Source organism: Catharus ustulatus, chromosome 11 (assembly GCF_009819885.2).
Source record: "Catharus ustulatus isolate bCatUst1 chromosome 11, bCatUst1.pri.v2, whole genome shotgun sequence".
Taxonomy (NCBI): Eukaryota; Metazoa; Chordata; class Aves; order Passeriformes; family Turdidae; genus Catharus; species Catharus ustulatus.
Window position 1 is genome coordinate 16,446,383 of NC_046231.1, and position 288,358 is coordinate 16,734,740.

A 288,358-nucleotide genomic window follows, 5' to 3' on the forward strand; every position below is an offset into this window, starting at 1 on the left:
ATGTACCAACCCAACTGGGAACCCAGAGCAAGGCCCCATAACCCTGGGTGAGCAAAGAAAACCACTGCTAGAAGTAAAGAGCAACTTATAGGGCTTGATTCTTCCCTTGAGACTACAGCACATGGAACTGGAATGGACTGAATTCAGGAGGAGTTGTTCCAGGGAGAAATGAAGTAATATCCTATTGCACATCTTCCCAAAAGCAGGCTTTTCCCATGCACCCCCTTCCCAGGAAAGGGCAGCTGCAAAGCCTGCCCTGAGCTGGCTCTGCCAGTTTCTCACTGTTCTGGAAGCCTCCAAGGTTTTTGAGTTAAATATTTTGAGAGAGATTAGTGTTGAAAAGAAACAAACACTTAGTAAGCAGCAACAGGTAACGCCCTGCAAGGCAGCAGACTCTCTTAAAGCCATGTGCCTGGTGCTTCCTCCTCCTCCTCCTCTCAGAGCCCCTCTCACAGGACAAGGGCTTTGCTGCTCATGGGAGTGAGAGGAAGAAGGAATTCTCTCCACATAGACTTAGGGCTACCTGGTCCCACCCTGGGGTGAAATGATGTGGTTTGAGCACTGACTCGTCGAGATCCTGAGCCCAGGAAGGACCTGTGGTAAGAGCCAAACCTCTGCCAATGGCCACCAGCCATTCAGGGAGCTGAAGGGAAATGTCAGGCTTTTAGCCACAGACTCCACTTCAAGGATGTGCTTCTCAGTCTGGAGGAAAGTGTTCTAACCATGAAAAAGCTGAGTAGCAAGAATTGGTAACAACTTTCTCATGAAAACAACGTAGAAAACAATTTGGTCTTCCCAAAGAGTACCTGCCTAGTGTCTGCTGTCTAGAGGAAAACATTTTAGGTTTTAGGCATAATTTTTTTCAGATGTTTTCACACCATGATGATTTAATTATTTTTCTCTGATCAGCTAAATAGCTATTTGGTTGATGACAGATAGCTAACAGCTTCACTATAATAATCCATATATGAAAGTTGAGGTTACATCCTTCACTTAGTCAAAGAAATTTTCTGACCTGGTTCCCATTACTGCTCCCATTAGTAGTAGACTAACAAAGATGCCCTGCTGTACCAGCCACCCTGTTAAGAAGTGGATTTCCTCCCATTTTTTCTATGGAAGACTAGCAGTATATACCTCTGCTGTTTGCCTGTTTTACAGGGGTCCCAGAGGACATGCAAATGTTTAATTTGCAGAGCATATACATACAAATTATTAATATAAACTAAAGTTTCACTAAATTCACTAAAGTTGAATTTTATTTTTTACTCAAGTGCCCTGTGTTTCATGTTTAAAACCATAAACTTAGTGTGCCATGTTCTAATTAGAGGGCTGAAGGAACAGCACAGGTGCAATGGAGATGGGATCTACCAGCTGAAATTCAAGTTTGTGCACTGTGATTGATTTGCCGTCACTGACAGCACCTGACAAAGAAAACACTGGATCCTGTTCCAGAGTTGCACCTCCTAAAGATCTGTGCAATTATACAAAATTAATATCTCTTCATTTCTTTGGACAAAACTGCAGTTTCCCCAAGGCTCTGTTTCAATCCATGTCTTACACATTTCCCAAGCAATGGAATATTGACATGCAAATCTGACAGGCGTACTCCTCAGTGCACCACATTTACAATCTGCCCCTGCATGTTGCAGATCAAATTCCACCACCTAATATACAATTTTAGCCCTTGTGATTACACCAACACCCCCAGGAGATGCAGCTCTCCTGCAGCCACAAGGCTCTCTCAAGAATAACTACCTGCTCCAGACACAGCAGGGGGAATGGTGCATCACTGCCTTCCCTCCTGAACTTTTAAATCAATTTTAATTGTAGCAAAACTCTCAGGCATGTGTGTCATCAGTGCTGTGAAACTGTAGAGTCCTGAGCCAACTACCCACAGCATTGGTGATCCAGGCGAAATGGAGTGACCTGAGTATGAGCAGCAGCAATGTCTGACTGCAGCCACATAAAATGTCCTGAGAATTACAGAGGGAGGGTCAGAAGATATCCAGAAAGATAGAATGAGGAGGAGGAGGCAGGGAAGGGGGAGGGGAAAAAAAAAAAAAAAAGAAAAAATAAAGAGGGAAATGAGAAAAGAATATTGTCTCAAGTCACTACAGAGAATTAGTCCGCTAGGATAATGACTGCATTACAGGAAACCTTATTTGTTCTCCCGTCTCTGCTGCTGAAGGAAGGGCTCATTCTCCACTGCAGCATCATCTCATTGACCAAGGCAGCAACAGAAAACTCAAGAGCTCAGCCTGAGCCTGACCCAGAACTCTTTACACAAATTTATAGTTAAGGTGCATGGGTCTGAGAGCAGGATGAACTGAAAGGTGAAAGGTGAAAGAAGTGTTTCAGCTGTTTTTCTCCCCATGTGTGCTACAAGTCACAAACTCTGTAAGCCACAAACACCATGGGAACCAGACTTTGGAATCCTAGATGATTATGTTTATTCTGGTTTTTGGACCTTTTGTTTTAATTTTTTTTTGTTCATTAAATGTAAATAGAAATTGATGTTTAACTCCCAGAGCACTTAAGGACATGTCATGAAGACTATAGTCTGCTATTCTTCCCAGAACATATTTCAAGGAGGGAATAAAATAATCAATGAGGTAGCATGACATGAGACAGTCTGGAGGCCCCACATTTGGTTTAGTGCTCATGACAACAATAATTAGCCAGGATTAATCATCATAATGGTTTTTAAAATTTAACTTGAGAGTGGAAAGCAGTTAGTTCAGGAATTTTGCCACCATAATTTTAGCTCCAGTGCAGTCCACAATGACTGCACTAAAAGCCACAACTCTTTTATTAATCTTCAATGGTTTAAATAAAATAAGCTGGTGGGACACACTAATGATTCTTAAGAGATCAGTATCAACCCATATATATTTGTTACTATAGGATTTTCCATGGAAGTCACACACTGCCATGGAGATTAAACCTTGTCCTCACCCATATTGGCAAACTTGCTTCAAAACAGAGCCTTGGCAAATATGTCCCTGGCTGTACTAATCCTGATTAAGAGAGATTTTGAAATTTCTCATAACTGATAACCTGAGAATCAAAGACATGCACGTACCTGAAAACAAAACTATATTTGATTACTCCAGCCATATATAAGGTCTTTACTCTGCACCATGAAAGCCAGTGGGAACCCTGCTTGTCATCAGTGGATGCAGGATGAAGCAGTTAATAAATAAGGCTGAAAGTGATATAGGCAATTCTCAATTTAACTGAAATAAAAATTGCTCAAAAGCTTGAAATATCATACAGGAAACTAAAGATGAATATGGAAAGGAATGTCTTGGACAGCAAAATGCACACAGCTTCATCCTGATCCTAACCTGGTTCACAAAAAGAAATTTAAGTCATTTTTCACAAGAGTGAAATATTCCTAGAAAATCATGCTCATGTCCCAGGTAGTCACCACAGCAGCAGGACATATCCTCCTCTCCCTTCTCCTGGGATGAGTCAGGAGTGACAGGAGTGATATACATCGTTATAAAGGTTATATATGGCTGATTCAGGCAAGGTCACAGCCAGGCCCACAGAAGATTTGCTGAACTGTTGGTCAAAGAGCAACTCCTTAAGTAACTTATGGACAGCAGCAACTTACTCCTAGGGGAAATTTCCAGTTTGGACAAGCTCAAACCATAATCCCCACACAAGATATTGATTCAATCACTAATATAAGCAAGATTTTGGTATCAAAAGGAGTGAAATGCTTTCATGGCTTAATGTTGAAGCCTGGCCCTTATGGATATGGGATATGGAAGTTTTTTTAACTGATAGAAATGGCTTTTCAGTTACACCTCCTGAGCTGGTCACAGTGTGCAACAGGTACAGACCAAATCAGAAGCTTTTCATTCATCATTTGAGTACAAAAGATTACAAAAAAACTGCTCTAGAACTATTCTACCAGTTGTAAAATTCTAGATTCCACACCAGAAAACCAACAAATGCAGGATGAAAAAATAGCAAAAATGAGCATTACTTTGACCAGACAGGGTAAAATAAAAAAAAAGTGTTGGACAATCCTTTGCCCAGTCACCTGAATAAGAAAAAACAAAGGTCTGAGGATCTCAACCTCCTCAATTTAAATTTTAAGGCAGTATTTCAAATTTCACTCTGTTTCTAATATTTAGCTTGGTTTCAGACAGTCAAATGAAATATTGAAAAATACTATTCTTTTTTTTCTATTATGTATCTATTTATGTTAAAATAAATTTTGAAAATCAAACAACTGATTGTTCATGTGACAGATTAATTCCTGGGGGAACATTTATGCTTCCCAATGAAAGAAACAAAAGTACCCCTCACACATTTCCAGGAACAAACAGCAAAGTGACAGCTGAGATTTGTTCCTGTGAGCCTTCATGGCTGCAGTAGCAGCAGAGTCCAGGTGTAGCCCATATGAGCTGAGAAAACCAGGATTCTTGGGAGCACAGTCCCATTTCCATGTGCACAACACATCCATGCCAAGGTGCACTTGAGCATCTGGAATTCACCACTCTGTCTGGACTGGATTTTAGCTAATGTCTGAGAGATTTGTGCTGCCAGGTAGCTGCCACTCTAAAGCTGCTCTCATGGGTTCTGCAGGATTTGTAAGCCACTGAAACACATGGCCATGCAGCACCAGTGACTCATTTAAGAGGCTTTACTGATAAAAGCAAGGCTGGCCAGCTGTACATTGTGAGAGGTAAAGATGAGACAGGCTCTCCAGTCAATGATTTGGGAGATTTTTTCATTTGTATAGCTCAGGGAATGTCTGGGACAGAGGATGCTGTAAGGAGCAGGATTTGCAGCACATGGATCACTGACATCTATGGCACCAGAGCAGCACTGCCCAACCCTGGTCCAAGGGGTGGCTTCACATTTAGCAATAATTCCCAGTAGATTTTTTCTCCTTGAACATCTTCAGCTGCTGCATGAATGCAGAAGTTGTTGTTCTTAATTGAACAGCAGAGTATGTCCTGGGACCATCACAAGAGTCTGAACACAAAACTCTCACAGGATCCACGGTGGCTGGTGCCAGGGCACTCTCTCCCTCAGCACAGAACAAGTGGTCCCACTCCTATTCACCACAATCTCACTTTATTCCCTGCCACCAACTCTGCATTTTATTAAAGCAGAACAAACATCCAAGCCTTCTCTAGCCAAGGAGTACAATGCATAAGAAAGAAACTTATGGGGAGTAATTTAAATTTATTTTAAACAACAGTCTTTCAGGTGTAAAAACAGCTGTTTGTTCTAACACTGAAAGTCACTTACATTAGATTAAACAAATAGTCAAAATCAACTATTACTAGGCACTTCAAGCCTGAGCAAGTAAATTCTTATTTAAATGAATCACTGGGTCATTTTAATCAGTTAAGTGGCTTAGCCAGGAATGCCTGCCGTTCCTTTTGGTTTCAGGAGCTTCCCTACCTGCACTCATCGCTACTAAAATAATCCCTCTGCTCCACCCAGCTATTAGGCCCTAATTCATCAAAATCCCTGAACCAGAAAGTGAATTTTAGTGGGTGAGAAGCCCCTTGGAAACTAAAGGATGACTCATGATCCTAAACCTGTGCTGCTGCCTTGTATTCTTGGTCATTGATAGGTGATTTTAATGAGGTGGATGAGAGTTATACAAAGCACTGAATAATAGTCAATAAATGATTGCCAATGTAGTGCACTGGCACTTGCCTAATATAAAGCACTATGGATTTATTAATTCACTGGCTGTTACTTTATCTTACCATGGGATAAGATGAAGCAGAGGTGTAAGGAGCAATCTCAGCTTCTGTTATTAAACTGTCTGGAAGAGGAAATGTCCCAAAGGAGGGCACTTTGTTCCCACACACATTTATATAAACACACACTTTATGTGGTGTGTTCAAACCTCCCGACCTCTGCTCACAAATGGGATGTTCACAAGTGGGAGGACGAGGCCTCTTCCTAATTCAGGTCGTGTCATTTGTACGTCCCTCAAACTTGTAAAGGTCTTTGCTCCATCTGGGAGAAGCTGAGGGAAAAGAGACAAAAAGGAGCTCCAGAATGAAAGTCCCCGTGTAAGGGATGAAACAAAAGAAATGTGAACACGCCAGGAATAGCAAGGCAAGGCAGGAAACAGAAAGAGGGTGTTCCTTTCTCTCCTCCTAGCTGGGATTTCATGAAGGTTCTTATTTTGTTCCTCATCTTGAGCCCTGGAAGAGCAAAAAGCTCATTTATCCTAAAGCATTATACTATTAAAAAGATAACTTACAGATCTTGGAAAGATGTGAATTACAATATTAGGCACACAGTTGAGAGCTCCTTTAGGGGGATGGAAGGTCATGAGGACTTTAAGGTAATTGAGTGTTAAAAACAGCCAAAATTTCCCTTCTTCAGCCCTTAGCTAAGGTTTCCACAACCACCCTCCTCAGTGATAGCAGAGGATTCAGGGTGCACAAAGGTGTTCAAGGGGGAAGAATCTCTGCAGGAGCACAGCCACTGATATCTCAGACAACAGAAAAGGTTCTAGAAATAGATTTTTTGGAACAACTCTATATTCAATGCAAAAAAAAAATGCAGAAAGGAGGAAAAGTAAAGTAGAATGAAGTGAGATTTCTGTCAAATAATTCTGACAGAGGTCCAAGAGATATTTCTGATTTCCTGCATGGCCTCTGTCAGGACATTTCCTTCACCCCTTTTGCCACTATTAAAACCAAGGGAAATGCATAACACAAGTGCAAAGAATTCTTCAGTCATTAACACTGGTTAGGGCTAAAATGTCACCTTTTCAGGAAGAAGTGAGCTGTGGAAAAGCTTAAAAAGAGGGTTATATTTTAATCATATTTTAAAAAAAAGAAAAAGGCAGAAGGGCTATCTATTCCGTAGGAATCCAACAAGAAAACAATTGTCTTACAAGGGCAATTGAAAATCAAAGTGAATGAGTATTTATAGCAACTGAACTGTTTAAAACAACAAACTGAAACTGCAGCACCAACTACTTCACAAAGTCATATTCTTGAAGAAGGGGGAAAAAAAGATCAAAGATCTGCAGGCAGCCAGCTCTGCATACAAGTGGCTTTATCAGCTCTTGGCTGTGTTAAAGGGAGTCAGGCATCCTGAAAGAGAAAGCATTTAATGAGGTGATGAACAACACTTTCTTGGCCTTAATTATAAGGATAGGACTAAGCAACAATAATTGCAGGATAAATTATTGTCAAGAGATATTTCCAAACAACAACAAAAAACCCATGTCATTATCAAACAATTATTTTAAGTCTCATTTACATATAAAAAAGAATAAATGGAATAGTCCTCTTTTTCTTTTCCATTTGTGGGGGTGGTGGAAATTTTCAGGGTGGTGCATGGGAATTAGAGGCACTACACCCAATATTGCTAATGACAGATTAATTCTCTGCAGATCTCTCTGGGAATTGTGCATTTGTATCCAAGAGCAGAATTCAACACAAGAAAAGCTCAAATCTCTGTGATGTGCCCCCAAAGAATCCCACGTATTTAATAATAGGAACAGCAGACCAACTTCCTACAAAGTAGCTCTTGAACTAAACAGCAGAAAAGTTCCATTTAGGACAGAGAGAAATAAGTTTGAGGTGTAGTAAAGCAGATGTGCACATAAGCTGCTCAGACCTTATCAGATGAGCCTTTTAAAAGCTCAGGTAGGAGAAATGAGGTGTACCCAGTAGCCTGGAGTCAAACAGGGCTGCAGGAGCCAACAAGGGTATGTCATACCTACAGAGACATGAGATCATGCAGCTGCTCTGGGGCATTTATCTCAACACCACTTTGTGCCTACAGCTCCCAAGCAGGGGAAGACCAGGAGTTTTTTTGGCACCAGGAGTGGTGCAGAGCCAGGTCGTCTACTTTCCCACATTAGCAAAGGGAACAAAGTACCAGGCAGATTTTCAAAATGGTTCCTGCTCAGCTTTTAAAATAAACAGCCCCATCTACAAAGAAACTCAGAAAAATACTGGTTGCCATTGGTTTCTGGACTTTGTTTTTTTTAAATCCTGATTAAAATTGTCATCACCAGTTAGTCATTCTGGGTGGCTAAACCAAAGTCCTGATGATAAGAGATTTTTTCAGAATTTGGGGGAGTTTATCTCACAGAAAATAAAGCCTCTTAAAATTGTTTTTAGTTATTCCTCAAAACCTAGTTGTACCAAAGAACTGGTTTCTTTGAATTACAGTAATCTTTGTCTCATGTGTACACATCTAAGAGAAATTAAACATATTCAGTGGTTGTGAATTGAACACCTACAAGGAAACCAAATTAAATATGGTTGTGATATTTGAATGTCTTTCCTGTGTGCAGATATTTTGGCAAGTAATTTACCCACAAACTATGATCATCAATTACGTTTAGAACAGATTGGCATTACCATCATTTGAACACACAATAAGAAATCTCATTTCTTTCACAAAAAAAGTATTACATAAAACTGGGTACCACCAATGCTTCTGCTCTTTAGCTTAATCCAGACAATCTTTGGTTTATTCCACACAATTAGGGCAGTGATAATTATTACTATTCAAAGAAAGCTTATTTTTCTTCTTTTTTTGAACTTCTGATAAATTTGATGAACTGTTTGAAACATTAACACATTTTTTTAGAAATTGGGAATTCACCAGTGCTTTTCTCCCACAAAATTCTGACAGTAAAAGTATAATTTGGGCAACATAGCTTGTACACAGTTTGTACCTGTTTTATAAGGTACTAGAGATGCAAAACCTGATTTTCAAACTGGATGAAACCACATTTTATACATTTCACCCATTTCACAAAATGTAAAATCCATTCCATAAATTAGACAAGTGATTTCTGTCTTGTATTTCAGAGATATTTGGGAGTCCACAGGCTACTCCAAAGGAATCTAAACAGACATATGTATTCAGTAGGCTTTCATTTGCTGTAGTGAAGCCTATCAGATCTACAGGAAAGGCTCCATTAACTTAAAGCCTTTCTCAGCTACATGGTCCCAGTTCACAACTTACATAAATGGGTTTATAAGGTGCAAACAGCTGAGAAAAAAATTCTGAGATTCTATAAATGCTTATAGAGCTACAAGGTAGTAAGATAAAATCAGTTTAATCCAAAGTTAGTAATTTCTAAGATTCTGGTCAAATCAATGGGATATGATTCGGACTCTAGATACTAATTACTTATGACTGGGATGATACTAGTGACATGGACAGGATAAATACATATTTCTTTCTACTGCTTTTCTTACTGACATGAGATGGCACACTAGCAGCTTCATATCTGCCCTGATTGTGTTTATTGTAAATTAAAGCCTTGGCTCGCAAAATACAGAGAAAAGCACAGTTCTTATTTCAAAAGCTCCCTCTAGCTTTTCCTAACTGTTCATTACAGAGTTTTCCTGATTATCTGCTAGAAAAAGCAGCTTAGAGTCAAAGGTGGTCTCATCAGTCTTAGAGAAACACAAGCGTATATTGTATAACCAATTTCAAGTAGGTTTTTAATTTGTAAAAGCCACACAGTTAAGATGACGTTAAGAACCCACCCCCTTCTTTTGATTCAAGATCAAAGAGATTTTTAGAAAAGTGACATAACCCTTAGATGTCCCAGAAAACCACATTTGCCACAATTAACCAGCTTCAGTCTCCAAGCCTCAGACACGGAGAGGAGCTGGAACAGCGCGTTCGGAGCAGCGAGAGTTTACTGCAGTTGTGGGCACGTTCGGAATAAACAAGCACAGGTCAAGTTCCCCATGGCTCTGTTCTAGCCTGTGACAAGCAGGGGCAGACGGTCAAAGGGAGCTGGAAATGAGTGATCTGGGATTGCAGCACTCCCAAGGCAGTGGAGACAGCACAGCTCCATGAACTCGCTGTGCCCCATTGATCCAGAGCAGCGAGCGCCGGATCCAGCAGCTCCAAACGCGGGCAGCCACTGACACTGCCCAGGTGAACTGCTCAATGCACGTGCTCCAGATGCTTCTTTTCATCCAGAAACAAGCTAAACAGTCTGGTGACTTCCCTGAGGTCTGGGATAGCAGAAGCAGAATACAAGAAAATGACTGAGATTCTATAGTAAGAGGACTAAGGAGACGGGAAGTTTGAAGTTAGGCTTTACCTGCAAGCTACCCCGGTGTACTCTCAGAAATTCTGTATACAATGTCTTCTGACTGAACTCAATCTGAGACAGATGAACAAGGTATCTGTTTACAGGATGCCCAAGTAGCTCAGTCTTTACCATAAAATTGCTACAGGACAGAGAGGTGACACCAGAGGTATTCCAGAAAGGTGAGATGACAAACCCATCAAAAAAGACAGCACAGAAGTAAAGGAAACAGATGAGGATGATCAGTAATCTTCTGTGAACATGGATAACTTCTGTGAGAGAATGTGATGCTTTAAAATTACCATCATTATAAAAGAAAGAGTTTGCAGTGGATTATCCATCACAGCTGTGTTTAAATCACAAAGGATGGCTTTAGCTGCAGTGGCAGCACATCAGCAGAACAGAAGAGGACAAGTGTCCAGTAAGGATGCGTTTCTAACACTGCCCATAGCTGCTGGGGCAAACCAGCATCACCAGAGTCCCCTCCACTGCTCTCAGGTACCAGGGGGAATCTCAGCAGGTAGAACACCCAGGGAGAGCACACACATGGGCACGTACCAGAGATCAGTCCTAACTGGGTAGGAGCCTCAGTCCTACTGATAATTCCCTTTTATCTTCAGCAATAGAGGTTTTAGAGGCAAAGTCCAGTTCCACTGCTGTGGGTGTATGAATAGGAGAGATTATAGCTGCTCAGAAAGCACATACATCACCTTCTATAGTGCCCTCTGTTCCTGCAGCACATACATTCCTCACTGGAGATATCAGATCAAATAAAGACATATCAATTCAACAGGTGCTGCTGCCCACTCAACCACCACCCAGGGAGTGGACTAGAAGCAGATTTAACCTTTAAATTAAATGGGAATGAAGGGGAATTTCATTCTGTTTGCAGATCATCACCAGAGGAGCTATGGCCCACATCTTGTGAAATGCTGATATCTATAGATGAGTAGCAAATAATGCACAATCTTCTATATTCTTTTTATATATTTTAACTTCCTCCTATCTTTATGCACTTTCACAGACATCTAAGATTTCACAGCATTAAAGCACTCTGTGTGCTGTAGGAAGGGATAAAAAGACACATTATGAGTTTAAAAACAGAGAATTTCATGGGAGAGTTAAAATTGTCACTAAGGGCACACCAGAAAGAATTACTGATTTTTCAGACTGCTTCTACATCAAAGGATTAAATAAGAAAACCAAAGTCTTTTATAAACTCAAGCAAACGTACAGACAATGTCAAAGCTATTTGGTCACAAATTGGAGCCATCATTTTCACTTTGAAGGCCTGCACAAGAAGCTATTCTGCACTGGAACTGCCAGAGAAATTGAAGGGAGAAAATGAATGGGACAGGGGAAATATGGACTTACAGTTCTGAAAGAGTGTAAAGTGCTATGTAGAAGCAATATTTATATGAGACACCAGAATGCTAAAGACTTTCCTATTGCCCATCACTGACTGTGATATATGGGCTGTGGTTGTCACACACACAGAAGGACAAACCTGAATTGGATTGTCCTCTGTGGAATGAAACTGTTTGTTCCTATGGGGAATTGGAGCTCCTCCTCACTGTCACTGGAGTGATCTCAATCCTCTCTTTTTTCATGGATGCAGGAGTGGGACCATCACCCAACAGAGCTGGTAAGAAAAACAAATCATGAAATATTAAACCCTATTCTGCAAATCAAATTGGCCAGAGGGTTCACAACCAAAGCAGATCAGACAGCCTCAGTTTGTCCTGACTTCATAAATTGCCCTAATTGGAGACTTGTATGAAGAACACCTGCCAGCCTAAACTCTGTGGGCTGACCTGGAAAGAATGCTCTGAGTTTCCTAATTGGGACAGATTCAGATCTCAGCTTCTTCAAGATGACCTGTACCAGGAAGATCCACACTGATGTCTGTTTTCACTCTTTCACAGCCTATTGCATGATTTTGCCCCAGTATGTTACACTTAGTACTGCAATTATTTACATAATGACTCATAATAACAATGACAGCAAAAGCTCTGACAGAAGAGAGGAGATGGAAGAGGAAACTCCCTCTCTGAGATCACAGAAGTGACAAACATCAGCCATCAGGAGTGCCATGGAAAGGTGTAAGCAGCCCTGCATCTGTGCCAGCTGACACCAGAACTCAGCACCAAACCCATCTGTACACACACAGGTATACAGAAAATTCCTCCTGGGCTGGACAAAGCAGTGGGTCCATTTACCTGATTATATTCCCTAGAAGTCTCCCAGCATTGGTGATTTAATGTATTCTTCTCTAAAAACGTTTCTTGCATGTCTATATTTCCATTTTCCTTGAGATTTCAAAAGAGTTGGCATTGTTAACTTTGAATATTGCTAGTTAATTGTTGGTGGGAAAAGACAAATTATGAGCAGGGGAACTGTTCTGGGAGGATTTAGTGTATTTGAATAATTCAGACCCCTGCCGTTAACGTGACAGGATTGTTTTTCTCCTGCAGTAGCCTGCTGCTACAAGAATTAAAACTGTCATGGCAGGCTACAGCTTGGGCTAGGCCTTAGTAATGAGCTTTATCAGTCAATAAATGATTTTATGCAGCAAATTAAACTGTAAATTTGGTTTAGGTGGTAAATATTTAGAGAATAAAGATATCCAGCTAATGAGGAGGACTGGGTGGGGGAAAAATGTAATGCAAATGTCAATCCTTTAAATCTTTGGTAGGCTAAAGCTCTGCAGAAAGTTTACTGCCACTGCCTTCTTTGTTTTTCTTATCTCTTTTTTTAATTTTATTTTATTTTTAAACAGCAAGGGAGCACTCTCAGCTGTAGTTACAGATGCTGGAGAAGGAGGCAAAGACATTTGTGGGGTATTGTGGAGCCACAATTCCATGCACTCACTTGGCTCAGATTGAAGCATTAAGTGGCCTCATGTTGAAAGCACTTGTGCAACAGAGACATCAAAGATTGCTCCTGGCTCTACCTACAGCTCACACAAAAAGAGGTGTTTGGCCCTCAAGTGTGGCAAAAGAGAGCAGCAGCAGCAACCAGCACAGGCAAGCAGTGTAAAACTCTCTCCTTTCAAACAGGAGATTTCTGGCAAGGTGACCTTTGGGCTCCCAAGCTCCCACCTCCCTCCTGGCTCACCCAAATCCTGCCCTGCTCTGTGGCCCAGCCTCGAGGGCATGTGCACAGAAAGGGATTCTGAGAGCAGCAATCGATCAGCAGGAGGAGCACGGTTTAGAAAGGCACATCTGGATTAACGTGGATGAAAGTGCCTGAACAAATCAGCTGCATTCGTTCAAAGGGCAGGTGATTAACAATATGTGGTTTCAAGAGCAGGCAGGGAATCATTCTACCAAAAAAGCTGATTTCCAAGATGAGTCCTTGACTTCCAACTATGCTCCAAGGATTATTCTTTCTGCGGGGAAGTTTTGGAAAAGTTAGTAATCTTGGCAAGGGCATTCATTTCCAAGATGAAAATTTTGTGTGTATTTTTTTTCCTCTTTTTCTTTACTCTGGCCAAAAAATCAACTTTCAGAGGGAAAAAAAAGTATGGGAAAAAATGTCAGTCAGCTCCATAAAGAATTGCTGGAACTCATCCTACAGCTAGGACTGTTAACCTTGCTGTCCTTTATCACTTTCTAACAGTAGCAGCAATTTTTTTGTGATTTCTGCTGGATCCTTTATTCTATACTTTCTGACAGGAAAAATATATGGAGCCCCTGACAAAACCCCTGAAACAATGGCTTTATTTATGCCTTCCAGGTGACACTGCCAGATGGTAAAATCTCATGCAAAGAAAGCCAGAAGTGCCTGTACACTATGTAGGGCTAACACAGAACCTAGTCCAGGACAGAGATATCATCTCCTTCCCTGAGAATCACAAGAGAACTAAGAATTGATTCCAGAAGCTCCACTTTGAGGTGGTTCCAGGCTCAGACACAGCACAGTGACAGCACACAGAGAAACCCCCAGGCTCCACATTCCTCCTCTGAGAGCTCCTTGCTGATGCTCGGGTCAAAGTCAGCCTCGACATTTTAAAAACCAGTTGATAAGGTATAAAGCAAAGTCTGCACAAAGATTTAAAGCAAAATTTGAAAAGGACACAGGTACATATTGAAAGGAAATTGAGCCACAGAATCCCCCAGTAAAACTCAGCCGGACCCACACACTGCACACTCCAAACAATATGCTATTAAATGCAATAAATCCAAACAACACCCTGGAGATCTGTTTGGAAGATCAGAATATATATTGGGGATATAGTGTGGAAGGCTGTTTTTAACATGAAATCTATTCAATTGCAAGCTGTTGATGTTAACTGGTTCTTGAAAGACTCAATATACTAATGCAGTTTATTTACATGGCAGAGAACAAAACTTCATGTATCACCTTCTCTATGCCTTTCTTTGATTAGATTGCCTCACTTTAATTACTAAATTCTGTTAAAGGACTTTCCACACAGATGTAATTTCATGCAGGTGTTACCTGGTGTAATGAAACCAGATGTTTCCAAATGCACCCTCATTTGAGATGTGTGTGCTGCAATAGCCTGATTTGTATATCCATCAGTTCAAACTGGAAAAAAATGTGTCTGGCAGTGTTAACTGAGATCAGACTGTGAGGACAGAATGGGTAGTGCCACCTGTTGTCTCGTTTTCCATACAAAAGTCTTCCACTTGTACATAACTTTACTTTTAAATATCTTCCCCTGTTGTTCCTATTTTGATTAATCCTGCAGGCTCTTTGGCAAAGCATATAGGAGCTTGGTGTACAGAGACACATATGTACACATGGAAAAGGCATGTCTGCTCTTCAGTGAACACAACCTTTTCACTGACATTTCAATATCACATACTTTACACAATCTGTAAAGCTTTTCAGCTAATTTCTACAATGGTCCAAAAACTTCTTGAGTGGTTATGGCAGGAAACAATATGTATATTGAGTTGTATCAATTAAAAAAAAACAAAAACCCCAAAACTCATTTTATTGTAAAAAAAAATCAAAACTTTCATTATTGTAAAGTCCTGACTGGCCAAATGACAGACCAAAGGTTTAAAGTGACAGGAAGAAGGACCAATATGCAGAAACACAGAAGAATGAAGCCTATATCACACCTAAGATGATAGCAACTCTGGAGGACTTTCTGTATCACCCAAACTTTTAATCAGCTTTCTGATAAGCCCAATTCACCAAACTATCATGGCCAGAGAAGTTGTTGCACATCAGCTAGCATTGTCAGACACTGGGGGGAAAAATCCTCTCCATCACACAGAGGTAAAACCAGGGGAATCAGCACAGGGAGCCTTTACTGGTTGCAAACTGCCACAAAAGGTTGTGATGAAATGTTCAGATTTCGACCCAAAAGGAGCAAACCCATCCCCAGTGACTCCAACTGGCCATTCCAACACCAGTCTGAGTCACAACCCCTTCCCATTTCTCCCCATTGTTCTGTCAAGCCCTGATGCTGCACAGATGACACTGCCCCAACCCTGGGCTCAGGCTCTGAACAATGAAGAGCAAAGGGCCCATGGGCACCAGCAGAAAGCTCAAAACTAACAGAAAAAGCAGTGGCACAAAAGCCTTGCCAGCCAGACAGCTTAAACTGACCAAGACACTCTTTTTTGGGGTTAGTTCTTTTATTATTAAAAATAAACAAAGTTGAAAATATTCAGAAATTATGTTGCCCTCCCCTCTTCTTGAAACTAAGTTTTGATTCTCCTGCAAAGTGGGCATCACTTGGTAGGCACATGAGGGCAGCTCTGCAAGGTGGGGTCTTGGGCACGAGGGTGACACAAGGCTGCACAAACACACGTGTGCACACACACAAAAAGCCATTTTAAATCTGTATGCTCCAAATCTCTGTCTTTATAACTGCCTTTCTGAACGAATTCATTTTTATTTTGTGTTGTTTTCAGGGTTTTTTGCGTGGGGGGAGGAAAGGGAAGATATAGGCTAGTCAACTAAACTACTGTCTGCCCTCATTATTTCAATTCAGGGACTGACAGTACAAGACTTAATATTACAATAAAGCAAAACTGGTGTCAGCAAAAAAAAAAGTTTCGATGACACACTGATATGGAACACTATGATACACTGGTAAAAACTATGTGAAAACCAGAAACACATAAGACTGCAATTTAATCTTTTTATTTGAAATATAAATATTGTTACTATCAAGCTTGACAGTATAGAAAATGTGTGCCCTGCAGCCTTCTGACAAAACAAAATTTATATTTAAAACTTCCTGAAATAATGCCTTTCATATGTGGAGTTTTGTCACATTGCAGCGGCTCTGAGCCTACCTTATGGTCCTGCACCTTTAATTATTTTATGCCTAGAAGACACATTTTAAATAGAAGAGGCGGGTTACAAGAGTTTTGACAGCTGTGGATGATTAAAATACTGACAACATGCACTATATAAAATTCCCTGAGGTTTTAGCTGGGTACTCACACGAAAGTTAGCGATTAGATTCCCTCCCCCCCTGCCAAATCCCACCAGCATGAAATGTTCCTATCCCTGGCCTGTTACCCCTTCTCTCTTTAGGCAATGCAAGCCCCCCTCCATCTTTCTTTTTTTTTTTTTTTTTTTTTTTAATATCTCAAGGCCACATACTTGAAAATTGGTCAACAAATTTGATTTAGTAATCTGTTCCCGTTTAACAAATATGCAGCCAGGTTTCATGACCAGCTGTTCTGTATCATTGCATGAATGGAGGGAAGGGAAACCATTTAAAACATATGAATGGTTTTAGGTTTTATTTTCATCAAACCCCCTTACAGGAGTGTTATAACTCGGTGCTAATTTTCTGGCCTTTTGACCTACATGTTTGGGTTGTGCAAAATATTATATTATGAGGGAATAAGAGCACTCCCCAGTTCAGGAAAAAAAAAAAACTGAAGTGCATTCTTAGTCCTAGCTCTGGCAGCTGCCTCCTGACTTCATACACTTGAGTTATAAGTTTTGGATAAATTGAGATCTAGCCCTCAAGTTCTTCAAATTAAAAGCTACATATGAAATAATATTAATTACACTGACCTTGATCTGTGGCTACAGCTATGTCAGTCTGTCCCTCTCTTCTGGTTAAGGGGTCAAAGAAATTCTAGAAGTGAATCACCTCCAAAAAATACATGAGCAATTGCAGAGTCAGACTATCTGGATGTGGACATAAATTATTGGTTATTTTTATTACCTTTAACTCATTTTAAGTTGTACAGACACTTCTAAATGCAAGAAAAGACAATGAAGAAAATCTTATCACTGAAAGAGCAGATCTACCATTTGGACTTTCCTTTTAGCCCCAGAAGACAAGGCCAAGATGGATTTGGGATAAACCAGTTTCCACTCTGATGGTGGGAAAGCATCTCCTCCTTCAGTCCCACGAAGCTCTCTGGCAGAGGTGAAGTCTGAGGATGGATGGGAAGGAAATAATTCAGTACTCTAAATCAGGCATAAACGATCCAGAGATATTGCAAATCAGAAAGAAAAAGCAACACCAATGCTGGTGTTGTGGAAAACACAGAAAGAAACCCAAAAATTCCACACAGGGAAATGAGGTGCAAAAATACTACAAGGTTCTTCTCCTAACACTGCAGTCAGTGCAAGTTACTAAAGCAGAATTACAGAAATGAGAACCAAAAATAGTTGAAGTATTGACTAAAGAAGTACAAGGATGTAATAAAAATTTCACAGATGTTCCCATTATATTTGACCAAGGCAGAAAACACTCCTTTTATTCATCAATGTTTGTAAACAGAATGTTTGATATATCTTTTTCTATTAGAGATAAGGAGAGACTAGCCCTTCCTTGAAAAATCAGAAATCCACCAGTTACCTACTGCAGGAATTACCAAAAGCAACAGAACTTCATACAATACTTCACTTCCTAGGAAAACATTACTGATTGCAAAGTGAATCTGGAAATGATGCCCATAAACAGCATTCATCTCTGTGCCTTGAGGATTTTCAAGTGCATCAGACAAGCAAATGGGGCTGCCTTCTGCCTGCTCTGCAAGTCTTTTTTAATAAATAATCATGGAATATTTAGAGCATCCTCATCACCCCACCCTTGGGAAAATGAGTTATTAAAAATGCTGGAATGGAAACTGTGTCAAAGGAGACATTACATCAGTCACCCTGGCCACCTGCTTTTTGTTGTTCTTCACGTTCTCAGTAAAGCAAAAGAATGAAATGCATAACCCAGTGTCCTTGTCTTCAAATCCTCATTGTTATCTATAGGATATGGCTGGGTATTTTATGGCTGCTGCTGTTTCCTCAACAGACACTGCCCAGTACAGAGGTGCAGGCACTGGTCTGTAAAACACAGTGACCATTGGAGCAGCTCAGCCACAAACTCAGCTCTTTCTGGCCTCCCAGTCCACTCCATCCTTCACACTGGACATCACTGGTTGAATCATCACTTTCCAACTGGTTTTGGGTTTTCACAAGGCACAGCTCCTCATGCACACACTGATGTGTTCAGGGTCTGCCTCTCATCTTTCTATGCACAAGTAGTTACAGCTTAGTATTTTTCTATCCAATTATGAAGAAAGATGAGAATTAAATGGGAAATAAAAAAGTGACAGGTAGAATTACAGAACAAAATGGTATTGTACGCTCACTTGATGCTAATTGGTTTTCTTAAGTGTTTAAAATCTGTAGCACAACATGAAATAACCCAGCAGTGGTGGTCTGCTAGCCATTTTTGACATGTTTTTAGTCAATTTAATCAACTTTGTGGCAGCTCTTTGAGGATCTCAATAGCCACACCACAGATGACCTCTATGGCAGAGAGAATGAGGGATGAAAGAGCAAACAAATGCTTTTATGAAAGACAAAATGAGAAGTTTTGGATTTAGTGAGGTTTTCTTTTTTTTTCCTCTTAGCTTACAAAAGTGGCAATATTTAAGTGTTCCATAAATGAGCTAAAGGTTCAGCACTCCTGAGCACCACCATTACCAGTAATTTATATTTCCTTTCATGTGTTTCTGCACATTGTTATTGATAGAAACTTTTAAAGTCAGTTCAGCTCAGACAGGTCACTGCCAAGGAGCAACTGGAAATGAGAACAGCCAAAGTGACAGCACACCAAAGTGATATCCCACATCTGAGTAATTCCTCAGTGCACATTGTCTGGGTATGTTTGTAAGAATAAAGACTCTCTGAGAGTGACCAAAAACTGCAAAAAATCTCCATGCACTGAAAATTAGGATGTTACTGTGGTCCTGCTGCTCATTTCAGTACTGGAAGTTACAGAAGGTAAGGAGGTGGGGGAAGAAAGAGAATAAACTTTTAAATGACCTTAGACACATAACGAGATTTTCAGTTTAGGCTTCAGAAACAAGCTGGGTAATAATCTTAATATCAACATTTTCTCTGGAGGGTGATATTATGAAACAATAGACATAAGCCCAATAATAGCTATCAACTTCTTTGGAACTTTGTGAAACTCATCTCACTCATATTTGAGAGCACTCTCAGATCCAGACAGCCAACCACTGTCAAAAAGCAAGGTACAGTTAAAACTGAGCACTTTGGGCTTAATTTATGTCCCCAGTTACAGCTTTTGGGATGCTGTACATTAGCTGTATATATGCTTTTACATATTTCTAAGAAAAATTGTCCTCAGAAGATGATGAATAGCATGCCTTACCAGAAAATATATGACAGGTTCTAAAAATGGTACATTTTTAAATTGGAATAGATATTTATACTTGCTCTGATCCTCTGAGATGTATATTGAAATTTGTAATATAAACAGCAAAGGGCATTCCAAGACAAGCAAATTAAAATGAATTCTGTATCATTCTCTCCTGTCCTATAATTGTAAGTTCTCAGGAGGCCTACAAAAATTTGTATGTGAACTAAAAATGTATGTAAATCTAGTAAAAGTTGCTTTAGAAAACCCTAATCTTTTATTAGATCACTGTGTAACTGATGTTTAAAATAAGAAGCTAGGGCTATTATCACAATATATAGAGTCTGTGATAGACTATCACCACCATGCTGTGTCTTTATAACATTTTACATTGTGCTTTCCTACATATATTAAAATGTATATATCACCATCAATTGAGGATGAAAAAAGAACTTTATTTTTTTTAGAAACTAATATTATCCCCATCTCTAAGAAAGAGCTATTTATCACCATCTGATAAAACCACTGCTCATTCTTAGTCTCTTGGCAGCAGCTTTTACTCTTTCCTCCTGGGCTGCTGTTCTCAGGTAATAACCTGGGCCAGGGTAGGACCTCCCCAGCCTTGGTAGTGCCAGACCCCCCTAACATCTGCCTACCCTGTTCTGGAAACTCTCTGATGAAGTCTGCATCATTACTCAATTCCCCTTGTGGTTAGAAAGTTTTCCTCCCAGTCATCCTAATGCATCTTGGCTGAAAATTAAATTGGTTTCTTTAGAATTCCCTCAAGTGCAGGGAGAACAATAAGCACCAGCCTTTGCGTAACTTTCTCATATTGGAAAGACTATCACAATGATTTCTCTGTAGGTTTATCAGTTCCCACAACTTTTCTTCATAGATCATGTTCTATAAATTTCAGATTTTCCTGTCACCCTCCACTCAATTTAATATGCTTTCTTGGTATGTAAAATATGGTGCCCACTGTAGTTCTTTAGCTGTGCACATTCCACTGCATTTTTTTTTTTCCACAAGGACATTATGTGTGACAAAACCAAAAGCTGAAATCAGGACAATTCAGCAACATCTTACCCCTTTCCCCAGGCTAGCTATTCTTTCAGAGAAAGAAATCAGATGGATTTGCTGAGAACAAATCACTTCAATCTTACATTATCTTTTACAACTCTCTTATCATCTGAATAGTTAGAAAGGATTTTTTTTAAAGATTTGTTCTCATGTATTTTCAGGAATAGTGATTGGGCTGACTTGTTTATAAATTCCAAAACCTTTGTTTTTCTCCTTTGAAAAAGGTACACAGAATGCTTGCATATTTTTTGATTATGGGTCCCCTCATCCTCTAAATTGTCAGGACATAATTTAGCATTTGCTGAGCAGAAACCCATGCTGGTATTTCATTCCTATGCAATTGAATGATTGATGGACTTACTCTAAGAACTTCCTAGAGAGAGAGCTAAACAGCTAAAAATTCAAAGTGAATATACAGAAGCCATCCAGCTTTCCACTCCAAGCAAATGTCCAGGTGAAGGTTCCCACTGCACGTCAGGCAGTACCAACATACTCAGTGATGCCCAGCTCTGCTTCCTGGCTTTGCACACTCAAGAATGACCAAATTCCTGGAGTTGAATTGTCAGAAAAATAAATACAGGGGGAAAAGACTCTCCTAAAGATGCCAGAGTGTGCAACTTCAAGGGATTGGAGAGGTCAATGATACTTTCCAGCAGCTGACCATTATTAGGTGGGTCTTCCTAAAAAGTGTTGTCTCACCCAAGCAGTGCAAGGCATACATCACCAAATCCTGGTTTATTGGAAAGAAGAAAGGGAAGAATTCCAAGCTGAGGAATACCAGCAGAGTCCAGATCTCCAAAAGCTTTGACTTTGGGGTTTTGTGTTCATTACTGTACATTTCAAGATGTTTTCTCCTATCCAACACGTCTCTTACACTGGTTTCCCAGCCTGGTTGCTCCTCAAGTGCACAGAGTATCATTCACACTGTCATTTGACTATTGTAAATACACATCACTTCTAAATAAACTCATAAGCACTCAAAAACTGGTATGTACAACAGCTCTTAAAGCTGTAAACACACTGATACAAGCAACAATTTACAAGCTATAGATCACTCCCGGAGTGCAGAGACTGCCAGAAAAAATAATGCAAATGCCATTTTCTGATTTGCAAGGGAATTACCCTTCTCTGTTGTCCTCCCACAGTATCACCCTGCCAGCCCTTCACAAGTACCATGGCAAGGTGACACCTCAGCACAGCTGTCCCTCCTTCTGTGCCCCAAGGAGCAGGAGAGAGAAGGGAGAAGCAGAGCCAGGGACCTGGTCCCAGCCTTGCCACCACTTCCCCACCGTGTTTCTAGCAGTGGGATGGAAACATCGCTGCAGTTATCAGGTTCCACACGTGAGGTGCTTGCAGGATGGGTTGCAGGTTTTTGCTTAATTGAAGGTAAACTTTAGTAGTGGAAGGGAGGCAAACTGAAACTTTTAGCAAGCATTAAATGCCCTTAGGAAGAAATTGCTGTCTTAGTGAGCTGCCCCATCTGAAGGTACCACAAGAAAAAGAAGTCTTTATGAAGATTCACGTGTTATGTCACTTGTGCACTAAAGACTGTGTTATCTTCTGAAATTAGGGAAAGGAAGAGGATATTTCCAGTAGTTGTTGGCTATTTGGGCCACTGAAAGAAAGTATGTTTCTCTGGGTACAACTAATTCTGTTTGTGGTTTCAGAGACCCCTGCCAATATTTCAATAATATATACATTACGAACTGCTACAGCTGGCAAGGTGTGCCTGTGTTGTCTATTCCAGGGAAGGATTTTGCTGCCTATTCAAAATGAATAGATTCAGAAGTGGAATCCAGCATGGAAAATGAAGGAAGGTCAGGGGAAGGGTAATATTTATGGAAGATTGAGCATTTTAGTGTGCTACTGGCTTCAGGGTCTGCACTCCCTAAAAATACGGGGTTTTGTGGAGTGCTGAGCAGACAGAGTATAAGTAAAGCATTTGTCTGAACCTTCACAAACAGGCAGTTACTTGGTATTCAACAGAGAAAAGAGAAGGAATTTCTACATTTTATGCTGCTCCAGAGCAGAAACATTTTACCCAAATAAGCAGCCCAGTGAGGGCATTTCAATTGGCAAGAACAAAGCGCTCTGGAACACACCTTGGTGCTGGCACTCGTGTGGCAGGGGAATCTTTCTGGAATGTTTATTGGTGTTGGGGGACGGCATGGAACAAGTGCATGGGGAGTTGTGAGACTGTTCTAAAGGATGGATCAAGTGCAGAGGGCTGTAAGATGGGTCTGAGAGTTTGAGAGAGACATGGGGCTGGTACTTGATACCGTTCAAGAATTGCCAGCCACAATTAAACCATGAGAGTTAACACTCCATGGCTGAATTCATTTTCTGGAAATACACGAGTGCTAGTGAGCTGAAGAATGAGGGAGAACTATGCAGTGCCAACAGCTGCCTGCTTCAAATGTGTAAATCTAACAGGACTACAAACATTTATCCTGGTGTGAGCAACCATTCACTGAACCAGTGTTTGTGGCCTGAGCGTGCCCAGCCTGTAAACAACATTAACTTTCCATGTTGGTAGTCAAATGTGTATGCTCAAAGGCAGAATGGACATCAATGCTACACAACAGAACCTCTTTTCTACACCTACAGAGTCATTTTGATAGAAAAGAGGATGAAAATATAAAGTCCTGGAAATAAATATGGAAAACTGCAACCAGAAGAAAATTATTTTCAGCGCTTCCAATTATCAGTGTTTAAGCATTAAATTCAGAGATGGGAGGACACAGGGGAAGCAGCACAACAAAGTAAAAACAGTGACCCTAAAAACACTCTTGCAGATTGCAGGAAACTCATGGACTGGGTAAGAATGAGAAGGAATTGAAGCACTTTTCTTCTCCATAGCACAGTGCTTTGGGTCTCTGATGCAAAACCCATGAGCATTACATCCCTGCTCTCCCACACCCTCCCAAAGGCTGAGACCTCCCACAGGAACATTTTTTAGGATGACAGTGGCCACAAAATAAAAACAATTTACATATTTGCTCAATGGCTCTTCCAGAGCTCCTACTAATATCAGTTAATCACAAGTGGACTATACCCTGTATTTCCTAACCCCAACTTAGAACTGATTTCTGTCTTGATTAATTCAATGATCAGACTTGTATTCGCTTTAGTTGGAACATATTGGACCTCTGACTCCTCAGACTTATTTTCATGTGCCTGGGAGCAAAATTCCAGTTATATATCTATATTCACTCTGCAGCTCCTCTTTCCATATCAGGTATAACTTTGCTCACATCCACAAACCTCCCTGAGCAAGAAATGAGCAGTGCTCCAAGGTTCAAGGATATAAAAGCAGGTCCTGCTCCCTGCTCTGTTTCTATGCACTTTTTTTTCCCCTGCAGTATATAAAGTGACTTACAGGAAGCTACCAGTAGTGGAAAGTTGTAATTCATTGGAAAAGAATCTGTGCTTTAAGGAACAGGCACCTTCTTACTGGATCTCAAATAATATATCACATAATGCAATTATTCTATGTCTCCTGGTCATCACATGGTCTTGGGGAAATCAGAGTCAGATTTTTAATATTAAGTATATAAGGATCCAACAGAATTACAGACTATATAGAACTATTCTTGTCTGTATAACCAAACTTCTCACCAGAAACTAGCAATTTTTAAAAATTATGATCCATCCTCCATTTCACACATACACACATAAAAATAAAATGCAATAAGCATTCTTTGGGATGGTTGCTTACCCAAAACATGCCAGACAATTACACGGTGTGCTGTTTTAATTAGAAACTCTCCCTCTCAACAGGTCCCACTTGAAATGTGTGACACTGCTCTGGATCCCATGGCTGGAGCAGAATTGTATTACAATCACATCTCCAGTCGAAGAACATTGCCATTTTTTCCTAGATCAGACACCTGCTATCAATTTGAATGGTATCTGATTGAATATTTGTGCAGGAAGGACAAGAATCAATTATTCATGAGTACTAAACAATAGACTGTATAAACACAGTTCATGAACCTGAATCCTTTACAACCTAGCTTATCTTCGATACATTTATAAGGGCAGTCACATCTTTTAAACAACTGACATATTTGAGGCCCTCAAAAAAGGGAGGGATAAAAGAGGAAACACGTTTTTTTTGTTAAAGAAAATGTGAGGTGTTTTGGATTAGGTGGAGTTTCTGCTCTTTTGCTTGTAAAAGTGGTAATATTTAACTGTTTAACTAAATTTAACTTAATATCTAACGTGACAGACATTTCCCTGAGACTCCCAGCTCACATTCTGCTGAACCAGGTCATTTGGGTAATTTAACTGAACTCAAAAATATATGCAGCTATTGCATTCTTACCCATGAGTCTTGTGTGAGTTTTGGACTCCTACCTGATTTTGGCAATTTAGCGGAACAAAACATTTTGAGGTTCTTCCTGTCACTGGGTCTTCTCCATTGCAGGAACCTGTGTTGTTTCCCTGGCAGCTTCATCACTTTTAGGTTTCCAGCACAGTTCAATTAAGCTCAGCTGGCTGTGCAGTGCTGATCTGGATGGATTCATGCCAGCTGAAATCCTGTAGCTTGGTGTCTCAGCTGAGCGTGGCAATTCAAACCTGGCTGATGTCAGATGGGGGAAAGCCTGATCCACACATCCAGGAAAAGTGCAATCCTGAAATCATGGTGGAACGATACAGCAGAGACCAGTAAATAATGTATTCTGTTAAAAAAAAAACCTTCCTCTCTCCAAACAAGGCTGTTAATGTTGCTGTCATGTTTAATACATTTTTATGTATGCTTCTTTTATTTTCTAGGCTGGTTTTGCCCAGAGTAGTTTTCTTCATAGTAGCTGGTATGGGCTGTGTTTTGGATTTGTGCTGAAAACAGTGATGATAATTCAGGGATGTTTTTGTTATTTCTGAACAGAACTTACACAGAGTCAAGACCTTTTCTGCTCCTCACCCCACCAGTGAGGAGATTGGGTACAAGGGATTGTGAGGGGGCACAGCTGATCCCATCTGACCCAAAGGATATCCCAAGTCACTTGGAAACGTATTCCAACATATAAAACTGAGGGAAGAAGAAGGAAGTTTGGTGTTCTGACATTTGTCTTCCCAAGACACTGTTACACATGATGGAGCCCTGCTTTCCTGGGAATGGTTGGACACCTGCCTGCCACGGGAAGTGGAGAATCAAATCTGCTTGCTTTGTGTGGTTTTTGCTTTACCTATTCAAATTGTCTCAACCCACAATATTTCACACTTTTATTCTTCCAATTCTCTTCCCCATTCCACTGGCGGGGGAGAGATCAGTTGTGTGATGTTTATTTGCCAGCTGGGGTTAAACCACAACATTTTCTTATGGCAATGGTTTATATTTCAATGTTTAAAGCATGTGACATTCTGGAATTACTGCATCTATATTTAAAGTTCCAAGATTACAGCTTCTAGGGGTGAGTGCTTAAACACTCATGAAATACAATTTGATTTAAAAATCAATCCTCCAATTGAGTTTAAAAAGGTACCTAGTGCTGTTTATTTGTTTTTATGGAAAATAATACAGGCAATTAATTTCTTTCATACCTTAAGTGTCTGAGTTATGAAAGTCCATAATGCAACATGGCATGCTTGATGAATAACAGCTGAGGTGATTTAGTTTAGAGGAAGTGATTGGCAGTTAGTGATTTTGATAAAAACTTGTGTAATATGCAATGGGTACCTCAGCTATACAGATGATTCACTGAAAACAAACTCAGAGTGAGTAAAATTTCTATCATGTTACGTTTTATGCTGGGGAGTCAGATAGAAGGAGGAGGACGTAATTCTTTCCTAGATCTAGTAGCTGCTGCTTTAAGAAAAGAAATGACAAGGTTATGGGTTCTCCCTCTGCCATGCACCTCCTTCATAAATTTTAGCATTAAATTATAAATAAAACATATGAGGACTCAGCTCAATGAGAAATATGTCTGGACTTTGGCACTGTAAAGGTCTGCACAAATCCATACAAGCTGCTTAACATTGATTTTCTTTGGCGTCTTTCACAGCCCTATGCGGGCTTGCAGTGGAAAAGGCAGACATGTCTTTTATTGTATCAGGCCCTCTGCCATTAATTACAGACATGCCTTTCCTTAATGACTGGGCACAACTGGCCTGTTGATCCCCTGGCTGGATCACCAGAGGATGGAACCAACAGCTCAGATGGGGACTGTGGACCGTGTGCTATTCCTGGCCTCCCTCTTCTCCCCATCCTCTTTGCTCTTTGCCAATGGGAGGTTGGGGCTGGAACCCCAATGGGCCAAATTTTCCTCGCTCCCCTCCCCTTCTGCACCAGTTTCTTCAAAGCAAAAGTAAGCTAACACACCTCTCCACCCACCTTCCATCAGAGGTCAGTGGGGAAAGAAAGAGGAAAGACTCATCTTTCATACACCTAGAAGTGAAAAACTCCACGGCAAAGCCAATATTAACCTCTCGCTCAATGTAGAGAGCTAACCAAACTGCCTGAGTCTGCAGAACTGAGTGGAAAAGTTGGAAAAAAAAACAAAAATAAAAGTTTTGCTTGCGGTATTTTCACATCTTCATTCTGGCGCTGGCTAGAAAAGTAAATGGTCTTGGTGGTTGGTGCACAGGGCCAGGAGTGAGGAGCCCTGGGCTCTATTCATACCTCTGCTACTGACTCACTGAAGCAAACTATTTGCACAAAATTCTTGAAAAGCATTCGTTAATTTTAGGAGCCCAGATTTGTGCGTAAACAAGTAGAGACACGTGGGCACTGAGCATCTACTGCTTTTCATAAATCCAGAGAGAGATTCTGGCACACGCTGCATCACTGACAACCATCCAGACCAAGACCTTCCTTCTGCAAGGCACAAAGCACTCCTCCATCTGAGTCAGAAAGACGAGAGCTCCTCCTGTGCCCAAGAAAGATTCTTCCAGAAGATGCAGGACTTGGCATTGAATCATTACACCAAAAATTGCTGGACACATGAGCTTGAGCAATCCCTGTTTCTCTCACCTGCTAAATGGACATTAAATATGGGTGATAAATGTCCTTTGACCTCCTGTTCTGGTGTGCCAGAAAACCTGGCAGTTCCTCAGGATAAGATCTGTTTCAGAGTAACAAAGTTTGCTATAGCATTTTAAAGAACCATAGAAGAGGGTTTGATTCAGGTCTGTGCATCTTTCCACAAATGTTTTTAGAGGATAATTTTAATTTTTTTTCTGTATTCCCTTGTGTATGACAGATATGTTGAATTGCTTTTCCTAATGAACCTTTCATATCAATTGCATCCTCATGGTTAAATTGTGCCTCTTGAGCAAGAGCTACTGAAACATGTATCTGATTAGGAAAAACCCATGTTCATGGTAATTTCATGTTTTATTTATTTTTACTTTGACGTGTTTCCTGGAAGATCTATCAATAATAGCCCATCTCCATGATTGGTTCATCCAAAAAATGACTGTTGAGCGTGTAAAACAAAATGGGCAAGACCTTGCACGAAGAGCAGGAGGTAGAGCTCTCATCCAAATCAATTTTCTCAGATATAAAAGGTCACTGATAATTATGCGCATGAATCTAAGAATGAAATTTGCCTCATTGAGTGGTATTACCTCCTCACTTGCAATCACACAGTAAACAGGAAAAAGACAGAATTGACTGAAACATCCTTGCTGTTGTCCTGCCAGCTGAACACTGTTTCTGTCCACAACTCACTTTCTGCTGAGTTGCCAGCATTCAGCATTTCAAAACCTGACACATTTTCTTTGCCCAGGGCAGATTATACATGGCATGTTTTTCCCCTCAACTGACTTTACAATTCTTGTGCTCCTGGAGAATTTTCCTCCAGATTTATTCAAATCATGTGGGAATTTATTTGCTAATTGAAGAAAAACATGGTGTTTCACTATTAAGGTCTAGATGTGAAGTCCTGGATCTCTTCCTGAAATGCAGAGAAAGGTTTTGTGTTCAGGAGCCCTGCCTGGTCTGCCATGGTGCTATCAGATCCCACATTGCCATGTTGCTGGTCTCCATTGGAATGCCCTCATCTCAAGGGACAAAGGTATTTCACCACCTCTACTTTGTTCCACCCTCTGAGCAAATCATTAAGAAAAAAAAAATGTAAAAAACCAAATACATTCTATTGCTCCATGAGCAGAACACAATCGATAAAATTGTTACAATTTAATATTTGAGAGAAATATGTTTAGAGAAAACAAGAAATGAGAAAATCAAATCAACCATGTCTTAAAACGCCTGGTGAACATGTCCCTGGCCTTATGTCCTTTATGGAAATTGTGCTTATACAAGAGATAACTCAGCAATGCAGTCAATAGCTGGCAAACTTGATACTTCCAAAGGCTCTAAGGGGGAATGTCAACCAACACTGATGAGCAGCTTTGAACCCTTGGCCTTTCAGATGCAGGCTGACAAGTTAACAGGCTTTTCTTCCTCAGTAGGGAAGAGGGTTTTCATGGCCTGTATTCCTACAAATAAAATGCAATCCAAAAGTGCTGGGCACATGCCACGTTTCTTTAAAGGGTAAGATTACCAGCGCCTCTTGATACACTGCGGGATGCCGATGTATATTTGTACTCAGTGTGGTTTTCCAGTGAAAAAAAGGGAACAAAAAAATATCCACAGAATCTCTTACACGTGGGAAAATAAATCCATTTGGCAGAAAAGCAAAATGGAGTCTACTTGAGTTAATTTCTCCTCACTTACTTATATTTAACTCTGCAATAATTGTCCGTTCAAATAGCTCGGCATTAGCTCTTGGAATTAAAACGCTGCTGGATAACAACTGGAAGGTGTTTCCTTGTGGCTCTGAGAAGAGAGACCCCTTTATTTATTGAACAGCAGCAGAGGCAAACCAAAAAGGATTCTGTTGGGCTGCACAAAGAGATCAAAGGAGGTCTGCTGGTGACTCAGGTGTTACTCAGGGTGAAGTTATGTATTTACTCCTTCAGTGTGACAAACTCTGTCAGAATGTCACCACACTGACACACACCTACAGTAAAAAAGGTCTTAGGGTCAACAGACCTACAAAGGCCTGAATCCTGGCTGCACTCATCTCTAGTCCAGGAAAAGGGTCTTCTATCAATAAATCAGAGCAACTGCCTTTAAGCCCCTACAGAAACACCACTTTGTATTCTGGATTCCAGATTCCTTTGTATACATTTAAATTCTCTCAGAAATTATCATTATTCATTGCTTCAAAAGGAGAGAAAAGATCTGAAAAGCATCTAGGTAAGGTTAAAAAAACCCTTTCAGGCACAGATTCTACAGCTCTTATTTGTTTCTTTTACTTAGGTTGTCCTATGTTTCCGTAGCTACAAATGTTATTCGTGATTTGAAATTATGCACTTTCTTTTTATCCCCCTACCCCATAAACATCTATTTGAATTTTAAATTTAATTCCAAGGGTTTGGTGATTCTCTTGGTTGTTGTTCACAAGTACAACATTTCCATCGTGTTGTGAAAACTGTAAGTATTTTCAATTTATGAAAATTGAGCAAAAGCGTAGGCTCTGTCATTTTGAGAAGTGGACTTCAGTCAAGCTTGGTATGGAATCCCACAGAATGTGTTCTTCAGCAACTCTCTTGTTTGTATTGAGATATCTGGTAAAGTCTTTTGGGAAAACATACCACATATCTCTTTAAGGTCCAACCAAAATATCATCTATCCCGCCCGCAGTACAACAGCCTCGTTGAGATAAATAGTCAGGGAGGGGGGAAAAATCTTCCACTGTAAATCATACTAACCAAACACTGCTGGGCCAAACTCTCTACCCTCTGCTCCAGTGAGATACTGTTAGTTCAACAGGGAGTCTGATTATTGGACAAAATTTAGGAGGTTAAAATTAAGACAACATAACTGCGGTCCTCTAAGAAATTACTCTGTTCTTATTTTCTTGCTTCTCTTTTTCTTGGCACCAGGGGACTTTGGGTCAGAGCTAAACAGCTTATGAACTCATTTCCTAAAATTTTCAGTCTCCCAAAAGCTTGCTTTCCTTGGATTATTTTTAATTCAGTCAATTTGTAACACATATTCAGACTGTATCCTCCACAATATTTTATGATAAATCCCATTCAATTTCATATGTACGGTTGCAAGCTTTATTGCTTAACAAACATTTCATCTACTCTCCCATAATTTATATCTGAATGGGTTTATTATAGACATTGCATTTCATTCATTGTGCAGTTAATTCTGCAACATGCTGCCTGTTTTCTGTATGGCCGCTCTACCATTATGTGCTTTCAGTACAATTGAATTTTTCCTTGGGAGCTTTATGAAATGGTTTATGAATATGTAATACAAATTGTATTAACAAGGAAAATGTACTTTTTATTCCTTTTGTGAGTATTTCCAGTCAATGACTAGTAAGAGAACAAGCATAGTAGCACATCTCCCTCAATTCCTATTCACCAAGGCTACCCATGCAATATTATTTTTAAAAGGCTCATCACTTCAAAAACACAAAGATGTTTAAAAATCTTGGTTGGTGCTGCAGTCACTCCCTGGAAAAGAACATAAGAAATCTTTCTAACAGGACTTTTCTCTTTGTAGGGACTGCTCTCTTTCTCTTCAGGTAAAGCTATTTGGCAGATGCTATCCTGAAAAGGCATCCCGCTCTAAAACCTCCATTTCAGGCAGTCCATTGCCTTGATTACCATCGTGTGTTTGTTCTTCATTAACACCCAGAAACACCAATCCTGTTACATCATATGCCTATTTGCATATTCAAACAGAGGCAATCCTTGCCCTAGAGCTGTGATTGACCCTACAGATGTAGTGAGACAAGCAGTGATCAAAGAATGGGAGGAAGAACAGGGCTGGGGAGAGTTACAACATATCATATATGACATTTCCTGTGGGTTCAATAACTGCGGGGGGGATTATGTAATGTGAAGTGGAGATTTAGATGATGTTAAATGGCCATACAAATTTTTAAAGGGAGCTCCTGGAATGACAGTCAACACATTCATATACTTGAAAAAATAACAGCAATGTGTTTCTTTACCTAAATTAGTTTGCTTCCATTAGATAGAAAGCAATTTGCACACCTAGAAATGAAGGCAGGCCCTTGGTTTCAGAGAACACGTGACGCTTCCATACAAAGGGAACTAGAAGTTTATTTTACATTACAACCTCACAGACCACCACAACACCCTTGTGAAACCTCACAGGGGGATTTGCTAATGCACTTTACCTGCTCACACGCTTCCTAAATCTTCAGACCTGTCTCTGATTTGAGAATATTTTTAAAACCCTGATAAAAACTCCTATTAAAAACCCCATCCTTCCACTCACCATCTTGGCCAGCCCACTTTCTAGAACAAACCTGTGTCCAGGCACTGGCTGATGACTAATGGTTTGCCATATGTTCGTACTTACAGCACAGGGGATTAATTCCTCAGCGACATGATGGGAAGGCTAGAGTCTCCAGCAGGAAATAATGTGGTACTGACAGAAAAATAAAGAAAATGGAAAATGTCTGAATATATTTCTGCTCGACTGTACAGATTACAAGAAGAGACAGAGCAAAAAAAGATTGCTGCTGGAATTCTGATTCTTTTGAAGTCTGCCCATGGGCTCAGTAATGTCTGTAATATGTATACTGGGAGGGAAGCAATGCTTAATAGGGTTGGTTTCCTCTCAGTATTAGATATAAAAGGAATACAGCAAGGTGGATTATAGACTAAAGTTTGGGTGGCTTCTGCTTTCAGAACCCCTGACATATGCTTGGAAGAAAATCCCCTGGTGTCATTCTAGATCTCTGGAGTTAGCTTGCATTTGCAGGGAAACCATCAAGAATGAAGAGCAAGTAAAAGTACAAGAGACTCACATTTCATGAAACTCAGGCACTTGAAGAAGCACTCCTATTTTAGGAAAGAGCCCTGCTTCTAAAGAAGGGATCTTCTCATCTGCCTTGCATATGCAAAGTGGGGTTCAGTACTGAAACACTCAAGTAGAGCATCTTGTGTTTTCTAGATTAGATTCATTGAAGGACTCAGACTTAGCAGAGTGCTTTGCTGAGCCATACCCACTCCTTATTAAATTCCTCCAATGACAATTTTACTGGTGTTTTATATTAGTGTTAACAAAGGACCTGAATAAGATGTAAGAAATGTTATATTTTAAATAAAAGTCCAGGTAATGTGCCACTGGGGACCTCAGGATCAAATGAGCTTTTATATTTTTATGTAGAATGTAATCACTTTTTTCATTATTGTGGTTGCTGCATTACTGTTATTAAAGAGTTTATTACTCTGTGGGGGATACTGCTCATTGGAATTACGTGCTTGCAGCCCAGCAGAGACAGTGTGGCTTCAACCCTTAATTCATGGTACAGCCACAGGACAACAAAATGTCAGTGCACTGGGACTGGTGTGACACTCTGGCTACCCAGTGGAATCCTGCTTGTACCAGGCAGTCAGAGATACGTGCAGCTGGGACTGGAAAATCATTGTTATGTGATCATCTGACTTGCAGGCCTTTAGTACATGCTGGGTTTCTAGCAGTCTTCCAGGGAAACTGGCCAAAATAGAGCATGCAGGGAGAGGGCAAATTGGCCAAAAAAAGGCAAGATATTACAAGAAATGGAAAATTACCTAACGGGCCACTTATCCCTATTCAAACTTTGGAAAACCTTAGAACTTTTCCCTAGACTGCAACATAGCTATCATTTATTACCAAGGTGACCTTTATCCCCCTCCTGACAGCACTGTGCTTTCATCAGAAGTATTTTTGAAGAGCAGTCGATTTATTAGAAGACCCACTGAAGCCCCACTTTAGAAAGATCCCCACTGATTTCTATCAACAAGCACCACAGTGAACGTGACAGACACAAGGGATGTGCTGGGGTGTGCTGGCTCCTCACACATCAAATACCTCTTCTACCTCAGCCCCAGCCTGCACTCATGAGACTGTGGTAGAGGAGGGTGGTTCATCCCACTAGGTTTCAGCTTCTACACCTCCCACAGTCCCAGGCTAATCATACAGTTAAATTTATACATCCAAGAAAGCAAACAGTATTACTGAAGTCTCCTCTTTGGGACTGCTGTGATGTTTAAGCAGTGTTTCAGTTGTTTTCAAGGGGGGCAGGTATACACATGTGATATATTAACACTGGAATGCAAAACATCTCAAGACAAGTCTATTAAGTGTGTCCATCTCATTAGCTGGTGCTTCACTGAGGCAAGGAAGGAATGACTGGGAGGAAGTTGGATGGGAATGTTTTATCCAACCATCTTAAGGAATGCAAGTGATCCATAGTGCCTAAAAGGGGGTATGGAAGAGGACAGAATAAACAGGACTCTCTCCTTCACCTCATAACCTGCAAAATCATCTTGCTTAATTTTCTATGATAAACTGTTAAACAAAGAGCTGTCCTGAGCACAGGAGGAAATGATTCCTCAGTTCTACATGCATTGCTCCTCTGCTTCCTTGTCATGGTCGAATCAGTGGTCCTGACCATACAAAATCTACACGTATCATTACAATACAGGACCACTGGATATCCTGGGACATATATACTCATGAGGGCATTATCTGGGGTATTACCATTTATCAAATCCATCTTTCAAAAAGTTGGATTTCATGTTTAATTAGTGCACGTGCACAAAATGAACTCAGCCTTCATGCAGCCCCACAAGCAGGAGCCACTCCCTGTCCTTGTATAACCACTCACACATCACACATCCTGCAGCTCATAAACCCTGTCACACACTAATGAGATCCAAATAATGCAGAATCTACAAAGTAGTAACATCTGTAGTTAGACTATTTAGCTTAAGTCACAAGGATTAACAATCCCCATGGCTCTAGGAATACCCTAATCATGCACAGGAATCACAGAACTGTGGTCATCTTGCACTGCCTGGCTGAGCAAGTGATTTTAATTTTCTTTTGGGATAGATATTGGATCTTGCAGACCACTGGTCTGTTGCCTTATAAAATTAAAGAATTCCACAGCCCCTGTATTATCTCTCTCCCTTCATCACGTCCTTTTTTGTATGTAAGAGGCAAGAAAATAATGCTTTAATGTGAAAAATTTAGCATTAAAAAGAAAAAGCAAAAAGTTGTCTCATGACCAAGGAGAAAAGCTCCCGGACAAAGCTTTGGTCTTCATTTTAATGACTGTTCCACAACCTTGTTTAACAAAATCCTATGAGTAAGAGATAACCTAACAAATCCAAGCATATCTGCAAATGCAATGTTGGAAATAGATTACAAAATGTCTCCAACAACTTTCTAACACACACACACACATACAAAAAAAAAAAAAAAAAAAAGCCCAAAAGTCTGGATGAACAGGTTGCAGTTTTTCCTTTTTTTTCCTGAATATTTTAAAAGATTATTAGAAATCTGATAATGAAACAGCACTTTTAAACCCCCACTATCATACTGCATTTCCAATACACGTATATGTGTGCTCTGAAATTTAATAGATAGATTATTTTATTACCATTTTTTTCAAGGACCAAGAAGAAATGATAAGATTCCTTTCCTTTCACTGACTTTACACGGTTCCATAGATCACCCAAGAGAGTGCCACAGAAAAACAGCATTTCAATAATTCCTACTTTGAGTAATAGTTTGAACATAAAAGATTACTGTGCTGAAGGCAGCCACTGGACATATTTCATACTATCACTGTAGCTTTCTTTCTTATCACTTTATTCCATGATACCATCTCTCTTGGAAAAATAAGCCTGTATGATATTTCTGTCTCCTGGAGTTGAGAGGAGCATAACGATTCTATCTGGTTTAATACATGATAGTGCTCTTACATCAGTTTTCTGTGAAAATGCAGAAAATCCAAGGGAAGGATTTCAAGGAAACAAGCCCCCATACAAGGCTCATCCCGTGTGTGTTTGCTTTTCTCCTTTTCTACAGACTTTCCACCACTGCCAGAGAGCACTGCCCTAACCCTTTCTACAGAAAGAATAATCGTAAATCTGCATGAAGTTCATGATGATTAGTTTCTCTTGGAGCCAGGCCAAGGAATAAGCCTTTCTCCAATACAGACTTCACATGCTGGCTCTGTCAAGAATTCATTTATTAATCCCCTCGATCAAGCCTGGATTAAGCCATCCAGGGGCCCTAATGACATCAAGTAACTCTGTGCCTTGAAGTACAACCCCCTAGGTGAAAAATCTCCAGAGCTGCAAGTCGAGGTTGCCCTGCACATAGTCCATGCTTGTCTTTAGTGAACCCTAGGACACCTGTCAGGCTGTCTGTGCAGGAATCACTCCTGCCCTTGTGGGCTGTGTTGAGTTTGAGGTCAGGACACACCACACAACTGTGCCACAGGCTGCAGGGATGCTTGAAAGGCTCAACATGTTGGGAAGGATAATGCAACCAAAGAGGAGAAGATCAGGTCTAAGAAATCCAGTAGTGGACCTAAGAGTTTCTTTACTCCCACTCTTTAATTCTGAAAGTACAGCCATGAAAAGATCTTAGCAGATACTCAATGTGCAAAAATCTACAGACTTACTTCCCCATGCATAGAATTATTTTTGTATCAAAGGCAATCCTTCTTTGATTCAACTTCTACTTTCTATAAGCTGTATTAAAACTCTGTCACTCCATTTCCTAAATGTTCAGTTGAAAATTGGTTTCTTTGGCTTCTAGCCCCAACGAGTTTCACTGTTTAAATTCTTTGTCTTTCATTTTAAAATTCAGATTTAAAAGTTGATACTCTACTTCAGAAGCAAGATTAAGCTAAAAAAATGAATTTCCACCTTCTTTTATCTATTTGGCTGTTTCATTTCAAGAGAATTAGCATGATTTTCCTGTGGCAAAAGTCCCACCTGGTCTGACTTGCCTGCAAGGTTAGTGTCTCCTCTCAAATGCAGCTGAGTTCAAAGCCATCCCTCTCCCCTTTCCCACCACATCCCCCTCTCCAATCCAGGCAAGATTTGTTGCAAACATTTCACAGAGCTCTAACGTTGTGTGAACTCTTGCAGAATTATTGTTGTTCCAGGAGTGTCCTGGGGGATTTTCAGAGCTGCTGTGAGACAGTGATATCCCTCGTGGAGCACTAATAGACTGTCACTGTTTCCACTGGGAACAATGAAGGTCAGACATGCCAGCTAACCTGTGTTAACACAGAACTTCCTCGCTCTGCTCAGGAACAGCTCTGAAAATAACACCATGCTGAGATGCCCCTGCTTGCCATCTCATGGAGATCACATCCAATCAGCCCTAATAATGCAATCCTTTTGCTTCAGCCCAGTCCCTGGTGAGCCCCCCCAACAGCCCCACAGGCTCTGCTGCTCCGGTCGCTCTGTCAGGAAGCGTCAAAGGATGGAAGGGAGATGCAGGGCAGGAGGAAAGGTTCCCTGCTCAAAGTGTCTGTCCCAGCAGCTCAGCCCCGAGCCCTTCTCTCATCCTGCAGCACACCCCTACCACTGCCTGAGCTCCTGCTTTTAGAACCTTAGCAACTAACTCATGTTCATTCATTTTAACTCCTTGTTTGCAGAGTCCTCTAAAATCTGTTGTGGGTTTTTTTTTGTTGTTGTTTTGTGGGGATTTTTTCCCATGTAGGCACCCCTTCTTTTTGGTTTTTGGATTTGCTTTTTACCTTTCATTTGGCGTTCTTCCAGAAGAAACAGACTGTATATGTTCACAACACAGCAAAGAACAATGGATGAGTTTTGTACCCTCTGCATTTGAAACTGGGATTCTGCTGATCAGCAGCAGATTCAGGGGACACTCACACAGGAGCCACTGACATGCTTCTTCAATAATACTCTCTAAAAGATAAAGCTTTGGTTGACAAGCATACTTGCAGGCGATAGCCAATGTTTTATTTTAACCCATCTGTAAGCATCTGTTGATCTTTCACTTCCCAATACAAAAACTGCAGGAGCAAGTGAAAAGCTGGTGGGAGGAAAGGGGAGATTGAGAAGTTTTAACAGGAAAAACTGCAATTCATAAATATTATGACTACAAGGGAAAATGAACCACAGCTTGATCACACAACAAGAATAGCAATTAGGAACAATTGTTGAATTTAGTTTAGGTATGCAGCATACGTAGGTAAATACACTGAATGCTAATGGTTTTATAATAGTCTTATTAATTCACACACATAGTTAATGTTTAAGATAAACTCCCCATCTTTATAGTAATTTATGCATTCCACTTTTATAGAATTCCAATTGAATGAATATGAACATAATCATTTTGCACAAATGTTCTCTAAGGAGTGTGCAGAGAGTCTGAGGCAATGCTGAGGCTCCCCACAGCTTTATTCATAATGGATCAGTCTATTCATTCCTTATTAATTTAATGGAGTACAACTGAGCAGTCTAGCAGCTTGAGCTTATGAGTGTTTCACAAATGGGGCTTTTTGCCTGTAATCGCTTAATCCTACTGGCTAGGCCTCATAAATTGAATAAAGGAGCGAACTAGGTTTTAATTAAGTCTAAGGAATGAGCTTGTCTGAAAGATACTTCAGCCTCTTAAGATCACAGTGGTGAAGTGTGTTTGTCCAGGAGCCTAGCAGGGGCAAGCATCCTGGGCTACTCAGGTTAGAGACCAGTTGCTTTGATGTAAGGTATTTGTTAATACCTTTTTTCCCCTTTAATTAAAAATCCGTTCTCCACTGTCAGTACCATCCAAGCGCACAAGTGAGAGAACTGCAGCAAACCTGACTGGTTCTGGAAAAGAAAGAGGTTTGGGATTCATTCCTTCTAAGTCCATAAAGCAGCTCACACTGAAAAAAAAAGCAGAGTGACACCAACAAACAGGGCAGAAAACACTCGGCCCTATTAGTTTTGATACACGCTCCCCTGTGGCTCAGTGCCCCTGGGTAAATACAGCTCAGGCACGTTCCATGAGGAAAAATACAAAACTGGGAACCAGGTCCTCATCCCTTTCAGGGGTCCTGCACTTCTGGTCAGAGGTAGCAAACTGACACCTGCCAACATGTGCCATGCCATGATTTGTCTCCTTGGATATCCAAGTACCAGCTCAGGGGACTCATTTGGGACTGACTTCTACTGTGGAAGGACATGAGAAATAAAAAGTCTCTCCTTAGAGGCCCGGTCCTGTAAATCTTTGCTAAGGAAAACAGAAAGATAGCATCTCTTGCAGAATGTATTTGCAGCCACTTTCTTTTAAAATTCAGCAGCTGGAGAAACAATTCTGTGGTAGGTGTGCAAACCTCTCACCCAGGCTAGAAAAGAGGGACATTTAGATTCCTCCCTCCCCACAGTGATTTCCAGAGAACAAAAATTATCATCTTTACTGGTTTTTCCTAAATTACCTGTTGAAGATATAGCCTGGGCAGTGAAGATTCAAGATCCATGGTGGTGTAAAAGTCTTTCTCAAGACTGCATTCCATTTTTCCATTTTGTACCCTGGTGGGCTGCCTGGAGTATCTGTGTTGGATAAAGTACAGATGCTGGACACTGAACTCAGTGCCCTCCTCCCTCTTGGGACCAGGACTGGAATGTAAACTGTGCTGTGCACTATCATAAAAAATCTGGGCTCCTTAAAGCATCTTCCAGGATGCAAGATTTTCTTTTTGCACATGTAGATGAGGAACCACGTTTGGGGAAATCCTAAATCAGAGGAGTATTTTTGTCTGATTGTTTGGTTTGCAGTATATTGAACAGAAAGATGTATTGTTTCTACTATGATTTCACAGCTTACATTATGATTTTGCAGGTGCCCAAAAGTCCTTGGTTACCTGGCTATGGTTTTCATACAGCAGTGCAACAGCACAGTGAAGCCTCAACAAAAATTAACTTTTTTGCTGTCTATACACTTAAATAACCAGATATAGGTCCTGACCCCAGACAACCTAAAGCATCCCACCTAAGGGCAGTATTTTAAAGAGATTTGGCATTCCTTTGTAGTTTTACTTCCATCTTTGAAAATAAGAAATGGGAAAATGTGAGGTTGGTGAAAGGAAAGCTAATTTGCCTGGCTTCCTTCTTGTAGGTTTTACTGAGTTATCCCGCTGCCCTTTAGTCATGTTTTGGTATTAACTTAGCTGCAGGCTTAAGTTATGCCAAAGGCAGGAAGGATATGAATTTTAATTAGACACCCATCTCTCACTGAATTCTCCCAGGCTCCTTTGAAAATCCAGACCCTAGAGCTGTCATGTATGTGTGCATGTTTGTTTCTGGGCATGTTGTATATATCTGTGCACACACAAATCTACATAAATAAATAAAGTGACATGATCAGATTTTCAAAGGCATCCAATCTCGAGAAGCACCCCTGCTGTTCTCAACAAGAGTTGGTGCCTGCTGAGCTCGTGTGAAAAACCAGCCCAGATCCCCAACTCCAGGGAACACTGAACTTCCACAGCCGAGGCCTGAGCCCAACACACACAATTTCTGATCACAGCTAAGTTTTAATTGCTTTAATAGATTCTGATCTGGGGATGGGCAGAACAATGTGCCTTTCTAAATGGCTGGCTTTTCTGTTCAAAGCCACTCCTGCTAAGCAGTGCCAGTGTCAGGCATCCTGCCAGCCTGGGTCCGGAGGGCTCCGAGGAGCAGCTCACAGCCTGTGACAGGCTGGGCCAGTGCAGGCACTCAGGAAGCCTGCTGTACATTTTCTGTTATGTTGAAATGGGGTGAAAAAGAAATAAAGTTAAACAAACACCAGAAGAGCATGTTAAAATGTAAATGCAAGCTGTATTCATTTAAAGGGCTGTTATGATTGCTTAATTACAGATCTTTAAAAAAAAAAAAGTCCCTGGCGTTTTTTTTTTCATCTAAACAGCTTGGTTTTTTGTGCACAGCTAAAAAGGCAGGCAAGGTTTATGTTGGGGATGACAGAGCTATTGTAATCAGCATTTTCAAAACTGGTACCTATTCAGAATATTTTCAGCTTTGATTAAATCGTCCAAACTACTTTAAAAATCCCATTTTTAGTTATTCACACAAGCAAAAAGCAAGAGGACTCTGGGACATGAGTATAGAGGAGTGAAGCTCCTAGAAGTGCTTCTGAGAGCATTTTGTATGGCAGTCAGCCTCACTGGAAAGTCTCCCCATGGTCACAAAGGGCAGACTTACTTTGAAAAGAAAACAGAAACACAAGAAGGAGCTGCAAAACCACAAAATCTGACAAAAACTGAAATGATATCACACTCCCCTAAAAAGAAAAAAAAAAAAAAAGGCTGGAGTCATCTAGCAAGAATTCAGTAAGTAGCAAGGAAACATTTATGGACTCTGGAGGAAAGAATAGCACCCAAGAATTTAAACAGGAGCCTGTCAGACCTGAGAGACTCAGTAACTCGCCAAAATTGACACTGGAACTTGTGTTTTGACTAACAAATCCCCACTCCCAAGAAAATTCTCTTTGTAGCTGACATCACCAATCCCTTGCCTACAAGCAGCATCTTTCCTTTGTTTCCCTCATTAAGGAGAGCTTTGGGTCACCTCCACCAGAGCTCAGCAACTGCAGAAGACCAGAGCACAGAGAAGCTGGAACATTCCAGAGTGTGGGCAACTTAGTTTTGAAGAGGTCACTTGTATGTGGTCAAAAAGATCTTTCTCTATTGTTATTTTCAGTGTGAACAGTTCATGGAGCAATATTTTGAAAGTACTTTTTTCAGTGGAATGTTTCTCATAGGTTCCTTCTGACCCAAGCAAATCCATGATTCTATGATTTCATTAAATAAGCAAAAATCTGCAGGTACTTAGTATCAATTGTCCCGTGAATAAAAGCATGGAGCTGTCTAAAACAAAAGCTGCTTAATCAAAGTACCAGTGATCTACTTTTAAAAATAGATAATTCTCTCACATTTTAAACCAATGGCACTTAAAGGGGATAATATATAATAGAGTGCAGTGTTTTTCAAACTACTGCAATTTTTCAGGTGTCACTAACACAAATCTATTGACTGATTTATACTAATTACTTTAAAAAGATGCTGCAGGGCAAATCCCACACCCTCAGTCAATTTACAACAGAAACCATTCTGTAAGTGACAAGGTGTGCACCTACTTTTGAACAGCTGTCAGACTGAAAAGAAAATAAATACTGAACTCAGAGAAAATATATAGAAAACATGATTAATCAGACACAGAATTCTCATCATATTGTTAATTGTTAATGTTAACACATATTTCCTTTTTTATCAAGTTGCAAAGGAAAAAGTCACCACAGGTATAAATATTAAATCTGCATAAGAATTAGTCTTAAAGTGCTAATTTGTTTATTTCCTTGAAAAATACTTCTATGAACGTGTAGCACTGATGACAAGACAGGTACCAGGGCAGGCAACCTCACAGGAGCAGCACACAGCTGAGGGAAGAACAAAGGGTCCTCCCCTCCCATTTGTGATTCCCCAGGGATGTTCTGGAACACACACAGGCAATTCTGATCCCTAACAAATCTCTGCTGCTCACTGACATGATGTGCAGCAAGCTGGGATCACTGATTTGGAAAAGAGATGGAACAATTAACATCCCACAGTGACAGGGTCAGGATAGAGTCCAGATGTTTTTAAATAAATCTGAATAAAATCTGCTTTTCCAAGGGGAGAAAAAAACCAGAAACAGGTAACCATTTATACCTCTGTTATGTGCATGTAGGAACCTTCAGGACAACAGGGTCCAATGGTTTTTGGAAGGGGCTGGAGCCCAGCTGAGGCACCAGGCTGGCTGTCAGCAGTGGCTGGGCCAGGCTGATGCAGGCTCCCACTCTGGTCACCGAGGTTCTGACTGTCTGCAATTACACATCAGCAAATGGCATAACCAGCTGGGACACAAGGGCTGACAAGGCCAACAGTCTTTTTCACATTCCCCCAATATGATAGAATATAAATACAATCAAAGCACAATTTGCATTAGCACCAGTGGTGAAAAATAGGATGCCAGCACTGTCTAGCACAACAGCTGTTCGGCATCTGAATGAAATACTGTATCCAGTATTCACCCATCTCATAACATCCTTTTTGTAAGTCTCAGAGGTCACCTAAGCACATTTATTGACTTCATTATTTTTATATAGGGAGAAAAAATTGATGGTGCTACAGAGCTGAGCAAATAACTCACAATAAAATCTTTATTCAATATATTTCATCTTTTTTTACTGTTGCTGCAACACAGTGAAATTCTTACATTTAACCATTATCTAAAAACACTATCTGAGAATTTCTGCAGTAAATTTTTTTATGCTACAAGATGTTCTTGGAAAGTTCAGAGTGGATGTTTACCATTACAACTGTGTTTATTATTTAGATAAACCATGCAGCACTCTTTCAATTCTCCAACTGACTTACACAATTCATAGTACAATGTGACTTGTGAATTTTACTGGTACGTGTACATGACAAATCCATGAACAATTGGTTTGAGTGGCTCAGGTTCTAGGACTTGTCAATAATTAATTTAATGGAGAGTAAAATTAAAAGCAATTTGAAAGGATCACATCCCGAGTGTCCTATCCAGAGGAAACAGAGACCAGAAAATGTGATAGCAATGCACAAATCAGAGGTTGATTAGTTGTACATATTCTAAAATAAAACTCCCTGTGGCATTTTATATGAGAGCCTGGATATATTTGGTGGCCTTTTTTTATTGTTAAAAGAAATATTTCATCTCACTGAGCAAACCATTTCACTCATATCCTGAGTGGGAGACAGGATATCTCCTCAGTTACCCCGGTCCCTTGGCAAAAATCTGGTGACACCTTAGCTGATGAATGTATGAATGGAGAGAATATAAATAATGCTCCTGAAACTGATACTTTTTGCATGAAAAGTGCAGCCTGTGACACACTCAGGTAAGGTGCATTATTAGGATTGCTCAGCAGACAGTATCAATTCCTGCTGGTAGAGATGAGTACCAATTTCACAATGTGCAGCTCTGAGAAGCTCATTTGCTTCAGGAAGCTCCACTTGGAATCTTATTTTGAAGCAGACTAAGGAATCTCGAGTACAGCTCTGTACCTCTCCATAATGCTCATAGGATGAGACTCTTCAGACTGAATGGGCTCTGAAATTTGCCTGAGAATGCTTTGCCCATTCTTACTGAAACAAATGAACCAACAAGTGAAGCACATAGCTGATTATGACTACAAAAATAACTCAAAGCAAGACCCCCACTGGCTCACACAAAGGGATGGTTCATTGGCTGTGCAGGGTACAAGGAGGAACAGCACAGATGCAAATTGCACTGGGGACAGGAGGATGCTGAGCTGTGTGTGTATGGACAAGTTTTATCCTTTAACTGTGCACAGGGGATTGTTCAGATGTCTGCTCAAAAGAATTTCAGTCACAAGCTCTGCACAAAAATGCCTTTTCTGTGATGGGGAGACGGGACACAACAATTTCCTAGGCCCTAAATGAAAAGCCAAGTCTTATCCAAATGTCCTCTGGATTTTCATGCATTTCTGACCACATTAAATTTGCATAATGAGTCCAGGAGATCTAAGTGAAGCATTACTCCATTTCTATAATTGCCAGAAATACGCCACAGGAGCCAGGCTATGACAGGATATTGTGGTGTGAGAATGCTGCAGTGGTACCACGTTCCCATGATGGGCTCTCTGGACCCAATCACGAGCAATGCCATGAACTACACTAAGCTCCAAACCTTCTCCTTATTAATATAAAAATACAGTTTTAGCTCTGTTTCCATCTCACAGAGACCCCCGTCACAGCATTTTTTTGGTAAAATACAGAGCTCAAGAACTGCTGGCAGGGATAACAACAGTTCCATGCAACCTGCACACACCGTGCCAGGAAGGGGAGAGAGAAGCTCTGACACAGATGACATCCGTGTTCCACAATGTTTTCAGCACTGATTTTGAAGTATTATGACACTGTCAATCCTGCTTTCTTTAAAATCCTACACATCTCTTACTAGTACAAGTGATTTTCCAGATGATTGCTTGCCAGAGGTTCAAAAGAGGTGCCACAGGTCTCGGAGTATCCTGAAAGAACATATACTTCTTCCACAAAAGAACAAAATGGATTTGTCCCTCTAATGAACTCCCCTTGATCTGACACATGGGACATGAACGGTGGGGTATCAGTTTAATTTCTAGCAGCCACATGTGTCTCTCAGTTTGCCCAGTCAGTGGAACTCTTCCCTTTGTGGGCAACCTCAAAAGGAGGAAACAAATAAGGGAAGTGACTGGAGTGAAGCACATGGAATATTTTCCTTTCTATCTGGAGAGTCTTTCAGGGAGATTTCACGGTGACAAACAACAAAAACAAGGTTAAAATCCCTATACCCATGAAATCAATGGGAATTTTACCATTGAGTTGAAAGGAACAACAATTTCTTTGTGAAATACTTTGAAAAAGGCTGCATCCTGTCCTGTTCAGTGCCACTGCCCACTGTATTAGCCCTGGCTGCTGCTGATTTGCACCAGGCAGGAATCTGATCCCTGTATTACAGAGATTCACCCTCTCTCAGTCCTCATTGTTACTCACCAGCCTGAGCCTGTGCTGCAGATAAATAGTGGCTTTAATCCCCAGGACTCTCCATCCAATGCCTTTCACCACTGCCAGATTCACATTTTGTTTTGTTCCTTTAACACGAGCTTACAGAAGAACAAAACTGATAAACTTCCTCCTGCTCAGATTGCAGGAGCACAGGATAATATAACAAGTTAAATGAAACATTAGGAGAAATAGAAAGCACTTTAGAAAACATGCACTGCCTCTTTAACATTTCAAATTTTTCTTTTAACCTAAAATTACAGCATAATATAAGAAAGGAATCCAGCAAGATACTTTATCACAATACTTGGGCAACTTTAACTCATCTCAAGTGTTATTATAAGAAATAGAATTTACTGGTATGGACTTATATTCAATAGCACTCCTTCCCTTTTTAATGAAATGTCATTATTCCAATACAAATCCTTTCATTCTGAAACCCGCTCCCCCCTTCATCTCACTATATTTCATTTCCTGCAGTTACGTGATATTATTGCCTTTTTTTTCCACAGCTATTGATTTAGGTGTATATGGTTATTACAATGCAAAATAAAACAGTTCCCCCATCCATTCTACCTTGTACCATTGAACATTAACTTAATTTGTTTCAAATCTGCATTTGATTTGGCAAGGAAACCATTTATCTTTATGAAGAAAGCCCTCATAAAGTAGGGACTTCAGGAGATCACTGCTTTAAAAATTTAATAGCCTTGTGTCTTATACACTAGAAAAATGAATTAAACCTTCAAATATTATATGTCTCAATGTAACCTTTTTGCATTTCATACTATGTTTAATTCATTATATCCCAGGAAAAAAAAATTAGATAAAACCTCACTAGATTTAGGGTGGTAGTTGGTTCTCAGTTTTGTTTTGACTTCGGTTGGGTATTTCACATTCTAGAATTAAAAGTCTTTCAGTGCAGTATTAGCAGTTGGATGTAGATGATGTTCTTGGTTGTTGTGTATCTAATTTTCTTAGTTTGGTTCTCAGCACTGATAAGAATCATTACATTCTGAAGCCACCAGCAAAACCTTTAAGGATGATTTTTGAGGCATGAGCAAAGGACAATCAACATAATCACAAATCAGAATATTTTATGTATTATCATAACAAATGGAATATTTGGACTGCAATTAGCAAATTATGAGTTTTGTATGACTAGTGAATAAATAAGCTGGGAAGCAGAAATATCTATGACTGCAATGGAAAAGTTCTGATCTAGAGAAACAGTCACTGTATGATGAGGCTGATGAACAACATCAACCAAGGGAAAAATCAGTTTAGCTGGTTTTTAATTAAAACTGAGAACTGCCTTAGGTACTCAAGACCCATATTTCTTGGGAAAAAACCTAATAGTTCACATTTTACACTAATTAGTCATTCTGGGCATCTTTTAAACTGTGGTTTTCCTTTATTCAATTTGTTTTTATGCTCAGACCAACAAGAGCTGTGTGATTTTCATGAATTTGTTAACAATTCATTTTTCATCATCACCAAACACCAAAATCAACTGCAGTCAGAACCCTAAATACCTTTCAGAGCCTGGAATCATTGGCCATCTCTGCAGTTCCAGAGGGAAGGTAAAGTCCCCTTAACAGACAGATCTGCTGACCACCTCCAGTGAGACCCCAAACCTTCAAACCCCAGTTACAGATTTCCCACACCCTGGCACAGCTCCTCCCACACTGCATTTCTGAGTGCATTTGGAATTCACCCAGGACCATGAGTACTGAACCCAGGAGTCAGGACAGCAGTGATCCCAAACTCCCTGTTCTTCTCTCCCAACTGTTCTGCCCACTGGTGCATCTCTTCTGTGACTTCTTTGGCCAGAATGAGCTTAGCCAAAAAAAAAAAAATCCAGTTTCTGAGGTGGATTCCTGGGAAGGTCAGCTTCCCAAACACAGCCAACTGGAAGAGCAGACATGAGGCAGACTGTGAAGGTAGACAGCTCGTATGGCTTGGTCTGGCTGAGTTTGGCAGGAAGTTCAAGTCTAAATTAGCAAACCAGAAACACAACAGGCTCAAGTCAAGACCTAGAAGTCAGTAAAACTTTGAATAAAGATTAGATCACTTACTCAGATGAAGAGTTACAAAGGTAAAAATACCCAACTCTAGGCAGGTCCTAAACCTTCATAAACTGGGATGAAAGGCACGTCACACAAAGTACAAATACTGCATAAACCAATTAACTGGTTTTATGTTAGGCCTCTCAGCACTGCAAAAAATCTCAAAGAGACCTAGAATGAGGAAAGAGTTTAAAGCAGAGAGGCATCATGAAAGAGCCAATGAAAACTTAAGCAGAAGAAAAAGCATCTCAGAGGACCCCTAAAAGAGGACAACCAAGCGAAGAGAAGGGGGCAATAAAACAGTGAGAAGTTGTGTAAGTAGGGAAAGCAGGAAGCTCATAATGCTCAAATCAAAAATAAATTCCCCATCAGAACAACTTCCATCAGCCTGCAATGCTGAATTACTAAGCTACATTCTTTGGTACACCTGAGTTTTATTGATTTCATAACTATAAAGAAACCAGCAGACACTAGAAATACATTGCACAGGTCTCATTACAAATCTCCCTGTCTGTATCTCAGAACATTCTTAAGCTGCATTTAGCAAGCAACCTGGAGAGCACTGATATACTGTGTACACATATTAGAGACATGACTGTATTTGCCTATTTCTTCCCAGTAGGTAACAACAGGCTGTTTTCATTGGATGATCTCCAGAAACAAAATCAGAGCACAGCATTGTGATTACTCAGCTCATGCAATGAATTCCCAGTTTCAGTAAGAATAAGTAACATTCTAATTTAGGGTTGATATTTGACACTGCATACGAGGGGAGGGGTCTACTTTCCATTTTCTCCTTAGACAACAGCAGTAAACTGCACAACTCCCTGCTAAAATGTATGATCTTTGGAGAATGCTAATTGACCTACTAAAGTTGGCTTATTTTATTTGGTGAAATTTGCTTATCACAGGCCTCTAGGTGCTCTACATAAACAATATAAATGAAAATAATGAATAGACCAAATACCTAAGTGACAATGGGGACCACATCAATAGCTGCCTGCCCAACAGGATTCGGCTCAAAAGAAACTGCATTATAGCATCTGATCATTTCAGAAGAGGGAACTTTCCCCCTTCTGAGGTTTGTTTTATTTCTGAGCACAGGGGGATTTGTTAGCTTGAGGCAGATCAGGTATATCCCCCCCTTGCAGCCTGCAGAGCACAGCACTTCTGTGGATATGAGCACATGTAGAAGGAATGCCATCCTGTGGGTGTGCAGAGTGGATTTTCAGGGAGGGCAGAGGAGAACAGAACACACTCCCACACTGCCAGGGTTGACTTCTTCTATGCAGGGGCCAATCTGAAACTGCAAAAAGGGCAAAGCTGCTCAGCTCACAGGGAATCTGGTGGTTCCCTACAGGCCTGAGGACAGACACAACAGCAGCAGAGGTTATCTCTGATTTCATGCACTTTCCAGAGTAGAGAATTTCTCTCAAGATAACCTCAATTATTTTGTTGTTGTTGTTACTATTTCTGTGCATGGAGTCTAGGGAGATTTTTGAACAGCATGAAATGAGCACATCATCTTCTCAGGGAAAGGCTCATCCAGCAGCATTGTTCTTCTCATGGAAAGGTTCCTCCCACAGCAATGTTCTCTCTAGGTCAGTCAAGTCAGAAAATAAACTGCATATGTAGGAACACAGGCAAGATCTGAGAGCAAACCAGTCACCTGGTGTGAGTCACCATAATGCTTGAGGGATATAAACTGTGAAACTGCAAATTTAATATTGAAATAACCAGACTAGACCTATACTAGCTAGCTAAAAAAAACAAATTCAGCATTGCTTCATTCAGCAGCAGCTCAGGGAGCCTCACTGCTCACTCTGACCTTGCCAGGTCCAGGCTGCTGGTGAGATGGAGACTTAGGTGTCTTGTCCCATGAGAGCAGCTCTGAAATACCAAGTGCCCTCCCTGATGTGAGGGACAGAGGACAGAGCATCCTGCACTTTGGAAAGCAGGATCCAGGCAGGACCAGACACTGCCTGCCAAACATGTGTGTCCCACTGACAGCATCCCAGCCAGGATATCAGGATGTCGGCTGTGACGTCTCTGTCACTTCATTCACAACTCCCACAACTGTGCAACTCAGCTGCCTTAAACCTAAGTGTTTCTGCTGATTCCCAGGCCACTGGAAGCAAAGCAAACAAAAATATCTGTTCTTTATAGATTTCATACCCCTTCAGAGCAGGTACATGGAGTCAGAGACATTCCTCCTCTCAATGGATATAAAAGTTTGGATGGGAAGAAGCTTCATTCAATCTCCTGCTAATACAATATGAAACACTCTTCACAGCTGTAATTTCCTGTAGCATCTAAAATGTTTCCGGTTAATATTTTCCATGTTGTTGCTGTTTTTATGAAAAAAATCCCTTAAATATTAACATTTTCAGATGGCAGAATGGAAAAAGCTAATATAACTCTCAGAGACATAGCATACAAATCCAGAAATAGATCTAAAGGCAGATTTCTCAGCACTCCCTAAATTCTGGAACAGAGAACAGACCAAAACTCCAATCCAACCTTCTGCTTTTCCTCACCCAGTACTCAGATGTTGTAATTTGACCTCGATTCTAGCCAGAAGACAAACCTCATTTCTGTAGCGTAACACAGATCATGAACCTTTATTTTATCATTGTGTCCACACTAATTCCTCCATTCTCCCATTTCCATGGCAAATAATAATCCTACTTTCCTTATAATGCTTGGAGGAGAAAGCTTAGGCTCTGTTTCTGGGAGGCAAATGATATTTACTAGCTATAGTTACTCCGTGCCCTTGCTGTTGAAAGATTTTAGCTCAATGGGAGGTTTGAGAGACAGGTAACAATAAATGCAATAAAGCTACAAACTAAACTAAACAAACAAAAAGCCTTTGGTTTTAGTCCTATAGTGTCTCACAGCTACCCTCAAAAATTCCATTTTAAAAGATTTAATGATTTTGTGAGCACCTAAAGGATGAGGGATGGCTACAAAGAGGACAAGGACTGTGCCCAGCACTCACTGGGAGCTTTATTGCCCCAAGAAAACCAGAACATGCCTGACCCTTGCAGACAGCAACAGACCCAGTGAGCAACTTCCATTATTACTTTGCTGTTCCTTTGTCCATGCTGCCTGGAGGGCTGAGCCAGCTTTGTTGGAGCATTAGTTTGGCTGCCCTGGTTGCCCAGCCCAATTACTCAGCAAAAACCAGAGGGCTGATGGCTCATCTGGTAACGGGAGCTCAGGGACTGCCAGCCCTCTCAGAGAAGCTGACATTTATACCTGTCTGTATGTCTGTCTGTCTGTCTCACCACCTGGCACAGGGCTGCAGGATTTATGCACTGGCCCCTCTCTAGCTAAGCAAGAAAAATATCAAATTGGATATATTCGCAATTAGTTGCTGAGTTGAGTGTGTAGATTAACATTTGTTCATGTATTTACCAACTCTTGAATGAGTTTTCAGTAATGATCTCTACAGCTGTGGATATAAATTATGTAGTCATAGACCACAGATATTGGTTATCAAATGTGACTGCCCACAAATCTGGGAGAGATCTAACACGGGATCAAGGCATACCTTCTGGGAGTGTACTTCTTCTGGCTAGGCACTCATTTAATCCAGTGAATTTGTTGAAATTCTTGGTAGCCACAATAGCAGAAGGTAAGCAGACTAGCCAGAAGATACAAATGTACCTCTAGTTTCAGAAAATTTTGCACATCACCCTAGTTTGTGGCTTATATGGATACTGAAAAATTCTCCCTCTTCCCAGACAGCATTTGGGACACTGCTCAGTTTAACATCACATGCAGCCTCTGAAGAGCTTTGCAACATTTATCATTTCCAATAAGAAACTTTTCTGCTCTGAGAAAATGCATGTGATTATTAAATGCATGCTATTTCATAAATCAGTCTGTAAAATTTCTAGCTAGCTTTTTGTTAAAAAGTGAAAAGTACACTCACCAGTGTGGTCATGTCATGCCAGGAATGCCAGGGCTGGCACAGCTCTGGTGCTACAGGAACAAGCTGTGACCCTCTGGGTCACTCTGGATTCACTGTCCTGGACATAGAGGTCAGTGAAACCAAGGAGATGGTATGTGGGATACACGTGAGGCTCAGTCCTTCCAGACACCAGGGACTCTTTCTTTGCCCACCTTTTTTCCATGGACAGCTGCAGGCGTTTCTGCCAGGCTGACACCGAGCGGAGCACGGGGCCCAGGGATATTTGTAGATTAGTCCTGTACAGTGCCATTACTGGGACTTTCAAATTTGTGATCACACACCCACACCTTGCCAATTGTATCTCTTCATATTTGGATTATTTAGATGCAAATCCACTGCACATTGCAAATTCCCCCTCTCTCAGAACGCAATCGATTTTAAAAGCATGCGAGCAAAAGCCTGAGTGCTCAGAGTCTTTGCAAGTGTCCATGACATGAAAGACTTTAAGTGACTGTAAGCTATTTTCCTTGCTGTCAAGCTGCCAGATGATTTTCTTGCCATTCGCACATGCCTATACAGGCCAAACTAATACTTGCCTTTTTGGACATATGTGAGGAAATAAATGTAATTACAAGCAAGATGTAATCACAATTGCTTTACTATTAAAGCTGCTGTATGCTCTCACGGTTTAGTTAACAATACATGTAGAAAAGTGGCATTGCTTGGTGTTCTCAGAAAAAGGGAAAAGAGGGGAAAAAGATAAATATGGCCTCTTTCATTTATATCTGTGAAAACACAACATTTAAATGCAGAATTTGACTTTCCAAATATCACACCAAAAACCTTTTAACAAAAACAGCAGGGAGAGAAAGCTCTTTAAACCATGATATTCCATGAAGGATTATGAAAATAGAGGTCATTGCAAGAAAGAGAATTGCAAATACAACTTGAAAAGCTTCTCACATTTGTAAATACATCGAGGAGAATTTATTCCTCTCTGGTTTTGCTACCAAAGGATATTTACAGGTTCCCAGGGAAAAAGGAAGAAAAAAAAATGACATCAAATTTGATATACTCTGTGTGGTGCAACATGCTGATGTGTAGTAGTAACACTCAACTGAGCTTCAAAGAAAATGAGTTTTCTAGGCTGGAGTTACACATTACAGGCCTGATCCTGACAACACACTGAGCATTTCCTGAGAGCTTTCGTGTGCCCTGAGCCCTCACTGAATTCAGAGACAGCTTTTGATTTCTTTTGGTGCTGGATTATGATCAGAAGTAATGAGACAAAAACGTAGTATGCTTCAAAGCAAGAGCTGAAGCTCATCTTATTGAGTCCATCACACTGAGGCTCCTGTTCTTCGTTAGGGCTCCAGAGTGACGAAATAATAACAATTAGGATCCTAATAACCAAATGAATCTTGGTTTGCCTATTCAGGCAGCTCCAGAATCACACAATGACACCTCTTACATAGCCAGCACCAGAACAAAAGGCATTTGGGACGCATGCATAGGTGCTGTGGCACACTGCTGACACACAAGTGGCTGAACACATTCCCAAGCTCTGACTGACAGCTCTGATTAGCAGGTTTCAGTACCCTGGATCAGCGAGGTCTGTTTTTCAGCAAACCCCAAGTACCAACAGTCTTAGAATTACACCTCTTTAAGGCACAGGCTCTCCTGTTTCCAAGCACCTAAGCCCAGTGCCATGTGTGGAGGACTGCAGGCAGCCCCTTCAGACGCGAGCCTGGGAGGTGCTAATTTGTGACAGACGCAGCCAGCAGGTCGTGTTCTCCATCCACTGCTGCTGAATGATTCTCACAACTTCAGAAGTTCACTTCAGGTGCTATGTGCACTCTCAGATGACCAAGGCATAAAACTCCTGACTTGAACTAGCTTATCTGAAATTTCAGGTATTTCTTAACTTGCACCATGAAAATAAACTGGGATGGAGGGACATCTACCAGAACCAGCCTGCCCTGCACAAACTTTTTGTGCCTCTCTGAAGCCTGTGACAGCTGATAGTACCAGTTCAGACCCTGTTCATCCCTGCAAAGGGCCACATCCAGGTCTGTCTTTGCTGCTCCAGCCACACAGCTTTGCTTGAACTTGGTGGGTGCCTTACAACTGCAAGGTGAAACTGGGGACTGAAGTCAACAGCAAAGCTCTCACAAGTTTTAGCAGAACTAGGATTTCACATTATGATTTCCTTCTGTATGAAAAAAAAACAAGGAGGGATGGAGCTCAGCTTCTCACTGCCCAAACATCTGATACCAATAATACTTCTTTTACTCTGTCCAAAACTATATTTAAGTTGCATTTCTGGCAGGTTTTGAGATGTGTGATATAGATCTCCTGCTATCACATCAGATGTAGTTTCCTTCAAAACTGTTGAACCAGATGTAAAATGTGAGAGATGTAAAAAGTAAAATAAAAACCCTGCTCAGAGTAAAGTGTTTCTGACATGTGGCTATTATATTTGGGGTTTTAGATGTATATCTGCACTCCAGCCATTTAAGAAGGTACACAGTACCATAACTCTATTGGAGCTGATTAGTGCCAGCTACTTGTGATCAGTAGGAATTTAAAAACCAAGGGCTGCCAAACACTAACAATTTATAAACTGTATGCCAGCAATGTGCTGCAACTGAATATTCTGTAGTGCACTTAATTTCAAAGTAGAGCCATATTTAGAACGCTGGGGTGGGGGCAGAGGGGGGGAGAGAGAAGCTAATATATCACACCAGTATTTGATTTTCAGCACTTAGAACTATACATGTTCTGTTTCTTACTGACAAAGAGAACCAGAGGCACAGAGTGAAAGGAATTCTTGCGAGGCTGTCAAGCAGCTGCACAGACAACAGGTATAGTTGTAAAGTAATTCTCCCCTTTTCAAGCATAAAATTGTCTCTTACAAATCTCAGTCGCAAATGTGTGTAGGTAAAGATTTGAGTTACAAATGAAGAGCAGTGAAGGAGCTCTTTGGCAGCCAAGGTGAGTCAAAGCACGGGCGACACCGGGGAAGAAACAACTGCACTCCCAGCACATTAACATCCTGATTGTATCCCACTCCCCACAGACCCAATGATCACATGCATGACATTCAACACTATCTGAGGAGCAAAGGCAAAGGAATTTAACCAACTGTCTGCTCTTAAGAGAGAAGGGCAGTGATTCTCCTGTCATTAGTTTTATCTCTTCGAGACCCCTTTTGAGTTCAAGGAAATCATTGCTGATTTATTGTACTGAGAGGAGTATTAGTCTGAACCTATTTCATCACAAGACCTCCAAAAAGCAGGGCTTCCTGTCTCCCAGGGACTTGAATTTGTCCCTCCCTGGTGACTGTGTGTCTATTAACATCCAAAACTCACTATGCTGCATAGTGCCTTCAGTTACATACTGCACTGTGGACCACTCTAAAAATTAATGTAACTGTGTTGTGTGACCAAACCAAGAGAAAAAGAAGTGGGGAGAAAAAGCCATAAAGCCAGTGCATCCAATCATCAGGAATCAAAAAAGCTGTCTGAGAAAAAAACAATCCAATGAGGCAAAAATTCATGTTGATCCCAGCAGAAAGGAGATGGCTTTATCATCTGCAGCACCCTGACACCAGCACAGCCACACAGAGATGGACCCTATTGAGAAATAGACACAGAGTTGAATCTGCTGTCAAGCTAAGAAGGCTTCTTCTATCATTGTTGTCCATGAAAGACACCCAAGGTATAATTTTTTTATTTCTTTTTATTTAGAACAAAAAGATGCCCACAGCTTGGAAATCCAAAGAGTTTCCCTGAATGGAACTGAATGAGAAGTATAGCTAAATAAAAGTCACCCATAATCCTTGTAGTTAGTTTCTATATACCCAGCATTTTCTATAATCACCTTAATCCCTTTAAGTAAATACAGTATACTGAAACTCTATGCTTAGCCAAGTTCCTTCACTTTTAGGAGTTCAAGGAAGCTAAAATGTAAATGAGAACTTTGACACCCTGACTCCCTAATGCAAGACAAGGGACACGGAAACCAAGGAGCAAGGAGCCCCAGTATGACTGGAGAGCAAGGAATGTGATAATTCCTTGCTGACTTCCAGCTACTGCTGCTTGGATATTTTAATATCATTGTAATTTGTAATTGTTCTAATTGATGACATCAGTAGAGCTGTAAGAATTTACAGGAGGCTCAAGGCTCAAAGGCATGCTTGTGGGATGGAGAATGGGGATTTGGGCAAGGGCAGTTAAAGTGGCCTCTTTGCTTCATTCAGGCAGAAATTGGGCCATTGTGATAGAGGTCTGAGAATGTTCAGGGAATAATTTTTATAGTGCCAACAGTCAGGAATCTGTCACACTCCCATTGGCAGGGCAACTTCAAACCCTCTCCCCTGTATATGGCACACAGAATCACAGAATAGACTGAGCTGGGAGGGACCCACAAGGATCAAGTCCAACTCCTGGCCCAGCACAGGACACCCCAACAGCCCCACATGTGCCTGAGAGCTTGTCCAAACACTTTTTGAGCTCTTTCAGGCTTGGGACTGTGACCACTGCCCTGGGGAGCCTGTTCCACTGCCCAACCTCCCTAACATGTGAACATCCTGACATTCCCAACACGGGAATACCTGAGAACACGTTTGGAGCATTCCACCCCAGCACAGGCAGTTGAGAGCCCAGCAGCACCCCAGAGCCAGGGGAGTTCTGAATCCAGAGCCAGGAGTGCTGCACATTCTTTGGGAACACACGTCATCCTCTGGGCACAGGAAGAGTCGTGATACACCCTGGTCTACCCGAAGGACCTGAGCAGAAGTTGTGGAGTTAGATGCTTGTGATGTCAAATGTAGAGGTTTCTCAATAGGTATTTTAATTTGGGATCCTGCACTCAATTGCCACACCCTGGTCCTGCAAACACGATGTGAGATATGGCAAATATTTGGAAACATATGGAAATCCAGATGTTCTGTCATGTAGCACTGGAAAAGATCAGTACAGACTATGTTCAATAGCTGCCAGTTATGATCTTACACATATTTTTAGAGAAATGCTGCAATTCTTTAAAAAAGAGAAATTGATCTTAATGGTAAGTGACATTTTAGTTCAATCACAATTACAATCAACCAGACTTACTCTTCACATTAGTAGCATGATATGATCCCTAAGTTCATACAGGGTTAAGTTTGTCATCCTCAGAGATTTCTTAATGACCCTTGTTATCTAAACCCCAACTCAGAATGGTGGTTGTGGATTATGTTTTCAATGCACATCCTCAGACATATTAGGACATGAAGTGAACCTGACAGGGAGAAGAATATTTCCTTTCTCCTCTGAAATGCCCCAGGAGGGTTTTCTGCAGGTGACCTCTTCAGACCTTGGCTCTACATTAGAGTTATTGTCCTGAGAGAAGATTCAGTTAAAACACACAATTCATTTCATATAGTGCTCTTGAGTTTATTCTTGGTGGCAGCTAACTTGTAAAATTTTATTATGGATTCTTCTTTGGTTTGCTTGATGGAAAACAATTATTCTATCATCAAGTCTAAATGATATACCTTGCTAGACTACACAATTTTCTTTCCATTACTATTTTCAGATAAAATATTAATTTCTGTATAGAAAGGAGTTCCAAAACATCCTCCCTAACATATTATCAATTTAGTAATTCACACCTCTAAATGGCTGTGTTCAAGCAGGTCTTTTATCTTAAAACAAGACTTCTGAATACAAGCTGTTAAAAGAATAATAATAATAATAATAGTAATAATAATAATAATAATAATAATAATATTAGTATAGCAGTGTGCTGGTGTCTCTTATGAGAGAAGAGCTGACTGATGTAAGCAAATACAAGAATGCTTGGTAAGAGTTCACTGTGCCTGCACTGCCTCCAGACAGAAAGACACAGAGCAGCAAAGTCCTAACCTGGGAAGGGCAGCTGCAGCACAGAAAAATAAGCAACTCCTGCCCAAATAAACAGGCTATCTCTGAGAGGCAGCTGTGTCCCCAGAGCCCTGCTCAGCCCCAGCAGCAGCAGCAGTGCCCTGCTTGTCCAGCCCTGCTCTCCAGCCAGGCTGCTGCGTGTCCAGCAGTGACTCAGGCACTCTGCTCTCCATCACCCAGGGCAGGTGTACCCCAAGCAACTCCCAGGGCTTGAGAAGGGCTTTGCTGCCACCTAGAACCAAGACTACTAAATCCCAGCTGAGAAGAGAAGCTCTAAGCCTGCTCAGGTGTGGGGCTCTCAGTGGAATTTTCTCCACAGCAAGCCTGGCATTTACTTGGGGAGAAATGTCAATGACAGCAGAGCTAAGCCCATACAATTTATTTACAAGCATGTTTTGAGATGACTGTGGAGTGTAACTGACCTTGGAATACATTCCTCTATGAGGACTTTGGCAGGGAGCTATTTTTATGCTACAATAAAATTTCCAGTGCTGTGACCCCACCCTGGTTTCGTGCCATGGCCCTACGCCTGCTCGAGTGACAACCCCCAGCCAAGGCACGAAGCCAAAGCCACCCTCTCTTGCCTAAGCCTGTGAGTTCTGTAAGAAAGAGAAGTAAAAGTGGGTAATGAACGTATCTGAAACCTCTTAAAACTTCACCAGGATTAGAGAAAAGAACCCACCCGTCTGCAAACTGCAGCAGGTGCACTCACCTTTAATGGACAAGTTTTCCTTAGCTGGGTCTATTTTCTAGAAAAATAGAGCACTTCAGACATTATGCACCCTTTTTTCTTTTATATGGACAACATACACTGGAAGTCTGATACCATTCAATGAAAAATTCTCACTGATTTGAGGAGTCTGTGCTCCTCAAAATATTTGTGTCAATACTTTTCTTTTAAATTCCGGGCAACATTAATTTAAATTGAGGTTCACCTCTTATCCCACAGATTTGCTCTTCCTAAGTTACTGTTTCTAGTAGAACTTTCTCTTGCAAAACAATCTTCTGAAGAATTCATGGATACTTATAGAGCCATTATTCATATATTTGTTATATATCAAGTGAAAAATCCAGGACACTGAAAATATTATGCAGCTTCTTCAGTGCACTGTGCAGTCAGATTGCTCTGATAAGATGGCAGAGGCAACCTAGGAAATTAAAGTAAAGCCAGTACTGTGGATTTGTATTTTGAATCTGGTTGAAAGCACAATGAACATTTAAAGCAGCTTTGTACAAAGCCCATTCCAGGGATGAATCTTGTTTTGTGGCAGTGATCATGGTGGGGTCAAAGGCTGTTGAAAAAGCCCAGGTGCCCTAGAGGAAAATGTTCAGAAGGTGATTTTGTTTAAGGCTTATTACAATGTTCTCGGAAACCATTCAGTGGGTTTTTTTCATGCTTGTATATACCCTTGAACATCAATTTGGAGGCATGCAGAATTATATGATTCCATGGAAATTAACATGAATATTATGAATATATGTTAATATTCATAATGAATATTAACATGACAATTAATAATACACTTAAATGTGTGTCATGCATTTGAGTGAGCCAAGAATGAACCAAGTACATTGTACCAACTAACCCCCCACAGTTACAAGACAGAAACGAACAGCATTTTGTAATTATACACAGTGACATATTTTCTCATATCTGCTGCCAAAAAAAATATCACTTTTGGGAATTAAAAGAGAGAGCAGCAAATAGAAACAGCTGTGTCATCAGTAATTGCAAACATGTTTTCAGCTCCAGCTTCTGATAACCATCCAAAGGCGTTCTTTTAATTGGTAAAATTGACAACTGTCCAAAAACAGAGGAGTCCTTAAGGGCCATGTTCACTCCTAACAAGTCAGATAACGAAATCAGAGTACCTAGAAAGTTTTGCAATGAGATGGGAATTAGCAAATAAGCAGTACAACCGAAAAATAAACAGTGCTGCTGCTAAAGGGGCTTTTTAGATATTACAAGACTCCATTAACTTTGCCCCATGGGGTCTGATCAAGTTGTCCATAAGAGATGGACAACAGATTGACTCACTATATTTAAAATATAGCCACCTCTCTCAGGAACACTAAGAGGATTGCTTAAGACAAGTCTTCTTAACACTGGCACTCTCTAGCATGTGATAAAACAAGCTGATGAAATCCAAAACAACTTTAGAGCTGACAGAAAACTTGGTTTCAGAGCTTTACAATTCAAAGATGCTTTTGTAAGGCATTATTCTTAGATGCAGGTGAGATCTCAGCCCAAGGTGCTCCTCAGTGGGAGTGGGAGAAGCTGGTGGTCCCCCACCTGACCCACAGATAAAGTGGCTCCTGTGAACAAGGTCTACAAAACCCTCCAGAGGCAGGCACAGGGAGACTCTGCCAGGTCTCCTCTGCAGCCAAAAAGACATTTCATCAGCGTGATCATGTTTGAACATTAATCCTTACTTAACAAGGATTGTTGCTTGATAACATCACAAGCAAGCAGGAAAGTAAGGTCCCTACTCTGAAGTTTCTTATCTAAAGAAATTTGTCTTTCAAGTATCACGCTGTACCCTTCGTTAAACAGCGAAGCAAGAAGCCCACAGACTCTGCTTCTCATTGACTGAACAGGAATTAGGACACTGGAATCATCTAATATTGGGTGTCTAGGGAATTCAGAGTACCAAAATATCTGCAGGTCCTCGATGGCATACAATTAATGAAGAAAAGCTTCAGTGATAACAGCCCTAAACTGGCACTTCCAGCTGGAACTGACCAGGAGAGGTCCCACCAAGAGAAATGTCTTTTTATTGACCTGGTTGAACAAACATGTGCTAAAAGCCTGTATGACGTCTACACAGGTCTATTCCATATACCCCATATCAATATTTTTCCATTTGCTACTAAATACTGTGGGAGAAATAGGTTGCAAGTTCCCTTGAAATCAGCATTTCTCCCCATGATTGGCTGTCTCTTGTCTACTTGCAGTGTTGAAGTGACCAAAAATACTGTATTCAAAGAATAATTAATAAAACTTGTTGGGGCTCAAGAGTTGTCACAGACATATCTTTTGTATATAAACTATGTGTAAATATGTATTTGGACAGTTGTTGAAAATGTTTAATTTTTCCCAAACACCACAGCTCTTTCAAAACAGCATAGCTTGATGGCATAATGCACATTTAAAGATGTTTGAATAGTCTGTTTTATTTATTGTTATTTACTCAATAGAGTGTATCTAGCCTTCACAGCCTCTGTGGGCTATGTGTGAACTAAGTAAGCATCCACCCATTGTTTTAAAAACACATAATTTGCAGTGGATTGATTGATCTGTAAAACACACTGCAATCAGACATTGCACTTTAGAAAAAGAGCAGACTTGACTATTACCTGAGGGGAGTTACCATGATGCTTCTAATCCACAGGGGACAATTCTGCTTCCAGGATCCAGTGTGAACCCAAAGCCCATTAACCAACACTCTTATGCTGCTCTTCTTCTCTTGGTAAGCAGCAGGATAATTCAACTCTTTCTGAAATACACAGGAAATTACAGAGGAGGCAGAGCCCACTGTTAGTAAGATTTCCACTAACTCACATTATTTAATGTAGGAAAAAGCATTTAGCAATGTTTCTTTGTTTCTCTCTAGTTCAGCTGGACTCTTTCATGTAAAACTTGGATTGAAATCTCATGTTCAATTCAAACATGGGAATTCAGGTTGGCAAAGAAAGGATCTGATGAGTAGAGCACCACAAGATCTTCAAGCCTGAATTATGATGTTTCCCACTGAGCAGGTCAGTCACTGAAATCTGTTTTCTATTTCAGTGCTGTCACTACCCTGTTGATGGTATCCTGGACATCACTGAGCAGCACACCTCAGTTTTCTCATCCTACAAAGTCCTTTGCAATTTGTTTTGAGATATAAAGGGGCAAAGAGTTCTCTAACAACTAAAAATGGTTGTGATTTGTTTTGGTGCTGGTACTGTTGTCAAGCAAAGTTTCTTTAAATGCTCAAGCTACTCCTCTGCCCTGTGCAGAAACTACTCCAATACTATCCCAGATACTATTGCATCACCAAAAAACTGGAAAATGTTCAGAGCACTTAAGAGATTTGCAGAGACAGACTTAAGAGTGTACAGTTGATAATATCCCCATCAAACAATTTACCACAGGCCTATCTATATATCACAGGTATCAAATTCAATTTTAAATGCAAGAAGGGAAAAAATGAGAGATATTAAATTCATATCCTGTAATTAAATGGAAAACACATGCAAACTGTAGCAAAAAATAATAGAAACATGAATCGTGTATGTTGCATCTGTCTGTTATTACAGTAGGAGTGGCAATGATTAGTAGAAATAGAGTTGCAAAATTATTTCTTATATAATATCACTTCCTGTGCCCACGGGGTAAATGTGATAAAGACATCTAAGCCCCAGGCGAGGGCAAAGGCAGAAAGCAGAGATCTTTCTGCTGGGAAAGAAGAGCACTCTGTTACACAGGAGCCAAAGGAGGTGCCAACTTCTCATCCTTTGAAGGTACCAGCAACCAGCCTTGGAGCTGGCACAGCTCTTGGAGAGAAAGATTCTCTGCCAGGGACCTGCTGCCTAGATAGCCCAGTCAAGGAGGATCTGTTCCAGAGTCATCCTGCACAGGGGAGAAATGCTAAGAATGGTCTAAAAGCTCCAAAATGTTGATTTTCTGGACAGTATCGTGTAAATTTATATTTTTACATATTCACTTATCCTGGGAATTTGCAATTATGCACACACACAATGAAGACAGAAGCCCACAGACTCTGCTCCTCATCGACTGAACAGGAATTAGGACATTGAAATCATCTAATATCGGGTGTGAATTTTTACATACTCACTTAGACTGGGAATTTGCAATTGTGCGCACACACAATGAAGACAGAAGCCCACAGACTGCTCTTCGTTGACTGAACAGGAATTAGGACATTGAAATCATCTAATATTGGGTGTGAATTTTCATACACTCATCTAGACTGGGAATTTGCAATTGTGCACACACATGAACAGCCCCACTCCCAGGATGAATATTCCCATGCTCAGAGTTATTCACAAGCCTTGTGCCATCCCTTTCCACATCTGAAATGTGCACCAGCTCCATTAAAGCACAGATGTGGGTGTCTCTCAGGGTCCTGCCCCACACAGGACTGAGGGGGCAGCAGCCTTTGGTGCATTATGGTGATGCACTGTGCTTTTCTCCAACAGTGAAACCCTGGGCTCCTCCAGAAGCAGAACTTTAACACATTGCCTAAGAACACCAGATACAGCCCTGGCAAGCTTGAGCTGGCAATCTGGGTGGAGGATCTCCCCCCTCCACCCAAGCCTGACTCACAGCAGCTCCCTGCAGCTGAAATAAGAAGGGGCAAGATTTTTGATGGTGGTTGAAGCAAGTAATCAGCTTGGCTGCCTTTTGGAAGTGCTGAAATAGGTGACCTCAGTGGGGACATATGAAGTTTGCAGCACTGAAGTCCCACATTATTTCTTCTGTCCACCAGAAACCAGGGTGGGATGCAGAACATTTCAGTGATGCTCTCTGTGCAGCTGCACTGACTCCCAAAAGTGCAAGGGAGGGGAAGCTAAACCAGCTTGAAACATCCTCCTGTTTCCAGGAGCTGCATCACTCAGGTACATCACTGCAATGCACACTTACATCCATGCTGCTTCAAGACCTGCTGCATTGACAGAACCAACATAAATGCTCCTGGATTCTTCACACACTGTGCTGGGTTTGGAAGAGGTGGAGGGAGGAGGGTGTTTTTCTGCAAATAGGATTTTTCATAAGCGACATAGTCACTTTTTGCTGTTACAAATACAAGAGCAATAACAATATATACAGGCCTGAGCAATAATGGAGATTCTGGCAGATATTTTTTCCCTGTCATAAGCACACTGGGCCTAAGGCAAGGTTTTCCTCTATTTAATAAAGAAAATGGAAAGGTAGGGAGAAAAATAAAATGAAAAAAAAAAACAACCCTGCATTGCCTCTCAAATTACACAAGCTGCTAAATATTTAGGGCATTCTTTCCCACAAACATTTCAAATGGATGAGAAAGAGGTTTGTCTTCTTGACAGTTCACATCCTCATGTGGGCCAGACTCATTCCTCTGGACGCTCACTGAAGTCAGTGACGCAGCAGCAGGGATGACAGACGAAGCTCAGATCCTCATTTCAGCGACACCTGTCCACCATTCAGACAAATCAGCTCAGGATTAAGATGCAACTGAATACACGAAAGGTTCAGGTTGAGGAGAGAACTAAAACAGCATAAACAGTCTAAAATGTGTGGCACACGTGTGTAATTCTCCTCTCAGTCTCTTGGCTACATGAACAATGCAAGGGTAACGTTATTTTTGAGAACTTGACTAGAGTGACACCTACTCTGGCTATTTGGGGTTTTTCCCCCAGTTTTAGTGACTTGTCATCACACACCCTCAGTGCATGGCTGCTTATCCTTCTTGTAAAGAACAGAGAAGTGTTTACTGTTGATTACCAATGGGTCAGCCTGAAAACAGCTTTGCAAATCAACAGTTTCAAGACAATTCCAACTTCTTCAAAACACCAGCAAAACTCCATTGGCCTTTTAAACTGGAAATAGGAAACCTGATTGTAATAACAGGCCTCAACCAATCTGAATTTGTTACCAATTGAATTAGAAGTTCACCACAAGTCCAAATGAAAATCAGTAAGCAGTCATTAGATCAAGTAAAAATGAAAGTGAAGAAGACAAGAAGCAATAGCTGTAATCATGCATCCAAAATTAACTTACCAGCTATCAAGCAAATAACTACTATGTTAAAAGCTTTTTCACGTTAGGCCACTTGTTCTTCATAATAATTAAAATACAATGCTTTAATAAAAGAGTTTCATTTATATTCTGGTAGTCAAGCTAGCACTTAACTTGATTCTGGGCTGTTCTCAATTAAGAAATGTTTATGGTCTCCAAAATCCCTTCTTGGATGCTTCTGAGGTTCTGCACCAGAAAGAGGAGGGGAAAACTGGCAAATCATAATAGAGATGTGAGCGCTGTGCTGGGGGAAAAGAGCAACCACCCCTATGAATCTGGATTCTAAACTCAACCAAAGCCAAGCTGCAATGACATGTAAAGCTTTGGCCAAATTCCTAAATTCTAGTATCATGATTTTCATTTACAGTGCTCATTTTGCAGCACGTATTGATTTCACATTGGGCAAACCGCTGCTTTTGTGACAAATTTTCCATTTGCGAGGTTTTCCTCTGCCATTTCCCAGCTCTATCTCCCCACGTCCCACCCTGTGTGAGCTCCATCCCGAGGCACAGAGCTGCTCTCTGACAGCCCCATCACGCTGACAGTGAGGATGAGCACGTCCCAAGCCACCCTGGCTCCCACCCCCAGGTTTTTGGAGGCCACCTGGCTGCCTCACCTGTGCTGAGGCACAGAGGCACAGCACACACCCTCTGGTGTCACCCTCCCCGTGCTCCACACAGGAGAAGTGATGAGCACAGGGCAAAGAGGCAGCCACTGTTCTTCCTCACTTCAAAAGACAATACCCTGGCACTAATAATCCTTCACACTTAGTAACAGCCAGCTTTATAAACAGTAATTAAAGATGCCTTCTGGTGTACCTTGAAAGGGAACAAGATTTTTGTTCTCCACAAGGACCACATTTTCTTTAGTGACTTCTTATTAATGGAGCCAACCTTCAGCACAAAAGGATTAATTTTCAGAGGAACAAGCAGCTACAGGTCACATTTTATGACCTTTTACAATGTCTCCTAACAAGAGCTAAAAGTTAAAATCAGAGATTTTCAGCAGAAAGCCTCACGGTTTTTCATTTCAGAGACTTTCTGCATACTGCTAATCAGTAATTTTGAAAGAGGGGCAGGATTCATACAGCAAAGATTGTGAAATCTGTTATATCATTTTTTACATGTACATATTTAAAAAATCCCTTGGTTATTCCCCTGACATCACATTGAGTAAACCTGCCAGGGATGAATTAAAGCAGCATTCTGAGATTCACTGTATTGACTGTTCATTGGCTTGTGCCTCTCCTTTTATTTTTAATCTTCAAACTGGCCAAGACTTTTACCACTCACCATTTCTCCAAAAATTAAGCCCCCTCTGAGCACTATTTGGAAGTGCAAACTGGAGACAGTTACAGCCCTGCCCACACAGAAAACCCAGCACAACCTGGGTGAGCCCAGAGACACCAAGTCACTGCTCTGTCTAATTACAAACCCGAGGCAGATTAACCTTTGATGACTAAATTAATCTTCTAAATAAAATGAATATGCATCAGCCTGCAAATTAGGATTAAATGCTTAGCAGAATCTTTATGTGATCAAGCAGGTTTTGTGGTGCAGATGTTAACCATTAACATAAAGCAATAAAATCATTCTTTTTTTCTTATAATAACACCTAACAATTCCAAAGCCACCTTTCATCTGAGAATCTCAAAGGGTTTCATAAACATAATTAATTAACCCTCTCAGCATCTGAGACAAGAGCATAATAATATCCCCATGCAACAGCTGAAGAAAGGCACAGCACCGTCCTGGATCGTGTGCCTCGGACTGTAATGGGCACGTAAAATGCTTTGAAGAGAAAGAAAAGACCAGGTTTGTGCTGCCTCCAGCCCTGCTCTCACACAGACAGGCAGGGTGGCTTCTCCATGGGGCTGAACTCCTGCCATGCACGCACATCCCTCTGCCAGAAATGCCCGTGGAGGCTCTGGACAGCCTTTGGGGTTGGCATCACCTCCAGCAGCCAAGGGGCACAGGAGAGGTGGGCACTGCCTCACCTCCCATCTGCACCAGGACAGCTTGCCCTGGAAAATCTTTTCTAGGTGAAAAAAAAGTTTCTTCTGGATTTTTTTGGGCTCTAAGAGCCACCAGTCCCTTGAGGTACTTCTTCCTCACACAAGCCAACAATTTAGTCACAAGGAGACCCCAGTGACAGCATTCACACCTTTTTTTTTTTGACTGCTGGTCTCCCTGCAATGTGATTTCTATGTCTGCATGGAATAAAAAGCTTGCATGGAAAGTCACCACTTCCATCCACACTGACATGGGAGAGATGTGCCCATGGTTCTTCCAGGCTCTCACAGAATCAAGGAAAACTGCTGAGGACTACTCTGTGCTCATTCTTCCAATGGGATCATGTGGTTTACAAGAAGGAATTTAGAAAATGTATACATCACAACTTTTAAGACTTACTACCCCTGATTTTAATTTCATTATTTTCAAGGCTTACACATTTCATTATTATCAAACTGTAAAATTAAGTTTTAATTTGATCTATTTAAGTCAAAACTAATGTAAGAGTATTGCTGACCTACAGACAGGCATGGGAGCCATTCTCGATAATTCAATAATAATGTTGGCACATTTTGTTGTCTAATTGTAGCAGCTTCTCCTGGTGTATAAGTTTTGTTTTATATAAACTAATCTGCTGGTGCAAAATGTCTGTTGCTGCAAATGTAATTTTATTTGTTAAAGAGGTAGCTGGATAAGTTCTCAAGGTTTAAATTTCTTGGCTATTAAAAGGAATTCTGAACTCAAAATTTATCGTTATGTTATAATATTGACATCACATACATAATTTTGACATATAAGCAACTTCCTCAGTACTGGAAGTTAGGCATTGAAAAGCATTTGTTGTGTTCATACAATGACTGCTAAAATCCATGGAAAAATTCCAAGGACTTTAACAAGCTTTGAATTGGGCACATTATTACCATGAATGTAATTCTGGATACCTCCCATAACATCTAGGCCATGTGAGAAACTTAGGAAAAGCAATTAACATTCCTCCATCGACTTTTGTATTTACATTTGAAATTTACCATTTAAGACTTTAATTCTCCATAAAACTGCTTAAATATACATAACTTCAGTGTTATTTAAATGTTTTATGATCTTCCTGAAATGATCCACTAATTACAATCACTTGCTTAACTTAGTATCTTAAATTTACCTACTTTTATTTTATTTGGAAGGAATTGGATTTAGCGTGCAGTTTTTGTTCATTTTCTTTCTGAGGAAATCTTAATTTGGAAGGAAAATTATGATTATATGGTAGGGAGAAGGATGTCTTGAAGGCCACAGACTTAAACTAGTGGTAATCATTAGCTACCATGTATGACATGATGTATATAATTAAGAAATAAATTTATTACAGAAACTTGGAATTATCAATTAAAAAGTAGTCAGTGCGGTCCCCCAAGGTCTGATATGATTACCTGCCTTATCTGGGGTGTCACTTCCAATGCTGGCTGGAATCTCAAAGACCTCAGAGGGGGCTCCCTGTGTCAAGTTAAATAAGTGAGACAACCTTAGTGGAAAAATGCAGTGATACGAGCGGATGGAGGAGAGGAGAATAAAGAGATCAGTTTAAACCTGACTATTACTGACAAACTGTTCTTTCTTCTACTGTACCTCTGGATGGATTGGCAGGACCATTCCATCCCAGTCTGCCTGATGTGCTAAGGAATGTTGAACTTCAGGGGACACTCCAGCCTGTTACATTTTTTTCCTACCTATAACCTCTGCAGACTTTGATTTTTTTTTCTTTGAGTTTTCACAGGTTTAAGGCCAGGAGAGACAGTTAAATTATCTACTCTGACATTGTATATATGCCAGGTCACTAAGCTACACTCACTGGGCCTCCTTTTCTCTAAGCTCCCTGTCATCCCACTGATCCACAAACATGTCTCAATTTTGAGGCAGTGAATCAGTGTAAAAAAATAAACAGCTCCTCCCACCTGCCTTTGTCTCCAAAATCTCAGCTCCAGCAAAATCCTGTTGCTCACCCTGAAACAGAATGAAAAATTTGGCATCCTCTGATGAATTAGATTTTGTTTTTCGTGCAGAGTGTCTCACATCTTTATTGCTCTGGGCTCTAGTTTGGACTAAAAATAAAATTAATAGAAAGTGTCACCTCATCATATTTTTTACCTGATTGGTGTAGATGGATCTTAAATACTTTATATCCAGCTATGGAGACACCTATTTATGAATTCAGATACAAACTGAATAAAGTTAAAACACAAGTTGTTCATCCACAGACTCAACATAAAAACCTAATTTTTAGAAGCACTATAAAACTTCTTCAAACCAATATACATCAACAAACATAACATACTGTTCACAACTCCAGTACCTGCCTACGCAGTAAAACTTTTGACATTTACCAGAAACAGAGAAAAAGAAAATAACAGTCCAAAACTCATGATAGGGTTTTTCAGGGTATGATTTGAAGACTGTTGGCTCCAAAACAAAGACACAAGGAGCCTGACAGACAGTGATTGTCTCCTCTTTTAAAACTCTGCTGACAGCATCAACTGTTGTTCACTTTGGTGTCAGGGAGTGTCAGGAAGAGTGAAACACTTCTTACCTTACCACATCATGCAAAATTTAGCACCTCTGCCTTTCCCTGGATTCGCCCCACCAGCGTTCCAAACGTGCACAACAAAACCACATGAAACTCAGATGATTTCAGATCATGTTACAGAGTCAAAACACAGAACAGATTCACAGAAACATTTGCTAAGGTTCACCAACCTGTTGAGTGAACCTGGGCCCTGTTCCAAGCAAATCTGGATTGATTAATGTTTTCTTTAAATCAACATCACCTGATGTTCTCTGCTACTGATGTGAATCTCAGCTTTTACTTTTCTCTTTGGGATTTTGGACTGGTGTAAGTACACAGCTGAAAACAGCACATGGAATGAACATTCATCTATGTATAACTGAAGAACGTGTATCACTGCTTTTGCAAGGAAATAAAATATTGCAAAACCTTATCCCTCCAGCCTCATCACTATTATAAGCTTTTGTGGAAGCCTTGGTGTAGGGCTTTTTTCAAACTGTTCATGCATTTAAGAACACAGAAGTAAAGGAGCTCTTTCTGCATTTCAACCATGGGACCAAATCGAGACACACTCAGTTGTACAAGGAATGGAACCTCTCTAATGGATCTCTTGAAATCAATGGAATTACTGATGGAGTAATATACCATTACCATTGTGAGTGAGAGCTACTGTAAATAAGCTTTGGAAAGTATATTCCAGCTACAGTTGTGCTTGGTGGTTTGTAATATTCCAGCACTCACTTAATATAAATAAATAAAACAAAGTGGGAGACAGTGATACTCTGATTTCTGCTCTGACTGTACATTTGTTGGGAGTGCCCAAGCAATAAGAACACGACATAAATACCTTGCCATGCCTGTGGGATTCCATGCTAACTTATAATCCATCATTGAAGCAGGCAGCAGCTCTTGAAGACGTGCTAAAGCACTTCTAGGTTGAATGTAATTCATTGTTACACTCTCTGGTTGAGTGTTTATTTCCTCTTGCAGGAAGAAGTGGCTGCATGTGGAGCAGTTGTATGCTGGAATTTTCATTTAAAATTTTCACCATATTAAGTAATTATTGACCAAAAGCTCTGTATTTTATCACTTGATTTATCTTCTTTCTATACAAATTCTTTGTCAGCAACCTTTACATTCAGGAATTCTACTTTGAACATAGCATGTCTATACCTATATCTTTATCTCAAAACTGACAAGTTTTCATGATTGAGACAGGTAAAACTATTCAGATAAACAAGAAGAACTTGTCCCACCCTGTTCTCACTAGACATACATAAGTATGCATTTTGTGTATCTAAAAGATACCTGTTCATCACATAATTGTGCTATTTATTTTCTTCATTTCTGACTCCTAGTTTCAGAGAAACAAAAAACTGAGGAAAATGTCAAAGAACTGCCAAAGTTTCTGTTGGAATAGAAAAGGAACAGGAATATTGTAAGACAGACTGTTCCCTCAATTTCTTCTGGCCAATTTGTGGTCCCAGTAGATTTGCAGAAACTTTGAACAAGCACAGAGGCCTGGCAGGGCTGACATGAGCTGAACCCGCTCCCCTTGTGAAACTCAACCACTGCGACTTCATAGGCAGCTTTGGCAAAATACAGGGAAGATCAACCTGAACGAAAAAGAGATTTAAAACTGACTGGATTCTTAAACAGAACTTTTGTCAGCAACTACAAACGACCCCAGAATTTCATAAAGGAACTTTCCAGCAGCTTAATTCCTCACTGATAGTTTGTGTTGCTGAGTCCATCCCCAGTGTCCTGCGCTCCTGCTTTTCCTTTTGCTGCTGACTGAGACGTCGGTGTCCACTAAGGATCTGAAAAAAGGAATCTTTAATGTTCAGGCTGTAAATATGCCACTGAGTCCCAAGAGCCTAACATATGTCAAAGGCATGAAATGATGGCCATGAAAGGGAGTTGCACATCTGTGTTTGCTTAGCTGAAGAACTGCAGGGTTGACCTGTGGACTGATGTGGCTGTTTAATATGGTCTCTGCAAACCGTTCAATAACATCAGAACTGCTGGTTAATCCTCTTACCAGTACCATTGACATTATTTCATGTTCTACTAATTCCAAGCCGTCTGTAGAAATACTTGCATCTCTGGCAAGTCAATAGACAGTGGCTGAATTTTTTTAAAAGGCTGCAGCTCTAATAATCATCCATGTATAATTTCAGAACAGATTACTATTTTTTTATGGGAGCATTTTTGCATAATGTGTGGTGTGTCCCACCTCATTTTACTTGTGCAAGTCAGGAGTAAAGGTAATTAAAATGCATGGGAAGGACTGAACTTTGAAATAGAATATTCTGAAAAAAATATCCAAGTATATTTTGAGATTATATCTCCAAAGGTGTTCACATGCAAAAACCTCAATTATTTGGATTTTGGAGGAACAAAAATTATATTTCAAATGGACAAAAAAATAAAGGTGGGATTTGAAAAACTTCAGAGGTATCTATATTTCTATTTTGCAATTTGAGCAGTTTTTGCAATGTTTTTCTTTTCATTTGAATTTCCAGTGTAAATTTTGTGACAATCAGAAAAATGACACAGTCAGCATTTTTCACATGGTGATTCCCAATTCAGTGTTGAACATCAAAAAAAACCCCACTCAGAATTACCCAAAAATGAACGAAGAAAATGCCTGGTTAATAAAAACAACCTCTCTTAATGATTTTCCCATGTGTTTCCCAAAGAGTCCCAAGGAGTGTTAGACCGTGAAGGAGAATGAGGAAAGGGAGTAAAAACTTTCTGACTTTGGAAGGAACTAATGTTTTTGAAGCTGTCCAATCATTCTTACCTCTCTTTGCAACCTTTAGGGAGTCACAATCCATCCAGGAGAATCAATTATTGAATGTAACAGTAAGAGCCTTGTGTCACCATTCCTGTCATGTCACTGTCTTGTGCTGGAGAGCACCGTGGGTCTGAAACCAAAGCAGACACTGAGTGTGAATGAACTGAGAAAAAAAACAAAGTATTTCAAAATCTGGGAGACTGGTTAACACCACTGTCCTACTCTGAGCATTGCACACCACAGAAACTGGTGGAGGAGAGAATGTTTCTGTACACAACCCACTCGGGCCCCCAGTATCACCTAATGCCTCTTCCCTCTCTGCCAAATTCCAGCTGCAGCCCTCCAAAGAAGCAGAGCTAATAGCAAAGTAAGTCATATCTACTGGCTCCTTCACCAGCATTTCACAACAGATATCATCTGATTAGGTGCTAAGTGGGACTATTTGCACTTTTGCTTATGGCACATATAATTATGTAATTCTGTATAATGCCCAAATGACTGTTTAAGTAGCAGCTGCACCAAACAGAGGCATTGGTTGGACAGCACAGAAAATACAAAATTAAATAAAAATCAGCACAGGAAAAAATACACTGATAACATGTACATATATATGTATTTATACACCTTCAGGACTATCAAACACAGAACAAGATCATGTCAGTGACCACTGACAAGCAGGACTCTGCCTCTTGCTCCTTGAAAGTTTTGCCAGTGATGCTCCAGTGACATTTAACTTACTTCTCCTAATTTTCAGATGACATGTGTCCTAATTTCATTTCACAGAGCTTCCACAAGTTTCGATTAGAGGAGTCACAAAGTATCAAGGTTAGTTTGAAGTGCTGTTATATTTTAAAATACATCTTTCTAAGCATATGGGTAAGGTGGTTGCAGTGGTAGGAGTCTGCCACAGAGGTGCTCCACAGAGGTCAAAAGGAGATCACTATTTGTTTAATTTAAATAAATCAATTTGTTAAACAAGGAGCTTCTGAGATTATACAGTCAGAGGGTGGAGAGCAAAGAAAGATAATTATTTTTGTTTGCATAAATCATTTTCTTATTACTTGGGGATCAGGGTGGTATTGTTTGGGCTGGAGAAAGGAGGGCAAAAGAAGATAACTATCAATTTGCTGATCAGGGTTTCATGGGATTTTGCTGCTAGGGCTGGAGAAAGGAAAGAAGATCATTATTTTTATTTAAATAAATCAATTTGTTGTGATCAGGGATCACATGAGGTTGTGCCATTTGCAAGGAAGGCATAGGAAATTCTCCTTTATGGATAGCAGGTTGCAGAACAAATGTTCAGGCACTATTCTATCAAATGGAAAAAGGGGGAGAAAAAGCCCTTCGAGACCATAGAACTGAATTTCTATTTGTTTCTTTTGACAGATCCTGACTTTGCCACCTTGCATTGGTCTCTAACTTGAGTTAGCACATTCACCGTTTTACTTTTAACGCACTAAATCACAAATACATATGTGTATGTGTGTGGACATGTATATAATCCATATATATAGACAATTAGGAAGACAAAGACAGAGAAAGAAAGAGATTTTAATAAAAAAATTACAGCTACCAGGGCCTGATCCTGCAGAAGCCCTTGTACTTTGAGGCAATGCTGATGCAACTACTGTACAAACTGTGATTGCCTTCCCAGGACACAGGACCAGCTCTCCAGTGGGGAATATTCATTGAAATCAATGGTCATTCTGTGCACACACACTTTAAGGGCCTGATATTTGTTGCTTCTTTTCTGAAGCAATTAATGAAGCTCTGTGTGTAATTTTAAAGGCCCTTCACGAACTAACTGGAAATCTACAGCACTGAACATCAGTGAACTCATATCCAAAACTAATAGCTTCAGTATCACTGCCAAAAATTGACTAAGCGCTCTTTGTGCCTGCAAATGGGGTTCTGTGGGCAGGATCCTTCTCTCTGCCTTCAAGGGATAATCTCCTCTTACAAATAAAACAATTGTTTCATTTGCTCATTGCAATGGTTGAATGAAGCTGCAGAAATGAATCTCGCTGGTTTTGAATGTTCTCAAGTCAATCAAGAGAGGATTTGGGGAGTGGGGTCGCTTTCAATTACCACGTGTTGCTGCTTGTAAAACTAGTTTTAAAAATGTCTTTTCACAGGTTTAGATGTGACTCATGGAAAATAATAAGCAAACCATTCCCCTCAGTATACCAAATTAAAATATGGCTTGAATATAGTACAAAAGTCAAAAATCCATATCTGCATGATCAAGTGCCCCATATATTAACCTTGGAGAGAAAAGAGGGAATAATCCAGTTAGCTCTTTAAGAAATAAAACAATGTTTAAGTAATTACAGAAAACAGTGGGCTGCAACCATCCCTCAGATACTTTCAGAGCCAGTGGTGTAGTCCAAGGGATCAATTTGTGTTTGTAACAAGAATGATAAATCCAACTAAACATCTTTATTTTTACAGTATGTTAAAGAAGCATTTTTATTTAGTGCAGTCATATATCTCCACATTATTCTGAAGTATGCTTCTTTATTGCTTTTATGTTTCCAGAACTGCCTGAGGAAAGCATCCTTTTCTCCTTGTGTTTCATTGTTGTTACCCTTGTAGAGTATAACATGCACAAACTTGATTATGATTAATTGAGGGCTTTGGCAAATTATGTTTTTTATTCCTTTCCATCTAAGCCTTCCATCTGCTCAAGAATTAAAAAAAAAAAGAAATTTTACATTTATAAGGACACTTAGGGCTTTCTGGGTAAATCATCAGAACAACTGGTTCAGCAATAATGGCTACAAGCAAACTCTTCCTTCAGTCTTACATCACCAACACATTAATGCATCTCCATCCTACAAGTGAGGCAAGAGGGTGATAACTGGTCCAACCTCATTTGCTCTTGCTGCAGAGCCGGAATTTCGAACTGAATCAAACCAGTTTAGGATATTGCTCAATTAGATCCTGCCACCAAAGAGGCACTTGCAGCAGTGAAGTGCAAGGTCTGTAAACACAAACAGCCGTGTCCTTCGGCACAGTGCAGGGAACATCGAGCTGGGAATTTTTAAGAGGCACTGTTGAAGTTCTTACCCAAGGTGCTGCAGCTGCATGGACCAGCCCATTAAGCCTGGTGTACCACATCAGATAAGGCCCTTCCTTCAGGGTTTATGATTCAGGTATAAATGCTTGCCATCCCCTGGAAACTGGCAAATGAGGTTGCACTTGGCAGTCTAGGGTTTTCTTAATAGGATGAATGACAGAAGCTAGAAGTCGTGTTTAACCTGTATGACTGTGAGGAGGGAAAGGCAGGGCTTTTTCATTTAAAGACAGCCTTGTTCTCCAGCCTTGCTGGCACACAACACACAGAGGGGATGAGAAGGCAAAATCATTGAGGAATTTGCTCCTCCAAGACCACAGAGTTGAAATAACAAAAAACCCAAACAATTTCAGCAACCAGCACACAGATACAATCAGTCCTTAAAAGGCTGCTCTGGACAGCTGGCGGTGTGGGGACAGGGCTATGGATTTATGACAAGGTCAGCACCAGTGGCATTTTTCTTACCCAGCCAATAATGTGAATTGAGTTGTTGGCCTTGGCCCAGGTCCCTGTGAGCAGCACTGCAAGTGAGTGACACCACAGCACTCCTGAACCACCACTGGGCAGGACAGGTTAAATCTGCACACTTGGCACTGGCAGCAGCCACACAGCACCATGTGATCTGCTGCTCTAAGTCAGCTGTAAAGGCAGTGATTCCAGTGGGAGCCACAAAAATCATCACCTAAGGAGGGTCTGATTGCCTGTAAAGGTGGCACCTAGGACTGGCAGGGGAGTTACTGCAGTGTCACTGCACACAGGTGCTCAGAGTGGAGATTGGCTAAACATCAAAAGAGAAGGAGTCTGTGGTCCAGCTGAACCAAACCAGGTTTAGAGGTAGATACAGAAGCTGCATTTCCTCTGCCAAAGTTTGCAGAAGATCCTTGTCAAAAATGTACTGACAGCAATGCTGTAAAACCTCTCAGCAGCTCACTGACATAAAATTCTCTGGTAACCTCAGAGGAGATCAAGCAATTAGTTTGAGTAGTAGATATTGTTTGTGGAAACAGCAATATAGATCAAGAGTCCTCCATGCCAGAGTGAACAAAGTACAGAGCAACTGCACTGATCAATGCCACATGGTTGGTAATCCAGGCACTACCCATGTACCAGGAAAAAGCAGTCCCTTCTCAGCCAGGAAAGGAGGGGTGTTCTATTAATCAAATCCAAAACAGTTCCATTCCCAATTGAACCTCCCTTCATGCTGGTCAAGTGACTTCAGCATTCCACTCCTGAGGCTCACAGAAAGGAGAGGCTGCATTTACCCACCACTGCACAGGATCTTAGCAAGAATGAGTCACTAAACTCTTCCAGTGATGTGTATCACCCTTCCCTGCTGCAATGACATGGCTTGGATAGAAGTGAGGGATGTCTGATGACTTCACCCCTCCAAGAAGCAATCCCTGCACCTCCATGGCCAAAGGGATACCACACAGAAAATGAGATTAGTAATCTGGTGACAATCCTGGAATCCCTGTCAGAACCCCTTGGAACAATTGTCCCAGCTTGCTCTGGGGACTGCTACAACTGCTGCAGTCCCCTCCCCTCCCTCTGCTCAAACACTGGGAATACACAAGGGCACAAAGTCAATTTAGTCTTCTGTGGAAAGCCCTGCATGAAGCCTCTTTAATTTGGCTTTGTGCAAGTGTGTGAATCTCACCCTGATGCTTTCTGGGTACTCAGGGAAACATTAGAATGGCAGCACAGCAGAAATGGAAAAGCATTCTCATTCTTTGGCAGCAAATAATTTCTTTCATATCCACCACCTTTTTTTTTTCTCTTTTCCTGCTGCCTGTGTTTGTGATTGAAAGTAAAATTAATTTCTTCAAAGTTTAGCTAATAATTATTGGTGAGAAGATCCTGTCAATCTCTCAAGATAAAAAGAATGGGTTCTGGCTTACGCCAACTGCATGTCACATGACTGTCCTATTTTTCTGATTTAATAAATATTAACCTTTCTGCCTTTTAGGAGCATTGTACAACTTTTTTTTATCTTCTATATGACAGGGTAAATGGCATAAATGGCCAGTACATGCCAAAACTACTCCTACTATATAAAAAGGCAAATTTTCCTTATTTCATTTCAAGACAAGACATTGTTCAAATTAAAATTAAAATGCACACAGATTATATCTTCTTTTACATTAATCTGTGCAAAATGCTATTTAGGGTGTGCCTCCTTTTCTAACCGCGAATTCTTCTAACATCAGATAAAAGAGATTTATCGTCATATTCCCATTTTATCTTCTAACTTTTGCCTAGTGGGAAAGCATAAAGCAGACAGGTGACCCCCCAAAAAACTGTAGGAAAGGATCTTACATCAAGGCACTTGGCAGAAGCTCAGAAGATCTTTCAGGAGCTGCCAACCTTGCCAAAGACTTTCCTCGCTGCCTTGACTTCTTTCCTTCCTTGAGCCTCAGTTTCCTGTAAAAGTAAAGTAAAAGGCACAGGAAGGTATAACAGTTCTTCTTCCCTTTTTTTCTGTCTCATTCCTATTGCAAGCCCTTCCAGGCAAGTGTGATTATGCACTTAGCACATGGGGTCTCCACACTCAGCTGGAGCCTTCAGGCATTCCTGTAGTATAAATAACAATAATGATGATGGAGCATTAAAATAGACAGAACTTGCTCTTTGTTCACTACAATGTGAATCAAACTGTGGCTGGACTTGTATCTAACACCACCAGCCACTTTATTTATGAGAGGATTTATCAGAAGTGGTTGGGTTTAATTTCCTCTAATTCACTCTGTATGAAAAATGGCAGTTGTCCGATTTTCATCTAAAACCTGATGATAGATCTTCCCAGAAATAACAAAAATACCATAATGGAAGCATCCAAACAGTAACTGGAGGAGGGAAGCCCAGGTTAATTGTGCCTGCTGCCTCATACCTCCACTCCATCCCCTCCCTGCTTCAAATTTTCCAATGGATCAAATTTTCCTGTAAAGCCAGGATCACTGAAACAATACAGGAATTATTAATGGTAACAAAAAGAATTGTGAGGCTTCAACTGCCTTCTTTGGCATCTTGATTCACAGAAAGAGTTAATATTTTGTTCTTAGACTGGCTTTTTTATTTTTAACCAAGTAGATATGTTTGTTAAGATATCTTTCCTAAGGTGGAGAGAGGAGGGAGAGGTTGTGAAAAAAAACCCCACTGTCATTTGCAAATGGAACAAATGCCTGAAGTTAAATATAAGTGTGCATCAAGAAGCTCACATATTATTGTGGGGTGAATAATAATAATTTTAAAAAAAGGTGGAATTCCTTTCCAAACAATCAGATAAAGATTCAAAAGCAGGGGCAAATCAATACCACCCTGTGATCAACAGGAAATGCTAAGAATAACTGTATATCATGTGTGGCTTCAAATTTACAACCAGGACATATAATCTCATTGTAAGAAGAGAGTCAAGTTCAAGAACTTAGCCTCTACAGTAAAGCTCTCATTTTAACTAAAGAAGCTGAGGTCGACGGCCTCTCAAATGAAACAGATAAGGCGACATAGGGTTCTTGTCAGAAACAAATGTTATGTCTCTCCCTACTGAAAAGCTTAAAGATATTATCAGCAAAAGCCTAGTTGGGCCTGAAATGGGTCCCAGAGAAGTAATATTAACCAGGCTCCTGGCAGATCATTTATTTATCTCAAGCTAAATTCAATAAAGAGAGCCATATATAAGTGAGGGAAAATAATGCAGCTGCTAGTAATTTATCATTGGATGGAAAGTCATTGTTATCCTTATCTCTCCAATGATGTTCTATTTCCAACTGGTAATGAATTATGGGGCTTGCCACATCTTTACTATGTGACAGGTCAACACTACCTCATGGGTACTGTACTGTATTTATGCAATCGATAGAGAGCTTGCTGAGAAAATATTGGCAATCACTCTGCAAGTGACCTGGGGCTGCATGGCCTTAGGATCAGCGGTGGTGGTCAGTGGATGGAGCAGCATTGCTCTGCTCCCTCGAAACAAAGATGCCTTTGAATGCCTTAAAGGTATTTTTCACTTTATAGAAAGCCAAGCATGTGAAGTGAACCACTGGATTGTTAATTAGAAAGCATTCTGCTCATTTAAGCTGGCTCAGCCACCAAAGGGATCTTTTCTGTTCCTTTGTTGCACTTATTAGAGGGATTTATTAAATCAAACTTCAGTACAGACTTACCCAAAATTACGTGTGCCTGTGGTGTGTGGGGCACAGCAGAGGCACGAAGAGCAGAGGTTTGGGCAGGCTGCTGCTGAGATGTGAGGCCAGGCTAACAAGCAGCACTGGGTGCCCCACAGAGCTCCCAAATTCCACACTGAGTGCAAAGGTGGAAGCCATGCAGCACAGCACTGTGTTTGCTCTCCTCAAGTCAGCTGTGAGGGACCCCCCAGCACCACCCCTGCAAGAGAAGCAGTGAAAAGCTGTTTTGTGAAGGGTGGCTGCAGGAGGAAGAGCCCTGCTACAGGGACACCTGGCTAGGGACGGGCTTCTGCAGCAGTCCCTTCTCTGGCACTGCTCTCCCACCCCTGAACCAATTATGCCCATGTTTTCTCTCTCCTCCACTTCTTCTCATTGGGTTTAGTTTTCATTATTCATGAGAAAAGCTCATGTGGATTTAGAAGTTTGTGTTCATACTAGAAAAGCAGAAATACACTTTTTGACTTTTATATGTATTGAGAGGGGGATGTATACCTCAAATAACTAAAACATTATGATTTTCAAAAACACGTCTTGAAGAAGAACAAGGACAATTTCCAGATACATTACAACTATCCAGAAAAATAATAAAATATTTTACAGTAAGCAGTCTTTTCTCACTAATAATTACCAGATAAATAAAAAATGTACACAACCACAATTTAGCCCAGACCACGCTTCTAGATTAGGCCACTTGATCTTCATTCCATTTAGCACAATCTCCTCTGGAGTCTTCTGCCTTCTTCTCAATTAACACTACCCATTTGTGGCCACAGATTGTTTCAAGAAATGAGAAATCCAGAAAATCCCTTTTTTTTTTTTTTTTTTGGATACATAGAAAGAAAAATATGCACGCTTATAGCAGAGGAGAAATATATTTGGAAAAAAAAGAAGGAAATTAGAATTTTTCTGAAGAGAAGCAGCAGCCATACCAGTGGTAAAAGTTGCTGATTGTAGTAACACATGGATGAGAGGTCCAGATGAGTTGGATCATCAATGCTGAACCCACAGACTTTTCTGGAAGAGCACAATAGGACAGGACTGTACCCATGTGACGTCCAAATGAGGCAAGAAGAGGAAAACTAAAGCTGTCTTTTCCCATTATTGTGGGAAAGGGAAATCTGGACATGCTGGCCAGCCACAGCTCACTCACATAACATATTAGGTGACCTAAAGGATACTAACTGAGGTGCCAAGATTAACTCAGGTGAAAAACAAACGCAGGGACTCCATCCATTGTTAAATAACAAGCGTGTTTCCTGGTCACAGAGACATGCTGTGCCTTCTGGCATGCAGCATGTGTTAATATGTCCCTTTGGCTCTGTGTGTTTGGGAAAGTCTCAGTAATGGAAAAACAAGGATTTTGTAGGTGAAGGCTGAAGTCCTTTGGCAGAGCAGCGTGTGCAAGAGCTTGACCAGAGCTTGGATTGCACTTGGGCCGAGCCTGTGACAGCAGCCTGTCAATTCCCCCAGTATTCACACTCATCCACAGAGAGTCAGAGAGTCAATGAGAGCATTCCCATATCCTGGAGTAAATAATCTCATTTTCCCATGTACCGACTGGGATATAAATTCCATATGGTTTGGCTGGACCAGAAGGTACTGCCCAGACCACATTAGCAAAAGAAAGCTCTGATATTTTCATAATCAGTTAATTCAAGGGGTCATCCAGTTGGTGCCAGGAAGATCTCACCTTTCTTTTAATAGCTGAGAAAGTAAAATGGATTTTTGCAATTTAAACAACTTATGCAAATAGGGGAAAAAAAAAAAAAGAAAAACGGGTGTCATAACTCAAGATAAACAAGATAATCCAGAGAAGTACACTCCTTGAAATCACCTATTGATTGTGAGTCTGTCATAACCAGCAAGGAGTCTGCTACTTGTCAGACAGATACTCTCTGTCACGTAGTTTCAAACACACTGTCAAAATTGTGTATAGCTTCTAGCTCCCAGGCCTCCTACTTACACACAAATCACTAAATTCACTTTTTAATTTCCAATGTTTGGAGGCCTAAAACTTAAAAAAAAAAAAATCAAAACAACAAAACCCTAAAACATTGACTTAAAACTACTTAGGTTTACAGAGGTACAGTCTGGTAAAAATGATGTATGTGTTTAATAATACGTTCCCTGGTTAATAAAAAACTAGATTATTTTTGGACTACAGAATTTAAATGGAAGAAAGTTTAGCCATTAGGAACCTGTTTACTATTACCAAGAGAATACCCAGTTGGCAGGTCAATAGCTATCATCAGAAATAAAAAACCACAGAAGCCACCTGTGCTTAAGGCTTGTGCCTGTTAGGGAAAAAAAGAAATAAGGGGCAAAATTTGAGAAGCAAAGCTAGAGCATGCTGGGTTCTCTTCAGTTTAAAATTTAAAAAAGAGAGGACATTGCTTTTGAGTTAAGAGTTTAGAGGATATGGTAACCATATCCTCTAAAGATCAAACGGGCAGCAAATACTTGCATCAAACTTTTTCTCTAGAAAAGCAAACCAAAGCTGAAATATCTTAGGTTCTTCACGCCATAAGGATTTGCTCTGAAAGGAAGTGTGCAGCAGGGATGTTTCCCCTTTCCTCTGCGGACAGTCCCATCACTGAGCCAGTTGGAGAGTGGCCACTTTGAGTTGAAAAGGCCAATAGACACCTGTGTCAAATGCATCCTTCCTTTACCAGATGGAAATAATTGGAGCCTTGAGAAAGTTCTCACTGACTGTGGTGTGAATGTGAGTTGCACCTGCAGAGGATCCACAGCTCGTGCACCACAGACACATTCCCAGCAATGTCACTGCCAATAATGGCACTTCTGCTGTGCAGCAGGAGGATTTCTATTGCCAGCAGGGAACACTGGGTGAGACAATGAAATGTTCCTACATAACCTGGGACATACATCAATCCTGAAATTAAACGTGGAGAAGAAGAGATTTTCCCTCTGATTTCTTGTTTCCACATGAGGAGTGCTGTTCTCATTCTCACCACTCAGCTGTGGTTAATGTTTCACTCTCCTCCAGACTTCATTGTGTACTTACTTATGTATATACTATATTGACATTTACATATAATTAAAAATTACCTAGCATCATGGGGTGATTCAGATATTTTCTCATGTAAGTGTATTAGTAAATGAAACCATTTTAAAAGCAAGTGCTCTCTGTAACATATAAAATGCTCCTCATTAAAGACACAGAAACATTATAGTCCAAATATCAGCTAAACATTGAAAGACTGGATATTTAGGATAAACCTGAAAAATATGAAATGTTTAACTTATTGACAATGAAACACTGCCATTCAGTTTAAATTTGGATAGTCAAAGGTTTTCCATTTTTCAGTATGAAAGTAATTTAAATCTAGTAAAACCTGGACTAAAAAAGCAGAGGAGAGGCAGTAGCAGCAGCTGCAGAACACCTCTGTGCTCCTGACCACCTCCTGCTTCCTTAAGGCTGATGAACTCAAACAGCACCCAGCCAGTTCTATACCAGTTACCCCATTTACAAGTTCCCAGTGGTTTAATGGCTGTTATAGATGTCAATGCCTGATCAACTGTTGATTCAATTCTTCTTCTCATCCACAAGCAAAGTCTTAAATAAATAGGCAACTCTTTATTAACTTGGCCTTCAGCTGATAATGTTTTCTGACCCATGTTAGGAGAGACTTCCTTTCTGAACTTTGATAAGATACTTACAGAGTATGAAAGAAAAAAACTAAAAACCACAAACAAACAACAAAACAAAAACCAAAGCAAAACAAAAACCAAAACAGAAAAAAAAAACCAACCAAGAAAATGATTGCTCCTGTGAACAACCCTTACTTCATTATCACAGGACCTTAACCTGGACGTGTCTCATGTTACATAACTTTGGTACCCTGCCCTCTGTTTGTCCTTGCCTCTCACAGAAGTGCTCTCATGGCTCAGAGCCAGAACGTTTCTGAAGGAACCTTCAGCACTCCCTGATGCCAAAGGAAATGCTCCTGCAATGGTCCAACTTAACAAGGAGGCAAAAGGTGGTGTTGGCTGCAGCGGCTCCTTGCCAAAACACTTGCCAAGAGGCCAGCAAAGGCTGAGGTCACCATGCACAGCTTGTGCCATGTGCTTCTATACTGAGCAAACAGACTGAGGCATGAAATCTGCATATTGGGACTCCATTTATCAACACACAAGAGATTGCAGTGAACTCAGCAAAGTTCCAGGACGAGTTCACTGGGGCTGGACTGGAACACAAGGTTACAGATCCAATCAGGCAGAATTTGACTGCAGCACAAATCCAACACAGATCCACACACTTTTTCAGCACATGCAACACTCATTTTTTTCTTTAAAAGCAAATTGTCATCTCTTAGTTCTCCGCTGGTTTCCTGAACAGCATCTTTTTTCTTTTTCCAGCCTCTCTATTCCAGAATCAAGCCTCCAAGTACATAAATAAATACTTCATCTGCCATAAAAATGATGGTGTTTAAAACATATAGGGAAGCTCACTAGGAATATTTTAAAGAAGAAGCTTCAGCTGTCTGGGAGCCTTTTTTAAATGTGTATAACTGTGAAATTCTGAAACCACTTGTGTATGGATTTGTGAAAAGTAAATCTCAATATACTCAATTTTTACTCTCATCTGAGGCTAGGGTTGTGAAGGGTGGGACCACTATATTTTGCTTCCTTTTCTTGTACAGCCTAAATTCTGTGACTCGGACAATTGATCCACAAGAACAAGCCAGGGTAGGTAGTAAACCATCCAGGACAAACTGCCTGACACTTGAGTTTTTAAATAAAGATTGAATGCCTCTCTAAACTATGTGCTCAAGCTCTACCACAAGCTCCACACAGCAATCACTAAGCAAAACTCTCTGGCTTATGGGACTCAGCCAAGATGATTATAATGGTTCCTGCTGGCCTTAAAAGTCAGGTGAAATAGAAACTAGGGTTGAAAATCATCTACATGCAAAGCCCTGTGATAAAACTTTGAATAGAATTTCAGCCAAAGTGTTTAGAATGTCTCAGGCAACCCTGCATCCAGAAAGATTTTTAGGGGAATCCCCCCCTAACAAAACATGGAGAAGAACAACTGTGTCAAGGCTTATTAAGCTTTGTTTTGCAGAGTGTGAGAGGAAATAAAAAGCATTGCCTTCTGCCCCGGGGTTACTGCTGGGAGAGAAAGACCAGCTGGGACCTCTTGTGGAATGCAAAGGAAGCTTAACATTTATCTGTTTCTGCTCTCACTGGAATTTTTGGAGGAGCTCTTAAAGTGTGCATCTCCAAGACAAAATAAACCTCTAAGGAAGCTCTTTTGACCTAGTAGCAAATTTCAGAAGAGCTGATGGCTTTGCTTTGTATGCTGAGGCTCATGAAACAGCCAGTCCCTAATGCCTGATGCTGAGGAGCCAGGGGAGGAGGACAGGCAGTGCTGCACATGAGAAACTCTGGTCTGTGACCTCTGTCACTTCTCCATTTCAATAACTCCCATTGCAGAATAACATTCACCAAGGGAAGCACTGACTCCTCAACTCACTAACATAAATCATGTGTTGAAGGACAAAGCACAGAAAATTGCCTTGAGATTTGGAGCAGTTTGGGAAACACGTGACTCCAGCACACTGCATTGGGCCAGGACCTCCTGCTTCCTCCTGAAATGGGCAGGTACCCACTGATCCTATAGCATGGGAACACAGCCTGGGTCAGTGGGCACAGACTGACCACAAATACATTCATACAAACTGCACATGGGTATTAGCAAACACACAGATTCCACCAGAAAGGGACTATATGACTCTTCTCAATGTCTGGATAGCACATTGTTACCAAACAAAGGAAATTATGCAAATAAATAGCCTCAGAGGCAGAGTAACCATCATGCACTCCTACTTGTGAATACTGGGCAAACACCTAATAACCAAAAATAATTACCTGCCTCTGCTGGTTTTGTCAAATGATCAAAGTAATACATCCAGTGGTTGCACATGAATGTGACTATTTGTACAAAATTACATTTATACAGAAGAGGTGCAGGGTCAGACGCTGCAGTATTTGTCATCAGTCATATTTAAGTGACTTTATTGAGGGAGCTGCTCCTCATTTCTTACCACCAGCACTGCAGGATGCAGATGAACTTCTGCAATATTAAGGTGATGAGGTTCTGTAACAGAACGAAGTAGAATCAATTCTTCTTAGAGTTCATCTCATCCTCATCAGCCCACCTGGTACACATGATACACATTAAATATTTGTGAAATCAATTTCAGAATGACCAGACAAGGTGCTGCAACCACCACAGTCAGTTCAGCAGCTGGCTCTTCCAGGATCACTTTGGGAATGAGGGTGAAAGTGTATAACTTCCTTTCCCACAGTATCCCTGCAGTGCACACAGCAACCCTTGATTCACGAGATGCTGCCCTGCATGCAGCCTCACACACTCCATCCAACGAGCACTGCTGGCCCCTTTCAGCTATAGCTGTGCAAAGCACCATTCTATAGCTTAAACTGATTTTCCTTGTTTCTTCACCATTGTGCAGTATTTTGGATTAGCACTGAATCATGCTGAGGTCCTTCAAAACCATTTCTTCTGGCACAGTGCAACCAGAACTGTGGATTTTGCTCCTGAGTTAGGCTGTCTACAATGAGAACTGCACTACCAATCCTTAGGGAGGGAAAATTCAGAGCAAGGATGCTCACAGTGCTTGGTTCCTGGGCCACTGAAATCCTAAGGCAGCTTTCTCCTGTGTACAGTAGGCTATGAAGGCAGGATGCTAAAATTCCATCTCAGCAATCCAGTCCGTATTTGCTCCCAGTAAGGCAGAAAAAGTTTCACAGCTCTTTGCAAATCCAGCCCATGGTTTCAGTCTCCTTATGAGAGCTTTGGATATGCCCTCCTGGCAAAGAAGAAGGAAAACTTTGCAATAAACATATGGAACTGGCTAAGAATTTTGATAAAAGCATGAACAGAAGGAACTCAGTGTCAGTGCAGACCCTGTAAAACACATACAGAAATATTTACGTACTTTTCCTTTCTTTCAGGAATTGTTTGTTGTTCTATTTGATCACAGTACTACTCCACTTCCAATATTTTTGGATAATGTTCTTGCCTTCATTTGTAATCACTCTATTTGGTGTGGAAGATGGATTTTCCCAATTTTGTGCTATTATATACCTTAGCATGGAAAGGATTAGATGGGTTTTTCTTTTTCCGTTTAGTCATTATTTAACTGCTTGTGAGCTTCAGGGATTTATATCCCAGTAGGTCTAATTCCAGGATTATAGGTATCTAAACATCCAGTAAATCATTTAGTAGCATATAGGTTTAAGGCAACTCCAAATAACCCCTCCAGTTAGCTCTCCAGCTAAAAACTGAAGCTAGCCAGAAGCTAGAAGTAAGAGCTACTAAGTAATGCAGAATCACTAATTTAGAGTTTGATTCTACTTGCTTCAAAGGTACTGATAAAATTTATACCCACTTCAGTGGAACATGGTCTTCAAATCCTCTTGCTTTAGACACTTGCCTTCTTCCTAGCCAAGCACTAATCAAAGTCTCCTCCTCCTCTGAGCTAAGGACCAGCTCTCATTCCCATAACCATTGCATTTTTATTTAGATAAACACTGTCAGGTTGAGTTGACTCAAAATTTAGATTTATTGAAAATGAAATAAAATGAGCAACAGAAAGCTCTCTGTATTTGTTTTTCTAAATTCCAGTGAAAGCAGCTTCTTGGTTTGGACTTCAATTTTCCTTGGCATCATCTACAGCCTGAACATTGAAGCACTGTGCTTGTACATGAAAACAAATAGGGGACAGATAAAAGTGAAAGAGAGTTAGAGGTTTTCCTTGTTTGGCTTAGTGAAAAGTAAACACATGGTATTAAAGATCAAAAGCAAATCTGGTTTCTTGCCATGTATCATTCAGAATAATCGAAAGCAATACTAATAGCAAAGATAAGGAGATCACTGGGTTTAACTGCCTTGTAATTTGCCCATGCTCCTTTAAACTGGCACAGAGAGCAATCCAGGCTTTGCCCTGGCAGAGGGGTGAGGGACCAGGACAAGCAGGGGCTGGTGCCAGCTCCCACAGGTGTGTCTGGGGTTTGTCCTGCTGGGTTCAGGTGAGGCACCGTCCCACTGGCACCACCAGCACTGGAGAGACACAGGTGCCTTGAGGTCGGGTTTCTGCTTCGCTTTGAGATATGTGAGGCTGTGAAATCCATCGTTTCCCAGCACTGACTGATTGTCCCCAACTCATGGAAAAAGGTGTTTTTTACCTGACCCTTTTCTTGAAGCACAGAGCACCCTGGAGCAGGTGGCTGCTGAGGGACACAAACCTCAGCACTTCCTGCACACAGGGAACAAACCTGGCTGTTCTAACAGGGCCTGGAGGAACCAGGGCTGGGGTGGGGTGAGGTGATAAAACTGAGCATCCCTCCCACCCTTAAGGGTAAGTGCTTGTTTAAACTCTCTTTATATTGGGTGTGTCAGAGGTGTGGGCCTAGAGGATCTGCCATAGCCAGAATTAACATGTGTATTTCTTCTGTAGAACAGATATAAAAAGCCTTTTCTTTCCAGAGTCTTTTTTCCTGCACGAGTGTCAACACAGAGTTCATTTGAGGCAAGCTCAGTGGTGAAGAGAAAGGTAAGGTTAGGTGAGGAGCCCTTCCCATCAAACCAAACTTGAAGGAAGGCCAGGACTTGGGGCTGGATTAGGACCAGGCACATCCCAGCACACAGGGCAGTGAGTAATGTGCATCACCTCAGAAGGTTTTGAGTCTCAGAAACCACCTTGCATTTACAGTTTCCTTCCTTGTACATTATTACATAGTTATTAGATTATATATTATATATAACATATATATATAATAGTAGATTATATTAGTTTTCTATGCACTACCTACCATCCTTTGTGCTGGCTATTTCTCCTGAGCAAGAGAAATAAACTCATCATGTAGCCTTCCTTTACTGGCCACTCAATCTTCTCTGCAAACAGTTTCCTACCTATGGTCACGGTGTGCTCAGCTTAACCCTTTTAAGCAGCTTTGAGAAAGCTGATTTTTAAATGAATGGACAGTAAAAATAGAGAAATAATATATTCCACTGGTGCCATGTCACCATGGTCCATCATTCATAAAATTTTATGTGTATCTAGACCCCATCAACAGGCCTGCTTCAAAGAGCATGCAGGATCAGCAGTCTGTAGCTTCAGAGACAGACAACATCTAAATCCACCAGCATTTCAGCAGCATCTCTGCCTGAATATGATAGATAAGGATTTCAGGAAGGCATGTCAAAGATAAAAGGAAGGCTACCCCTTGCTCTTGTTTAATTTCCCTTCCAATTTCCTAAAAGGCCTGTTGCGGGAATGACTGTCACCAGAAAGATACAGGGCCCAATTTACAGCCATTGCACAGAACTGCAATAAGCAGTTGCAGTCTATAATTTTCAAGTAACACCACATTTATGAAAACTGCAACAATCCCTTTTGCTGTGATTTGTGGACTCTGATGGCAGAAGAGCCAACCTCTCTCTCAGGAAGCAGAGAGCAAGAAGAGAGAAAGATGAAGAAAACCAAACTGGCTGCTGCCTCAGCATGTAGACTGCAAAACAAATAAAAAACAGCCTTAAAAAGTGTTAATAAAATATCCACTAGGAGTAGAAGGGGAGATTAGAGCTGACAAGTTGGCCATAGGGCCTTCTTCAGGCTCTTCCAGTTAGAACTGAGACAAGATGACAAGTTGAGAAGTTGAACTATGTTGACACGGTCTGCATTTTCATAAATTTCCTCCTCTTCCTTTTATGTTTAAAAAAAAATCTGCAAAATAAAAAGGATAGAATTCAAACAAAGGCCTGTAATACTGTGCAGTTCTCTAAGCATCATGTGCCAGGCTTTGGAATAAATGCAAAAGTAACTGCAAGACCCACCACAGACAATGCATTGTATTTACTGAGGAATCACCTCTAATTTTTTTCACCAAGGATTCGATTTGAGTTGAAAGACTTCAGCATAGGTTGGATGAAGTCCCAGATCATCCTGCAGTTTTTTGGGAGAGCAGTGCTGCTACTACAAGAAAATACACTGGTTAAAGCTTATTATCATTTGGATAATAAAAAAAGAGCAGAAAAGCTTTCATTAGATCTAATCCCTTTCCAAAAAATAGTTAAAATCTTTCTGAATAGGGACTGAAATTCTGGCAATAGGGACACATTCATGAAAAGTCAAACCCAGAGCTCCACATTATCATCAATTCACTCACTCTGCTTCAGGCAACTTTAATGTTTTAAATCTGAAGCATTTCCTCTTTTACCTCAAAAAAGCCACTCTATTTTTAAATAAATTATAATTACGCTTCTAATTTTGCCATCTGGGAGTTTCTTTCCCAATTGAAGATTTGGGAACCGGGAGATTTCCTATAAATTGCTCAAGCTAAGCCAAGGTAACACAAGAGATTTTCCAAGTACGTCATTTTATTTTTATCATTATCATCATTATCATTATCATTATTATTATTATTGTCACGATCTTTTCTTTGGCGTTTTGGCTGATACCTCAGCAAGGTGAGCAGTGCTGCTCAGCACGTAGTCTGTGCTTCCCCATCTCAGGAGAGCACAGCCATGCACAGATCAGAGGCTCCACAAAGAGTTTATCACAAGTGCATCTAGTATTGTTTCTAATCAGTGAACTGCACCACAGCAGTACAAGGGAACCGAAGGCTGGCAGGTTACAGAAGCGCTCCTCATGCTGTAACAAGGGTGTTTCAAGAGAACAGGTTTTTATTAGCTTCAGTCAGACTTTCAGTCACAAGGCTGTTTTGATGTTCACCTTCTTTGAGAGGGCAGTTGAAGGTTTAAATCTTAATCCCTTCTGAGCAAAGAGGACTTGAAAGGCAGTGGAATAAATTTATCTTCACCATATTACACATGAGTGGAAAGCAAGGAAGACCCTCAGCAGAGTTTAGACTCTTGTAATGAGCTCTGCAATCACAACCCTCAGCAGAAGAATTGAAGAAGTTGGTACCTCTGGAGAAACAATGCCTGAAAGGGATGAAATTCTGGTGAAGGCATTCTCACACATCTTTTTGTTAAGGTTGTGTCAGGAAGGGCTCCGTGTGGTGGAGCTGGCCTTTAAGAACTCTCAGCTTCTGAGATATGAACAGCTGGACCTGTTGCCACTCAAGGCTCCTGCCTTGAGTTTCAAAGCCCAAGAAGGCCCTGGCCACAGTTCATTCACTCCTTCAGATCAGCTTCTGCTTAATGAAGCTCTGGAGAAGTGTTAAATAATTGTCTAAAGGCTGCCATGTACATCTGGGGGACACTGCTTCTGCACTGGAACATCCAGGGTCAAAGGAGGCAAATCAGAAATCTTTGGGCAGCACAGCAGTGGTGAGGGACCAGGCAGACCAGGGCAGGAAAAGCTTTCTTGCTCCCTGGCTTCAGTCATTTTCCTACCCAAACCAGCTCTTCAGACTCTCAGGTGGGACTCCTAATGAAAGAAGTTATGAAAGGACAGAAAGTTTGATTCACCGAGCCGCCACACTGGCAACGCATTTGCACAACTCCTCCACCCAAAGTCAAGAGGTTTAACCTGTAGGGATAATTGCACCCCTTTGGCAAGGGTGGTACAGAACACTTGAAAAGGTAATCAAAGCAGGGAAAAAGGGAAAGCAACATCATTTTGGATAATTGGAGCAAAGAGGTAATACATATCTCAGTGTCACAGGGAAGATTGCCCAATGCAATATGCATTTATTCTTATCTCAGAATTGTATTTATCGAAGTAAACCATGCTTAAGTTAAAGGGAAGCACATAAATCTTCTCTTATTGTAATTTTGCAACTCAAAGCAGCTGCTAATTATATTATAGATCTTCTGGAAGTATGTATAGTAATTACCAGTTTCAGCCACATTATTAGACTTGCAAATAGAGTTTGCTCTTTGTAAGCATGTCAGGAGTAGAGGGTCAGACCAAAACCAGGCTAAATCAGCACAGGTTCAAGAAATCAAGTGACAAATTCTAACTGTACTGGACTTACCTGATCTGCACTTGATGAAGACACCACCTGTAAGAAATACACAGGTTTCCTTGCTGAACTCCTTCCTTTTGGTCTGCTCAGTCAAGTTATGAGTTACCTTGGGTTTTCTGCATGATCTCCTCATCGTGGTCAAGGTCTGCCTTGGTCCTGATCTCAATGTATTAGAATCAGCAACAGCTCACTTCAGGTCGTAAAATCTGCCAAAAAGGAAAAATTATGTTTTTGTCCTTAGAGTGGGAGAAAGTTCAAGGCCTATGAAGTCCTTGAGAAGCCCTGGATACTGCCTTCTTCCATGGATGAACAAAAGCACCACTTTTTATCAAATAAATGCACAAAAAGGACATTTAGTGAAATAACCAAGGTATGGTTATACTACCCACTTTCTTCATACACTACAGCTGAAGCTAAAATACACTACCAGGAATAAATTCTAAGCATTATTTATATTTGCATACATACATGGGAATAACCAGTTATATTACTAATTTCATCAATTTCTCTGGGTTTCATAACAACTGAGCACTGGCTGGAGTTGCTAAACCAACAGGAATTATGTGGGCAAAAGACTGAAAGGTTGCCATGCAAGGTAGAGTTTTCAAAACCATTGTGTGAATTGTAAGCTGAACTTCCAGAATGAAAAGATATTTTTTTATAGAATACTCCTAATTCCAATGTACTTCCATAGAAACTATAGAAGTACTAATAGATGTCTATTCAGAACCATTATTCAAATCCCTTCCTTCTCAAGAGAGTTATAGAAATGTAATAGTGACTAAAATAATGTACAAGTGGTTAATTTTTCTGTTAGACCAGTAGGGGCACTTAAATATTGTAATCTCAAGCACAAATTATTCTGTGAAGATACAAATATAGAAGTATTTATTTGTTTTTTAAATTCTCATTTGCAAAACTTTTTGTTACCTTTTACTCAAAAGGTTGAACATGAGTGCAAAGCCATATTATTAATAATAATAACTATAGAGTAATTTAAACAATGGCATTTTCATATTGCTTTGCAGCTTCAGTGTCTGCTCTTGCAAATTGCTGAGTTTCTTCCATTCTCATTGAGAATAGGAATTGAAACAAAAGTGGAAAACACTCTCCCATGACCAGATGGACAGGCAATGTTTATTGTGCAACCTCTTCCTTGGGAAAAAATCTAAATAAGAGTTCCAAGATTAGTATCCAATTTCCAGGCTTTTACAGTACTTGGCAATCATTCAAATCTAACAGTGAACCAAGGCAAAGATTAAAAAGCCAAAGGCCACAAACCTGTTCAAACTGGTGTAGTGGGTTCAAAGTTTCCTCCAAGATCCTGAGCTATAGTTTCCACATATCACTGAGGTAAAAAATCTAGGCAGCCCCACAGATAAGGTCCTATTTACTCTAGATGAACTGAAGAATTACAATGAATCACGCTTTGGACCTTGTTCTTTAGCTGTAATTAATACCTGATTATTTTGGTTACTCACTGAAGAGTGACTTCAGTATAACCCTTCAGAAGTGTTAGAGCAAAATGAGCTGGGGGGCAAAAAAATGTAAAAAAGAGAGCTGCTGCTGCTAATGGGGAGAAGAATGGTGGGAAAATACTTATGTAGCATTGCCAAAGTTAAAGTGCATTAAAGTGCCTGCAGTAGTTATTCCTGTTCTGAAAACTTATTGGGGATCCCAGTGATTTTGGAGGATGCAGGGGAGAATTCTCACAAACAGGAGTGTGAAAGAAAGCAGGGACAAGAAAGAAGTGGTAATGCAGAGTCCTTTCTTACCTGTGCTTGGCATCTGAAATCCCCTAGTGGTTACATCATCTTGACACTGGATTTAGTTCTGTTACATTCTGATTTTCACTAATGGAAATGTCAATAGGATTCCTTCTTTCCTTCCAGTCATGTTACAGGAAAGTAGTTATTGTAAGGAAGGTAAACCATTTAATTGTTCTCCTTTAAATAAAGCACAATACAAGTTCATTTTACCATGCTAAAACTTTGAATACCAAGCCTAAAGAAGTTAGACTCAAAACAGTCTTTACTATACTCCAGTGGCACACCTGTATGACTGCTCATCAAAAATACCAGGTACTGAACACAGCACAGCAGAGCCTGGACACACAAGGAGAACCAGCAGAAGAAGAGACAAATACAGGCTAAGCCAAATGAAGCTTCTTTAAAACACATACAGACCAACTTTTTCTTTTTCTTAGAGATGCCAAAAAGCTTTTTCTCAGTCGGCAAAATATTTGTGTGAACTTGATGTTCTCAGTTCATTAAGTGCTGAAATCCTATTCTGTACATTTACCAAGACCTAGGCTATGACACCTTCTGTCAAACCACTTTTCTGTAGCCTACAATCCCTTTCCTATTAAAGAGAACTAAACCAACCTTGCTGATAGTAATGGAAACCCAAAAACTTTCAATAAGTATGAAATCATCTTATATTTGAAGATGAATGTTTATCCTTTCTACTGAGATTCACAGGGTCTCATCTCTTGCCAGCTGACAAACTGTTGTCACAGCTGGGCAGGATCAAGTCCTGAAAAATGTGTGTGGAGCCTCAATTCACTGACACCAAGGTCACCAAGAAACCAGTTTGAAACAGGAAACATCTCTAACCCCATGGATTATAAAGATTTCATATAACTATGACAAGTGCTTACAGTAAATTCCAATATAAGGAACCTCCACCAATAGCTAGAGCTGTGAGCTCTTTAAAAACAGGGTGGTGTCACTTGATTCTTGGAATCGAGGACACATCTTAAATTGATGTGAGTGAACTGGAGGGTAGAAAAACTGATACATTACCCTTTCTTTTATAGACACTTAATAAAAAGTCAGTTTTTATTCCACTGGGTCCCACTGCAGCACCTCATAAGAAACAGCTGCTCTCAGTTCACCAGGCTGGCACTTGGCTGTGCATTCCCAAAGGTTCCACTGACCTGTCCTCCCTGGACTGGCTGAGCAGGGCAGGTAAACAGCCACTACCTTTGCCTGAGAGCAGCTCTTGCTGGCAGCTATTCCCAATTCTGGAAAACAAATTGCAGACCATTATCAGCTCTTCTGGTAATTGCTACAGGATGGAAATGCAGAGTGCAATAAATCACAACATCATTATCCTGAGGCCCAAATGGTCTGGCATATTTTTGCTTAAGATGGTTAATAGAGAAGTGGTGTATTTGCAATGGCAAATAAAATATCCCATATTGACTAGCATGCATGGGGGCTCTCTGTACTTGTTCAGGTTATTCACAACACATTTTAAACTAATAAAAAAATAATATTGTCTTTAGTTACGACATTTTCTTTTTAACTCTGTGGGAAAAGAAAATCCCTCAGTCTTTAAATATGAGAGCCTTGAACCCTGCACAAGGTACTACATCTATTACTAAGATACCACAGATAATGGCTGTGGGCTAAAGGTTGGTGTGTTTTCATTGTTTGTATTCTGTCTTTAAGACAAATGTCCACTGCTCAACTATATCTCAGTATTTACATGGGCACCACGTAATTTCCAGTAAATTTTTTCATGCCTGGGCTAAAAGAAGTGAACTGACTTAAAGTTCTCCAAAGTCCAATATAATGCGTAAACTTCAAAACTCAGACTTTAAAAGAAAGAAGCTGCAAAACTGGGCACTTTCAAACAATCATTGGGTCATGTGAATGGAAGAAAAGTGATGGGATTTCCCTTGGGATATTCCAAGAACAAGTACAATCCCTGAGCCAACAGGATTGGGGCATTTCAGGGAGGCTGTGTTCAAAAATACACTTTTAATGTTCAGCCAAGCAGGAACATTAATGGCACTCATGGATTTGCCAATTGCCCAGAGAAAAGTGCAAGGGTGGAGGGGAGAGAAAAGAAATAAATAAAACTGGAGAGAAAAAATTATGTATAATAGAATTTTGCTTCTCTCTCCAGTTTTAGACCAGCTCATCAAAGCCAAAAGGTAATTCCACTCATTGCAGTATCTTCCATCTTGATCAGATTTCATCCATGAATAAGCAATTGGATTTCTACCAGACAACTGGAAACCTCCCAAAAAGCACAACCCTCTGACATGCTAGCAACACTGGAATTAGATAAAACATTCATGAGACAGACCCACAGATTTAGTGGATGTGACTTTCATAAACGCTGGTGTTCAGAAAGAGCAGCTTTATAGAAAACATTTGCCCCTAGTCTATAGTCTCTGCTGAAATGAGTTTAAATTATCTCAATATCAAATACTTTCTTAAAACTTTTTTGGTGTTGTTGGTATTGTTATTATTTTCATCCAGTTAAAAAAAAAACAATAAAAGGCTCTGCAGGGCTTGTGCTAAACAGGTTAGGATTATTATAATCAAATTTTGATTGAAATACTATTAATGATCTGTCCTGGGAATATAAAGTAAGATTTTTGTGTTGATTGCATCTTTGTAATGGAAAGCTCATCTTTTTAATTGGGTTCTTGGAGAAAATACTGTAAATCCTGTTCAGTTTGTTTTAATCCAGACTGCCCTGAGTGCATGTACATGGCTGCAAATGTTTCATTATGGTTCATGACTACATTAGGTACATTACACAGGGAGAAAGCAGAGCAAGTGCATGGAAGTGCTGCTTGTGCCATGACCATCAGTAACCCTGAGACAGAGTGCCATCAGTGCCAAACACACCTGGGCCAGCAGCCCTGTGAGCTGGGCTGGTCCCTGCACTTCAGCCAGGAGGGACTTTCCTGACCCTTGTACAGCAATGCACCACAGCTAGAGGAAGAAGTGTCAGGCTTTTTCTTTCCTGGTACTACTCAGTACTTTGTGCAATGGAAACAACTGGTGCCAGCAATCTGCTGAGCAGCTCTGTGCACAGGTAGATGCTCTGGCACGGAAACAACCAGGCTCCCTTATCTCAGAGGCAGGGCAAAGCCATGATCCCCATTTAATTGAGAGCTGACAGCTGTTTACATCACCAAGGATTTAGCTGCAGTGTAACTGCTCTTGTGACAACCGTGTACCTTTGAATGTTGGACAGCTTACTTCCAAATCTTTTATGTTGTGACAGCCTCCCTAATCATTCAGAAAATAAATTGTAGAAGCTCCCAAATGGCATTTTCAAACATGACAGTTTTACTGCCTCCATCTTTACACCAGCTACTCCACAGTGACTGCTGGTTTTGGAGTTGTTGGGGTTTTGATTATATAAGAATAAACAAAACAGGTTACTGCTAGTACTCCTATCACAATAAGCACTGCCTCTTGCACAGACTGAAAAACTACTTAACGTGGTACAGTCAGTAGTGGTGGCTCTTACACCACCATCTGTCTATGTAAATGCAACTTCTGCAGCTGGCAAGACCTAAGATAATATATTCAAATGCAGAGTACTTGCTACCACTCTCTTGTTCTTTCAGCGTTATCATAATGCTCAAATTAAATGAAACTCAAAGCAGAACAATATGTCACATCCACTCTGAATTTCAGGTATCAGAGAAAATACTGTAGAGAGAACTCCTCGCTCTACAAAACATTTTCCTGATTGCAATTATATCAACAATAACTAAATTCCTATTTACAAGAGTGGATACTGGCAGGGGAAATGCTAAACCAGCTTTGTTAATTCCAACACTGTCAGACATTCCAGTTTGCCAAATACCTGCATTGATTTCTGCATCCCCCTCCAGCTCTGCACTAACTTATGGTGGCCAGTCTCACCAACAAGTTTATTGCTGAAAAAGAGTTTATTGTGGCAAAATTCAGCTAAAATCAGCAGCTCTTTTAGGCACTGGGGTGTAGAAGACGCAGCATCCCCTCAATCTACTGATACTCTTCAGCCATGCCCTCAATACCATTTTAGGCCAAAATCCAGTAGCACATCACAACCTAATCCTCTTGCTCATTTATTGTGGGAAGGAGCCCAGGTGCATGGGCTGGATGGGAACTCAGACAGATGCCTGAGGCACTGGGATCTCCTGGCACATCCCCACTTTTGCAGCCCTGGCAGGACCAACCATCACCTCGGATGGGGCGATGAGTGCTGTAACACCCCAGCACTTATCAAGGACTTACAGGAGCTGGGGAGCTGAAAGGAAGATGCAGAGACTGGATGAAATCTGTAGCTGCCATCCAGCTCCACCTTCAACCCAGCACAGGAATATTGCCAAATGTAGATCAAACTTGGCTCTGCCTGGCCAGGTCCTGAAAGGCTCGCTGGATAGGTGGAGGTTCCAGCTCTCTCTGGGTGACCTGTTCCCAGCTGCACTGCCCTCTGAAATGCAGGGTGGTCAGGAAGAGCTGGAGGGTTTAGTAAAACTCACAGAACCAGGCTTCTTAGACCTAGCCTAACTGCATTAACTTAGAGCACTAATCAGCTAATAAAAGGTTTCTAACCTCTTGGGGCATAAGGGTCATTGCATCTCGTGGACAGCACTGAAGCATTTAGCACTTTATCTCTGCTGCAGGGAATCATTTATCTGCAATGGCACCTCGAGAATGGTGGGTGTTGTCAGAATGTCAAAGTCCAGCATCAGGATATGTAACAAACATGAACCACTTTGTCCCTCTTCACTGGGCAGTATTTTCATTTCATTTGTTATTGAACATGATTATTAGTTTATGACAGGTGTGAATTAGAGAAGAAGCAAACCTAGATCACCTCCTACAGGCCAAGGAGAGAGGAGACTTTTCCTTCACTGAATATTGCTGTTCCTGAGCCTTTGCACTCCACTTCTTGTTTCAGCACCTTTAAAGAGCACTGAGACCATCAGACTGTTCTAGCCACACTGAACTGCAATTATTTATCTTAACATTAGATCATTGTGGGATGATCTTCTAATAATCAGAATTTTGGGGTTAATAGCAGGCTCTCTCATTGATGTATAACAGCCAGAACAACTGGGCACTCCAGAACCAAACAAAAAGACACTTTTTTGCCCACTTTATACAATCAGAAACTACCTTCACACATAAATTGAGATATTTCTTTTTTGCATTTCTTGGAAACCTTTTCTGCAAAATGGAGTTTATTCAGGCTATTGTAAAATACTGTGGGGGAAAGTGCATATTAAAAGTATAATATATTCTCTTTACTGATCATGATCTGAGAGTTAAAGTGTGTTTGAAACATTGTGTTTTGCAATCCAAGCTATGTGATGAGTGATAAGCTATATAGCCATAATTAACAGTAGCGATAAATAAAATGTATTACATTCTGTGCAGCCCTATTTGCATTGCAAAAATCCCTCTTTAGATTACAATGAACTTTAAATTACAGAGTAAACAAGTTTTGGCTACATCTTGAGGCCCAGCAGGGAGGAAGGTATCGTTTGCCACCCCAGCAGAGGAATGCTGTTTACATCCAACTGGACTGTGCTCAGAGACTTTGCAGCTTTAACACACAAGGGGCTGCAAACAGACCCCTGTGCTTAGTGGGGTTTATTGGATGGTTGCAGACTCCCTGCTCAACACCAGAAGCTTTCAGCAGAGCTTAACTTTCCCAAAAGTGGTTAGGACTAAAGGGGTTAGGCTGAAGTTAACTCTACCTGAGAACCAGCTTGGTGGGCATTCGGCTGCCAGGTCACTGAGATGGAGCACAGTTAGGTGCTTTCATAAAGAAACAAGTCTGTGATTTCATTTTGGACAAGACATAGATAAGGGACAATAGGATATTTACTTTAAACTTTTTCTTCTCTTTCTCCGTATAGAAAACACAGCAACATTCCAGGGGCTTGGATCACCTGGATCTCTGTCAATCCCAGCATCAGAGTGTGCATGGTATAGGCTGTGCTGATTGGGGTAGAGCAGTGTTAAGAAAAGACAGCTCTATCACTCTCTGATAGATCACCTGTGCATATCTGTCACCATTATAAACTCTTCTGAGCTCTAAGTGGTGTTTTTACAAAGTTCCAAATGTGTGCTTTCTTTCATTAAATGCACACGCAGGGCAATTAGGAGAGAGGCAGTGTCAGCTCTGATGACATCAGGAAGACAAGAATGCGTCTTTTATGGACCTGGCAGGGTAAGATCAGGTCTGGAAGTGGCACAGATCGCGAACAGAGATATTGGAGCCTGGTTGCCACCTTGTTTCACAACTCAGAGAATCAGATTAAGATCCCAAATTTGTTTTGGACAGCTTCCCACGGCTTTTATTCACTTGCCTCCACAAACAATGACATAAAACATTCTCTTCCCTGTGGACTTCACAAGTTGTGAGCTGTCAGGAGTCGGATCTGAAGTCACTCAGAAAGGGAAGGTGGTGCAAAAGGCACCAACCCTCTCCTCAGTCACAGGTCCCTGTGCAAAGCCAGATCACACCAGACCAGAAACAAAGCAGTAAATTTTTTTCTGTCTGCAAGCACCCAGATCACCAGAGAGTGCCACAGGGCACATCACCCAAAGCATTCAAGTTCCAACCCATTCAATACTTAGTAACTTGAATTTGTTTAAAGGGACTTGACATAGGAATTGGTTCTCTCCTCTTTGTCCTAAATAAATTAGCTATTCTTCCAGATATGCTGCAGTTTGCTTCTCTGAAGGAAGGTAAAAGAGGCAGGGGTGTCTTCAAATGAGAAGGAATTGTCAGGCAGAGTAGGTAATTTTTCCTTTTATTTTGGTGTGTATCATTGATATTGATGCTACTTTTTTGCATTTAACCTTAAATTACAATCAATGAGAAAGAACTGGACATTCAATTCTTGTTATAAATCAGCTCACAAATTTAGATTTAGAAGTCTTTGAATCCTTATTTTTCCTGCAAATGTTTTCAGTAAGAATTGGAGCTGGAATAAAAGCTTGACTGACCAGATATGATTCCTGCTCTCTGGAATGAAGTAGAACACTCCACCTCTCACCTGTGTACTCATGGTGCCTTTGTGCTGCATCCTCCCATTTCTTGTTTCACTGGGGATCTGAAGTGCTGAAGAGGCCTGAGCACATGAATGCAGCCAATTTAAGAAACAAAACAAAAGAAAGAAAAAAAACAGGCTCGGTACATAACCCGAGGTGTATCTACTCAATAAGCAGGCACCTGAATCTTCTGGTTCAGATGACAACACAGAAAACAAAACAACTTGTTAAAGCATTACCTGAAGCAGAAGTTTCTAACTCTGTGCCAGGGTTGGTACATGCTTGAGCAACTCTTCTCAATGGAGCCATGATGGCAGCGATGCCTGGCGGGTGGCGCGGCTCCGCGCTGTCCTCGGCCAAAGCGCCACATCCCCCACCCACCTTGGCACGAATTATTGTCCCTGCTGTCCTGTGTGCTCATCCACAGCCGTGCTCCCACCAGCCCAGCTCCTGAGAGGCAGCTCCAGAGGAACTGGATGCCTCTGACACCACCAGCCAAGGAGCGCTGCTGCCCAGCTCCGGCATTTCCCAAAGCGTCTCCAGATTCCCTCCTGAGCCATCAGACACTGGAAAAACCAGCAGCTCCCAAGTCAAGAATGAATTTTCCATGTGTTAGATTTCTAAAGTCTAAGACAGAATTTCTTAGCAGCTCCTGTGCTCCTTGGCTACTAATTCCCCATCTGCTGAAGGCAATGGCAATGTAACAGAAAAACAGACAGATTTGTCCTGGAAAACAGGAAGACTTTCTGGCTGAATTCGCTTTTCCCTGCTGTCTCTAGAAACAAATCTCCCTAAAATATCAGGAACAAATCAATTTTACTGCTTTTCAGTAGAGAGCAAGGAAATTACCTTTTCTGATTTCAACCTTCTCCCAGTGTCACAAACCCATCAGGTCAAATAATTTCCTAAGAATTTACCATATGTTCAAATTGGAACCTGAAAATGGGCTTATTTTCTGTTTAGTCTAAATCCAAAGCCACAGAATGAAGTTTATGTTCAAGGTACCTGAATCTGGAACTTCTCAAAATGTGAACAGTTTAGGTCTGTACTTGCAGCTTTGTTTTTTGTTCCATTTCTAATGAAAGATAACTTAAAAAGTAAGGATTAACAATTTATGGGGTAGTAATCTATAAAAAGCTCTGCATCCAAGGTATTAGAAAGCAATATAAATTCTTTTGTAGAAATATAAACGGTATTTAAATGTAAGTAGTTATTATACCCAGTTGGTTAGATGGGGACAAGTGAGAGTCTCTGACTGGCTTTCCTGGGAATCAGATAGGTCCCTAAATCATTAACTTAGTGTTAAATCATCTTACAGATATAAATAAATTGAGAGACTTATTCAGGGATGTCTTGCAAAATGTGAGTAGTTTCTATATGAATGACTCATAAGATCAAAGTCAAGGAAGACACCCATTTAATTAGGGAGGAAAGTCTTGAGCAAATCTCAAAGACACCTGTGCCAGGCACAAAACCTTCCCTGTGTGCTCTCCAGTTTCACCTGACTCTTCTAGAACAGTCACCCCAAACCACCCTACAAAAAAATGGAATTAGGCTGAAAAGCAGCTAATCTGGGAATCCTCCTACAGATTCCAGAACACTGCAATCACCAATAAATATTCACAGGTTTTTCTACAGTGCAAATTATCCAACAGAACAGGTTTGCAATCAGAATCCAGCCTTACACAAGCCAACCTTTAAGTTCCCCAATTTTACCAGTCCTGCCCTTCAGCTGGACAAGTGGCCCAGGCTGGCAGTGCAGGACCGAGGTAATTGCATGGTTCCCCTGTATCACACATGATCTCTGTCCTGCTCAGGGTATTTGCTCATGACACAATCTGTCATGCTATAAAGGAACAACTCATCCTTGATGGCTTGTTCAGAGCTAACCAGAAACCACAACATTCTTCTGCTGTTCAAAAATAAGCAGCACTTTCTTTTTTTTTCTGACAGTCAAGGTATTTCAGCTGACACCTGAGGCTGGACAGTCAGACACACTTTCCAACAGATTTTCTGAAATTTAAAAAATTTGATGTATTTTTAAAGTCAACACCCAAAAACCTTCCCTTTGTATTATTGTGTTTTCCATTAATTAGGAAGGCTAGTAAGTCAGTAAGGAAAAACCATTATTTTTTTACATGAACTAATGTTTCGTCTGTCATAATTACAAATTTGGTAGGTGTGTCTCCAATATGGAGTAGAAAAATCACTGTTCCACAGACTTTACACCATATGTGATTTTTATCCTAGCTGACTTTATTTCAGATATTTATAATTGCATATCACAGTCGCTGTTACTGTTTGGTTTATTATTGTGGCAATTGAAAATTGAATGCAGTCAGTGCTGAATTCTCCAATTATATTTACACTGCTCATTTTTATGACTCCCCATTGCAACCCAAGACCTTCTTTTCCTGACCATTCACCCTGCATCCATGCTGGACTGTGCCTAGGTATGCTCTGGAGCAGAACAACCACACTATGCTAAGTCTTTGCAATAGTTTAGATCTTTGATCTCTCCAGAATACAGAAGAGACAAGAGCATAGCCACTATAATTTGCTGCTTGTAATTTTCAGTGGATATCACAAAATTTTTCTGAGAATCTGTTGCAAAAAGTGGAGTTCAAAAATGAACTGCAACTTGTCAAAATCATGAGTGCTTATAAAGTGACTCTCTTCTGTGGATCTGGGTGCTTGCAGCACTTTGGAATCTCTTAATTTGACAGGAAGATAACATTAATGTAAACTCAACTGTTACTTTCCGAAAATCCAATTAATCTTGTCAAGCAATATACAAAGTTTCATTTCCCTAAAGCTGCAGAAACTAAATAAGGCAAGATGGCTAATATGGCCAAACTTCCAAGCCCTTTTCCATGCAGCACTTGGCTCAGAAACTCTCTCTCAGTGATAAAGGTATGGATGGTAAATGAGATCAGCACTGAGAACTAACCTGAGAAATGTGGTCCAGCAGCAGAGATTTGTTTCTGTTCACCTGGGTGGCATCACAGGACTGCTGCACATCTCACACATTGGCTCATGTTTTCTTTCATTCAGCAAATGTGCAAGTTACCCTCATCTAAAAATGGACAATCAGGAAACTGTGTTAAAAATACATTTACCATCATCTCCTCACATTCTTTACTAGAAAAGCAGCTCTGGATATTCTAGAAAAGTGATGATCTGAATGAGGGACCTTTCAATAAAATTATGGTGCACTGTCAGCTGTCTGGGCTGAGCATATTTTGTTGAGAAACCAACACCACCAGGAATCAGGAGCATCCCAGCAGTGTGTAAGACAGTATAATGAAGACAGCTGAGACAGGACTTGTAAATATCCTGTGCCAAGAATGGACACAGATCACTGTGATCTCTTCCAAACATATTTTCAACTGTAAAATATGAAGAAAAAAAGATGAATAAGAGCAGGAGAACAAGAGGCATGCATTTCTGGGAACATAAGGAAAAACAAAGGAGTGCAAGTAAAACAGCATCTCGGAAAAAAAAGACACATCAATAAAGGTAATTACATCTTCTCATTTATTTTTCTGTACTTATCTGGTATGATCCTGTGCTTTTCTAAGCTTTGTTCAAAACAAAGGTATGACTACCCTGATCATTTACCTTTCTGTCTGCTTCCTCCCAATTTTGTAAGTAAAATCAAGAAGATAGATACAGCATATCTAAAATCAGACATACAAAATGGGATTGCTGCAGTGTATTCAGAAGCCCAGCATTGCATGCACACAAAAAACAAAGAAAAAGTAGTTATCTGTTACCCTAATTTAAGGTGTGCAATTAGCAAAGCTGGAATGCAAACACTGTCTCTCCTCAAGTCACTGTGGGTGTATAGATGGATGACATATCTAATAAGAAGCTGAGCATCCAGGCACTAAGATGCTCCTATAAGCTGTATCACAATCCTCTTAAGGATTTAGGGAAATCAGAGGCTCAGCTTTGCCATCTGTGGCTTAATAAATATTTTCTTCTGAGGCTTTGTGCCTTGTTTTAGCAACCAAGAAAATAGTCATACAGTAATTTCTGAGACATGGCATTACCATGAGCTCATTTTGTCTTTCCTCAACAGCCCTTTTTGCAAGTGGATGACCTATGGTGGCTGTGCTGAATGAAGGAGGTGAAACAGATTTTGGGTTTCATTGCATGACACATGTTAGATCACAGGTGTCTGGGTGCCTGCCCCTGTCTTTGGGGGAGAAGAGTTAAAAGATTGGCATAAAAGCAATATTGCCAGGTCCATTTGAGTGTCCAGTGGGCTTGCAAATCAGCAGGGTCTCACAGCAAAGCAAGGTCTCTGAGGAGCCATCCCCATGCTGAGCTCTCACATCCTCAGTTCTGCAGAAAGTGATATATTAGAGCTGAATGTGTGAAAATTTTGGTGCAGCACAGGACCAACAAGGTTAGAAAAGACTTTCAAGACCATCAATTCAGCACCACAGTAATCATCCCTAAATCACATCCCCAAGTGTCATATCCAGACATCTCTTGAACACTTCCATAGATGGTGACTCCAACACCTCCCTGGGCAACTTATTCCAATGGCTAACCACTCTTTCACTTTTTAAGTTTTTTCTAATATCTAAACTGAACCACCTCTGATGCAACTTAAGGCCATTTATTTTCATGCTTTCACTTGAGATATGGCAGAAGAGAACGAGCCCCATCTCAGTACAACCTCCTTTCAAGTAGCTAAAACAGGAATGGGTTCTTCCCTGACTGTCCAACTGGGCAATGACTCAAAGGACCCAAAATAATTCCTTCCAGACACACTATTCCAACAGATACACTATTTTTCCAGTGCAGCTTAAGCAGCATCAGCAGACATAGGGCAATTCTGCAGTTTTGGAGTAGTCAGTGACAGACCCTTATCTGAGGCTACCTCCACAAAGGAATTCAAATTCTGTCCCCTCTAACTTCACTAACTATATTCCCAAACTCTGGAGCTTCAGAATTATCCAAATCTGGCTTAGAATAAAGAAAATCAAAATAATTTGGTCAGTTTTTCTAAGAGAAAGAAAACCCAAGGAAATAAAGATGAATAGCATTTCCCTCTGGAGCTTTAGATGAAGATAAAGAAGCTTGCATAGGCTAAAGGATGTGAGCATGAAAGGTGCTGGTATTTAAATGGATGTGAGAAGGCTTCCTAGGGAACTTGAGAAAAATCAATAGTTTCCAAAGTTTTTCGAAAAAACTGGAAAAAAGGGAGAGGAGTATAAAAGTAAACATATAATAACAAATGGGGGAAAATGTATTATTGTATTGGCCCAGTGTTAAAAGACTGAGAGCCAGAAGACCTAATCTCCAGTGTTGTCTCTTCATCATGCCCTTGGTGCATGATGTTGGTGAAGTTGCTGTCTCTCTCTGAGCCACAGATCCCCCTCATGTGTCTTTCAGATGTCATTGAGGTGAAAGCTCTCTCTTCTTACTCATATTTCATATTTTGAGGGGTTTCAGTTTCTGCTGCAGCCTGAAGCTGTTGTAATATAAAGGCAAAACCGAATGGAAATAATAAAATGTTGGTTGGTTTTGTTTGATTCTTCAACAGATTCAAAAGTGATAGTCCTCATAATTGCTATTTTCAGAGACAGATCCTGAGCTTGTGCACATCACAAATTTTTGTATTTTCATATAATGTGTTTTCATCAGAGCACTATCTTAACTTGAAAACACATTGTGGAGAGAGTTTCAATGTACTGCTCTAAGGACATGCAAATCTTAAAATCCTTATCTGCAATATTTCAGGAAGAGTTTTGTGGATAGAACTACACAGGAATAAAGTGCTGCCCATAGGATATTTTAGAAGTCTTTCCTGAAAAACCATGTCATAGATTCCTTTGTACTACCATACATCAAAAAGGGGGGTGGGAAGAAACAACAAATGAAATTCTTCTGAACAATTTGTTTTAGGAGAAGATCTGTCTCTGTCAAATGAATGCACCCCAGTCTATAATTGTCAATTTTAAGGAATGACTGAGAGATGCCACTTATTTAAACTGAAACAAGTACTTTGCTCTGGAAAGCAGACCACAAGTAGGGACGGATTTGCAAATCAGCTGCCAAAGCAATGCGTGCAAAAGACAACAGCCTTTCCACTTCACATATCTGAATGGACAACTCTGACAGTTTCTATGTGCAGTTATGTGAACTGCACACGTAATCATGGCAATTGCATGCAGAAATTGGATGCAAACTGCACAGTTAATTTGGTTTTTAAAAGAGGGAGTAACCTTGCAACACTATACACAGAGGAGTCAAGCAGTAATTACAACATGCTCTTCAAACCACTTAGAGAAAAACCCAATGTTTCCATGCAGTTGTGCTAAAATATTTTCCAGCTGTCAATGTGCCTGCACGTTGATACAGAGACACTTTTTTTTTTTTTTTTTTGTATCACCAGGAGAGATGGATGAATTTCAATTGCCTGACAGAACAGTTGTATGATATTTGTTAATGAAGGGTATCAGCAGCAGCTTGTATTGCTGGTCTGAGGCGTGCAGATCTGTAGCAGAGCTCTCACCAGATCCATAAATGCTTTAGAGGACACAGCAAAGAGTCAATGGAGTCAGAGCAGTTTGCTGGGAAGGCCTCAGCTGAGACTGGGCATTTTGCCTGGGATGGCAAACTGAGGATTAAGGGCTGTACAGGACATGTGAACTCCACTCAAACGCAAACACAAGCATGATTAAAATTTAGCAAACCATGATGTTCGAGCCCTTGGGCAAAATCCAGTAGACACAGCTGTATTTATAGGCTGATACAAAGGAGAACTGTTAGACCTAACAGCAATTCAGCAACTCAAAGAACAGAGAGGAGCCTGAGACCTCTCTGCACTCTGAATCTCCATCTAAGGTGGCACATCTTTCTCCCAACTACTCCCTTCAACTTTGACCTTACAGTTATTGTGTGGGACCCTTTTTCCTATGGATCAATGCATTAGCAATAATAATTAGACCTACAGGAAGAAACAGCATAATCTTTTCAAAGACCAGGTGCCTACACCTCTGTTTAGGTAATTTTGAGATGTTGGCTGAGGGCTGCAGTTCAAGGTCTGTGCTGATAATGAGAACAAAAGAAATTTGGAAACAATAAGAAAGTTACTGCAAAGGAAGGAGTTCTCTGGAATGGCTGCAGAGAATCACACACAATGAAACACTCCACCAGTAGTAGAGGCACTGAAATAAGTGGAAATTTGAAGTGTCTCCCAAGAAAATCAGAACTGTTGCTGCTGGTTGTCTGCAGCAGGAAGCCTGTAACTTCAGTCTCTGGGGGAAAACAAAAACAATGGAGGCATGCTGGTTATGAAACCTTCCCCTTATTTTTTCCAATTGAATCAACTTTATTGCTCTAAGGGAAAGCAAGAAACACACTCGGGAATAGTCATGGACAGTACCTTTGCCACAGCAGATTATGAGCTACCTCTATCCTGAAGAAAATAATTTTCAGAACAGTCACCTTGTTCTTATTTGGTGGGAATAGAGCAACCTCAGTGCTGCTTGTAAAAAGAACCAAAGACCTCTTACTACCACCCTTCAGGTACACTTGCACATCATCTTGCTGCTACAGTGGTACAGAGCCACACAATTTTTGGGTCCTGTGGCTTCACTTCTAAATAGGAAAAGTGCTTTTGGGCTGGCCAAACAGGATACCAACACCCCTTGTTTGAAAATTTGAAATCCTGTTGAAATTTGGCATTTGAAATTCCATTAGCTGCATGGGCTGGATATGAACTTGTCTGATCTCTGTTTCATCTCTACACAGCATCCCTTGATAAACTCAAATCTTAAACAGTCAGCTGTCCTAAGAAATTAAGTATTTTAGGAATAAATATATGAAGAAGTAATTCATACCTTCCAAATAAACAAGAAAGTCTCTGCATTAAACCCTGGTCCAGTCTCTTGACTCCCTTTACACCTGTTCCTACTGCATCTGAGATTTTCACGACTGAGAACAAGAGCTTGGCAGGCTCGTGCTCTGCCCTTAAGAGTAAATGACTGCAAGACAACTGGGAAAAACCACATTCCCAGTAGCCTAAGCAGCACATCTGCCTTGCATGTTCTCTCCTCAAAGCAATCCTGGTGCTTCTCTTCCCCCTCTGACTGAGCAATAATGTTAGAAAAGGACTGTTACACTGATGTGGATACCAACACTCCTCAGCATATCAGTGCACTGCAGAGCCTGAGCACAACCACAGGTAAAGAGCAGAGTGAAAGAGTCATCCTGGCAGGATCTCTGCCTCCTGCTGAGTCTCAGACTCAGAGTGGCACTGGAAGGCAGCTTTTTCCCTGAGATAGAGAGCTGAGAAACACTGGATTACATGGTTGTCATCACTGCTTATTGGCTTTTGTTCTTTCCACATCGCCAGGCAGCAGCGAGCAGGGTGCCACAGTGCTGTGCTTGGATGGCTCAGGAGAAGCTCATTGTTTGGTACTGCAGAAAGGCATTAAAAATAGCAAAAACAAATAAACAAAAAAAATAAAAGGGGTTACAAGAAAAAGAGGTAGAGCAACTTTCCTCTTGGAACACCAGAAGCCAGGTGCATAGCTACTGACAATGATGAAAAACAAATACTGGAAATATTTTGCATTTCATCAAAGTAATAATATTTTGTAATAGATTCAAATTACCTTTCTGGTACTACCTACAATTCTCTTGGAACTGGTGCTGTGTTCACAGAACCAGACCTTTTTCCACACCAGTAAAAATATGCAAAAGTATCAGTAGCAAAGGCCATGTTCTTGCATTTCTGTTTACATAGATTAGCCCATGTGCCACTAGAAGCTTTAATTCTTGTAATGAGGTTTTTCACAGGGTAAGGAAAATCCAGACAAAAATATGATTGGCAAAATCTACCCTTAATATACTATGAAAATACCTGTGATATTTGATTATGTGGCATTAACTAACTAGGGCTTATCTTGGTATTACTCTCTACTTGTGGCAGGTGAAAATCTCAGGCTAAAGACTTCACACAAAAACAGAGGGCTGTGTAATTTGTCAAGAATATACAGCATTCTGCATCCTGCAAACACTTTGGGTTTTCTGAAGCAGAGCATATTGTGTGCTGCCAAAAACAGAGATTCAGAGGAAACAACAGTAATCATGAAACTATACCAGTAATAAGAACTAAACTAAACAGTAAGAACTCAAATGGAAAAAAAAATAAGAAAAGCAAAGTGAGGTTCATGCCTTTATCAAACAATAACTGTTGGAACTCACGCCTCTTCCACCTGAACCTTTTACCAAAACACCTTCCTGTGCCAGTGCATTTCACTGCTTAGGGGAGGACTGGGGGTTTTTATGTGTATATGAAAGCAGCCTTGGGCAGTGAGAGGTTGATCCAATCACACAGAGTGGTCTGGGGGCACTGAGTGTGGACATGGTGTTTTTATCCTTTGTGGAAGTCCTCCCTGATGTGGGGACTCTGTTCCACAGTGTGGGCAGTGTAAAATCTGCCTCAGTTACACGTGAGATATTTTATTATCTGCACCAGGGCTCCCAGACCACCAGCTCAATTCTCCAAGCTTCGGGATTGCCCTAAAGCCCCAGTGTGGATTCAAGGATCCTGACCTTCTCAGCAGTCACACTGCTCTAATACACATAATTCTAACTGCACCTTGTGCAACATTTATGGGGTCTCATTCTGCATTTGTTTCTTATTACATTATGTTCACCTGTGTGCTGTTTTTAAAATATTTTTTAAAAGATTCAGAGGCTGATTTCTATGTAAGGGAAACAGAGCTAAAGAGATTCCCTGTCAGTTGCAGTGAGAGACAGAAAGCCACAATTCAAGCATTTCCCTTAAATGAAAAAATAATTTTAATAAAAGTAAAAAAAAATGAAAAATCAACCAATTGCAAGTCAAAATATATCATTCAGACAAGTCAGCTGGTGCACAGTCTTAGCTCTACCCACTTCAGGAGAGCAGCAACACTGAAAACAGGTGTGCCACTGTCCCCACTCTGTTGCAACCTCTTTTATGGAACCTTGCAACAGCTGATGTTTTTTAAAGTATTGCTTAAATCAAGAGACTGCCCAAGAACCCAAGCTTAGGTGATTCTTGTGTTGGCTTTTGCTTACATTTTAATTTCTAGTCCACATGGCTTAAAGAAAACTGGAAAATTTTAGGGGAATGTTATGTTAAAAGAGCCAATAATTTTTTTACAACCTCAATATCATATTATATTCCTGGTCAATGTTTTTTACTTGTTAGATGTAAGCAAACAATTGTTATATTAAATACAAATAGAACAAATAATAAAGAAATCTTTTAAAGCATGTTCCTAAAGCTGTCTGAAACTTTAACATCACACAGTGTGCTGAAGCTGGCAAAGAACAGCCTCAGTGAAAATCAGAGGCAATTTCAATGCAATTAGCAAGGCTGGAAAGGAGGCAAGGATGGAGCAATAGAATTTCTCCTTTTAAGAATGATTCCATCTTCAGATTGCTCTGCCTGTGAGCTCTCCTGCAAAGACAACACTTATAATAAAAAGAGTCAAAGCTCCCTGGGCAGTGATTGCCTTTTTTTTTCCTTTTTTTATTTTGGTTTTTCCTGCCCCTCATCACCTGCACAGAAACCTGTGCAGTGGAGTACTCTTCAAGGCTTGGGGATCAAAGTGTTAAATGCAATTAAAATAGAAAATTAAATTCACTACTAGGAGCACACTTAAAACACATTGTAAGAGATTGAAAGATAAACTTGCTCTTTCCCCTGGCTGATATCTTTTTCACTCACAACACTAAGTTAAATTGGTTGAAAACAGTGCTCCTTTCTCTTCTAAAAATATACAGAGCATAATAAAAAATGTAACTTGCAATCAGCCCCTTGATGTTTTTAAGGTAGTAGCAGGAACTGATACTGCCCAGAGCAGCAATGATTTTCTGAGTCCCACACATGGTAAGAGAAACTGAAACAAGGGATGCATGGAAAATCCATTAGCAGAAACCTATGTGGAGACAAAACATTTTGGTTTTTGACAGATCTCCAGAGGTCCAAGCACAGCATGTTAATGTTTATGATAGAAGTCAGTCAGTCTCCAAGCTTATGTTATTTTGTTTTGGTAAAAGAATATGAGATGTTAGAATAATTAGTGGTATTTTTACTGAGTAGCTCTTCTTAGGAGCTTCTCTCAAGTGTAGCTGGTTTTAATTTGGGAATGAGGGTGGGCATAGCTTCACATTTATAAAGCTCTAATTGAGAGCATTTCCCTCACAGAGAACAATAACATGACATTTATTTCTTAGAAGTTTTTAAACTGGATATTTTGATTTTCATTGGCAAATTTCTGGAGTGGTTGGATTTTTGGGGTTTTTGGTTTTTTTTTCTTTCTAAGTCATCTGCTTTTCCAGTGTGACTAAATCCAAAATGTTTGTACCATTAAGATGACAGATGACACGGCCCAAAGGCAAACACACAGGATCATCTGTCAGGTGCTTGGCTCTGCTGTGGTTTACTGAGTGCTTTGCCAGCAAGTCTTTGCACCTTTGTGTGCTTCTGTTTCCTTACCTGTAAAATTGAGATAATGACACATACCCTCTTTGTTATAAGCTTTGGCATCTCTTCTTTATAAAAGTGCTGGGCAGCACTAAAATACAGATATAAATGCTTGGATAACCCTATCTCAGTGCATGTCAAGGAGAGTTGGTCGGGGGAGGAATATTAACCTTTGTCTCAAGGGATCTGGGGTTGGTTTTGGTTTCTAGTCTCTATTCATTTGTTTTTACCTTCCAGAATTGCCTGAAACATCTGCTGAATTGGCACAATGCGAATGGAGAGATTCCACCTCATCCTAATTTTGTCCTGATGCAAAACTGTCAATGTCTGGTGTTTTCAAAGGCAACAATTTTTTTCTGAATGCCAGGAATAATCTCCTGCTCTTTGACTCAATCTGTAAGCCCACAGGGTTATGTATTTATTTACTTATTTATTTTGATGTCTCCAAAATAGCAGTGCATGTTGCTCTACCAGACTGCATGCTGTAAAACAGTGGAAGCAAATAAACTGCAATTGTTAATGTTAATTGGTCTTACTTTACCATGTCATTTCCAATTTTTTTCAAAATGGAGATTAAAAAGGGCTGGAGAAAAAGCTGTGATTTTGTCATAAGCAATCCAGTTAGTGGAGTGAGCTGAAGGGATTTGATTGTTCAAGCTCTGCACAACCAACGAACCGCACAAATTCACATTAATCTGTCTGTCCACACCCCTCAGCCCTGTCTGCACACAGCAATGGTGGAGCCTCTGGGTGTGCAGAGCCACGTGCACAGGGGCCACAGTGCCCTGCACACTTTGTGCCTCTCACCCATGGCACAAACCTCTCAAGGTGGAGATGCCCAAATGTCCATAAGCACATAACCCAGCGAGGCCTCAGGTGACCTGAGGTGAAAACAATTTTTACTTCTCACTTCTGGTTGATGTGAGGTTTGCTCATGGAAAACTTCCAGTAATAAAACACAGTATCTTGCAGATTTGAGAAGTTCCTGTGACCTAAAAACCAGCTCAACTCACCTACCCTCCAGGACCAAGGCAGAACTGCATCCCCACAGCACTCGCTGAGTGTGGTCCCCAAACTGAATTTAAAAGACCCAAAGGAGAATGTTCCAACTTAAATGACCTCATTCATTCAGGATGTTTTCATTAATATCCTGCTTCAATTTTCCAGTTGATAGTTTCATTGGTATTATTCTTAGCAATCCCTCAATAAAACCCTGTATTGTTGTTTTCTAACACCATGGTGTTTATGCCTCTCACATTCCTACTCACAGCCCTATCCTTGTGCCCTCCAGTTTCAGCAGTTCTCAGAAACTGAGCCACTGTCACTTGGGTGCACATAAACACATCCACACATGGACACATAAACTTGGAGATTTTCTCTGAATTCTCACTCAGCCTCATGTGAGGTTCCCAGTCTTGAGAGAGGTTATCATTCTGATCAAAACTTCCTGCCTCCTGCCCATCCTGTTTGGGATGTTCTCATTGCCATGCCATTGCACCACAAATTATCATTTCATTTTCTGCCATTTATCACCTCAGCCAAATGTTCTCAATTTCTCCCTCACAATGAGGTTTTCCTCATGTATTGGCTTCTCATTTTCCATACTTCTCAGCAGTGTCCTGTCCATGTGCCTGTCCTCTGTGGCTCTGTTTGGACACACCTGGCCAGCTCCACTGTCCTCTCCACCTCCCAAGTTACTGCCATCTAAGATATTGTCAGCACACCCTCCTTTTGGGCCATTACCAGTAGCTAAGAATCAACACAAATCCCATCTTGGTGCCAATCTCTGCTAAACACCTCCCCAAAACACCACACGTTGCTGTTAATAATTATCCTTCAACCAGTTTGCAGTCCTTGCAACACAATGTTTATACCCTAACCAATGTGCAAACTTGTTTTGCAAGCAAGAATGTCATAAGAAACCACATCAAATGCATTACTAAAATCATCAGTAAATCCAGCAAATTGCCTTTTATGCACTGATTTTGCAATTCTGTTTTCTAAAAGAACTTTGGAAAATCTATTTTATATTCTTATTTTTGCTACTAAGGCTCATTTTTTCCTTGTTCTGTAAATAAATTTCCATAGTTGTTCCCTTTTTCCATCCCTACTTTCCTGCTGAGATAATACCAAGACCTTTCATTAATTGCTTAGGAAGACAATATTTGCCATAGTTTACCCTGTATCACGAAAGCTGGTGATGAAGTTGATGTCTGTTGCAGCTGTGGAGCAGATGTGGGCCCTGAACTCTGAGATTTTTTTTGTTTCCTCTGTGTAATAAAAGTCCAAATTTTTAGGGAAATATATATGCCAACAGTTACTAAAGTGTGTCACCTGAAAATCCTAACTATTTGTCTTTTTGGGAGAACAGGATTTACCTAAAATACCCTTGTATAAGGCTTCTGGCACAGATGAAAGTCAGACATCACAAGGGCACCCTGAGTTTTCTAGGTAGCAGGCACCTCAATAATACTGGCAAGAGACTGAATTATTCACAGCTGGAACTCTTTTGGCCCCATATGCAGATCAGGAGGCTGCAAAATCCCCAAATGACAATGTGACTGCAGAAGCAGAACAATCACAGACTGCCCGCTCACAGCATTCAAGGCCACACATTTTGTCCTGTTTGATGGAAAAAGAAAACTTGTCAGTACAGGAGAGGAAATCAGGTCTGGAAATAGGGGAAAAAAAAAAATATATATATATATATATTTATATATATACTTTATTAGCAAAGATTCAAGCTCCCAAACCCACTAACTGCAAAATTTACTGCACCTTCAAAATATACATAATTCTGTCTAGAAATCAAGTGCAGGGAAATGGAAAAAGAATATGCACAGACGGCATGATCATATGGCCAACATATGGAAATAAAACAGAATAGCTACTGCTTTTTGAGCTCCACAAGAGTGATGAATTGAAGATGAGTGAGAGACCCCTTTCTCACCCTATTTATTTCACCAAATACCCAAGGATTCCCCAACCCTCGTGGCATACACAGCACTTTCCCTGTCCTTCAGAGATCTGCCACTTTTAACTCCTGAGAAGTCTCAGACTGTTCCATAAGTACTCCAACTATTTTCCTGAGCAAAATCACACAAAGAAGTAGCAGATGAAAGGCAACAGAAGCATTGGCAGGCAGTTTCCTAAAAAAATCCCCACATCCACCTTGCCATCAGCGCTGGGCCCATCCTTAGAGCTAGATGGAAAGAGCAGCATGTGAGCATCACTGTGCTCACACACACCCAACGTGTTTATTAACCACGCACAAGTAACAGCCTGTTAAAATCGCAACATATCTGAAGCCCAGGCGAAATGTTTTAATTAAAGGAAACATATTTTCCTCATTAATACAGTGCAAGATATATCAACAACCATGACATACTCCCGTGGCATGTTATTTTCTTCTCTGTGTGTGAACATCTGTACATTTCCCCAGAAGCTGAATTTGACACATGTGATGCAGGAACAGAAATGTCTTTTCAGTGGAAGTCTAAAGCAAACAGATGTGTCAAACATCTGCCAACAAGTTATGAGGAAGTTACTCCCGCTCCGGGACATAACCACCTATGCTCCTCTCCTTAGAGGAAAGCCTGGGTTTTGTGGAAAGGAAAATTCCATACTATGAGCTAGGGATGGAAAGGACTTTTGGAGATATTCCAGTCCAACCCCTCTGCTCAAGCAGGGTCAGACACAGCAGGGTGCTCTGTGGTGTGTCCAGTGGTGTTCTGAGACCCTCCAGAGATGGAAACTCCATGCACACCCCGGGGTAACTCATTACAGGTTTTGATCACCCTCATATTGGAAACACCACCTCATATTTAAACTGCATTTCCTGCATTTCAACTTGTGCAGCATTGAGTGGCTCTGCCACCTTTACTCTCCTCCATCTGATATTGATACAAGCTGGCAAAATATCCCTTCAGCCTTCTTTTCTGCAGTTTGGACAGCTTTCTTTGCCTCTCCCCATGTGTCAGATTCTTCTGCCTCTTAATAATCTCTGCAGCCCTTCACTGGACTGGCTGCAGCACCACCAACCCTTTCCTGCACTGGGAGCCCAGGTCTGGACACAGATCCATCCTGGATGTGTCTCAGCAGCACAGAGCAGAGGGCAAGAATCCCTTCCCAGCCTGGTGGCCACGCTCCTCATGCTGCCCAGGATGCTGTTGGCCTTTGCTGCAGAGGCACAGAGCTGGCTCATGGTCAGCTTGTCACCCACCCACAGCCCCCTGTCCTTCTTTGAGACCTCTGTCTTTTGGGTAGCTCTGGTTTACAGGGACATTGTTTCCAAATCTGCATACCTAAGCTCAGGCACATAAATCCATATTGGGCATCAAAATAAAAGCAGGTTTCTATTCTGAGGCACTGCACACCTACAGCTCCCAATGGAGAAAAGTGGAAGTGTTATGATTAAAGCCCTATTTCATGTTCCCAGGTTGCCTGCAGCAAAGCCTTCATCATCAAATTGTGTATAAACGGAGTCTCTGTAAGATGCTACATTTCAACTAAGCTCTAACAAGAGCCACTCAAGAGAAAAGTGCATTTCCTTCCAGTTTATTCCTTTGGCTTCAATTGTGATAAGTTACAAACCCATTGTAAGATAGATACCACACAACACAGGAGCATGCAGCTCTGAGATAATTCATCCTAAACCAGTGATCTATGTGGAAGGTTGGATAATGCTGCATTATACATGAGAATATGAGCTCCTTTATGAACAGCCCCCCACTGCCATGTGCTGGGAGAGCTGAATTAGACATGATGAACATAATAAAGCAAAGGCATCTGTATTTAGGGTATCTTTTAAAAAGCACTTGCCTGTCCCTGCACTTTCAATAGGTACCTGCATCCATTCCCTTATTAACCACCACAGACTTCCGTAATCCTTAAAACCTCATGTTAAGGTGAATAGTAAAAGAAAAATAAGATCTTACTGCTAAAGCCAAATTTCTGGCCCCTGGGGTGCCTACTTGCACAAGATAGTTGCAGAATGTAAATGTAGAAATGAGCACTCTAGAAATGCTTATGGATGAGGAACTAACATCATGAATTTTGTTATGTCAAGTGAGACCCTATTTATAAATAGACAAAAAGCTTCTTGGTATGTAAGTGATGGGAGGCAAGACATTGTTCATTGTACAAATGAGTGCAAAATATGATAAAAAGGAACTGCAGGGCTCTCAGGAAGAATAATGCATGTGCCATTATCATTTTGACACTGAGGACAGTAGCACATTCATCAGTTCTGACTTGCAGAGAATCTGTTCCTACCCTTTGTGAATCCTATGAGAGGTTAAATACATGGTAGGTTTTTGGGGTAGGTCTTTGCAAGATCCTGGAGTTCCTCATCAGCAGCAGCATCAAAGTCAGGATTTCAGTATAATAAGGTTGATTTGCTGGAGAGGCACTGGAGTCATGATTTGATTGTGCCAGATTTTGGCCTCTGTGTGCCAGAGACATTTCACATGCTCACTTTGCCTTGAAAGCCATGGTAGGAAAGGCACAAAAAGGACAGGAGACAGACAGCAGTCAGTGCTTCAGAGAGCAGCAGCAGCTCAAGCAGGTTACAGGCAGCTGTTTGCTCTGCTGACACACCAGGCAGAGACCCAGAGATAAATGCAATGGCCAATCTATTCTGTATTCATTTTCTTTCCATTTCCTTCTGCAGTTAACCCCCATTGCACAGGGCTCTGGAAAGGTGAGCTTTCAAGCAAAGCTGCCTGCCTAGGGGTTGGATCCCAGGGTGAAAAGCTGGACTGATTGCCAGCTTGCAAGATGTGACAGAAAGCTGTAAGGCTCGATAGACAGTGTCCAATGTGCGTTTAGCCTCCAGAAGCTCAAAAATCCCAACCAGCTGGGAGCAGAAGGGTGAGCTGACTCGATGCTGCCACAGCATTCACTCAGCACTGGGGCCGTGCTGCTTTCTGCATCAGTCTGTACAGCCACACAAAGCTCAGATTGTTCAAGGAAAGCTAAGGCCAGTAGTGTTCCGTTGATACCATGTTCAAGACAGATGTTGTTGCCTATACCTTCCCACTGCCAAGCAGCAGCTGGCTTTAAAGGCTGAAAAATACTTTCAGATGGAGAAAATCTCCAAGAAGTTATCAAAGTCAAGCTGCTCTGGAGGACTATGGTGCTTTCACATCTGCTGTACCATACACACATCAAGTTTAACTTTTCCAAGGACATTGATGGAACTTGGAAATTAAATCCCATTCAGAAGGTGCACTCCACACACAGCGCTGCACCAGCCACTGCAGACATCTGTAAACAAGGGACAGTGGCTGAGACGCTGACTGTGCAATGCTAAATATATTTGTTGTTCTCTGTCATTGCTTTAATAGGAGCCACTATAAAGACATTCAGTCACTGGCTTTTTCCTGTTGCACTTTCCTAACCTTGTCAATCTTTGAGTTTGGGATTATAGCAGCGAGGAGTTTATCTCCTCTGAAGGAGTAACAAAAAGCCGCGGCTTTCAGACCTCTTATCTCATAGACCCTTATCTCTGTTACTTCCAATTGTGCCTGGGGAAAGGATGAGGAGCAGATGAACACCCAGGAATTTAGCACATTATTAGTATTTTGTTTAACCCAGGGGCAAGGAACAAAACAAGTGAGCTGAGTGCTGTGAAGTAGCGCTTAACTTTGTCTCCCGATCTCTGAATCCCGCACATTAAAGGATGGTGTTGCCGTTTGATACCTGCTGCTGCTAAGAGAATGCATAATGATAAAACCACCAGCTAAGCTCTTACATCATTTTACAATCAGGCATCTCAAAAACTGTTTATCTGATCAGCACCAAATTCTGTCAGAGCGTTGACATGTGCATTTCTAAATAATTTCAGTATGTCAACCTGAATAGACACACAGAATCAGAGAGTTAATTATCTTTGACAACTTTGCCAGCTAATTTCCTATTTATATGTACCAAACTAGGGGCCTCTTTTATCCTTCCTTGTCACAAAGAGTTTATCAATCAAATCAAGGCCTAAAATTGGCTGCCAAGGCAGTCTGCCATACCAAAGGGGAGTTTATCTGTTTGAAATCTTTCCGACTACCTAATGACAGCAACACTGACATGAAACATAATAGGCATTGTTTTTTTGTTGTTCCTTCTCTCTCCCTGCCCCCTTCCCTTCCCTGCTCAGGGATGCTGCCTGTTTGGGATAAGCTCTGACTGGTCCCTCCTGCCGTTCCCATTCCCAAACATTGTGTGGATGCAGCTGTCAGGACCAGGTTTGGGATACACACAGCTCACCTCCGCATTTCAGCTGACAGAACCTGCCCGTGTCAACTCCATCCTTGTCTCTGCCAATTCCAGCACATTTGTTGAGGAATATGAGCAATGGTAAAAACTCCCCACTCCTGCTGACAGGCATTAGACGGCAGAGCGTTCGGGGCATGTTGTCACTACTTTTCCCTGACAGGCAGTTATGTTTTACTTTAATAGCCATATATCTCCTCTCCAGTTCCCTTTAACGGGGTGGAATTCTACAAGGGTACCAAGAGGTTGTCACTTTGTGCATGCTGGTGTTATCCCTCTTCAGGGAATCCCCCTTACACACACCATATAAAAACATGCTGCATCCCACAGCAAAGGCAACAGAAAAAAAACCATGGTTCTTGCTGGTACTTTGCTAGGATTTTCTTTCTCATCCTGGTTGGGAAAGGGACAAGCAGTTGGTATCTAAATCCTAATGGTCAGCTGAACCCACACAGGCAATTTCTCTGGGGAAGCTGTGCTGGAGGTGGCAAGATTCTTCACATGATGGTCCTGATCAATCAGGCCACTCTTACTAGTGAAAACATACACTAAAATATGGAACTCTTCAAAAATTTTGAATTGTTGCTTAGACAGTCACAACTCCTAGACTACTCTACACAGGAAAAATAATCTATTATATGAGCAAAACACAAAACAGGGTTCTGCTTGTACTCTTGGAAATGGGGCCATTTCTTTCTCACCAACACAGCGATGCCAACTTGAGGTGGAAGATACCTTTCTGATGTGTAAAGGAGATAAAATGCCTTCTCCAGTGATCTCCATGGCCTCTGAGTATCTCAAGGCTGTTGTCCCCAAAATGAGCCACAGAGAGTTAGAATCACATGCTTTTAATAACCCACTGAACTCTTAAATCTGCAGACATTTTCGGTCTTTAGAAACTGGCTGCCTTACTAATTCCAAACTTTTATCCCAAAAGCAACTTCTCATTCCAGGAGTTTCACAACATGGTGGGTATTGTCCAAGCCAGTACCCCTGGCTGGAATAGGAGCATCTGAGCTTGTACTCTTTCATTCTGTAGTTGAAGTAGGCATCCAAGATATGCACCCTGCCCCTTACAGGATGAGGTCTCACAGAAGGTACAAAGCATCTGCAATGAAATGACTCATTGCAATGAGGTCTTGAAATCAGATTTTATGTTATTTTATTACTTACTATCTAAAAGAAGAGGTGAGAAGGGGGGAAAAATGACTGGCAGATTCTTTAATGTCACCCAAAAGCCTCAAGGGCCCAATTAATCAGGAAATATGTTTGGCTTTTGGACTTCAGTTGCCCATTCCCTGGGGCTTCTGCAGTGCAGGGGCTGGACATATGTTACTTGCTCACGCTCTGAGAAATTATATTTGCATGGGGAGTGATACCTGCTAGTCCAGAATTAAGATGTCAAGACCTTCTCTCATTCAAATGCCAGCACTCTCAGCTGGAATGTGTCTAGAGAGGGCCCACAACCCAGTGAACAGCTTGGTTCATAACCTTCGCCCCTCCCAGGAGAGTCTGAGGGAAGATCCAGATGTTTGGGTAGCACAGTGGAATAGGAAATTGGAGAGCATGCATTCTTACACCCTCCTCAGCTCTCACTGAATAAAGTGACTCACCACCAAATAACCCAGGTAATCAGAAAAACGATTTCATAAACCCATGAAACTGATACTGATTCCTCTCCAGGTCTGCTGAGTCAGTGAAGAAACCTTTTCCACTTTTAAATCAATGGCAAAACTATACCAGAAAGGGTATTTCTTTCTCCCTGGGTATACAAACCTGGATTGGCTTTATGCTGCTAAAGCTGTGCTGGTTTCTTTGGAAACAATCAACATAAACTCTAAAGTTTATGGATTTTTCTCATCTGCATTGCTTGTCCAGAAGATTTGGAACTTTTCAATGGTGCCAACAAAATCAAGTTATTTTAGGACTATTAAAAGGCTGTCTTGTGTTCATAGAAAATACTGAGGCAGCCTAGAGGAACTTTCTACAACTTATTCTGGGACACACAAATAAACTTTTCATCTGGCAGCTGTTCCAAGGATCCTACACTTCAGAAGGTAAAACAGCAACTGCTGGATTGCTTTGATCTACTGAGCCACCCTAGAAAATCCCTGTTCCAAGATCCCAGTGCCTGCAGTATGGCATGTTTTTGGGAAAAGCAGCTCTGGAACAGACCTATGCAGAGACAGGTGTACTCAAAAATATTCAGTGTGTTCCAGGAAACTTCCAGCAATGTATCTCACACTCCAGCAGCAGCAAAAATGGCTCATGACACAGCTGGGGAGTGATAGTGTGGGTAAATGTCATCTATGCAATGGTTATTATTTTTATTTCCTTGTCCCTGGAAGATAAAAACTCAAGCACATTCGTAAATATGGGTGAAATGATTGTGTCCAGACCCCAGAGAACAATCCTTGGTGATTAATCCTGCTGCCCTGGTTGCCAGCAGTCCTGAAGCGCTGTGAAGGGCTCCTTAGAATTAGTGAAGGATTGCTAAGGTTTCACCAAACACACACAAAAGTCACTGGCAGAAAACACTGAACAGCAAAGTTCTCATCTTTTCACTGCATTAACAAAAGTACAGTTGCAATAGTGGAAGGTCTCACATACCAAAGAACCAGTTCCCAGCAGGGAACTCTCATAAAAAGGAGGAGATTAGCTCTGGATGCTGCCTTTGCCAGGGCTCCCAGCACACACTGTTGGTGATGCAGATCCTTATCCAGTAGAAGCTGGGCAGAGATCAGCAATTCATTTCACATTAGCTGGTATTGAACATCAGTCATTACAACCAGCACAGCCCAGATTTGAGCCAGTGACCTGAGGGTGAAAGGCTGCAGCTTCCCAGGCCGGTGATCATTAGGTTTTGACACAACCAATTATTCAAAAACAGTCACTCAGAGCTCAATTAAAATTTCAGTAACTTAACCTTTTCTTTGCTTCTCCCTTTGTCTCCTGCACATCCTGTCCCACAGTTTAAATAAACTGAGCACTTTGTCAGTGCACTATATAATTCTGTATTCAAACTGTCAGGACCCACCGTGGTCACCTCTGTCACTGTCTCTGCCAATCCCAACGTGCTTGCTCAGGCCTCTGAACAGTATTAAATGTTCCCCCTGACAGACACTTTGATAACATCACCAAGCACACACATTTCAGGCAAATTCCTTCTGACAGCATTCACTCAACAAGCTGAAAACTAAGGAGGGGTACGGATTTGTTTTAGTTACTTTGCCTGTGTGATAGATGTTATAATTAACTCTCTGTCTAATACCAAAAAGCCATTGTTAAGTTTCATGGCCTTTGAAGATTCACATTTGTAGCAGCAAACCTCTCAAATGAACACATTTAGCAATGACTGCATTTTTCAGTGATTTCTTAATGTTGCCAAACAGCAGCATTGAATATTTATAGAGTTCCTGTTAAAAAATTACACATATCATTGCTTGTTTTTGCTTTGATCTAGAATTTATTGTCTGTGAAGTAAAAAAAAAAACAAAAAAACCACAACAAACCAGGCAACCCCCTCTCTCTTGTGCACCTCCAATGAACATTGGCTGCTTAAGACTGTGTAGAGGCAGGTCATCTCAGACTCCAAATCCAATTAAATTAATGCAACCTCCTGGACAACATGGAATCATTATTGCTGCAACCATTCTAACATTTATCACATCCTCACAGTCACCCATCAGAAACTAAACACTTAAGTCTCTTACTCTGTGTTCACCATAATGGATCCAGTAATATTTTTTTTTCTCCTGTAAGAGCAAATGATTTCAGTCTCCACAGTGCTGTGCCCACCCCCTGTGCCACCAGCAGGGTCTGCACTGCAGTTTTACAAGGAGTGCTCCTGCACTGAGAGCTTCCTGCCAAAGCAAACATCCCTGGAGCCCTCCGGGAGTGCTGAAGAACCAGGAGTGACAGCAGTTCTGGGGATGCCACCAAAGGGTTGGTGCTTGGCTGGGTAAATCACAGCTTCGGGGACAGCTTCAGGCAGAAGGACTCAGCGCCTCTCTGTTACGTGGTGGGAACCTGGCAGGAAGGAAGTGCAGAAAGCTGCTAATAATAGAGTAGAAGTTTATGTCAAAATAGGGCTCTGTTCAACTTCCATCGATTTTGAGTCCTTTAAACACAACTACCATGTAATTTGCAGTGCCACAGATGCCACCTTTGGATCTGGCCCAGGAGGTGACTTTCTGACAGAGTCAGGGGTTTCCCAGTTATGAGAACACAAACAGGGGATACAGTAAACCCTGGTGCAGAACACACACATTTCACAGAGGCAGCTCTGAGAATATCACAGGTGGAAAAAGCTAAAACAATCCACTCTACAACCACTGATACTGCCATACCCACTTTCTGAACTGCTGTTCCTCCCATCAGTCATTCTGGATTTCTACCTGCCAGGAAAATGCTAATGAACTAACTCAAAGTGCTCTGATGGTTGCCTGCTGTCCCAAGCAGCACATGTGGCTCCCAGTGCTGCAGAGGATGTGCTGATACCTCTGCTTTCAATCCTCTACCCAGCCCAGCAGAATCCTGCTCTTTAGGGCAGCCACAAGGCACTGAGCACCCTGAGCATTCCTGGCTCCGGGCTGCTGAATTTACTGGTGGGATGTGACAAAAGCACCTATGTAACTTAAGTTTTGTGATTTTGAAAATAAAGATAAAAGCAAATTGCAATTGGCATTTTTACTTCCCACTCCCACATTTGTCCCTTTCACTACCATTGTGGATCATTCCCACAATGAACTTCACAATACCCTCATCTTCATTAGCTCTCCAGGCTAAGCTGCTTGATGACTACAGTGACACAAAGGCACCACCAGTGTGCCTGGGGGCAGTCTGGCATTTTAAACCATCTGACCACAAGCTGCACATGTTTCCTATAGAGCTGGGGACTGTGAGCAGAAAGGATAATTTTTTTATACCATCTTCACATAATCAGTTATTTAAATTACCTTTCTTCTTTTATTATAATGATTTTTTTTTTAATTTTGAGATTGATTTTCCATGAAAACCTGTCACTACCCTTTTAGGAGTAAGCGATATAATGGTTTAATAATTATTATAGTTCCCTAGACTATCTCAAGCACAGACAACAGCCCTACTCTGATGAAATATACAGTAATTTCATGATTATAAGCTGCACCATTTTGACTAAAATTTTGGTCCAAACCCAAAGTGCGGCTTATAATCTGGTGCTGCTTATATATGGACAAAGAACAAAAAGTTGCTGTTTTAGTTGGGAGGACAGGTGTCTGCTGAGAAAGGCAGGAACTTCTCTTTGAAATGGAGAATGTAAACCCTCTCCCTCCAAATTATTATAGTTTTGAAATCAAGGGGCTCTCAGGCAAAGATATGGGAATTAAGAATAACAGTTCTTTTCTAGGGAAATTAAAATAGAAATACAGTACTACAAAGAAACAAACCCCAAACCCTGACACAGTCAGAGTACAACCTGACACCCGTCAGGCAGGGTGTTGGCAGCAGTCCCATTCCATGGTGGCTGCATCCTCCTGCAGTGACAGATGTGATTCAGTTGGAGCAGTGCTCCTGGACAAGGTGCAGTTTCCCTCCGGAGCTCCAGTGGGGATGTGGAGAAATCCGGTTTTCCTCTGGAGTCCAGTGGAGAAAGGGGCTCCCTTAGTGTCCCAAAACCTCTGTTTTTATCTTGGTAAGAAATGTTGGGCTCTTCCCCCTGGCTGGAGCAGCTCCCAATGGGATGCAGTAATTTTATCAGTCCCACAGTGGGACTCAACGGCCATGAGCAGAAAATGACTGGCTGGAGGAAGGATGGGTTGTGAAAAGATTAAGAACAATGCCCCACCTGGTTTCAATGGATGGCCCATTAGCAGAATATCTCCCATGGAGATAAGGATCACTACCCCTACCCTCAACAGATGGTGATAGAACAGATACCTTTTATCACATCCTGTATTGTAACCCAAGACAGTTGCTGACACCTGGACATGAGGCATAATCGTGAAATTACTGTAACCAAAGATTGCTGACAGAGTTGGCATCCTCATGTCCTGTGTTCCAGGTAGGTGAGGTATTGTCATTTTGATTCTAAACGTGGCATTGGAGTTGCGTGTACCTCACTGCCATAGTAAATACTGTGTCTATGTTTCCACCAATAAACATTTCTTTTGGGGTTTATTCTGTAAATTGCTCACAAGCATCTGCCTGAAGTTTGGTGGAGAAGTTGAAGAGAATATGATTTTAAAGAAGAATAATAATAAAATATTTCAGCTCCTTTAAACTACTAGAGTATTAAGAAAACACAAGTTAAGCAGTTTATGAAGCTTAAATATTCTGGGGTATTGGTATAATACTTCAAGAAAGTTCTTCTCTCAATGTACACTTCTGTAAAATGCGTAACAATACCTGCTTAAATTCAAATTTACCCAGGAGACCAAAATGTCTCTGAATTGCTCGTCCGCTTTATCATGCAAATGTTTTATTTATCCTACAAACATTCAAACGGATAAATAATACACAGTTTAAAATTATATATTACACTTTAAATATATGTGCAGTGTTAGAGAGAATAAAGCCTGTGGATTAGATTTTCTGGGCCAGTGTAAAATGAGGAACTTCATTCAGTGCTGTAACATTTGTTAGATGTATGGTAGCATCTCTAAGATAGGACTATGAATTTTTGTACAGATTATGGCCTTGATAGACATGTTCAATATATCCTTTCTAGGATGAAACTTATGGGTATGCATTGCATTTATTCTGATGTTGCTGCATTAAAACTTGGTCTTCTCAACGGGACTCAGAAACAGCTGGAGCTGTGACCAACAGCTGGGTCTGCTGCCCTGCCCATAAACATAGAACTTTATTTTATTTTTGCTGAAGTGATATCACTTTTTAAGTTACCAATGGGTATATTTTTTATTACCAGATCTCATTTAAACTAGTGAATGCAACCACTCACTTGTGTGCCAGTTTGTGACTTCATTTCTTCCTGCACATCCTTGCCCCTCTGAACCAAATTACATCAGATTGGAGTGGAGGGAAGTGTTCCAACATTTGTAAAATTATTAATCTTATTGTTGCTTTCCTTTCTAATATATATCTCAGCTGGGAGATGCTGTGATTCTTGCTAGCTCAGGGACTGTTTTTAATTCTCTCTCATTTTTTAACAGATTTTAGCACCTGTAATGCTGGCCAGTGTTGCATCCTTCCTCTGGATGTTGGCAGAGCTACCTCTCAATTTCTAAAGATTATTTTTAACTGGTAGATAAGGGGGGGGGGGGGGGGTTCTTTGTTTCTTATCACTGGCTGGTATAGGGAAAGATTACAAAGAATTTACTGAACAAGCTGCCCATGGGTTGAGAAATTACCTGACATGATGCTCATGATGCTCAGTGATGAATTCAAGAGGAGCCTGTGAAGTTCCCTCTTAAAGTCTGTGATTATTTTGGGTTACTTGGTACTACTTTCTCTAACAGTGACAATGTGACCAGCCCAAGATCTGCAGATCTTTTACTCTGCTTTTGACTCGACCTTTCTAGCCACTCAACCCATCATTTCTCCCTTAAAGAGTTAATTTCTCCTCTGTTGAGAGGAATTAAAGTCTTGTTGCAGCATTTGTGGGTGATACTATCCAAATGTAAGAAAATCCACTTTACTCCCTGAGTTTCAAATTATTGTAAAGAAGATGTTGCTGCACAGGTTAATGATTGAACTTCCTCAGTCCTGAGCAGCTTTTTCGAACACTCAATTTCAAATTAAAACCATTTCCCCCCAATGTCTCTCAGTGAATGAAAAGATCAAAGACATCTGCTTGAACTCTTTATATAGATGATATGTGCATTAATTTGTTGTCTTGTCTATTAGCTCTACATTTTACGAAAATACTGTGAATCCATAATGAGATTAAATGGTGTTTTCCTACTTGGGAAGCAGAGCATATATTATAGAAAAGAAGACAGGACACATTCTATATGTGACCCTTATGTCAAAGGACACCAACCAAAATAGAGTGGATCTGTATAATTAATCCCCACTATCATAAGTAGGTTTAAACAAAAGTAAGAGATTTCGTAAACGACTGAAAGCAAAGCTCTGCATTTCCTTTTCCTTGTGATAAAACCATTAATTTAAAACAACCTAGATCTCATCAGCCACTCTATAACAACTATGTGGGGAAAATTATATCTTCATTTTGACCATGCAAAAAAACTTGTTTTAAAAACAGATTGTACTTTACACACCAGCACCAACTTCAGGACAATGCACACATAAATGGGATGAAAATAGGGTGTGGGTTCTCCTTGGGTTTTGTAGCTCTTGAGGAAAGCTTTATGTCATAGGAATTTGGAAAGGGCTTTAGGGAAACAACAGACCAGAGCAAGACTGAGGAACCCAAAGGATTGCACTCAGTCCCAAAGGATATCATTGCTCAGGCAAGTCCTACCCACGGTACATGCACAGTCCTCCCACTTCCAGCGCTTCATTTGATGGACAAAAAATGCATTTTTTTCTAAGTAATTCTGTTTTTTGCTGATGAGACAAATGACACCTTGCTGTCTCTCTGCCAAGAAGGACCAGTTACACTTTACTCACTCCCATTTCTCCATTCTGTTTTGTAGATTCTGTCCTCATTGAATGTGCTCATTGCTACATAGGTATAATAATTGCAGAATTATAATTATATACCAAGTTAGTATTTATGTTTCTATATTTATTAGCTGTGTTCATTTCTAGAAGATCTTAATCATACTCAGCTGCTACCTTTCTGTCCACTATTCCCATGTGGATCCTCTGCAATCTCCTCCAGTTGTCCCAGGAGAGAAACTTCACAACTTAAATGTACTCTCTCTACAAAAATACAGTAAATTCATAGACTAAAAACACCTGGCAGCTGACAGCTTAAGTACAGTTCTGGAGATGTAGGATTTTTCACCTCCCTGTCTTTTTTTCCCTGTCTGCTAAATGCAGATCTAAAGGCAAAGGGCATGGAAAATGGATACCAAACTAGCTGGAAAGTCACATACAGCAGATGAGCACCTTGCAGACTGTAAAATAGCTCAGATACTTATTTATTTGCTTGAAACAGTACAAGCAGCTTCTCACTAATGAATTCGGAACCAAAGTTGTTTATTTTTAATAATAATAACCAACAGCAATCAACAACAGCTCGCCATCCCAAGTCCAGTATGATCCAAATACAATGAAACTGGAGTTTGGGCACATCTCAAATCTCATCCTCAGCTGCTACATCTCAGATAGTTCTATTTATTGCAAGAGAGTTACATTAATTTTTATCACCTAAGAATCTGACCATAAGCACCAAGGATATCTAACATTATATCAGGCAGCCAGTTAACCAGCTCTTTGTTTTTCTCTCTGATATCCTGTCTCTTCAATTGCTGCAAGCAATTAAGTGCCCACCACTTGTTTGAACAACCAAACCAAAATAATTACAAATGCATGTTACACTACAACAATTGCATATTAACAAAGGCTTGGGGCCAATTAATCATTACACCATCAATATCTAATTTGCATAAAACTATTCTCTTTAAAGACTCCATGTTTGGGGTGACAGGGTTACCTCATTGATTATGCAAATTCCTCATCAAGCTTTGCAGAAACAGTCAAAAGAAATAAAAAAGCTTGTCTGTTCCAGCCAACATCCAACTGCTATCAGGCAAGACAAAATTGGGGAGAAACAGGAGAGGAAGAAGGAGAGAAGCAACAAGGTAGACAAGTTTTTAAAGGTTAGGCTACAGTTCAGGCTTAGGAATATAAAACTGCAAAAAAAAGAATCCAGAGTATACCAACTAAGAAAGCACTGAGGGCCTTAATTCTTTTCAGTCATATCATCTCACAAACTCCAATTAAACAGCTTAAAACCAGTGTTACACTTTTCCATTTTACCTAGAGCTTCCTTGCAGGTACATCCTAAAAGGAGATATATGCTCTTACAACACACCAAAGTCCTAGAGATGAACCCACCAATATCATGATGTATTCCTCTTGAGACCTGGGATATTCATTTGCCCCAAGATTTTCTGGAAAAAAGCTGGCTTCTTAAATTAGCAAATTTCTCCTTGAATCTCAGGAAGAATTCTCACACTGACTGTGGGCGACAATTATAATTGCAATATTTTTCCACTTGCACAACTGGGCTGTGAATTAAACAGGCCATGAGCTCAAACCATTCCTGGCTCTGCAGCAAAAAGCTGAACCCCAAAGCCATGGCCAGGGCACAGCTCAGTGTCACAGTCAGCTGCTGGGACAAAGCTAAAGGGGCTAAGGACAGCCTGCATCTGCAGCCTGAACAGAAATAACAGTGTTTATTGACTCCACTTTTGGGGTGATGCAAGGAAATTAAGACTGGTCTTTTCCCCCAGGCCTGTGCAAAGTGCTGGGTATTATTCTTTCAGGAATGTTTTTTCCATCAGTGACCAGGAATTAATAGTCATTGTAAAAGCAGCTCTCCTGAAAAATAATTAAACTCCTAGTTTCATCTTTCCTTAGAGTGAGAGAACAATATGAAAACAACAAAAAAAGCCAACAAAAAACCCAAAACAAAACAAAACAAAAAAGCCTTCAGAACTATGGCTTCAGGCTTTTACTGCTGCAGTGGGGTGGCAGTAAGATGGAGAATAGCTAGACCAGGTTTTGCACTATCCAAAGTACACATACCCACAGAAGAGGCCAAATATTTGGAAATTCAAAATAGTGAGAGTAAAAGCAACAAGGCCACCGTGTAGGGAAAGCAGAAGACTTCCCATGGCAAGTACTGCAAAAAAAAAAACCCCACTAGTGTAACATATATTATACCTGCAACATAGTTCATGCTCTATTCTCCATGGAGGGCTTTTCAACACCAAAATGGGGGACAAGGTGAAGAGAAGGGAGTTTAAAGTGCAAGCTGCACTCTCTGCTCCAAAAAGCACACTATGCTGATTCAAAAAAAACATTTTCAAAAATGCCTGTGGGTAAATTTGAGCTGCCCACAGCTCCCCAGGGGCAGTCAAACTTGCTGTCGAGCCATTTATGTGGATTTCAGTCAAATTCTAATTTTAGTGTTCATTAAACATGGGTAATTCCCAAGCCAATCCCTGCATCACCTACTACACATAATACCTCTACAATATAGGTCATCCTAGCTTAGAAAACATATACAGACATCAAAGTGCTACCATTTCATTATAAGTATTAACTTTATAAATAATTATGAACTTCTTAATTCCTTACAAGATGCTGTATAATCACAAATGTTAAAGAAAAAAATACAATAGGAAGAGGGTGGGAGGTTATGGAATATAGGAATGTGTGTATATATGTGTATATATATTTATATATGTATTTACAAACCACCCACACACAGGTATTAGAGAAAGAAGAGTGGTCTAAATATGAATCCACTTCAGGCAGAAGGGAGGATGTTTCCTTGAGACATCTTACAGACAAAGTTTGGATTCTGCTACAACCAAAAGAAAGCTTCAAACCTGCTGCACTAATGTGAGATGTTCTCAGCTTCCTCCCTCCTCCAAAGAGCTCTCCTGTGCAGAAAGGCCCCAACCAGCCAAGGTGCTGCTGGTTTCAGGCAGTTTTGAGATGCTGGGGTTGAAGGAGGGCCATGGTAGCAAAGCTGTGAGTACCCTGCACCAAATTTACAGCTGCTGGAAGCTCTCCAGAGGTGCATGGAGCACAGCCACATCCTTCCTTCCCCTTTTCCCTCACCCTCTCCTGGGGCACTGAGGGTGCAGGACAAACCTTCCACTCTGTGTCTACACCAAAATGTGGCATTTCTTTTGTGTGCCACACGGGAAGAACAGGATTTTTGCTCACTTTTTGGATGCTGCAAGAGGGGTATGTATAGATCCATTTGTGCTCTCAGCAGCTCTGTGGAACTTGCATGACCAGGCTGAGCCTTGTTCCTGCAGAGGGAACTGTTTCATGTCTCCACAGAAATGAAATAGGAAGGAGATACTTCAGCACTGCACTAGATTATGCCAGAACTCATAAAATAATTAAAACTAGCCAATTATGTCAGACCAGAGAAGTCTGGCACTCAGAAAGCAGGGAAGATGTTGTAACACTGGATGGAGGGACTCTACTGAAATGAACCCTACAGGAGGATACACTTCCCAAAGAACGCTGATATATAATTCAATATTAAACACTTATTTTATCAAAAGCATGGAAATCCCTGGTGAACTTTAGAGAGCTGCAAAGATACTATCTTGGAACCAGACAAGGGCTGAGCTGGGAAGAAATGGATCTCAGAGCAATAATGAAATTCAGTCTATTTTTTGTCAGCTTGCAAGGGGGCCTGTCTGGGTCTTGCCAAAGCAGGGCTCTTGGCCACAGGAGCCAGGCTGGCCCTGACACAGCCCAGAGTCACTCTGCACTGGGCAGCAGCACACCATTGGCTACTTCAGATGGCCCCAAGAAGCCTCCTCCACAAGAACTCTCCATGAGAATCATTGATTATTTCCTTTGAGCAACATCTGCTATTAATCCAATAGCAGCATTTAAAAAATGTGCCCTTGCCCAGCATTAATGTGAGAGAGTAGATTAAATATAGTTTGACTGCTTGCATTTTAACAGCTCCATAGCTAATGTTGTTTATGGGCTGTTGGGTTTCTTTTTATTAATTTATATTGATTTTAAGTGCTCAGAAAAGCAAATCCTGATGGAATGAGCCGGAGCCAGGCACAGCACTGATCAGCAGTAGGCACACATCCCTGCACTGCTGCCAGGGGAACTCATTTGCAGCGAGCACACACCTGCTCCTGCACTGCCAGGACCCCTCAATGTGAGCCTGTTTCCCGAGCCAAAGCAGACCTTAGTTTTCCACAAGGTGAGCCAGCAGCATCCTAGAGACCAGGCTTGGGTTACCCTGCTTCTCTCAGCCTAACCTAAGAGTGCTTTTAATGCTGCTTGAGAAACTCAAGGTAGAAACACACAGTCTCAAACCAATGGCAATTGCAAGAATATGGCAGAAATTGAACAAAAATACTCAAGTCCCAAGTAATTCACAAAATCTCTGCACTGAGCTGGCCATGAAGTAATAGCAATGTGCAGAGGAACTCCAGAGCTGCACAGTTCATGGCCAACTGCTTTCTATCACCTAGAAACAAACCCAGACCCTCTTTCCATCCTTTCCCTCAACACTTTTGCTCAGCTGGTGACTTATACAATCACACAACCTCGCTATTCCTAGGCAATTCAGGGTAAATGAGGCTAATCACTGCTGCTCAGTACAGCTGACTCTTATCCCTTCTCCAATCTTACTTAGGAAATTGCAGTGGGATTGATTATTTGGGATGGGATTTCAACCCCTCACACTCCCTGCTAGGTCACATGTTGTGGTTTATTTATATCTACCTCAGTCATCCTAAGGACAAGTGGAAATTTGTCAGGGCATTTGGACAGAGTAAGAGTCGAGCCAAATGTAAAGGACATTTTCAGATCTCTTTCTGCCCTGGACCTTCACTTGCCCTGGATCTGGCTGCTTTTGTGGAGTTTTTGGCTAAACCAACCTTGCCACTTACAGTCGTACCAAGAATGTAAACAGAAAGTTGTGATTGATACTAAGAGCATTGCTAATTAGCTCAGAAGGACACAGTAAAGAAGGAGCCAGTGGGTAAAATGGAGAGAGGAGGAAATGCAGCTATTTATGAATTCTAAGTATGCATAAATAAGCCAGATAACAAAGAGGAGTGGAAAGAGGAAGAGAATTGAAAGCCACAGATAAAAATGAGAAACTAAGAACTCTAGAAAAGTGATAAAAGAGGTAAAAGGTTTTAAGGGCAACAGAATTAACAGCAATAAGAATTTCTTTTCAGTGTGTTAAAAGCATATGGAATCCTAAGCATGAAATGAAAAGATGCCAAAAGGCAGATATGTTCACTAACAGAAACAAGCTTTGTTTAAAGCTGGAAGAGGCACAAACATCCACAAATTGACAAATATTTACAAAATATCACTTGCAAAATGAAACAAACATCTAAGTTGGGCAAAGTCAAAAGTGCTGAAATGTCTCTTCCATGCAAGGAGAGGCAGGAAGATTTTAGGCAGCTTTCCTCACATGGGGAATGCCATGATCTTTTCAGGCTATAAAGCCTGCACAGAAACTCTGCTTCTTTATTAATCTGCGTGGAAGCTCCACCATCCAAGCCATGTGCTAATGGGAATGCCATCACTGCTGCAAGGTGCACTTGAGCCAATGCTAACAGAACACAGGGAAAATAAACAGGCAGGGAAATCCAGAATATCCTTCTATCAAGTTGTGTGATCACACAGAGCTTCTTCTGTCTCTTGGTTTCCAATTCTGTAAAATGAGGAAATAAGCATCCCTCTCTGGCGAGTTTTTAAAGTTAAGGAACACCTGAGATGCTCTAGGACTGGCACTTTAAGAGTGTTATGCACAATGCTATACAATATCCAAACCACTTTTCTCAGGGAAGAAGGATTAACACATCACATACAAGCACCACACACATTTCACAGCACTTCAAGGACAAAAAGAGCAGAAGAAAAACAAAATTCTACTGAGCCCATTTAGATTTTCCAAAAAAATCAAAAGGGTGTATGCCCTGCAGCTCCTGACAGCCAGTGGGCACTGAGAACCTGCAGCCCCTTCAAAAGCTCAGCTTAAATATTTCTTGGTTTTGACCCAATGAATTCTGCAAAGAAATGAGTAAATACCTCACTTCAGTTCCTATCATCTCAGCTTCCCTCCCTTCCTGGCAGCCCAATAGTGAATTCATTAAATCTCATTAAAATATACATCTGGATCCTGCTTTTACAAGGCTATGAAATCTGCAGCTCTTTGCAGACCAAAATCAGCTGTTCCCTGTTTAATACAGCCCTTCTGGCACATGGACTCTAGATTTGAGTCAAAGATCCCCCTTACTCAGCTGACAGCCAGCAGGTTCCTGGGCTATGAGCACTAGCTCAGCTAAAGATTGTGGAAGATTAATCTTGGCTTGATGATGATGAAGTTTGGAGCTCTGGTACTAGAAAACTACAACTCCCAGAAGACATCCTGGCAGGCAGGGTAGATTACATGTCAAAGGGACCCAGAACTTAATTTGGTTCTAAAGCCACAAACTCAAGAAGTCCAAGTAGAAACAAGATACTTCATTTGCTTTCCCCAATGGAAGATGCATACTTTTGGGATGATAATGAAATTTCCTCTCAGAAAATTCCATAAATCATGTTTTCTATTAAAAAAATAAATTTTAGAGAAATCTGTGGTAGAAAGTTCCAACAGTAATTGGATCCCTTGCAGGATGCTCCATGCACTTGCCTGGTCTGTATTCATTCTCAAACATACATTTCTGGGTTGAGTTGCATTGACACTGACAAATATTCCTTTTGGCAGATCCAAAATGCATCATTTTGACTTGGGAGAGGCTCTGCTAGGATAGGTTCATAGGCACTTGACATTTCATCCCAAGGCTACAAGGAAGCAGTGTGCTTCTTCCTTTCTTCCTCTGAAACCAAACTGCTGGGGCTCTTATCTTGGATGTGGAAAACTGAGATGTAATTCCCATCCTCACATGAGTGTCAGTAAAAAACTCTTATGAGTGACTGCTTACTGCTGGACACTCCCAGGCTATGATCTGTCAGAATCTCCTTTTTAATACTGATAAAACAACTCTACGTAGTAGAAGGAGCAAGTGTGCAGTGCTTAAAACTGCACTGCACTTTGTAAAGCATATGCTGGGAAATGAGGGTGAAACGTGGTAATGCTGGGACCTCATCGTCCTTCACTCCTGTAATGCAAAGCTGAGAAGCTTAGGAAATTATTCTTACCCTGAAAATGCAAAGATTATTATCACCCTTTTAAAAAATAAGCACTTAACCTTGTTTGTAAAGGCTAAAAAAATCACCAGAACCCCACTGTGCAGACACGCTCCCACCATCAGCAAATCCCAAATCCCAGTTTGTCCTTGGAGTCAGATAGAGGTCGTGCCTCTGCCACCCTGATTCAAATGTTTCTGTACCTCAACAGTGGCTATTTTCCACCTCCTGTGACCTTGAGAAACGCTGTTCCCTCCAGGCATGCCAATAGTTGTAAAACAGGGAGTGCAGTAGGAAATGGATATGGATAGAGTGAAAGTGATTCTGTTGTCCTTTCACACACCCTCCGTGAGATGTTGAATGTGTTTGAATGTGATCCATCAAGACATTGATCCCTTGGGGAAGTGGAGATGTGTAAGGAAACTTCAAGTGCTTTCTAACCAGATCTACCTCCAGGAGAATGTACTGAGCAGTACAGTAAGAAGATACATATATTATCGATAGTCCCATGTCATGGGACAAGTCACAGCAGAGGTGAGGGGAAATCAGATGTGTTCTGGGGCTCTGGAGGTTATATAGTCACTCAAAACAATTTCTCCTTGAAAAGTCACAAGCAAACTGCTCTGTTGTGGTCTCTTTAGCTACCCTGTGCTAAACTCAGCTGGAGGAAAAGGATAGAACAATACATTTTAATAGAACATTTTACAGGAAAAACTGCAGAGGGGGTATTCTGTTTTAAAGCTGCCAGAATTCCATAATTAAAACAAAAAATGTACTATTAATTATAAGAATTTTCTGCTTATGTTTAAGACCCAAAGAATTAAATCAAAATCCTTAAAAGCCATCACTAAATGAAGGAAATGCAGGAGCTGGCCCTAGCAGTGAAGTCTGTCACCAACACAGACTTTATCCAGCTTAAGCCACTTCATTCTTTGATCAGAAAAGAGTGGCTTGCATGGGTTTATTTTAGAAGGCTGGCAAGTGTCTCAGCTAGGACAGCTGTGTGCTCGGAGCTCATCTCAGGAGTAATCCCACTTTCCCCTTCCCCCTCTTGCCAAAGCCCAGGGCTTGGTCTCAGAGGTCGTGCCAGTGCCAGGTCACACTGTGGCCAGCAGGAGATGTCACAGGTTTGGGGTTTGCTCACAGGTCCACTGTGAGAAGCAGCATCCAGGCCAAGGACAGAGTGCTACAATTTCCTCATCTTCTCCAGTCCTCAACTCACAACACCAAGAGATGCTTCCTCCAGGCTGTGTGGAACTGGGAAGATGCTGGAGGAAGCACCTTGCACAGGCACTGCCTCTGCCTTGCTCTCAGCCCAGAGCCCAGGAGCACAGCTGACCCCTCCTCAGCCAGCCTTGCACAGCTCCTGTGAGCCCAGAGCTGCCAGGGACACTGCTGCCACACTGACAGCAAAGCCAGCTCTGAAACTGGGAGTTTGCCCCTCGACACGAGGCCAGGCTAAAGGCTCAGCAATCCATTCCACAGGCACACAACATCTCAGAGGATGGCCTGCACTGGATTAGCCCCAGCACTGAGTAGTAAGGTGCAGAATCAGATTTAATTGTCACTAATTGTATTACAGGACCAAGGAGTGAAGCCTTATAAACCTTGCTTATCCACAGTGATCTACCCTGTGGACTGAAAGGAATAAAGAGCCCTCACACAGGAATCAATAGCAAACCCTTTCAGATCCTAATTGTGACAGGTTAGGACATCTCCACCCAGGCAGAAGTGCTTGCAGGATCACGCCTGCGTTTAGCTTTTGTTTTCTGAGGAGGGACTTATTGAACATGGAGCTAAACAACTTGCATAGATGCTTTACATGTTTACTTTCCCAAGGTCTGACTTTTTGCAGTGGTTATTGTTGGTGATGCAGGTCTTTAGTGATGGCATTTTGGATTTAAGTCAGATCTAAGTATGATTGGCTAATTTATCAGTTGGTTTCTAAAGAATCTGGGACCAATGGAGCCCCTAACCATAAAAAATGTGACACTGCTCTTTGATTACCAGCTGGGATCTCCAAGCTCTTTTGGCCTACAAAGCGACAGTTTTTCAAAATATACAGCAACTAATATTTCATCTCAGCTGGCAAGGCTCCATAAAATGGTTTGGACCTTACAGTGCACTTAAACCCTCTGATAAACAGACTCTATAGATTGAGCAGATGGTGGTTCAGGAGTTCAAAATGCTCAAGTTTCCAGCTGAACATAAAATAACCTGTAGGTAGAAGCAGAATAACATCTGAACAGGTTGGAACTATGTGATAGTCTGTTCTACTTGTTAAATGCTGAGGGAGAGCAGGTCTGAAACAGGGATATGGGATTGGTTGGAATAATCTATTTCTATGGGAGAAAACATCCAGTCCTCTACAGGCACAGAGCAGCTGCATCAGTGAGTAGCCCTTTTTACAAGCCAGCCTGGTTCCATCATGACAGCATTTGGCTGTCATGCTCCCATCACTTCATTTGGAGGGCTGTAGGTAAATCTGATTGCTCCAAGGGACAGACATGGACATTTAATCTACCTTTTAAAAGTATTCACAATGACACCAAAGATTTAACCTCTCCTCGTTACCTTTCAAAAGGAGATGTCTGCAGCAAGACTGGTCACAGCCATGTGTAAGAAAGCCAAGAGCGGACTGGCTTTTGAGCTGAGATGCAAAGATAGAAAAGAAGCCAAATTCTGCAGGCTGCCACTGCTGAGTGTGCAAGATGTGAGCCACGGCTCCCCACGGAGCCCACAGATCCAAAGCTTCCATGAGGACAAAGTTCAAATGCATTTCACACTGGGGAGAGGTCTGCAAGATTCACCTCAACCACACTCCTGCAGTGCTTTCCTTTCCCAGGACATAAATGATCTCTTGGAAAACATGACTGGCTGGGCAAAATGGGAGGTGCTGAGCTAGCCATGCCTCTGTGCGAGCCAAATTTCCCTCCTGGGACTCTGCTGCCCCAGACCAAGCTTCTCCTGCAGGAAACTGCCAAGTGTAGCTCCAGGAGCTGCCAATTTCCAACCAGAAGAGTTGAAAACCTTGCACAGGTCTGGACAATTTGATCCTAAAATCCCTCACTCTCTTGAGTTGTCTCTGTTAAGTCGATGGATCTGCTTACCTGGGTGCGTATCAGTTACAGGAAGAAAGAACACCAGTGCTGAATGTAACTTAGTGACAGCGGTTGCAAAGGGGAAGGAAAACAAAGAACTTCTCATATGCCAAATATTAAACCTTCCATTTGCATGCTTTTCTTCCTTCAGAGCTGGATTTTGACTAGCAGTGACAGCAGTTATAGTGCCCAACAGAAAAGCAGGAGTTCTGGCACCACATCACCCTAATATAAAAAATATTAACTCAGGCTTAGTAACTGTACAATTTCCTGGTGTTCTTTTAAAAATTGGGAGGAAGAAAAGGATCTATGTCAAACATGCACATCTAATGAGTCCCATGACCTAATCTGGAAAAGACTCATCAGGATACTGAAAAAAGCCAGACACGAGGCACTACACAGAGATCTGCTCCTTACCTTTGAATTTCAAGGCATACAGGAAAGTACCCCAAAATAATTGCCAAACCATTTGCTACCTTTGAAAACAGAAGCTGTCCATGATATTCTGGTGTCTCTCGTACATCTGATACCCTCAGTTAATTCAGAACTCAGTGAAACCCAGAACAGCAGCATCCAAGTACCAGGTCCTCCCTCTGCTACGGTGCAGGTCTGGAGTGGACCTTTGATAAATTTAAAAAACACACCTCTTGTTTCTGGTAGTCCTTTTTCCTCTTAAATTAGCTAATATGAAAGTGAGGCTTTTTGTTTTCCCTATTAAAAAAAAAAAGGCAGGAAAAATGAATATTTCCAGAAATTAAATGGCAAGTCGTGTTATTTTTAGGGGGTTAGATGACAGGAGGCATCACATTTGAAAGTACTCACTTGATCAAAGAGCCCTAAAAGGATTCAGCAGCACTGAGAACTATATATCAAATAGGATTATGACAGAATTAAGGGACTGAGCCATTTATAACTTAGGGCAGTCTCCCTCTTTGAAGCCTGCCTTGGTAATTGATCCATTTTTCTATAAACCAGAACCATAGCATTGCATTAAAAATCTGTATCTATTCCAAAACTATTAGCTTTCCACAAGATAATCAGGGGAAAAGGTAACATTTGTATGTGACACTAGAATTTTCACTTGAAAAAGGAAATAGTCATGACATCTAAACAGAGAGAACATTTTTCTATCAGCATTACCGTGTCCAACAAATTCTCTTCTGCAGCATGTCAAAGCACCAGTTGTGCATTAAGGAAACATAAATCACACAAAAGAAGTGGAAACTATTGTTTTGTGTTAGACAAATTGAAAAGGATATGAATGCATCAGTGGCACTTATTTCACTTCTCGGGACACACAAATAATGCTGAGAGGAAATCTAAGGCACACACAAATCAGTTCAGATGCTCTTACTCTTGCCTTTGTTTGTGGGAACACTGTCCTCAGGACAAATCCTGGCCCCAGTGAAGTCAAGAGCAAAACTCCCAAAAACACCCAAAGCAGCTACAAATATCAGTGGACTGCAAGAAGCAGCAATTTTGGGCATTAAGGTATCCCTATATTCATGAATTTATTGGATGCATTAGTGTATCTGAAGGGAAGGAAAAATTCCAGCTCCAGACTCCAAAACCCATCACATTTATTAAAGCCCTTTGTTCAATCAAGCCAGGGTATTATGGACTTAGTCCTGCCATGTGTCTGTATCATCCCACAGCAGGCAGCCCCACCTTTTCAGATATATGCAGATATAAATAGGACCAACGTTGGCATGTCTGACATTCAGAGAATATTTTCACCACTTAATATAACTGCTGGAAAAAGAGTTAATGGGCTGGCTTGTGCAGGCACTTTGCTTTATTGTCTGGTGGCACTGACCTCCCATCATTGCCTGTGACTGGAACCTCATAAACCAAAGTTCAGAGTGAGTAACAAAAATCTGCCCCTTCCCCTCTGCATGTGACTTAGGAAGTCACCACTGCAACTAAATAATGAGATTGCCTAGATGCATGTCTGCTTACATGCACATATGAACAGGGAAGACAGGACTACACATCTTTTACTGAATCATTCACTCACAGTCACCTAAATTTCCACTTTTATTAACACACAGCTTGGTATTTAGCCCATTTTATGGGGAGTGTCTCACAGCTCTGTTATCCAAAGAGAGCAGAGGCTGTGTGGAGCAGGAGATTCTCCCCTGCTATTAATGGAAGGTGCACCTGGCAAATTCTTAGCTGCTTCTACACATATATTGCATGTGTGCACACAACAAATGGAAAAACCTTTACTATAAATGTCCTTGTGAGGTGGCAAGGATGTACATAGACTAATCCATAGGTGCATGGTAACTGCAGACCATCTGCAGCTTTAGATCCCACCTTTACCACATTTGACTGTTGTATATATACTATTTACAGACTTAAACTGCTCACCTGCCATCAAAAATTTCAAGAGATTTCTCTGCTGATTTAAACAAGAAACAAGATGTTAGGTGCAGCCAGATTGATTGGGGCACTTCACAACAGGCAAAAACTTGCCTCATTCTCCAGGTTTTCTTCCATAATTAAAAGATTCTCCTGCCCTTGAGGTGAGGAAAAAAAACATATACATTTTAAATATATTTAAAATAAATTTTAAAATTCTGTGGCTTCTCTGATGGATTACATATTCCCATTTAGAAAAACAAATAGGAAATTTTGAATCTGAATAATCTATCTTTCTAATGTTGGAAAAAATGGAAGCTTTTGTTTAAAAACAATAAAAAAATGTAATCTTTCTTAATCTGGGTCCACCTATTATTCACTGAGGTTCTCAGCCAAATTCATCCTGAAAGTCAGCAAAACCCACTCAACTTCATATTCTTGCACTTCAAATTAATTTTTCCCTACTGCCTACTCCAGGGGCAAACAAACACCATTTGACCTTGTACTGATTTCTCTGATGAATTTCCCATTCAAGCCCCATTCTGAAGGGTTTCAGGGGGATATATGAGATCCATGGCATTCGTGCAGGCCCTTTACACAGGGTTGGGTTTCTCTTTACCACACAGCCACACAAAATTATGAAAACAATCCTTTCCTAACCATTCACTTCAGCCCCAATTACCATAAACCCCATCACAGCCAGCTGAGTTACCCCAGCAGATCCAATCTCCATCATGATCAACCTAAACTCTGCATTACAAGTTGTCTATGTTCCTCCCATTTAAAAGTATTTACATAAGCTTGGATTTCAGCAATATTTATAGTTACAAAACAGCAATTTCTGTCAGGACAGTTCATCCCAAATCATAAACCACTGCTCAAAATGGCACTGAAATTGTATGGCCATGGTTAGTTTGTTAATTCTGTGTTCTGCTTGTTTCTCTTAAAATCAAATGAAACTTGACTTGCTTATTTATTTGTTTTGCTAGAAGCCTTTCATAACAACATTGCTTTTATGGGGAAAAAAACAAGGGTTGGTTCAACTTTTTATGAACTTCTTACCTCATAGCTTTAGATAGCAAACTCAGTCCCACCAGGTGAGCTCAGGCCCACAAATCCTACACCTGAAAACCTGTGTGACAACTCATTCCCCCACCAGACCACACCAGCATCTGCCCCCAGGGATGCAGGGACACTGCACATGGACGTGGTGCCAGGCCTTTCACTCCATTTCTCCAGTGAAAGAAGGGATTTAGGGGGAAATCCCAGCCCCAGAAAACAATAAATGAGAGGTCTGCCTTCGCCTTCAGTGCGCTCAGTGATAATTCTCCTGAGTGAGATTAGCCCACATTTAATGGGCCAGCATTAAGTTTCGTGCACTGGTGTTCAACAGGAGCAGTGCAAAGCTGTGAGCTTTGCAGAGGGCTGATTCCATGGCAAAACTGATGCAAATTGCAGGGAAATGTTGTTATTACACTACACACAATTACACTATCACCCAGAGACTCCAATTAACAGTATAGTCTCATTGTACAGTCCTGGCTTCAAAGGGAGTTTGATTTAAATAGACAAGGCAGGTAACTGAAGCCTTAGGATATACACTGTACAACTGAGAAATGAGGCAAAAGTAATTAAGTGACTTGACCAGGATCATACAGGAAATCTTTGGCTGAGCCAGACCCTGATTCCCATTATGCTCAGCCCTTGCCTGCAGCCATAATTACAGCAGCATTCTTCTGCTCTGACCTCAGCCGAGCTGCAAATGCACGCACACACGTCAAAGGCATGGCCCCAGTCCCTTCATCCCTGCTCCACGGCGCTGGCAAGCAAGACAAAGTCCCAGGAAAAGAGAAAAATGGCTTTCAAGTGCATTTCCACACCTGCTGGTGTGTAATGCATGAGGCCATGTGCCTCTCTGCCCCAGCACAGGCACAGCATCCCCCCAGAAACCTCACACAGCTCTGGTCCCTCACCCAGCCTGGCTGGGCTTTCAGCAGCCACCAGCTAATTCAGCAGTTTTAGTGGGTTCAAAACACTAAAGTGTGTTTCATATGCTATACATCCAAGAAGACAGGATTTTTTTTTTTTTTTTGCATTTCTTTAGTGATTACATTTTCACAGGAAGTCCACTAAAAATTATTAGAGGTGGTTTGGGCAAATGCAGCCTTGAAAACATTAATTTACACTTGAAGCTGCCAATATTGTAAATTAGTAGGATCTGCTGTAATTTCAAAGAGAAAAAAAAGAAAATTAATAAAATGAGAGATTTCAATAACCTTTCTTTTTTTTTCTTTTAAAAATTATATTAAGATATACCTAATATACTTCTTGCCCCAGTTTCAACTTCTGATGTTGTCTGAAGCTGAATTAAAGGATATAAATACTTTTCTCTCTTCCTTTCTGTAACTGCTACCAGAGGAAAAGCTCTCCAGTACAGCCTATTGTTAAAATTAATATGAAACAGTCACTCTAAAATCTGGGAACACCAGACCATCAGCTACTAGAAACTGTCACAGTTCCGCTAGCACTTACTGCAGCTGAGCTCTTCCCCAAAACCTCTGAAAGATTACAACAAAACCAGACCTGCCAGCAGAAGGTCAATTGTCCTGTGGAGAGCTTGTCTGTACAAACAGCACAGCACAGAAACTCTCAGTTCCTAGGAGCTCTTTCCTCTTTCATACTGATTTTTGTAACAACAGATACGAGTCCCTGGATCAGCAGGTTGACAGAGATCCACCAACAGATAAGTGGTTTTAGCTTATCTCCTGTTAATCCAGCATTACTTAACTCACAAATTAATTCTGATATAGTTGATTGAAATAGAAGCACACTGTCTTGTGTGGGGATCTCTATATGTTTTTATTTAATGCAATATTTCCTGTTTTGGTGAGTATTCACTAAAAATGAAGTTCTGTTACCTCGCAGGACAGTTTTACAGCCCAGGTAGTGAGGAAAAAAAGCTTTGAACGTGTGAGTCAACTGCAAAAAAGCAGTGCTGGGTTAACCATGATCATCAGTGTACCTTTTCTCCACATCTCCAATGACAGAAAATTATGTTTAAAACTGTAGATGGCATCTCCTCCAGGCTGGGGCTGAACACACACTAATTTGCCCAGTTTGATGGAGAGCAGGGAAACAAAAAGTTTTTGTCAAAGCTTTTCCCATTGAGCTACAACTTCCTGTATATCCCTGGTCTCTGGGCTGTGCAAACTTCAGCACTTCACCCATAAATCACCCATGATCCCAGGTCTGGAAATTCTGTGCACACCCTGTCCTGCATTTGCCTTCCTCCAGGTCCTTGGGCACAGGTGCAGTTACCTGTAACCAAAGGAAAACATACAGACCAAAAATATACATACCAAGGACGTACTCTAAGAAGACAAGCCACCTAGGAGTAGCATTACATTTTTAAGCAAGTTATTCATTATGAATGAAAGGCAAAGACTGCAGATTAATTATCTCACTCGCTCCTCCACCGCTGCTTAGCGAGATGTGGCTCTTGCAGAAAGGCGACACTGCAGCATAATTGTCTTAAAAGCTCTCTGTAGCTTAGTGAGATTCAGCCTGTTAGTGTGATAAATCTGCATCAAGCAGAAGCACAGAGGGCACCAGCAGAGCTCAGGTGGTGTGTGCTGCCTCACCCCCACCTTTTCTGAGGTGCTGGCACCGTGGCACAGCACTGAGAGATCCGACACTGATATTAATTCTGCATGGTGAAGTCTCAGCTCGTTTGACTGATTATGTTCCTGATTTAACCTTAGCATTCAGACTTAGCATATTTCAGGGCTATCCTTTACTCAAGCTTCTGAAAGCAGGAACTGTATAAAAATGTTCACATTTTCTTAGCAGGCAATTTTTCTGAGATTTATAGTGACACTCCAGTTTGTTTATTGATCTGCTCACAACGGAACGGAAATGAACACATTGCTTCCCCCACACCATGCCCAGTGCCAGGTTAACACTTTGAAATGCCATCAGGTGAGCTCAAAGCATAAATTCCTTCAAAACTAAAACCAAGATTGCCTCCAAACCTTTTAGATGAACACTACCTTCAAAGGAACCACTACTTCTCTTTTTTTTTGAGGCAGATATTTACTACTTTTTGATTCTACTGAGTGTCAGAGGAGAGGCTATCATTTTCTCCCTGAAAACCCAGCCACTTCACAGGTTTTGTCTGAGAAAAGAGTGTGTCTTTTATTTTGTTTTAGTACACTGCTGCCATTATGAGCGTTTCATAATTGCCATGAACTCCCTGAAATCAGTTGTTTCTACAATTAGTGACTGATTACACACAGCACTAAACATTGCAGGCAACAGTTCATTAACTCCTGGTACCAGACAGCATGAAAGGACTCAGGTTTAATTCAATCAGCTTTGTCCAGAGAACTGCACACACAGCTTGTTGGGGGGGTGGGGCAGTTGTATGTGTGTGTGCAGAAATATTCCTGAACTTCAAGAAAGCTCACAATCTTGACCTGAATTAAATGCATCTGGATTTATAGGTGGCCTAACCAAACCTTCAGATCTAGATGGCATGAAACACTTCAGATGAATTCTCCAAAATCAGAGAGATTCTCCAGCTTTGGCTGATCTGTGGGTTTTCCTGTAGATCAGCTGTGACACTGCTTCACACTCACCTGTAAAAAGACAACTGAGGACTAGTGGTCAAAAGATTTCCTACAAGGAATTCTTTCCAGCCTTTCTTTTTGAAGAGCATCTATAAATACACCATAATTAATCCAGGTATTTGTCTCCTTTAGATGATGATCCAGATTCATCACATAATGGCTCATGATTTATAGCCCATAACCTCTGCTACCAGCCTGGGAAGCAGAGGAAATCTGTGCATCCACACAGCCTTTCAGTTATCGACCTGGGTGTTAGTAGGGCCAAAAAGATAGCAACAGCCGCCGGTAAAAAAAGCAATCAAACAACATCCATTGACAGAACTCACCAGTCCCCATGGACTGGCTGCAATTGGCAGCAACTTCTCAGTTTCAATGTCCAAATATAGTAGGGTAATCACAGGGCTGATGTATCCGCTGTCCAGTCTCCACTTATCAGCACTTTTTTTTTTTTCTTTTCTTTTTTACCATGGAGATTAAAGGACTAATTCCAGAGAGGAGTTCAGCAGTAGAAATGAAAGCAGGAACAATAATACAAACAATAGTCAGGAAGATTTTGTTTTTGTTTAAGCATCCTGAAGTCAGATAAAAAATTCCCATTGACCTCTCAGGGGGTTAAAATCAAGTTCCTAAAGATGTTACTCAATGCCCCAGGAAAGGCTTCAATTCATTTATTATATAATCTCTTCCAAAAGAGAGCTTTTGCAGTAAAAAAAGCTTATGGGTCATCTAGGTGGAATTCTGTTATTCTGGCTGAAAATCAAATGTCATCTTCAAAAGTCCTAAGGAGCCTCTCTCAGGCTGCATTGAGTTACTACAGATGACTCTTTATCCAGAATAAAATCACAATAACAAGCTTGTTCACCATAAAAGTCAATACAGTCTTCCAAGTGCAAGACTTTGTGTTGATCAGTCTTTAAGACCTTAACATTGTGCACTGTCCAAAAGTGAGCCTTCCTAGGGCCCAAGGGAAACCTTAGACCCACTCATAAGGAAAAAATCAACCCCTTAAGCACGTGCTGTGGATGAGAAGTGTGATGCCAAATGTCCTTCCTACAAAGATTTGGACTATGGATCCACAGCCCTGAGAGTCTGGGCTGTTATTGTTCTCTTGGCATGAGCAGCCAGTCCCATTTCATGCCTCACATACCGTGGAGCCAGAGCTCAAACTAAATGCTGCAAGTGAAGTAACAAACAGATTTGTCTACTTTTCAGTGAAAGACATTCAAATGAATGAATGAGATAAACAAAGGTAACACTAATAAGGCTGTCCCTTTTGTCTGTGGTGCCTCTTCAGTGTGCATGGAGGGCAAGTTCTTAGACTACTCCAAACCAGTGCTGTGGTGTGCACATAATTGAAAGTCTCATTGTCTCTAAAGTGACTGTTGAGAAACTAAAGGAGATGTCATGGACTTCAATTCCTGAGCAAAATCCTTGTGCTCAAAATAACTTCTCAGAAAAAAAACTAATGTGGTATAGAAGAAGAAGGAGAGGCATTTGGTTCCAAAATGGAGGGAAAGTAAATCAATTCAGGAATATTAGTGGGAAATTCCAACCAAAAAACTTTCATTTGTTAAGGATTTGGCCTTATACTTTAATTTTGTGTCTCTGTAGTACTACCTCATTTTCTTTTATTTTTGAAAGCTATCCCTCCATGACTAAAAGGCATCCAAAAGAGAGATAAAAGTATGTTGCAGATTGAGAAATTGTCTAAGTTCTTACTGTATGGAAGCTGTAGAAACACAGACATATTTTCCAGGCTTTTCACTAATTACAACCTCTTACATAGCCACGATTGCCTGCTAGCCCTGGACATATGTTATTATAAAGCTTTCCCCAACTCATCCAAGGCTATAAACCATGGTTAGCAAATAAAACTCTCCCTGAAGTTTCCTATTGCCTCCCATGCAAGCAGAGGGTAGATGACCTCATTAAGAATGCAGATGACCTCTGGCTGATGATCTGGAGCTGCCACAGGCTGCAGAGGAAGGCGCAGACACGGTTGGATTTCTGCTTCCGTCCCAATCTTTAAACGTTGGCTACTGCTGCTTTAAATATTTATAGCAGATGCAGGAAGTGTGGCTTGAATATAATGGAAAGAGAGAGATGGTGAGAAACTCATTCTCTCCAACTTTTGTTTCACTTTAATCCCTGGTTGCTAGAAGTCAGGAATTTTGATACAATATGCTAGTGCTAACAGTGGTGGCTGTAGATTCAGCAGGCTCTGGGCCCCTTAGCATAGGGTTAAATGTCAAAAGCAGAGGAAGAAGCTGTCTGCAGTGAATGTGAATTAAGTTTTCCCTTTCTCAGCAAACCAGAAAAAAAAATTGCCACCAAAAAAAAAGCAGAAACTTCTGAAGCACTGCACTGTAATACCTAATGTCTACTTCAAGACATCCTAGGAACAGTCACCACTGCTGAACTGCTGCACTACCTGTGAAGGAAACCCCTGGTACCATGGGGCTGCCTTTGTTTCAAGGTATTCACTCTAAATCTCATCTTGCCTTTCTAAGAATCCGTCATTTATACCCCTCCCATTCTGGCCATGCCACATGCAACATAAATAAAACATTATTAATTATACTTATCAACAATGATGTATCCTGTTCTTATAATCAATCCCATTTATTACAATGGAATCTCACATAATTATGAACGTATGTTAGCAAGGCAAGCTGGTAGTTTAGAGCCAGTAACAGTTATTAGTCAATAATGACACTTCCCCCTCCTTACAGAGGGAGCATCTTTATCCAGTGAGCTCAAGGCTCATTGGAAGCTGTTCTCAGAGATGGAAGCGCGATGCTTGAGCATAAGGAATGTCCCTCTGTCAGTGTAGCACTGCTCAGATGGGCAGATGTCACTGCCTGCTCTGTCTAGCATGGGAAACTGAGGCAGGAGAAGTTATCTGACTGAAACACGCTGACATGAGGGCTGGGAGTAAAAACACATCTTTCTGTTCAAGCAGTAGGACAAATTCTTATCCAAGAGCAAACATACCCTGAGCTAGGCTTGACTCCAGCAAGGCTGTGTTACATTATGGTGATGGAGCTGAGGGAGCAGTAGAAAGGGGGATTCTGATGACTTTTAAAAAAGAAGGAAAGATGTCTTTACCCTAATTTATCAGTGGATTTGACAGACTCAACAACAAGTGGGTATTATTGACACATCCTCAAGACAAGAACTCATAGTGCCAAGTTTATTTATCCCTGACTTTCTGGATCCAGGAGAAAGGGTATTTGTCTCTGGGAGTTTTGTCAGAGTGAAATCCTGAGAGATGCCCATTATGAAAGGCCAGGAGGACCTCAGGGAAAACACTCCCTCTCCGTGGGCGTTGGAGAAGGCCCCATGACAGTATCTGCTGCTGAATTCTTCCAGATGTTGAGGATGGAGCTCAGACTTGATTCCACAGCTCACTCTTGCCTTCAGTTTTACAAGAATAAAAGGGGACTCACAGGAAGATCTGCAATTACAAGACCAAACTGTGCTTTGGGTGATGACAGAGTAAAGGAGGACATTGGGTGGAAAAGATTCAAAATTTACCTGTCTGGTTTTCCATTTGATTTCTTTTTCTAGGCAAAAAAAAAAAAATTCTCACAAAATAAGCTTTGGAAAATTACAGGATCAAAAGGAACATTTCTAGTCAAGCCATCCTGCAAGCTCTGGAATTTACAGTGATTACCTCCTACCCTCCCCTGGGTCTCAAATGTGAGCTCCTGAAGGGATTCTCCTGGGTCTGGTGAGAGCTGAATGTACCCACACATCATTTTCCACAAAAGTTGAAAGCACTGAACCTTGAAACCCCTGTTATCTGTCACATTTTGTGAAATAGGCCCCAACATAGAAGTCACTGGGGAAGGGATACAACAGACATATGCAGACTAAAAGGAGTGATAAACAAGCCTTTAGGAAAACAAGATAAAAAGGAAACCAGAAAAATTATAAAAGTGTATAGCTGATAAAAGAAAAACTCTGCATTCTGAAGATTCAAAGTTTCACGGCAGTGCCTAGAAATATTAGACTGAAAAATTCCAGTCTTATTTTATAGCACCACGTTTTCTAAGTTTGAATAAAGGAAAACTATCTTAAACCCTTGCTTTGCTCAGACCCTCTGTAGTGATTTTTGTGTCAAAAAAAAAAAAGCTGTGCAGTTTGCAATGACAAGAAAATAAGCACATGAGGTTATAATTTCCCTTTGTTCTGCATGAGAAATTTCCAGAGAAGATGGAGCTGCTGGTTGTTTCCATCTTCTAATTAAGACACATAGCAATTCTGTTTGGCCTGACATACTCTGAAAAGGAGTACAGGTATGTAGTATGTTAGAGATAGTAACTGGAAGAGCTTCTCTAAAAGCCTCTAAAATTATACCAAAAAGAACACTTTGAGCCTTTCTGACCTACCAGTGAGCTCCCACATTATGAAAAGCCTGACTCTAAAACCACCTGGGGATCTCGGGTCACCTGGAGCCCTTGGCTCCTCTCAGTCTGGCTCTGGCTACAGACTGAGAAATCTGGCTAAGACACAGAAATCATCCAACATAAGATGAGTTCACTTGTTTTCACCTTTTGGCCATTTTGCTGCATGTAACTGCTTGTCCTAAGCCCTGAGAAGTTGGAATTTCACACAACTGGGTCACGAAGCACCTTCACGAGCTTCCACCTGAACTCAAAGCAGAGCTCCGGGGTCAGGACTAAGATTATAAAAGCTGATAATGTGAAAGTACAGAGAACATTCCTGCAACTGTTTAATGATGTGAGTAACCTCACTAACACATGGAAATCCTCTCTGCAGTTCAATCCCTGTTTGGCATTTGCAATTCTTGGGCAGCATCTTGCATTGTTCATTTTAACTATACTTTTGCAAAGGGATGCACATTGCTGTTCTAGGCCATGTAGCAAGCCAGAACTGCATGGTAAATCTGAGCTGTTTGGGACTCCTGCTCTGAGAGGTTTCATGGAGTACAAGGAGAGAACAGATCATACACGGGGTGCAGAGATCAGGCTTTGAAACAGCAAAAGCAGCCAAGGTGCCAGAGTTGCAGTGCAACACCTGGAATTGCCTCTGTGTGCACTTGCCAGGGGCTGAGGGAGAGCTGCATCCCCCAGGCTGCTTCTGGGGAAGGGGAGACAGCCAAGACCTGCTGGGCTTGGGGACAGACGGGACAAGGCATTGCCCAGTTGTGTGTGCTGCTGTAACACCTGATCCTGCCCAAAGAAGGGCTGCTGGGAAGGGATTTGTTTCCTTCCTCTCCTCACATTAAATTAATCTGTGTTAATTACCAAGGAGACATCGTGCACAGCTCCAGCCATAGGAAGGTGCTCCACACACTGCAGAGTGTGAATTTCTGAAAATACTTGTGGTAGATGTGCCCTGCCAAAGAGCAAGGCCTTTAGACCCTGACCAGGTACCAAAACAAAAACACCCAGCTTAGTTACAAAGGAAAACAGTAGTAAGAGAGTTAAGCTGGAGATTCCATTTTTATTTTCTTTGGGGTTTGGATAAAGGAGGGCAGTAAGCCAGTGCTGCCTGAGTTTACTGCAGTTCAAAACCTGCAGTCCTGTGAGCAGGTGAGCACTTACATTTCCTTCCAGATGTCAATGTATCCAAAGATTTACATGGTCAATAAAAAATTTCTACATTTTAGGACCTGGCCCAAATTCTCTTCCTCACATCAAGTTGTGTTCTTGTCTGTACAGCAGAGTTTTCTTTAACATGCAAGGCCCTTTGTAGAACCTTTGCCAACAGGGAACAATTTTGTTTATCTCCTCACCTCAGTGATTGTCCCACATTTTTTATTCTCTCCCTAAATTTCCCTCTGCACTAGTTTATGCTTTAACCTTTGACACTACATTAGCTCTTGGCAGATTCACTTTCAGAATGAAACAAACAAAGAGCAAATAATTTACTTGAGGACAACAGAAAATAGTTAGCCTTTTTATAAAACTTTCTCTTCTAGTGCAGGAGTTTGGTGGGGAGGCTTTTGTTCAGTTTGGTTTTTATACTAACCAAAGCTATCTCAGGAAGTCAGTTTTACCTTGAAAATGTGAAAAAAAAAAAAGAAGAAAAAAGAAAGAAAGAAACCTAGGTTTCTACACAAGAACTATTTCATTAAAAAAAAATCTCTAGGCAGAGTCCTTCAACACACAACCTGTCCATCCTACATATGAAAGTATATAATACATTTTCCTCTTTGGAAAAAACACAGTTTTGGAATAAAATTTAATAAAGGTCTTCACTGTGCTCCTAACCCAAATGACTCAAGTGTTACAACCAGAGTAAACCACCATGACTGGCAAGAGCAGCACTAAGAGCTGGAGAAACAAGTTTGGACAGCACTGGGTTAAAACCCTCGTTGTACAAGGCACAGAAACTGTGGGAGCACCACTCTACTGCTCTGGGAACTGCAGCCAGAAAAGGGTTCTGATGAGGAAGACTCTGGTTAATGATCTCATCTGAGCACACACCCAGAGGAAAATAACCATTTTAAGGAGAGCTGGATGGGTGTCCTTCCACAGGGCATTTTACAGAGATAGCAGAGAGATAAGTCTTCCTGCCCTTCCCTGTAAGCAGGGCAGGAAAAGGCCCTGGAGATTAGGGCACAGTGTTTTTAAACTGATAAACTTTGCCTTGGTGGACTATAAAACAAGCCTCTTGGAAAACACCTAAAAATCTTCACTTCCAACTCACTTGGGTACATAGACTCAGAGGTTGGAAAAAAAAATTAAGGAATGTGCTTGGAAATGTAGGAATGAAAGAGAACTATACACTTATTACCGCAATCATTCAATCTTCTGTTCTTTGAGCATTTGGGATTGGCAATTTTGCTTCCCTGATGGGCAGAACTGCTCATTAATAGATGTGATACATCTGCTTCTCCATGTTGTACAGAGCAAGCAAAATCAATTCTGATTGTGAGCTTGAGCTTGCAGTGTAATAGAGGCTCTATCTGACAGTAGACTGAGCCCCATTTCCCCATTTCATAAAAAACATATGCTGTGAGATGATTAAGATGTGGTCCTCTCTTTCATTCCTATCTGCTGAAGTTTCACATGGAAACTGGGAGTTTTTCAACTCAAAATTCCACACCTGATATCCTGGCTTTGCTCTGCAACTGGCACTTAGAAATTATCATTGATCTTGGCAGTCTGCAGGTACCTTTGCTTCGCTCAGGACACTGAACTGGTGCTGCCATCCTGCACTGACACCTGCCCTGTGCAGCACTGCTGGGTCACACAGCCACCAACATTCCCAGGGCAAACACGTCTCAACACAGCAGCTCTTCTATTCTGTTGGTAAATTCATGTTTCAGTTATTCCAGGATCCAGCAAAGTATGAGATGACACTTTTGCAGATGCCCTGGCTGTTCAGACACCTCAATTCTGCCTTGTAACCATTTAAGTGAATGGCATTCACGGGGACAAAAAGAGAAAAGAACACCTTTAGTAATGCTGCTGCATCAGTTATCTGGTGCTTGTAAACCTGCCTTCCCGACCTCTCAACAGCAAGGGAAATCAGACATTTTCACAGCAGTGGAAGAACTTCTACAATTGTGTTTTATGCAGAACTCCACTTCAGGCCCTAAGGACCTGCTTTTTCATTTTATTGCTGGCCTTTTCTCTTCACCCTGACCTGCCTCTGTATTCCCAAGTTGCTCAGCCTTTATCTCTACGTAAAGAGGGCAAAAGCCTGCTATTGCATGTGCTATTCTGACAGGGAATTCCTGTCACAGGAACACTCCAGCACTGCTACAACCTGACAATGATATCTCCCTGAAAAGTTATTTCTCAGCACTCACTCCATATTTAAATGCACTAAGTGATGTGTTAGCTGCAGAAAAGAGAGAAAAGGAATAAAGGTCAATAATTAAATTTTTAAGAGCCTGCAGCCTACAGGTTATCATTTGTGTGTTAGAGGTTGCACAATCTTTTAGGAGTCACTTGCTGTTACTCAGATAAAAAACCTGAATACATGTATGTAAAGCCAAGATCAAACACATTACACACTGCTCCTGGCATGTCAAAACCAAAATAAAGCCCCTAAAACTTAAGGACAACACGTACACAAGGATTTGAGAGAACCTCTTCATGCTTAACATTTTAAAAGCAAAAGCACCTAAATATCAACTCTGGCGTAATTTTTCCATGAAAATTTAGTTTAGCTGTTTATTTACCTATACAACCATGTTTCTGCTGTTTGGAACGTGGGTCTACACCACCAGTGTGGATAGATTTAAAGCTTTTTAAAATTTCACAGGTTAAATACTCATCTGGGAAGGAAACCTAATTTAAACAATACTTCACAAAAGGATGTGGAATAACAGTCAGGCACTGATTTTCTCTTCCAGTTCAGCAGGGTGTTGTGTGCTGTGCCTTTTTGCCTCTGGTTCTTTCTGTAGCTGCAGTGCCACAATTGCTTCCAGAGCTGTTCTACATTTGTGACCCAGCCCAAACCTAAGGCAAAACCAGCACCAACCCATCTGCTCACTCCAGTGGGCTCTGGATCGTGGAGGCTTATGCAGAATCCATCTCCTGACTATGGGATCAAGCTGGGACACAATAAATCTTCACAAGCCTGCACTGGATTCACACCTGTGCTCATTTAATGCTGCAGCTTCTGGTTGTGAATCCCAAACAAACCACTGGGCACCACAGTGAGCACGTCAGGATCTGGGAAAAACGTCATGACCCAGTGTCATAAGTCATTCTTTTTACACAAACAGAATCCTAAATACCAACTGATTGTTAAAAGGCCACTTACCAAGGTTTATTAAGTACATACAACATAAATCCATTTGGCATGTAATTAATTCAAAATTACATGAGCACTAAATGTGCAATTAACTCTGTGAGGAATGTTTAGGCCTTTAACTGGCATTTACAAAGGAAGCTGCAAGTTTATTAGCTAGCAATTTATTGCTAAAATACTGGCAATTCCTGAGTATGTTGATTGAAATCTAACTTACTATCACTATATCATTATAGGGCAATTAAGGGTCTAAACAACACTTCCAAGTAAATTAAGAAACAATGGAAGTTTCATGCATTAAGAAGAATGTTGTTAACCACACCACCAACAGGTCCTTTATCAAAGGCCAACAAATGTGCTTTTCCTCAGCTGTGGAGAGCCCTTTCAGGCACACCCCAACACTTTACCAACGTTACCAACCTCCAAGAGATATTAGGGATGTGCTGGCAAAATCCCACCACTTGCCAGACAAGTATTCCACTGGACACTGCACAGCAGATTTTAGCCAAACAGCCACAATTTAGAGCCTCTTTTGGTCAAAACTACAGCATAAATAAAGCTCAGCACAGATGCTGAAAAAGAACAGAGCAAACCAGAGGAAGGGTGTTACCAACTCCTTTGTCTGAGTTTTCTTGAGCCCAGACTAGCAAAGCATGTTTGCAGCAGGGAAGAGCACACTGACACATGCACTGCCCAGTCTGATCTCCAGACTGATGTGTGGTCAGACACATTTTATGTGTTATTTTACGTATTATTCACTAGAGGTGGCACAGAAGTGCCCTCAGAGCCTGCACAACAGTGGAGGCTTTGGGGTTTGGTTTAAAAATCATCATCAACAAAACTCCAGCTCAAAAGGCAAACATTAGTTTACAAATCAGCTAAATCTGGCAAAAGTTTGGATTCAGGCCCAAGCTTTGTGGCCTGGAGTTCTTTTTATGATGAACTAAATACTGAATCTGAGAATCCACAAATTTCTTGAAAATATGTACTTAATATGAACTTGGAGTCTAACCCCATAGTCCAAGTCTATTACTCAAGTCTATATACTCTCCTGGCTGGACATCCAGTTTATGATTACTCTTTTATCTCTGGAAAGCATAATCTGTCCATAGCAATGTCAACAGACAGCCATCTGCAGCACATATTTTGCTTCCACTTATAACCTCCACCCTGTGATTGTCCTCATGCAAACTAATAACCAGCTCCCACGTGCCAGGGCTTGGATCCCAGCACCCATTCCCTGCTGCAATCACCCTGGGTCTCACACAGAGAAATTCTAGCCAAATGTACAGATGACAACAGAGAAAGCTTCTCCCTTGCCTGGCTTGAGCAGTGTTTTGCCATCTAAGATTTCAGCAGCATTGAGCTTCTCACTCTTTGATTGCTCTTCCCCCATCATGAAATTCTGTGCTATCAGTGAAAATTTATCCCTCTGCATTTTGTGGTAGAGCAAAAGGTTAGGAGGAGCCACTGAAAAAGGGAAGAGACAAACTGTTCAGGATTGTCTTTTAGAGCTGGGGGTCAGGATCTTCTGGAGGACTGAGACATTAAGAAAAATAAAACGAAAGAGGAAAAAAACCCACTCCAACTGATAAATAAGACAAGTTATATGTCCCTAAAATACAGCCAAATTCCTTGGCACTCTCCTTTCCCTCACTGAGATCTCTCTGGCCAGAACAGGCAACATCTCTCCCTGTCCTGCAGTGAACCAAACAGCTTGAGGTGCCAGGGCTGCCCTGGGACCACCCTCAGCTGCTGCCTCAGATCAAAGGCAGGCGCTGTGCAGGATGCTCAGGAGCATTTCATTGCCCCTGTGGCTGCACAGACACACTCCCCACCTCTCCAGCAGCCCTCTCCAGGGTGAAGGATCCATAACTCAGTGCTTCCCGTATATTATATATCACAGATTTTTGTAGCAGCACAACAACTCCATCCAAAAAGCCATGGATGTGTTTTTCAGTTTGATGAACTCTATTCAGCTGGAGCTGCCATAACTTTTTCTGGCTCAGTTGTATGGTCAGGTGTTGACCATACAACAGTGACCTTCTGAAGGATCCAAAGATGCACAGGATTTAAAATATGAAGAGAACAGAGCAGGCACTGAAGGCTTTGAGCACACAGCAGCCAGACTGAAACAATTAGACTTAATAACTTCACATGTGACCTCCCCTCTCACAGAAAACCATTATTAAATCCAACACTTTGGAAAATCTAGGCAAAATAAGGAAATATATTTATTGATTTTTGTTAATCTCTTCTTAATTTCAGTATTCTGGGGAAGGTTTGTTTGTTTTTTAAGGAGTTTCACTTTTTCCATGCTCAGGGAATTTAGAGTTAAATGCAACTTAGGGAATCCCAAGGCTCCAGCAACTGTTAGTGTTTCTCTTTAGAAAAATCTGAATGCAAATGTTACAGGTGACATTACTTTGAAGTTCTATTCTTAGCTTTCCAGTAGATGTTTAATGACATCAAAAAACATTATCCAAGGCAATACAATTAAGCCTTCTCTAAAATCCCTGAACAAAAGATGTCCAGTCCCAGCACACATCCCAGGGTACTGTGAGCTGTCAGGTGCCCACGCTCGCCTGTGCCTTGGTGGGGGCAGGCTCAGATTTTCACTTGTTTAAAACTGATCCCACCGTGGACACCAGCAGCTGTCACAGCTCTGGGTGCTCAGTTCACAGACATTTTTACAGTAACAAACTCACAGTTACCAGGTTAACTTAATAACCAAACACCAGGTGATGGGAGTTGGCAGAGAGAGGCTGCACTGGTACCCTCAGAACAGCAGGACCATCAGACCTCAAACCACAGATTGCTTTTCCTGGGACTCTGACATGAAGATTATGGAGCAGACCAATGGAAGACACAAACTGTGATACTGTCCTAGCAATTTCTAGTCCCAGCTTAAACACCATCTTGCTTGTTATGTCAAATTTTCAGCATAAAATTACATTAAAGCACATCAGACTATTTATTCTTGGGGTGTTGCTCTTATTTTACTCAGGGTCTGTATCATGCTTTGAGTAGCTGTACACCAGGACAAACAGCCTCTGCTGAGCTTTTGTTTTACATATTATTGCTGCTCATTTACATGCAATCTTCATTCAGTCCTGGCCTGCCCTATTTTCTCAACCTCCACCTGTTCCTGTGTCACAGGGCATTTGTCTCTGGTCTGGATTGATGGAACAGTGGGGGGAAAGTTGATGGGCTACTTCCATGGAGATTCCTAAAGCCCAGTAGATGCTGAAGAGGGGTTTATATGCACAAATATATTCACAAACAACAGCAAGAGAGCAGGATTTACTGGTGCCTGCCACCAAGCCCTGAGTTATGATGAGGACTGTGTCAGTTGAGCTATTTTCAATGTTCTTTTGTTTAGGGTTGATTAGAAGTGCAGTCTGAGCTGTGCAGCTCCCACTGGCAGCCTGATAAATACAGGCACAGCAGCTTTGTTGATTGTCCTCCTCTCCATACCCTTTCACTCCCTCTCCTTAAAAATGCATTTCCAAAACTGCTCCATTCATTCTATAGTCAGGCCACCAAAGGAAATCAGAATTTACTGGAAGGCCTTTAGATTTCAGAAAGCTATTTAGGGAAAGTAAGAGGAAAAAGAAAAATCCCTTGGGAAAATCTCATCGTGCATTCACAGAAAAAAAAAATCAAATACAAACATTAGGCATGAATATACCAACATGCCACTAAATAAAAATAATCCTTAGAGCTTACACAGAGCTTTTTGACTCCACAAAGCAAACATTAACCAATTAGTTAAAGCTAAAACACAAGCGCTAAGGTCAGCTATGCACTAAGCTGCTGCACTGTAAATCTGAACTAAGTCCAGAGACTTAAATCATCGTGCTTTGGATTTCCAGCAGCATGGCTGACAGCACACCCTGGCCTCTGACTGAGCACAAAAGATGTTCTGAACTTTCAAAATCCACTTTCTGTGCACATGGATGTGCTGTGTACCATTGGAACCTGGCTACTTGTCTACTACACACATTCCTTCTGCAGACATTTATATATCCAGGACAGGTTTTCCACTGCCCTTTTTCTGCTACATTTTATAGTGAATAATACTTCTGGAATTTGATCAAACTCACACAAATTCTCAAGTAAATGCTGATGCTTTCAGAGCATCCACAGCATCACCCCTGTGCCCCCTCTTTAGAGGAAGCAATTTCTTTGAAGCTCAAAGCTTAGCAGAGTCAGGAAAAGGAAAAAAATCTCCAAAGCAGCTTACTGAACTTCCAAGTTCTCCAGCTCTAAAACAAACACGCTTCTATCTCTTTAAATCTGCTTCCTCATAACCACAAACATGTATGTTTTTCATAAAGCTCTGGAAATTGTACTGGGCCCAAGGGAAGGTACCAAGTGGAAACCCTGATATCTTGAGATTAGAACTCTACTAGTCCTGAGGTACAATGTGCTGTTTGTAACAATTATAATAATACACCTGTACTACCATTGTCAGTGTGGAGTAGCCACATGGGGTCTCATTAGTATTGTATTAGGACTGCATGGGGAAACGGATAATGGCCCATAATGAAAAATGCCAAATTTTCTATATAATAAAAATGAACTTGATTAATGAAAATCACTTTCAGGGAAAGAGTTACAGCGTTGTTAGAAATAAAAAATGATGTATTAATCCGACACTCTTACAGATGGTCCCAACCTCCTGACAACTGCTATTCATTTGAGATGCTATTAGCATGCATAATTATGCTAATTAAGTTGTAATTAAGCACCAATTCTTCAGAGGGCTTTTTTTGTCTATCATTTAATACAACTCAGCTTCAAAGAGTGTTTAAAGCTTTACACAGTGTTTCATGAGAAAGGGGTTCCCAAGTTTCTTAGCAAAGATTCAGCAGCTGAGCTATGGAACAGGGCCTGTAATCTTTGTTTTGGTTAAAGGGAAAACAGCAAATTGAAGCAGGGTCTGCCAATTGTTGATAAAATAATTAACATTTTCTGCTAAAATAGCACAGTTCAGACTAGGACAATTACGAAAAGGAGAAAAATGGTATAATTATCAATGGAGCCAACACCAGTGGACTATTATGGCTGCTACCCCCTAATTTGAAAAAAATAATTCATTGACAAGTAGATTCCCGTAAATAATAATAATGGTCCCGATTCAGATACTCTTACACATACTGTGTACAGTCCCTCATTCCAAGACTACTCCTGCAGGCCTCATTTAAATAACAGGGCAAATTGCATCAGTTCAATTTAAATTGATCTGAAAATCAATTTAATTAAACCAGGGCCAATCTCAGTGTGAACACTCCTGCTTCATTTTAACTTACACCTGTTTCCAATTGATCAAGGATTTGATCCAGCAGAGGAGTTCAGATAAAGCCACTCTTATTCCAGGATTTCCACTATTTTAATGCACCTTTCCTGTTTGAATGAGATTAAGTCAGATGCAAAAATAACAATCTTTTTTGACGGCTCATAACTAACATTATTATTCACACATTTTTGAAAATGAGATAGTTGTCTCAAAAGCCAGCAGAAACCCAAGTCCCTGTTTGCCAGTGCTGGCAAATCCTTCCCTCCTTTTTGGAACAGGACTGGGTAGTACTGTGAAAGCCATATTCTCATAATTCCCCATCTCCCTCTTTCTAGCACAGTAGATCTGTTCTCCTATTTGGGCAAAACTCTGCTGTCACATTAAGCCAAAGGAATATTTTTATTTTTAACTGAATCAGCTGTTTTCTTGTCTTAGGAGCAGAGCTGAAATGGCAAAGAGCTACTTTTTCTTCTTTTCTTTTTTGTTTTTAAGAAAAAAAGTCCCATGATAAAAATATTAAACTATGCACTGTACGTGCAAGTTGACATTGTGAGTATCCAGGCTTGGCCAATTTCCTGGGACCCAAACATTTGGCTCTAATCCTCATTTAAAAAGCCTACAGGACCAAACAATTTTGCTTTCTTTTTACTTCTGACCCCATCCCAAACATTAAATGCCTTGCCAATAAAACCTAAAGCAATGTAGTATTATTTGCCTCACATGGAATACTAAGCAATATATATAAAAGCATATAAATATTTTTTAAAAGTAAATGGGGAACATGCACTGTAAAATCAAAAGTCTCTGCACTAATCTTCAGATAAACACAAATGGTTGCTGTTAAGAAAATGGCCCAGAGGGGATTATCTCAAATACTGTTACACTGCTGACAACTTGGCTGTCTCTTTTTTATTATTTTATTGTATTCTTATTTAGAGCTCTATTCTATCATCTGCTGCAATTTGAGACTGCTCTTTACTTCTCTGTTAATTCAAGTTTTCAAACCCTGGCAGGGTCGACTGGCTCAGATTTCAAATAAAGGTGTAAAAAGTAGGAAAGGGCACTTTTTAAACTGGGATGTTTTTAACATTTTGGGTCCTCAGGAATAAAGAAGCAAATTGGAGGCTGAGGATTTGACTGAAAACAAACAATGAAATTTCAAAAGCAAACTGGACTGCTTTGAGCACAACTGATAAACTCCACTCAGCCAGATGCCAACCAGAAATGCCTTGAACAATGTCTGAGCCAGATTATCAGAGTCCTGCATGAACCAGTTCAGAGGTAAAAGGTGCAGGATATCCATATGCATTTTTCCCTTCCCACACATGCAGGTTTTGTCGGGTCATTCACAGACTGAACCTCCTTGCAAACATGCAAATATGGCTGCAGGAAAAGCCACTGAAACACAATATGGGCATGTTGGGCAGTTTAGCCTAATTATTCCCTATTTTGCTAAAGAAAACACAACTTTAAAAATTCCCATTGATTCATGCTACACAAAATGCAAGGATGGGCTGAGTGAAGCGATCAAGTCTGCAACCCTGTGTTCAGTATCTTCCAAATATTTCTCACTGTAGGGCCCAATTATAATTTACAGCATGTTTACAAATGCCATCCTTCCAATGGGAAATCCAGCCCCAGAATCCTTCAAAGTCTTTATCCTGCTGGGAAAAAAGCCTCAGACTCTGTCCCAAAATGTTTTGTTCATTTGTTCCCCATACAGAGCTTTCGTGGATCTGCACTGGTGGCAGCTTGTCTGCACCTCAAGAAATGTGTGTTATTTACAGCAGTGGGTTCAGTAAATAACTGACATCATCTACAAAAAAAGACATCCAATACAGGATTTATGCCCAAACAAAATAGAATATATAATATAGCATAGAATGCTTGGAAGCTTTTAATTCAAAATAGTTTGTGCATTTGTTTTCAGTCTGCTGTGCGTCAGCTATATTGAAAACTCCTCAAACTACAAGAAGCTAGTTCAAAGACAACAAATGCAAGTTTTTCTTTCAATACAGATTGTATTAAAGGACTTGTGTGTTCTCTGAATGTCAACCAACCATTGAGTATTGGCAAAAAGCAATTTCTTTAATAGCAAGGTTAATTGAAATACCATTGAAAGCTGATTTCTATTGTACAATCGAAATTAGTGGCTTTACCTGAAAAATCCAATTGGCATTGAAAAAGGTTGCTAGATGATCATAAAATGATCAGAAGAATGGTACCTGAATGAATAAAGTCATGGACAGGGAAACAGAACGTGTAAGTAATGCTCCAGTTCCATCATTATATGACTTTCCTTCTCAAAAGCTCTTTTCGACTCATTAAAGATTTTGAAACTTTAAAAATGTTAGAAAACCATAGGAGATTTCTGATTTTCAAGGACTGGGAAAGCAGATCTCTGAAATTCAGCAATCTTGGTGAAGAAAATGCAGTGGACCTGTGGCTGCATGTAAGAGGCTGCCTTGTCTTTCTTTCCTTAGTGGTAAGTAGTGTTTTCCTTGTTGTTGGAATGAATTTGGAACTTGTAATGAAGTCTGAAACAGACAGTTTTCCTCCAGAATTTTACTTAGATATATATATAAAAGCACAGCCTGTAACAGGCACCTGATCCAAATCCCAAAGCAGTGGCAGCCTTTCCATTGCCCTCACTGGGATTTAGATCAGATCTATAGTATCCATTTGTTCCTGGTTTAGGTGGAACAGAAGAGACTCTTGATCTGCTGCAGAACTCTGATCCCCAGGCTCCATCAGAAAATTAAGTAGCATACAAAAACCTCCAACATCAAAATTCATGTTCAAGTGTAATTCATATCTCAAAAAGAAGTAAAAATGGGATTCCATACAATCCATTTACCCGTCTTCAATACAAGAATCTTCTATTGACTGCACTTGATAAAAACCAAAACCACAATTCAACTGGCTTCCTTTGAAGAACGAACAGAAAACAACCCAGAGGCTGCTTCCTTCCCTCCCCACAGTGCAAGAAAAACAGTGAGAAATGATCTTTTTGTTCTGTAGCGAACTCTAAAAGCATCACAGCCCATATTGTGACACTTCCACATCAGACCCCAGCAGCTGCAAACTCCTGTGAAGGATGTGAGTTGAGAGAAAGTCTGTAACTACTCCTTCCACTGAAATTTGCCCCCATGTCAGAAACCTGGAGGGATCAAAAGTGATTCAATGTTAGAAACAAAGGAGTGGGATGCTTTTCAGGGACTCATTGGGGGTTCCCTGACTCCTGCAGAAGACACATGGGACTGTTTTTCAGGAATAAAGGCTGCTGTCCCTATTGTCAGAATCTATCTTGGGAGTGGCATTTGGCTCTTTCTTATGGGAGAGAATTTTTTCCAGTAATGCACTGAGTTTATCATGAAACACAGAAGAGGGGACATTAATACTCACTTTGAGCAAAACACCAGCTCTGATGATGTTTTTCTTTTTATTCCTACCACTGTTCAATAAGATTAGCACTCATCCACTGAAAAGTTTGTTCACAGTTAAGCCAGAACAAATTTTACTCAGCAGAGCAATATGCCCTGAATACAAATAAAGCCCTTACACTTTTTGATTAATGTTATTTCATGCTCCCAGGACACTGGGACAGTATCACATATGAAACTGGAAAAGTCCCATACAAAATAGAACACATGGTTAATGTAAAATTAACACATACTGGGGGAAAAAGTCTGATGTACTGATACAACCTCAGTCATCAGGATCACTGAGAACCATAGGAAATTATCACCATTTATTTTGTCAGATTTTAATGGTTTTAACATATAAAAACATTGATTTTTGCAAAATAAAAGAATGTCTTGATGTTATCCTGACTTTCTCTTAAAGGATGTTCATTTACACAAGTGCTTTACTTTGTAATTAAGTCCTGATGGTAAAGCACATTTGGATCCTCAGAAAAGGATTCCCACATAAATTCCATGAGCTAAGTATTTGGTTTCCTTTGTTTTAGATCACCCAAAACATTATAATCCTTAACTATAGAAAGCCATAGCAGCTCTACCAAGTTTTCAAACAGACAGACATCTAGATTCTTATTTATTCAGTTGTATTTGCACACCACACAGGAAAAAGAAACCACATTAAACACTACTAAGGGATCCTGACAAAGAAAAAGAGCCAATTCAGTGAGCCACACAGAAAGCTCCTAACCATGCCTGCCACTTGACCTAGAATTAAGAGAACTGCCAAGTTTAAGAGTAAAGTTTCCTCACTGCAAAAAAAGAAGAAGGGGGGAAAAAGGAAAAAAGTCTGTGCTTCTTTTCTTAGTCACTCCTTCAAGGAAAATCCTGAAGCCAGAATAAAGTTTGCACTGGGTTTTAGTTACAGTTAATGTATAAGCCAACAATGTTTACTCAATATTATATAGGCTTTGCAACACACCACGGCAGTAAATTAGCTTGATATATTAGCTCTGTGCTGAGAAAATGAGACTGTCCCCGAGATCTGTAAAGCACTGCAAGTATTTCCCCCATGGTACAAAGATGAGTTCAGGTCACAGCAATAAAATCTAGGCCAACGTGCTGTGCTGCACACAGAAGAAAAACAAGCTCCAGGATCCTTGCTGCCCTCACGTACACATGTGGAAAACATCCACCGACCACCACGGTGGCAACACTTGCCAACTCTAAGGATAGGATTTTTTCCTTCTTTTCATCCCTGTGTCCATCTCAAAAGAGTTCTCCATGGAGAAAAACAGCTGTACCCTTTCTGTTCTTTCCTCTTCATTCTGATCTCCCCTAAAGATAATTTTCTACAGAAATTAAAATTTTTAAAAATAATTTAAAATTCAGTCTTTGATGGGAAAGAAGGATTATGGAGATTAAATTCATTTCAAGCATCTCTTGTTTTGTTGGCTGTGTTTTTTCCCCTGAAGTTGCTTAGAACACATTTGTTCTGCTCATCATCAATGACTCCAGACACATCTTCTTAAAGGTGAGCAGCAAAAGGAGGCTGAGGGATCAGGGTCTTCACGTCATGGCACCTGTCCTGTGAACCCACTGCCTGCTGCAGGGACACCCTTGGAAGTGACAAAGACACTCAGATTTTTCCAGGTCCTGTTCTGCTGCAGACTCATTTGCAGAATTGGAAGGTGACATTTCCTCCATGCACAGAACACCCAGAAGCTCAAAAGAGAGGTGAAGTGTTTTGAGTCACTGAATAGAGAATATTCTGTAACAGCCAAGTACTCTCAGCAAAGCTACAATTTGAAGGATGTTCCTGTTTGCTGACAAAGACCCTTGTGCTGCCTTCCTTCTCCATGCTCATGGTTTGTCATGTGGGTGTGAAGTGATGAATGAAGAAACAGGTCCCTGTTCATTTGAAATCCAAGACCTTGGACTAAACAGTCACTTCCCTCTACAGTTTAACCAGAAGAAAGAAAACATTATAACCAACTCAAACACCAGTCATGTGATGTCCACAATTGTACAGCAAAAACAGAGCTGACAAAAAAAAAAAAAAAAGCTGGAAGGACAGACAAGCACTACCAAGAGGTAAACTACAGATTTTGCCTGACTGACACCTTTTCCAGAGGTGGACTATCTCTGACACTATGATAAATACAGGATAAAACTATCTGACTGCTGGCTTGAGAATTTTTAATTGCTCCTCCAAATCAGATGGGCACAAATCCACTCTAGAACATGGGGTAGGTGAATCCTACATTTGACAGTTGATGAGTGTTGTATTGCATTCTGAAGTGCTGTATTTATTATCTCACAAGCCTGGTGTCCTGAGGGGGAAAAGTGTGAGTGTACAGGTATTTAAGACTACCACTGAAGCACCCAGCCTCCTTTGCAGTGACACTGCTCTCTTCAGCAGGGGCACACGACGTTTTCATTGCATCACACTGAAAGCAAATTGTTAGCAAGGTTGTAATAGCTCCCACTTCATACAGAACTCAAAACCTTTACCTGTTCAACAAACAAATACTCCTGGATTATTCAAATTTCATGTAGCACAAACCTAGTAAATGCCAGCACAGTATTACCCAGTACAGAAATGTCACTGAAGCTTGGTTAGTGATTTAAACAAATGATGAACCACTTAGGTCACAAGGATCTACCCATTTTACATCTGGTTTAAACTTACTTTCCACATTCTTTATTCATACTTGCTCCACATTCTTTATTCATTTATTCAAAAATAAATAGTGTGATTTGTTGGAAAGCAGATGCTAAAGTGTGAATATAAGAGCTGGTTTAGTGCAGACATTTTTTAAAATGTGAAAACAAAACCTGACTTTTTCTAGTAAGAAAACTCAAGTGTGGAGCTGAAAATAGAAACAACGTCAAATAAAACTTTTTGGTGTTTTAAAAAAAATTCTAGCACAAAAGTATTTATGGAAAATGACTCCACTGTGGAAAAAAACATTGCTACCAAATAACAGTCAGACATCAGTTAGCACATGTTAGTTATGCTGTCCTGTACTGAAGGCAGGATTCATTAATTGTTTTTCCACTATCCACATCTGGTACAGCCACAATAGGAATTCCAGGAGTCACAAGGAGGTTTTGGAAATAGCAGAGGGCTGTAACAAACAGGACAAGACCAGGATTTTCCTGGGTGCAGCTTTGGTTCCCACTGGAGTCAATGGGTGGTGAGGACACTCCCGCTCCCTTTGGATGAATAGCTCTGGAACAGAAGCCAAGATGACTCTGACTCAGATGGATCTGAGTATTGGATACATGTGGATCTTGTTAATGATAGCAAATAAGTCTTGGTGGCTCAAGCTAAAACCATGTGTCATCAGGATTTACCAGCATATGAAACAGTTTCATCTTGCACTATAATCTGGGACACCATTCTTTTCATAGACTGACCCTGAGTACCACTCTCTTTTGGGTACTATTTGTACACCTGTCCCAGTAAAAATTTATTGCCTAGTCATTATTTTAAACCATCAGCACTGCTCAGTAAGAGGGTTAAAACCCATTAGCACAATATAAATATACCAGTGCTAACAGCCTCCTATCTTTTCCATCAGTGGAGAAGATATCAGATCTACTGTTAAAGGCAAATTGGGGTTATGAGGAAAATCAAGCTCCTGCCCTGAAACAGGACTTAAATACCAAAGGAAATAAATTTAGGGCTCAAGAAGGAGACAGAGAGGGGCGACTAGAACATGAGCTAAACATCCCAGAAATGGTCACCTGAAACGGCTCTGCAGGCTGTATTTTCTTCTGGCAAGGTTTACCATGACAGCACTGTTAGTAGGTGCCAAGTGTTCTCCCTTAAAACTCGTGCATGCAAAGCTTCTATTTCCTTGGGTGTTACAAGCTGATCTGAACCAAGTCTTCTACAAATCAAAGGGTAGAGCAGAGGTAAGTAGTTACCTTTCTCTTGCAGTTCTAGGGTATTTAGTATTTTAGCTCAGTTGATCATGCCATGTTGCAGGGTCCACAAAACTTGTTTCTGCAAAGTAATGAATTGGGGTGTTTTTCAATTTACTACACTCCAGTTCCTCAAAAATATATGGAAAAAGATAGTTATGTACAGAATTGGCATGGGAGAGGAGCAAGTCTTCTCAAATACTGCAGTAGCCATTCACTTTTGAAATTAATACAGATGGCGTGAGAACAGGAAATTGCCAGTTGTATTTTCACGTGTATTATTTTTGTATGAAAATAAGCCACAGCCTGACTCTGCTTTAAAGGGCACCATGTGCCCACACAGGATATTGGTGTGACACATTCTGCCTTCACACTTGAAATTATCACAGTAACCTTTTCACACAGGGAAATGCACAGACTGATCTCCTCAGTGATATGTAGAGAGGAAACCAGGTCAAATTCTGCACTTCTTGCAATTAATGACAAAATTGCTGAAGACATAATGACTGTCCAACAGCCCTCATTTTCCTTCTTAGAGGATTCATCTCTATAGGATCAACAAAAAAAAAAGTCCTGCTGCCATTGAAATTGATGCACTTTGAAAACATTCAATATTCAATATACTCCAGACATCCTGGCCCTTTCCACAGTACCATTCTCCTCCACTCATTTTTTTTCTTCACATCATGGAGCAATCACACACACAGAGCTCCAATAGCATCATGAGAGATGTCTCAACATCTACTCAGGAACAAAGGGATCTCTATTCATTAAATGCCAGGATACAGGAACAGTACATGTATTGGGGTTTTTCCTGAGCTGTAAACATCCACAGGGAAATCTTTTATTTAACTTGTGTGCCAGTGGGCAAGTTGGATACTCCCAGGTTACACTGCAGATCTTGTGCTCTGCTCTCTACAGTCATGGTGAAACCTCACCAACAGCCCAGCTCCAGAAGGGTAAACCTGATCACCCCTTTTACATCCTTCATGTGCAGCAGCCACGGCAAGGGTGAAGTCAAGTGATGCAGATTCCAACCCCCAGGCCAGGGCAGGTTTGGAGGGCAGAAGATGATGTGCATCTCCATTAACTGCAGCATAGCTCTATGGACTTATTCACATTTCTATTGCACTGGTATCCAGAGACCTCTGAGAGGCCTCTCTCCAGCTCTGAAAGTAACCTGAAGTATTGAGAGATGTTATTGGAAATAGGTTTCCCATTTGCTTAATAGCCTCTTCTATTCTATAGTTACTTTGAAGTGTTCATAAAAGTTGAGATTTACAGAATGCTAATATTATATAATCAATCAGCTCCTGGTTCTACGTTTTTCTTTTCCTATGTAAAGAACAATAATTTATAAAATCACCGCTTCTTCCATGTTTACAACTAATTTTAAATATAACATCCAGGGCAAGCTTCACTTATGATTTTTAACCTATTTTTATCTGCTTTATGTACTTTTTAAAATATGCATTTTAAGTCATGCTACCAAAGACTATATGTGAGAAGGCAGACACTGCAAGGGCAGAGGCCACTAAAAAAAATGGCATTAGGTTTAACATCTTTTTGAGGGGACCTGCTTAATTAAAAATGGCCTTCGTTCCATGAGGTTGCATAAAATAATATTTCAATGGAGTTCTTGTGGAAACTTTCCCTGACTGTGACAGCGCTGCCAAAATCTAATTAGAGACTCATCTAGTCATATATATCAATGTTATTGTCTGTCAGGCAGCCACAATGTATCATGGTTAAGTGGATTTTTAACTGTCTAAATCAGTCTGTCTAAACAACATAAAATGGGAAACAAATCAAAAGACCAGTTAAAACCATGGAAGTGACATGTATTTATTAGAAAATGCCATTTGTTGTGTTAATGGGTTTAATGGCAGGGAGATGGAGCCAGGTGTGTCAGAGCAGGGAATTCCTGCACAGGGAATTGATGTTACTGCTCATGTGAGAGTCAACACTCTGCAGCCCTTGCAAATAACAGGACTCAACAGGCTTTGCTGGCTTTCACCAGCACCCCAGGGTGGTTTGAAGGGGCAGTAGTTGTCACAGTGCCACAAAACATGGCCTCAGAAATCATCATGTATGCACAGAACCAGCCTACCACTCAGCCACTTTCCCTGCAAGAAATCCACGTCCCACCTCTTCAAGCACCACAAATTGCACCACATGTACACCCTGTGAATGGCACAGCCAGGCCAGGAAGGGGTAAGAACAGTGCTTTTATTTTAAACTTAGTTTTGATTTTGTAATCTTTAATTTTTAACTCATATTTCCTTTTTAAAGTTAAGCTTTAATCACCCTCTGAGCTGCTCAAGATGTAATCGTGTTGTTCTGTGGCCTTGAAGTCACCTCTGAGGGTGACTCCAGCACCTGTTCTGCAGCAGGGATGAAGCTGCAGAGGAGCTGACAGAGTGAACTCCTAAAGCCTGCTCCTGACAGAGTGAACTCCTAAAGCCTGCTCCTTGTCTCCACAGACACGAGACAGGAGTGCACAGCATCCCCTCCAGCACAGGCTTCACTCAGGGCAGTGAGCAGAGGAGCCCAAGTCAGCACAGATGCTCTCCAGAAATCAATGCTCAGCTCTTCTCCCTGCACCTCTGAAATGCTGGGGCTTGTTGTTTGTTTTGTTGTTGGGGTGTTTTCTCCCTCTCAACTCAGCCTTTATTTCCCCACTGTCTTTATGCTCTTTTGTTTGCTCATTTTGTTCATCCTTGAGGTTGAGGACCACTTCTGCTTGCAGTGCGCTAAGCACAAAGCAGATTTACAAAAATACTGAATGTTGAGTTGGAAGGAACCCACAAGCTCATTGAGTCCTGCACAGACACCCCAACAATGCCACCCTGTCCTGGGAGTGTTGTCCAAACACTCTTTGAGCTCTGGCAGCCTTGGGGCTGTGATCATTTCTTGGGGAGCCTGTTCAGTGCCCCACCACTCACTGGGGAAAGAGACTTTATCTAACATCCAACCTAAACATCTTCTGACACAAGTTCAGACCATTCCCTCAGTCCTGTCACAGGTCCTACAGAGCAGAGATCAGTGCCTGCTCCTCCTCTTCCCTTCACAAGGAAGGTGTAGCTGCAATGAGTCTCTCCTCAGTCTTAATTTGGTCTTTAATTTATGCCTGCAACACCCTGCAGCAGCACATGAGGATTTTGTGGTCATTTTCTACCACATGTATGTTGTTGGCAGAACTATTTTTCCCTCTCTCTTTACAAATAAGAATTAAAAATGAAGAGTTTCAGTATTGAAAACTTTTAACAGTGGGATGCTTATATATCCACCAGTGAGACAAGCATTCACTGACCATGGCTACTCTAAGGGACGATTTAAGTTGAATATAGATCCACAAATACCATTGACTTGGAAGCAAAAAAAAAACATGTGTAGGAGAAAACCATGCTCAACCTGCCACCAGACTCTGAAGCTGCCAGTCACTGACACTGTGTTTCACTCAAACAGTCACAGCAAGGAAGGATTTTGGTTCCTGAAACTGAAAACTAAGTGGTTATCATGGTTGGAAAGCTTGTATTTTAAAGGAACATTCATTCTTATTCAATGACATGTCATGAATTTTGCATGAGGCACAGCACTTGGTGTCAGAAATTATATCAGCTCCAGCGAGGGGGACAATGATACATATGTTTGTACAAAACACATAATATGTTTTATTTAAAGTATGCCATAAATATTTTTGCCCTGAAGCAGGGTTTAAAATGAGCTCCGTAAGGTGCCATAAGAAAATGGATGTTCAGAAAGTAGAAAGAGGTGCATCTATTCCTAAATGTCTAACTTCATCTAAAAAAAAAGCTGGATATTCCCTGATAAAGCTGCCACTCCATTCTGAGATGGCTGATACCAGCAGTAAACAGTCCAAGGCCACACTCCCTGTCATGGCTCACAATTTATGCACCAAACCTTTCCTCTCTCAAGAGCCTGAAGACAGCAGTGCACTGAGAGAAACAGCAAATCACAGCACTGGTTACAGCTGCTTGGCATTCTGTACTATCCAGTGTCAGAAAAACCAAATCATGAGCGTGGTGTCCAGGCAAAGAGGATCTCAGAGCAGCAGTGGCGACCCTGCCCACCCAGGTGAGCCTTGGCAGGTGCTGATGCTCTGCAGTCTCCACAGGATGGCTGCTGGCAGGAATGCACCTCTCCTCTGCTCACACTGCACTGTGTTTATGGCCTGAGTCAGGCAGATCACAGGCAGTGTGGATCCTGAAACTGCTCTGAGTTACGGGGCACAGAATGTGAGGACAGCTTGTGTCACTACCTCAGCTTTGTTCAGCAGAAATTATTAAAAAGAGGAACTCAGCCACTGAGATCACATCTACTTGGAGACCTCAGCTGTCTCTAAGTGGCTCAGTGTTGGAGGAAGGAGACTCTGCTGCTTTTTCAGCTCTGGAGTGGGATTGGAATTTGCAGGGATGCACACTCAACAAACACACACATACAAAGAGCAAAGCAGGAAACAAAGCCAAAATAGCTCAAGGCATCCTGGAGTTGCACTCATTTAGCACTAAGTCACTCTCAATAAATCAGAATTGCCTGTCTCCTTTCTCAAAAAACAGTTTTAAATGACTCCAAAATCCTGTTCCAGCAACTAACCCTGCTGCAGCAAACTGCAAAAGGCAGATAGTGACCAGAAAGAGCCCAGGCTAAGAAAAATTAGCATTAACATTGAATGTGCAAAAGCAAAACACCCCCACCATAGGATGTGACAGGGATAATATTTGGGAAATATTATTTTCACAGTTGTAAATGAGGCCATACAGCACTGTGGCCACCCAGTTCTTTCTAGGTGTGCATTTGCCAACACATTGATCCAAGCTCCACAAAGTGAGTAAAATCAAGGAGAGCCACAGGCCTCATGCCGCTGATCTCTCCCATGTCTGTCACTGACAGAGGTCTACGTGTCACTTAAGATTTCAAGGTACCAAAACAGGACCAGAAATCAATGATGGATTCTGAAAGGCTATGTATGGGCTTCCATTTTCCATTAACAAAAAAGTTTAGAAATGCTCTCATGTCACACCTGTCGCCAGCCAATATGTGTTTGGCTGAGCAATAATTATCTGGTTGGGTATTAGAAATAGCAGCATTTTGTTCACAGTGATTTAGGATTGACAAATGCCATGATCAGGAATGAAAATTATTGCTGGTAGATGGGAGGTGAAGTTGAGACCTGTTGTTCCTGACACAAGATCATACAAAATCACTAATGTCAGAAGAAGCTGCCTTTTGCATAAAGGAAAATTACAAATTTACAAATTTACAAATTAAAGGGAAAAAAAACCACTTAGAAAAATAGTACAGAAATGGCAGCAAAAGGCTGAGGAGGCTACAGAGTTCCAGTATCAATTAGAAATTAACTATATACAGGAAAAAGAGGGGCTGAATCAAAGACTTTCATTCTCAACCTTGCCTACAGAGAAATCATGGGAATATATGACAGGGTATGACAGGTCTGCCCTGTTTGACAGAAGAATTCCATTTTTAAAGCACAGGAGTTGTAGAAAGAAGGAACATTCCCCCACTGTGACACGCAGCATCCCCATCGATTCTGAACCATCTTCTATTAAATCAATGGCAGTCTTCCCACTGACCTCCATGGAGGTTGGACTGGACCCACAGGGGAATCAATCCCACAGGTAGTAAAACAAATGAAGGCCATGGATTTCTTCATGAGCTAGTCACCAATAGAATTAAGCCAGTCAAATAGAATCAGATAATGATTTAAAATTCAAAATAAAGTCGTCTTTCTCCCTTGCCTACACCTGTCTTCCTCAGATATATAGACATTCAGGCTCTGAGCCAGCCTCATTCACTGCAAGAAATCTAAATACTCCAACCCCTGTATTTTTGTGTTAGCTAACCTAACAACATTTGGTCTAGGTGGAGACTAACTGAATAAAATAAATATTCACAACATTGGGAATTGGAGCTGAGACAGGTCTTTAAAAAATCCAACTTGTATTTGTAGTTTTGATGTGCAACCTAATTAGACCAGAGCATCTTTAATTAAGTGTGTCAGCCCCAGTGGAAGCCACAGAGTTCAACACTAATAAAGCTGATAAGGTTTTTATTTTTCAGACTTAGTTTATTTAATGCCTCATCCATGTTAAGCCAATCTGTAACATATGGGCAGTTCTCCCACTATGGATTTATCATTTGGGTGTTTCTTTTTGTGAATTAATGCAATCAAACTCCTGCCAGTGTTAATTATTTTTCTTTGAGTGCAAATCCCAGAATTGAAAAAACACACACACACACCTGTTATTTGCTCCAAAAGCCATAGCACCACAACTGAAAAATATTTTTTAAAATGCTGGGGAAACCAAGAATGTTTCTGAGATTGTATAATAGAGATTTGGAAAACATTCAAGAGTGTAGCATTTATATTTCTGGCCTTATAAGACAAGAAGTAGAGGTGTTACAAAAACCCAACTCAGTATCCACAGAGAAGGGAACAATTGTTTCACTCTTTAAACATCTCTCCTTTACTGTCGCTTTACTTCAAAGAAGAGAGTGGGAGGAAAGCTAGCTAGTTGTTTCAACAAGTTTCAAAGAAATGTGGCAAATCACTTATGTTCTAGAATACTAAACCCAAAATCTTTTGAAAATATGTGCTTTAGCTCAACCACAAGCAAAAGAACTTTAAAAGGAATATCACTAGAGAAATTGTACAACTTATGTTGTGCTTCAGACTAGGCAGTCCTTGCTGCCTTTAAATTTCTGGAAGGATCTTCCAGCCAGACACCCCTGGGCAACATCAGGGTGGTTTTGGATACTCACCTGGAGCCAGCAGCTCTTGGAAATCGCACACCGTCCCTCTCCTGTCTAAGCCGTAAGATTGGGAACATTAAGTGCTAAATCTGAAACATGATTTCACTGTTTGGATTTCAACAAAGCCACTGATCATTTTCATGGCTCATTTGTGAAGATTAATTGGTTAATATCTATGCAATGTTTTGGAGGTGGAAAGTACTAAACCATAGCTCTCAGTCTTGATAATCCTGTCGCAGTTTCATCCCCCCAGCCCTGGGTTCTCCATCACTATTTTAAATCTCTGCTGTTCCATACCTCCCCCCCTTGCAGGCCAGCTAATTACCATCATACATAACAAAGGAAACATCCCTTTAGAGGGGGAGATGAACTAATAATTCTTTTAATTTCTAATTTTTGGCATTCCTTGATTACTAGAGCCACAGAACAGTGATTGTGGAATTGCTGCTTTTGTTCTCCAGGCATATTCCTGGTGCTGCTTAGGAGACACACAGGTGTGCATTGTAATACTTGCAGAATTTTACTGACTCCTACATGTCATTTGCCTTCATTATTTTGTGTGCCAAATAATGCCAACTCAATCTTTCCATACTCTGCATAGAAAGCCATTCCTGAACTTGCCTCAAGACTTTCATAGTCTTACTCAAATTCCTTCTGAACGCTCTGTTCTCCTGTGAGAGATGCAGGAAGTCAAAAAAAACAGATCAACTTATTTTTTCATCATCACTGCATGTTTTTGCTGAGGAAATTCAATACTTTCCTGCTTGCCACTTCTCTATCCGTTACTTCCACCATTTTCATCCCAGATGTGCCTCATACTCATAAGTTCATCTGCACATCCTGTTTAGTCATACAAGTCTGGAATAAAATTTTAATTCCTTGTAGCAATAACCTTGTTCTCACAAGGGTTGGTAAAGCATCCCCCACACCCTTCAAAGGCTGTAAAACAATCTTTATCCTATAAATGTCTGCAGTGAAGTCTATAAGTCCATGATCTGCCTGGACTCAAAGTTTAACCAAGTCACACAGGATTTTATTTCCCTTCTCCACCTTTTCAGGAATCCACCAATCAGGTAGTATTGACCCACAGCATGGCAGCAATTTATTTAGGTTTGCTGCTGTTAATGACCACTCTCTATTTTCCCCTTTTACACTTTGACAGCCTGTAAATAAAGCAAAAAATCAAAAAGTCCACGTAAACCCAGGTCTGTCCACTGATATTTATAAACCCCAGTGCAGCCTCCAGAAGTGACTTCCATCATTGCTGAGAGAAGCACAGCATCCTGGTACTTAATTTATTACTTTTTTACTTTTTCAGTTGCTGTTCCTCAGAGCACTTTGCTTTCTTTGCTTAAACTGAAGGGAAAACAAACTTGTTTTCAGGCACTTTCTAGGTGCACACACTGCTGCTGTGAACAACAGAGCTGTAGAAACCTCCCATCCCCTCTGAAATTTGGATTCTCAACAAGGAAAGGCTTGGGCTCACACAGGTTATTTGCTGATACTGTTTTAACAGCAGGGATATTACCACACCTCTTATTATTTATCTCAGGGATTCTAAAGCAAAGCAGCTGAAAAAATAACTGGAAATACAAGGTTAGAAAAACAGAATAAGGAGAGCAAAACCACTGTCTTAAACTGTGGTTTAACTGTTTCCATGACCTTTGCAATCTCCTGCTTTTTACATGTCAAAGATACTGGGAAAACAGAAGCTATTTTATTTTGCTCTGCCACTTTTATCCATAAAATGAGAAGGTTATTTTATGAATTGTGTTTGGAGGTCTTGATTAGCTACACAATGGCATTAAAAGCTGATACATATTCCTTCATACATTTATAAAGTCTAGTTCAATTTAATATTTAAGTATCATAGATACTTATTTTATAAACTTTTTTTTAAACCAATATGATACAGAATGCAAAATTCCACTGAAGGACAGTAAGTCCTCAAGTCACACATTTGAAATGTTCCCTCAGAGCTCCTGAAAAGCAATGAATGTGAAGACTCATACACACATTAGAATCTGCCCCCCTTGAACCCTGTAAGAGATCTGTCAGGAATCCAACTACAAATCACCCAGACTATCATCTTGGTGTTTTTTTAAAACTTTCTTTTATTTCTGACCTGCCCCATCTCAGCTTTCCCCAGACACAAAGGTAACTCTGAAACCCACTAAAACACAGTGTAGCAGAGTCTTCTCTATAAGAAGTTTAAGGAATATTGGGAGTCAGAAATCTCTGAAAAACCAAGTAATCAAAGTTACCACATTTCTGAAAATAACTTGTGAGTGAAGCAGAGATACAGGGGGGGAAATAAGAAAAAAAAGAGGGCAAAAACCTGTAAACCCTCAAGTAGTAGCTCACAAACACAAAGCCAATATAAAAATAAACAAAAGAAGAATCTGTTTGGAAAAACTGTTCCAGCAGGGAAATACCCCACAGGGAGAGGGCTTGTAAAAGTGGCTGATAGAGGCACAGGCTTCTCTTAATGTCAGGACCTGAGAACTATTTATTCTGCATGAATTTGTTCCTTTTAGACATTCTATTTATTAAAATACTCCATCAAATTAAGACTTTTTAACAAGAAAGCACAGAAAGTCAATACTGATGTTACTAAAAAAACAGGAAGTGAGATGGAATACAGCAAAAACATTCACTTCCCCAATGACTCCCATAACTGCTGGGGGAATTTTGCCACCCAGGATGATTCTTAAAGTTTTAGCTCCAGGACTCCCACTACAATTGGGAATTTCAGCTTTTCTCTACCAGTGAAATATGCTCCTACCTTGAGTGGCTCAAGATGAAACCTCATAAATATTGAAGTATAGCAAAATTCTCCAAACAACAAAAATATTGGTTTAAATACAGGTTTATAATGTTATTGGTGAATAAAATAAAGCTTTTACAGTTTAAGCCATCACTTGCTCTACTGATAGTCCTCCCTCCACTGAAATCCTTGCAGTAACAGAAAGGAATGAAGGCACACAAGCTTTTGCAACTATTAAAGACTCCCTGGATGTGCTGTTTCACTTTGCTGAGAAGAAACACAACTGGCCTCATGCAGAGACCTCACAAGTCATGTGTGCAAGAAAAAAAAAGCTGCAAAAAAAGCCCCAAAACGTTCACAACTGCAGGGAGCAAAGCAGGGGAGCCTGTCAAACCACACAGCACATCTCGACTGTCTGAGAAAATCCTGCAACAAGTCCAGGCAAAATACAAAACCACTCTTAATCTCATCCCTCCCCTGCAAACAGGGGTCCAGACAGCTCTTTGACAGCATATTGGGCTTCCTCCTATGGCCTTGCTGCCCAATATGTTCTGAGCACTGCAATGCTTTTTGTGGTGTTGTTCTCAAATCAAAGGTTGCCATTTGCCATATGGGCTGAGCCAGCAGAGTCCCTCGAAGCCTGAAAAAAGGCCTGGTTTATGTGGCATGGAAATAAGTGTCTTTGAGAACTGTGGTCTCCTGGGCTCCATCAGACCCTGTCTCCTGCTGGATCTCAGGGTAGGGGAGTCTGAGATTTCACTTCTTGACACCCCACCAAATTTGAGGCAGAAAAAGCTTCCCTCTACCTACATTACACTCTGATAGTTCTGCATCCATTCATCAAAGCAGGGTATGGCTACTCAGACTATTTGTTTCCTTGTCTAAGAGTGGCCTGTAGTTATTTGTTTTCCAGCACATACATGTCCACAGCACCACCCTTTTTCATTACCTGGCCATGTATTTAGGCTTGCTGCATTTTCACCCTGACAGCCTATTGCTCACCAGTTAAGAACCACATTAGTTTGAGGATACCATTCATCTAACATTAGTGCTTCCATTAGTGTGGACAGTTCAAACTGGGCAAAATGCACATCTCATGCATAATTTAATGGACTTCATATAGTGAGTCAAAAATTGTTAGTACAACAGCAAAAAAAGTCAGACTGTTTCTTCAGAGACTCATCACTGGGAGATATCAAAACCAGGGCAATTTCTCCACAAGATCCACATTTGTGTCTGCACCGAGTGGGTTGGTCTAAGACGTTCCACCAATATCCTATTTCTGAATAAAAAAGCCACCCCCTCTTCACTCATCAAAATCTCCTACCTTTCCTTTAGAAATTCATCATTATCCAAGTTTCTCCAGAGCGTCTTTCTTTGGATCCCAATGGTTGTCTGCTCAATTCAGGGGAGAGTATTTTTCTTTATGATACATATTTTGCTGGTTTATTTTAAAAAATACCTAAACTCTCACACACTATCATAAACCACAAAAATAAATACATCAAGAACAGAATCCCTTGCAGAGTTTTCCTCCCACATGAGAGGCAGGATAAGCAACCAACAAACCTGAGCAGGAATGGCATTATTTAACCAGAATCAGTATCTCTGTTCATTTTACCCCTAAATAGACATTTAACAGACAGGGCAGGACTGCACTAAGGCAGAAGCACTCCTCACTGGGGACAGGAGCCATATCCCTCAGATGTGCAGTGTCAGAGGCTTTCCCTTGACACACAGGGCAGGCTGGGCCACCACCACGGAGGGGAGGGCTGTGGGAAGAGCTGCTGGGATCAGGATCAGGATCCTCACACGTTCTGCCCTGCAGTGTGATCTTAAAAAACTCTCAAGTTCCTATGGTGTTCCTGCCTGCAAAGCTTTGTCTCTGGAGATGGCACCCAAAATGACAGGCTCCAGGCACTGCTGGGACATCAGTGTCACCAGAACTACAGCTGCCTTCAATCCCTCCTTGGATTGGCCTGATTGCTGCTTCTCCTTCCTTGCCTTTCCACAATTCTATCAGGGCTCCTCATGCACTAAGGAAGTTATTAGGTGATTGCTTCTAAAAAGCCGCAGTATCCTTAGCTAAAACAGGACAGTAATTTCTGACCTTTATCAGGGATGATTCACACACTGCAGCCCAATTCTTTTGTTACTTTCCTAAATTAGCCATTTGGAGAGGTGGGTTGGTCACCATTCGATCCCTCTCACTGCTACCGGAAAATCATCCAAATATAGCAAGAGGAAGTTACTGATAGACTGTGACACAAAGGTGTAATTTCACAAATTGACATTGACTTACCCCATTTATCATACCCACTTTTCTCCTTCAAAAACAGTTCTATAAATCTCCTTGTGCTGCTTGTCTGAAGCTGCACTGAATTAATACGACCACATCATTTTCTCCTCATCCCTTTCCACTCTGCTTTGGTGTCTGGCCTGATTGTCAACCAAAATCTGACCTCTGGGATTGCATTGCTCCATTTAAATCCCAGAAAAGAACAGTTTTCAAGCTCTAATGACCAGTTGAGAGTCCAAGTCTCAATGTGATTTTAGCATAGAAACCTCCCCCTGCAATGATCCTCATAGGTCCTGAATAACATCACACTTTCCCCTCCTGCTTTTCTGCTCTCTCTGATATCCTTCCTCTCTCTAAGCAGAGCACTCACCTCAGTGTCACAATTTTCCCTGGGTTAATGACAGACAACTGGGTTTTCCTTTTTGAAAGGCACTTTTAGACCCTTAGGAAAAAGCTTTAGGTGAGATCTGAGTGTTAGAGAAAGACCTGCCGCATAAATTTTAAAATCAAATAAACATGAGTTGTCATCTCTTAACCAAAAAAAAAAAAAAATCAAGACAGATCAATTTCAGAGTCTAAGCTCCAAGACAGGACAAAGAAATGACTGAATACCTGACAGCAGGAAAACGAAAATTATAGTATTTTCAATAGTGAAAGTATTAGGAGAATGAGAGAATGATAGCAGAGCATGTCACAGGCTAAAGGAGGTCAAGAGAGAGAAGAAACAGCTGTGATCTATAATCAAATTATAGGAGCTGGGATGTATAATGTACAAATACATGTCATATACTGTGCACATTCAGATCCCAGAGATTTTTTTCCCCTTATTTAAATCATCTTACAATAAAGCAATATTCTTCTCACCCATCCATGGAAAAGGTTCATAAGGCCAATGTGAGTGACCAGTTATGAGACCACTGGCCTTAAGTTTAAATGAAGGCCACTTAGATAATGATTTCTTTCCAGCTTCAAAGACAAGACTCTTCAAAACAGCCAGCAGAAACAGGACAATAGATCTGTTTTGAAGACAGAAAACAAGAATCACTGTTCATGCACTTTTTTTTTTGCAGTCTCCCAGCTGCCAGACCCATTCATATGAACATCGTTTGAAGTAAACTACCAGCCCCAGATCAAGAACACTGCATGTCAAAAGTGACTGGCTGAGGCAGACAAGTAATGCTTGGTGCCTGAACCCCAGAGTCACAGCAGTGTTTAAAAAAGATAAACTGGAATGGTGGTGGATGAAAAAAACATGAGCTTTCCTTCCTGAAGCCATCAAATGTCTCTGAAACCGTTGGAATCAATATTTCTTCATGTAAGTGTGTGGATGGACAAGTGAAACCCATCCTCAGCAAATGAAAGTCCTTGTAGCAAAGGTGTATTATGACTTCTTCTAGCCAGGTCTTGGTACCCCTGCACTTCATTTACAAGAACTCCAAGAGCTCTACAGGATATTTCTGTGGATTGAGCAAGTCAACATGAACACAGGACCAGGGAAGTTGATCCAAAAGAGTGCAGTTTGGGAGGAAAGTACCCTGAATTTATTAGCCAATAGTCAAGGAAGCTTTTTTACATGTTTACAATCACTTTCCGTGCCCTGATATAGGGAAAAACTTAAATTTCAACTTGCATCCTTCCAGAGAAATGAGGCTACTCTCAAGTGTCAGGCCCTGTGCCTTTGGGTAGTAGCCCTGGATAGGAACCCTGCCCAAATATGTCAGACATTAGAACAAGAAATTGCAAGCACTTTGTCTTCTGAGTGACTGATAATGCTCCATGAAAGCAGTGAAACACTCATGTTCTCTGTCCCAGACACTCTAGTTCAGGATGTTTTATTGAAATGCTATGGTGTTTTCTTTCTGTGATTTATAACCTTACATATTCCCACATGCACCGAAAGACGCTTAAAACACACAGGCAGTCTCCTGGTTAATAAAAACCAGATCCCATTTCAGCCACCTGTATTACCTGGGCAATCTCCATCTGAAGAAAAGCAGCAAGACAAAGAGAAGAGGCAGAAGGTAACCCCCTGTAAGCTGAGGTTTAGGTGACCATCTCACCAGTCCTTCCAGAGCTCACCAAAACCTTGCAACAGGCTGCCACTGCTTAGACTCAATTAGGTATCACTGAAGCTTTGATTTAAGCTCATCTTGCCACCCAAGATTAGACCACCAGACAAACGTTAAACCAATTAATAACCTTTCCTTGTGTAGCTCACAAGTGTAAAACCAAATATCAGCCAAAAAAGAAATAGCAAGAACTAGTGGGAGAGCGTCTATATACAAAAATAAACATGATGAGTTACAAAAGCAAAATATTAATAGCTTAATTTCTATTTACTCTAAGGGTTGTTAAAGGCTCAAAATATTTAACCAAAAGAAAAATCTACCCCAAAAAAGGGCATGCTATGAGTATTACTCTGATTTTTTCAACTGCAAATAAAAAAGGGACAAAGAAATAAGAGAAGTCATTAAGAAAACTGTAAGGCCTCTTTCTCTTTCAGGATTGTGTTATTTCAGATTACTTACAGTGTCTTCCCTGAGACAGAACATTGTTTTAGAGGAACACAATATGGCCAAATTCTGAGCTTAAGGATAACAGGGAATTAAGTGTCTTCTAGTGAAAAGACCTTTAAAAAACAATGAAGAAAGACTTCACTACTTCGCTTTGCTAATAAGTAAAAGGAGTTGCCATTAGATCATTACTGAGCATATTTTAGAAGGGTTTTTCTCAGTTTGTGTCACAGAACATTTAAAGAAAATGAGATGCTTCCAAGAAAATGCTCTTGGGCCTGTTCAGAACAAAGCTCACACCAAAATGAGCTCATACTCGACTCTGCCCTGCCCTGGGCACAGCTCCTGAGTTAATGATCTCCCCCAGAGAAAGGGGCCCTGCCAGTCCACCCCTGTGAGAGCACAGAGAGACAGACCCAAAACACACCTCAGCCAGATCCACCAGGGAATTACCATAAAGGAATTCCTGCCGGAGGTTCTTGCTGTTGCCTTTGTTTGTGGTTGAAGTTTTTTTAGTTATTTTTTTATCCCTGCCCCCTCCTCCCATTCTGATAAACATCCAAACAAAGCAACCACCTCATCTAATTGCCCAGGCATTTCTATTGCTTCATCACTGCATGATCTCAGCACCTTCAACTCAAACTTCATTCTCACAGTTCCCAAATTGCAAAGGAGTATCATGAATGCTACCCCACAGCTGAGAAACACAGACTAAAGAGTTGAATTATTTGCCTGTGGTAAATCATGGCTGTGGAAGAGCTGATAATTCAACACTGGAGCACAGGGACATGCTTCACTATCACTATTAGTTTCTCCTGGGTAAGTCAGTGAGGTGCTGACTGAGACCCAGTGAGAGTGATGGCTTTAGAGATACATTCCAAATGCATGTAACTCAAAGAATAATAATTTATTTAGTTCATTTTAGATAGGAAAAAGGTATTTCCTACTTACTTTTGCATGAGACTATAATTAGCTGAAATTTTGTATGTAACACAGAAGACTCATAGCTATGATTTCCTTCAGTCATACACATGCCATTTCACACACATTCAATGAAAGAAACATCAATAACCCTGGGCTGTTTTTTTTCTTTAAATTCAAACAACAGACATGGACATATGCAAATTTAATCTTAGTGCATACAGGTGTATGTTCGAAAATCAAGGTACAATTATGTTTCCAGAGGATTGATGGTGAAAACCAAAAATGAAAACTGTTTAGGATTTAAAACTCTTCCAGCCATGGGGCACATTTCAAAGCTCACTGTACACAAATTTTCTAGTTAAGTTCAGCTCACAGCCCTTCTACTAAAGTCAGCTGGGGCTTCAAACAAGGAGATGTGACAGGGATGTGACTTGAGAGCCCACCAGTGCCAGCCATCTGAGGAGGGGTGCACAGACTGGATCTCATCCTCCATGGGTTCACTGCTCCTACTCAGGAACACCACCTAGAATGGAACAACAGCCAAGAGCTAGGAAATACATGGTTTGTGATGCTATGGTTTGAGAACCATCCTGGCTGTGTGGCTATCCTGACCATCTCCCAGTGCCTTTACTGAAGATTTAAAATACCTGCCCCTAGGATGCTCAGAGGGCAGAATTCCCAAAGATTCCTCTGCTTCTCCCACATGGTGCACAAACACACAGCATGGACACACTTTAGCACTGCCCTACACACTGTGGACCATCCATATTTATTCTCCCCACACAAACCTGATCAAACCATTTTGGCTCAACGGTAAACAAAGATTTTCTCCATTACACCAGTGTCAGAAGGTGGAAAATTCATGGGTGTCAGCACAATTGCAGCTGTTTAACATTTGTGTACAGAATAAGACAATAAGCCTTATCAAGTCCACAGTGCATTGCAGGGTCACTTCTCCATGAATATTATCATATAATAGTGAACATTGACTGAGATTTTTATTTTTATTTTTCACAATAAGCCACACAGAGAAAATCATATTTCATTTATAGATACTCTAAGAGGGTGAATTTTATCCCTGGTTCCTAGGATTTGTATCAGCCACACAGCAGATGTACACAGTGGATAAATTTGGCCTCTCTTGCTTGACAGTGAGGAAAATTGCACCAACTCCAGTAAGTCACACAGTTTGTCCTAATCTATGTTTTATTCCTTCACATACACCTCAATTTGAGGGGAAAAGAAATAGATATCAGATGTGACAAGTGTATGGTTTTTTTCCCCTGATATCTGACTGTTCATTTTGCCTTGGAAGGCTGGAGCACCTTTCAAAAGTTTTAGCCCTCTGTTTCTGAGGAACTTATCCTTGTGGCATGTCTGTCAGTTTTCACAGTGCTCAAGCAAGTCTTTGCAATTTTCACATAATGGCAGTTGTTGACAGGTTGTTAGGGCTGACAGTGAATATGTTTGAAAAACTGTCAAGCTGGTGAAAAAAAATTAGAGGAGAGAGAAGGAGCCTCCTTACATTTGTAACAGCATGTTAAACTGTAAATGCATTCTCAAAATGCATAGGCCTACTTCCAGTCGTGTTACTTGCTCTACAATGACAGCATATGTGAATATATGATCCTTAAAAATTAATGTCAGATTGTCATTTTATAGGTCATGGTCACATTACTACAAAACTGTTTACCTTTATAGAATTGATTTTACCTTTAATGCTCAATAATGGTTGTTTCAACCAAAGAAATTGCTAGAAATGAGGTGCCAGTGCTACTGGTTTTAATTAGCTTTATAGTGCTTTTGCCAGAGGTATTGCTGGCCCCTGAGAGCCCCTGGCAATGAGCTGGGTCCTGTCCAAGGGCCTTTTCCAGCACTGCACAGAGGGGTAGGAAGGTCTCCCAAAGCTCCTCAGAGATGTGAGTGACCAGCAGCACCTGTGGCTAAATCCCAGCCTGGAGCCCTCTTCCCCAGCCACCAGTGTCACATTCATGGAGTCTCTTTACCTAAGATTGTGACAGCCTTCAGAACCTGTGTGGATGGATCTTTATTTACATTGCCCACCCTTGGACATGTCCCTTGAAATGGTCCCTTGAACAAAGCAGGCTAAGAAGTAGAGAAGCACCATCAATCTGACATAACAGAAATTACTTTGCCTCATTATTTTAAAACAGATTCAGCTAATTTTGGTGATGTTGCAATATGTGGTTAGTAACTGATATTTTTGAGGAATCTCCTCTTACATGTCAGAGACTGATTCTTCTTTGATAAAGAAGTGATATAATTCAACTTATTTCTGAGAAGAATGAACTCACCTATCCCTCCTTCACATAAGGGATTTCTTAAAATAATTTTAGTTCAGATTTTAAATACTTTTTCTTACAGTCTTTTTATAGCACTGCTTCACTTATCATTTCAAGGGTACCAATATGAGTCCTGAGCACCTACAGTGTGAGACAAGTCTGCTTTGTCTAATATTGGAAGAGACTAAAATAACTGAGAAGAATAAAGGGCAGGCTAGCATAATTACAGCCATAGAATTATTATAACTATGGTAGAGTACTATGGACTGTATTCACAACAACAAAATTGCTCTAAAAAAAGCAGTTTGAAATGGTCAACTATGTAGAAGCAGCATTGCAGTAGACAGCAGCTGAGTTACATGACCAGCAGAAAAATAAAGTTGTTAAAAATAGGCAAAAGAGCAGTACTGGATAAATGTGTGAAGAAAGACAGCAAAGGTGATACTGAAGAATTCATGGATGATCTATTCCCCAGGGCTACATGCAGCATCAAGGATATGCTGGGGCTTGAAAATATACTGAAAAACAAAAGGATAAAATACTATAGAAGATAACCAAAACAGAATGGAAAGAAGAAAACTAAAAATGAATCATGCAAGAAAGTCTAGATAAAATGATCAGGAAACACCAAACTGTAGTACAGTGAGGAAGGAGACTCCATGAGGTTCAGTGTAGATTGACATCTAGACTGAACTCAAAACTTGATGTGTCACAGAAGCTTCTTCCAGCTCCTGCTGAAGTCAAGAGAAGAACTCCCATTTATTTGAAGAGAAGCAGGATTAGGTCCTAATCCTTCTGCCTCACTATCCAGTAAAGTGAGGATAATAATTGTATTGACAGGTAATTCTGTCTCACAGGAGTATTCTGAGGATTACGTAGCGTCTGCACTGTGCTGTGAAATGCTAAGTGCTAAATATGATTATACAGGGATTTCCATCCAAAGATCTCAAAGCACTTTCCAAACATTAATAATTGAAGCTTTATAATACCCTTAGGACTGCACATGTAAAGAAGGCAAACAAGATTCAGGGCTCAGCAAAGCGGACAAGGATTATTAGACTTATTTTATAGTGGATAAACTACACCACAGTGAGATTAAGTGACTTGCCCAAAGTAACAGAACAAATCAGTGACACTTCAGAAAACGAGCCTAGAAGGTCAGAATCTTTCACACTTTGCACAGAAAATATGCACATGGGATGAGAGGGTCAATCAGCTTTTGGAAGGAGTTAGATGGATCAGACCATTGAAGAGATGTGGTACACAGGAGAAGACTGAGGAGAGCACAAGAAAAACAAACAAGGTTTGTTTATTTTTAGGTATGTGTGCAAGAACTAAAAGAAGAAAATGCAATGCCTTAAAGCAGCAAAAAATACAGTTTACTGGTAGGAGGCACAGCCGCTGCTAAGAACATCAATTCTTTGGCTTACAGATTTAACAAAGATGACAGAGAACATGTGTCAGAACTCAGATTAATTTCCCAGGGGAAGAACAAATACAGAAGGAAATTGAAATCATGTTAGAAAAAGAAATCAAGAAATCAGAATGACTGAAGACTGGACTGGTACATCCTCCTCTCAAGTTCTAGAACAAAAGGCAAAGTGTTGACAAAATTCTTCAAAATAATTTTGGTATCAGAGAATTACACAACCTCATCTAACACTGAAATGGACTTGGATCTCAGGATGGCAAGCAGAGCTAGAAGAAATCACAGCAGTCTTGGCAGATAAGAACAAACATAAGCGTAAACAAAGACAGCTTCTGAGAATGTTCAAGAACTCAGTTCTGGTGCATGATGACAAAAGAGAGATCTTGTCTAGCAACCATGACAATATTAAAAAATACAACTCTGCAAGGGAACTTACTTGGACTTTGAACAGGGCCAACCAACCACCTTAAAACATAGTGATATTCCAGGACATTAGAAGTGATCTTCATCTGACAGCCAGCAAGACTTTGGAGCAAAAGACTCAGGGATAGTGCTGCAGTTGCCGCAGATGCTCAAAGTGAAATCTGGTTGTCAGGATCACCATTTGGAGATGAAATAATTTCCCTCACCATGTATGTTTTCACAAGTTTCTCAAGGGCTTCTGAGCAAAGGGAACATTGGACCTCTTTTGGAGGGAGCAGTAAGTGGAGCCCACTGTCAGTGGTTGCTTCAACAATATTAATTCTCATTTCAGTGCAACAGTGGAAGGAGGTTTTCAGTGCAACAATGAAAAGGAAGTTTTTACTGCCTTGGTGCAACACAGAAAAAGTGTATTGCACAATGGGAATGAACACAAGCCCAAGATGTCTCTGCTTTAGCTTCTAGAAAGGTTGAAAGGAAATACCACAAAACTATACAAGCACAGATTGTGTATATAAACAAAAAGAAAAATAAGAAAAATACATTAAAGTAAAGTCAGGGGGAGAACAAAAGTGTTACACAGTTACATGTCTACACAGTGGCCTATAAAATCACAGAAAAAAAAGTTTTAAGTACTTGCTGAAAAAGCAATACTGAATTAAATTGCTAAACATAAAAGTGGGACTCCAGAAGTATTCTTGCCATCACTTTGTTCGGTTTCAGATTCTGGGAAAGAAAAAGGTATTTTCTTGGTTATTTCATTGCAGGAAAGAAGCCTTGAAATAAATACAGGAGAGGAGCACCTGTAAAAATGTAAAGCACTTTCTTTAAATCCAGTCTCTTCTGGACCAGTTTCTCAGCTTTGCTTTTCCTAAATCAATTTATTCTGTGCCATGCCATGCAATGCTGGGCACTTAGCTTGAAAAGATAATATCTAATAATTACTTAAAGTGTGCCATGAATATGCATGGCTCATACTGACCAAAAGGATAAACTTCAGAGAAGTATTTTTACCTCTTCACTGGAATTAAATTAGATCTGAGCAATAGGATTTGATACAGACAAGAACCTCATGACCAGCTTTGTTACAAATACACTATAAATATTTTTAATTAAAAGTGATCTGAAACAAAGACAGTTTAGTTTAAAAACCCTATATCATTATTGGGAAAGATCCTAGAGATCTGTAGCAAACATTTGAAATGTTCTGAAAACAGTCTAAAGATGCTTCAAGAGCTGCATCAATTTCCCTTTAGGTTAGTATGAGTATTTTTGTTTATTTTCAAGGAATCATTGTGAAAAACACAGATAGAAAGGAAGCTTACATACAAAAAGATGAAATCTCCTTTTAATCCTAATTTCCCAAGTTTCCACACTTCCAACTGAGTTAATTAAAGTTTTGCCACTGACTTCATTAGCATCAGGATCAATATTTTCCAACATAAAATGATAAACTATAACTCAGGAATTTTTTTACCCAAATATTTAGCATCTCCATCATTCAGAAGTTTTTCTGGACACAGTCTATTGGTGAGGGTTGTGACTTTTTTGAGGTACAAAGACTATTCAGACTCTAAATAGGCTGCTCTAAAATAGGTTTTGATAAAACCCAACTCCCTGTAAGTGAACAAATGTGCCAAATATCACATCTTCAGTCTTACACTTTTTATTGACACATGATATTTTCCAGATTAAAAATTTTGGCATCAAGACCAGGGAATTTTATCCATTATTACCCCTTCTTACAACCAATGCAAACAGCATGGAGTATTCCTTTTGTGCACAGTGAACAGAACAACCAAAGGAGAATAAATAAGAACAGTCTCTGATTTGTACTGGATTTCTGTCCTTGGGACTGGATTAAAAAGGATTTGGCTTCAGAATTTTAAAGCTACAGGCTTTCTGTATTTTCCACAATAATTTGGAAAATAAGTCTGTTCACATTGAACAAATGTGAATTACTAACAGCAAAAGAATACCTGACCTGGGATAACTCCTGCTATTTAGAGAAAATGAAACAAAATGGTTAGTTAAATGCAAATACTTGTACTACTAAATGAGTAACAGAAGCAGAGTGTTCACTTTCCTAATATATTTGTTCCCTGATATTTCTGCTGTACATGTCATATTTGGCTTCACTAACTTGTTTATGTCCCAAAAAGATGCACAAACATTGTGTACCACACACAGATTCCTAGCTCTGGTAACCTTTTATCAGAGCCTATTAACCTATTAGTAACACTAAGACAATTTCTAAAAATTACATCAAATAAGCAGCTTTTTGCCTTTCTAAAATAAACAATGTTTTTTCCTTTCACTGCCATTAACAAGGAACCTGCGATCTAATAAATGTCACAATCAGTTTCATTTAATTAAAATAATAAATATTGTACAGTAATGCAGATTGACATTTATATCTTCATTTACGTGAGGTTGGATTTATGGTCAATGCTTTATTTGATGGAGGCCACAAATAATGGCTATTAAAGTGCCACAGGATGGACACAAGATCACATTAATGAAATTAGACAAGGCGAGGCACTGATATATGGAGCCCTCCTGCTAGAAAATAAAGTAAGCCATGTCCAAAGCAGATGTTTTCCTTGGCTGCAGTTTAGGTTTGCTGAATTTTTAGTGGGTAGTTTAACTCCATCTACACAAAGGTGGAAAGGAACAGAACTCTGTGACAACGCCTCTGAAGATGTATTACAATTAATGCAGCACATGAGCTCTGCTTCCCTTGTCAAACACGTTCATGCAAGAATGATTGTTAAGTGTAAAGAATTGTCTAATAGAATACTGATTATTAAATTTCAGCTAAACAGCCTGGTATAAATTTTTTTGTACTTATTGGTGGAATAAACACCTCATCTCTCCCTTTTGCTAACTAAACATACATCCAGGGAGGTAACTATAGAAACATTCAGGTTCTTGACCTTTTTTCTTTATTAAAATAATATCAAGAGTTTCGAAATATTGGTGTAAGAGGGCAAGCAGAAGGGATAAGAGGGAAAAGACATTTCCACAAAGGAGGACTCTCCTCTTACCTCTGCAGCTGCACCATCATCAGTTTTTCTAGCACATCCTGGATGCACTGGGAGATACTCCTTTGCTTCTCACTCCAAAGTTTTCCATGAAAGATAGTACTGCAGTATCTATCCTCACAGTGCTTGCTTAACAAATCAGGCTTGTCCATAGCTCTGCTGCAGTGAATAAATAATCTCAAGTAGCAGAACATTGTGAAAAATGAAACAAACTTGCCTCGTGGGCAAATTATCTAACTGGATGCTGTGTGTGAAGTTCAGATAAACATTCAGTTACATGGAACAGCATCTCAAAGTTTGATATTTATCTTTGTGGATTTATTTTCACCTCAGGACCTTCATGTGCCATGCTAATATGATGCCACACAGGTTCAAGAGAAAAAAAAAAAAAAGAACAAGTAAATCATTTTGGGAGGCAACACAGACAATAAAACGTGCCAAAGCAATGAAAGCCATTATAATTTTTTTGCTTCTGAACTAGACAAATAGCTTTTAAAGCTATGTCCTCTAAAGAATGGCTCAGCTTGGTCATTTATGCTAAAACTAGGCATTACAAGCCTAAGGGTCTGGTCTAAATAACAATACCTTCATTAATCAATTTATAACAGCTGAGATCCTATTTCTGGCTCTAGAGAGGAATGCAATATAGCCAGCTGAAATTTGGCCTCACATTCCTCAGGCTCAGGTGAAATGACACTGCAAATAATTCAGACTTCTCTGGACAATTTATTCAATAAATTGTCCAGCTTCTTGATCTATTTATCACAGGGGATGGAGCTGATTTAACTAACAACTTTACCTGCCTTATTCCAGAACCATTTCTGCATTCTGCTTCAAATTCTCCCTTGAACAAAATTAATTTCCTTATACAGATAAATCTATGCTTATGTTTCTTGAGAAACCAGGCACAGATAAATCTGAGGCCTTAGGCACTTTCACTTGCACACCACAAGAATCCTGCAGTGATGAAATACTGTTGGCTCAACCTGTGACTTTTAGCCATAGTCAGATGCCATCCCAGGGCTGAAGAGGAATGCAATCTCACTCCAGAGTCCTGCTGGGTGGGTTAAATACCCAGACAAAGCTGTGCTCCTTGTCCAGCACAATTTTCTGTACCTTTCAGAGCCACAGTACTCACAGAGGGGTGCACGCCTGGGCAACACAGGTTTTATTCAGATCAAACCTCTAGGCAATACCCACTTCTCTGACAGCAAATTCAGCATCTTTTCCCTGTTTCCAGAACTTTCTAAGGCTGTTCCCACATCTTATTCCTCCACTCTGTGAGGCTGAATTGAACAATTTCTGTTGGCATGCAATTCTACGTTATGCACATGCACTAAAATCCTAGAAATGCAGGAAAGGCACAAAAGCTGGAAAGGCATGGGACATGCAATTTAAAGCAAAGGTGAAACTGGAAAACCAAAATCCAACAGATCTTAATGACTGAAGAAATTAATGTTTCCTTTTGGTCAGCTTTCCAGGTAAGCTCAGATGGGCTCTCTGCTGCATGTGTCACATCACAGGTACCCTTCACTAAACAAGTTTCGTTTGGCACACAAAACCCCTATCTCACTTCAACAGTGAGCAGTGTGTAATCACCATGTACAGCAGTCATCTCAATACACTCCTTTTCTGCATACATATAATTCTGATTAAATTAAGAATCCAGCATATCAGCTCCAGTAAGAAGTGTCCCAGACACCTGCAATTGCTGCTCTTTTGTTTCTACACATTTCTCACACGACATCCTGCTAAGCCAACCCTTCAAGAAAGGGCTTCACAACACTTTATCAGCTCCTGCAGATGAGTCATTAAAAATCGAAGGTTTGTTGACAGAAAGCCAAGCATCACTCATTCCTTTACAGATAGCAACTTCTGGGGGGAAAAAGAACAAACACCCTGTCTGCATCAGGTTTCTGTACCTGTGACCTCAGTCAAAAATGGATACACAAAACCAAATTGCAGTCTTGCTGGAATCAAAAGAAGTTTTGCCATTGTAGTGCTGAGTCTACCAAATTTCAACTCAGTCATGCTACAAATCAGGCTACCAAAAATACAGGATTCCTTTAAACAAACCCAATTGCCTTTACAAGCTACACTGCTTCTCATTTCCTCTTTTACCATGTGAAAGTTAGGGCAGCATTCCTCCTGTCTGGCTGCTCAGCATGAATAATAGATACGTCATTTTTAAACTGTCAACAGAGTATCTGTAAGAGGTGCACACAGTCCTTTCAAATATCTACAGCAAACTGTTTATTTGGCATTACACCGAGCTCACATTTTCCAACTAGCAAAGAAATTTCTAAAATAGACCTACATGTTAAACCACAGAAATAATTTTACTCACACCTTATTATCCTTATGTAATATTTAATTATCTCCTCTCCTACTCCCTTGCTTCAGTGACAATTTGCTCAATGATGTGTCAAGGAGATGGAAAAAACAAAACAAATGAGGTCAAATCTTTGCAATAATACACTGGTGTTTATTTACTGAGGGCCAAAGCCTCCATGGCTGCAAATGGTGCAACTCCTGTCCAGGCAGCTGAGCTCTGCTGACTTACACCAGCTGGGACTGAAACACAACTGCTGAGAAAGAGATTACACTGCTGTACTCTCCAATGTAAACCAGGCAATATTTCAGACACAAAAAGCAAAGACCTTAGAGGAGAGCTGAGACTGCTCTGATAGGGTGACAAACACTCCCCTACACAGCAGAGGACAAGTTTCCAAGTGGTGTAAATGGCCACACTTCCCCTGGAGCTCAGCTCAGGACCACCCACTGTTTGTGCTGCTGTGGTCTCCAATACTTTTTCTATAACAATCAGTCCCATCTTCCCTCCACTAGTCCCTTCTGGCAGTGCTTCTTCACTGCTCCTGCCCCAGCAGGTCAGATGGGTTTGGCAGCCTCACCCCTCACTGCCACAGCTGCAGGTGCCCACCCTCTCAGCTCTGCCAAAACCATTCCTGTGGCCATGCTCTAAATCAGGTCTGTGAAAGGATACCCTTCAGAAATAAAATATTATGACTCTTGCAGACTAGGAGCCCAACTGCATGAAAAGCTGAGCAGGAAAGGCAAAGTGGGCAGTGGGAACAGGAGTTACACATGGTGGTGAGAAAGGAGGAGCCTCTGAAACCAGATCTGCCAGAACAGCATTATTTAAACATCCACAATCACCTTATTTCTTTGAGTATGGCTGGTCTCAAACTTCTGAGGTTACAATCCAAGAGCTACCTGATATTTAGAGGTAATGACTTCTTCCTTCACAGGTCAGGATTAGACACAGTAGACACTTTCGACATTTAAAGCTTTACTGCATATGCACAGATATGTAAGCAATCAGCAGGTACTTAGTGTACAACAATTTGACAGTGGCCCCAAAGTGGTTGGTGGCAGAGCTGGGATAAAAACGCCCCTGTTCCCAACCTAGATGACAGCAAATGTGACAAAACACTTGTCACAGCTCCCTGTGCAATGGGCAGCACTTACCCCTCGTGCACTGGAAAGAGTTCACCTGTGTGTGTGTTCAGGATGCCACATCACTCTCCTGGTTTGGAAGGATCTTTTGATTTCCCTCCAGTATTACTGCCAACAGGAGCAGTGGTGGAAGGGAAAATGGTGATTTGGGAGAGGAGTTGCATGCATTTGTTCTGAGCAAGGCAAGAAGTCCCTATTAAAAAAAACAAAAAAACCAGCCACCCACTTCCCACACATTAGTGTTTTCATTATTGATAGCACCTCAAGGGCTGAAAAACTGATGGGAGACAGTGGGGAAAATTAGGACAGGTTGAAAAAAAAAATGAAGGAATAGACAGCCCCAAGAGTGAGGATACCATTACTATAAGTTGACAGACCATTAAAAAAAGGTCAGTATCCACTTTAAATATATGAACAAATTAACAGAACACACCATGTTCAGCTACATGTTCAGAAGCACTAATGAGAATAGCTTGCAGTTCAGTTTACTTAGCTCTTTAAATAAACATGGGCTATTGGAAATGTTATACAACAACACCAGCACCATAAGTGTAGCTCCAACTCCTGTCATTCCTGCAGATGAGTTACAAATCTACAAGAACTTGTCTGCTCCATGCTTGCAGCCACCACTAAACTTAAATTAGTAACTACGTAGGCCTCTTCCAAGGCATATCAGAGACCAGCTGTGCAAGGACCTGTCACCTTCTTGTCAGTGAAAGTTTTCTGTCCAAAGAACTTTCGTCATCCCCCATTCCTCAAGTAGCTGGATGTCACTTGAAGAGACAGCTGAAGTCACTTGCAATGAATGGTCTCAAATCAGAGCTCACTGCCCTTGTCACAGAAAGTCTCACCCCGCAGCTAAAACTGTCACTGATCATGTTTAGATATGTACACTGAGGTATCAGATTAGAAAAGAGTATGCACGAGATGGGAGTTTAAAAGAGGCCAAGTTGCAAGGAAAATCTTAATAGGGAGAATCGAAGGCTTGAAGAGTTAGCCCTTTTCCAAACCAAATTTATATTTCCCATCAAATCCAATAAAAAATGTCTAGCTTCTAAAAACGGCATGTGTCCAACCAACATATTCAAGAAGGAGCTAAAACTTTAAGTGGTACTTTGGCCAGAGTGCATGTAGATTGCTGAGATATTATGGCATCTCTGCAGCAAGTTACTTCATTAATAGGAAAATACCCAAAAGGCATATCTTGGCTTCAAGATTAATGCTCAAAATGGTAGATGCATGTGCTATAGTTAAAAAATAAAGAAAAAAATTGTATTAAATTGGTATATTCTTAAAAAAAAAAATCTCAACACCTTAAATATTATATATTTGCTGTTTTTTTCTGACCCTCTTGCTTATATGAGCAATAGGAGCTTTGCCTCCTGGTTATGGCAAGAGATGGAGCAAAGGCTCCACAGTTGCTCTCCCAGCTCAGGTACTGACTTTTGGGTGACTCGCTCAGATTCTCACTAACTTCTAGGAAATGCAGTTTATCTGCTGGCAAACCCATCTGCCTGGTCTTGCCAAGGAGTACTTGAGGACACATTTCTAAGGCTGACCTCTACACTAAAAATAGCCAAGTACAAATTGGGTTGCAGCTGTTAGTAGAAAGACAAAGGACATGGAAACATCCAGAAGATGGTCATTATGTTCTACGTAATTTCATTTCACACTTTTAAGATTTGACACACCAGTACATCATAGGAGCTGGATCCTGGGGAATGCTCTGCAAACTTGCCCATTACACTGCAACCTCTGGTGCAATCTGGGCCAGCCCAGGGGCTCCAGAAAACGGGTTTCTCTGCTGTGCCTCTCCTCAGAAGGCAAATTTTAGTGGGAGAGTTGGGTAAGGGCATGGAGATTGGAAGACATTCACAACAGAATGCAGGAGTGCTTTTTCCTCTCTACACAGACACTTCCCAAAAAGCTGGAGATGGAGAAGAAACCTTTGACACATCTCAAAGTCTGTTGGTGCCTGGGAATTGAGAAGACATTCCTGAACTTTCACTTCTGCCTGTCCGGTTCTCCTCCAAGGCTTTAAAGTTCCTGAATAAAGTATTTAGGCTCATCTCTGTCCTAGAAGTTGAGTTAGCCAGTATTTTGCTCTCCTTTTGTAAAAGAAAATAATCTTCAGTCAGAAGCATCATAAGCTTCTTTCCTTTTACCCTCTCACTGGCATGAAAGCCAGATCATTTGTTCCAACTATGTATTTGCAACAATCATTTGCTTTCATTTTGCTTGAAAACAGAGAAAGAGAAATTTTACTCCAAATTTCATGTTGAAATTCCCTCCATAAATAAAGCTTGACAGAGAGAAGGGTATCCATTCCAACTGGGTTTTTTTAAGTATATTTATTTTGTTCTGGCCTGAAAACACAGAAGGGAAATTTAATTTTAAAATAAATATGAAGGAGTATTGTTCAGAATAGAGACCCCATTTTAACCCAGGAAATTTTATTCCTCACCTTCCATGCTCCCCAGGAATCACAAGCAGGTACAAGAGTACAGTCCAATCTAAGACAAGCAACACTTACTTGAGAAGTCCTTGAAATATCACTGTACACTAAGGACCATCAGGAGCTACCACAGTCCACTTTACACTGAAGAAGTCCTGGGGAGATATTGTGGCACAAATGGCATTTGTGTTGTGATCCAGCTGTAGGATGCAATCACTACATTGTGTTTGTGTTGTGAGTTCAATCTTATTATTGTATCACTCAATCAAAATCCCATGCAGCACTAAATACCTAAAATAAGTCAATTTTATATTAAATATTAAACCATCCTCATCTGGAATATCTAAAATCCTGTCCAGAGTATTGAGCCAAACAGGAGCCTCTGGATCCTCAACCCTTTTAAAAATTAGGCCACTGCTTTAGAAATCTAAATATAGGGTAAAGGATCTAACTGTAGGCTCCTATTTTTGAAAGTTCTTGGTCTTTAATTTTCATAGCATGGTAAACAAAGCATCTTTTTTCTTCCCTGCTAGAAAGTACTCAGAGTTCAGAAGTTTATTGGAAACATAGCTGACATCCAAATCAACACAGACTGCAAAAACAACAGGGCTGACAAGACAGAACACTTTCAAAACATCACACTGATCATTAGAACAGCAGAACAAAACATTAATATCATAAGCTTTTGCAGTCAAGGACTCTGCTCTAGCTGAGTATAGCTCTTTAAGCAAGGGAAACCTGGGAAAATAGACTTTGAAGATAAATAGATGGATTTGCTTTCCAGCAAACAAATACAGGATCAACAAAATTGAACATGATGACTATTCCATAGGCAACAGTGATGCTGCCATGCAGATTTTCAAAAATGTCACTATAGCAAATAAGCCTCTGTTTTGCTCTTGGGAGCAACAGAAAGTGAGAAAGTAGAGTAGATATTAAAGGACGTTTTGGCAAAAAATAATAGACAAAAAATAAAGAAACTCTCCCCATCATAAAGTTCAACTTTCAGTTGACAGTCAGACCAGGGGGCAGGGATGGAGAGGAGGGGGTGTAGCTTTAACAAAACAATGTCTTTTTAGAAAGATCTTCCAACAGAGAAAACATTTTTTTAGCACTGTGGAAGAGAGAAACAAAACATAAAAAATAGTAATTCACTTCTAATAGAGGAAAGTCCTATTTACAAAAGATGTTTAAGGAATAAACCCAACCCAGTTCCCCCTAAATTCAAACCTTGACTGGATGAAAGCCTCATTTGTCTGATCCAGAACAAAATAAATCACAGCCTTTTACAGATAAGACTGGAAATAGGTGGTCAGGGTTTTCTGGACACTGGAGGATCCTTCTTTTCTAGTTCCACATGTGAAATAACTCCCTACAAATATGAACTTCATACATTTTAGTGACATGAGTGCCTGTAGACCTTGCACAAACAGACCTACTAATGATCTCGACAGGAGCTCTGTGCACAGAGAATCAATAGTGTTGACACTGAATTACTGGTGTGCAGATGTACCAGTTTGATACATGAATACAAGAAATAATGTGTCAGCCCGATCTTCCAAGTTCATAACTTTTGCTGGAGGTGCTGGGCCCTTCACTATTTATATTATTTCATTATTGCATTCTTTTTGGAGCAATGGCTTTGACCTGGCAAACACCTTTTCCTTGCCAAAGTATGTGTATTTACAACAGGAAAACTAAAAAGCATCATTCCCCTTTTGTCTATACAAGAAAGCTTGGCAGTAAAACATATCTTTATAATGTCACAGATTGAGCTCTTATAGTTAAATATCTGAGTTTGTTGGTATTTCCATTATAACCTCAATCATAAAAGTGTTTTTTTGAGTGAGATTTACAAGTCAAAGGGTCTGACTTTCCTCACTTGAAGTCATATAAATTAGGAGTTAGTGCACACATGGCATGCATGGGGAGAGATTCAATGTTCTGGAGAAAGGAAAAAAAAAAAAATTTGCTTTGCACACATGATGCTCAATTTGCAGGCATCCACATTTATAAGAGTGGGGCCATTTCTGCTCCATTCAGCTTTTGCATAGTCAGTGTATCATCTTTTCCATAAAGATGGATATGCTGTGCTAACACAGCCTTACCTCTATCTAAAAAAAAGTGTAATAATATTGGTATGAATCTGTTATTTCATTGAACAGCTCAACTTAGAACATTGTGTTTTCAATGAAAGGAAAATCTGATCCAATGAAACAAACCTGGGACTATAAAGATAGGAATTTCCAGATCTTCATCCAACTGCTGCCAGTGATTTGATGAGTCACTTTATGGGAGTTCACTCACCATTTAGATTATCACACACTCACCAATTTTTACCTGGGGATACTGGCACCTGCTTGCTTTTCATATTGGGGGTGTTGTGAAGATTCAGTAACATTTCCACGTGTTAAGCATTAGAGAAGTGCTAAGCAGTCATAGTGTCTGATTTAATGCTCCCTTTTCTGGGAGCTGGGATAGAGTTACAATTTTCATGCTAAGCTTACCTCATATTTCTTGACTTGGTAGAGGAAAGGTCTCTCTAGATACATATCACACAGCACATATTCCAAAACCAGAACCAGGGACTTTCAGGCCAAAAAAACAAAAACTTGAGCCACAACACAAACTTGGGTGAACTTACAAACAAAATCCGCCCCATGCACCAATGTTTCGCTCTTATCTTATTAAAATTCATTCATTTTTCCTGCCTGCTTTTCCATTTTTGCTGCCTTGGTTTTTCTGTCCATCTCCATCCTTCAGCAGGCTCACTGGCTCACCAAGGTCACTGTGCTGTGTATGACATCACACGTCACAATCCCCATGGTAACCCCCATGTTGTCACAAACAGTGTCAGAGGAGGAGGGGGAATAGACTTAGAAAAGAGTATTTACACACAAATATCTTGGCATTCAAAAAGACTGGGAAAGAAAATGCACAAAAAAAGCCCATGACAGCTTAATGAGGTTTTGGTAACATGCTGTAGTTTTCCAACTGTGTTCAAGTGTGATCTTGGTTCTTAAGATCTGATTTTCCTTACTTTTATGGACTTAAAAGAGCTACATCCATTTTGCTCAGCACAGCAATCTGAAAGTTCCCATGTCTGATTTTATTATTTAATGTGTAGGAAGAATTGCATTTCAACGCCTGCCGAAGAAACTGCCTTTTATAAAGAAAGTCTACAGAGATATGTTTGGAATTTTAAATCCTGGTGTTTTGCTTTTTCTTTAATCTTTTATTAATGGTTTGTGTTCCCATTACTCCAAACTGAGCATTAGGTTCCTGGGGAAAAGCGCCAATCAAATGTGTAGAGCAACTGGAATGTATTTGAAAATAAAGGAGGGTTAGCTGATCAAAATCAGTATTTCTGAGATTTAGACCTGTGATGAACATCTTGCACTGAACCAAAAAAAAGTTAGAAAAAGGAGAATAATTTTGACAGCAGGTCTGGAGGTAGTAAGAGAGAAACTGGCACCCATTTTCCTTTAATTCTGATTGATCAATCTCAAGAGGATACACCAGAACCAAATTCAAATACCATTTAGTTTTTTTGTGACAGAGCTGGGCAGAAATGAATTCTGCTGCCTGATCTGACCACAGCCCCAACTGAGATCCCCTTGCAGCTCACTCCTGCAAAGAGTTTGTGTAATTTGAGTTGTGAGGGATGATAGCCATGACTTGCTTATTTCTCAGCCTATGAGAAAAAGAAAACCAAAACTTTTCCTGGCAACACCAACAGCTAAATCTTGACTTTTTGTCCTTACTCTGGAAACCTGAACAATTCCTGCTGGGTTATAAATGCATGTCCAAAGATTCTGGGAAAAAGAATCTTAAAGCAGAACTGTGTGGCAGAAAAAGGCCACTGTGACACACCCAGCTCCCCTCCCTCAGGCACAAACACAGCCCAGGCTGATCCATCTCTCAGGACCAGGGTCCTCACCCCACAAAGGCCCAGGACAACAGCTAGCAACTAAATTTACCCTATAGTGATGCTTAGTAGGACTTGCTAGAATTATATTCACCTACTATTACCAGTATCCTTCCTTCTCCACAGATGATATTAGTAGTAGTATTATTATTCAACTACTTTATAGCAGGTTTTATACCTGTTAAGGAATTCTGGATTAAAAATTGTCTACAAGGGTCCTTCTAACCTGGCCAGTGACAGGGCTCATTGTGTCCTGATTATAAAGTCACTTGTTTTAAACAATGTTAGCCAAATATTAACTTTTAACTTGTTTCTTTTGCTCTGGTGGTGTGTGGATACCACACTGTGCTGCCCATGCAAGCCTTAATTGTCCAGGAGAAATAAAAAAAGCTATGGCCTTCCTGTGTTACTGGATGTTTGAATATTTAGTTTTAATCAAAACACGGATTACAGGTCCAGTATTCACTGCCTACCACATCTTATTTATGGATCTTCTCTTAAAATCCATGTCTGTTTTAAAGTAACATATTCTACAGCCAAGTGCCAGTTTCATCCACACAGAATTGAGAGCACCTAAACAGCAATATATAAAATGTTTTTAAAACATTTTAAATGAAGCAATGGAAGTGTTTCACACACAATGTAAAACCAGAAATGTAAAAGCAAGAGTGTGCTGCTCATCTAAGTGAGCTTCTCTCTGTCACCACACATCAACACTGCCTGCTTCTCAGACACAAGGGACCAGCTGAAAAAACTCATGATCATCATGTAAAATCTAAAATAGAAAGTAAAGTTAAAACCATGGGGATAATACCATGTCTCCTATTTTCCTAGCTGACCTCTTGTTTTAACTCATTTACTCAAAATACCAAGTGTCAAAAGCATTGCTGAAGCAGTAATTCAATATCTGAATACTCAAATGAAATATTCTCTATTACATGCAACCAAAAAAGGAGTGATTAAACATGACAATATAAATACTAACAAAACCCTAAAACTCTGACAAACACACAACAGGAAAAATGAAGCGTGTTGCAACAAAAATGGCCTCTAGTCATCTCAGCAAAATTCTACAGGAGCCATTTGCAGCTTGAAAACAGACTCCTCAAGCAATCAAAATGCATTTCTAATAAAACAATATTAAAAGCAGATATGCTCATAATATTTTTCTTTTCATCTGGTAGCAGGATCAGCTCTGCAAGTCTTCTCCCATACAAACCAGCTCATTTTTCAGTGGTTTAAAAATGATGTACCAAGTGCTGCAGTCACTTCCAGAACATGAAACAGGACACAGGAGGCACAAGAGGCACAGTGAGCTCCAGCTGTTTTATCCATTTCCACTGCTGAGTGTCCTGTTCACTCCTGAGCCTCCCTTCCCCATACAGGTGCTGCTGGTTTGCCTTGGAATCTCCACTGAGCTCAAACTTGTCACAAAGGTTTGGTCCCAAGGTCCAGGCTTTGCCTGCTTGTGTCCATCTCAGACAGCCACATCACCTGTTTCTGCTGAATGTGTAAAAAGTTTCCAAACTTGTCCTTTCACAGCCCCCATCAGAACACAGACATCAGATTAAAGGGATATTAATCATCCCAAATGTAGATTTTAAAGCAAGGTCTGCACCAAGTATTGCATTAATTACCAGGGCACCTCCAAGGCTGTGATGCACACTTCAGTAGTGTACATCACATTTAAGACAAATTATTTTGATGTTAGGATACAGATTTTATTGTGTTCCCCTACACTGCACTGCACAGGAAAACCTGAACACTGCAGACCCAGAGCTCTGAAATTATAGAGCTCGCAGGTGCAGAAAGCACTTCCAGGAGAAATGCATCTGTCCCTCAGGCAAAAAAAGAGGGACAAAAAAAAGAGGCTCCTAGGAACCAAGACAGAGGACAGCACAAGTCAGCTGGTCAGGGGAAGAGGAGTTCAGAGGGCCAAGGGAGAAACTCTGACCCTCACAGAGTTTTCTAACAAAATAATAATTTAAAAAAAAACCAAAAAAAACCCAAAAAAACTTTCACTAGCATTTTTAGTAACACAGCTGAAGGGACAATGAGAGTAATTTGTGCAAGAAGAGGTGCTCTTATTTTTCCTCTTTTCTTTTTATCCTTCATTTTTGGTCAATCATCTGAAACTCTCCCCTCTTCAACCTAGCCCAAGAAAAAAAATGTACAATATAATTCTGCTTTTTCCTTTTGTTTCTTTTTTTTTTTCTTTTGAAGATCACTGATAGAGCAGTTCGTTTTAACATTTTAAAATACCTGTCTGAAATTTTTGACACCCAGATGTTTGGACAGGTTGGAATGACTGCCATTACCCTTGTCCTCAGAGGATAAACTTATCACATACAGGCTCAGACCTATATTCTTTAAGAACATTAATTGGAAATATCATCTACTAATAGTTGGACTTCTCTTAAAAATCCCTTGCATCCATGAACCTTCCAAAACTGACAGCATTGGTGAGGACACTCCAGCAAAACAAAAACAAAGCAATCACACACAGATTTAGACTAATTCATTTAAAAACAAATCAAATTTTTCACTGTAACTTTCTGCAGTATTTCTCCATTGTTTTATTTCCACAAATGAACTGAAAACTCCTTGTATGAAGCTCTCCATTAGAACTGCTTTTAAAATCACCTTCAAGTGAAGTGTCACATTGTGTGGTAGAATTTCTTTTTGCAGTTGAGAGGGTGAATAAAACAAGGCCTTTCAAAATATGCAGGCAAACTGACCCCAATATATGATTGGAAACAGTCAAGGCGAGCCATGTGCAGGTGAAACAATATTCAGTATTCTTGGGTAACATTTTAGTTCACTCTAAGAACCTGACAGTGGTTATCAGTAATCTCATCCTCACCTGAAAAAAAGGAACCTGTGGTGAAGAGTTGCCCAAGACCACGTCACCAGCTAATTTTACCTCCTCAATCCATCACCTCTGTGCTCTATCCATTTGCCAACAAAACTTTGTGCAATAAGAGATACTCTGCATCCCACTTAGATAACAAAATCATGTCATGCCTGACATTTCTGAAAAGCACTGCAGTTGAACAGTAACTTCTGCTATTGCAAAAGACAGAACATTTTCAGATTGTCCCTGGCTTACTGCTTTAATCACCAGTGATATTTCTGCAATTCCAGGCACCTTATCTGCAGTACATGGGACACAAGCCTCTGCCCCTTTATTGTCCCACTTGGCTCCAGATTAGGAATGGGCTCCCCCCTTCCTTTTTGCTTGCTTAAACCAATATTGTTCCTTATAATTCTCTAATTCTGCTACATATTGAGCGGTCCTTGAGTGACCTATGCCAAACAAGAGCAGTCCTTTCGATGAATTCGCAGTTGTAATTACAAAGCAAACACTACCATCTGCTGGCCTGTTTGGAAAGCCTGTTCATTAAAAAAAGAAAAACCAATGTAGTGTTCCTTCTGACTTAAAACTCCAGCTAAAACTCCTTACAAAACTACAGCTAATTTTCCTAGGATTGAAGAAACCTCTAATGCTCAAACTGGAAAAGCACAATCTGTGTTCTCCCCCTTCCTTCCAGCCCCCATCAACAAGAACTTGATTAAATCCTGTCCTGAAACACTGGGATAACCCTCACCTTGTACAAGTTCACTCTACAGAGTTTTACTCACACACAGCACAATGGAATGAGTTAAAAAGGGGGAGAAGGTGCCTGATGTGACAAGCTCTTGTCCCTCCACATCAGGAGCACAGCAAGGCTCAGAGGCACAGGTTTGAGAGCTGGGGCTGAGCTGGAACACTCCTCCCAAATCCTCCCAGACAGCACAGGATTCCAGCCTGCACACTCCAGTCTGAATTTTGCTGGTGGTCTCTACCATGTCAGGTTAGAAAATAACCCCCAAAATAGACATATTTAATGCAAGTGTTATTTCCTACAGGATATATGTTCCCCTTTGTCCAGCTTCAGTCCTGTTGCCTCATTCACACTATGTAGCTCCAGCTGGGGACTGAGAAATCTCAGTAACTTCTTCCACTTCAAAAAGAAACTTTTGCTGCACAGGGTTTTGCAATTTACTTCCATCTAAAAACCTTGTTCTTTTAAGTGTACAAGGTATGCAAAATTCAACACCACCTGTCAGTACCCAGGGAACAGCTTCACAAAGACAATCTCCTTATATAATATAAAACCCTATTGTTTCTCTTCTTTAAGCCATTAACTATTTTCATACCCTTTACATCAGCTGGGAACTATATATCACAGACAAAGACAATCTCATTTGTTTTAATGGCTAAGTAAATTCAAAATGGAAATGACTAGGTAATTTGTTCTTGTGATTTTTTAATTTTGTTTTCTTCATTCCCCATCCCCGCTCCCTCCAGAAAAAAAAATAAAAAATCATTTTAGTCAAGGACTAGAATTCTGGCAAACTATCTCATCTCCACTGAATTAAACATAAATCAGGCTTAAGCAAATCAAAGATTTGGCTTCAAAATTTCTTTAACTTCCTAGTACTAGGTTAAGATGCTTTATTATTGGCATTATTCATTATAAGACATTAAAGCTGATCTCTCAAACAGTAATACCTTCCATAATGGGCAACAGATAAAAGAAAATGTAATAGACAAATAATTGTAGTGGTTGCTGTTAAAGCAATAGCAGTATCAGGTGCTGTGCAAGCAGATCCTGGTCAGTCCCTGATGGATGTTCTGCTTTGCCATTTAACTGGGGCACACAAATTGGCAGCTAATTATCAGTCATCTGCCATTCCCACACTTGAGTTAATCCTAATCTGCATTCAGCACTGGGTGACTCCAATTGGATTATCATTTGTTTTCAGCGCTTCTACATCCCCAAGTGCTTTAGAAGCCAATCCAAATTGTAATAAGACAGATGCATTTTTTATTTCATTATCTAAAGTTTCAAAAATTTTGGACACTGATTCGGTTTCGTTAGGCTTTGTTTCCTTTTGCCTCTCCAGGTCTCAGGCATGACTTCTAATACTTCCAAGCATGTGGAACAGCAGATACTTCATGCTTTCATTATTTTCAGGCTACTTGGCACACCTTTAATTTAGGTGCACAGCATTTCAGTCCTGCAGAAAAGTCCACGCAGAACATGCCAACAGTAGATTTTAATTCAGCAATGACACAAGAGGTATAGGGTATCTCAGAAAACTGCTCTGTTATGATATGAAACACATGTCAGATGGTTCTGGGGAAAAAAGCAGTGGTCCAGGACTCCTCCTGGAAGTCAGACAACTTGAACAGAATATGATGCTCTTTAGATTTTGCCTGCTCTGAGTCTGCACCATGAGCTGCACCCTTCCACAGCACTGGGAATACGGTGTTTCACAGAACATGGGTTTAAGCATGCCAGTTCATCTGATTCATAACCTAACAACAGTTCTGTGCAGCTTGGCACAAACTTAAAAAAAAACTGAATTAGGCTTTAATCCAGTCAGTATATATATTCATGCAGAACTAACCAGCATTCATTGGAGCCTAACAACTTGCAGTTCTGAATATGTTGCTGTGCAGCCACAAACACCATTCACTCTGCAAACAGGAAGGAACAACAAACATTTGTATTGTTTGCTAATAAAAATCAGACTATTTCACTGGTGTTCATATACTTTAACAGAGGGAAATCCAGGCCCAAAACCAAAGCTGGGAAAACCAAGTGTTAAATGACAGGCAGAATGACCAGGATACAACTGTATCACCCCAAAATACAAGATGGACATAACTTAGACTTGTTGAGGAAATCTATCCAAGATGAGTTTCTGAACAGATGCACAATAAAGAGAACAAATAACTGCTGGCATGCTTAACCAGAGCCATGTGGTAAAAACATAATGGCACGGACAAACTGCGAAAAAGAGGGGTCATTTCTGAGCTGCAAAATGGATTTATTTTGATTAAGAAATACAAGAAGGTAATACAGAGAGCAGTGACCAGAGTTTCAGATCATACAGCAATAGAAAAGGAACTCATAAGCCCCTTAGGGACATAAGGCAACCCACCCACACACAGCTTATATTTCAAGTCTTCGTTTTAAGGCCATGACTTGACCTCTGTTCAGAGACATATTAAGGTCTTGGCACAGTATCAGATGCCTAGAATAGTGAAGTATCGTAAACAGATTTAGTGTATGGAATTTTACACTGGCCAAAATTAATTGGCTAAGAGGTCAAATTACAGCCGTTAATATTTTGCAGTAGGAGCCAAAGCCCTCTGATTGCCCTGAAGTCTATTAACTGTTTCCTTCGTTGCTTTTTATGTCTCTAGTTACTTTGTTGGAAAAAGTCACAATTTTGAGGTTTTCCAAAAGTGACAGCAAGCATTAAAATGTAGTTCAGCTTTGTGCAAATCCTGCTTTCAGCCAGCTGCAGAAGTCACTGATAAAGACAGGGCCTGAAAGAAAGTGCAAGAGAGTGAGGTCTGGGGCTGACAACAACCCAAAATCCCACAGAATCTGAGTTAAAGCTGTTCTTGCAGCACCACCAGCTCCTAACATGAACTTAGGTAAATCACTCAGGCACTACCAGCACACTCTGCTGATACAAGGGCCAACATCAAAGCATCATTGTTCTCATAAGACCAACTATAAAACAAAAAATCACAGTCTCTGTGGTCCTCCAGGGTGGACCTGAATGGTGTGATTGCTTCCAGACAGGTCAGTCTCTGCTGTGGCCCACTCACAGTTCAATCCTACCCACTCTTGGTCCTGACCCCTTCCCTCCTGCCAGCAAATACATAGCAGGGTTGATAGAGCCTGCTGAGCAGCTCCTCTGGCAGCTGAACCCCTCCCTGCACATCTGGGATACAGCTCTGCAGTAACAGGGCCACCTCTGCAAGGTTGGCTTTAGTGGCCCCAAGGCTGAAGAGGGATGGAGCACTGACTTCATGGCCAACCTCAATTTCCATGAAAAAGGATGAGGAAATGCTTTCTGGCTCCACTGAAGCCAATGGCAGCAGTCCCATCCCCAGGATTTTTGCTTACAGTAATACAGCTGTATCACCAGCTCACTTCCCTAACAATTTATGTGCTATTGCTAGAGGTGGGGTATATTTGAGCCAAATCCCAAAATTTAGGCTTGAATGTACTGTAGTGTCAACTGTAGATTTTTATCATCAGTGATCTCCTACCTAAACTTTGTGCCCATATTTTATACCCGAGTAATGAATTGTTGGAGCCACTTCAGCAATTGCATCTGTGCCTGGCTTGAGCCCTTAAAGTCAGAAGTACTCAGGTTTATAGATCTTGAAAGTCTGTGTATTCTATCAAATCTTAATTATCTCTAAATTCTAATTTGACTAATATGCTGCTTTAGAGCCAACAAGTTTCATGAAGTTTACCCAGGAAACTCACTTCAAAGCCAGGATAGCTCAGCTGACCTGTCATTTTTTAAAGTAGCTGAAGAGTATTTATTAATATGTGGTCTTCTCTAGGATGAGATGTCAAAATGATTGGGACATTAATAAGGCTTTACATCAGCACATCAGAGTTCTGTTGTGGTCTCTTAGAGGGGAGTGTGCCTCTATCTATTCCTGTCCATATCTTTCCTCTCTGAGGATTTTTGAAGAAAAAAATTATCAAAAAATAGTCCAATACCCAAAGGTATTCAGCAAAATTCCTCCTTCCCTACCAGCTTAGCTGACATGAAGATGTTGTACCATAGCCAGACCTTCAGTCTTTTTCAGATGGTGCTTAGTACAGAAGTCCTATTTTGCAGGACAACAAACTACCAATTTTTACTCAAAAGATATCAAAAGGTTTTGAGCAACATGCAGGATTCCAAAAAATCTAGAAATACATCTAAATATTAACCTATTCCTCAAGTTTACTTGTTTTCACTCCTTTTCCTGGTTGCTGAGGGAAGCACAGAGCTGGAAGTATTTGCAATGCCAGGCCCTTGAGCTCTCTTCCATAAGGGCATCACTATCTACAGCTAAGCTGGGCTATACTAAAAAATAAACAAACAAAATCCCATCCCAAACCTAATTCTTGCTATCTTTATTACTGGGAAGGACAAGAGCAGCATTTTTCCTGAGGAAGGGAGGCTGCCTTGCTCCACCAGCTCCCAGGCAATGAGCAGATTGCATCAGTGCACCCCTCCCCTCCAGTTCAGCATTGCCTAACCTCGTTTCTGCCTCCCAGTTGGCATCACACAATCATCACCTCACAATTATAGAACCACCATGTGGTAGCCATAGCATCACTTGCGTGGAGAGTGTAATTGGGAAAGTGTCACTCTATTGCTGCTTGACTTGGAAGTGAGAACAGACACATCCTTTGTGAAAGAAAAGACAAGACAGTCTTCTTCCACCTCTCAATTCATCTTTTCCTCCCACATATTCAGGTTTTTTTCTGCCACAAGCCGGGCAGAAAGACTGCAAGATGACCAAGGATATAACCAAAACTTAATGGATAAATAAAGCTCTAAAAAGGGCATTTGAAATGAGGTGTTTCTTGAGCAGATCTTACCAGTCTCAAGGGTATTGGTAACATCTCTATCTATTCCAAATTCAAGGGCCCAGTTTCTTTATGCAGGTTGATATTTTGCTATAGAGATTAAATTTATTCTTATGCTGCTTCAATTCTTGAGTAAGCTAAGGCAAATATCACAGTGAACATAACCTTGAACTGCTTACAGGCCCTACCCTTGCTTTGCCACTCATTAGCAATTTTGACTTCTTTAAAAACATGACTCCATCCGTTTGACAGTGCTCTGTAGAAAGAATTAGGTGGGGATGCTTCAAAGTTTTTTGTTTCAGTTCTCAATATTAAAGAGATTGAGTGCTAGGAATGTTAGATCCTAAATCAAGAACTAAAGTAAAATCCTTTTGTTTTAAGCTATTTACAAATCTTAATACCTCATCATGGAAAATACTGAATTGACAGACTAGTCCAGGTCACTACCACACTCAGATTGGAGATGAATGCAAACTCACAACAAGAAAAACAACTTCTATGTACTAGAGAATTTGACTTCTCTTCTGCTCTTGCTGTTAATATGCTTAAAAAATTCTTCTCCCATAGGGAATGATGCACCCAGCCCTTACTTTCCAAGGCCAGAAGATGGAGTTGTAATGTCAAGGGCCATTACAGAACATCAAAATGTCACACATTGCACTGAGCCCTACCTGTTCTCTACTAGAAAAATATATTACAATTTTGTAACTATTACAAGAGAAACCACTGCCCTGTACTGATGCTTTGTAAATGCTCATTACAGGCACCACTGTACAACTGCATAACAGCCAAAACCAGAGAGAGCATTTAAAGCCAGAAAGGAGCTATTAAAAGGACAAGTAAAACCCACAAATAACTACAAGTACATTCAGTTTTCTTTATATTTTAATTTTTTTTATAACTCAAAGCACTTTCATAACATTTGCAAGGGTCTGTTTGAGTTAGTCATTCATTTCTACATTCACCTTAACAATGTGCAAAGGGAATGCTGCTGTATTTCACGCAGACCCCTGGATAACCATGTATATACATATATCTGTTGAAACACACAGCCAAGTAAGTCAGCCAGAAAACTATGCACTCAATGGAAAATCTGAAACAAAATCATCCTGTGATTACATCTCAACACTGCCCCTTTAAGCCAAAACAAACATTTAGCACCAGTCCATCAGTAGTTAGCAGGAGGATATATTTAAGCTGACTCCCATATATTGGCAGCAGTGGGATTGGGGGTGGGATGTTAAATATGCCAACCCTTCCCAAGCTGATTTCCTATCGTGGACAAATGAAAATGAAAGCACATAACGTCCCTGAGAAGCCCCAGAGCCCTGAGCTCACAAATGAAAGCTGAGTGCTCAGGTCAGGCTTGGCAGGGAAGGAAGTCCCTGACGTTCATCAGTGTCTCAGTGACATTCATGGAGTCCCTGCTCTGCTGCACAGCTGGGCATCCCTGCATTTGGAATCAAAAATAATTCATAAAACACCACACAAACACAGAACCACCACCCCAGAATCCAAGGTGCCTAAAAGTTCTTAAGGACTGCTCTAAGTCCTTAGATTTAGCTCTTAAAAAGCTGAGGTAAGGACTGAGAGTTCAAGAACCCAAGTCACTGTCAGATCATTTATTCAGATGGATGAAGACACACAGTAAAACTCACCAGTGTTGTTACTACAATGGTCACTTTAAACCAAATCAGGTTTGGAAATCTCTTTTCTAATTTTTGAACAAGTGAACAGAATTGAAGGAGTAATATTTTTTTAAGAGGAAACAGGTTTTTTGGGCTGGCTCAGATTCTAACACCTTCAAATCTTACTGTAAGTGCAGTTTGAGCACAGCCTGACCTTCCAGTCACACAGCGAAGCTTCAGTACACCAGGAGCTGACAATCTGAGAAAAATCTTACAGGGAGTCAATGAAAACTTTTTCAGAAATACTTATTTTGATACAGAAAATTTAAATCTCTGCAGCAAGAATTCTGTCATACAGAAGGGTGATAAATTTACTGCCCTGCTGGGAAAACTCAAAGCATACTGCCAGTCAATTTGCAATTTTAGTCACAGTTCTGGTGAGGAGTGCCACCATGAGAGTTTTGGGATTGGGAAGCTACAGTGAGAAGTGTTGGAATTGGAGACTTAAGGAAAGTGTGGCATTTGCTTCAAAAAAGCTGAACTGAAAAAGAAGGGATAAGAAGATGAGACTAAGCACTATAAAAATCAAACACTAAAACCAGAACCAACATATACAAATAGAAATTATAATAGATAATAAAATCATCAGGAAAAATACGGTAACAGGGCTGACAAAGAGAAAACTTACTTATCAAAGGCATCTAAACAGTAAAACATAATTCCTTTTAAGGTAACTCATGCTCATGAATCTCAGAAATCTGAAAATGAGCAGCTTCATTCAGAATGACACTGGATTCCTTGAGAATTCTGCTGAACTGGAGCTTGTAAAAAAGTATAATAAAATGAATCCTTCGAGAAAATATGAGTGCAAGGAAGCAAGGTAATATTGTACAGGGGACAGACACCAAATGAAGTTACATGAGAAAGCAGGCAAGTCTAACCAGGTCCTGAATACAGGAATGTAGAGGAGGAAAAGAGAGATACAAGAAAACCTCAAGCACTGCACACAAAGGGCAGGATGATATGTGCTGAATGAGCAGGGGGAAAGAAGAAGCCACTGCAGTCACAATTTCCACACCAGAAACAAGAAACTGGGGAGGAAACAATAACACAAAACAGTTTTTCAACTTGGGGGAGAGCAGGGGAAAACCCTTAGAGAGGGGAAACCAGGAGGAGTATGAAAAAGAAATTACAAGTTCACTGTTTTGTAATGAATTCAATACATAACTTTGAAAAGATGTAGCTCTACAACCAGTTAAAGGTTTCTTAGAAAATACAGTCTTTATCCACTATATACTTCTTTCATTAAAATACATGTAACATGTTCTGGGTTTTGATTGGATTCAAAGCATTGCAATTCACCAATTACTATATTTAATAAATGTCACAAAATATTTTAAAACACAGGTTAGCATAAAAATAAATGCCAGAAATTGAGAGGGGTTTTTTTTAGTTTTAAATGTTCTTTTTGAAGTGATCTGTCTTTGCCCAAGTTTTATCAGATGCTTAAGTGTTTAATCAAAATGTCTATTGTCATATCTTCCAATTGTTACTTTACAGAGAAAAGTATGATAAAAATCAACTATATCAGCACACTAGAAAACTGTTTCTTATTAGGGTATTTCCTACACTTAAAATAGCTATTATAATAGACATCACAGAACATTAATTACCCCAGGCATTAAATCGCTATTATTCTCTGATGGAAATAATTATAAATTGTAAAAATACATTTGAGATTCATTTTGAAATGTGTGGGAGGCAGTCTGTCTTTAAAAGAAAAATACCTAAGATAGGTCTGTTGTATTGGCTTAGCCACCCACATTGCTTCCAATATTTAGCCCATCTACATGACTTATTTATTAATTTCTATTTTTTTCTTTGGGTTTTTTCCTCTCTTCTTGATGATCTAAAGTACTGGCATGCTGAAAAAGATGCTGAAAGTAATTTTGTAGCCCTATACAGGGCATCACATTGAATGAATCAGTTTGTAACAAATCCACCACTCGAGTTTATCAGTGCTCTTGGGAGCTCTTCCCGATGCCAGATTTTTACTGGGACAGAATCATGTTTGCAAGATAACAAAAGTTTTTCAGTCCAAGGCTTCTTCAAACTGACCTCATGTAAAGCACATACAGAGAACAAAACCCAGAGCACTTGAAAAGAAAGCAACATTTGCTTCTAAGAAACCCTACAGCAAATTAAGCAGGTGCAGAGACTACTGTCTGAGAGAAAGACAAAAAATCTGTTAATATTTAACTCCTAAACAAATGCCAAGATTACTGTGGAAAGGCTCACAATTTATACTGCATTGAATCAAGCAGCTGGGGAAACATTTAAAAGCCTGTAAGGTAATATAGTCATTAGGGCTATTTAAATTCCCTTGAAGGAATTTAGCAAAATACTCTTAAATGGTTTCAAACGAAATACACAAACAGCCTCATTGACAGGGCATAATGGGATGGACAGGAATGTTACACAGGGGGTAAAAAGGACCTTTACAGCTGGAGCCTGCTAAGGATAAATTTAACAACCTGGATGACAGCTCTGAAGGGAGAGGATATCCAAAGAGGCAAGAGGTTTAGATTCCTATCACCCTTCTGAAGAGCAGCAAGCACCCAGGTTGTGAACAAATGTGTCCAAGGATGCTCTGAGCTATAACCCAGTTTCACATGAATAACAACTGATCTTTATAAGGTGTGAGGGGCAGCAGATACTGCATGTCAGGGGCAGAGCTGCTGGATTCTGAGGATGTGAGACCTGTCTTACAATTCTGCAGAGATATCTATCAACACCAGCCACCATCGCATGTACCTCTCCTTTAATCAGTGACAGATCTGGACACTCATAACCTAACAGAACGTTCCATCTCTTGTGCTGTTTAACAGGTTTCAAATAGGAAATCACTAACATTTTAACTTAATCTGATATTCAGTGCCCCACACAACAACAGAAAGAATTGATTGTTCTAGAAGCTGCAGATTTTCACCACTCAAAACCAAATAAATTTGTAGTGAGTCTCAATACACTAGGAGAAAGCGTTACTGTTTAATAATACTGTCGGGGCAGTATAAAACTAATTTTATCCCCTAAGTTAGAGAAGAGATGAAAGCAGCAGTCTAACACAGCCCAGTTTTCCATGCTTTTGTCTCCTCTGGTTTGAGTGCAGCCTCCTCTGTTCCTGCTCACACTGCCTTCCTCCCCTACCCCAGCACCCTCAAGCTCCAGCACGTCCTGGATCTTTCTCCACTGCAACACCCTGAGCTCCCTTCCCCAGCTTGTCTCCACAATATCTCCTCCACATGTTTAGTCTAGTTTTGGTGGATCTTCCAGATGGAGTGGAACTGGCTGTGACTAGACCAGACCTATTTGTGCAGACTGAGCCCTTCCTCTTGGCTGCCAGGCAAACCAAACAGCTTTGAGAGCAGCCTTTCAGCTACTGCAGCTCTGCCAGATGCATCAGGGGACTGCAGCTCCCAACCTGCTGGCAGCAGCAGCCCAGGCTTGATGGAAAAACTCACCAGACTCAAGCCCACTTGCACTTTTTAATCAGGGAGCCCTGTTGATATACAGAAAGAGAAGTCCACAGGAATGCTTGGTGTAATCCTTGCCACCTTAAGAAACCAATATAAATTCAACAAAAGTTATTTAGCACCTATTCTGACAGTCTGAAGTTCCTTTGTCTGATGATGATAAAGTTTCATCAAGAGTTGCAGCACTTATTCTCCATGTACACGTGTCAAACATTTAAAATCTGAGTCTTTACTGTCAGAGATACTCTAAATTGTACAAACCACAGGAGAAACTTCATAAAAGTGAGTTCAACTGGCAATATTTGCTACTACTTTTTTTTTTACACTTAATGTGATACTTAAATGAGTAAGGAAAGAATCATGATTAAGAGCTTCACACAAGTAGCATGAAGCTGTTGCCATTTTTGGTCAACTAAAACCAGGTGGTCAGAACAAGTGGGAGACAGGAGGCAGAGCAGTGTATTTAGCAATGCCTCCAGGAAGCAACACAGTTGTGTGCAATACTAGGAAAGTGGAATTTCCACCAACCCCTCTGTAGAAATGATTGGCCACTGCTGCATTGGCTTCAGCAAGAGGCAGCTCCAGGTACATCTCACAGGTAACACTGGTCACAAGAGCTCTCAAACAGAATGAGATCCCCTGTGGCTCTTTTGTGTCCTCATTTTACCATTCCTGTACCAATAGACAACCCTTGAGTGAAAAACCATGTACTGTACAAGACAGAAATGTACTCATCTCTTGAGGAAGAACATTTAAGATCTTGAGGCATTTTTATACAAGTTTTCACCTGGATGGGAGATCCTAACCAGACATGGAGGTTACACAACATCTGCTCTGACAAGTTCTACTTTTAGTAACAAGACTTATCACCAGGACTCAACAAGGACAGCAAATCAGTCAAACTGAATATATATTTTTGTAGAGAGTCTATACAAAAAGCTAATCATAAACTGTGGTGAAATACTTATATATGGAAAGATGGAAGTTCCAAAAAAGGCTATTCAAAATTAGATGCTAGTATTTTAATGATCTGTCTTTAAATAATACATCATCTTTTGAACAAGCTAATACTTTATAGATGAGAATCTTTAAACCAAGTGTAATTGAGCTACAGTGTTTCTGCAGTGGTGTCCCCTCATCCTGAATCTCTTTTAACACTCATTGATTTCTGTCAGACACTCATTGGAAGAATTAATTTATTTATGAACTTGTCATTACAAGTCATTGATTAAGATGTCTTGCCTTAAAGATTTAATTATGCCCTAAGATAAAAGATTTGCTAATTATTGTCTTTTATCTAATTGAAGTTTTGTAATACAAATAAAGTTCAAAGGTTTAAGACAGTTGCCCTTTCAAACATTTGGGCAAAGATGAGAATTTAATCATAGGGCAGACCATGTTCTCACCAGCAACATCAGACATACTCCAGGAGCTATTCTGGTAAAAGAATTGATGACTGTTCAATGTGCAGAGATCCCAGAAAATCTTTTAACCTCTCTTTGTCTTTCACATGTTTTCACAGCATGGCTCTTTGTTTTGGATCCATCAGGCAGGTCTGGTCCAGAGTGAAATAACTTAAAGCTAAGATTGGGAATTTCCACATTTCTTTTTCTTCCAATTTTAATTACTCTTACATACTGACAATGGGAGCAGTTCCTAAGAATAGGCGTTTTCAGGTCTTCAAAAAAGATAGCAGCAATAGCCTCACTTAAAAGTTTTTCTTATCTGAGGACTACAGCAGGAAGACATCAATGCTTAGATATCAACAGAATTAAAATTCAGACAAAAAATTATGTCTAGAGTTTCCTTCTGTGTCATTAAACAAACTCATGAACTTGATTAGTTTCAAAATAGCGCAAATCAAATCCACAGAAGAGAAAAAGCTAATGTAGAAACAATTTCATTTTCAAGCTCCTAGGAAGGACAGAAATTCCTGGGAAGCACAAAGTGCAAACTTGTCCTCCCTGGTGCACACAGAGTATTGATAATTATTGAGGTTTGCACACAGCTGCAAACACCTGGTTCTAGAGAGCTGGCCCAAGGGAAGACCTTGTCCCCCAGCAGCATTTACAGCTGCAGAGAACCTCAGGCTCAGCTGGAATTTGCACCACGCAGACAGGAAGGTTTTGTGCATTCTGACTCCTCAGATACATGAGTGCTCTGAAGCCATAAACTATTTCAAGTAACTACCTGGTCACAATAAATGTACACTAGGCTACTACCTACTAGAGCTTCTTGACATTTCCACATATAATTAAAACAAATATAATCAATTACTCAATCCATCTATCTACAAACAAGCTATAAGATTTGAAAGTCTTCTTGATTTACTACATTATTCATAAGAATAGAATATTTAATTTTCTGTGAGATGGACCAACTCTGCAGGACTGGAAGTTTACTCTGTTTTACTTACTGAATTACCACCTAAACACCTACAAGATCAAGACAGAGAAGTTTATTTTGAAGAAGTACTTGTCCCACAAACTACTGGATGCTGGATTATCCAGATACATTAATTTACTGGGTGACACCACTGTTAGTGAGTGGAGAATTTGGCCTGACTGTGTCTTACAAACCATTTCATATTTGCAGCAGCAGAGCCAAAGAGCTTACAACATCCTCAATACTCTCACAGAGTTCATTTTCTTCTTTCTGCAAGGTTTTCTGTTTATCAGTAACCTCACACTGCTCCTGGCATCCTGAGTGCCATGCACAGGGATGTTTCTGGTGTGCTGCTCACACTAGAATTGCCAATTCCAGTTACAGTAGTTTCACGAATACAAGCCGCACGGATTATAAGCCGCACCCCCGGTGCCTCGACAATGTTGCTGTCTTTGTCAATAGATAAGCCGCACCCCGAATATTAGCCGCACTTTCGTTCGTCGCGAGAATCCGTGCGCAGCTTTCACAAATTGGCCAATTAGTAAGAGGATCGCGGCATAGCGGGCTTTACTGGCTCGGGGCGGGGCCAGGCAGGCTCGGCCCGCTCATGGTTGCCGACGGGGCCGGGTGGCCCAGCTCAGCGCCACGGCTCGGCGGGGCTGGCCGGGTGGTGCTGCCGCCGCCGCCGGGCTCGCTGGCCCCCCTCTCCCGTCAGCACCGCCCCGCTGCCGCGTTCGCTCGCCCGGCTGGCAGGGCTGCCGCCGCCGGGCTCGCCGTCCGCCCCGCTGCCGCTTTCGCTCGCCCCGCGCCGCGCCTCGCGAGCGCCGCGCCCGCCCCGCGCCGCGCCCGCCCCGCGGCGCTTTCGTGGCTCGCGGCGGCGCTTTCGCGGCTCGCGGTTCGCGGCTCGCGGCGGCGCTTTCGCGGCTCGCGGTTCGCGGCTCGCGGCGGCGCTTTCGCGGCTCGCGGCTCGCGGCTCGCGGCTCGCGGCTCGCGGTTCGCGGCTCGCGGTTCGCGGCTCGCGGTTCGCGGCTCGCGGCGGCGCTTTCGCGGCTCGCGGTTCGCGGCTCGCGGCGGCGCTTCCGCGGCTCGCGGCTCGCGGTTCGCGGCTCGCGGTTCGCGGCTCGCGGTTCGCGGCTCGCGGCGGCGCTTTCGCTCGCCCCGCTGGCAGGGCTGCCGCCGCCGCCACCACGCTCGCCGGCCGCCCCCTCCCGTCTGCACCGCCGCCGCGTTTCCTCGCCCTGGCCGGCACTGCAGGCCCCCGCACCGCCGGGCTCCCCCACGCTGCTGGCCCCGATTATGCTGGGCTTCCCCCGCTGCCAGGCAGCCCCACCCGCCGGCCTTCCTGCTTCTGCCATGCTCCCCTGCACTGCTAGCCCCAGTTCTCCCGGGCTCCCCCGCCCTGCTGGCTCAGGCTCTGCCGCCCGCCCCCGACACTGCTGGCCCCGCCTCTGCCAGGCTTTCCCACCTCTGCCGGGGCCGGCCGGGCTCCAGCTTGGCTTGGGGCTGCCGCGGGCTCTCACTTCCGTGTTGGCAGCTTTTAGAATTTTGTTAATAGATTAGCCACCCCGGAATATTAGCCGCACTTCCGGGTTTCCACCAAAATTTTGGTCAAATTGGTGCGGCTTGTATTCGTGAAATTACTGTAATACTATTCAATAGATGCTTCTAAAAAACAGTTTTATTTTTATTTCTTTCTTACAGTTGTAGAATTCTGGAAGTGTACCTGCCTACAATTTTTCAGAGGAAATACCTTCCTGCAAAAGCTATGAGTTGCTGCTTTGCACCTAAGCTTTCCCATATTAAAAGCACAGTTTAATACCATCAGTGTGATGGGACTAAATGAAATTCCATAACTGAGGACGCTCATGGTCCAAATCTTAGCTTTGATCTACTGCTCTTGGACACATTTCCATGCCCATCAACTCACATCATCTTCAGCAGGAATTCAGTGAACTTTGCACTTCACTGACACGCTGATACTTTAACCAAAACAAGGCTTGAGAACATCTTTTTATAAAAAAGCCAACAAAAGCAGCATGGGTAGGCACACATTTCTTCAATTCTCACAGCTACACCTTAAGCAAGTCTCAAGAGCATTTAATCAAACACATTTCCAAAGTTTTTCATTTTATCACTCGGGGGGATAAAAAAAATGGTACAAATAAACCTGTTCTTACTAGTTGATAAGCTCAAATTTTTCTACCTCAGTTCAATTTTCACCCAAGGGAAGGAGATGCCAAGACTACACCAGGGAACCAAGCAGTTCAGGCACTTTCACTGCCTGGTGTGTGCAATTCCCTTGTGCAGGACATGGCCAGGATTCAGCACTACATCCTAAAGGGAAAACCTGCAGGAATTTTGCCACAGAGAAACAACACCTCATACAGACTTTAAACTCGCGCCTAGAGAATTTCCAACAGACAGAAAAATTTAATTTTCTCAGCAATGTCTTCCTCAAGATCTGACTGACGGTCTAATTGCCTTTGAAGCTGGAAGCGTAAAACAAAAACTCAGTGAGTTTGAAATAAAATTCTTATGCCTATATGGACACACGTGTTCTCAGTATGCTCCAGAGCATTATCCAAGAGGAATTCCACATCACAAGATGCTCCAGAGCACTGAACATAATCAAGAACACCAGTACAACTGGATTTGTACACTGGCCATTTCCTCAGTTCTTTGTTTACGAGCAACCATGTAAAAAAAATTAAGGATATAAAAGCGAATTTTCATCCCCTGTACTAAATGATGGTTCACCATTAATATTTTTTAAATGAAACAGTGGATTATCAGAAGAGAAATATAAAAGGAAAAAAATCCATGGCAATTTACTGTAAAGCATTTGTCTTTGTACAAAAGAGACTCATGATTTGTATATGCTCTTCTAGAAACAGACCAAACTGAGTGAGGCCAACACAGTAATGTCTGTTCAATTAATATTTCAAATTTTAAAATTATTCAGTTCACTGCAGTACATTTTTTTGTCTCCAATATCCACATTACAACCAAACTTCTTCTCTGGCTGCACTCACTAACACTGCTGGTCCCAGAGCAGGGTAATTCAGAGACCTTAGCAACACAAACTTCAGAGTTTCTGAACTGCTGATCATATAAACCATATAAACTGCTGATCATATATCCAGAATTACCTGTAGCTTATCAGAGAACAGCACTAATAAAAAACGTTTGATAAGAAAGCCAAACTAACCAGAACTAGAACAGCTCAAAACTGCCTAGGAAAAAGAAAATACATACAAAAAAACCAGTTCCAATCAATGCAATATTTTTCTTTTGATATTGATCTTACTGAGTGACTGGTGCAGCTCTCCAGCAGCTAAGTGTTCTCCAGAAGCAGATGCATTATTGCTATGAGCACCTTTATGAAATCTTTATGTCTCACTCCCACTGAGCACCAAATCTGCTTCTATGGTTCCAGAATCCACACTCTCACATTCAAATATTCTCAAATTTCAGATTCTAAAAGTTTTTGCCCAGCTATGCTTTTCTTATTTCAAACTCAAAATTTGGAAAGGATGCACAGCTAAGTATGCCTTTAAAAGTTTTCTGACCTCAATACTTTTGTGTTATTTTACATAGTGATTTTCTTTATTATTTCTCAAGAGATTGCAAGTTAAGGATGAGGACCTAGTCCCTGCATGACAGATCCTGCTCTCAGAACAGAAAGTTGAAAAGGAAAGTGAAATGTCCTCATATGGAAGAGAAGCTTGCATCTTGTCAGATTTTTATGTGCTTTATTTATTTTCATAAGCAAGCTGTAGTATCTGGGCACCTCCCAGTATTATTTATAGGCATTTCTATAGAGCTCATAATCACAGTATCTGAGTGCCTCTCACTATTTATGATATGCCATTTATCTCTAGAGGGTAGAACTCTCCTCCTTTCGGCTTTGAAGATGGCTTTTCACAGAGATAAGGTGGAGATGAATAATGCCTTCTGCACTTGGCATCTTGTGACATGGCTGTTTGGGGAAATGCAAGTCTTTAATCACACTCTAAAGCACAGGATTTGGGCTCAGCTCCATCTTTTTTGGACTGTACCTTTTTCTCCAAATATAAAGTCAATTTCTAAAAAATAAGTAGAAAGAGAGCAGAAATTCCACTGAAAAATCAGCAAGTGCAGTTCTTCTCTCCTGAGAAGCCACACATGACAAAATATCTTCCTTAAAGAAATACAAACCTCAACAATCGCTCTGTGTTTGGTAGATTCTTCTCCAGTGAGACTGCATTTTAAACATGTCAGAGTTTTCCAGCATCCCAAGGAACTTTTTTTTTTTCAGTCTGAGAAGGTCAGAATGTTTCCTGAGAGGCTGAGAGGTGGGAAAATGAAGGATCTTTCATGTGACTGACACTAAGCAGTATTTTTCCTAACTGCCATGAGCTCACATATCCAGTGAGAGTTACCTTGATAATGAACTCAGCTTCTTCAGGCCCTCTGAAGATAGGGCTGAGATTTGTCTTTTTACACAAAACATCCAGAAAAATGCAATTGGCTGATAAACGACAAATATTTGGTGATAAGGACCCTTCAAAAGTACATATAGGAGAAAAAATAAGCAAAATCCAATAACCCAGAGTGGTTATTAAGAGGACAAGGTTACTCATAGCTCAGGACTGCTCTGTCAAAGCAGATGGGTTTCAGTTTCTGAAAAAAAAAAAAAGGAAGGTTTTAAGCAGAAAAAATACAAGGATAAATATTATTTTGGTCACTAAGAAAAAGTTTTCTAATCCTAATTTACTCCCTAAAGTATGTAACAGATCTTTAGTAGACCCAATTAGCAAAGACAAGAGAAAGATCAAAAAAACAAAACCATCAATAAGAGTAACTTAGATTTTAAGCTCTTTGGCTTTCCTTGGTTATGTATCTTCAGTATCTGAACACTACCCTGAACAGAACTGAAATACAAAAACCAGGCATTTCCTCACTGGAGTAACCACTGAAAATCTTCTGTGAACTTCCCCTTCAGCAATTAAATGCATTTGTGTGAACTTTGCTGACACACAAACTTCGCAAATATTTCCATTATTGAGATTTCTGAAGGAAGGGCAACTGCCAAAGGACAAAACTCATAAGAACACAAATTAATTCTAAAGATATCTCTAAAGAGCTCCAAAAGACACACTATGAACAGGCACTTTTAGAAGCTTAGCACATCTTCAGGAAGCATCATCAGAACTATATTCTGAGTGAGGTGGTGTCAGCTGAGACAGATATCTTATAGAAATAACGTGTGACTCATTTACTAGTTGCCAGATACTTCCACATTTTCTAGTCTGTTAAAAACAGGAGCATGATTCTGTTACATGGTGGATACAAAAATGCTGGTTATAAAAGAGGTGAAATCTCAGATATCTGTTAGCACTAGGTAATTAATCCTTCCTGTGTCAAAATGGCTCTTTTTACAAATTATTTTCATAATGAAGATTGTGGGGTCCTTTGGTAATCGGTCCCAGGGTTAAAGTTCTTTATGCTTCTTGATCTAGAAAATCATCAGAATTACCACTGTATTTGAACATATCACTAATGCAAAATACTGAAATTACACTAGTATGAAGTTGGGAAAATTGACAGTAGAATCAGCTCAGTATTCCTCATTTGGAATTTGTTTCCACAGCAGAGAAAACCATCTGGGTAAGGAACAAAGTAAAGGCAAAGACAAAAGACACTGAAAGGTGCAGGATCAATCAGTTATGGTTATTTAGGAATGAAGTGGTAAATAAAGCCTAATTTCAAAAGGATACTCCATCCCCATTTCATTCAGAGAAAACATACATGAAACAAGAAAAGTACAGCAGGCAGCAAAAACAGCTCAGGTTTTTAGGCAAGATGATGGTGAGTATTTGTTGAGCTAGGCTCTATAGCTCATAAAAGGATGAGTGAAAGAAGAAGAAGCAAGATTCAGTCTCCAATAAAGACTGGAAAGGCAAGTGCTGGGCTCATGTAGAGGAACTGTTTCTCAGTTGCTGTTTTGCCACCAGCTGAAGCCAGGGAGAGCATTTCCTAAACTGTGCTGGCTCACAATGAGAGGCTGAAGTCAGCAATAGATGTAAGCAGCATAAATCAGATCACAAAGCAAATGAACACACACAGGGCCTGATCTTCCTGTTCAGCCCAGCACACAGCAGGAGGGAATGCAGTGAAACCAAAGCACAGCTGGGAACAGAAGTTCTGAGAGAAGAATTAGAAATCCAAGCTTGGACCATTTGGCTTTGGGGGGTGGTTTTTTGAGGTGGGGGTATGTCTCAAGAGAACAAAATTGTATGCGACCAGTTTAAGTATCCCAGCAAAGAATGAGGTGCTGGGGACTCAGCTGATGTAAATCAGACACAGATGCCAGCTGGGCACTACTTCCTTCCCACGGCAGAGATGCCCAGAAGAATTCTATCAGATCCAGCACTGGAGAGTGCATTTTTGTGATGCTGAGCCCAGAGGCAGCAGCAGTGGTGTTTTCATGCAAGACAACATGAGCAAAGTCAAGTGAAAGCTATTCTAGACAATGCATCCTAACCCAAGAAGCCTTGCTGGAGTGTTTGTGGAAAGCACCAGAAACAATAAGACAATGACAGTAACTTTTGTGCCCTCTTGCAGATGTGCTGCTAAAATGTGATGGACTTAGTCTGTGCCAATGCCCTTTCCTGAGAGAGCTCCTGGGTACAGACAGAGCTGACAGGATGGCAGTCCCTGCTGAAATTCCTGCTATGCAATACCAGTCACAACTGAGGAATACATTTACAGGATGCTTTGCAAGCACTAATTTTTATTTTTACAAAGAGGGAGTAGGTGGGCAGTACAGAGGGTGGTACATTTTAGTAACTTATTTTATAATGCCTCCAGATGCTTTATGTTTATCTTACTTAGAGATTCTCATTGTCATCACATTTACATACTCTATGGGTCAAGACACTTCAATTTGATAATAAAAGGCATATTATTTTGAAAAAAATTCTCAAAAAACTCATATAAAGTTGCTATAGACATTGAAAATCATCTTTCCCAAAGACTTTGAAAAAAAATAGTGGAAAAAGTGCAAATGCTTTGTTTTGTCATGTTTTTCACTCCAGATAATCCCTTGACAACAATACACTCTACCACACATTTAAACACACTAAGAACACCAACCGGTGCTCTGGAACATTCTTGTAGACTGGAGAGTGAATTCTCTGCTGAGAATACATGAAAACTCCTTCAATTAGTGCATTATCACAGATTGTTCATGTATCACTTGAGCAATGGGCACGTACACTGAATAATGCCAGACTGACTCAACAACAGGTCGTGGTGTACTTCTTAAAAACCTCAAAAAAATCCATGGCACTTGAAGTTGAGATAGCTGAGACACTCAACAGCATAGATGCAGTTCCAAATATACTGTGGAAAACAAATGATAAAACACCACCCTAACAGCAATATATATAAAACTGATTTCCAGACATTTCACTAAAGCTTGGCTCAAGTGCAGGTTCACAATTACCTATTTTAGCACAGGCACAATTATAAATTGTAAAACACCTCATTCCTGGTAAATGCTTCAAGTAAGAGGAAAAAAAAAAGCAAAAGATAGATTTTTTTTTTTACTCAGTCCTAAAGACAAAAGTTAAATTCAGGAAATTCCTTGCAAATAGACGGATAAAATATGGTTTCTCCTTGAATGATGTTATCATTCCATCTTTTTTGCATTTTATCATTCCATCTTTTGGCTATCCAGTATTATATTCTGATCTCAAGAGACCAATATCTGAGATTAAGCCTTTTTATGAGTTTTCTCTCAGTGTCTAACCAGTCTTCCCAAGGTACTATACATTAAACTTGAGAAGCATTAACTACACAGTAAAACTTTATTTTATGTACAACCATGTAAATGAGCCATGTCTCTTCCAGAACTGGTATCTCTGAAAATATTTTAATATTACATCTGAATTAAAGAAACTTCTCATAACCATGTGACAGGAAAATGTACTCACTTTTAATAACAAATTTATTATTATTCTTGTTATTATTATTATTATTAATCTGATTTACCAGATTACAAAAAAAAAAAGACAGTGGCACATTACAGCTGGTGAACACTCAGATCCTGTGGATTCAAGGAGCACATGCACATTTATAACAGTGCCCCAGAACGTGAGCACCATCCTACAGTGGCTGCAGTTATCCCCATGCTAGATATAAAAAAGAACTCTGCTGGACAGGTGGACTCCTGTCCTTTTAAATGAATTTTCTAAGGCTAAATTCAGGCTCATTTTGGAGAAGAACTCATGGCAACATGGGCCAGTTTCCAAATGTAAATGAAGAAATACACACCATTACTCAGATCTGTTGCAGGATGGGTTACTGGAGGTCACAGATCAACCTTTATTCCTTATTGTTGATAAGATACTGTTAACTTCAACAAGATTCCAGCATTGCTAAATATTACATTTAAAGACCATAAAATTTATCATGGCCAGAAATACTTTCTTGACATGTCTCAAGATTTTAAAGTCTTCTGATAGAGCAAAAGCAGCCCACTACTAAAAACTGATGTTCATTAACAAAAGCTTTCTTTTCCACAGCCTCTCACCATCTTTTATCCACTGCGTGCTAACCTGATAATCCTAAGTATCTGTCAAAGTCTAGCCTAGAGGAAAGAGTTTGGCAGTTATAAAAATTAAGGTTCTTAGAATTGTCTAGAAATAGAATTTTCATTAAAGGAAAAAAAAAATCCATATTTTAAAAGTTAATTTTCCTCTTTTTAAACTAGTGCAATTTACAGCTAATTCACTGGAAATTATAACTAGCTCTACAAGTTGAAACACCAAAAAGCTGCATTCTGCCAAGCTACTGGCCTATTAATCCAGTATAATCCACATCCTTAAAATAACATCTTCAGAAGGATTGTGGCTATATCCATCTGTTCAAGCAATGAATATTTTATTATGTCTTACAGAAACACCAACGCATTATAGAAATGTCATCTAGAGATGTTTTAAATCTTTTTATATCTGACTAGCTAAAGACATCTTGTTCCAGAATAATGGAGTTAACAGGTAAAAGAGCACCCTACTTCCATTCCATAGGCCACTGGCAGTCAGTATTTCAGGGAGGATAAAAGAAACACTGGCAAGTTCCAAAAGAGCACAAAACCTAAAATCCACGTGGGGACAGCAGCAGTGACGTGGCTGCAAAGCTGCAGTGAAATAGCTCAGGAGTGACCCAGCCTGGTACAGGGGCAGTGCTTGCAGGGAACTTTCCTTAAACCACTCCCTGAGCAGCCCTAGGAGTTAATGAGATCCCTGATAACATTATTGCTATATGAAAAGCAGATACTGCACACTCTGTCGGGTAAATCTCTGGTTCCTTATGCACATTTGCAAATTAAAGATTTGTAACAGTCTACCAAACATATCAGAGGATTAATTCCTTCTCCATGGACTTCTACCTTTCCTTGTCACACCAGACAAAGCCAGCAGGGAAATGCTTGAAAACAACATAAAGCAAATCAAAGTCAACACAACCTATCAGAAGAGAATTTTATATCGTCAATTAATTTAAGCAAATAGTCAAATCTGTTTATCCCAGGGAAACAACACTCGGTCTCTAGCAGAGTCATGCATCATCACCTTCAAAGGTGCATGTCTGGACCCAAGAAAACACTTTTTGAGTTGGGAGATTTCCTGGAATCTGAGTAGAGCCTGATGCTAATGAAACATCATTTCTGGAGGAGCTAATACAAACATGGGCATTAAATTCCATCCAAAGAACAGAGAAATCTAACATACTTGCATAATAGATAGTTCTTTATTATATACCTCAGCTTTCATTGTAGTATTAATGAGAGGCAGAACCAAGTAGGGCCTGATAATAATTTATACCCCAATAGCAAAAAACTGTATTATGAAAGTTATCAGCATAATTGCCATGTAACCAAACTTGAGGGTAAAAGAGGTCAGTTCCCAAGGATTTATATCCATGTTATCAACCCTCACTGCTCTCAGAAGCTACAAAAATTTGAGAGTAACGGCGATGCAAAATGCTTTTTTTATATAAATGCTACTAAAAACACAGAAATCAGTAGAAAATTATAACTACTTTAAACCAAGCTGTAGAATTTTATGGTAAGGATATAATTTTCTGCTAAGTTTTATAGATGTGCCCCAGAAATAAAACACCAGGCCTCTATTGAGTTTTATAGGGCTTTTCTGTAAGAATTACAAACAGTGGTATTCAAACAATACTTGTGGATCAGACTGCCAGCAGCCCTATAAGCTAAAACTGCATTGCATAAACCAGGCATTGAATAATTTGGGATAATGAACAAATTCATAAAGAATCAGTGGCTGTTTGTCAGTAATCTGTGAACAGACAGAGTGGTAAATTCATTGAATAAATAAATAAAGAAAAACCAACCCTCTTGGCTGGGAATAATTCACCCAGCTTTACTGCTTTGCCTTTAAGGGACTGCCTAAAGGGCTTCTAACTCCAAGCATTCCTGCCAGGTAATTTGTGCAGCATTTTTTAGCAACAGTTAAATTAAAAAGCCCTTATGGGAAAACTCAATGAATTTAATAGAGATGAAATCAATATGGTTCTGCAGAAATTATTCCAAAACCTTTAGTTAGATCCTTTCCCCCCATCCCAGCCCCTTCACAGCGCACAGTGTGGTCAACGCAGCAAAGAGAATACTGAGGTGGTTGATTCCAACCACAGGGAATATCCCAAGGGAAAGCACATCTGAGAGCCTGTGACAGCTTGGTTTGCACCTGGAAGGAGAGGACAGCATCAAACTGAGGGGTCAGGATGTGGATGCAGCTTGGCTGGGAACCAAATCCTGCCAAGAACCTCTCCAGGAGTTTAAATGCTTTCCAACTTCCCATTTGAGACAGTGTCCTTTCTCTGGAAGTAACCCATAGAATTAATATGGGAATTCAATCTCAGCTCAGGGACCACAGCCAATCTAATTTTCCCACAGAAAAGCTGGCCTTCCTGGCTAAATTTGGTAAAATACTGCCTTTTGCCACTTCCTTATGATTATACCTCCTTCACTTAATAGGAAGCTAAATATGGAAAAGTCAAAGATATGGAAAACAGGACAAAGCCTGCTTTTCATTCACAGGTGAATAAACATATCCTGAAAATCCCAAGTGAGGCTGAAACAATGAAAGAAACCACAGGGCTACATCATTGATGGAGATTCATGAACATGGGGAGATCCTCAGAAAAGTCCTTATAGGAAAAAAAAGCCTCACAATAACGATGGCAAGAATAACAACATAATTATATTTCATCTTATTTTGCACTGATCTTAGCTCAAATTAAAGGATACAAAACAAACTTACCACCATCCCCTGTGTTCATTTCCACAGGCCTGAGAGAAGTCACACAGTGAGTCCAACAGATGGAACACTGATGCTGAACCATAACTTGGAATTTTAACTGTAATTATGATTTTCTCTCTTCTTGGGGCACCACATAAAAACACACCTGAAGGTCTGCAAGGTACACTGGTTAGCAGGGGAAATACAGCAGAACCATAGACACAGGAATGGCAGACAAGACTGGACTTCTTCCCCCGAAGATTTGTATTTAAATTCAAGGGAAAGTATTTGATTTTTTTTTTTTGTGCCATTTCTTTTACATTTTCTCCCTATTATCTTTTAAAGTTTAATTTTAGTATCCAAGTTCACCTAAGTGGATGACCAATGGAATAAAATGTAGCTGAAATCAACATGCTCTTAAGAGCTGTTTAGATTTTGTAGCTTTGTTTAGTACTGAACACGGTCATTAAAGTGCAGTTACCACAATAATAAATGTAGATATCATTAATTAATACTAGATTTAAAATGCAACTTGAGTCTCTCCAGTGTCTTTTAAGGGGGTGTAATACCACAGTCAATTCAAATCTAATGAAAACTAGCAGTTTAATTTAGTCTACATTTACAGCTAAAAAACCTCCAAACTTTACAGCCATTCTATAACTCTATTCTATACTCATATTAGGTACAGAGAAAATAGGAATATTTCCTTTGATAAAATAATTTATTTGTATTTTTGCCCACCCATACTTACACGTCAACTTAGTCAGCTTTGAGTGGAAAAATGCACACTTTCCTTTTCTTAAGGGATGTACGTGCATTTTTCCACTCAGTGCTGAAAGAACTGGACAAATAAATCCCACTGATAATTACAGCATGTAATCTTATCTGAGGTTCAATCTCTTGCACTAAAAAATCTCCCTTGTGACATGTAAAAGGGTAGACAGATATAATGGAAGATTTCTGGAGCCTGTTCTGCTGTCCTACCTCGCTGAAGCCAACAGCAACAGGACTGGTCTCCGAAAATCGCCTTAAGCCTCTGGGCACAAAGCTTTGGCTTTTAAAGGAGTCCATGAAAACTGACTCGTTCTTCTGCCTTCTTGGAATTCCCAGCTCACACCCCCATTTGTGAGGATTATTTTTACTTTTATACAGCACTCGTATTTAGAGGCCCCAGCAGAGATCAGGGCCCTGCTGTAGCAGACACTGAGCAAGCTCATGGATGACCTGAGCTCTGGAAAAGAGACAGGAGAGGGTGGGAGGGGAGGCAGAGACACGAGGAAGTGATTTGCTCAAGATCACAGAACACCTCATTAGAGGGGCCAAGACCTTCTGGTTCTCCATGAGGTTAAGGAACTAAAGATCCTCAGCACAAGGTGAACTCTTAGCCCCAAAAATTATACTTTTAAAAAAAAGTTTATATGGCAAAGAGCCCCTCACCTGTCTGTAAAAACACAATCTACTGAGTATTTTCAGACACATGACACTGGTCTAGAATAATCACAACTCTGATCCACCATGGAAGTGCTGGTACTCCATCTAGCCTTCAAACTGAAGGCAGACTCAGGATTAGGTGCTGACCAAAGTATTTCTTCATGCATTACCAAATACTACCCACCTTTGCTTCACCTTCACCATGTAACACTCAGTTCTCTTCAGGGTCTCTATATAAATATTTACAGCAATTTTCTTGGAAGGGATACCTGCACCAGCTCTCAAAAAGCAGATGTGTTCCCATTAAAATTATAGTTTTACTGAGACAATGCAAAGAAAGGAGCCTGGGATTTCAGCCTCACAGGTACTATACAACTTGACTGCCCCAAATGACTCTGCTCAGTACCTCTTCTGCCAAAGAAAGCACAAAATGTGTTTCAAGGGAGAAGTATACATTGGGTAGCTCCAAAGAAATGCTTTCTCTGAAATTTGAGCATGGAAACATCCAAACCAGTGGTAGCAGATGTATTTAATAATCTGGTGAGTCAATTATTACAGCTTTTCCTAAGAGATTTTGAAGTTCCAAAGGTTGGAGAAGTGGAGAATTTCTATCAGACTGGCTTCAATCCGAAGCCTTGGTTGGCTTTTTGTAAAGGATCATTCAGGCCCAGCTGGCATTTCAAAGAGTGCACAAGAAAGTCCAAGCTTCCTTCAAAGCTATTTTCTTTACTAGAGTGGTCAACTGACTGATATTTCTGAATAGTTTAGAATTGTAATTCTTATATACACTTCCTAGAAAACGTGGCATGTGTTTAAAACTGTTAAGATATTTGTGCCTTGCTCCAGAGCTCATTTTAGCCCAGAACTAGAACAGAAATAGAGCTACATCTCTGTGGCACAACTGGCTGATTAAATCCAAAGTAAAAAGCACTTGTGACCAATGATGAAGATTAATCAAGTATGTCATTCATTAATTAGCAGGCACCCCAAAGGGCTCCTTTTCTATTGCCACATTAAAGCACTTTCCCAAATGCAAGAACCACAGCATGACTCAGTTCTCTCCCAGAAATTCTAAGATTTCCAGTAAATACGTTCAGGACATGGTTTTTCTCAGAACTATGGATTTGTTCCACCTTCATCATTATATCAATCAAGGAGTCAAGTGCACAGAAGACATGAGAGGTGTGGTGGTAGGTGTGTCACAGAAAATGTACCAGGACTATGTGTAATTCAGGGTGAAAGGGGTTAAGAAACTCACTTTAAAATTACACATGAGGAGAAAAACTTTGAGCAGTAGGGCAGTGTATATGTGCACATGGAGGGATCATGACAGGGAACTGACTTGGGGGCTCAATTACAAAATCTTCAGCTTCCTCATATTTCTCAGGCATGGAATTTAGACTCACTTCTCATGGCTCCACGTTATGTCAATATGACTTCACCAGTACGTGCTATTTAAACACCACCTCTAATGCATCACTGCCAGCAGCTGTCACACTGCTCAGGAAAATGCTGTCATGGACAGTGATTGCTGCATCACCAGAAGCAGAGTGAGAAAAAACCTCACAGGATGACTCACTCAATGTGCAGCACCAAACATCTTAAATAACCTGAACTGCACAGATTGCAGCTGGCACTGTAGGCAGCCAGCTAAGCACAGCCCAGGATCACTACCTGAGAGGGTATTTCAGAATACACCTGGCAGCCCTTGAAGCCAATTCCCATCACTCTCTCACTCAGAATTACAACCAGTGAAGTCAGCACAGTCAAAGCATTGAGGATTGACAACTGAAAAGAAAATGAAGTTCCCTAGATTAAGACACAGGAGCAGATCAGAATAAACACTAGGAAAGCAGCTCACCTGCACAGAGTGAAAAGCTGACTTTCTAAATAAAGTCACATCCCTCTGACAAAACTAAAGATCAAAACTATACTTGATTTTTAAAAATTGTTTTCAAAATCTAAACTGGTATTGGCTAACAGCTGCATTCTACTTGCCTGAATTGCATCCCACCTGCACTAAAACTCCCTTGATGTCCAGAGAGCTGTCTGGCATCAACAGTAAGATTTTACTGGAATTTAGATGTGAAAGAAAGATTCTCTCAGGTTTCCTTCCAACATTTGTCTGGCAGCCATCACTGGCATTATTTTTAAAAGGACTTTCAGTCTAGAACCAAAGCTGGTTATTGTATTGACATGAGAATCTCCAAGCAGAGTTTATTCAGTATAAACCCTTGGGCTACACAAGCTGAAGGGGCTCACAATCACTTGTCAGAGAAAAAGAAGAAGACACTATGACAAATGCTGTCAAACACCACACTCATAACATGGCAGAGATCACTTCTTTGATCAAGAGAATCACAGCCTGAAAACCTGTAAATACCAGCACTCTGCACTATCACTTAGAAATTGTGATAACAGTTTAACACTGAATTGCTACTGAACTTTGTTTCTTATAATAGCTGCTGTACCTAAGGAAGCTGGCGACAGTTTTGAATTTTCATTCATGTGCAATTTCAGGAGATGAGATGAGAAAACTTCTCTAAAAAATACTTAAATATTTAATGGGTCAAAGTAAACAGCAGCAAAAAGAGAGATTTGGAAAAGCCACACAAAACATAAGTGAAACATAAGTTTAAAACAACCACTGGGAAGATGAGAAACCTGCCTCAAATAAAAAGAGTTGGATGTTGCCTTAAATCCAGGAAAAATATTAGGATGTTACAATAAAGGGAAGGACATCACCTTCTGATGCTTCAGTTTCCTACTTTGCTTCTTCCCCTGAACTCAAGGGGTATCAGGATATATCAACCCTGCCTGTGATCTACTGTATCACCAGCAGCTTTGGAAAGGCAAATTTATACAGGAGATGACATCTGCCCAAAAGAAACAAAATAATTGCCCCTACTCAGTAAGCCCTTGTGAAAACTTAAATTCAAGAAATGGAGAAATTAACGTTACTGCAGTAGGAAAAGGAGGGGGCAAGGATTAGATGAAAAGTGCCTTCAACATTTGGCTCTTGGCAGCAGCTCCTGCCCTCACCTCATGGATCACTGCTGTTGAAGATGCACTGAAGCCCCCACTTGAATGAGAGCACAGAATGCCACCAAACATGATTGATGTGTAAGGCACGTGGTGTTCTGTGCACCCGTGTTTGTGTGTTGGTAACCTGGAAACCATGTGCCAATGGCAATCTTAATATCCACGCTGAATCTCACAGAGACATTTCCACCACACAGAAGATCATGTACAGTATTTCACTCTAGCTTCTGGTTCCACTCTAATGATGTCAAAGTCACATATTTACATTTGCTGGAGAGCTTGCCTTTTCTAAGAGCACTACAGAAATTCGTCACAGGGAGCTGCTTTGACGCCACTGCAGTGTCCCCTTAGAGCCACCACTCTGCTGGGAGTTTTCTAAGCTTTCCAGTTGTAGGAAGAGTGAACTGAAAACAGCATTTGGCTGGTCACTGGCAGGGAGCTAAACAAGGTGACTGAAGTATTTCAAGGTTCATTAAGTTACAGGGACACACGCTGGCAGAACATAAGTGGGGATGCTGTAACACTGGATTTTAGAACAATTCCCTCCAGTGTAAATCCTGACTCCTTCCAAAGAGTTTTACAATGGCCAAAAACCACCTCTCAACATTTCCTGGTTTTTAGTTGCATTTATTTCTGGGTTTGGACCCAGAGAGAGATGCAGACAACGTTAAAAACAGTATAATATTAACAACAGCAAAATAACAAACCTCTGGTTGCACTAATTCCAATTATTATAATAACCACATACCCACACAATTTTCACACTGGACTGAAAGCTTACAGCAGTTTCAGTTCTGGTAGATAAGCAATGGATGTGAATCTCAAAACAAGTGTCTCTACCAACAGTTCCTCTTCCCTTGGCTTTCAGGTAACCTAGTCTGGGAGTTTTTGATTACAGAATTTCCCCGCCACAATCAAGGGGCATCATTTAAAGAGTGTTATATACAAAGAGAGAGCTTGTCTGAAGAGATTATTGATGTAAAATAAATTCTACAATTGCACTGGCTTAAAAAAAAAAAACAGAAATTGTGATTTTTTTGGAAAAACTGCAAATTAAAATTTATTCTGCCTCATATTCTGTTTTAACTACTTTCCTCATCACTGTTCTACGAGCAATGGTCTCAGGAACTTTCAAAATTAACTTTGCAAACTTTCTTCATACTCCAAAAACTCCAAATAGCAAAATTGCTCCAAGCAGTCTTGAGGTGGCATTGGTAGTGATGAAGAAATCTCACAATATCTAATTATGCATATACATTTGCTGTGGTGTTTTCAGACTTCTTTTGACTGACTTTATGATATTTTGGATCTTGTATTTCTGACCAATCTAAGGTGAAGAAATAATAAAAGAGAATATTGCATCATCAAACTACAGTTTACATTTTTGGACAGTAGTTTAATTTCTTTCATCAGGGATGATAGAGAACACTAAAGCAATGAGAAATACAGTTCTCATCCAAAAAATGCTAATAATGAGTTTCATCCTAATTCTTTTACTCCCCATTCCTTGTAGTGTGGGCTTTTAATGACTTCATATAAAGACACAAATTGCCAAGAGTCCAGCTGCATCAATCCTTGTTCCCAAGGTGACAACTACACCCAGCCAGGACAGTCTCATACTGTATTTCACATTTGGACACCACAGAGAGGGAAAAAGGCTGTTTTTAAGTGCTTCAACCCCACTTCTATGAGCATCTACAGCATCCCAAGGTTAGCCCCTACACTGCAGACACACAAGGCACTAAACCAAGCATTTTTACTTTATCTGGTAGTTGGCAGGGAAGTGTCTAAGTTCTCATTATCTTTGTTGAACTTTTGAAAGTGCTTATGCACACTTATACCAAGAAGAGGTCACAGAAACCTGTGGTTTTGTCTTTGGTTCTTACAAGCTGAAATGACTCAGCAATATAAAAAGTACATCGGCAAACTTTACAGATCCAATGGTCATGCTCTTATTTCAGAACTTTTTCCACTGGCCCACTGTGCAGCCCCTCTGTAGCACCCCCAGTCTGTAGCACTGCAGGGGGTTGTTGTGACCTAAAGGCAGGACCCAACACTTCATTCTTCAGAACCTCTGTCCATCAGTCCAGCCTGCCCAGATCCCTCTGCAGAGCCCTCCCACCCAACTTGTGTCCTCCTGCAAACTGGCTGAGGGGGCACTTGATTCTTTTGTCCCGTGGCTCATACAGACATTAAACCAAACTGGCCCCAATTCAGCACCACTCTCAGGGCTGACCATGCAAACAATTGTTCACCCTGCAAAGAATGCAGCTCTCCAAGCCATGAACATCCAGATTCTCATGAGAATGCTGAGGGAATGATATCAAAGGTTTTCCTGAAGTCCAGATAGACACATCCACAGCCTTCCCTCACCCCCTGAACAGGTGACCCTGTCACAGAAGGGGATCAGTTGGCAAGCAGGACATGTCCTAAACATGTGCTGGCTGGGCCTGATCCCCTGGTTGTCCTGGACCTGCTGAGGGATGGCACTTGGGATGAGCTGCTCCATGAGCTTCCCCAGCACCATGGGCAGCTCAACAGACCTGTTGTTTCCTGAATCCTTCCTCCTGCTCATCCTTGTGGTGGGTATCACATCTTCCAACCTCCAGTCACCTGGGACCTCCCCAGGATTGCTGATAAATGATTGACAGTGACTCAGTGAGTTCTTCCATCAGCTTCCTCAGTATCCCTGGGGAGAATTCCATCCAGCCCCCAGACCTGTGTGCACCTGTGTGCTGCAAGAGGTCACTGACCATTTCTCTTTGAGTTATGGGACCTCCATTCTGCTCCCCAAGACTGAGGTCCTGGAGAACAACTGGTGTTACCAGTAAAGACTGAGGCAAATAAATCATTAAGTACTTCAGCCTTTTCCTTATTCTTTACCATTGTGTTTCCCCCCTCATCCAATAAAGGAGATTCTCCTTTTGTTGCTGATGTATTTATAGATAAACATTTTTTATTGCCTTTTGCAGCACTAGCCAGATTAATTTCTAGTTGGACTGTGGCCACTCCTTTTGGAGAGAAAGACAGCTATACTTTAAAGAGAGCAAATATCATCAAATAGATCTAAGACAGGAAGTAAAAAACTGAACTTTAGCTGCTGTCACTCATCACTTTAGAATCACTACTGCAGCACCTAATAGAAACTATAGCTGACCTTTGTACAGACTGCTACTACTCAAAATCAAATCTGGCCAGTAAGTAAACTCTCTATGAAGAATATTACAGATATTTTAATAGTGTCGAGTGAAGACGACACCTGTATTTCATCTCATAAAATAGAAGCACAAAGAGCACCTTAAATATTTAATTTGGAAGATTCTGAGTGATTTTTTCCAGACTTGCAAAGAATCTAAAATGCAGGGTGTCAACGTACATCAGAAAGGATGCAATTATCCAAGTGAAATGAAATTTTAAACTGCAGTCCCATGGCTCAGGTTACTCCTTTATTATTGCCTGACAGCACCTTTTACAGATGTCTTACAAAGATGGTCAAGTCCTTTCTTGTCCTTACAAAGGACACAGTCTATACCCATGAGCTAAACATAAGGCTCAGTTGTAACTGAGGTTAGAGTTGGTGCTTTTTCCACATTATGCCTGTGTTTCCACACTTCTGGTGCCCACTGTTTGCATACAAGTTAATCACAAACACAGCCCTTGCTGTCAGCAACAAGTCCTAACCTCAATATGATTCAGGCATCAGCAGAGTCACTCTTTAAACTCTTCCTGCTTCAGTGGGTATTTCCTGTCAAACAGGACTGTGGAACTTCAGCACACATGGCCCCACATCCACAAGCACAACTCCTTGGGATGTACATTCACAGACCACACAAAGCCTCCCATTAGGCCACCAAAAGCTCAGGAATACAAGTGCTGAGCTGGCATGCCTGTTCTCACCAAAGTTCACCCACCGAAACAAGCAGAGCAGAGGGGAGTGGCTGCTTTAGAGGTCAGGCAAAAGGATTGGAGCAGATTCACACACCTGTTAAAAGCCTCTGAGAGGATGGTTTAAAAGCCCAGTAATAATGTGCTCACACTTCAGATTTTGCAAGAAAAGCCAGCAGAACATAAAAAATTAGTTTTGATGAAGCTCTATATAAGCTTTCTGCACTTACCAAATAGTGAGTGCCTCTACAGCTTCTGCCTTACAACTGAACCAACGTTACTATCAATTTGTACTTGATACAAGAAAGCGATTTTCCTGTACTTACATCTGCTCTCAGAAGGAAGAGAAAATGGTTTGTGAAGCTCCCATTAGCATAGAAAAGCAGACAAATCTGCTGGGAGCTTTAAGAGGCTCATTGGGGTCACTTCTGCAGCACCACAGGCCACAGCTGGTCACCCCTGCCTTGGCAGCACTCAAGGTGTGGCTCCAAGAAAGGAGGGGGCAACTTCACCACACAACAGTCCTTGCAAGGTTTCTGTATTTATTTAAAAAAAACCAAAACAAACAAACTTATTTTTACCTAGCTAAGTAATCCACCTATGCTGATTCCTCCGTGTATGAAGCTACAAACTGTATCACTGCTCAAATCATTTATCCTTTCCTACAATACCTGACTGAAGTGGGATTTTAACAAGACACAAAACTAAGGTTGAGTCACCTCCGTGTGCTGGGGCTGTGGCACCATCTAGAGGATTCAAGGTGGAAATTCCTCACACAATGGGCAAAAAAATGGGAAATTGCACTCAAAACTCATGGGGAAAAAACCCCACCAAAAAAAATAATTATGATATTTGGATACACGGAGGTAACAGAAGAGAATAAATAACTTTATCAATAGTCAGGTAGAGATATTTCCCAATCTCCTCCACTCCACAACGCATGCTTACTACAAGATGTTTTTCAAGTGAAGAAAGGCAAGTCCTTCCCTAGAGTTTTGTTAATAAACTTGGAAGAATAATCAACTTTATTCTGTTTTCCTTCATTTTCACCTTTTTATCTTAATGGAAACAAAGCCAAATTTCAAACAGGGAAAGGGAAGATGTTTGTAACAAAATAACAGATATAATGGTTTTTATTATATTTCACACAAGGATGTGCTGACAGCTGATTGCTCACTGCAGAACTATGAAACCAGAAAATGCACAGGCACAGCCCCGGAGCCCCTGGACACCCCAAACATCACTTGGAGTACTTTCAGCTTGGCACACTCTTCCCCAGTAATTTAATTTTGCTGCAGAAACAGAAGAACACTTTTGCTCCTGTAGCCTTCTGGGACAGCAAAGTTCAATCCCTGTTGCTTCTATAAAACTCTAAGTTAGTTTCACAGATGCTGAAAGAATTGAAAATATTCACAGTGTGACTACTCCACAGAGTTTGTGGGCAAAAAATCCAAACTGTATTTTCTGTTCATTGCTGGATACGTGAGTGACCAGCAGCTTGATTAACAGTGACAGCTCTGCATTAAAAATTCAAACTTTTGTATACGTGAATACAATTTGTATCTGTCAGCATTGTGTCAAAATAACCATGTAATACCAAATAATCATTTATATTAGATATTTATAACAACTGTGGGCTAAGAATGGAGTCTAAGCTTTCAGCTACTTTACCACATTATCTCCTTCTACCCAATTTCCTTGGAGACTGATAGGATAGAAATAAAAGCATAAAGGGAAAAAAACTGAAAGACCAGCTGTCTGGTCATCAGCAGCATTACAGTTGGTCGTGGATGAGTTCATTCCTCTTTACAGGCCAACAAAACTGAAAAGTTCTGGAGATGCCCTGCAGCATTGGCATGGGAGCTCGTGTAATAGCTGGCAGACCTTTACAGTTAGTTTTAATCAAAATTATTCCATATAAAAAGCAAAGTTCTTCCTGAATTGAATTGATCTGTGCCATTTCATAATGGCTGGCAGCAGGTAAGGACTGTTTACAGCACTTCAGTGTAGCTCAAGCCCTTCAGTGTGTCCCTCAGTGTGCTTCACTCCCTTCCTGCCTCTTCCTTTTTACACAGGTTTAAGCAGCAAGCAACAAAAGCAAATTTCGTGTACTTACCAGAAAAATCTTCTTCCTGGTTACCATGTAGAGAATTCCATCTTCTGTCATACTTTGAGGGGGAAAAAAAGAAAAAAAGCTAATAGTTTTGAGTATTTTCCATATTTCAGTTGATTTATTTTTCCTCCATCTTAACTATAAACACAGACATTACTTTAAACAACAGCCAAATGCAGGGACCTGAAGTTTAAGCTTCTCACTTTTTACTTTTCCAGCAAATACTTATACTTAATTGCACAGATAAGCATTTGCAAGATTCCAGTCCTAGACTAACAGGGATTTCTCTTTCTCCAGCATTATCACTTTGTTCCTAATACTAACATCCCTACTCTATAATAAGAGAGTAATTATGTTGTTCCCCCTTGAAGTAACCAAGAAAGTATTTTAATTTCTTAAGTGCCTAGCTCTGATACTGAGCCCATGTCTCTAAAAGTCTGTGTGTTTTAGTCTTTCATGCTGAGCATAAATAATGCTTCCAAGAATAATTCTGCATCATGCTAGCTGTCATTTTGGCTCCAGTTCAGTATTTCCTGCAAAGCTGAGTTGATATTTTTATTGGCTTTAAAAAGACATATAGGTATCTTGCATCTATGAGGGAAAACAGTGTCTTGAAAGAAGCCTTGAAAATTAAGAAATAACAACAGTGCTGTAAAGTAAATAGAAAAACTTGTCCTTTTCATTTTTCTAAATCCTTGGCATTGCCAGTCCAGTTACTGAGGATAGGATCACCACTATCCCTTACAGTATGTGCTGACTTTAATTGGACTGTAATAGCAAGTAGGACTGGGTTTATATTTTATAATCTATATGTTCCCATTTAAGAGCATCTACAGGCTGTATTAAAATTAAATTGCCCAGCAGATGTTCCAGGCAGATTCAATAATCACACACCAGTGCTTCCAATTGCTCAAAAAAATGAAAAACTATCTGTAAGTAAAGTTACCTCATTTCCAAAAATTCAGATCACCAGACTTCTCACTGTAACTGCACAGGTGAAGCAGTGCACTGGCTAAGCTGGTCTCATGTGAAAAACTCACACATGCCAGTGTCAGCTCTAGGCACAGCTTCTTGATTGCCTTCCACAGCATGGCATGGGATGCTGGATTAACTCCTAAAATAGTAGCTTTTGAAATAAAGATACTGTTTTTCCTGATAATTTCTCCCTTTCCTCATAAATCAGATTTTCAATTCAGCTGCACAGTTATCTGAATACAGCAACTTCAACACATGATTTATGCTGGCCCCTGCCAGTCTGAAACTTAATAAATGCCTGAAATAATATTGTTGCAATAGATAAGGCAATCCCACACACTGAAGTTATTTTCTTTCCAACATAGGGCCAGCAACTGCATTAAATTATGTGCTGATACACAGTTGTGGTTTCAAATACAATTGTGTCCTTAAAGAGATGCAGACACACAACTAGCTTGTTAACTTATTCTTAAAATACTTACCTTAAAAAGAGAAAAGAAAAAAAAGAAAATAAAAAGAAGGAAAAAAAGAAAATAAAAAGAAGGAAAAAAAGATGGTGCTGGTGGCTTCCCAAACTTGCCAACTCAAGAGCAGAGCGATTAAAAGCCACCTCAAGGGCAAAAATTCAAGAAGCTCTATATACAACTTCAACAAAACTAATCACCTTCTCTTAAAAAGACAAATAATAGTCTTTTGAACGCATCAAAAGAATGGAGACACAATGGAGATAATTTTGTACACAAAATTTGTTCCCTTACTGTTTTGGTAAAAGAGAACAGAAACACATGGGTAAATTATTTACACCACAGCATTGTAAAAGTGATCTACACCAACAGAAAAAAATCTAGATTTCTTCTGCAGATGATTTATGCATTTATACCCAATGATCACAGTACATCAGGACTGGAGAGCTGCTGCTGCTGCTGAAAGCCAGGTCCTGCACACCCACACAACAGGTAACAAACACCTGGGGGCAAACAGCACACCAGGAAACATGACATGCAGGGAAAAGACAAAGGCTTATTTCTAACAACAGTATCTCAGCTGGTATCTTTGGGATTTAGTATTAGCCTCAGCTTAACATAAACTAACTGGAAAACCCCTCTGCTAGGACAACTAAGGCGGCTTGGGCTGGTCTTACCTCACCTCAGAGTCCCTCAACCACAGACTGCCCACAGTTAAAACCACACCAAGAGCCTTGAGCCCCTCAATGGCACTAATTAATAACCCAGTCCAGCCTAGCCCAGTCCAGTCCAGCCCAGTCCAGCCCAGTCCAGCCCAGCCCCGCCCAGCCCAGTCCCCCTTGGGGCTGCCCCCATCTCTGGGCTCTGTTGGTCCTCGCTACCCCTGAAGCCTCCTCACAGGGCCTTGGGGCATCCTCACAGGACACTGTGGTGTCCTCGTGTCCCCTCACAAAACCCTGTGGAGGGATTGTCACAGCTGCTGCTATGAGCACCAGGGTTGAAACATCCTCTGCTCTCCCCAACATGCCTTGGGCAGCAGCAATGAGTGTAGTAACTCCTGAGCACAAAGCTGCACAGTGTGGTCTAACACATCAACCCACACCTGTCCATGGAGGTGATGTGACTTTCAACACCTGTGTCATCTGAAGACACAAACATTTGGTTTGTGGCCGTTCCCTGGAGCTCTCCATGTGATGCAGCTTTTTATTCAAGGTAATGGAAAGCAGGAACACGGGAAAGCAGAGCCTTGATGTAAGTCTTCACTGAAAAAGTACGGTATCATAATCTTCATTTAACTTAAGGAGTTCCATAGTATTACCTATCCCCCCTGTTTAACCAAACTGTTTACCTCAGAACCAGATCTTGAACGTATTATAGAGAGGGAAAATATGTGGCACTGAGCCATTGCTTCTATAAGCATTCTTTGTTCAAAATTCTTCGTATACACAAAAACAATCACTAGCAATTCACCCCCCACCTCTTTCTCAGAAGTTATGATAGAAGAAAAACATCAGACAATAATACCTACTAAACAGTGTTGATCTCCTTCTGTGGGAGCCATTCCTTGGCCCTGCTAAATATTCACAACCAATTTAAATTGTGTCATGGTGTGTTGTTGTAGGAGGAAGACCAAGTTTCCCGTCAGGCCAGCTTTGGCTTTGATCCCACTGATTGTCAGCCAAAAGTGAAACTGGTCACAGAATCAGTTTTCACAAGCCAGGTTACACAGGTTAATCTCTTTTACTCTTTCTTTTAAAAAGGAGACAACTTCATGCAATTCACCTTGCCCATAATTCAGTTGACCTGCTTCACTTTTACAGTCCCCAAAAAATCTATTGCACCAGTAGCAGTTTAGCAATGGGAGGCAACAACACAAAGAAGGAAACCTAAATGTTATTTAGTCTTTAGAAATTGTGAACAATTTCATTTCTATGCTTGGGCATTTTAAGTAAAACGTGCCTTTGTTCACCAAATAGATGATGCAGGTCAAGAGGGAAGCATGTAGCCTGGCAAATGGAAACTGAAAAGCTGCTTTGTGTCTGCAGTTGCTCGTGTCAAGATACGGCTGTTCAGTAAGCTGAAATGCAGTCTGGTTTCAGAATGAGCACAGTTTCAGCCATTTCTGTATCTGTTGCAGTAAATAGAATGTGTCTTGATCCAATGAACACTTGGAATAAGCTGCAGATGAGAAGTGAACAAAATCCAGCACTTAGATAATACAAATGAGTTTTTGACTTTTTTGAGTTTGCAGACTGATACATTTCTCAAGGCAAAACCACCACTATAATCTAACAGAAAAATAACCTTATTTTCTTATGTTCTGTTACTTGGAACTTTTTTTCCTGGTACAATATTTGTCATGGGTGCCTTCCCACTCAGGTGTAGAGCTACAGTCCATCTTTAGCTGGGATTGTGCTGTTTTACTCAGACAGAGCTCAGGTACAGCTGTGCAGAGATAAGACTATAATGTGCTGCTTACAAAGGCTGGTTTGGATCCTTTCTGTCTCAATTTTCATTCAAAAAGTAGGAAATACATTCCACTTTTTTGCACCTTAGATGGTTCACCCCCATGTCCTGTCTAAACTTCCTCACCCTCAAAATTGTAGAACATATGGCCCAAGAGACGCCAATGGACAAGATCAGTGCAGGAAATTTGAGTTTAGTTGATAATTTAGAAATGTTTCAACACCAGATACCAGATGTGAATACAAGAGAGTCTGTAGTTGGGAGGTTGCATTCAAGGTACCAAGGAACTGGATTCCACAAACAAAATCTCAAAATGTGTAGTCAAAAGTTTTTGTTAGATCTCAAAATATACATAAGCAGCACTGGTCACAGCTAATTACTTCAAGACTTACTGTAGAAAATTTAATTTAATTTCTGTGTGAAACCTTTCAAACAAGTGTACAATTCTTATCACTAAAAATAGTCAAACCAGTGGTGCAAAATGGAGGTTTCTTACACTGGTTAGGTTCCCTGAATAGATGAAAGCCTCTGTTCTTCAATAACATAAACAGTTGTCTTTTACTAAGATTTTTTGTAATAGTGTAGGTATAATACTGTGCAGGTGAACAAGCAAATGAAAGATTCCTGATACAAACATTGCCTGTTATTTGATTTAATGCTCCAAGTTGCTTTGTTCATTGAAACACTCTGCTCAGGGTAACTTGTTTATTCAGAAAATCTCATAAACTGCTGCTATCTCTCACAGTTGAGAAGGATCACAACACAGCATTTCTAATGAAGGATTTATTTGCCTTTCTCTAATTTAGGTGGCAAACACAAAGAGAATTTGTCCTAAAGTAAGCATAACTCAGCTTTAATCTAAGGAAGTCACTAGTGTCAACTCATTTTCATGTAATTATTAGACCTTGGAGGATCATTTAACATTTACCATTTTCATTGAAAGTGCTATATTTGTTGAAGCAATCATTTAGACAAGGTCATATAAACTTGACACTAATTCATCGCTGCTTTTAAGTGACTCACTGTTTAATGCTGTGATTATATAGATATTCTTATGCTAATGCAGTGCTTGGAAACACCTGTTTGTGTCTATAAAACATCAGTTTCAATCTCTGAGTAATAAACGTTAGACACAAAGGATGTGGTGGGTCATTCTGTGCACTTCCCTACACTACACAATGCAGAATTATTTTTCAAGTGATTAAACAGATTTTACATTATTTAAATTACTGGGGAAGTTATGAAATAGTCATATATCTCAGGTGGTTCTTTTATTTCTTTTAGTCCTTTGCCTCTAGTTCTTTACCTAGCATTCTCTATTTTTGCATGTTGGCTCTCTTTTCATAATCAGACTCTTCAACTTAAGTTGTATTATTCTATTTTGGTATTCCTGTCCTGTCCATCCGGAAGACACAGTACAAATGTATGCAAAGAGAAAATTGCCTCGCCAGCTTGTAATCTATTGTCTTTGTTACTAGGTCAAATAAATTTTTTATTAGTGAAACAAGCTTATTAATGCTAAACAGTTTTTACACTTGTAGGATTACTGTGAAGTCGTCTGATTTTAGTTTCACCCAGTAGTCTATTAATATGAAAAGCATGATTTGACAAATCATCAATAAACACTGATTCATTAAATCATCAGGAATTAATCTTGACTTATGTGGTCAAATTTTAATAGCTGGGATCAATACACTGTGTGCCACCAATTGTCAATATTTGGCCACTGATTGGAAGGGATTGTTCCAAGGGTGGTTTTCCTTGCCAAGTGCAAACACACCACGTCTGCCCTTTGATTGCTCTTCGTATTTCCCTGGGAATGTGTAATTTCTATCCCTGCATGTGCCAAATGCTGCAGTGAAAGTGTGGGTTAGATTCTTGCAGCCAAGCTACAAACGCACCATGTTTCAAATGGTGAAGCACCTGAACTGGTTAAGTACTGCAGAGTGGAATTTCATAGGATTTAAAAGCCTGAAATAGTGATTAGGTTCTTTCAGATGTTTCATAAAGGCATTCAATGTTTAATTGCCACTGATTCATATAAATTATAGTTTCAAACATATAGATACCTGAAATCAACATAGCTCCTCCTTTCTGCTACAAAACAGGAAAAAACATAGCCTTGATTTCCCACTTAGGATCTGCTGTATATGAAGAATATTCAGCTTGACTGAATGATTATTAGAAAATTATTTGTTTACAGGCATTTCAGTAAGAACAACTCTTGATAAGTCTACAACAGTTTAGTATTCAGATGTTCTTCATCAGCTCCCCATGAAAGCGAGGAGTACAGCAAAAGGTATTGATCCTCAGAATGATCTAACCTGTCTTAGGATCAAAGAAACATGAAATTATGGTTTCTCCAGTCAATATTTCTGTTAGAATAACAGCAGAATTGCACGCCCTTTAGAGTTACTTTTATTCTTCAGTAATACAGCTACCACAGAAAATGCATTTTGAAAATAAGTATATGAAAATGCAATCATATATTCACCACATGTCTGGATTTTAACAATAGAGAGTTTAGAGTATTCAAGGTTGGAGACAACCAAAAAAGTCTAGATCTGAATAATGCTCTGGTTTCCATGGGTTCTCACAAAGGAAAAATAGACAAATAAACATCTCAAGTAGGGAAATATGCAAATCCATTTTAGCTCCAAACAGATGCAAAAACCTTTTTTTTTTTACTATCATTATTTTTACTTGGTGTGCTCTCATGGTTTCCTTGTCCTGGGTGGGATCTGGGTCACAGATGTGCAGCATTATCACTTCATGCTAACTCCAACTACTTTCCTTAACCTGCTTCACATTCCTGTTAAATACAAATAAATGGTAAATTTTTAGTTGTGTCTCTAAAACAGAAAACAAGGGAGGATGAACCATGGTGAAGCTGTGCACAGTGACCAGTGCAAGGTGAATCAGGCAAAGTGGAAGTGACTGGTTTGGGCTGAGAACCCAAAGTCTGCACCAGAAAATTGGGATAGCAATGGTATGCATGGAAGGCAAGCAGAACAGAAAAAAGCTTTGGGAATCTCCTCCCAAATCCTTGATCCCAGAGCAGAGGTGCTGCAGCAGGCAGTGGTACCTCTCCTCCCTGGAATTATCTATCATGTTGCTATAAAACCAGTGTGTGTGACAGAAGTCTGGCACTGTCCTTAAATGATAACATTAGTCATCAGCTGAAACAAAGGTTAATTTTTTAGTTTAGTTTCTATTTTGGAGTATAAACCTAATGCATTTTTTAAATCATGTTATTTTCTCATTCATTCAAACAGATGTACTCGATTCCCATTTTGCATTTGCCCTTCACTTGTTTTTAGAGGTGACTTTTTGACTAGCAACGATTAAAGCACACTGACCTGAATATAAGTAGTGTAAAATGTGAAGGCTTTTTGCTAAAGGGAGATCAGTTGTTCAAAGGCTCAATTGTATTTTACTTACTAGAAGGTGGCAAATGAACCACCTGTGATTTATATTAAGTGGCTTTTGGATAAAAATGACAATACAGGAGTGCAGCTTCTTAACTCTCCAAAGCAGATATGCCCCTACTAAACTCACTGGATACTTTCACAAAATGTTTCATTTAAAATAGATAACGTGAAATAGCTTCCAACTGAATTGTTTCCAAAACTTCCCCAGGCTTTTAGAATTAGTAGGCGAAATCTGGCATGCTTAGAATTTATTCATAGTAGAAGTCTATTCAAATCTCTTCTGCTTTTTTAGTGTCTAAATGGGGTTCTCCATTTTGAATAAACTAGTTAGTGAACTGAAAGAAGTTCTCTGCACCTGCAGAAGTGGCTGCAGATGTCAAAAGTTTTTTATTGTATCAAGTGCTGGCTTCCAGGTGCTTCTCTTGTAATTTTTTTCATCTTGTTTGAATATCATCATAGCTTCTTAAAAGCAGATCTGCTACTTACTAAAAGAGTTTAAATATGGTATAGTTAGGCTTTATACAGATTTTACTATCTGTAATCTCAGGTTTTATACAAAGTACTTACATTTTCTAGATGTTTGAGATATACATATATATATATATTTGTAGATATACAGACTGATACAAATGCCATTTGATCAGTCATTTGATACAAATGCTTTTGGTTTTGTTTTATAAACAAATAAGTTTGAGAGGAGTAGATGAATAAAGATTATTGATCAGGAAACAAGGCAAAATATTTTAACTAAACATTTTTTATATTTTTTTTTCAACTAAGGCGTATTTCCAGTTTGTCAGAATATATGTGGTTAGTCCTCCTTGGTAATATCTATAGAGATAGTGATGTGGTTCTACTTGCTGAGCCAATATTACCTGTTGATATCTAACACCAAACACAACACTAAGTAATTTTACATAAAGTGTAACTGTCATGACTGAAATGTTTCTAATTTAGAGCTCCCAGATGTGGCAGTATCAGTTTGTGTTAGAGAAAATCCTAATGCATATATCCAAATATTATTTGTGTACCTTGATATTCCTAAGAGCAGTGGAAAAGCAAAATGCTCAGAATTCTTTTTAATGGATATTCAAGTGATTCTTGAATTAAATAATCCCCTTTACAATTCTTACATTTGTTTGAGGAAAAATCAAACCTCCTGGGAAACTGTGGGTCGTGTACACACACATCTCTGAATGTGTCCATGTGAACCACAGTAACCACAATTACACAAACCAAAGAACACAAGTAACATTCATGTCAGTAATGATGGACTGGACACTGAGCATCTGAGGATGGGCAGAAACTGTCAAAGTTGGATCTGATCCTGTGATTGAAAAAAATATCCAGTCATACTTGTTCTACAAATCATCTCAGGTTATGTAGATTATATATAAATTTTACCAATTAGTTTAAAGCTTCAGATTGCCTTCAGTTCTTTGCAAGAAGAGTTTTTTTACAAAGTATAGGAAGGAAAAACACCAAATATGTGATGTGGCTATGAGGATGAAAGGAAAAATGAATCTGTTGAATACTGCTCAGGAAGCTTTGCTGTACATGATATGAATTGTGGCTGAGGTTATGAAACTGATAAATCACTGAAAGCCTCGGTGGAGATGGAGTCAGCAATTTCCTATTAGGACAATGTTATGCATCACTCAAAACTTACACAAAGGGGAGTATCAAAGCCTGGTGGTATTGGTATTTTTAAAATCTGAGTGTTAGCTCTGGCTCAGCTGAGCAGTTTGGAAAAGCTGTATTTCACTGGGCAGTCTGGGGCAGTTGGTCCTGGGAGCTGCAAGTTCCTGAGCATGGAGATCCCAAAGGCTGCCAGGCAAATCCCAGTGTGGGCAGAAGATTCAGCACCACTGCAGAGGGAGAGGAACCCAAGGCCACAGAGGCCCAATGTGATGAAAATTCAGCCCAGCAATCCAGCTGGGCTGGACTATCCAGAATTTTAAGGAAATGTCAATCAACAGAACACTATGAGTGGCACTCACTGCAGTCATGGCTCTGCCAGAAGAATTTCCTTACCACTGGAGGGATTTTAATTGTGCACTGCACAATTTGAGTTGTTTGCAAAGAAGCAAGATATTCACATGAGGCAACATTTTAAAAAGATAAAATTTACTTGTTATCTTCTCTGCTTCTATAGTGATCATTTTAAAAATTCAACCTGCATTATGATGCATTCATTTATTCTACTAATATCCTGGCACATCAAACACCTACCAATTCAAAGACTTTTCATTTCAGCACATACCCAAACCTGCTGCTGAATTCCAACTATTATTAATGTGTATTTGGGCTTAATGGTTTTGTTTCTGTGTTTTTTTCTAGCAACATTCAATTCAGTGGAGGTTTCACTATGTAAGTTCAGAAAACTGGCAGAATTACAGTCCCTGTTACACTTTTCTGTTGTCAAAAATAATATTGCTGTTGCAATTTCCAGAATCACTAAAAAATGTCCTTCAGCCCCAAGAACACAGCAGTGCCTTGAAAAAAGAAAAGCTTGGTATCTGGCAACGTCCTTTCATTTTTGTCTTTCTGATACACGTGTTTGTTCCCATTACAGACTTTAATCCAATATTTATTAAGCAGTTGATGATTGCTGTAGCTTGATAAAGCCCTCAAAAAGACTCTTTAGCCAGATCATTAAAATTAAACTCGTGTTAAATCATCTTACTGTAAAGTGGTCTTTATGTGGAAAATGGCCTTAAGCAGATGTGTGTAGTTCTCCAAGGGTCAAACACTGCTCACAAATGAATTTCTTTCCCGGTTCCTATGAGAGGTGTAGATGCAGATAAGAGGGCAAAGTTTGGCCCCTTTATAATGATGTGTGTAGCAACAAAGGCTCTGCAAACACACGGGCTCAGCTGCTGCCGCCAGCTCCTCTTGCAGGGCCGGCTCTAATCGGGTTTCCTTGAAAGCGCTGCAGCATTATACATTATACAATTTTGGCAACATCTTCACTAGGGAGCAGAAATTGAAATACTCCATTTCATTCCCTGGTAATTTGTTCCTATTCTCTGTTAGCAAAAGCAAGCTGAACACGTGTAAACTTCTCATTTAGGTCTTTCAGCGGAAAATGGAAGTAACAATAGTCAAGTCTCTGACAGTCCCAGTGGAAACCCTTACTCAGCACATTGATCTGAACAAAGGTGACCCCCTGAAAAGGAATGGAATTGTCCAGACAAAATACAGGGAAATAAATCTGTAAGTTATTTGAACCCCATTAAAGTGTTACACCAAGCCATTTAAGCTGTCATTTATGTGAACCAGCAGAGACTTTAATAGCTAACAATTAACTGGGGGAACGTTGAGGAAAAAGTAGCATGAAAGAGATTATTTTAATAGATGAACATTTTATCAAGAGAATGTTGAGAATGTCAGGAATGGCTGTTCATTGAACAGCAGTGCCTGGTTTGAGCTGGAACATGCCAGTGAGGCAACCTGCCAAGGAATAAATAATGTCACTGTCATGCATTTGGGGTCCTCAAAATAAACTAAAACAGAAAGTTCATGGAGAGCTTTAGAAATAAAGCATCTTGGATTTTCCTTTAACATATTTTTCAAAATGCACAGTCCCTTGTGGGATGGCAGCTGATTCAGTCAAGGCAGTTGTTCTTTCTATTTTCCTCATCTGCCAGTTAAATACTTTTAAATATTTCAATTAATGCACATTTACTGCACTTGGGTTTCTATGAAGTTGTTTGGGTTTTTAGACATACAGTCATCATTTAATCCCCTTTACATAATGCATACAGAAGTATAAAATGGTGTCTTTTCCAGATATGCTTTCAAGATTTACATAGATCTGTGGTCTTAAGTTTGTACATTATTTAATTGAATGTAACAGTGGAATACAATAAGAGTGATTCACAAACTGTGCAAGCAATAAAGCACTGGTCAGATAATGAGCTGCTAATTATTTAGCACTTGAGTAGATGTGCAGCAATTTGTATTTAGTCTCTATATTTGTATTTTTTCATGTCTGGCAAGGGCATTCTTGTGACAGAATCCTTAGAAGAGAATGTAATGGTATTAAAATATTAAGTCAAAATGGACTCAAGTGGACTGTAGTCATTAAGGATGTTCACAGTTCATCTAGGAAGAATTAAGATATTAAATATGAAATCCCCCTACTGCCAATGAATGAATCATCCATCAGTCTGTGTACTTTGTCATATATTAATTGTACATGCCAACACAATTTCAGTGAGAAGTTGCTCAGGTTAACTGATGACACAAAGCTTTATAGACAGCAGTATGACATGTATGACAGGCATATATAATTGTGTATCTCTATCTGAAGCAGATTACTGTTAACTTCCTGGGAGATTTGTTGGATCTCACTGGTTTCTCTGAAGAAAATACCTGATGGTAAGTGTTAATAATAATGAACTCAAAACGGGGAGATTGATAAAATATCAAAATAATCTGAAAATGCACTTAGGAATTAATCTTATTTTCAATATATATTCAGTTAATTTACAAAATAAACAGTGACAGCAGCACTTCTAAAAATAGAGGGGTTTCTCTAGGCAGAGCAATCAATCCCAGCTCCACTATCTCAACTCAGGACTCAAGTTCTAGGGTGGACCCACAGAAAAAAACAGAGTTTTCATGAAGAGACTCATGTTATCCTTTTAATTATGTTTTAATTTTAAAGTTACAATCTAGAGACAGCAAGATAATTCCTCTATTGATTTTTTTTCCTCTGGGAGCTAAATTAGAGTAGCCAGGATAATTCCAAGTTTGTGTTCTTTTTGCCTGGCACCTGAACAAATTAAATCTCTCAGCTTGTAGAAAAATTAGGTCATAACAACAAGGTTCACTGCAGGACTTCACAGTATCCATGGCAGAAAGGAAGACTGATACTTGGAGAGAAAGTCTAGGATGTCCCAAATTAATTAAGCGTAACAGCAGAGATACATCGTGTATTTGTTCAGATCATGGCACTGATTTGAAACTCTGAATTTGGGGAAGCAGTGGGACAAGAAACAGACCCCTAAAAAATGCAGCAACTAGCAGGGAAGTAAGGGCACAGGGAGATCAGATGATTCCTTTGCAGACAATTTGAGAGAAAAAAAAGGTTAATCCCCCTTCAGGATGCAACCAAGCAGAAAATCAGCCAGTCCAAACGCACACACTTTTCATCATCTCTGCAAATTATCCCTAAATAATAAAGAAAGCACTCAGAATTTATTTCTGAAGAGTGTTCAACAGTTACATTGACCAGAATGCACTATTTTTAAGAGCAACACTGATTAAAGTCAAAATTCTCCCAAGTGAATGAATAACAAGAGGGGGTGTGTGGATTGTACTTGCCCATGTCCTGCTTCAGACAGATGCAGCTTGTTTTGGGTGGTGCTGTGGTAAGGAATATTCTCCTTCTTTTCCAAAACTGTATGTCTGCCTTTGACCCGAGCACCCTTCTCGTTGCCCTGCAATCATCTGCACCACTGATTTCAGTGAAATTGCTTCTATCTAAAGCAATTAAAATAATGCAGGAAAGATACATCACCTTGAGTCTAAGCCAGCTGGTTCAGGAAGAAATCCTGACGCCGTTTCACTCCTTGTTTTAAAAGATGTTGTGCAAAACATCAATTACACTGGACCACTTGGGGAAGATGGGCAGTCAGCATGAGTTACCAACTGGCAATAGGTTTACAAAGGATTGTCCAAAGGCCATGATTGCAAGCAGCAAAGTAGGTACACACAGGTCCAGGCTAAGAAATTTTACTGTCATATAATTGATAATTAAAAAACAACAAAAAGCATTCAATGGCACTTGGCATTTTCAAAGCACTATAGGAATAAAAGGAAGAATGTTGTACTGAAGCATCTCAGATATCACAGAAAGAGAAGCAAAGGTTCAGCTTTCTTTGGTATTTATATATATATATATATAAACTCCACAACTCAGTCAGTGAAGATGACTGCAAAGAAGGGCAAGGGACGTATCCATTAGCACCACTGAAACTACTTAAAGTGACTTTTCAAACACGGAAGGAAAACTCTCAGATCCAGTAAATTATTTCTTCCTCCCCTTACCCCTGTCCCAAGGGGAGCATGTATTTATTGGACAAACCCATCTGTTTGTCAAACCTGTTGCTAATTTTGCTCAAGGCTACCTCAGATTCTGTTCCCAAGAGCTGTGTCTGCCTCTTCCACATTAAACCACAGTTCCTACCGTGCAACTCTTCCTCCTGAACTAAGTATTTAAACATCTTCTTCTAAAACCAGCTGGAAATCTCATGGCCATCCCCTAATAAGGATTTCTGAGCTATGAATGGCTTGAAGTATCTCACTGTCCGGTCCAGGCTGTCCCCAGAGCAGTAAAGTCAAATAGAGATAATAAATAATGATAAGACATTTCAATCAGTAACAAAGTTGTACCATTTCTGTACGGAATTTTTTACTTTCAGGTGAGAAAAGCTTTGAGTTTCCTTCTATTATGCCAATGAGTGATATAAAAGTGACAGTGCCTATCAGTAGAATTATTTTTCTCCACAAAAAAATCCCATGGCTGTAAGTCCACAGCTCAATATTGGCCAACTTCAGGATTGCCAGCACATGTGTCAAGACTTAGAGAAGAAACCGGAAATACTTTTATCTCTAAGCAAGTGAAAAAATTGACCTAGATGGAAAGGGGAAATTGCAGTTGGTCAAGCAAAGATTTTGTTGTTTTATTTTAGTTTGTGAAAGCGAGTTTATAGCTAACAATAATCCAGATTTTAAAAAAGAGAGACTGATTAATCCACAATCTTTACAATTCCTGATTTTTTTAAATTGTCGATTATTCTAAGGGGACTTTCCCAGTGTGGCATTCCAGGAGCATTCCCAACATCCTTGCATAGTCCATCTCACATGACAAACCCATCCTTGGCCTTAGGGGCTGAGAGTCTGCAGGGCCAGTTTTCTTCCTTCTACTAAATGAAATTATTCTGCATTCATACATGATTTACTTTCCCCTTGTGTGTTCCACTTTGGAAGAATTTCAGAAATAAAAGAAAGTCTCATGGTTCAGCAAACCACAAAACAGGAGAAGTTATAGTCAGGAAAATTTAGTACCTATACAACATGAGTGCATTTTTTCAAGCAGTTTTAGTTCTTTCCTTGAGCAAAGCAGCAACCACAGACAATTTCTACTTATTTATGTGACTGCAATCCATTAATAAAAGCTCTGTAACTCTCCCTTGCCTACCTGCAGTATGAGTTTCCTTAATTTGCTGCAGAGGTGCCCATGCTGATACACAAATACAAGAAATTAGCTGTAGGTTCATTTCAAAGACAGGGTATGAAAAAGGCTGTGGGTTTTAGAAATGGCAGCTGTGAAGCCACTGGACTGCTGAAAATACTAAGCACTACTGATATACCAATTATTGATGGACATTCATACATTGCATCCTCAGTGAAGTCAGCTCTAGGTAGTTAATGGATAGATTTCTCTTTGCAAAATGGGCTTGTTTCACCAGGTTTACCTCACACCCACAGTGTCTCACCTTCTGCTTTGGGTTAGAATATCAGAAAGCACATTTTAAAGACATCAAATCTTGTTTTAAGCAACTTCTAGTCAAGCTTTTCACCCATTTTCCCTCCCCTGCTGATGTTCTGTAAGATAAGGCATGAAATTTTTCCTATTGTCACTGTTTTATTACTCAGAAATTTATTTTTAAATGTTCCACTGATCACCATTTCCTGCTGAAGGAGGTAATGTTTACTTGCACCATTTGCATTGAAAACACGCAGAGCTACAAGGAGAGAGAGGAATTTATTCACACACATCATTACTTCTGCCAGATTCCATGTTAGAAATTGCTATGATTTGAGGTACTTAGATTGAAAGTATCAACCCCCCCGCCAAAATTCATATGTCTCTTGTGTGTGGAAGTGGCTTTCAGGAATTCCCAGAGAAAGGAAAAAGGAGATCCATATTTAGAAAGAGTTCCATTTTACAGTGTCTCTTTTGACTTCTGTAGACCGACACAAAGACAATATTTACTCAGTGCCTGTCAATCAGATAAACACAGGGAATAATGGACATACAAATAGTAAATGTGCACACTACAAAAAATATTCTTACACAAAAATTTGGCAACTGCTTAAATTAACATTAGCATATTCAAATCAAGGCTCTTGTGAGTAAGCTTGCAATCTTCAGCTTCTGTTTCACAAATAACAACAAAAGTAGATGTTTTCTTAGAGCAGAGGAAGGCATTCCAAATAATATTAAGAAATTAAAAGGCATATTTCCTAAACAAAAACACCAGCTCAGACAAATTACACTCTTCGCCCAGCATCCTTTAATACTTATAAGTATTAATGTTTCTCCAGGAGATAAAGGAATCTAGAAGGTGCTTCATAATTTCAGCTCTACTCAGACACCCTTATTGACAGACGTTTCTAATATAGATAAGAAAGATGGAGCGGATATTAAAGCGGAACATCTCTCCATCTCTTCTTTGTTATTCCAGCAGAGATTTACCTGGAGCACTTTCTGTGTGCTGGGTGTCAGTTATTGCAGGTGCCACCGTGGTCTGCCCGGGAGGAAGAGGCATCGGTGTGTTAACTCTCCCCAGCAGGGAGAGATCAAATATATTGCTCATTATAATAAAGTAATGGGGGATAGAGTGTCAGTGGAAGGGAGAACATGAGAAAAGAAAAATAAAACAGAATTATTGCTCAATAAGTAAACTAAAGAAAATTAAAAACTCAAATTATGCATTTTCATTCATATACAGATTGGTATTTGCTGTCAGATATACAATTCATATAAACATAGCATTGCAGGCAAAGGTGGGATTTCTTCCTTAGTTTTCAGCAGTTTTATGCTGTGGCATCACCACGTTCTGATGGTAACAAAACCCCCAGTGTGACACACGTAAATCTGTGAGCAAAAGCTTGCATTTCCTTTGAATATTCCGTGCGTTTAGCTCCAGAATCCCCAGCAGCAGGGAGCGCCCAGCTGAAGCCAGGCTGCTTTGCTCTCTGCTCTGGCCATTAGATGGCAGGCAGCTGAACAGCCTTCACTGTGCTGTGTCCTTCAGATCACAAAATCAGCAGGAAAACGCTGCTGCTCTCGAAATGAGCTCACTTCCCACCCTGTGTCTGTTATACACAGCATCCCAAAAGCCTTCAAAGTTCCTTTCCTTCTTTTGACTCCCAAACAGCACATTGCAGCAACCCAAATCCTGCAATAAAACCACAAATCTGCCATTCCTTCCTCTACCCCTAACAGTCAGTTGCACTCAACTTTAAGCAGAAAGCATCATGCCACCCTCCATTCCCCACCATTTGTGCACTCAGGATTAATCTCTGCAAGGAAGTAATTGGTCTCATCTGAACTATGACTGATTTCCCCATGGCAAGATTTCTTAACATTACAGAAAATGCCTGACGTTGCTCTCCTGGTAAGCAAAGGAGTACAGCTGCATGCTCAGAGCCTCCTCTTTGGATCAGCACTGTGATATTTGCAAGGGCATTTATCCACCTATGCCAAACAGACCTTGTTTTTCATAAGCCAGTGATATCATCTATGCACAGCTGCTGACATCAGGAGCACATTTGTAATGCACAGAAACAGATCTGTGCACGGAAACATGTCTTACAAATGCAATCCATTCCTTTTCTTTAGACATCCCCATATGAAAATCCATTTTGTGGTGTAATTGCATTGTTAATCTTCAAAGAATGCCAAACCATTAATGGAAAAATGCTTCCCTCTGCCACATTAAAACCAGGAAATTCCCAACTAGTGTAATTTGAATGAGGTGCGACTGGTGGTGTGACTTTCTCAGTGGTGACAGAGCTGTGAACATGTGCATCAACAGCACCAGAGACCTTTGCCAATATGAGCTGTGGAAATAGAGTTGCATACAGATTTTGATTTCATAGCTTCTGTTCCAAATAAATAGCCCAATCAAAAAAAACCCATTCTTGCAGAGTCTTTCACCAACAGCATCTACATGGAAGTCCTGCACCCACAGAAGCTGCTGTAAAACAAACCAGGGTCGGGTTTGTGTGGCTTTTTGTGCAGCCCAGCTTCATGATGTGTTTGAATAATGTCAGTGTGAGGCACAGACAAGTGTAAGTTAATGGGAATCTTTATCTGTGGGTATTTTAGAGTACAGATAATGCAAACACACATGCACCCGCACACACTGCAGGGATTATATTCCTTTATGACAGCACTGAAAGCAATGCCAGTTTTTGAAAATGCAGACAGGGTAAAGTATCTACAGAAACAAATTTACAATAGAGGTAGGAGGCATTATAAAAGTCATAGTGATTTACAGATCTACAAAAGTTATTATCAACAGACATCAACATAATCTGTTAGTCATTCACGAGCTGTATCCTATCCAACAATAAACTTCCAAAAGATTTTCTTAAGAAGTCCAGGACCTTTTCTGATTATCCTAAATTCAGAGAAAGAAATGAATGTTTATGTGCTGTTACCTGAAGCATGGAGGGGCATGCTTCAAGTAACATAAAAGGCATAAAAACTGACTCTAAAATTGTACAAGGAAAAGCCCAACATAACACTTTGCAAAAGACTCTTTCTCTAGTTATGCTTTTGCATTCTGACTTCTCAGAATTCTATTATTCAAAAAGGTGTGGGTTGGTTCACTGCGCCCAGATAAAGTTCTCCAAAAGCAGCCTCTCCCCAGCAGGGATGATAAATTGGAGAGGGCCTGAGTGTGTAAAAAGTGAGAGGTGAAGAGATCCTGTATTGCCCTCTCATTCACATTCACATTCCTGCACCCACAGCACTGACTCTCAGCTGGTTTGCAAGGGTTGTGTGCCTTGCTTGGTTACCCCAGCTCCATCCTCGAGCACAGCTCAGGGAACAGACACTGCCCCTGGCTCAACACCACGAGGGTCTGCATTAGAAGTTAACCCAGACCTCATCCTTTCCTCAGCACAAAACCACATATCAGATGCACCTTGCCCCTTGCCCTTGCACAGCCACTCAGTCTGTGAGCTGGGGATTCTGTTGTCTGCTGCAGAAACAATTATTTCTGCATATTAAACTCAAGGGCTGTGTGCTGCATTATCTTGATCAGAAATTAATACTTTGGCAAGCTGGGATTTGAACATGTGCCCAAGAAGCAGAGACTGCAGCTGCTAGCGCCTAGTCCTGTCTACAGGATATTTTGGGGCCTGTCTGCAGTTTCAAAGCTTCTTGCACCACACTCTCCAAACAGAGCACAAGGCACACCATGGCCAGCCTTGGCACACACCCCTGTCAGCCTCTGGGCACAGACTCCATGTGCTGCCATTATGGAATTAAATGTGGAGTTTGCTTATAAATTCTCCTGGTGGGTAATGAATAACACTACTTTATTTCATTAATGTTAGAAGATTAGGAGGTTTTTTTATGGTTTGTATTCCATATGCTCTGGAAATAATTTTAACAAATACTGCATCAGACTATGTGTGTTTGCTGCACAATAGATATCATCTACTTATGCTATCCTTCAATATACAGGGGGATAAATATGAATCCCACATGTGGGAAATTGTTAATATTACAGCACACAAGAAATCTTTGTGAATATTCCTGTAATATATTATTCATTACACAAAGTGCTTGAAGACTGAGAGTTCCCATGACTACAGTATAAAACCAGTTTACTCATAGTATAAACTATGAGTTCAAAAACACATCCCAACATAAGTTACCACAGAAAATCTCAACAATGCAGGTTATTGTTCAGTGCAGAATGACTAAACATGAGCAGTACATGTTGTAGATGTGATCATCTATAAATATCACAATGTGCTTGGGCCTTATCTCCTTGGCACTCCTGTATCCCAGATTTCCAGACTTAACTCTTGCACCACATTACATTTACCTCCCTAGACCCTTATTCCTAACCTTGGTTCCTTGAACTTTACATCATTTAATACCTCACTATTTAGCAGCACTATAAATTTTTACTTGTTAAATATACACTGCACATGTTGCTGAATTGCCCTCACCAATGCCAGCTCAGTGCTCTACTGAAGACCCCTGTAATATGAGCCAGAATTAGTTTCCAAAAGCACCTATGTGATCTTAAAGCCCAAGTTTTTGAATCTGTTTTAGCATTTTTCTCTAAGGCTTTGAAAACCTGACCAAATTTTGAACTTGAAATTTTACGGGCAAAACAATTCCTGGTTTAATTGTGCATCTTCAGTTTAGCCCAGTTGGATGCATTAAAATTCTTCTACATCATCTACACGTGTGTTTGGGTTACCACTCCTGTTACAAAACCTTGTACATACTGCCCTTTGCAGTGGCACAAATGATCTCAGCAGGATATTCATGTATAATTATCTTCACATACTCACTCTCTGCCTAGGAGAACACACATTAGCCTGTCACTGGAAGTAATTGCTCTAAATTATTTTTGTATTATGTTTTACACATTCAGTGAAATAATGCAAGGACCTCATGATGGATAAATTCAGTTAAAATATTTTAAAAGCCATTATTCTTTATTCTAGACTACAAATTACTGATTTAACACTGATTTGATGATGAAGTGGAGGAGTTCTTATAACTCCTCAAAGATAAATACTTGAGATACTCCTGTGCTGGCTGTATTTCCTCCCATGTATGTGAATTATTAAATCTGCAGGCACTGTTCTCAAGTAAATGTTCACAACTCTTTCTACACCATCTAGTCTGGATGTATTTTCCTTCCTGTGTCTATGGTTTCCTCAACTATTTGCTGGGTTGTCTGTTTCTACCTTTTTAGCTTGACTGATCACTCTCATTATTACATTTTTTGTTCTTGCTACAATACTTTGGTGCATTTAGTTCAGACATTCCTTTCTGGCTTTTTTAGACCATCTGACTTTGGCTATTTCCAGGTTTAGCCCCATAGCAGAGTATGAGAAGAGGGAAAATGAAGATAAAAAATATCCACACTGGAACACACTGAAAGTATAGAACAGGTAATGGTCAGTACATCAACTAAATCATTTTCAACAAATTCCTTTATCACAGACTTCAAAAATAAAGCCATTAATATCCATTAAGAATATAACTCTAGCACACACCTCATTCCAGCAGGAAAAGTCACTGCCTTTGACCAGGGTTATCTTCTAAAACAATGTCCAGCCTTCTGAATCTGCAGAAGGTTCCCCTGAAAGTGGAGTCATCCACGAGGTTACAGAGACACAGAGGACATCACTGAGCAAAGCCAGGTCTGAGGGGGTGGTTGACCACACTGCCAAAAACTGTGGACAGACATTGTGCTTCAAATGGAACTGCTGTGACTCCCTCCTTGCCACCAAGGGCAAGTCAATGGCTTACTGACATCTACTCATTAAAATCAGACAATATTTGGTCTCTGACTTCATTAGGAGTTGCCTCAAGCCTTGGTGGCTTGAAAACAAGGCTTTTAAGCATCTGCTTTTTCCTTAAATTAAAATTTTTAAAGCATCTGAGACTTCCAAGAAATTTTATTTTAAACTGCTTTTAAAAATAAAAAGGAAGTTAGAGGAATATTAATTATCATTAGATATGAGGACTTGCAAGGCAATAGCAGCTTGATATGGCTTGAAACTGCTTTATAAGCCCATTAGAAATGAGGTTTCTGACACAAATAGCAGAAAGCTTAAACTCACTGCTCCTTTGCAGCAAACAAAGAAGGACATAAACAATGCCTTTTGCTTGGTTAATTGTCCTTATTCTGATAACTGTTTCCATGACCACCAACTGAAGACTTCTGCCTGACTTCTGTACTAAAATCATCTCACTTCTGAGCAGGTAGAACCCACCCAAAACTCTCTTTATAAATGTTACAGCTTTAAAAAAGACTATGCAGGTTTGTTGTCATACCAATCCTTATGCCTTTGGATCATCTCAAGGACTAATAGCACCCATTATGACTTTTAAACTTGACAGATGTCAGCTTAGCATCATATTTAGAAGATAATCATGTGTAACTTATGCTGTAACTAAGTAAATTGCAGTAAACAAGCAGCAAAAGTCACTGTCAGTAAACAGCAGACGACAACTCTGAAACAAGGTCTGTGGTTTCCAAACTAACTGCTTTTCATTTTAATCTTTCATAAGTAGCACAGAATAGACCCTTGTTAGTGTGTCTCATACTTACTGTTATGGATCATTAATTATAGTTCTGAGAAAAATATATAATTTTGAATAGAATTGGCTGAATAATTCATTGCAGTTACACTTGTCTGCAAGTGTCATTGGCAAGTAGATCATGATCATCTTAGCAGTATTCATTATTTAAAACGATTTCCCAAATACCTCCTACAGATAGTTCTTGATCTGTAGTTACTGGGAAGCTGTTAGTTGCAAATATTTAAAATTTATAAGTTGGGCACTAACAGCTTGATATCTGGTCAGGAATACACATCTACTTCTTTGCTTGTGTATGCAATTACCAAATTGCAAAATCACTTAGACATTGTCATGTGAGCATGGATCTGAAGGAATGAGAGTTAGAGCCATGAGCCTTCAGCTCTGACCAGGACATGTGTCCATCAGGCACAAGCCACGTGGTCTCTCTTGTGTCAGAATTCTTCTGCTCCATGGATATGCAAAAAGAGATCTTCCTGCCTGGAAAAGTGTCACAGAGAAGAGACAGATGGCCAGGAAAATACAGAAGCAGCATCACAATCTTCTGCATCCAGGAACAATTGGTTTGGGAAACTCATTTTCAGAGATCAGAAAAGAAGGTGAACTGAAACGATGGAATCCCGTCTCCTCAAGCTCGAGGCAGAAAATGAAGTGACTGAAATAGAGATAAACTGTCAGCTGAAATGCCAGTATAAAATGCCTGGGAAAGAGATTTAGCCAGCTTGGCAAAAACAGGTGTGTTCCAGATGTGGATCTTTCAAAAACTCTTTGCTTATGCAGACAACATCCAAATATTGCGAGAGTTTTAAGCCTTTGATGAGCCAGAATCTCATCACAGATGCTCCTCTATAAACCCATCTTCCACCAACACTCCTAATTTACTACAGCACAAAGGAGATGAGAATGTTTCTGAATAGAGAGAGAACTTCTACTCCTTGGGGATCTGTAGGAAACCAGAATTTTTTAGAGGTGTTTCTCAGAATTACTACAATTAAAACAGAGGTCAGGCTTTAATGTGCATTTGAATGCAAACCATACAATCTGCTAGAGTTCAGTACAAGGCCTGTTGCCACTGCAGCATTGGGAAGAAAGGCCCCTGTTACTCCAGTTCCCTGAAGCCAAGGTCTCAGAGGTCTAATTTGAGCCATAAATGCAGCACTGAACAAGTAACACATAGGAACAATTTCCTAACATCCACTGTTTCTCTTGCCCAGATAGAAGACAGATCAGAAAGCAACAGAAGATCCAAATGACCACTTTACATCTATTAACAAGACCTTAGATTAAACTTAGGATGAGCCCCACCAGGAAAAATATGAATATATATATATATTTTTTCTCTATGTTTTATTAAGTACAGAATACTAAATGGGCTGTCATCCATGTAACTGCTCAGGCACCATTTGCCAGATGTTGTTTGTGTGTCCACAGCAATGTAGGCATATTAAAATGAATGAAACTGTTTATTTTTGGTGGCTGTTCTGCTGTAGCACAGCCTTCACTGAGCATCCTGGCTTGGTGCAGGCTTCCAGCAAGACACAGTTCAGAGAAATGAACTGCAGATTTCACTTCTTCATTGACCTACAGTACAAGTCAATTACTGGCTTAATATTGCTCAGAATTCATTAAAGCTTGAAGCAGGCAGAATTTCATCTGTTTGATTCCTGCTGCTTAAAAGAGTCCAGGGAGAATATTTACAGTTGATGGGTTGTGACCACCTATGTTTGGAGGAAAACCACAGATCTTTTCTGCAGCAAACAGTGTGCAGAATTTGCACTGGGTCAAAATAGAGATATTCTGCTTGAGTCAGACAGTGGCCAGGTTTTATTGTGCTCTTTGGGAGGGGCTACTTCTGTTACCACCTGCCTCATTTTGTGTATTACATTTTGACAACTCCTGGCTCTGTAGCATCCTTTTCTGTTGTCTACCCCATTAACTGATGGTCTATTAACACCAGTTAGGTAAGAAAATTGTTTGGTGGCAAGATTATATCAGTCAATAATTATACTTTCTTTTAAGAAGTAAAATAGGAAACATTTAATTCTTTGATATTAATGAGTGGTTACATGTTTGAATGGACTCTATTTTGTCCATCCATGGTCACTGTGGTTTGTATTTCTGCAGCATGGTGGAGAGATGCCTCAACACTCCTGATGTGATACATGGCTGCAGATTCAAATCTGTCAGAAGCTTAAGAGAGTTCTCATCAGGGATTAGCCCAGACGCCATCTGCAACAATTATAAATCATCTCGATAGGAAAAGGCTGGAAAGTGCATTTAGGACTATGCAAAGTAAATCAGACTGGGCCAAATGCATCCTGTCAGCTCCCAAGAACCAACTCTCATCTCCATATCCACTGTGGCTGCTCAGTTCCTTCCACTCTGCCAACCTGGACCTGCTGCTGCTCTCTCTTTGCCAGACAGGCATTAAGTATTGATTTTTAGAGTACATCTTAAGAAATGTATGTGCTGTTCCATGTCCAGCCACTGTGACTGCACACAAGTAATTAACTGCATAACAGAGCTGATGTGCATCTGCTGTGGTTTGCATGCACCAGTGGCATCATCCAGGGTTTCTGCAGGCTGACCCCCCTTCAGCTCACAACTCTGGCACAGGAGGGACCTCCCACTTTTGGTGTCTTGCAGAGAAAGAATAGAAACAGAAGGAAAAGGGTGCAAACTCTCCTATGAACATATGGGAAAGAAACAGAAAGATCTTCTATTGAACTCAATAGAGGTCTGATGATTTATATCCCCTGCAGATCAGGTCCTTAATCTACAAAAGCAGACTGCCAAAGGGGGGTTGGGGCAGCTGGAGCAAATACAGCTGTGTAACACCCACTCTGCACCAGTCTGGCCTCAAGCATCATTTGTAAAAGCAACAGCAACTATTCCCTTCTCACCCCAACACTGATCATGGCAGTTGTTGATGTATGAAGCACATCACAAGTTAATTATCAGATTCCAGTTTAAGTTTGCCTGACTGGCAGTTAGAGGAAGCCTTATCTTGATGTGTAAACTCTAATATGCTAAGGAAGAGAGATGAGGAAAGGCAAACCACAAAGATCTCAGCCAGGGGTTTGTCTCCTTACACACAGCCCCCAACTGCAACCTGTTCCCTACACACAGCTTCAACTCCACAGTTAAACCAGCATATGGAAAAGATACTATAAAAAGAAACTGTTCTGATGATGTATAGGTCTCTGGCTAACTGATATTGAGCACAGAGGGTCTTATCTTCAAGTGATTTGTTCATGGCATTATCTGTACAGAACAGTGAGGAGTATGAAATACCTGTCATGATAGCACACGAGTATCCCAGACTGTCCTCCCTATAATGGATGGCTGAAAACAAGTCATAGTGGGTAGAGAAAATTAATGGCAAGAGAAAAAAAAATAATAAGGCATTTTCATGAGCTGAGGAAATGATTGTGGATCCTTTCAGGTATGCAAACCACACCTAAAGGCCAGTGTCTCCCATATGTTTAGCTATAGATTGGGGTTATTGTTCCATGAGAACTAATGACTTCACAGATGAGAATACAAAGGATCCCTTGCACCAAAGGAAAGACCTGGCAGTACAACACAGCAGGGAAATAATGCTTTCTAACCTTTCTTATGCCTTTCCCTGGTAAGACCATTTGCCCCTAAAATTTAGCATTTTTTTTTCCTTTCTTGATTAAATTCCAATACTGTCCTCTCCAACATGGTATGGTTTAAGAACTTTAATACTTAGGGAAAGTGAGACACAAATCCCAGCTTCCACAGGGAGAGGAGGTACCCAAACTCAAGCTCCAGCAGCCTGACCATGGCTCAGTCACTAGGTTGCCATAAGAGAAGAGGGTTTGTCCTGGGATGCCTGCTCCCCCTTGGCAAGTTTTAAACAACACAGCATTTTTGGGTGTATTTTGGGACAAAGCTGATCAAATCAGAGTGATACATAGTCACTGAAAAAGTCATCCATGTCAGGCCCCTACAAGACATGGATGAAGAACCCCCCACGGCAGGTCAGGACCAGATGCTCAGTCTCAACAATACCCTTAAATGTCTTGGATTATCCCAGACTTTGGGTGGCATGCAAGAGGCATTTCTGTGTCTTGCAGAGAACTGTGCACAGAAGAAGTAGCTAGCTTGAGAGCTAAGAGAGGTAATTCCAGAGTTACAGAGTTAATGCCAGCAGAGCAGGTGACTCCCCAGGATGACAATTTTAGCCTGAACCATTCCTGACTGGCAGAGCAGGCACTGGGACCAGTTCATTAATTCATCCTTTCCTTCAGCACTTCAAAGGAGGTAGAGTATATTTGCATACACCTGCCATTCCAAGCCAAACTCTGCACCTTCTTCTGTTACTCCAAGTGCAGTGAATCCCTCCAGGGCCATACGGCACCCACCCGGAGCAATCCTATCCGAGCTGTAACAAAAACCTGTCCTCTGCTGCAGCACAAAGGGTTCCTCCGAGGGCTGCCTGAGCCCACAGTCCTGCTCCCACCAATAATCCCCTCCTCCATAATTTAATAAGCCTCAAAGCAGCGAGGTCTGCCCTCCCCCATGCCACGATTCCCCTTGCTGTTCCCCAGCCAGGCTGTGACAGCCGCAAAGAAGAAATACTCCCCGGTGCATTGTTAAAGGCCTCACTCCCCAAGCCAAAGACAGGCTCAGTTAACATTAAAGCCTCTTCCCTTGTGAGCAACCTGAGCTGAGATTAAGGAATGAGCCCACAGTGTCAACCTTAACCCTGATATGAGGCTGGTAACTAGGGCAACAGCATCTCACAAGTAAACCCTGCCATGCTATTTTGTCTTCTGGCACTGCAACACTAAATATGATAGGTAAGTGGATGGATGGATAAATAAAAACTGAACATCACCCACTCTTCTGGCTCATATTTTAGTCTGGGAGTTTACTAAGAGCCAGGAATGGTTATTTATTAATGCTGATAGTAATGCCAAAGCATAATCTCGTTCACTCTCTGTGCGTGGTGCACACCAGATGATACTGTGCTCTCCCTTCTTGCTTGGACTCCAGCGTAATTATTTACAGAAGGTAGCACAAAATGATCTTCCCAATATTAGACTCAAGCTGCTTGTCTGGTTTAGCTTGATCTTTATTTATAGACACTTAGTCTGGGAGCTTTTTGTATGCAGAGCAGGACATAGTGACCTACTCTGGCTCGCTTATATAATAGTTTCAAAGCAGACTTAGTGTAAATTGACCCTAATCTGATCTTGAATTGCAACACATTATAATTCCAAAAATAAATCAGCATTTATCTCACTCTATGCAACTCATTTATTTCAGAATTGGAAATAACCAAAGGCTGATAAATCTAAGTGTTATTTATTAATACCTTCAACTTTTTTTTTTAAGTCCCTCATTAACTCCGACCATAACAACAACCAAGATGTTATTATACCACGCAGCTGGGGAGAGCTCTGCAATACACTTGGCTCAGCCTTAGAGTCTGTTTCCAAATGCAAATATTATATTCACAGAAAGAAAACTTAAAGACAAAATTTTCATGTGGTTTTTGAAAGCATACCCTTAAAATCCACCCAGGCAAATCTGCAAGAAGACAGGAACCTTGGCACACCTTCAAGCACACAAGTACAATTCCTTCCCCATCATTATTTGTGCAAATTTACAACGCCGTCTCCACAAGCAAGAGCTTTCCATGGGAATCTTGATTTTACATTTCAGTTGTACTTATAGAAGACAACACAAAAGGTGGACCCAAACCTGAATCAGTTATATTTACAGTATTTGCTTATCATGCTGAAGAGTAGCAGCTGTATGAAAACACAGAGACATCCTTAGAGTGGTTTCTATCAACTCGGAGCAATAATTTCCTGCCAAAAAACTGATCTAAAAGGGTCTTAGTATCACTGGAAAGCAGGTCCATCACATTCTTTATATCAGTATTAACTAATTAATCAGCCAAACTGATTATGCATGCTATTCAAATCTGGCCTTTGTAAAATGCCATAGCTTGGGTTCAAAGTGATTTCTCACATGGTAATAGTTCTATTAATTTACAGTAATTATTTGCATGGTAAAAAAGGCTCCAATGCTGCAGACTGGTGTGAGCAGCTTGCTCTTGGCTGACAGTTGGTGGCTGAAGCCCTGCCCAGATCAGATTGTGCAGAGGGTAAATCATTGACATTCATCTTTGCTATCAGGGAGCAGCACACAGATGGGTTTGGCAGTGAGTGTGCACACTTCCCAGTGCAGCTATTAAGGTCCATACTGATAGCCCTTGCATTGTGCAGGTTGTAAAGCATTTATGGGTGATCAGAAGCCACCTTCTGAGATACTTGTCCATTCCTCTATATATCAAGGCATCCATTCTCTATTTGTTGAGCAGGATACAGCCTCCTGCTCATTTACAGCACTTAGAATATTTCACATTCATTAATGTGCATGGAGAGGGCAACAACTTTTGCTATTGCTGCTATTGCTCCTGAAAAACTAATTGTTTACTGTAAACTATGTTTTTCCAACACCTTTTGCAAATAAGGATTTGTGTATTTTTCATTTATGCATCAAATACTTGATTCTTATAAAAAATTCCTCATCCAGGACCTCAGAACAGGGACACAGTGTTCATTTTTTGTGCAGATCTGTATGAACTAATAATAAAATCCTGCACCATTTGGAAGGGTATTCTCCTTCAGACTTTCTGGCAGCTTAGTTCTGGGCAAAAATACTTCTCTGGACCCTGGCAGTATGTTATCACACAGAGATACAGCATCTGATCCTGCTGAGCTACTCACAGAGAGCTCTGAAATAAAACTCCTGACAGGCCTTCCAAAGCATTACCTAACTGGCATTTTTTCTGATACACACTAAGGATAGAGTTTGTCTGCTTAAATAAGGTTTCAATGACAACATTTGGGGGAACAAAAGCTGGTCTTCACCATTCCCTTTGAGTGCCCCATAGCTGTCTCTCTTTCCCAGGGTAGGAGGAAGAAGAGCTCTCAGCAGTAGCTGTAGGTAAGAGGATGATGATGCCTTCTCCCAAGGGAGGTCTCAGCCACACTGCAGGCACCAGCTTTGTCTCTGCAGCTGCTCCCCTTCCTCTAAACCTTAAAGCCATGTACCAAATCCCACTGGATGCTCCAGGCACCAGATATGGGATATTTAACACCCTTTATCTCCCCTGGCATTGTGATGATGGTCTTACCTTCACATCTGAAACAGGAGGAAAAAACCCAGGGTGAGGATAAATCCTTGCTGCATTCCTGTTTCTACATGTACAATCCAGGAGAACAATTATAGAAGGGAGGCTCCAGGCCAAAACTTGAAAACAAAATTAAGTTTTATTCCATCGCTTGCAGTTTCCATTAATGTGTTTTCATAGGCACCAGTATTTCATTTTTCCTTCAGAAATAATCCTTCTGAAGACACCTGTGTTTGCAAGTAGGCTATACTTTTGGCACACTAAATGTGCTGTGGAGGGAAGACTTGACTGTCTTCTGCTTTATCTGGGAGTAAATAAGGAGAGTAGGAATGGCTTGTTCTAACTCCAGAAGAGATTGGATTACCCACATTTGGCATAATGGAAGTAAAAGTGAAAATGGTGCATATTTCTTTTGAGATATTAAAAATTAAATCTTCCTTTCACTGAAGTGCCTTTACTTTGAATAAATATTTTTGTACTTTACCCATAATACAGAATACCTAATTGAATGTGTACTAATGAGCTTAAAATAGTTCAGCTTGATATCGATTTTCCTTGTTATTTATTATCACCATCTAGCATTTTTAATTAAGAATTGAAGAAATTGTAAGAAAAAATATAATTAATCCTAAAATACACTGCAAAGAGATTTTTCAAATTACCCAAGAAGAACACAAAGATAAAACAAATGCATAAGGCAAATATATATATATATATATATATATATATATATAAAGCCTCCATAATACTTATATCTTGACAACATCTTTGTTTTCAGAATGGTTATGGAGCAATTGTTACTCAAAGACAGGTGGTGAGAACATGGCAACACTCTCAGAGGTAAGGAAGAGCAATTCAGTATTGCAGGATTTACCAAGAAAGCACAGAAATCAGACAACCAGAAACCCACACAAACAAATGGTAGTAGGCTTCAAATCCCACCAAAATAAATTAGGTGATCACAAGCTGCAGAACTGTAGAGATGCAGGAATAAAGTCTTCCAGAGGCACAATTACTGAAGGTGTCTGGAACAGCACCTTTTAAAGGTCAGGTTTTAAGGCTATCTAAAACTGGTCTCCCACTGAGCACTTACAAGTTTATCTGAAATAAATTTTCTGACACAGATTATTGGGAGGTTCCTACACAGACTCTTCAGCTCCATGATAAAGTTAAGGCTTTGAGACCAGTAACATCCCAAGAACATCTGCACCCGACTCAAGCTGTCTGATGTTATGACTCTCACATATTGTGGTCTCCTGAAGAAGAATTCTTGACTTAAAATACACTTTTCAAAACCAAAATTCAGGAGGCAAAAGTTCTCTCTTCTCTTTTCAGACCATAAGGCTCAAAGGCATGGTTTACCCACTACACATCTGAAGTCAAGGAGCAACTTCTGAGGACACCAAGATGGGCCTTAATACACCAGGCATTCCAAAACTTTTCTCTAATGACACCATCTGGGTGGTTTCTTTATAGAATCCCACATATCACTGGCAATTCAGTGACATAAATGCTTTGCATAAAATATTTTCTCTTGTCTTGCTAACAATGTCTGGATTATAAATATGTGGGACATAGTCTACATCCCATCTCAAGGTTTTGCCTGCCACCTTTCTAGGAATATAAGCATCTCAAGTTTCATGCATCTTCATTAGGAGTTTCTCTCTTAATCACCCAGAATTTTCTAACCAAAGCACACCAGCTTTCAAAGCACACCCATGTTTGAGTGACAAGAAACCTCTCCCGCAGTCCAGATCAGAAATACCAAATGAATGCCCTGAAGACCCAACAAGAAGGACCCTGGGCAGCCTCCCATCCACATAGCTCCAGTGTGTGCTGAAAGCCCAGGAGAGAAGCAGTAACATATTTGCAAACAGCTATGCTTCCCTCCAGTCTGCCTTTGGCATGTGTTTTTCCCCTGCAGGGCTTCATGTGGGAGCCAATTCAGTTCCTCTGAGTAGATTTCAAATGCCATTTTCAAGAGAGAAAAATAATTTGTGCTGTACATTTTCTCAAGCTTCATAAGCATTATTAGCTCAGTATAACATCAGTCATCTCCTTACAGTCCAGCAGTGCCATAATCTCTGTTTCACTATGCAAACACTATCACTCATGCTTAGACTTTAACTAACTCTTTTCTCAATGCACTCAACCCGGTAGAAATCTTGCTTGACAGCTCTTTGATATCTACACAGTATATTTTTAAGCCCTCAGCAACAAAACTGAAGCATATACAATCTCTCATGAAGTTGAACCTTATCTAATTGAAGGGTTGAGCTTAGACTTCAATTATTTATGAACTATTAGTTTCCTGAACTAATCAAATAATTCCACCTAAACAGTAGAATAGCTTTTACCATGGAAGACAGTGCAATACTTTATAATTCTGCTTGACAATCTGCTGCCATAGGCAGGGACAAATTGTTGTGCATGTGCCATTCAGATTTAAAATTGATAATGGACATTCAGAAGACAAACATTAATCTTCCAGACATGTTACACCGCACAAAAAACCAGCAGTGACAAAAATATTTAGACAAAAGAAACTTCTGGCTGTTTCCAAACCAGTCTAAGGCAAATACAATAAAGAACCATTATTCTAAGAGAATAGTTTCTGTATGGGGAGCTATTCTAGCTTTTGTTGAAATAAACTATTGTGTAGTGCTTAGTGTAATCCCCTAAGAAAATTTACACATATATTTTCTTGAAGGACAATGTAACTTTTCTCGTAAGTACAGCACTGCCATGTACACAAAACACAAACCACCCACAAAGAATCACAAACCAAATCCCTCAGAATCATGAGATGAACTCAGAAATGTTGTGGGTGTCTCTCTCTGGCCTGACCCTCATTCTGCTCTTGCCATTCACATTGGGTATCTGTCTTGGGTTGCAATATAGGATGGGACCAAAAGTATCTGTTCTATCACCATCTGTTGTGACCAGGTGGGGCAATGACCCTTATCTCTGTGGGAGATATTCTGCTAATGGGCCATCCATTGAAACTAGGCAGGGCATTGTTCTTTATCTTTTCACAACCCATCCTTCCTCCAGGAGTCATTGTCTGCTAATGGCCATTGAGTCCCACTGTGGGACTGATAAAATTACTGCATCCCATTGAAAAGTGCTCCTGCCAAAGAAAAGAGACAAGACTTTCCTACCAAAATAAAAATTGAAATTTTGGGACACCAAGTAGCTCTTTCTCCACTGGATTTCAGAGGAAAACCAGACTTCTCCACATCATCACTGGACCTTTGGAGGGAAACTGCACCCCTCTGAGCCACATCTGTCACTGCAGGAGGATGCAGCCACCATGGAATGGGACTGCTACCAATACCCTGCCTGACGGGTGTCAGGTTGTACTCTGACTGTGTCAGTGTTTGGGGTTTGTTCTTTGCACTACTTTATTTCTATTTTAATTTCCCTAGTGAAGAACTGTTATTCCTAATTCCCATATCTTTGCCTAAAAGCCCCTTAATTTCAAAATTATAATAATTTATAGGGAAGGGGTTTACATTCTCCATTTTAAAGAAAGGCTCCTACATTTCTTAGCAAATACCTGTCCTCCAAACTAGGACAGTATCTCACAGCAATTTCTATTTCCTCATTGTTGGGTGTACTTTGATCTCATGCTCACCTGGCTGGGTTGCTGTGTGCCTTAACATCTCCCTCACCTTGACTACAAAGCTCAGGCTACATTTAGATTCACAATTTACATTCAGTTTCTCCAGATATTAAACATAATTTGGTTACAGCACCTGAACATAACCCTGGGGAATAACCAATGGTATTTTGGTCTTGTTAATTTAGTAATAAGTTTTTGATATGAATTAGTGCATTACCAAAAAGATATGACTGCTCTAGTTTTATTATGCGGTTCTACATGTTCTTTGCCTAATCACTGGACATACAGTAATTTCACGAATACAAGCCGCACCAATTTGACCAAAATTTTGGTGGAAACCCGGAAGTGCGGCTAATATTCCGGGGCGGCTAATCTATTAACAAAATTCTAAAAGTTGCCAACACGGAAGTGAGAGCCCGCGGCAGCCCCAAGCCAAGCTGGAGCCCGGCCGGCCCCGGCAGAGGTGGGAAAGCCTGGCAGAGGCGGGGCCAGCAGTGTGGGGGGCGGGCGGCTGAGCCTGAGCCAGCAGGGCGGGGCAGGGGGGCGGCAGAGCCCGGGCCAGCAGGGTGGGGGAGCCCGGGAGAACTGGGGCTAGCAGTGCAGGGGAGCATGGCAGAAGCAGGAAGGCCGGCGGGTGGGGCTGCCTGGCAGCAGGGGAAGCCCAGCAGAATCGGGGCCAGCAGCGTGGGGGAGCCCGGCGGTGCAGGGGCCTGCAGTGCCGGCCAGGGCGAGGAAACGCGGCGGCGGTGCAGACGGGAGGGGGCGGCCGGCGAGCCCGGCGGCGGCGGCAACACCACCCGGCCAGCCCCGCCGAGCCGTGGCGCTGAGCTGGGCCACCCGGCCCCGTCGGCAACCATGAGCGGGCCGAGCCTGCCTGGCCCCGCCCCGAGCCAGTAAACCCCGCTATGCCGCGATCCTGTTACTAATTGGCCAATTTGTGAAAGCTGCGCACGGATTCTCGCGACGAACGAAAGTGCGGCTAATATTCGGGGTGCGGCTTATCTATTGACAAAGACTGCAACATTGTCAAGGCACCGGAAGTGCGGCTTATAATCCATGCGGCTTGTATTCGTGAAACTACTGTATTTAAAAGTTTTTTATCCAGCTATAGATCTGTTTTCTGAAATAAATCTAAGATTTTTAAGTAAAGGATGAGCTTCCACAAATATTTGTCACTCATGATAAAAGTTTGAAGGCTGGCAGCACTGTAAAGCCAAACACAGAAAAATCTGGTCTAATTCTAACAACACACAAAAATGGTTTTCAGATTAAGCCATCGATTTTTTTATTTATTCTCGACTCTGATTTTTTCAATGTTCCTTATCTGTTAGTTCACAGAAGTGTTACCCTGAACTCTTAAATTCATAGTTTCACCAGTCTCTGGCAAGAATTTTTCTTTATTCATAGTAAGACATTTATGCACCCAGTTTATCCTGATAAAAAATATATTTTTATTGACTGATAAGCCCAAATATTTGCCTTGATGAAGCATTAACTACTTCTTATGGTATGAATAAGTATGAGTAGTTATGCCCTCACTTTCAAATATATGCAGGTGGCTTTGCACAAAACTCTGCATTTTCTTTCTGGAGCATTTTATAGTGAATAAAAAAATATATTCACAAGATCAGATTTAAAAACCACTGCAATCTGTTGAAAAGAGTCCATCAGGATCATTGGATTCTGGAAACTACTGCACATTTCATCCACAAAACTCTTGTCTCTTGACATATTTTATCATATCTGTTCAATCTCAGTCTGACCTGCACAGGTCTAAGCATCCATATGCTCAGGTCCTCATCCTTAGCTGCCTTCCTATGGGCAGAGGGAGATAAAAGTGTGAGTCAAGCTCTAGTGGATTTAGGAATGGCAGTTTAAATGCACAGTGTTTCCAGGTTTCTGCCCCATCCTTCTGCCAGAGGTTAATGTCAGCCTAATGGGATGTAGCTATGCTTGAGCTGGCACAGTTTACTGCTCAGGGGGGTACTTGAACCACCATGGGTGACAGTGGATACCTGGAGAGGCAGGAGTGGGACAATGGGAGTGACAGATTTTGAAACCACTACACTTAATCCATCAGAGCTTCAAACTGTTGCTCTGCCCACCACTGAAGTTGGTCGTGCAATTCCAGTTCATGCTGGTAAATCCAGTAAACCTAATTTGGTAATGTAACATAGCACTGGCATTTTACTTGTGTGTAATCTAATTACATTTCAAAGTACTACATTTTTCTTTACTTGCAGGATTTTTTAGCTCTGAGTTATTGTTCTATATTATTAAACTTCAACCAAATCCAAATGTCATTCCCTAGAACCACTGCACTCAGCATACATGAGAAGTTCTTTAGATTTATTTAATGTCAGAATTATTGGGTAGGACTATGAAGTTATTCCATTAAGAAAAAATATATCTTGGGAAAGTGAACATCTAAAAATGAGATGTAAAGCTTAAATGCAAGGATTTGGGTTACATGTTGGCATTCTGCTTCATAGTAAGAATCTATTTATACATCCACTGCTACGTTCACCAGGGGAATTGGAAACACATTTGCAAATTAAAGTCTGATTCAGAACAGTCTCATGCTCAAGCAAAAAACAAAAACAACAACAGTGACACAGAGCCAGAGTAAAATATCTTAATTTGTGTCTACAGGGAACATGTTTTTCCTCTCGCTTATACCTTTAGAATTTACCACATCAAACCTCTGCTAAAAGATGACTCATTTTAGAAGCAGTCTGGTGTCACACATGGCAGGTCACCTCTGATTGCTGTTGCCCTCCTGCTCCATGAGCACAGAGCACAGCCCTGCTGCTGTCCCCCTCTGCAGCTGCCACCCTGGCCAGAACCAGAGCTCATGGAGTCATGGAATGTCTCAAATTGGAAGGGACTTTAAGGATCATGTTTGAGACCTCCAGCACCAAAACCACACATTTGCATAAACATCATCTTAAGGTCTGTAGGAAATGTGGCTCCTCAGAGCACAAAGTCAGTGGGAGGGTTTGCTGCCATAGGGATGTAGCCAAGCTGGATTCATGTTAAGCAAATCTACCCTGTCCTAATGGTGTGTAGAGACCAGAACATCCTCCTGAGAGGTTTCTGTCATCTGGTGGCAGCCAAGGACAACCTGCACTGCCACCACACCAGAGGACCTTCCCAGTTCCTTCTGCTCTTCCAGTCATGCTCAGGCAGATGGACACCAACAACCAACCCTGGGCAGCACCAGTACAACTCCCACAAATCACTTGTATGTCACTTGAAATACTGACCAAGTTTTATCACTTCCGTGGGAGACATTCACTCTGCTGGGTGATAAATCCTCCTCTCTGCAGGATGTGGGGGTGATGTTGTTTGAGATCACCTCATTTCCTGCTTCTGCTTGTGCTTTTCTTGCCCATGTTACCATATAGAATCATTAAGGCTGGAACAGCCTTTGAAGAGCATCAAGTCCAACCTTCAAATGAAGGTTGCCCTAATGAAAATATGGGCCTATGCATGCAACAGGGAAGAAATCCAAGATATTTTATTGTTATAGCATGTTATATTAAGTCTCAGAATACAAATCAATATGAAAAATCACTTCTCACTTTAAAGGAACATGGAAATATTTTACCTGAAGTGCTACTGACTGACTTTAAACCACATCTAATCCTGATCACCAAGAGATATGTGTGTTTGAGAGTGCAGCAGGATTGGCAGTGTTAGGAACACAAAAATCATGTTTGATCCCTGCAAGACAGCAGCACAGACGTAACCATGGATGGACCATGTCATGTGTCCAGCTATCACAACAAACTCAAAATCAGCTTCAGGCAGACACATCCCTTTTTTATGACCCCACACATAAACCCAGAGTCCTTACTGAATATGTAGGACTGACAGACAGTCAGGGCCTGGTCAGAGCCAGGCTCAGGCTGGGTTTGGAATCAAGTGCAGACACACAGGGAGCCCTGCCTCTGCAGAAGCAGAGAAGACCAAAAAAAATTATTTGCCTGAGCCAAGGTATTAAACAGGAATGATCACATTTTGGGCCAAGAAACCCAAAGCTAGGGAGCCAAAGGGTGAGTAGAAAGCATGCTGGGAAGCCAGGGGTAGGGTCAGGAATCCGGGGTGCAGGTACAACCAGCAGGATTTGCAGGAGGGATCAAATACAGGCAGCAAAGCCTGGGCAGGCTGGTGAGAGGAGGGATCAGAAGCAAAACAGAGACTGACAGCTGCAGCCAAGGGCACTGAACTGCCAAGAACAACTGGAGGTGTTTCCCACCTGACTGAGGGGTGGGGGAAATCACCAAGAGCCCCACGAGCTGCTGCTCAGCCCCCAGGGCTCTGAGCCCCCTGCTGATGCCACAGCAGAGCCTGGCTCTTCTGCCCCTGGCACAGCTGCTCTGGCACTGCACAGGTGGGCTGCAGAGGGATTTTAGCCATTTGGGGGAACAATGTTCCCAGAATAACCATGTCATAACCAAGAGCATAAAGGAAACACTTCACTAGATCAACAACACAAGGTATTTTTCCCCACATGGAATTTCCTGCTGCTTTTTTCATTTGCTGTTATTTTCTTTCTGAATTACACAAGAGCCACTCTTTCTAGTAATTGTTCTATTGCTTGGAGTCTGCAAGGGAAGATCTGCTACTGCCCTGCAAAATTTATCCTTAGCAAAAGAAATAACAAATGTCAAGTGAACCTGCCTCTCTTTCTAATACTGTTATCATTATCCTCCTTCAGATACGGACCTACTTTCTGTAAAAGCTGATACAGTATACACTAGAAGTAACAGTAATAATCTGATTTTAACGTGCAGATGTGCTTACCAGCCAAGGAGATTGACAATTGCCCATATTATTGATTAGAGAAAACACATCAATGCACATCGACCCTACGTTGCCAGTGGAACCCCTTAAAACTAATGACTTTTAATTACTCAATGCAGCAGTGGCAGAACTGACAATTGCTTATTGTAATATTGATTCCAAAGATCACATGAGTGATGCTGTTTGAATTTATGGAGCACTAAACTTTGCCTTTCAAAGAGCAGATGCACCTTTTGATCACTGATAGAGTTTTTGTTTGGTTTTAAATCTCTGTCAATAATGGGGTGAATTTCCCTGTTCCCAGTACTGATCTGTCATCATCTCCAAAAAATCTCTCAAGGAGCTACACCTAATGGCTGAAAACAATTTTGTCTACAAAATGAGTCAACTGTCAAAGTCTGCAGTGTTGGGCAACTTCCTTAACAGGCTGATATTTGTTTTTTAATTTTAAAAGGTTTGCACACATTAAGAGGGTCCATAAAATCCACTGACGACAAAAACCATAGTAGCCTATAACATTTTACTAAGCATTGAAATGGGAGGATTTTGTGGGTATCAACTACAATTGCAGCCTCCAAGAGTTTACATTTCTGCTCTCACTAATTTTGCCTATTTTCTTCAAAGTCTGAAAAAGGTGTAAGTAAATTGACCAAAGCTTGTTGACTTCTTCTTTCTTCTTCTTCTTTCTTCTTCTTCTTCTTCTTCTTCTTCTTCTTCTTCTTCTGTTAATTTATACTGAATTTTGTATTTTTATGCTCTTAAATTGTTTTTAAATGTTATTGATGTACCATGTCATATAAAAAACCCAGATATGTTAGTCAAAGGCAGAGCTGATCTAATGAAATGATGTTATTGAATAACTCTTGCAGATATTGCAGAGATGACTACATAACCATGGCTACAGGTGCATGTACACATAAAACCACACATTCACATACACATTCATGTTGTTTATACATGGAAACCCTAATGTGATGTACTGATTCATTTGTTTAATCCATTCCAGGTTTACAGACTAACATGAACTGCTGCCTTATTCTTTAATGCTCCAAAAGTTGCAAAATTGGAATTAAACTTCATCTAAATCTCCACACTCACAACCAGTATACACAGGGATTTTGATTCATGTGATTCTGAGCTTGATATGTCATCAAGAGAATTGACCCATGCCTGCATGTGTCTCATTAAGGCTGGCCAGATATGTCATTTCCAATTTTTCATGTTGACCCTCCCATCTTCCTTTCTTAAGCTAAAGTGTTCAGTCATCTCCATCCTGCCAAAAAAATTCTAAGCATACAGCTGATCCTGAGCTCTTCTCTTGACCCTTTTTAATGCTAAAAATAGTAGATGCTAAGAAATGCCTCAGCACCACAAGGACACTAATGATTCCTTTCATAACCTCCTTTAGTGTTCTCTACTAAATGTGCAATATTTTTAGATTAAATTAATGCAATAATGTATTTTTATATGAGTGCATTTGTAAACATATCTGACTTTGAAAAATGTGCAACAACTGTTTTGTATTTTCTAATGAGTTGCAGGATTAACACTAAATGAACATTAAATCAGCAGCTCCTGTGTGTGACCTTGTGCTCTGCACAGCCAAGTCCATAAACTCCCTCTGTGTTCCTGCTCAGCTCAGAGGAGACTGAGGACACGGAAAAGACTCAAATTCTATATGGACCCACTGCTGCTTGCTGTGTTTTGCAGAGAAAGGGGCAGTTCTAGAGTGTGTCTGAAAGGGAGAATGTGCATCTTAACCCACCAGAGCAGTCAGCCCTGAGTATGGGGCAGGAGGAACAACCTCTCACTGCTGTGAGGGGGGTGTCAATACTTAAATGTGGTTATTGCAGTGGGACTCAACTCAATATGGCAAGAAGAGATAGGAAGGGTGATGAAAATGTGAGCCCTGCACCTCCACACAGAGTGCAGCACACACCTGTGTCTGACTGGCTGCTGCTCCTCCAATATTGTGATTTGGAAGCTCCTTCTAAGGGCTTCTCTGATAACTGACATTTCACTTTAATACTATACTACTTGCAAACTACAGTTCTTACATCAAATTCTGCTGTCATTTGTCCTTGCAGTGTCTGCAGCCCAAGAACAGTATTACAGATTATGGTAATCACCTTTTAAATTAATCAGGTGTAGCCTACTAGGGCTGGTTCTTAAGGAGCCTTATGGAAAGGGGATGTCTTTCCATGTGAATATAACCCTATATAATGTTCAGCACAGGAAGATTCTGCAGAAAAAGACTAAAGGTGTGAGTGGCTCAGTGAGTCACCTCTGGAAAGACCGTGAGCTGGTGCCACCACTCACATTGCTCAGTGTCACAGGTCCTCACTGCAGAGAACAGCTCATTCCTGCATTCAGTGACAGATGAACCAGCTGAGCTGGGTTTTCCTGCCTCTATTTCTGCAATAGCAGAGGCAGTCACATGCCAAAGGCCTGATCCAGTTTGGTTGAAGAGCACTGATGCTGCAAGAGATGGATGTGCAAGTGCCACTGCTCTCAAAGGGACTGCACACAAATTTGCCTCCTAAGCACAGGGTCAAGAGCTCTTCAAGGCTAGCATGAGACTGCTCAGCATCTTTCACTGCTTTGACTCCAGCTGAAGTTCAGATAAAAGGCAAAACACATTTTCTTTCACTGTAGTCCTCATGTGTTGTCACAGAAATGTACTTGGGAAATAAAAACCCTTTGGCTGCCTGAGAGAAAATTCCCACAGTGCAGTCAGTGCACAGACACTTTTGCTGTAATATGCATGGGTTCTCCTACAAACTTCAGAGTAGGAGGCAAAGGGTAGGAGGAAAAGCTACTGCTTCAAAACCTGCTGCTGAGGCAGTTCATTGTGCTGCTTTATTCAGATTGGAACAGTCATCGCCCCGCTATCCGAGTGCCTAATTATTGTTCTTGAAAATTAAAGCAAGTGCTAACAACATGAGATTTTTCTGCCAGTTCAAACTTTTGCTGCAGGGCACTCAATGCCTTTATGAGAAACAACTGGGAGTATGGTTTCACATCACATATGGGCCCAGAAGGGCTACTTCAAAGATATCTAAAGAAAACTGAAGGCTTTGGTGGAGATACTTCTAAGTCAGAGAGCACGAAGAGCTCCTTCCCTGCCAGAAAATGCCTCTTCTTCAGAAAATCAACAATTTCCTCTATCCCTATTCAGAGAGGGGTTTGCTTCAGAAAATACATGGCTGTCAAAAGATACAGCCTACAGCCCCCACTGCTCCTGCAATGATGCAGTTTTCTGAATCAATATTCAGTGATGTGGGTAATGCCTCCACAGTGCCTCCACAGTGCCTCCACAGTGCTCTGCCTGCAGCAGCTTGGAGCTCAGTGCCAGCTCATTAGGTACTTGGTGAAAAGTGGCTCCATACCTGGAGTGCTGGGATAGGAGCATCTAGTTAGCATTAATTTAGGTATTTTCCATTACACTCCAGTGTAGACTTAGCCACAATGTGATTTAAGAAGAGCAGGTCTGAGCTATGATACTCAGTGGAATTTTCAGCTAGATGTAAAATTGTACTTGCCAAAATTGACACCTGTGCCTTTTGGCACATTTCAGCTATAGCCTTTAATGCTACTTCCCAACTAGAATTCTTTGGATGGCACAGAAATTTATGGTAAAGGAAGATTTCCAGCCTGGGAGGAGAGAGGTCAGGGAATATGCATCATTGAGAAATACTATATTATTTTTTTATTTACAACTTATATGATTCCTGTTGAGTTTCCTTCTTTTGTATGCACTCAGATGTATTTCTGGTTAAAAGAGTAGTATGAAAAAAGGCCATTTTTAGCCTTCCAGCTGTAATTCCCAACATACATTTTTTAGGAACACAGCTTCATAACTCTTTCTATGTGCCTTGATATTTATCATCTGACAAATCCAACTGTATCATAGACCTCTGACTTAGTAATTGTTGGTCCTGTAGGAAATGGCAGACACTATTTTCCCCTTAATGTTTTCTTATGCTAATTGCAAGTGATATGAAGTTCATGTCACCCAGCTATAGGATGCAATCTCTCAGCAAAAGCCTGTGTGATAAAGCCAAGTATTTCTTCTGGTAAATACAAAGCCAGGTAGTGATCTGAAGAAAGCCAGCTGCATGTAGCACAGCACTGCATACTGCATTCCCAGAAATTCAATAGAGGAGAAAATGCTAAAGAAAATCATCAACAAAAAAATTCTTAGGACATGATTCTCATTGACAACAAAAGCATCTTTACACTTACAATACTGCAAGAGAATATTGAGTAGGGCATAAACATAATATAATATTCTATTCCTCCAAGGCCCCATCGCTATCTGCACTGGTATAAAGGTGCCTGGGCAGTCAAATCTGTTTCCTTATAACATTATGTCATGTTATATTTCATTTCAAGATGATGTTTAAACATAACACAACTGATTTGCCCTGAACTTCTAATTTGCTGCCTATTGTCCTTGTCCTCCAACAGCAACAATGAAAAAAAAGCTGTCAGCATCTCACTCCTGGATACAATATAATCATGTTAGGAAAGTGGAGAAGTCAGTGGCAGTCTGACCCACAATGTGCACTTGCCTAAGAGTTGGCTTCTCCTGCCTTCATGTATGAACAGGGATCAGGAATGTGAACTCATCGGCATCTCCTGCCCGCATGGGTTTATTTCAATGACAAAAGTAAATTTCTTTTTGAGCTCTGACCATCTCAATGCCTAGTTAGGATCACATTCTCAGCTGGTGTGTGTCTGTGTAGTGACAGGGATCATCCCAGCCCAGTCTCCCACTGTCTCAGCTCCCAAAGACTCCTGCAGGCTTTGCTCTGTTCATGGTGTCTGCAGGACCTTGAGCAGTGCCAGAAAGAAAATGCAAAAGCTTGGGAAAGCATGTATTCTTCTAATAAATGATCCCTTTTCACTGCAAATTCCACAAAGGCTTGTTTATCTTTATAGTCTGTCATCCCAGAATGACACTTCTCCTGGCTGGTGTGTCAGTCTGCCAAATGCTCTACATTTCATGAATGAAACCCGCAATTCTGCACAGGCCACCATCCCACTGATGGTTTTTAGAAGGAACAAGGCATCTTTCTGAAAACAGTGTTTAACACTCCAGGCTTTTCCACAGTAAACCAGATTAACAGGACCAAGTACTTTTGCTTTTTAATAAGCAGTATTTCATCAAGATACCATACATAAATACAAGTGGTTGTGAATGGAAATTCCAGTATTTACATAAATTTTAAAATTACTTTGGGTAGGGGGTGTCAACATCTATTTTTCATTCCCAGTCTCACCTTCTGCCCTGATGATCACTGCCAAGTCTCCTCACACACAGAGATGATGTGAGGAGTTTCTTCAGCAGCAGCAGAGAGAACCCCAGTGCTACCTACACACACTCACCAGCTGAAGAATCAAGTGCCTGACAAAACTAGTGGGCAGCTCCAGTGCCTCATCCTACAGGAATGTGAGAATTTCTAACACCTCACAAATCATCCCACCTCTCCTTTCCCCAGAGGTTATTCCACTGTGTCCACATCAGCAGAAGCAAGTAGTGACTTTATAGGGAATAAGTACCAAAAGTAGTAATTTGTTATATTGGTCTTAACAAAAATGAGAATCAATAAATTATGTTTTAGGCACACTTACTAGTAGAACTGGGCAGAGCTTCTCAGGGATATTTTTGGACCATCAAAATTAATTAATCTCCATCAGAATTGCTGCAGGGCACTGAAATCAGTACTTCCAGCTCTACAAACAGAACCACTAAATCTTCAACAGCACTGAACAAGTAATTCTCTCTTTTGTGTTTCAGTGAAAGACAGCCAGCAGTGACAGCCTGACAATTGGGATTTTTCCTGTCCCTTTCTGAGGCCATTTGCCCTAATCCAGGCTGGGCTGTTGAACAGGACCCCCCTGAACACGAGCACCACCTCCTGTGAGACACAAGCACTCCTGGCAGGTCTTGTTCAATTCTCCATCACACAAAGGTATTTTTACTACACATGGAGACTCTCCATTTCTCTGACTTCTCACTGCTTCATATGCCACAGCAATGTTAAGCAATATTAATGGTGTTTATGCAACCTCTAATGCAATTCAGTTGCACAGAACATCATGTGTCATTTGATCCTGTAATTTTGCAGCCTCTCCAAACTAAATCTGACCTTAACTGGTTTAACACAACTGACTCAGAACCAAACCAAAATATTAAACTTGAGGTTGAATGTGTGGCTGAAGGATTTTTTTTTCCCCTAAACTGAGGCTAGAATCAAACCAGAGATATTCAGTTATAAGGTCACCCTGAATGGAAGAACAGAGATGGAGATTTTCTTCTTTCATTCTGCTCTATCAAATGGAGATGGAAAAATTCTTGAAATGTTTTGGCTTTGGCAGTAGATATGATCTGTCCTCAGATGAGCCTGCATGCATAAATGAAACTATAGCAGCAATTCTGCTACTCAGGGTCTATGATACTTGCCTTCAAGATGGTCAGCAATAACAGGAGTGAGAGCATGAATTTAGCATAGAGAATTATACAGAGTTACATACCTGTAAACTACCATCACATGGGAATGCTTACTCAATGAGATTTGCTGTTGAAAGCATTGGTATAGTTGAAGTAATTTATCCAAACCCCTACACTTCTGTATGTTAAATGAAGAAGTGTGTCAAGGACTTTCTCCTTGCATCTCTATCTGGACAATATTGTGCAAACACAGCAAAAGTTCTATCAACTTTGGTAACATCAATACATCACCCTTAACTCACATATTGAGTGTGATGTTCATTAAAGTTCATTCCAATTTATTAAAAGGGTCTCTAAATAAAAGAATGTGCAGTTGACTTCAGCCAGGCCTGAACCAGACACTACAATTTCTGTATTACTTTACTACCCACAGCCAACTAAATCAATAATATCTGGATCAAAACCATCTCTCTTTCAGCCTCATAATTACAGAATAAGATTCTTCATTGTACTGTTGTTGTGGATTAAATTGATTCCACATACTTCCAAAGAATGGTATTTTCAAGGGCCCCATCTGTTCTGTTTCCCTTGTCACGTTCTCCTGTCAGCTAAATTGTCAACCTTTCACTCCTTACTCGGGCATCTCCTTAAAATGTGGAATCATCAATTCCAGTGCAAAACCAAGGTGGGTGGTGCCCATTGTAACTTAAATGGCCACAACTCCTCAGGAGCACAACAATGTCAAGAGGAGATTTTGGTAAAGGAAGAGGTCAGATGAAAAAGTAACACACCTCTTCTGACTCATAATCTAATATATTTGTTTGTATTCAAAATTTTCCTTAAACCCTCTGAAAGAGAAAAAAAAAAAGAAAATAAAAATGATAACTGCACATGTCAATGATGCCCCAGGATATTTTAACTTGCCAAGATATGCTTGGGTTTGAGAAGCTATTGTGCTTATTCTTGTTGTTCAATAAAAAATAATTAGTTGCCATGGTAACTGCCACATCATGTCATGCTTATGTTGTTTCTGGGATAAAGGGCACCTTCTTCAAAAAAGTCATCACTTTGTGGTAAAATGTCTTTGCTTTTTGTCATATCTATGAGAAACAGTTTCTCTTTATTTCAAACTCTGTGTGTAGAGATGACACCATATGGTCAGATAATTTTCTTTTCCCTTTCGGTAGTGGAATAAGCCATTTTTATCTTCATTAAGGAATCAAGTAACATTGTGATAATATTGGATGCAAAATATTTCCTTTTTTTTTTATATTCCAGGTGCAGCTTTTTAATGCAATGAAAACAATAAAATAATTGGCTAGATGCACACCTTGGCAACCCATTTCATAGATTAAGGTGGATATTGACTGAACTTGCATTGGGTGATATGAAAGGGGAAGTTTCAGACTCTGAAGGAAGCAGAAACAGGTTGTGCACAGATTTATGGCTGCTCCAGAATGTGCAAAAGCTTCGTTAGCAGTGCAGGTGAAAATGAGCAGGAAGAGCTGTAAGAGCTGACTCTGCTTGGTCCAGCACACAGTAAAATACCATTGCTGCATCTCCTCCATCTCTGCTCTGCCCATGCCAGCACAGGCTGATGCCTTCCAAGCTCATCTAAAACTTAGCAAATGCACCCTGAGGGATGGTGGCTTAGAGTGAAGCAGATCACAGCTCAGCTTTCCCAGGAGTCACCACATTCCTTCTCTCTTTTTCTTCCCATTAAGTCAATGGTCTCATTTAGCAGAGCCCAAAAAATGCCCGTTTCTAGAAGCCAACCCCTTTGCATGACTAGCCCACCACCCCACTTTTCCTGTACTTGTTATTTTAAGCAGATTGTTAGTAAGGCTTTGACTTCACTTTTCATAATGACTTTTAAAAAGCCTTCCTAAGAAATAATTACAAAATTAGTTAATTCAAAGATATTAGGATCTACTTAATAAAGATACAAAGATATCTACAGACATTTTTTGTATCTACAAAGATACAAAAATATCTACAAAGATATTAAGAGCCAACTTTGGGTACCATTATCAACAAACAGGGTAGTATTTGTTGATGATCCTTCAAAGCTCAGCATTCAGAATGAAGGATCTGTGTTTATCTCCTCAGCACAAGGATGGTTTCAACTTTAGACTGTTCAGTAATCCAGACACTGGCAGACAAATAGAGAAGATGGATGCCACCATTTCTAAGTGGTTCTGGTCATATAACGTGAGCTTAACTAACTCTATTTTTGCCATTTGATTTGTAAAAGCCTATAAAAAAACAGTTCTTTTTCTAGAAAAGAAAATCTGGTATTCTTTGAATAACTAATGGAATTTTACAAGTAGCTGGATCCACATCAGTGCTGCCTAAAAGTGATCCTCCTCAGAGAGGCCATCACAGATGAGGAAAGGAGAGAGAAAACTGGGAAAATTCTTACTCAAGCAGAGCACAATCAATAGCACGTGTCTTTCCAAACTGGTAATGAATTAATGTGTCTTAAACATCAACAGTAATTTGACTGGAGGTGCAGTGAAACACACCTTACCTCAGTGCAATCTTCATTCCACTACTGTGCTTCACATGCCCATTTCTAGAAGTGACAAGTACAGAGCCACTAAATACAACAAATATCAAAGTTTTCAGCACCTGGGAGATGAACATAAGCCACAAGCTTATTTGCATGCATACAAAAAGCTACATTAAAATAATGCTAGTTCTGTTCTATTTCAGACTTTCCAAATGTCACATTTACAGCTGCACATGCAATCTTAATTTGTCTCCCTTGTGCATCCAGCCTGTGTATTGTGGCAGGCAGACTGTCAGGGAAAAAAATGTGATCATGTAGTCCAAGATCACAATACCTACATGCATGGAAATGCATAATGACCATCATTCTAAAATTCTCCAAACTTCTGTGTGGATTCTTTACCATCTCATCACATGTATTAATTATTATATTGCATTTTTAAACACTCAGACTAAAGTTGTGGTGCACACAACTTCTGCCATTCTCTCTCCATTGTGGCTCAACACCAGAAGAATTGATTCCTTGCTGCTTAAAGCAGGCTCCCATCACTGGGGAGCAGAGCAAAACAGGCAGCATCTCACATGAGAGAAGCCTATTACCTTCAAAGGATTGCACTGCACTCTTAGCACCATGTGCTGGGTTCAAACAGTGCCCCAACAGTGGGGTTACAAAGCAGATCTAAGAGGAGGGTGGGGTGCAGGCTGGGGAGATGGTGCCTTGATGCCCCAAACTCCTCAGGACCCTGCCCTGTGCCTGCTCCTGCCCTGCTGGCAGCATGTGCTGGGCTCTGCACAGTTCAGGGACTGAACAGTGTGCATTTCCCCAAGGATCTCCTGGAAGGGAAGGGAAATGATGATTTTTAACATCCCACAGCTGGTTAAGCTTAAAAGGAACTGGACCAGTAATGGCCAGTTTGTACCCTTGGTTTTGTTTTGTTCTTGGGTTGGTTTTCCTTGCTAAGTATATAAAGATTGTTCTAATCTGTGGGGATGATAATGCTTCCCAAAGAAATAAACAGGCTTTTTATACTGGATAATATCTGGGAACCTGAGTGTAAAAGCTTGGTTTCACTTCTTTGAAATTACAGATGGTTTAATTTTAATACACAAAGACCTGCATATTTCTGGGATCTTTTTCTTGCAGCAAGAGACTTGATAAAAAAATCTATCAAAGAAAAGAAACAACATCTAAAAACGCAAAAGATTGTGCTGTTACTCTAATCTGAGGCGAGGATTTTCACAAATCTTATTTGTTTCTATTAAAACATATCAATAGAATTTTGTTGAGATAGTTAAATATTTAATTAGATTTAAGTATATTAAAATTTTCATCATGCTTATGAGGAAGTTTGGAAATTATTACTAAGCAAAAATAATTTTTTAAAAAATCTAAGATCTAAAATTGGAGCTATTCCAAACACCTTAGAATGAAAATCATCTGGAAACAAAGAATATTTCCATGTGTCTTCACTTTTTCAGTCATCAGACTTAAGTGGGTTCTCTTAATAAACCTACATTGAATTTCTTTTAAAAATGCATTTTAAGTTGTCTTTATAAACATATGAGATTCAGTTATAATATATTACTTTATAATCCATATTTTGGACCCATTTGCCATTAATTGCATTAATTTCAGCCATAAAGGTAAGTAAACAAAACCTGTATTTTCCTTTCCATTTTGCACACTCACTGCGTCACATGGAGCTGCACAGGGTTTGCAGCCTTGCAGGATGCCACTCCCTTTTCCCAACCAGAAAACATGAGTCAGACTATTTAGCAAGAAGCAAGAGTTTGCATTTTTTTTTGTAGCATGTTGTAAACTGGCAGGCGGGAGGGGGCAGAGTTCCAGCCTGGATTGTATTTATAGATTCATTTAAAAGGTATGACTAACGGTCAGCAGCAATTTCAGATGAAGTCCAAAGTAAAAGTGAAACCTTATTGTTTCATGGAAGGAAGAAAAAAAAGTGTAAATAAATTATCCAGAGCAGAGCAGAGTTTAGAGCTTGTCACAAAGCTATGATCCAAGCCCTCAGCTTGGAATTACAGCCAGAAGCCAGTGGCTGCCTCTGCAGTGTCCTCAGCAGCAGCATAAGGACACACATGCCCCATGGCAAGCTCTGGTTATGTCTACATTTTAGAGGCTTATATCTGCTTTGAAATTTATCCTTAACCTAATTAAACTCTTTATGGATGCTCATGCTGCCCCTACACAGAGGTAACCATGCAGTTTCTTCTGGAAGAGGGGCAGGACCTGCCCCAGCCTCCCCACAGTCATGGGGCAGAAGTGTAGGGGCAGCTACAGAATAAACCAAGAGACATGATGGAATATTAAGTCTTTCTCAACAGGGGAATCAAAAAAACCTAGGATCTTATATAAAGCATCAATAATAACACTGGCAGAGAGGGATATCTGTGCACAGCAAACCCAGCACAGCACAGACCTGCCCTGTGCTGCACTGAGCAAGCAGCTTTTTAGGGTTTTTCCAGGTTTCTTTCCATTAAATAGGTCTCACCAGCAGGAAGGGCTGTCCTGTAGAATGCTGGGCTGTTAGGAGAGCCCTTACCCAGCATCTCAGAGAGATTCTGCAGCCCACACTGAGACCTTTGCTGCTCCAGCTCCAGCCTGAACCACCTGGCTCAACAACAGCTCAGCTGTGGGGTCCCTGTCAGTGGCAATGTTGGCATAGTCCCATCAAAACTGAGACAAAACTTACATCCCTCCTAGTTAACTGATTTATTAGTGGGAATAGTCTTGCAGCAATAGCTTGCAGTTTAGAATTCTTAATTTCTGATTTTTAATGGTGTTCTGGATTCCCCCATTAGGTAAAAAGGCCAGGCCACCCACAAGGTACCAGATCATTCCTGTCAGCACTTGGGCCACCCATTACCCCTCAGGGAGGGGCTGAGCAGGCTGCACCACAACCCCCCTGATTTCCAGTGCAATCCCCTGCCAGCACAGCCCCAGGGATGATGTGCAATAAGCAGCACTCCTGAGAACGGGCTCATGCAGTGCTTGCCTTGTTCTGAGCTCTGCCCATGGCTGAGTCACCACCCTTAAGTCTTTACTGGGGCACCACAAGAGCCACAGGGAAGGTGGCAGTCAAAGAAATGCTCCTTTCCCTTTTGGCTGGAAAGCAAATAATTTTGTACTTCTCCTTTCATTTTTCAAATTACATTCATCTAGTCCTTGTGCTGTCTTATTAAATCATATATGAATAAATGTTGCCTAAGAATTAAACAGTTCTCTGAGAGACCCAATTTAGCCGTTAGCCATCGTACAATGTTTTGAGATAATTTAGTGGTGGGCACAAACAATGAAAATTATATGGAAACTGTCAAAAATTAAAATAATTTCTAGCCCAAAGCTGTATTTATAGAACAATGTTAAGTCTCAAAAAGTGAGATCAGATTACTGGTTCAGTGTAGTAAAAGAAAGCAATAACAAAAGCCTTACTTATAAAAGTGTGATGAAAAAGATTAATACAAACCTGAAATCAGTAATCTGAAAGACTACTTTATCACAGTGTGTCTGAAAAGCATTGGGGAAATATTGACTCATTCATTATTTGAAAACATCACACTTTCATTACACACACACTCAAAGAAAGATCTTATGGTTTTAGCTCAGCAGTGACAGCGTTATCACTGTGAATTACCTCAGCACTGTCTGAAAACCAAGAGAATGCAACAAGTTCTCTTCTTCACTGATGCTTTGAAAAGGAAAGGAACAGATTTCCAAAGGCATTAGGCTGACATTCCTTAAACACCCAAATGCCTGAGTAAATGCTGAATTACATTCCTGATTCTGCCTGGTTGCTTTAAAAATCTGAAAATAAGTTTACTGTTCAAAATACTTCTGCAATGTCACTGCCATTGCACTGTTTTAACTCAACAATCCAATTGTTATTTATGAAGTAGAGGCTACATTACACTTAACTCATTAGCATCCAATTTAGATTCAGTTTCTGATTATTCACATTAGGAATATCCTTATCAAAAACTCACAGATTGGAGAAGATTTAGTAGCTATTCTTTTCATATAAATTCACAGGAAAAAGTCAGGCAAGTATTTCCTTATAAAAATTAATGGAGGTTTGCTAAACTGCTCAATGGTTGAAACTAATTTCTTTTAATCACCAAGCAAATTAAATACTAAGAAGATAAATTTCCCATTTACTTCATAAATTTCTGTGCAAGGAGGAATAAATATTTCCCACATGGTCAAAATCTGAAGAGAGAACAAATTGAAAGCCAGATTTTCAGACTTAGCTGAACCTTGTGGTCTCCACTGGAGAGAGACATTTGCTTTCCAGCCTGCTTCCTTTCACATTTCCTGCTGCTGCAGAGCAGAGCTGGAGGTGAGAGCTGGAGCAGGGCTTGGCCACAAGCACACCCTGGAACAGAGCAGCCTGGGTGGAGAATGGATTCACAGCATCCTAGAGGAGGAGGGCTTGGGGGTGTTGCTTGATGAGAAGCTCAACATGACCCAGCCCAGAAATCCAACTGTGTCCTGGGCTCCTTCCCAAAGCAGGAGGCAGCAGGGGAGGGAAGGGGCTCTGCCCCTCTGCTTGCTCTGCTCTGCTGAGACCCAGCTGCAGAGATGTACCCAGCTCCGGGGCAGCCAAGAAAAGAAGGACATGGACCTGTTGGCCCAAGAAGGTGATCAGAGGGTTTGGCCCCTTCTCCTGTGAAGACATGCAGAGTTCTGGGATTGCTCAGCCTGGAGAAGGGAAGGTTCTGGGAAGACCTTAGAGCCCCTTCCAGTCCCTAGAGAGGGTCCAAGAGAGCTGGAGAAGGACTTTTGGGAAGGGCATGTAGAGATGGGACAAGGGGGAATGGCTTCAAAGTAAAAGACAACAGGTTTGGATCAGATATTAGGAAGAAAGTCTTCCCTGTGAGGGTGGCAAGGCCTGGCACACACTGCCCAGAGAAGCTGTGGCTGCCCCTGGATCCCTGGAAGTGTCCAAGGCCAGGCTGTAGCACCAGTGGTGTAGTGGGAGATGTCTCTGTCCATGGCAGTGGGATATAACCAGATGATCCTTAATGTCTCTTCCAACCCAAACCATGCTCTGATTCCATCTTTACCTGTGCTCAAACCCCTGAAAACTGACAGATCTGCAGTGCAAGGAATAAAGGGCAACTCTGATTGCATTAGTCTTTCCTAAATATTTCCTGTATTTGCCTTAAAAGATTCGTTTCTCTTCTCACACTTTTTCTTTCAAATTTCTCTTGTACAAACACAGTCAGTGGCTGCAGAAGCTTTCTGTAACTAAAATCTCTGCATTTAAAGTAAGACTCTTATGTCAGTTAGTGTTCATAGGAAACATATTTTGCTTTAATATGTATATACATACCAAAAGGACATTTTACACTTAAACAGCAATGGTTTTCTGACAAAGAAAAGCACCAGTGTATATTTTATGTTTGGCTGGCAGGAGACAGCAGGCAAGCAAGGGCTATGAAAAGTTCACAGGCATCATTATGCACAATGTACTTCTCATTTCTCAACAGCACCAATAAATTCTGGCACTGGGATTCTTTCATGAATTGCACTTGACCCCCATGTGGACCATTCACAGCATCTTGAGAAAGGCTTGAAGAGTGTGGTCCCTGATGAGCCCAGGATGAGCCAAGGAATGGAACAGTTGTGCACAGCTCAGCTCACTACTGCTCCAAGAACAACTCTGGTTTCTTCAGCAGCAAGAAATGTGATGTCCAGCAAAAGAAACCTGCTGTTCTTGGAAGCAGACAATGCTCATCTGTGCAAGAGCTCTCCCCAGTAAAGTGGCTCAGAATTTGGTTAATGGAGACTTCAGGAAGGATATTGGCAATTCGGGGGATGGAGTTTTCCCTTTTTTGAGCCCTTTTTACCTCACAGTTGCCTCCTAAACTTTGCTGGTTGTAAACTACTTCTACTGGGCTTGGGCTCTGCCTGCAGCAGACTAAACAATTGTGTTCCACAGGCTTTAAACACTGCTCACAACTGCTGCTCTCCATCCTCCATCCAGAGATGAAAATTCAGAGATTAACAGTTTTGTGGGTTCAAGAGCCCAGAGGGGTTTGCATGGGAATCACTTTCCCTCTCCTAAAATCGATTCCAAATAACAATGCAGGGGTAACTCTCCTGACATGGTGGAGTGCGTGAGAAAGCTGCAGCCACAGCCACCCAGCAGCTCAGGGGGTTGTGGTTAGACACAAAACAGCTCAGCTGCTGCCGTGCCAGCCTGCAGCTGCTGCTGTGCCTGGTGCCACGCTCTGACCTCCTTTGTGCTGCTTCTGAGGTGCTGCTTGGAGCTCAGAGTGATGATGCATCACTTCACAGAAGTCCTCAGGTGACTCCACTCCCTAAACCAGGCAGTGTCAAAAGCGTGGAGAGGCTCAGCCTCGGGAGTGGGAGTACAGAGATAGGGACAGCTAAAACTTAACTCACTCCAAAAATGACATTGTTTTCCCTCCAGATCTCTTTCTCAGTCTCTTCATGGGTCAGCCAAACAAGTGTGTCCCAGTGCAGAACTGGAGAGTGAACTGCATGGCCCAGAGGTGCTGCAGAGCTCCTGGATGATGCACAGCCTTTGTTCTGCTCTCCCCCTTCTTTATCTACCTTGGGGCACTAACACAAGGCTTGCTCACCACCACCAGACATTCCCTGCTGTTAAGTGTCTTTTAGTGTGCATGGCTTTACTCCCTTGGCAGGGCCCTCAGGACACCACTGCCATCTTTAAAACCCATTTAGATTGCAGCCAAAAAGTTTGGGTACAAGGAGGTTTCCCTGGGCACTAGAACTGCTCCTGTGCAAGGCAGGACTTCCCTGGGAGGGCATGGTTGGTGCAGGAAAACACATTGCTCCTATACTGTGGAAAATGCATGTGGCTATTTTTTCTTAGTAAA

General features: G+C 40.6%; 1 long non-coding RNA gene across 4 annotated transcripts; it reads right to left on the reverse strand.

Moving 5' to 3' along the window:
• Window positions 1-58,145: 58,145 nt before the first annotated feature.
• Window positions 58,146-196,506, reverse strand: LOC117001606. Of its 4 annotated transcripts, XR_004419074.1 has the most exons (9): window positions 196,252-196,506; window positions 102,228-102,353; window positions 93,406-93,492; window positions 92,243-92,413; window positions 90,477-90,673; window positions 76,615-76,719; window positions 71,229-71,352; window positions 60,430-60,569; window positions 58,146-58,220 (listed from the first exon to the last, which is right to left on the reverse strand). It is a non-coding gene; the product is annotated as an uncharacterized LOC117001606 (long non-coding RNA). The 4 variants fall into 4 exon arrangements; XR_004419075.1 differs by lacking the exons at window positions 58,146-58,220; window positions 60,430-60,569; window positions 90,477-90,673; ... (2 more) ...; window positions 102,228-102,353; window positions 196,252-196,506 and adding exons at window positions 68,295-70,242; window positions 78,462-78,681; window positions 84,378-84,606; window positions 85,143-87,247; XR_004419073.1 differs by lacking the exons at window positions 58,146-58,220; window positions 60,430-60,569; window positions 90,477-90,673; ... (2 more) ...; window positions 102,228-102,353; window positions 196,252-196,506 and adding exons at window positions 68,295-70,242; window positions 78,462-78,681; window positions 84,378-87,247.
• Window positions 196,507-288,358: the final 91,852 nt, after the last annotated feature.